Source organism: Sturnira hondurensis, unplaced genomic scaffold (genome assembly GCF_014824575.4).
Source record: "Sturnira hondurensis isolate 20B ecotype Veracruz unplaced genomic scaffold, ASM1482457v3 Scaffold0006413, whole genome shotgun sequence".
Lineage (NCBI taxonomy): Eukaryota > Metazoa > Chordata > Mammalia > Chiroptera > Phyllostomidae > Sturnira > Sturnira hondurensis.
In genome coordinates, this window is record NW_028079044.1 from 6,778,147 (window position 1) to 7,066,504 (window position 288,358).

The 288,358-nt window shown below is 41.1% G+C and overlaps 1 protein-coding gene and 1 pseudogene across 7 annotated transcripts; both read left to right on the forward strand.

Annotated features, from left to right (window-relative positions):
- The first annotated feature begins 5,989 nt into the window (after positions 1-5,989).
- On the forward strand, positions 5,990-54,776 carry LOC118988974 (40S ribosomal protein S4, X isoform-like; annotated as a pseudogene).
- Positions 54,777-70,215: 15,439 nt separating this feature from the next.
- Positions 70,216-237,503, forward strand: CCDC85A (coiled-coil domain containing 85A). 7 transcript variants are annotated; one of them, XM_037047959.1, is made up of 7 exons: positions 70,216-70,493; positions 80,302-81,265; positions 198,421-198,497; positions 225,271-225,405; positions 228,436-228,555; positions 232,006-232,104; positions 236,101-237,503. In XM_037047959.1, the coding sequence occupies exons 1-7, from the start codon at positions 70,239-70,241 to the stop codon at positions 236,188-236,190; spliced, it is 1,740 nt and encodes a 579-aa protein (XP_036903854.1). In that variant the 5' UTR covers positions 70,216-70,238; the 3' UTR covers positions 236,191-237,503. The 7 variants fall into 7 exon arrangements, with proteins under 7 accessions (XP_036903854.1, XP_036903856.1, XP_036903855.1 ...); XM_037047961.1 differs by lacking the exon at positions 232,006-232,104; XM_037047960.1 differs by lacking the exon at positions 225,271-225,405.
- The last annotated feature ends 50,855 nt before the right edge of the window (positions 237,504-288,358 follow it).

Here is a 288,358-nt window from a genome sequence, read left to right on the forward strand (position 1 = left end):
AAACATATAGTGGTGGGAGATTTGACTTTGGATGCTGGGCACAATGCAATATACAGATAATATATCTTAGAACTGTACACTTGAAACCTATATGTTTATTAACCAATGTCACCCAATAAATGTAATTATAAATAATTTATTTTTAGATATTAAAAAAGCACAATAAGGATTTAAAATTTATTTTTATTTTTATTTATTCTTAGAGAGAGGGGAAGGGGGGGAGAAAGAGAGAAAAAGAAACATCAGTGTGTGGTTGCCTCTCACATGGCTCCCATTGGGGACCTGGCCTGCAACCCAGGCATGTGCTCAGAGTGGGAACTGGACCAGTGACCCTTTGGTTCACAGCTCATGCTCAATCCACTAATCCACTTTGTCTCTAATCTTTTTCAATATCTATTTTGAAAAAGATTAGAGATAAATGCTTTATTGTCATATTCATCACAGAATTAGTCACAGTAGTCACAAGATATGGAAACCAGCAAAGTGTAGCTGATAGATGAATAAATAAATAAAGAAAATGTGATAAATATACATCAAATAAGTGAATCCTGTCATTTGCAACAACAAAGAGCATTAGGTAACTAAAATAATCTAGGTAGAGAAAGACAATTACTGCATGGTATCACTTGTATGTGGAATCTCAAAAAAAAAACAAGTCAAATTTATAGAAACAGAAGATAGAATGCTGGTTGCCAGGGATTGGGGGATGGGAAGAATAGAAGAGACTGGTAAAAGGGTACAAACTTTTAGTTATAAAATGAATAAGTTCTGAGGACCTAATGTATATCATGGTGACTATAATTGATAATAATTGTATTGTATACTTGAAATTTGCCGAGAATAGAACTTTTGTTTTTTTAGAAGGTAAATATCGCAAGTGATGCATGTGTTAATTTATTAGATTCTGAGAATTCTTTCTCAATGTATATGCATGTTGTACACTTTAAATATATTATAATTTTGTTTGCCAATTATACCTCAGTAAAGCTGAAAAAATGGAACAGAATATTTTGGTCTGGAGTTAAAGCATTGCTTTCTTAAACCATAACTGAATTCTGGTGTAGAATTTCCATCTTGGGTTAAAATTTGGTATGGTGACGAGGTTAGTAATGGTGTCAGTGATACTGCCACTATAAGAGGAAGACAGAGGAATGTTATTTTTCTCTGTTTTCCGTCTGATGCTTGCAGATGTTATTTTTCCTTGACTTTATAGGGGTGACACCGGGGAACAAAATCATGCAGGTCGCAGGTGCACACCTGCCCAGCACACCGTCTGCGCGCTGCCCTGTGCGTTCACCACCCCGAGTCACGAGGACTGTTCCTAAAGAGAACATACCAGCTGGTGATTAGCAGGGTTGTATCTGGTCTGGGTTGAAGGTTTTACAGTTTGAAAATCTAATCCCTTTTATTCTTATTTTCATTTAACTGTCCAAAAAGAAATTGCTGGCCACCTACCATTTTTCAGAGCTGGGCATTGTGGGGAATAGAAATATGAGTCAGATATACACCACCCCTCTTTTAGTAGAACAGGAAAAGAACCTGGCTCTGTCTGCAACTATAAAATATAATGTAGAAAGTAATAAGGATCATAAGAATGATGCAGGTAAGTGAAATTTTTCTGTGTAATCCGAATCCTTTCTCTTTTTTTTAGGAGAAGGATAGTACTGATGAACTTGAATAGAATAAAAATACAACTGGATTTGGGTCGGAAGGCTGGGGTTACATTTACTAAGTATATGGCCTTGGCCAGGATACTTGACCTTTTCTATTCAGGTTTCACTGTATCTGAAATGAGACAACAGTGGTTTCCCACTCGCAGCTCACAGTTATTGGGAGGCTCAGAAGAAACAATAGACGTTGTCTTATACAAGCAGCTTATGTAAAATAGTATTCCTTCTTTCACAGAACAGTTAAACACTTGTTCTTTAAAATGAGATTAATTTACCCTTTTCTAATTCCAATGGGAGGTACCCTGAGATAGTCCTAGAAGTGGTGACATGGATTCAATTTAATTATTAATAGGCTACTCACATAGGGTATGAAAGAGCCTCTTTATGTTGTTGCCTCCACCAAATGCTGCTTTCCTACTGGTGTGGTGAGAAGCAGTGATGTTGACGGTCATGCCGACTGCATTTGAAAGCCTGTGCCGCGCAGCAGTTTGCCCAGGGTTTAGCTTTCTCACAGACCCTGACGTGTAGGTTTTGTTTTTGTCGGTCCTCTCCTGTTCTTTCCTAGCATCCACTGTTTGCTGAGCGTAGCTGATACTGCAGGTTGTAAGTGGGCTGAAGGGGGGGAAAGGCGCACCTGAAGCAGTGGTTCCCAGACCTAACTGCACATTAGAATCACGTGATGATAGTCAGGCCCATCACAGAGATTCTGACTTATTAGTCTGGGTGGGCCAGGCATGGGCCAGGTATTAGTGTCTGTGATCCTAAGGCACAGACACTAATGAGAACCACCTACACGCTGGTCCTCAAGTTCCGGGGTGCACCAGAATCACCTGGAGAGCATGAGGAAATGCCAGCTCTGGGGCCTCACTCCCAGAGGTGTTTCGTTAAGAGACATGGGATGGGGCTCAGGCATTTATTTTAAATATACCTGACTAATGCTGGAGCAGGTAATCACATTTAGAGAAACACTGTTTTTTTAAAAAAATTTCATTTATTTAGTTTTAGAAAGAGGGGAAAGAAGGGAGAAAGGCAGAGAAACATCAATGCATAGTTGGATCTCACATACTTCCTACCAGGGACCTGGCCTGGAACCCAGGCATGTGCCTGCCGAAGACCATTCTGCGTGGCATGGGCCCAGCTCCCACTTGGAGATGCACAGGCAACCACTTTTGCCTTTTCATTTGCAAATATCCTTCTTCTGTGATGTGATTAGCAGCATTGGCTCCTTTGTTTTTCTGTACAAGGTAACCACCTAAAGCAACCTGTGCACAGTAAATGAGGACCATCATGGAATGTGCAAAGAAACCCAATAAAGGCTGGTCATGGCTAGGGCAGCAGCTTTTGCTCCCCTTGAGAGAAAAACCACACTGTCGCTTTTCCTCCACTGGACTCGGTAGTCCATGTGAATGTCTCATTTCATGCATAATGATGTGGACACTGCTGGCCGGTGTCCACATCATGCGCTGTGACTGCATGCCCTGGGAATCAAACCAGTGACCCTTTGTTTCACAGGCCCAAGCCCAATCCACTGAGCCCACCAGCCAGGGTGAGAAAACACTGTTTTTAATAGGATCTTAGCAACAGCCAGTATCAATATTGTAGTAGCCATCTGATGACCACTTCATTACATAGATTACAGAGGCCAGCAGAGTAAGACACTTTTCAATACTTGGAAATTTATTTTTTATTCATTCATTCAAAACAGTTTTCCTAAGCCCTGGCTGGTGTAGCTCAGTGGATTGAGCGCGGGCCTGTGAACCAGACGATCGCAGTTCAATTCCCAGTCAGGGCACATACTTGGGTTGCAGGCCAGTTTCCGGCAGGGGCCAGTTCCCTGCAGGGGATGCATGAGAAGCAACCATACATTGATGTTTCTTTCCTCTCTCCTTCCCTTCCCCTCTAAAAAGATAAATAAATAAAATATTTTTTAAAAAAGCAGTTCCCCTAACACACACCTCTCAGTTCCAGGCACTGGGTTGGGACAGCCGGGGACACAAAGGATGAATTGAACACAGCTGCTACTTACTCACTAAGTACCTAGAGGCAGATGGGGCTGAACATAAAACTGTAATTCATAGTTGACAGAAAGGTTTACTTCTAAAGTGGGTTTATAAGGTGAGAATCATGACTAGTGCGATTGCTAAAGAGGATAACACTCTGAGGACCAACATGTTGTCTTCAAAATGCTCAGCACAGGTCATTTTCCTCTGACTTTGAGACAGAATGTTGCTTCTCAGTTGAGTCTCACGTGTGGTTGGCTTGCGTGTAGGATCAATACTTGAAAAGAAGTTTGTCTTTAGATACTGGAACCATATTCAGTGCCTAGAACGTGGAGGATTCAAAGTTCCCAACTCAGGCTTATTCAAGCATATGTTTTTTGGGTGGTAGGGAGTTGGGGGCTAATGTGTGTGGGGGTGTTGCCTGCATTATTTAAGTATTTAAGCAGGGTTTCCTTTTAGTCATGGTGCCACTCTCTTAATTTTTAGTTTATCCAAACTTTTTTAAGGTTAATGGGTACCTAATAATGTAAAATCCTGTTTTATAATGTGAAAAGTGATGAAGGCATGAAGAAAGACACAGGCAACCCTGTATCAACAGAGAAATATTAGCTACCTTCAAAATAACTTAAAAATTGCCAAAGAGAGAAAATTAATAATGTCTATTTAGGAGGAATAAGGTACAATCTAAGAAGAGTAAGGTTGGGAGATTAACTGGAGCAGTTAAGAAACATACCAAAAGCTTCACAAGAGGTAAAGAAAAAGTGATACATTACCAATGGAAGATGAACATATTTCTCTGCAAGGGCTCGGACATAAAAACTACAACAGAATAACCGTGTCTCACCACGGCCTTGCCTAGACCATTGTGAACTCCAGTGAAACAGACCAGCAGAGACCGTCCCATGACAGCCAAGCAGGGGAGGTTTGAGAAGGGAATTAATTTGTCCTTTCTCTCGACCAAGCACTTTTGCTGCTCAAATTCTTCTCTCTTCTGAAGCAGTGTCCATTCTGACCTTCATAGTGGTGCAATCCATAAGATTTCACAGCATTTGGACGCAGTTGCTTTTTGTTTTGGGGGCATAGGGCAAGAGATACGCTGAAGCCTAAACGATGTTAGGTGTGAAACAGGAGGTTTAGGATTCTGGGTGTCAGTACTGAGGGTCAAACCCCGAGTTGCGACAGAGCATCTCATGTGTTTCTCATACACAACGTGTATTAGAAACAGACCCTCCAGAGAGTTCTTGGTGGGAGACATCGCGGAGAGTGAGCAGAGCACCCTGAGAGCAAAGAGAGGTTCTGTTTTATTCATCTTTGTAGCGAGAACACAGCTCCTTAAGGGATGAAGTACTACCTGCTAAAAGTTTGAGGAACTGTTGCTGCCTCCTTCCCTCCTCCTCCTCCTCTTCCTTCTTCTACTTCTTTTTCAAAATTTATGGGCTATTTACATTCTAGATCCATCTCAAGGACACAGATTCAGAACAGGGCAGGTCCAAAGGGTCTATTCTAGAGCTCAGTTACTGCAGAAGATCTGACCTGGGGACAACCCATCTAGATCCTAGATTATAAATCTGGAACTAAAGTGCCTTATTTTGTCTCATTAGTTGCCTATCATGTAGATGTCTATTATTTCTTCTCTCTCTTATTCTTTGTACTAAAATAGCTTTTTGGCCAGTGTTTGTGCCACTGGGGAGGAAAAATAAATAGAAAAGCTGGTGGAGGTTGTCTTCCTCTTTCTGAGTCCAACTCAACCCCTTTCTGAGGGGCCAGTGCCTGCCTCAAGCCCCTTCACAAGCCTCTCAGAAATGGAATGTCAACAAGTCAATTCTGGACCATGGACAGTAAACTAAGCAGTGGGCGGGGAACAGGGAGAATTGGATTCTCTGTCATTCATTAGCTATATGACCTTGACTTAACTCTTTGGGGCTTCAGATTCCTTATCTGTGTAATTAAGGGGTTTTTACTAGATCTCCAAGGTCACACCTCTTCAAAAGTTATGTGGTTCCATTTTAATAGAATAACTGAGCAAAATATTTTTTAGGTTTTGAATATAATGGTGATATGGCAAGGACCTTTTAGGACGGATAGGTGTGTACACAGCAGATTGAATAGATACTTCTGATGTTTATATGGTTTGAGGGCTCTGACTCAGTGATATTTGTTCATTGACTCATTAAGAACAGATCTCTGAAAGCCATCCATGTGATGTGCTGAAGCTTCAAAGATGAAGGAGCCAAAGAGCCTGTTTCTGAAAGGCATGCAAACATATAATTTTAGTAGAATGTGATCATCAGTATTACTGAGAGTTTTTTGAGGTGCAGCATGGAGGCCCAAGAAACCAAGGGGTCATTGCTGAAGGAAACGGATAAGAGGGTCTGGGAAGGCCCTCAGGTGAGGAGACACTTGAGGAGAGTACTAGGTCTTTTTTCATCTCTAAGCTCCCCAATAGCATAAGAGCTATTTGGGTGGTAGCTTCTGATGAGTCTGCTCTTTTGAGCAAACTGATCTGACATCAGTGATTGGAGTTACGCAGAGAAAAGCCAGTGAACGTTAGACTCTGCCGTGGGCATTTGATTCATGGGCTTTTCTATGGCAGCGGATGGTTCAGATTTCAAATGGTGCATATTTCCCTGCAGTGGGCCCAGGGGAGGACATAGTGTTGAGCAGAGCTTTAGAGATGGATTTATGGGCACATTGTCCAAGCTCTTAGATCACTTGTCTCATTAGCAGTGGTGAGAATGGCTGGGAGTGGAGGAAAGAAGAGGCCAGAAATATTTGATATGCAAATGATTTCGTAGTCATAGACTCTGGGCTCTGACAGGAAAAGATTATTTTAGCCAGGGAACTTAGTGCTGAGTCTGCATCTAGGAAGTTCTCAAGACATATTCTATGCATCAGTAGTCACTAAATGCATACTGTGTAACAAGGACTGTTGTGGACACTTAATAAATATTCGTGGAAAAAATTAATTTCATTTAACTTAAAAAACGCCAAAGAACAACCAAATAACCTATGTGAGCTTTTGGTTGCCATGAAATAGAGATGAAATTATTGATTAACCTCTGACCACACATTATACAAATGCATTGCTCCCTGAATATGTAGCTTGAAAATGCCATCCAAGGGAACAATAACTTTCATCTTTGTCAAATGTTTATTTGTTAAGTAAAAGAGGAAATGAAGAGATTTGTTTGCCTTTCTGTCTCTACTGGGTATACTTCTAGAGAGCTCGCTCTATGATTTTTCTCTTGTATTGCCTGATACAAGAGAAAAATCATAGAGTGAGCTCTCTAGAAGTATAGAGAGTATAGACACACGTATAGACACACGTATGCAATACAGGGGATCTGTAGACCAAAATGTAATATTCTAAATAGATTGAAGTCAACAGAACCTCCATTCCATACTTATGGTCCATGTGGTTTGTGGGGGGGGGTAGTGTAAACCAGGTAGACTTCGAATCATTTCAGAAGTATAAGAAGGCAAAAACAAACATGAAAGTCTTTTTATTATGTTTGGAAGATTATAAAGGAAGAAGAAAAAGAAAGAGCTCTGATGCCTTGTTCATTTCTTAATATTTTATTATAAGAATATAGTATTCTTAGTGAATGACACTTGACTACTGCAGGTTGTATTATGAGTACTTTTTGTTTGTCACAGGAGAATAAAGAGTTTATCAGCTCTAGTGTTTTACCCACCTAATGTACAACTGGCATGTGAAAATCCAGTAGAGGTAGAAAGGCTCTATTTGCTGGGTCAGAGAAAATTGTCTCCTCCGACATCACCCAGACTCAAATATCACAATTATTTATGAGTCCAAGTTCTCCAAATCAATCCACACTCTACCTTTTGAACCAGCCTTTTTCCTTTCAAAGCACTCATGGAAAATTTGGATAGGACCCAGTAGAGCTACATTCCCTATCTGAAAATGGCTAAAGCAATTCTCAGAAATGCATTGGATAAAAACAGGAGTTACCTAGAAGATGAGAAATGGAGAGGTCCCCCTTGAGGAGTGAGGGGTCATAGCCCCACACCAGGCCCTTAGCCCAGGGTTCTAGTCCCAGGAAGAAAAGTCCCCTCAACTTCTGGCTGTGAATGAGATGGAGGGCTTCTGGTGTCCCAGGAAGTTCTTCTTAAAGCACCTGAGCACCAACTTACTTGAACTCACACCCTCTGAGTTCCAGTGCTGCATAGCAGCTTGAAAGGCACTAGGGACATATGGTGAGAAAATGGGATCTGGCATCAAGGAGAGAGCTGGAGGGGCCACTTTCTCCCAGAAAGAAGTGCTGGCAGAGGCCATGGTTCCTTTTCTGAGCCCATTCACCACAGAGTCAGCAGGAATCTCATATCTGAGATTCCATCACCTGGCTATCACTATTCACCTGACCCTGGTTATTTCCTGAGATTCTGCCTCCATAAACTTCTGGGACTACCCAAGCTATTTCAGTGGCTCTTCCCTATGAATATCCTGTTTTGGCTCATGCCTCAGACTTTCCTAAAATCTCTCAAACAAGCAACATCTGGCCTCAGTATCCTCCATACCTCTTACTAAGTGGCCCTTGCCTTGGCACTAGCACTGCCAGCCTTGGCTTGCAGCTTGGCCTCTCCTGGTACCTCCAACCTCAGCAAAAATGGCAGCCATCTAAAGATTACTTTGTAGCTCATGCTCGATGACCCCAAGTAGAACAGGGAAGTGGCTGACCATGGCCCGAACCTCCCGGGAGGCCCCAGAGCCAGAACCCCTTGTGGACAGCTTCAGACCATGTTGAAGCACCACCCAAACACTTCCACAAATGGCACATCTAAGAGGCAGTCTCAGCAGGCACCAGAGCCATGCTGAAGTAAATCCTGCTCTGTGGTGTGGGTTCCTGGGCAGCTGATCCTCCATAGTGGCCACAGCCAGTCTGTGCAGCTGGAGTTGGTCTGGAGTTAAATACCTTCCATTTAGGTGCCAACAGTAATCAAGAGTAATCAATTTTAAACTACAAAAGGAGGGTGTACATAGCCCACATGATAGGTACACCTAGTATGCATAGCTTGGGTGAATGGGCAGTCTGTACCACAGGCCACCTATTACATTAGGACTCTCTACCAAGCTCAGGAGATGTAGCAGCTCTATCTAATATTGCATACATAGAAACAAACATAGGGAGGCTGCCAAAATGAAGAGACAAAGAAAAATGTCCAAATAAAAGAACAAAACAAAACTTCTGAAAAAGAACTAAACAAAGTGAAGACAAGCAATCTATTAGATGCAGAGTTCAACACTGATTATAAGGATGTTCAATGAACTTCAGGGAGGTTAGATGAACTTAGAGAGAACTGCAAAGGCATAAAAAAGGACATAGAAACCATAAAAAAGAACCAGTCAGAAATTAAGGATACACTAACTGAAATGAAGAATAATTTACAGGGAGTCAACAGTGGAGTAGATGAAGCTGAGAATCAAAACAATCATTTGGAATATAAGGAAGCAAAAAGTACCCACACAGAACAGCAAAAAGAAAGAAAAGATTCCTCCCAAAATGCGAATAGTATAAGAAGCCTCTAGGACAAATTCAAGTGTACCAATATGTGCATATTGGGGTTGGTGGAAGGCGAAGAAAGAGAGAGCAGGAAATTGAAAATCTATGTAAAAAACTAGTGATGGGAAAGTTACCTAACCTGGTGAAGGAAATAGACACAGAAATCCAGGAAGTGCAGAGAGTCCCAGACAAGATGAATCCAAAGAGGCCCACTCCTAGACAAATTATAATTAAAATGCAAAGGGTTAAAGACAGATAATCTTACAAGTGGCAAGAGAACAGCAATTAGTTACCTACAAGGGAGCTCCCAAAAGACTATCAGTTGATTTCTCAACAGAAACTTTGCAGGTCAGAAGAGATGGGAAAGAAATATCCAAAGTGATGGAAAGCAAGGACCTGTAATCACGATTACCCAACAAAGCTATCATTTAAAATTGAAGGACATACAAAGAGCTTTCCAGACAAGAAGAATTGTCTGAAGGAGTTCATCACCTCCAAACCAGTATTACATAAAATGTTAAAGGGTCAAGAAGAATTGTCAAAGGCACCTAGTTCTAAACTGCTTATTTTTCAAGTACTCATTGAGTGTCCACCACTATGAAATTATCTATTCCCCCTAGGAGAGTGAAGGAGGATGGGGCAATGTAGTGTATGTGGGGAGCACCTCTTTAATTATTAATGATTTGCTTTGCCACTGATGATTTTCTGTGATTGGCAATCAATGAAGATCATCAATAGCAAATATCAGTAATGTAAATAATTATGTTAAAATCTAACTCTTTCATGCATGATGTACACATGCACACAGGAAATATTCAGTGCCAGCTGTTATATCTCTGGGCTGTTATATCTCTCTGAGATTATAGTGAGTTTTACCTTCTAAATTTTCAAACACAAATTGCTCATATAGCCACACAAAAGAATATGCATTTAAATGTATTGTGTGCACACTCAGTACCCAACACACTGGAGTTTTAACTTCAGTGTTTCCAGCTTTTTTCTAATTGTAATTCTGTGGTTCATCAAAATCCTTAGGGGAATAAAGAAGGAAAGAAAGTGTGAAATGGAGGAAAGAAAACCTCGTAGCAATCTCAACCGGCTTATGCTTTATCTGGCCAGGAAAAAAGTTGATTGGAATGGATTTTTAAGCAGCTAGGCTCATGTTCAGCGCAATTTACTGATGATGCTAATTCAATACACTGAGCTTAAGGGCCAGCTACATCTGGACCCCAGATTCCTTGCCTTTCCTTGAATTTCATCTTATCCTTACCTTCTGGAATTTGAATTTTCCCCATCCTCTGTAAGTTCTGTTTTCATCACCATTTCCAGCTGGCCTTCTTTTATCAATTGGGCACCAAAAAAAAATCTTTCAGAATTGACAGGTGTTTCTGGGAATGAGACAATTTGCTGGCTGGGAAATAAGGTCATCAGTTAGAAACAAGGTAGGAAAAAGGGAGAGGGTAGGAAATGACAAGAGTAAAACAGTCTTTACTGATCAGACTCTTAAATACTCATAATGTTTAGAAGAACAAATAAGCTTCTAAAATTGTGCAAGTTAAATTAGCTCTGTCATGGTGGTGGAGGTGCTAAAATCAAGGTCAAATGTCATTTGTTTACCTAGGATCCAAGTGAAAATTAAATAATGGATATTTAATTTCTTAAAAGAATGTATTTGTAGTGACTCTAACCTAATCTAAGCTGGTTTTTTTGTCTCCAAAAGCCATGGTGTGGGCAAGGCTTGGTATTGCAGTCTTGGTCTATGCTGTTCACATGTAAAAACCTGTGTGTTAAAGGGATACTTGGGAAGACAGAAACCAAGTCTCCCCAGGGACTTAGAAATATATAGGACATCGATATTTTCTAAAGTTCTAATTTTTTTCTATAGATGTAAGAATAATCCATGGTACCTAGTGGTGAGTCTGATAAGGCTGTGAGCAGATCAATTAAGTCATATACAAGTTCTGTCCAGAAAAAGTCCAGCCGTTGTTAATATAATAAGAACAGTTTGCACGACATTGACGTAACCTGACAGCCAAAGAGGGTAGACTGGAACGTGCATGTGTGAACAATGATGACTTCACTGTACTAGTCAGTGGGGGCAGTAAATACTGTTGAGTGAGCATATGTACTGTGTGGCTGTTGCATTCCATACTGACTGAGCTAGTGGACTAATGAATCTGCATCAAATTTTGTATTAAGCTTGAACATTCCTCCATGGAAACTGATGCAGACACCGGCCTGCAGTGTCCGAGTCATTATGGGTGAAATGAGACATTCACACGGACTACCGAGTCCGGTGGAGGAAAAGGGACAGTGTGGCTTTTCTCTCAAGGGGAGCAAAAGCTGAGGCCCTTTCTGTGACCGGCCTTTATTGGATTTCTTCGCACATTACATGATGGTCCTCATTTACTATGCACAGGTTGCTTTAAGTGGTTACCTTTTATAGAAAACAAAGGAGCCAATGCTGCTAATCACATCACAGAAGAGGTATATTTGTAAATGAAAAGGGCAAAAGTGGTTGAACTGGTTACACTAGTCCTTGGAAGGTTTAGCTTGGATTTTAGGAAGTTATTCTGCAGTAAATGTTTGCCACAAATCAGGGTGAGGGAGTTCCCAGCCAAAAGCAAGACTCAACGTGGCCTAGGCACATTGCAGGCCTGATTCCCCACGGGCGAACCTGTCTGTGGGCGTGGGTCCTGTGCATCTCCAAGTGGGAGCTGGGCCCACGCCATGAAGAACCATCTCCTACAGGAAACTATTTAAATGATTCAGATGCAGCTATAGGCAACTGGTGATTAGCAGCTTCATCATGACAAAGCACCCGCTCATGCATTTATGTCTTGTGCAGAGTTTCTTGGGGAAACATCAAATAACCCAGATGACTCAGCCCCATTATAGCCCACATTTGGTACCCTGCTACTTCTGGCTTTTGCCCAAAGTAAAATCACCTTTGAAAGGGAAGAGATTTCAAAACTTTGATGAGATTTGGGAAAATATGACGGGGCAGTTGATGGTGCTTGGGAGAACTGTGTGAGGTCCTAAAGTGCCTACTTTGAAGGGGACTGAGGCATCAATGTCCTATGTACAATGTTTCTTGCATCTTCCTGTTTTTCATAGCACACGGCTGAGTACTTTCTGGACAGACCTCATTCATGTGGACATGAGAAGATGTGGGGAATGAAGCACTCATGAGCTAGTTCATGTGTGTGACAGCACAGCCTCCCCTCAAACTATCCCAGTTCCTCTGCTTAGGGCTCCCGCTGAGCCTCGTGTACTGTGNTTTTGTATTAAGCTTGAACATTCCTCCATGGAAACTGATGCAGACACCGGCCTGCAGTGTCCGAGTCATTATGGGTGAAATGAGACATTCACACGGACTACCGAGTCCGGTGGAGGAAAAGGGACAGTGTGGCTTTTCTCTCAAGGGGAGCAAAAGCTGAGGCCCTTTCTGTGACCGGCCTTTATTGGATTTCTTCGCACATTACATGATGGTCCTCATTTACTATGCACAGGTTGCTTTAAGTGGTTACCTTTTATAGAAAACAAAGGAGCCAATGCTGCTAATCACATCACAGAAGAGGTATATTTGTAAATGAAAAGGGCAAAAGTGGTTGAACTGGTTACACTAGTCCTTGGAAGGTTTAGCTTGGATTTTAGGAAGTTATTCTGCAGTAAATGTTTGCCACAAATCAGGGTGAGGGAGTTCCCAGCCAAAAGCAAGACTCCAAGCGGCCTAGGCACACTGCAGGCCTGATTCCCCACGGGAGAACCTGTCTGTGGGCGTGGGTCCTGTGCATCTCCAAGTGGGAGCTGGGCCCACGCCATGAAGAACCATCTCCTACAGGAAACTATTTAGATGATTCAGATGCAGCTATAGGCAACTGGTGATTAGCAGCTTCATCATGACAAAGCACCTGCTCATGCATTTATGTCTCGTGCAGAGTTTCTTGGGGAAACATCAAATAACCCAGATGACTCAGCCCCATTATAGCCCACATTTGGCACCCTGCTACTTCTGGCTTTTGCCCAAAGTAAAATCACCTTTGAAAGGGAAGAGATTTCAGAACTTTGATGAGATTTGGGAAAATATGACAGGGCAGTTGATGGTGCTTGGGAGAACTGTGTGAGGTCCTAAAGTGCCTACTTTGAAGGGGACTGAGGCATCAATGTCCTATGTACAATCTTTCTCGCATCTTCCTGTTTTTCATAGCACACGGCTGAGTACTTTCTGGACAGACCTCATTCATGTGGACATGAGAAGATGCGGGGAATGAAGCACTCATGAGCTAGTTCATGTGTGTGACAGCACAGCCTCCCCTCAAACTATCCAAGTTCCTCTGCTTAGGGCTCCAGCTGAGCCTCATGTACTGTGTGTGGAGAACTGTAAGGCATTTGGATAGAATGGTTTCCATGGAGAAGGAGGTACAGGGCAAATCAAGAGTAAGAGGTTTCAGTACAAGGGACTTGGAATTTGTACTGGGAATTGGAAGACTTTTTTTGGGTGTGTGTTTCTTCAGTTTCTCTGCTTTGCTCATCTGCTAAATGAACTTAGGGTTGTGACAGTGTCAATATTTGGGAGCCTGCAGTACAAGAAAGTATCATCTTTGGGGCAAGCAGATCTGGCTTGGAACCCTTACTGTCTCATTCACCGTTCTAGTGACTGTGGGAAAATCCCTGATTGGGCTGAGTCCCTGTCATCTATAAAGTGGGAACCACATTGATGACAATTATCCTTAATTCTTTGTCAAAATGGTAGAGGAAGGTACAGGGGTGAAGTCCTGAGCTACAAAAACATTTCACTGAAAAGAGCTGTCCTACAGCTGCTTTGTACCTTTGACCCTCCCCAAATTCTTTTCTGTTTGCATACTAATGAACTATTTCTCCCAACTGTACCCCCTCCTAAATCTTTGACAAAGAATAGGAAAGTTTGAGGATTTAAAAAAGTAACCAACATGTTTGTGCTGTTTGCTTTCATCTGCAAGCCTGAGCATCTCGGTTCAGCTACCAACAAGCTACCTACCCACAGTCCTGGTGCCTCCCTCTGTGGCGAGTTGGAGAGGTAGCCCAGCCGACAACACTCAGTTCTCTTCCATGCTCCTCAGTCCCAACACAAGTATCTTTTCCCAGTAATTTACTGAAGTCCTACTATCAGGCAGGGGAGTCTGTGTTATAAATGAGACAGAAGGCTGGACAGAGAAATGACTAACCTGAGGCCAAGTGAGGGCGTAGAAAGTCAACCTTTTCATTGTACCACGTTGTGTTCCCTTCAACCCACTGAACAAAGGGCAGAACAGGAGTGAGTCAGGGTCTGAAGATGAGGGGGAGTCAGAGGATTGGACGTTGAATGAAAGAGGGAAGTGGCTACTGATTCTGTTTTTGCCTAGCAAAAACATTTATACAAACATACATGCATATTATGATAGGCACATAATAAACCATGCAAATAGCTGATCAAGACAAAAATTCTATACAGAATTGGGAAAGCCTGAGGAAAATTCTTGTCAGATACCTGTGCTACAGCTCTAACTCTTGCTTTAATTTTTTTTGAAATTTAAAAAATTACAGAAAAGAGGAAAAATAAAATAATCTCTGTTTTTGTTACTCAAATTGAACCATTGTTAATGTCTTGGCATATATGCTTCCGGTTTTTGAAAAAATTAAAGTAGTTTATCATTGTGTTTATAAAATTATAAATGCCATTTTGAAATAATATTATTAAATTTAATATTACTTAAATCTATAAGTGACTAGAGGAAGTATTGAACTTCAAAATACTTATTTCCTCATCTCAAGAAATATTTCATAAGAAACCTTCTAAAGTTAAGAAAACATAAAAAATATTGTTGTTGGAATAAAAATATTGAAAGTTATATATTTTAGTTTTCAACATTTAAAATTTACTCCCTGCGATAAAACAATGAAAGAATACCAAAATAACACAATCCCACATTTTCACAAGTTTTTCTCTTCTTTACCTTTAACTTTTGTGTTTTACTATTTTTACATTGTTTGAGTTTATGACATTGCTTTTTTTCTATAACTTCAATTTACTTATGTTAAATAGGTAATATTTAAGTGTAGTGAAAGATTAGCCTTTTTTTGAATCATGCCTTCTCTATTTCTGAGTTTTCAATTTTGATTACAAATGCGTTGGCCGGTTTTCATCATCTGGTTTTTCTCAGCATGCTGTTTTAGCCCTTCCAAAGTTCATGGTCCTTTCACCTGAAGCTCATCCTGAGTACAACGTTATTGGGTCACGCTCTTTTCACCGCAGAACAACTGTCCCACTGTCTTCACGCTTTGACTGACTGAGGGCGGCCTGATTTTAGTGCCTTGGAGGTGATTTGTGTTTTTCTGTCCAGATACCAGAAGTTGCTCTATTCCTGAAATTTAGGAGATTAACTAGAATTTTTCTTGGTGAAGAGTGTCTGTAGAACATTCTTTTAGGACACAGGTTCTTTCCAAGTGTGGATAATTTGAAAAAATTTGCTTCAACCCAGATAAATTTTCATATATTATATTTTAATATATAACATTCTACATATTAGGCTATTTTGGGAATATTTTATCCTATGTCTTTTATATCAATTGCATTTTTTCATTGTTTTGTCTTTTTAAATATGCATGTACCCTAATTATCTTACGTCTTCATTCTGTGCCAGTAATTTGATTATCAGTGGTATTATACAGCTCTTTGCTTTTCTAATTAATCTATTGGTTATTTATTTAATCATGCTGCTTTGGTTTTTCAATTTGCTTCCATAAATCTTCAGTTTTCTTTCTTTTTTTAAAAACCATTTTTGTTTTATCAATTTATTTTTGACCCATTATTGAATGGATGTTTTTATTAGGATGTTTTGTGTGCAGAAGCATTTATAAGAAAAGTTCCTTGAGACATATTTCTTAAAAGGTTTGTTTGTTTATTTAGACAGTATGCTTCCTTCTTCTCTGATTATGAAAAAAATCTTCCCACCCTGGCTGGTGGGAAGTGCAGGCCTGCAAACCAGAGGATCTTGGTTCGATTTCCAGTCAGGGCACATGCCTGGGTTGCAGGCCAGTTCCCAGTGCCCCCACGGGGATTCATGGGAGGCAACCATACATTGATATTTCTCTCCCTCTCTCCTTCCCTTCCCCTCTAAAGATAAATAAATAAAATTTTAAAAAAGAAAAAAATCTTCCCCTAACTGAATTGAAACAAAAAGTCCACAATTATGTTGCCACACATGCATGCTATGATTATGATCTAATAAAAATCTCAGATGGAAACCAGGAGAGCCAAAGGGATTTGTACAGAACCAAAGCGAACACGAGCATCTGCACAGGAAGGTGACACCAGGCATCAAGTGCTTCCTTATCATGGCCCATTAGTGTTCCACTCCCATTCTGTCCACTCCCAGGATGAGTACAGACTCTGCACGTTTTGTGGAGTCAGAGAACACTTCTAATTTTAGCTTGCTGGCTTGCTTAAGCACATGTACTCCCATAGGAAAAAAAAAAGAAATCTTTCTTTAACCCACATCTTCTTTGTATGTTAACTAGAAACTTCTAAATTAAAATTCAAATTGGCATATGTTAGGAATCTCCTTAGCGAGTAAGCATCTTACCACATTCAATAATACTTTTGGCATCAGAAGCTAAAACCTATGTAATTGTCAGAGATTAGGTTCAAAGAAGTTAAGTGCAGAGTTGAATCTAAGAGAAACGGTAACATAGTCATAGGAAAAAAAAATACAAAGACTTAGAGTTTATATGGTATTTAAACTGTATTCTAGTAAGGGCAAGATAATGAAATTAACCAGCTTCCTTCATGACATCTCAATTCATCATCATACCCAGTGTTTTCATAGTTGCTCCTCAGTGCTCTCGCACAGTTAGAAGTAGGCAATACATTTCAATTACAACTGCTAAATTTTCTGCTTTTCTGAAATGATACACAGTAATGGGCTGCTTCAGTAAATACCATCAAATTGTTTCATTTATTTCAGCATGCAAATTCAAGTTCCCCAGTGCAGTTTAAAACAGGAAAAAAGTTGCTGGAGTGGCATAGGCTGACGGCTTCATTTGCTTCTTAGGCTAAGAGCAGGTAAGAGGTTTGCAAATCATTTTTGTAATTTTGTATGGAGAATATTACAAAGCGTGCAAAACGTTTAAAGTATAGTAATTTTTGCTTGAAGTACATGTTCATCAGAATCTCTTTCATAAAGTACTACCCTCTGGAAACAGTGAAGAAAGTACGAAATTGGAATTATGTTAAACCTCACCTGGGTGTCTATTCTATGTACATATGAAAGGGGAAACAATCCCAATTTCCTGTGGTTGTTAAGTGGGAGGAATGTGAAAGCCAGAAAAAACTACATGCTGTAAATAATCATTCTCTTATCTGGTAGCTCAGGATCCATGGAGCCCCTCACTCAGAAGAGTCACTGTGGAAATCCAGGCCCTCTAGGGCTGATTGCAGGGGATAAAGGAAGTCCCATGCCGCCGCCCGCGGCAGCAAGGGTGGTCGCGAGGTGAGGCGATGGACTTGACTTAATTAAAAGAATGGAGAGGTCCAAGTGCTCTTGCTGGCAAATGGCGAGTTTATTCAAGGAACTGCTGGCTTATATGCAGAACTACAGTGGCCTGAGAACAATGCTGTTTTACAAAAGTTTGTACATTCCCGAAAGCTATCAAGAGGGCAAGATGTTCTCACATCCTGAGAACATTAGCCCACAGATAACAGTGTCCTCATGACTATCACTTCCTTGGAACATGACGCACATGCCAAGACCTTGTTCTTTCCTTCAAGGCTGAGAAGGAGAAGGTCCGGAAGATGTCAAGATACCCGCTGGCTCCAGGGACCAGAAACCAAGTCCCGCCACCATTTTCACAGTGGGGGCTCTGTCCTTGGTCCCCTGAGGCCTGGCGGGCTCCCACAGTCCCAGTCTCTTTTCTTGCTCTTTCTTATGTTCTTTCAACTTTATATTTCCTTTCATTTGGTGTCATAGCCATGTGCATATATAATTCCAAAAATATGTTTGTCTCAAAAATCCACAAGTAACGGAAAATAAATGTATCCACCCACAATGATGTGGTGCCAATTGGAGGAAGAGAATTTTGCAGATAGGAATGTTCATTTACCTCCACTTTCAAACCCAGAATGAGCACGTGCTTGAGCACTTACTGAAGTGGACATCCTGCCAACAGTAGGTATAGTAACACTTGCAATGAGTCTTAGGGGAAAAGCAGCCCCTTCCAGGACAACAGAGGGCAACCAGCAATGCTCCTGACAACTGAATGAGAGGGTGTGGCCCCACAGGAAATAGCAGAGGCTTGCTTCCCTCAGCTTTTGTCTTCTGGGACTCCCTGGTCGGACCTGGAAATCTGTGGGTCCAGCCTTGGTGGCTGCTCATGAAATATAATAGCGCTGGATTGTGTCTCCAGGAGAGGAACTGGAAGGCTTGGCAGGAGCCAAGAAGTGGGGCAGGTTGACCCCTGTGGGTTATCAGGTTATCTTTATGCTCTGGCTTCCAAATTCATGCCTGGTCAGGTTTATGAGCTCCAGACTCACAGTTCCAGCCACCTTTTTGACACATCACACCTGATGGACATCACAAAATACTTGTGTGTCTGAAACAGGGCACTGGGTTCTCTACCCCTTGCTTTGTGTAACGACACCTTCATAACACTGACCTAGTGGTTCCATGGAGAAACTCAGGAATCATCCTTGATAATTCTTTCTCTTGCCCTGCTCTATCCTTGATGATTTTGTGCTTCACCCTACTCACTTGGTGGCCTTCCATTAGCAAATCTTGTCAATTCCCTCCTGATTAGGAAATGCACCTGGAATCTATCTACTATTTTGCACTGGTCCTGGCTGCCATCATCTCTCGTTTGCTTTAAGGCAATGGTCTTCAAATTCACAATCTGTTTTCTTCTTTTGAAACCTAACCTGTGTTCCACTTGACGGCAAAGCTAATCTTTCAAAACACACAGCAGATTGCGTTATGGCCATGAGCAAAACCTTTCATCAGCTTCTGAACAAGTGTAAAACGAAGTTCAGCCTTTTGACGGGACACAAAGCTCTTTGTGATCTGGCACCAGCCTATCCCGTCTGTCCTTCTTCCCCAAGTGGCCGAGGCTGTAGCCACCAGAGTTACATTTCCACGCCTCAGAGTCTCATTCCGAGCCCTTTCACACCCGAGGACCTCTTCCTAAAGTGGACCTCCTCTTCTCTAGTGGTCTCCATCTCAGCCTTTTGTTTGCTTTCTTCATTACACTTATTACATACACTTCATTACGCTGGAATTATTTTCTTCATTTGCTTGTTTACCTATTTCTTGTCTCTCTTTGCTTACCAGTATGTAATGGCTATGAAGAAAGGGACCATCTTTGTGGTCCTTTGCTGATTGGCAGCCCTCAGAGGGAACCCAATATATCTTTACTGAATGAAGAATGAATAATGTGAAGTGGGCAGGACTGTGGCATAAAGATACACTGTATGCTCTGCAGAGGGAAAAGCCTGAGCTACGGCTTGGGCAGAATCTATAAAATTATGAATAAAAAATTGCAGTTAGGCTGCCAAAGCTCAAAACAATAGGCTGAGGAGGCTGCCTTGGACATTTCAGGGAGGTGATTTTAGAAGAATAAATATGGGAAACTCATGAATTAAAAGGTAATCTAAGGAGAATATATAAATGAATGAGAATGAATATCAGAAAGATTTGGACAATTTGAAAGTCATAGCTCTAGTCAACCTGGGTTTAATTCAATATGAACAAAAATAACCACCATGTTTTATGTTTTAAACTGAGAGCTGCACTAAGTGCTTTATCTCCCAACTGTATTTGGTGGGCACTCCCTTTGTGCTGGTTAGGGACAGAGGCTTGAAAGTCTAAGTAACCAGCTGTAGGTCACATGTGGTGAGAAGAAGAGCTGGGGAATGAAAGCAATATTGTCACCAGAGCCTGTTCCTACTTTTTGTCCTGACCCTAATTAAAACTCAGCATGCCGAACCCTAGGGAAAATGGCAAGAATGAGACATTTGCCTTTAGCTTTTACTTTTCCATCCTTTACCCTTTCAGGTGGTCCCTACCCAGCCCCCCTCCACTGCTCCAGCTGGAGTCCCTTTAGAAAGAAAGAAAGTGTGTAAGTCATTAACACCGTAGCATGAATTAGCTAATGACCTTACAGGGAAATTACTGACCTTTGTGAGGTGAAAATATTTTGACCAGAGGCCTTCTCCTCCCCCTCCAATCCCAGAATCAGAGCTGCAGCTCTTGGGTCCATGCTGGCTAATGAGCATGTGCAGGCAGAGGGGCTCAATAAAGATTGACTGATTTATTGATCGATGGGAGCGGGGCTGAGCTTAATCTTCTCTTGCAGCTGTTCCTTTCCTTCCGCATCTCTGGAGAAGCGTGTTTGGCCCTACCCACCATCCCTGCACATTGCTTACCCCACCCTTTTGAACTGGGCCTTAATGGGAGTTTGGTGTAAAGTTAATGGTGGCAGAGAAATAGCTAGAAACCTGAAAGAAGAGGGGCCGAATCTAAAGCGCCAGTGCTGGGATCTTGGTAAGACAAGAATCCCCATATCACACAAGGGGATCTGGCCACGGCTTTCCCACGGCCAGAGGAGTACAGGGGAGCAACCTTATCCCCCAGAGGAAGGCCCTTGTGTGGCAGCTCAGGGCTTCCTGGCTCTGCACGAAGCTGTGAAGTTGTTGGAAAGGGCTGGGTGGCCCTGCGTGTGGGAGGAGAGGTGGCACTGTTCTCCCGGAACTCCTTGTTCACAGGTGGAAAGGAGAGCAGGCAGCCTCAGGGTGACACTCTGGCTGGTGGGTGGAGAGTGCCTGGCATCCGGCATGGAGCTGGGCTGAGAAGCTGCCTGCCACCGGGGGCAGAGGGTGCAGTGAGGCTGTGGTGAGGATGGCAGCGGTAATGAGGTTGCCCATAATCAGGAACGTTGGTGTTCAAGGCCCAAACTGCACATTTTATGTGTAGTTCTGAGGCTGCACTTTGCAAAGGACTCATCACAACTACCACAAACCCATGACATGGGGAGGGGACTATCACACTCTGTCTTATCAGCAACCATGTAAATAACTTGGCTGTTTATCTTCAACACAATTGGGGCCTACCGCGTACCCAAGAGCCAACTTAAAATGCTGGTAGAGTTGTCATAGAAAGGATGACTTTAACTTTTCTCTCTCCAGTGGTTGGTTATTAGAACCAAGAGCAGAAGCTAGAGATTAAGCAGGGGGAGTTTCTAAAGGAGTTTTCTGACAACCACGGCCATTTGAAAGTGAAAAGGGAATTCCCCGAGGTGTGGTGAGTTTCTCATCACTGGAGGCATTCAAGAAGAGGTGAGAGATCAGCATGGGCTCTGTGTTAGGTGCCTATGCATCCAATAAGAGAGTAGGCTAGATCACCGAGGGCCCCTGTAAATCTGAGGTGTAGTATTCCAGTTAATCAGGACAGTAGCAGCATCTGCCTTGTTGGCAAGATCAGGATAGTAAGGCAGAGAATCCACAAAACTCTCTACCTGCACAGAGGTGGCTGGGTACCAAGAAAAGATGTTTTCCTGCCAGAAAAGACCAGCATTGAAATGCAAAAACAGCCCTTTAGCTTGGGGGCTAAAGGTGGTTTCAGTGTTCATTTCTGAAGATCTCTGAACTCCCAGGTGTAGAAAGACAGAGTTGAAGTGAAAGGAACTTGCCTTTGCTGAACGTTTACCCGGTGTTCGACCTGTGCTGGCCCACACTGGAGCCCCATCCCTAAGTGCCTGGCACGTGGCCAGTATGCACCAAGCTGTAAAAAAAATACGGGCAGCGTTTCAAAAGATTTAGTACAACCAAAAGCACTTAAAGATAATTTCATTTATATGTTTTATATTGATGTTTTGCAACAATGATATTTTGTAATATATAAGTAAAATTAAGTTCCTTAAAAAAGAAGCTACCAGAAAATTTAAACTTACATATATGGCTAACATTTTGTATCTTTTGGATGGTGCTACTGTAGACCCAGGACAAATATTTCTGTTCGTTATCTTATTTAGTCCTCACAACTGTTCTATGAGATAGGAACTAGTATTACCCCCTTTTTGTTCACGGAGACACTGGAATTTAGGGAGGTCGAATAATTTGTCCAAGGCCACGCAGCTCATACGTTGCCAACTTGGGTCTGTCCCCCAGACTGTGAGCATGTTCTCCTTCCATTTCATGCTGCTGTATATTGGCATTCTCTTTAGGGCATTGCTGCCAGGTTGTAAAACACTGAAGGGAAGAGCATGAGCAATTATTGTGGAAATGCTAACAGCAGCTAAACTACTTAATTAAAAATGCAACAAGGCCTCTGAAGTGGGTGCCATAGGGGCAGGAATACACAGGGAATTGGCTCTAGTTCACTGCAAAATTTTTCTTTCAGAAGCGGGAACCTGCAGACCTGGGGGCTGGGAAATACACATCCCTGGGGGGAGTTTCAAGTTGCCGCAGTAGAAGGGCCTTCCGAGGATAGAGCTTCCCCGGGCCTGAGCTCTGGGGGCTGGATTTGGGGCGAGGTGGAAGCCCTTTCCTTCTACCTCGTGAAAATCCTTAGGATGAACACTTCTTCGAGGGTCACTCATGGAGCAGAGAGGAAACAGGTGATTAGGAGGTGTCCTGGGGAGAATTTAAATAGTCCCCTTGATTCTGGCTTAACAAAACTAATTCTTGTGAATGCCCCTGCTGTATTCGGAACTGCTTTACTAGATTCGAGAAGCGATTTTCTTTCTTTTCTTTGTAGTTGTGTATGAAGGAGATTTGGGCCTGTTTGGAAGAGGTTCTTCACATTTTTCAGCGCACACACAGCCTTCTCGTTCCCTGTCCCCCCCGCCGCCCCCCGCCGGGCCTCCCTTGAGCGTTGCTTCCGCCGGCTTGCTGGGGATGGGGGCGGCGGAGGGCTCCACCACTCCACCACACTGTGGGTGCCACCGCAGCGCTCAGGGGGGTTTCTTCCTGGGTATCATCTGCCCCGCACTCACACTTAGGAACAGGAGGTGCCCTAGGCTGTGAGGGTGGGGAAATCAGAGACAGATAGGTCTTCTGCTGTTCTGAGTTAAATAAATAAGCCCCCCAACACACAATAACACACCAACACACAATAACAATCAGTTGATAAGATTCATGAGACCTGAGGTAAATGACCTGTACAAATGTCTGACTGAAGGAGAGGGAGCTGTGGTAATGATTTCACCTGCCCAAAGGGAAGAGGGGAAGGGATGGACTTATAATTATGCTGTCTGGGGACCCTGAGGTTGGGATCACAGAAAATGACTCAGATTTTCTGTAGCCCTAGAGCAGCAGCAAAAGCCCCAGAACCTAACCAAGGCTCTGAAGCAAGTGGACTACAGTCACCCCTGAGTCTCTCAGGAGGGGCAGTGGGATGCCGGCCAGCTGGAGAGGTTCTGAGCAAAGTGGTCATTGGGACTGTGTCAGCCACTTAACTATCCAAGACCAGGGAAGGCAGTGTGGGGGTTGGGAGATGAGTCAGAGGGAACATTTTCAAGCACAAGCCATAAAGAAAATTTCAGGATCCTACCCTCCCTGCTTCCAAGGACTCTGGAATGGTGTGGTGGGGCCCAGAGGAGAGGACAAAGGGGTGACCCTTAGCTCAGACCCACGATGCCTTCAGCTCTGCGTTCTGGGTCTGGGAGAAACATCTTAGATGTGACCTGGGAGAATGTAGCTGTTCTTGACTTTGGAAGGTCTAGCTGCACCTGCACACACACCCTAACAGACCTCCTGCTGGGAATTCATCCAACCCTTTTAGAACCCTTTTATTTTAAGTGCATTTCCACTAGTAGTATTGTTAGCAGTAATGATTGTGACCAATCAGGGGTCAGAGCAGGATGGGGTAAGGAAGGAAGGCACCTTTTGACTAAAGGTTCCTGCACTAGATGTGGGCTATCATCTGTGCCTGTGTTTGGGGGGCGTGGGGAGAACAACACTGGTGTACCTCTGAATCTTTGGGGAAGCCCTGACTCCTGATAGCCCAGGCAGTGCCATCAAAATTCTTACCTGAATCCTAAAGAACGTAAATTAATGGACTTGAATTTTCTGTCTTTGTATTTTCCCAGCCAACACAGGAAGTGGTTAATGCAAGTGAAGTAAATACCTGAACGCTGTAACTGATGGCTTTGCAGCTATGCTTTTCTGAGGACCGTCTGTTGTATTTCCTCTGAAGCAGGCAGCCGGTGGCCAGAGACTCTTACTCAGCTGCCTGCCTTACAGATGCTCCTGCTTCATTCACAGCCTTCCTGCCACGATGTCACCAGTGAGCCATCCATGAATTGGGTCACTTCTGCCAGAAAAATATACAAGTGTCCCTTTTCTAACAAAGGGAAAGATTATTTTAGGCTGCTTAGGTGAGCTTTTCTAGAATTCCAGAGAAAGGTCGAGCAAAGCTTGTCATCTGACCATAGCTTCAGAAAAAGCACTGAAAGAATAGCCATGATTTCAAAGCCTCATGTGAGATGCCCAAATGGCATCTGGAATGAAAAAGGTCTTAAAAGTTAAAAATAGCTCGGCCTCCCGCCCACCCCACCTTTTCCTCAGGACTGTGTGGGAAGGAGAAGCCCCACAGACCCAGCTCTGCCACACAGTGTTAGCAAGCAGAGTGCAGAGCAGGTCACAGTATTTCTAATTCAGATTAATGACCCCATTCAGCCCTGTCTCCTTAGCATGAAATTAGAAACTGTAGGAAGGAGCAAAGAGTGATTTATAATGCGTGACTCTGGGTATTGGCAGTTTGTGCTTGTTAAAAGCTAAGATATTGTTTTGATATAAAATAATTGAGTCTGACTTATTTATGGGATGAAGTGTTCTGCATAACGGGAGATCCCTTTTGCAGAGCCAGCTGGTTGTGTACCCACATACTTGATGGGCAGGGGAGCAGGCCTGTGCCCACTTTGTGTTGGCTGAAGCGCTGTCAGAAACAGTGGCTTGGGGTGAGAGGCTGGTGGGCTGTTGCTCCTTTCTCGTCCTCTGCTCTTGATCCTATATCTCTTCGTTCACCTCGGTCATCTCTCCCCACTGGGGCGTACTCCTCGCCTTCTCTTCTCCATCCCCCACATTTACTACTTCAGGAAACTTATTTAATTTGAGGCTCCATTTATCACCTGGATGTGTACAGTCGTGACCTTTTTTTCCAAGTCTCATTATCTCATCTTTATCCCAGCACACACACACACTTTTGTGGTTCACATAGACGTGTGTAAGATCAAACTCATGGTTGTCCTTGTGTGAATTCCATTCCTTCTCTAAATCCCCACTCAGAGTCAGGCACAGCCATTCTTTCCCTCCTTTGCCCTCCATGTCCTGTCTGTCACCAAGAGCTGCTCCTTCCTTGCTCAGCGGATTCAGCCCTTTTCCTGCATTTCCACACTCAGTACAGGGGTGAGCAGAAGCTGGCTTAGGGGACAAGACCCGCATGTTATGATTATTGCAGTAGTTTTATTGACTGTGTTTCAGGTACTCACAACAGGAAACCTACTTGGTTCACCCCTCTATATAATGTTGGCTCAGGTTCTTGTTTAAGAGAGAAAAAGGGTTTCTTTTTGTAAAACTCATGCGAAACTCAGACCCTGGGCATGCTCAATAAGCCTTATCTCATGAAGGTGCATTCTTTGTTTCATCATCCAGAGATGTGTCTACTCTCAGATCACGTTCCAAAACCATGTTGACGAAAATTAAGGGAAGTTGGACAAGCTTTAGCAGTAAGTGCTTCTGAAAGGGGGGATAAATGGTAATGGAAGGAGACTTGACTTGTGGTGGTAAACACACAATACAATCAATATACAGATGATGAAGTGTGGAATTGTACACCTGAAACCTGTATAATTTTATTAACTAGTGTCACCCAATAGATGCAATAAAAATAAAAATTAAAAATAAATGAGTGCATGCCCTGGCTGGTGTAGCTCAGTGGATTGAGCGCGGGCCTGCGAACCAGACAATCACGGTTCGATTCCCAGCCAGGGCACATGCCTGGGTTGCGGGCTGGTTTCCAGCAGAAGACCCCCGAGAGGCAACCATACATTGATGTTTCTCTCCCTCTCTCCTTCCTTTTCCCTCTAAAGATAAATAAATAAAATCTTTTAAAAATAAATAAATAAATAAATGAGGGCATCTGAGAAGTCATTTTCAAACTTGGATGGACTCTTCTGGAGAGGTTTTCAAAGTACAGATTCCTATTAAATCTGAATCTCATCTCTTACTGCTCTTGGACATTCCTCTTATGCATTTTTTTAACACACTGAGTACATTTCTGCCATACATTGGTGTTTCTCTCCTTCCCTTCCTCTCTAAAGATAAATAAATAAAATGTTAAAAAAAATAAAGTGTGGCCCTCGGACTGGCAGCTTCAGCACTGCTTGAGAAGTCTTAAAAATGCAAATTATTGGGCTCCACACCAGTCCTGCTAAATCGGAAACTGGGAGGCAGCCACGTGTGTTTCAGCAGCTCTGCAGGTGACTCTGCTGCCAGTGGAGCTTGCAAACCACTTCTCTGAGGCGTTGTTCTGATGCGGCATTGTGTTTTGCACGTACTACTATTTGTCAAGGCAAAAAAGAAAAGCAAGAAAAGTCCCTCGGCTCTCACAGTTGACAGCTACACTGACCTCAGACTCTCCCTGTACTGGTTCAGATGCCATGGGCCAGGGAGCTGACTAGCCCCGTGGTCCTCAAGCATCGAGGAAGAACTCGGGAGGTTGGTTGGTTTCACAAGGTGCTTTAGATATTCCTTCTTTTGGCTCTAAGTGACATAAGGAAAAAGGAAGTTTATATTCTTCTCCTTAGAGTTTGTATATCTTCTATTAGAAGGTAGAAAAGACATTGTTTAAAAATACTTGTAGTTAATTTTGCCTCATGTTTTATTACTTGCAAAGAGTGTATCAAAGCAGCGAAGAACATGTGTTTAGGAGTGAGATTTAGGCTGGATCAGGCCTTATTTGGTAAAATGGGCAATAATATCTGCCTTAGAAGGCAAACACTTGCACACAGTTGCTACTCAAAGTAGCCATTAGTAGTAGTAATGACAATGATTACTATTTTATAACTTACTACACAACGTGTTTTATGCTGGGGTGTGTGTGGGTAAGTGTGATTACTGGGATAGAAAGAAGACCGTGGAAGTGTATTTTAGGACACTAGTTCTCACTCAGTGGTCCTAAGACCCCCTGCAGCAGCACACCGTCTCGGACTTGTCAGAAAAGCACATTTCTGGGCTCCACTCAGTTCTACCGAATCAAGCCCTCCAGGTGATTCTGACACATGCTCGATTTTGGAAACCCTGCTTTAAAATCAGTCATACATGCCCACCCACCCCGCCCCCACCTCTCTTTGCAGGGAAGCAACCCATTACTGTAACAGATGAAAGGACCACAGTAGCCAATAACTAGAGAATTCCTGCCGGGGGCAAGTCGCTAGGGGCCCGGCCATTCGAATTTGGGAAACAGACCCACTTCTTGGTTTCTGCATCAAACCCATTCAGGGGACTAGCTTTCTGACAGGCCTTTGAAAAATGAGGTGCCCAGTCACAGCCCTCTCTCCCACATGTTTTCCCGGCCTGCAGCAATTAACCCTGAGCAGGAAACTGGACCTGATGTCCTGTTAACCCTTTTTCAGCCAAGGTGCAGATGCAGTGTGTCTTGCTGGAGAGATTTGCTTCTCAACAACTTTCCCTTCCACCACACTGCGGAGAAAAACCGTCTCCTCAAGCATCTTGCTGAGCTTCCAAGCTCCGGAGTCTGTGTGATTGTAACAGCCAGGTCAGAGATCAACAGAGGTGAAAGGTCACTGCATACTAAATGCAGCCGCTGAATATCCTTGTGCTTCTCCTTGGTGTCATGAAGACAAATAGCATTAAAACATTTTTCCCTAATGAAGCAGTTCCCATTTTCTCCTTTCTCGTCACCCTGCAAGCATGTGTTAATGAATTACAGCTCAATCATCTATGGCCTGATGGTTTAAAATCTGAGCGTAGCCTAGCTAGGAGTGATCAGAAATGAGTCGATGAAGCCAGCTTTCTAAGTGCTTTTGTCCTTGTGTTATTAAGTTTGGGCTTTTACCACAGTCCAGGTCTTCACTGTTCCTCACCACTGATGCCAGCGTCGAACAAGCGCACAGGGATGTCGCGCCAGCCAGCAGTGCTAGGCAGGACACCGGCGCTGCGCAAACACTTCCTGGTTATCCGTAATTGCGGAGTCATTTTCTTTGTCTCCTATATATATTCGTTGTCTTTATTGTCCACATGTGCTTTATAGGTTTTGTCTGTAAGTTTTTTCTGTGAATTTAGAATTGGAGACAGTACCTCCCACTGTCTTCTCCGGGATTTCTCAGCGAACCCAAGAGAATTTGAATGTGAGCGTAAGCAAATATGTCAGAACCAGTAATTTTTTTATTAAGGAAAGACAATCCTGCTGCCCTAGTTTCTCAGTTTCTAAACTTGATAAGAGTTTTGAATTTTGCAAACAGAATAGGCACCGACCAAAAATATCCAAGTGATTACCTCTTTAAGGATGAGAATCCCCTGTATTCAACCCAAGCTCATTTTTAATGAGGTCTTTATGGTGCTCAGTAGTGTTTTGTTCACAGATGCCCAACACCTTTCTGTGGCTCATTATCATTTACAAGTATGAGCTTTAGCCACATAAAGCATAAGAACTGGAATGGACATAGAAGAGATGGAGATACTGGATTTTACAGTAGAGTGAGAATTTGTTATTCAAATTTACATTTCTTCTCTGTTGGTGCCGGTAATAGAAGAGGGAATTGAACTTTCCCTTTCAAATGAAAATATGTGTGTAAAGCTGCTAATATGGATCCACTTCTGTCACATAAGTCCCAGATGGATGTGACTTTCTCCTCTCCTCCCGCTCCGGTGAGTGATAGCCCCTCTACATGCCAAGTGACAATGGTCCTAAAGAGGAAGCGGGGGTCAAAACTGTCGTCGGTGGTTGTCCGCTTGGGCCCGTGGGCCTCTTTGGCAGGTGGGCAGGCACCGTTGCCAGCAGGTGGATGAAAGCAGCAGAGCTACCTGTAAACGATTTTAAATCTCTATGGACACTGCGCGCCGCATGTGGATGGGTTAAACATGATCTCCTCCACAGAGTTTCTCCCCATTTTCAACTACTTATGTACACATTATCGTGGTAAAGAAAACACATTCATCTAAAATCACTACAAAATGAATTGCAGGTTTGTTGTTGTTGCCATCCTGCATTTTCTCAACTGCCATCGAGTGGTGTCTGAGAAGTAATTTGAGAAGAAATGGTTTCCTTATATTGAAAAAACAGGGAACTGCCGTTCTACAGCATTGCTTCAGGCAGGGCTTCCCAGGCGTGGTCCTTAGACCTTGTGGTACCTGCTTAAAGTGCAGATTGCCCGGCTCCAAACCCCACAATCTGGATAAGGCGGGGAACTGGAAATCTGCCCTTTAAACAGACTTCCTCATGCCAGTTTTCCCGTGCATTGAAGTTTGAGAACCAGGGGCTTCAGCGAAGTGGAAAATACCCTCACACAATCAATCAGGAGTCACCTTCAGAAAGTGAAAGCTTTTTTTCCAACTTTTACCTGAAGATGGAGAATCTCTTTCCTCTTTAAACCCTTGTGTACTATCCAGAAACTTGCTAGAGTATATCTATCAATCATGTCAGATAGTCTATTGACAATTTTAAAGCACCGTATCCCTGCTGGACCTCTAAAACCATCTACTGATGTGGCGTAGTCACACAAGTATTTGCCTTCATTGGTGTGTACTGAAATACCATTCGAATTAAATTACAGTGAGCAAGGGAACTGGACTACAGATCCGAAATCATTAGCAGCTCCTAGGAGCCTTCATCTGATTTGTGTGTATTTAAATATAATCTTCAATAAAATTGGGAGAGCTTTACCACCATCTGTGTTGTCATAGCAAAGTACAGGGGCAGCCGATATCGGACCTAGGTTTTGACACCCCCCTCTGTAGCACACACGGCAGCTAGACATTTCTAATCAATTCCAGCAGTCCTTCCCCTTGAGTCAGGATAGTTATGCCTCAGAATCGCGGGCCCTAGGCAGCGGTGAGCACCTGGGATGACTGGATGATGAAACCTATCTGCTGTACCTGGGGTGGTGAAGGGCACAGGCTCTGCAGACAGATGGGCTTAGGAGGTTCAAACCCAGTCTTGCCACAGCACTTATAAGACATAGGGCAGGACACTTAAGACATTTAGGTTCTCTTGCAGCCTCATTCACTTTGCCTGCAGAAGTGGGATGATAGTCCTGTCCCACAGGATCGTTGTGAAGGTGGCAGGAATGAGGCATGGTAAGCACTTCATATTCTTAGCACGTCGTGGGTACCCAATAACTTTTAGGTATTGTTTGTAATATAGTTTGAAAAGATGTGTTGATGAGGGCAAGGAGGAGAAAAGAACCTGTTGAGAGAGACCACTGAGTTCTACAAAGGAAGTATGGACATTTTCATAGCACATTTAGCTGAGAGTATCCTTATTGCAGGCCCCTCTATGGATTATGGCTTATTTGGCCCATATTTATGGAGGACTTAATAAACTCCAGGAAGTATTCCAAACATTTTATGAGGAGTAGCTAATTTGATCCTCATAAGAACCCTATCAAGTAACTATTCTTATCCCCGACTGACAGATGAGGCACCTGAGGCATAGAGAGGTTAGTGACACTTAAGGGGATGAAGTTTAGCCAATGCTATTCAAAATGAGGACCGAGCAGCAGGGCCACTGGAAATCTGTGACACGTGGAAATTCTCAGGCTCTACCGACCCCCGAAACAGAAACTCTGTGGGTGGACCCAGACATCCCTGTTTTAACAAGCCCTCCAGGTGATGCTGAGGTGCGTTGGACTTTCAGAACCACAAGCCAGGAGGCAAAGGAGATGGGCAGGACGAGGAGGAGCACCAGAGGGAGACTGGGACCGAGTGGAGAGCAGACCTGGGGAAACCGGAGGAGGCACGTCCCCTTTAAGGAAGTGTGAGTGTTCAGAGACTTGTTTTGATGCCTAGCTCTATTTCTTACAGTATTCATCCTTTAATTCTGTATGTATTTGTCCTGCTTATTAGGAAAATTGGTGGATTTGTGCCGTTGTTTGTTTTTACTCTGTGTTACAGGTTCCAATAGAACAAATAAGAAACTCCTTCTCTCTCCGAATTGCGTATAAACTAGTGGGAAAGGCATTCAAGTCTCTTGTAAATCCATGCCTCTTCTTAATCTGTACTGCAAATGTGAGTTCCTCCCACAGGTCTTTCCTCTTCTCAAAGTCCAATTCAGTAACTTCTGACCATCTAGGAAGCTTGTGAGCTCTATCTGCTACACGAGTTTGAAAGGGTCTTGCTGGAGACCTGCAGCATATAACAAAAACTACAGGAAAAATCTAAATGTACACGAAGCTCAGTGCTCAGGACTGCCCGATCATTTCTTCACTGGATCTCTGTGACGATCTTGCTGCGGCAGGCACTGTCATTGTCATCCCCGACCCAAACGGAAACACGTGTAAACCCTCAGTTTTAAAAGGGACCTAATGGGCCCCGTGTGTGAGCAGCAGGGCCAGGATTCAGGCCCAGGTCTGTCGGACACCTCAGCCCCCTCTCTTAGCCACGTGCTTTATGGGGCAGATGAGGAGGGAGTGACAGGGTTCCATCCAACTACTGTTTAGCTTTGAAGGAGAAACTCCATTTCCTTTTAAGATGCTCTGCTGTTTCAAGTGCTACAGGAGGAGACAGCACTCACAGACTTGGAAAGCAGCATGCCGGTCCGTGTGGGTGCTCCTGGGGGGTGTTCGGAGCGCTGTCCTCCTCATGAGCCTGCAGTGTGGCTTGAGAGGGAGGCAGGAACTCTCCCAAAGGACAACTTGAATACTTTCCCAGTGACCTATGGTGTGATTTGCATTTTGGAGGTGGGGGGAGAGGAGAAAGCAATTCTTCCTGCGTTTGTTGCTATCCTCTCATCTCTCCTGTAGGTTCCTTCTGCTCCTTCAGACATAAGCTGGTCATACATAAATACCCAGTTGGAACAGGTTAAAACAGACAAAACAAAACCCGGCCTGGCATTGCCTTGCATCCCTGGAATTCTGCCAGACTTTTTCCAGTTTGGGCCTTGCAGCCCTTTCATAGCGAGCTTGCTTCTTGCTTCTCCACCTCCAACTTCCTTTATGACAGCACTTTGTTTTCCTATATTCATTCCAGACTTCCTTTTTCTAACAACCAATTTTAAACATGCATCTGTAGGCCTCACTCACAGTGTCCTCTGGCTATGCAGATGAGATTTACCCCGGCCCATGCACTACATAGGTGGTAGGGAGGACACTGAGTCCTCACACTGAGCTAGGGGAGGGAGGGGAAAAATGCCTGGTGTGGTGACCCGAGATCTGGGCAGGGGATCTGAAACTTCCGAGTTCCTGAGAGTCACCCAGGGCCTTTGTTAAAATAGAAATTCTCGGGTCCCACTGTCCCCCAATTTGGATTCAATAAGTCTGAGCTGGAGCCCGGGAGTCCACGTCTGAACAAGCACCTGGGCCATCCGTGGGGCTCACTTTGAGAAGTAGGAATTTGGTGGTCGTGGTGTTGGGTGTCAGACCATGTCCCATCCTGCCTTTGGGTGGCAGAGAAGTTAGGGGGGGCACTACACTAACACCCAGCCTGGGAGTCAGACAGTAGTGCCTGAGTCAGGAGGAACAAGACAGCACTCTACATCCCCACACTCTTCCTAACATCTATCCACCCAGCCTCAGTAGAGCATTCAAGAATGATGCTTGATTAAGCTAAGCCAATCAGAGCCCACCTAGGGTTTTTTTTTTTTTTTAATTATTGGGACCATTAGCCATGAGGGTAGGGTAAATCTAAAGCTATTCGTGTTCCCTCTGCCAAAGAAAGGCAACAGCTTAAGATGAAGCCCAGGGCAGTACTGCAAAGCTTAGAAATAGCAATAGATTTCAGAAGCTATTATCTGAACCCCTGAATCCATCTCTTCCTGGAGTTAGAAGGCCTTTGAACTTCCCATCTCTGTAAATTCCCTCCATGGTTTAAGTGTAGGTTGAGTTTCCACCTCTTATAGCTGAGGGTCTCCGCTCAATCACTGCATGACTCTTACAGGTGGATTTTCTGAGCACAGTAGTTGGGGAAAGAGAAAAGAAGGGGAAGCAACCAGTATTGGGAGGAACCGAAGACTCTCAGAGGCAGCTGGAAGGCAATGGACGCCTGATGGGGAACAGGGTGGTAGAACCTGAATGAGGAGGGAGGTGAGGTGAGAACTGTTTCCCTCTCCTGCCCTGAGAAGTGCATACCTGTCCTTTGAATACCCCACTCCTGGGTATTTAAACCCTTGGAGGCCTTTTGCTTCAATTTCCATGTACATCACCAAAGACCCAGCTAACGGGCTATCGGAAAACCGTGTGCCAGTCAGTGTTTGCGGCTGTGAGCAACATCTGCCATGGGAAGTAGACAGAGGTGTGTCCTCAGGGCCGATCCGAGGAGCTGAGGGGTGGACCGGTGAGGGGGTGCTCTGTCAGTGTTACCTGGACAGGACTGGTGGCAGAAGAGCAACAGAGCTTGGAGGAGGTTGCAGATGGGAAGACAGTGACACTAACCCTGTGTCCATGGGAGAAAATTCCCGGGGGTGGCAGAAGATCCAGTGAAGAGATGCTGCAAAATGTCAGAAGTCTCTTAGCATTGTGATCCATGTCAGTCTTTCAGATCCGGCGAGGTGATGGAATTGTTCCTGTGATAAAACAGGCAAGTGTATCATCACCAGAATTTAGTGTTTACACATTACTGGTATTTCTAAAGCTTACAGGCTGACGTGTTTTGTTCTGACTGTGCACCCTGTGCATATTAAAACAGTTAAAAATCAGTTCCATCTACCCTCTCTACCAACCCTCTCCCCACTTTCCCATGAGGGCGGTGTTATAAAACCAGTTTATAGTCCCACATGAGAGAATGGTAATCAGATTACAGGCAGGAAATGAGTTTCCTCTGTGGGTGACCGGAGAATTTCTGAGTTGCTGTTTCTGAGAGAGGAACCTGGCTGGAGCAGCTGGTCCTTTACTGAGGCTATTGCTTATCTCCATGGTTCCCAGTGGCAGCTTCAATAAGATCTCAGGGAGGGATAACTGGGAAGAGGATAAATGTTGCAGCTGGAAAAAATGCAAATAAAAATCTGCAGCATCACCTACCCAGAAGCAGAGGGTGAAAGCAAAGATGGAAACTCAATACATTCAGTTAATAGACTGGCTAGTTGTAGGAGGGTAGCTCCATTGTTAGACAGTGCCGATTGTCACAATCTTGATACGGTGAAGACTTCTTTTATTCCCTCTGAAGCTGGGTATATCAGAGATCAAAAACATCTGTAGCATAAATCATTCCCTTTCTAGCATTTGACAGTCACTGTCTCAAACTCAATTAGTCACCAGGCACAAGGCACACGGAGATCATCACGGATTCACACGTGTTAAATGGATAAGGCAGCGATTGGGAGGGATTTCTCCTGTTTAACCTCTGCAGTTCGGCGTTGGTGAATCACGTGGCTATGAAAAGAAATAGGGTAGTGGAAGTTTCTTTGGGGCAGGGTTAAGCAGATGTGTTTTATTTTAAGGAGACTGAATGAATTTTGTCCTAGACAGACAGATATAGAGGGGGTAGAGCAAATGAAAGAGGCACCAGAGGCTATAAAGCATGTTTAATCAGAAAGCTTGTTTTATTGCATGCATGAGCACACTTCCCACCGAGCAGCATGGGTGTGTCTGAACCTGGGAATCACGAGGACTAGTACAGAACAGACCTCCAGCGGACCAAAGGGCTGACTCAGGTCCTTTTGGAGAGAGTGCTGAGCAGAGGCTTGGCTTCACTGATGCTGGAAATCTGGATTGCCTGGATCATTTTTGTTAATCCTGTTTAGCAGTTTTCTGGAGGCAGGGATGTTTAGACAATGTACATCTCCTGTCTCAGAGTAACAATGATGGTCATCGTTTTATTACATGAAATGGGGTTTATCAGATGCTTCCTAGTGCCGTGCTGCTGATTGGTTCTAGGCCGGAGACATGCATACAAATCAAATCTGGGAAGCAGTTTTAGAGAGTACCTTTCTGTTTAACAGCTCAAAGTATTTACCGTATTTTTTGGACCATAAGACACACCTAGGTTTTAGAGGAAGAGAATAGGAAAAAAATTTTTGAAGTAAAAAGTATGGTAAAATATTTAATAACATAAATAATATAATATTTCAATGTTTATAATATAAAATAACATAATATAATAATAATATAAAATATTATAATATTTTATAATATTATAAAATATATAATATTTATATAATAATATAAAATAAAATAATATAATATATTATAATATTTACAATGTAAATGTAAACAGAAGTCAGCAGCAGCATTAACAACTATTATTCCTCCCAAATTTGGTGCAGAGGGGGAGTGCATCTTACAGTATGAAAAATATGGTACTTCCTTCTGATTGTTTCGCTTGTCTGGGTCAGCATTGTCTTTTTTCTTCAATTGGAAATCTGGGGCCTATTTTTAAACACAGTCAAGGGCAATGTTGCCTAAAAAGAGGCTCTTAGGATCATAACAGTCTTCCTCAAGTGTTTACAAATTTGTTGTAAGGAGTCCAAACACCCTTAGAGGTGGGCAGGGGTTGCCCCTGTTCTAATCTGGAAAAATTGAGACCTGTGGGTTGAACAGTTAGTACCAGATTCTAGATCACTTGAGTTTCAGGCCCGGCTCTGTAGGAGAGGTGGATGTTGCCCAGCTAAGTAACCAAGTAGTGGGCCAGGTTTTGAGGCCTCCAAGGCTAAGGCTGTGGTTTCCTGTCAGATCACATGGAAGACCCCAGGAACGGGAAGGACAAGCAAAACAAAGTGAGTAGCTAAACTCTTGATGACTGAAGATGTTTAAACATCGTGTTTATAGGGCCTAAAGGCAGAGATTGAATTTAGAGTTCAGAAGCAAAAGTCAAGAGTTCAGAAAAGATGGACTTAAGTATGGCAAGCTGGAAGTGCTCCAGGTTTGGGATAATGGACTGAAGCTGTAGCCCGCTAGGTAGGACTCGGTGGCAGGGTTTATTTACTAAACAGCCAGGGACGGCTCCCCGGGGAGCGAGTCCTTGGCGGGTCCCATGTGCCCACCCACTCAGGAAGTCTTGTCCTTTGAAGTCTAATACGTGAAAGTATAAGAAGGAGATTAAAAATTAGAGACGGGGAATTATCTTCTTGACTCTTGTGAGTATTTTATATTTGGCAAAATGGAAGGAAGGGTAAATAAAATCACTTGGCTCTATCAAGCTGGTTTGCTTTTTAAAAAATTCTTTCTGTTATATATTTACTTGAGCCAAGGTTATTTGTTCATAGTTCCTGCAGCAGACCTGCCTGGGCCACTGCCGTAGCCTCATGCCTCTTTATGGACTCGGCAGCTCATCTGAACACAGATGTGTGTGGGTGAATCTGAGAGATGCATGTATGTTGTTCTCTCTGGCTTGTGGCATACAAGATTACGTTCTGTAATCTTCTCTTCTCAAAAATGGAGATAACAATCATACCAACCTTGCAGGGTTGATTTAAAGATTCAATAAATTAATATAAGAAAAATGCTTAGAATGGGAATCAACTCATATGGATACTCAATAAATATTAGGAAAAAGAAAAACTTCAATAGTACTATAGCATTATAGGCTGTTGATAAAATTGTTGTCATCCTTATTTGCAAATTACCATGGCAGAAGATTTTCAGGCTCTGGAGAAAACATATTGAAGGTTAAAATGAAAGTCATTCAGAGTCAGTGAGGGCTTGCCCAGGGGACCGTAGGCTGACAGCCAGATGGCATAGTTTCTCCACCACTTAACTGAAACCTATGTCATCATATCTTTAGGACGCCCCCAAACTGACTGTAAACCAGCAAAGCTTCAGAGCTGCTCATTTGTGCGGTGGAGTGTGTGTGAAGCTTTGACCACCAGAGGGAGCTGAAGGAGCAAGTCATAGAAAATCCAACTGAAACTGGATTAAGCAGCTAGGAAACTCAAGGATTATGTAACCAGAAGTCTAGAAGATCATGCAACTGATCTCCAGGACTAACTCAGCCCCGTGGTTTTAGAACTCAGGGCTCTCCTCCGAGAAGAGATGAGGAATGTATGCAGGTAAGGATTGTAAGTGGTTCTAGCTCCAAGGGTACCAGGTAGCCAGTCCTGTCCCAGGCCCTGAGTCACGACTAAGGGCAACAAGACCAATCCTGGTAAGATCTGTAAGTGTAGGACTGGGGTTCCTAATCCATTTCCAGGCTTGAAGCAGGGCTGGTTCTTCATGACCTGAGGCTGATGGGATCTTTGCTCACCTCCCTTTTCTGAGAAGGTAAATTCAAATTTGTAGAGGCTCGAGTTTCCCAGTACTGGAGGCCTTTCCTATCTTATTTGTTACTGGCCCCTATGCTTGCCAGTGTGCCAGAAAAAATCTCCCTACAATATGGGCCATGCTCTACCCACCACGGCAAAAGCAGTCATTTGGGAGACAGAGTATATGGGCTGAAAATATGGGTAATGCATCACTGGAACTCTGTTCTTTCCAAAATAATTAAAAGTAGATGGTCAAATTTAATTGAATGTCGTATATTTGGAAATAACTTTTCCAAATGGGAAAAAACCCCAGACAACTCTTCAATGTGAGGATTATCCAGGAAGATGCTGCTATTGGGCGGGGGGTAGGGGTGGGGGTTGTAAAAAAAAGGAGGCACTGAAATAGTTTTTCTCATGTAGGCAAGAAATCAATCCTGGGAGTATTTTCCAGAAAATGATTTTCTAATGTTTTTAAAACAGCAGTACGGCAGCTGTTTTAAATCCCAATAATCTCAAATTTTCATCATTTTGAAGGCTAGCACTCAATTCTAACATCCATATCTGTATCAAAACATTCTGGTTACTTTATGACACTTTATTTACATGGAGAACCTCATTGTTTAAAATTTAGAAAAACTGACGAATTTTTAGGTGTCTAATGAATATAGTTTCTCTTATTTGTCTGTATCTGCTAGACAAATGCTCCCACACTGCCTTTGTATTTTCTGGGTTGTGCTTTGTAGGCAGATGGTATAATGGAAAGTTGTGATGGAGTGCCACCTACTGGGGAAATGAGAACAACGGGTTGAAAAAAACAGACTTCATGGGGGTCTCCCTGCAAAGGAATGAATACTTAGAAAAAGAGAACTTGAAGAATACATAAGAGAAAAGAACATGAAGAAAGGTAGAAAGTTTATATTTTGCTTAATACTTGAAAAATATATGTCAATTCTAATATGTTCTTTGATATAATACTTAGTTTGGATGTTAGATCAAACATTAGCTATCAGGAGAAACCCTTGCTCTGTACTTAAAACCCCAGAGATGTTCATACACGTGAGACCTTTGAAATCATTCAACACCCTGACACGGCAGATACTCATTTTGTGTGGAACCAGGGAGGAGGTAGGCATACACACAACAGAGATAAGCTGTGGCCTCACCCCTTTTTGATTTGGGGGGAGAGGTGGCTTTGCTCTCTCTTTTCATAAATGGGATGACCTTCAACCAACAGGCAGCAGACACTGGAACAGCCTCTTTTATGCGTATGATATGTTTTGTTAGTATGAACTAAAAGTGTTCTTAGTGGACGGTTACTGTATCCCAGGTATGGCATTTCCTTATGGTCAACGTTAGGGTAGGCTCTCCCATCACTGAATTATCACTGAGCACGAGTTGGCCATCTTCAGAGGCGTGAGTCTTAGGCTCCTCAGGTCTCACACAAAGTTATCAATCCCATTGCCAGCTCCATTTAACTGAAATATAGAATGAGGGTAACTGTCAGGACTCACTTGTACTCAGTTAGTTTCAAAACTGGAACTGAAAGAAAGAATGTTAGTGGAAAACAACAAACAACCCGGCTGCTATGTGATCCATCCATCCATCCATCCATCCATCCAAAATCTGTCTCTGAATTAAGCCTTTCAGAGATTTAGACTCGGAATGCATCATAGCCGGGCTCACATAGAATTGCTTTTATTGCGTTGTAATTTGGCATGAGGATATCACTCTATACAAAAGTTTGTTCTAGGAAACATCATTATGAAATATATCCTTGGTTTTTACGTTATTCAAACTTTTTTGTTATAACACCGTTTCCTAGAATAATTGTTTGAATTAATTTCTCTTTTCTAGGAAGAGAAAGCTTTTCCTAAGAAAAACAGAATAGGGGAGGTAATGTTAGGGAGAGATGAAAAATATTAGAAGTGAAACAGTGCGGTGTGTATGCGGGAAATGATGACTATCTCAGTTTGCCTGCAATGACTGGGAAATAGGACAGAGCCAGACTGGACGAGACTGGACCTAGAGCTGGAGGGCTTGGTGCATGAAGGAAGCGAGGAGAGCGGGGGAGGCTGGAGTGCGCTGAACCGGGAGGAGGCAGTGAAAGGCGTTGGAAGGCCACGTCATGCCCAGTCGAAGATTCTGCGATTTGGACTCTATGGCAAGTTGGGGGCAATTGTCCCCTGTCTGTCACTGCAGCCTTAGGACTCTAAAACCGGAGTTGAGCAGCAGAAGGGTGTGGTTTGGCTAACGTCGGGCCCCTTGCACAGCTTGGGGACCTCCCGGTGCAATGAGAACTGGCACAGGAGGCCCCTTCACGAACTCTTGGTCCTCTTTTCCTCAGAGGCTCTTCGAAGTGCTCCCTGTGCCCTGCATTCCGACCGGGGTGGCACAGCAACCTCCCGCAGTGCCACATCTGGGCCAAGTTACGTCCTCCTCTTTTTGCCCCTTTCTTTTGGGGGAAATACTTTTCTTCCCCTAGCCCTCGTCATGTGGTCTAAATGTCATCCTTTTAGGTGTCCTTACTTCCCTGGCCATGCTGATGGGTCCAGAGATGGCTCATGACCTATTAAATGGGAGCTGCTCCCTCTGGTGACAGAACCATGAGGGGGCACGTTTGCAGCTGTGGTGCCACGTCCACAGTTGGGTGACCGAGGTTGTCTGCAGACAGATGATGAGGAGCACCCCAAGAATCACACAAAAGGGGGAGGTGGTGGTAAGGAGAGCCCAGATGGGATTAAAGACCTTCAACGCCGCCTTCCTGGTCTTGCTCCTAGGTTAGGAGGTAGCTTTCTCTTTGATCCTGAGTCACCCCAGACTGCTGCTAACAAATCCCCTGTTTGCTCAACCTGTTTGGAGTTGGGGTTGTTCCATGTGCCATTTGATAAGGGTTTGGCCTGGGGAGCAGGACGGGGCCTTAGGAGAGACTGCTCTTCGGAAATCACACCATCGAACGGCAGCCTACTACGCTTCACTTTGAGAGGAGGCATGGAGACACCTCCTTTGTGTGGTTCATCAGAATTAGCCTCAAGGCCTACCGAGTTTTAGACAGGCGCTGATTCTGAAGGCATAGATCATGGAACATTTGGGGAGGGTCTTGTGATGAGAAATCACTTTTTATAGCTTTAACAGTAGCTAGCTAAAGAGGGGTAAGTGGGGAAAGGGCCTGAAGTTTGTCTCCCCAGAAAGAGTCTTGGGTTGTGGCTTCGTGCAAGGAGGGAGACCCACTCGATCCTCTTGGTTGTTCTGCACGTGGCCCAGCCCACTGGTCCACCTTTACTGTGTACTGAAGAGACAGCCTGACTGATGAACCTCCCGAACACGGCTTCTGCCTGCTTGCCTCTCTCAGAACTGAGTGCCCCTCTGCCCCTCGTTTTTTCACCTACCGAAATCCTTCATATACTTCAAGACTTTTTGAAGGACGATACCACATGCTCCATGAAGCCTACTCTATTTGGCCTCACCTAAAAAATTAACCTCTTTCCCTTTAATTTACAATAGGGATTTTATAGTTCCCTTCGCATTCACCCATTACTTCTCCCAGTAGTCATAGGTCCACTCATCTTATTTTTGTGCCAGTTTGTAAAATATTAGCTCAAGAGGTTTGCCTATATAATTTCCAAACTCTCTTATATTCTTTAATTCTATAGCTTCTGTAATTCTATAACTAATATGAACTGTCCACAAACTTAGGATATAGACAAAGATACATGTATTTATTTTTCAACGACTGTATCCATATCTCTTATCCATGATTTTTTCCAGCTTTTTTGAGACCTGATTGACATATACCATTGTGTAGGTTTGAGCTGTGCAGCACGTGGATTTGATACACTTGTTACACAATGACTGCCCCCCCTGTGTTGTCTAATACCTGTAGCACCTCACATAGTGACCATCCTTTTTTTGTGACGAGAACATTTTTACCCTCTTAGCAGCCTTCCCGTGTATAACACCACACTGTTAACTGCAGCCATTATGCGGCACACCAGATCCTTTATCAGCAAGAGTTTGCTCTTCCTTTGCTCTTCCCGTCTTCCCGAGCTACCCAGTAACTCTGTGGAGGCATCGTCCGGTAGAACCGGCTGTCGTGATCTATATATTATGTTCTTATTGAGCACTTGACATGAGGCTAGTGTAAATGAAGAAGTAAACTTTAATTTTATTTAATTTGGATTCAGATTTAACAGCCATGTGTAGCCAGTGGCTACCTTCCTGCACAGCACAGCTCTAGGGGGTTCCGCCGTCCAGAAAATTTTTTGCTTCAACTTCTGCACCCAAGTAGAATGCTGCTGGGGCCCAAAGCCCCGGTAGCTGTGTTTTCCATCACCAAATGTATTGCTTATTGAAGTTCTGTGCAGCTCTGCCTGTCACAGTCACTGGTCCCTTGCTGCTGCAAATCTTTGGGGGTACGACGCCACTTCTCTGGGCTAACTTTGGCCACACTGCCCATGCTTGGGCTTCAAGGTCAGAGTCTTCTGATTCAGGTCACCACGCAGAACTACCACCCAGGACTTCTGCAGCAGCCAGGAGTCAGGATCAGAGGTGATTTTGTTGTTCGTCATCTCACGGACCCAGAGTCGCTGACCCCTTCTCTGTCTACGTGACCATCACTAGGAGTGGGATGGTTTTTCCTTTTGAATTGTCAAAAACGCAGAGGATTGCCTTTGGATTCCTCAAAAAATAGACTCTTAGACAAGGATTCAAGTGTAAGTCGTTTATGTAGGAGGTGACTTAGGAATATTAAAGGGAGTTGAGACATAAAATGGAAGCAGTAGAAAAAGCAAAGTAAACAAGCAAATGAGACAAACAGATTCTCAGATAGAACAAGCTGATGGTCGCCAGGTGGGAGGGGCGTCAGGGGGGGGGGGCTGAGTGGAAAAGGTGAAGAGAGCAGGAAGTCCAAATTGGCAGCCACAAGACAGTCACAGGGATGTGAGTACAGCAGAGGGAATGTAGTCGGTCATGTTGTAATAACTATGTGTAGTGCCAGGCGGGCGCTAAACATATTGGGCATATCACTTCATAAGTTATATGAGTGTCTAACCACCTGAAACTAACATAATATTGAATCTCCACTGTAACTGAAACCATTTTAGAAAAGAAAAACATATCAAACAGTTACCACCGGAAAACTGAAGCTCAGTCCTCCTGGGAAGACCTAGGAGGTGGTGTGGAACATGCTTCAGAGTATCCCAGCCCAGAGGCAGGAGAGATGGTATCTACCCACCAAACCCGCACCGGGCACGGGCCAAGGGCTTCTCCTGGAGGCATTAACGCCCCAGCACTCTCAGAGTGCTCCGACACAAGCCAAGTGTGCTCCCACGCGTTACTGCCATTTGTCACAAGAAGTCATTGGAGCGTGGAGGTGACAATGCCTATTCCAGGTTCCTGAACAATTAGGCACTCATACTTTTATAATATTGGCTGCTTTAATTGTTTCCGGGGTGCTCACAACCCCCCTTCTAAGATTAGTGCCCCAGAAGCTTCTCATTAGAGAAGAAGACTCTGCTATGATTGTAAAATCTGGGGCGGGGAGCATCATCTCTGGGAACCTGCCCACTTCAAGTTGGTTTGTCTCTTAGGGAGTGTACTGCCTGTCCAATGTACTAAAAGCATCAAATAAAACTTTTATGTAGTCTGAAAAGCACAATGAAAATTAAATTGAAACCACCTTCACAACTTCTAGCAGCACCAACTTTACGTGAAAGAAAGGGATTTGTAATTTGAAGATCTCTCAAAGTTGCAGATTTTAAATGTACACATTTTCATCAACTCTTGCCTTTCTCAGTGTCAGTAAGAATGAGCAGCATTACATTGGCAGAATGGAATGAGATGTATGAGGTCCCATATGCACAAAGTGAAAACACAGTTTTTGAAAGGTAACAGAATTAAACAATGGAATCTGTCTTTAAATACAGCCATGTGGGGTTTAGTGATGTGGGAGTCACTCTGGAGGTGAACTCAGTGTTCCTTCATGGTAGAAGCATTTGGCTTCGTTTAAAAGAAAGCTCATTGGTCACGGGCCTGTGAACCAAAGGGTCGCTGGTTCAACTCCCAGTCAGGGCACATGCTTGGATTGTGGGCCAGGTTCCCAGTATGGGGACATGACAAGCAACCACACATTGATGTTTCTCTCCTTCTCTTTCTCCTTCCCTTCTCTTCTCTCTCATACTAGCTAAATAAAATCTTTTTAAAATATGAAAGAATGCTCATTGATAACAATAGCTCCTCTCACTACTTTCTGAGGCCTGAAATACAAGGATTTTTTAACTTTACAATTTTTTACTCTACATTTAATTGTAGACTTAATTGGGTCTAAATTTACAGTCCTTCCAGATATGCAGAATATCAATAACAGAGGAACTACTAGGCAGTGCACTGCTTCTCATGGAATATTCAGTGTGCAATATGAAGATTTATCTTATAAATATCACTGGTCATAGCTTTATAAAATCAGAGATACATCATCTACAGTTTGGATTTGAATATTGGGCAAATGGAGGAAGAATGGATTTTTAAAATGAAAATATCAAAAAGGCTAATTAATATTTCATACTCTTAATTAACTTTTTCACTGCACATTGATTTTTAGTGTTATTTGGGGCATAAGATATGATGATTGCTTTCATAGTCAAATCAGATGATCTGGTCACAAACTTAAATGTTAAAAGCTAATGTGAACACATCTTGTTTGGCTTGAGAAATTAGTCATTAAGTTCCTCAATTAGCTCTGTGCTCATTATGTAGAAGTTCTATGAGTGAGTCAGATTGTAAACTTTTAGATTATGAAGCAAATGATTAAGCATGTTGGGTGGGAGCCCACTGGAGAGAGATGCATGAATTGCTGTATTTGGGGGAAACTTAAAAACCCTGCACCTAGGGGCATGGAATAAACCAAGTTCCCCAGGGTATTAACAGGCATTATCAGATTTAACAGATCACCAAGCACAGGAGGTTGGTCAGTGCCTCCATACTAATAGACACTTGATCCTTGAAGCCAGCCAGAATTATCTCTACAGATTCACCTGTTGACCCAGGAGAGGTGAGCCATGCACACCAAACTGGTAGAGGGAATCATTGCCCAGGACCGTCCAACCTTTGGTGATGACTCACTCTCCCCCAGGCCTCATCTTGCCCTCTTGAAGCAGTTCATTCCAACACCGCACACTTGCCCCTGCTCTCTGGGTGGCAGCTCCTCGTTTTGCACCTGCCTTGTTCCAGCGACTGCCTCTGCTTCACTTTCTATTCTAATGCTTCCGCGAATCTCTAGCTGGGTCAGTCCCTGACCTCCTCAGGGTCGAGGTAGGATTTGGGGGAGAAAAGGGAAGGAGACTCGAACTTCAGGTTTTGTAGTTGCTGCGGAGTGTTAGTGCTAGTATCAAAAAGGCAAAACGAGAGCCAGTCTGGGAGCCTTGGAGAGAGAGCTGGCCAAAAACGAGAGACCCAGTACTGACTTATTGGCAGGGACCAGATTTTGTATAAATTAGGATATGCTAAATTGAACTGTAATAACAAACCGCCCCAAATCAGTGTTTTAACAAAAATGAAAGCTTACTTTTGTACAAAGTGTCCAGAGTGGTACGCTGTGATGATCTGCTCCACACAGTCACTCAGGGAGTCGAGCTAACCAAGGTGCTGTGGTTTTAGTATTTGCATCCTCGGGCCGTGTATACGTGGTACTCCACAGCGGGAAAAACGAGACCGGAGAGTCTGGCATGGGCTTTTCACGGCCTCAGTGCAAAGGTCATACAGACATTCACTCCTGTTCATATTCTATTGGCTAGAACAAGTCAGACGGTTCTGTACATGTAAGGGGGTCGGGAAATGTGGGAGCGTTAGTATAATATTTGGTGAGAATTCTGTCCATGTCATAAGATCCATAGGCCAGAATCCTATCAGGAGTGAGGCAAGGATGCTACTGCTGAAGGGCGGGCCAGAAGTTTGGAGAAATAAGTATGAGGGAACCCACCCAAGAGAGACATAAAAGAAGGCGAGAGGAGAGCTTGGTCTGGCAGGGAGTGGCCCTCAGCTAGCTGAGCTGTCATTCTGATCACCGGGCTGGCCTGGGCCGGAGCTGACATGCAAAATCTGAGAGTCATTTCAAAGATAATTGTTCCACATTATTATGAAGGGACTTTAGTAAGTGACTCCTAAATGCATAGAGAATGCATGTGCCTTAAAAACCATACGCATTCTTGTGTAGTGTTTTGAACTAGTCGAGCATCATCCCAGGAGGGAGTGTGCCACCTTCTGGGCATCGTTTAGGTTGAGGGAGTTTCATGCCCTTTGGAGGCACGTACTTCATGTACAAAGCAGACCTAATATTCCATAAATTGTTGCTATCACTTATTACATTATGTACACTACAAACATCCTCTTGTTAATATTCTTTATAACCCTAAAGATGACTACTATTAGCTACCCCACTTTACAGATAGAACTACTGACTTTCAGAGACGTTAAAGTCGTATGGCTAGTAAGTGGCAGAGCGGAATTCAAATCCAGGTCTAAATCCAGGGTTTCATGTCTGATCGCTAGGATTAAATAGAATATAACATGGCTGGCATTTACTAGGAGCTCAACAGTGTTGATTTTCTTATTTTCTTTCCTTTTCCTTCCTCCCTCTCGTCCCTGGGACTCCAGCCAAATAACTCTCCACCTGTTGTGGGTTCCTTTAGAGATTCCTCTTTAGAGAAGAGCCAGAAAACCACTTACACAATGACTTCTCCAACTGAGGAGGCGGAGGGAGAGAGCTGGTGGTGTGGGGGCTGAAGCCCACTCGTGCCAGCCGCTGCCCTTCTGCCCGCTGTGGGGCTGGGAGAGTTCAGGGAAGGAGCGGACAAGAAAGCCTCCTGGGCTTATGCACCTGACCAAAAACAGGAATAAGAGGGGTGGCCTTTACCGTCTTTCTTCCCATTTGCAATATTTATGGCTTTAGTACTGTTTTAGCAGCTTGCTCACACTTGGAGAAAGTGATTAACATGGCAATATTAACATTTCTCCTCTTTGAGCCAGACAAGCTCTACCAGTTCTTGCCCTTCTCAACAATGAAGTCATTTCCACCCTCATTCTTAAAAATATGTGGCTTCATCAAGCAGACTCTGGTTTCCTCCTGTCCTGAGGGCCAGGTGTCCTGCCTGGGACAATGGGTGAAGGTGGGAGCATGTGGTTCTACATCTTGAAAATAAGACTCTATGTTTTTTTTTAACTTTAGAGGAAAATAGATGCCTCTTCATGGCACCCAGCATGGAGCCTCGGTAATTTCTTTTCTTTTATTTCATTCTTTAAAATAACTGGACAGCTGCCAGGGACAGCTTGTGGGACATAGTTCCTAGTGTCTACTATATTAAACTACTCTGGCAAATCCAGATTGCCACTTGGCATGAGTTTTAGGGCACATCTCTTCTTAGAGCACATCTTGAGTCTCCATGCATGGGGAGCTTGATACTTTGTCTTCTTCATCCAGTTTCCACTTAAAAAAAATTCTAGCAGACTCCCAGAATGGTTTAGAAACTCTCTGTAATCAAATGCTAATAAATGTCTGCATCAGCTAAATGTCCTGCTGATTTGCTAATTGCTTATCATGTGATGGGTGATAGGCCATTTTCCTAGTGATTTTAAGGATCATGATTCACTACCATTAGCCCAGGAAGGCCAAATTCTTTTTTTTTTTAGTTAAAAGTTTAAATTCTGCTCTCTTGACATAACTCATTAAGTTAGGTATAACCTAAATAGTGCCTGTCTGAGAGTTGGAAGCCAATTGATTGGTTAGTTTTTAGAATTTTGGCTTTAAAGGTAGTTGCAGAGCCTCACGTCTTTTCTGTTGCTGTGAACCGTTGTTGGGGTTAAGAGCACCTTGAATTCAGAAGGCCAGACTTTGACCAGGGGCAACTGAGTCACCAAAGGGAGACGTGTTGCATCTCCCAGGTAGCTCAGGGATTTAGAAAATCACTCTCTTCTACGCGCTTTGCATAGGATGAGGCAGCAGAGTGTAGAGAGCATGCAACTCTTTGGGAGTAGGCAACCGTCCTAAACAGCTAATCTGATCAACCAACCCCAGGCCCACAGGGAGCTCATCATGAGAAAATTGAGGAAGAATAATTGGACTCTGTAGAAATTACTTCACCTGCCACATTTTCTTTTAACCTTAAAGAAAAATCTTCCCCTCCTTTCTCTGAACACATCTACTCCTATTGTCAAAACTTGGCAGGGGCCCTTGTCACGTTCTGTTCCTCTTGTGAGTGAAATTGCCATGGGTAAGAGTCTCGTATCTCAAGTAGACGGGGAGTTCCTCAAGACAAAGGGCTGAGTTTCTACACTCCTTTCTGTCTTTCATACACAGTGATGCATAGTACACCATTCATTATTGTGAATGATGCACTATTGTATTGATCATTATGACTAATTACTCATACTTGATGAAAATTCAGTAAACATTAAAAGTACACATGATGCTGCCTTCCCCATGTGTTTGTGTAGAGTCAGGACAAGTGTATCTTAACTCAAGACTCAAAGCTTTTGTGTAAGGAACTTTATAGAAGGTTTATAATCAGAATGAAGTTAATTTAAGTCAGAGAATATTTAGACCTTCTATCATGGGAAAGGTTATAGGCTTTTAAAAAGAAAATACTATCCAGGCATTGGGTGAGTTTGCAATGTCATGTATGAATGACAAGTAGATTTCCCCTTAAATGTCTACGTCTGTTCATTGATGGTGGCATCTTGGATTGCTGATAAGGATCGTGAAGTGTAGTCCAGATCCAGTGGGTCCGAATGCTGTGATCAGTTGACAATGTATATCATTTATTTGAGGAGTGGAGAATGGCAGCATGGGGGCCATGTGTTCATGCAGAATGAATTCAAAGTCTAATAGTAGAAGGGGTTTCTATTCTGCAAAAATCCAATAATCAATACTTTAATCAAATTTGTTTGGTACAAAATATATACCAAATAGATAAATTGTATGAAATAGTTATGTATCAGCCTGCTTGTGCTGCCACTACAAAATATCATAGACTGGGTGGCTTAAACAACAGAAATTCATTTTCTTACACTGGAGGTTAGAAGTTCAAGATCAAGGTTCTGACCAGTTTAGTTCTTGTGAAGGCTTTTTTTCCCTGACTTATAGACAACTGCTTTTTGTATGCATCTGAACTTTTTTTGTGTGTTCTTGATGAGAGAAAAGAGAGAATGATAGGGCCTGATGGATTTAGGGGCCTGGAGGCCCCATCTCCAAATACAGCCACATTGGTGGTTAGGGCTTCAACATACAAATTTCTGGAGGTTGCATTCAGCCCATACATAGCAACATGTGGTACAAAGTGTTGGTTTATGTTTTCTTTGTGGAGGAGGGCATATTGTGGGAGTTATAGTTCTGTACTGATGTGGACACTGACCCGTCAGTGGACAGTGTCCGCGGACAGTGTCTGCGTCATTGTGGATGAAATGAGACATTCGCATGGACTACCAACCGGTGGAGGAAGAGGGACAGCATGGCTTTTTTCTCTCAAGGGGAGCAAAAGCTGCTGCCCTAGCCATGACTGGCCTTTATTGGGTTTCTTCGCACATTCCATGATGGTCCTCATTTACTATGCACAGGTTGCTTTAGGTGGTTACCTTTTACAGAAAACAAAGGAGCCAATGCTGCTAATCACATCACAGAAGAGGAATATTTGCAAATGAAAAGGCAAAAGTGGTTGAACCAGTTACACTCATCTTTGGAAGGTTTAGCATGGTTTTTAGGAAGTTACTTTGCAGTAAATGTTTGCCACAAATCAGGGTGAGGGAGTTTTTAGCAAAAAGCAAGAGTGAAAGCTGCCCAGGTACATAGCAGGCCTGTTCCCCCTTGGGAGAACCTATCCATGGGCGTGGGTCCTGTGCATCTCCAAGTGGGAGCTGGGCCCACGCCATGCAGAACAGCCTCCTACACTATACAGTTTTATCATTTTAAAACGAACAAAATATCAAAATCAGGTTTTTTTGAAGATTTTATTTATTTATTTTTAGAGAGAGGGGAAGGGAGGGAGAAAGAGATGGAAACATTGATGAGAGATATATCAGCTGGTTGCCTCTTATGTGCCCCCAACCAGGCACCTGGCCCACAACCCAGGCATGTGCCCTGACTGGGAATCAAGCTGGTGACCTTTTGGTTCACAGGCCTCTACTCAATCCACTGACCCACAGCAGCCAGGGCTCAAAACTAATTTCTCAATTAATTATTTTTTACATTAGCTGCATTTATTAGTATTAAAGATATTTGCTCTTACAGATTGTTCATTGTAATTCAAGTAATCTACAGAATTCATTTTTTTACATAATTCAGTTTTAAAAATTATATCAAAGAAGCCAATATAGTTCAAAGTAACAGGTAGTAGATGGGTTTATAAATGCGTATTTAACAAAAATTATGTACTTTCTAAATCTTGGCGACACCTTAAAAAGTGCTGTCTTCCAAGTGATACTGACTGCAAACTTTTGCCTTGGAATATGCCTCCACTCCTCTACTGACCAACGTGCTTTATTTTTATATGGGTGTGTGCTTAATAGACTAAAAATATCACGTTTGTTTTTGTGACTGTATCCATTACACTGAAATTAAAAAAAATTTAATTTCTTAAGGTAACACTTCCTATCAGTGAGATTTAAATCTGGGTCCAGGCTTGTTTCTGTTGTGGTGTTTTTATGTGGAGTTTTTAATTTTTCTTCCAAGAAGATTTGATTATTGAAGCAATAAGATACTAGAAATAGCTATTATTACCCATAGAAAAACAGAAATTATATCAGTGTTTTGAGTTCAACCCCATCCAGCTCTTGCTTATCTCACTACCCCTCCAGGGATTTCTATTTCAGAATAAAAGACATTCGAATAACATTTATTCTTTATTATTAAAGTAAAAGCTGACCTTAGTTTTACTGTAACTCTTAGCTGCAAATGGATCGCCTTGCCCTGTGACTGGACTGTAGGACGCCCAACTGGTTGACGCAGTGGATTCTCTTGATTTTAATCACAAACAGAACCTTCATAAAATGTTTGATGAGTTATTGATACAGGGTGCAGCCAAGAGGGGGGCCCCAAAAAGTGTTTTGGAATGATGTCCAGAACTCACGGTCTATAGGAATTATTGGAGAAACATATAAGATGTCCTCACCCCTTCTCTCTCAGGTGTGAGATGGGGGAAGGGACGCATGGAGCAGGAACACGCAGGGCTGTTTTGTACAGCCACAGCCTTGCAGCTAATCCATGGCATGGTCATTTAACGTATCTGTAGCCTTTGGTGGGTCACTTGGATATGTTAAATGGCTGTGGCCAGGCTTGGAGCGAGGGGGCTGAAGTCACTTCCCTCCAAGGTGTAACTGGGGGGCAGATCCCCTGAGTTACAGCGCCTGTGTTGGAGCTTGGAGAAGATTGGCTCTAGGACATGGGACCATACCTGCCCAGACTCATAATGGCAGCCCAGTAAACTTGTAATAATACAGGAATACTGGCAGGTGTAACTGATTGTGGGAGGAGTCAGAAATGGGGGTACAGAGGAAGATTGCGTGGGGATTTAAACCCAGACACAGCAGCCATTGGAGAGGAGAACCACATGCTTTCGGCCAGAATGGGGACTCCCACAGCCATGTGAGAGAGAATCACCATGTAGCTTTGGCAGAGGAGAGCCATGCAGTTTTGGCAGAGTGAGGACCCCTCTTGGTCAGGTAAAGAGGAAACCACACGGCTTTGCCAGAATGGAGATCCCTGCAGCCAGGTGAAGAAGAAAGACACGCTTTTGGTGGAGTGCAGACCCCTGCAGCTCTGGTAGAAGAGGCCCATGCGGCTTTGGGGTGCTCTCTTTGGCCAAGTGGACTGGGAAGCAGGAGAGACTTTGCCTGGAAAAATGGGTACAAAAAGCTCTTGCCAGTGGGCCATGAGAAGGTGCCACACAACTTTGAATGAATTGGAGATCCTGCCTGGATGGTGGCATAGCTGATGGTGGCATAGCTGATGGTGCCAGCGGCTTGGAAAAATGGGCATGTGCTCTTTTCCTGAGTTATGGTACCCTGAATTAGGGCCAGGGGAGAAGGGAGCCCTGTGTGCCTAGGTGTATATCCTAAAGGACTTTGATATTTTAATGAAGATGTTAGGTTACTACTTTAAGTCTGTATAGCTTAAATAAACATTCCCATCCTTTTCACAAATCTCTGGCATTGAGAGATATGTCTTTCCAATTGGTGACTGACGATCGGGCCCAGTAGGGGGCTCCGGACCATATTAGTGTACCATCCTCTGGAGTCCGGCCGGCCTCGGTGTATCTGTTCTGTAACAGTTTTTGGTGTCCCTGGGTGGTCCAAATATTGCCCTCCCCTTGGTTCTCTGTTCAGTAATATTATTGGTTCAGGTCTAGAAAATTATGGGGAAAATTTTGTTTATTCACATTTCTATCTCAAAATGACTTTCCCTTTAATTATTATTAATATGGGAATGATGCAGTCGCTTGTGGTGAAAGTGAAGTACAATGGATTGATGACTGAAATGAGAAAGTATCTGAGAGTTTGGTAAATAAGAAAGCATATTGTGTGGAGAATTTAGCATGCGAATAATCTCATTTTCATGCCTTCAGGCATAATGCAGTATAGTAGGTGAAATTATAATCTAATATAGTTACCGATGTTTGTTATTACAGTAGTTTTCCAGTTACCATACATATCCATTATGATTAGAAAAAAGAAAATAAAAATTACACGTAATTCTACCATGCAATATTCACTGAACTTCTGTATTAATATAGATAATTACTATTAACATTTTAATGTGCATCCTTCCTGTTTTTAAAATTGGAATTACTAATGTATTTTGGAATGCTGTATTTGCTTAATAATGTATTATAAACATTTTTGTACATCATTAAACATTAATTAAATGTAATTCTATCATATAGATACATCATAATTTATTTAAGCAAACTGCTATTGCTAATTATTATTTGCAGTTTTCTGTTATTTCAAGTCGTATTGCCCAAAACATCATATTATATAAATATGGTTATACGTAAATTATTTTTGTTATGATAAATTTCTAAAAGTGAATATTAGGTTAAGGGGAGTCTGAGGTTAAAGACTGTGAATATTTTTATGGATCTTGGTAAGTATTACTTTTTGGAAAGAAGTATCATTTTATGTTTCCATCAATAATTTGAAAGTGTCCCTGGCTCCACACTTTTGGCAATACAGAGTGTTATTGTTTTTTATGCTTGTCAGTTTAGTAGGCAAAAATATGATATAGTAATAGTTACTCACTTACAGACTTGACTGTGGGCTTAGATCAGAACACGGCAGTGTAGAAGGAAGCCTTATCAGTCTTACTGTTCTAAAGACTAACTTTAGATCAAAACCCTTTTGTTAACCCATTCACCAAATGTTTTCTGAGTGCCTCTTCAGAAAGGAAAAAATTAGAATGTGAAATTTCATATTTGGGAAGCTGATAATACTGCTCGATTGATGGTGCATTAGCCCTGTCACACCCGGGGGCTCTCTTGTTTTGTTCTGTTATTTCCTCTCCTTCAGCCTGGCGTCCACTCCTTTTCCCTTTGCTTCCATAAACAGCCTTTCTAGTGTGTTTAACGTATGTGCGTATGCGTGCTTCCTTGAAGAATATATAGTGTTGTGAGGTTATGAGTTTTTGCTTTTGAGTCACATACATTTTATTCACAAATCTTGCATTACTTTATATTTTTTACTACTAAACACTACATTAAAAAACTGTATCCTTGTTGTGAGCAAGTTTAGATTTTTGTCTCTAGTTGCTGCAAAAATTCCACAGTGTACACCTGGGATCCGAACAGGGAGGAAAATGTTTGTGCCCAATTCATGGCATGCTTATGTGAATATTTATGTACTACTTGAATAAAGGGGATTATGATTAGTTATGTGGATACATATGTCTACAATGGGCTTATACATTTCTGAGAGAGTTTCAGGAACTTTAGGAATGCCAAATTATTAGCACTTGCTTACAGCTCAGTAATCCTGTGGTGGGGGTAAGACTGTCTTTCCACCCTGCACGTACATCTAGGGGCACATGTGCACCACGCTATTTACTTTGGGTAGGGGTGCAGGGGTGGGGTACTATGGTGTGCCTCTCCCATCCTGCCATGTGGTACTGTAGCCAGGAATACAATACCACCTTGTGCCTTGTATCTTGAGTTTCATTCACAATGTCTGACATCTAGGAGTCACTCAAAAAATATGTTGAATGGCCCAATGAAAAGAAATCAAAGATTAACCTTACGGCAATAGAATAGGGAGACACGGATCCCTAGTACTTACGCAATAAGGGATTTCAAAACAAACAAATAAACAAACTTGTAATTCCACATGCAGCATTCCCACGTGTACTTTTGTCCTTTGTGAGTATTTACAAAATACACTTCCGGGGCAGAGCATCCAGATCGGTGCGCCAACAGCCGCAAACCCTTGCTCTTGGAGCAATGGGAGGGCGTGGTCCTCTCTCTGTGCCCAGCGCCACCCTGGCTTGTGGTGCCAAGATGCATCCGAAGTGTGTAGGTAGCAGCCCCAAAGCATTGGCTGCTGGGTAAACCGACCAGTGTGTTTGCTCCCCGGCCATCCACGGTCCCCACAACCTGAAAGACTTCACTATTCCCTAACGGGAGATGGAGTAAAAGAGATTTGCAGGCAGCGGTTTGTTAAGGTTGATGGCAAGGTCCCCACGGAGGCAACCTACCCCTCTGGTTTTATGGATTTCATGAGCATTGACAAGATCAGAGAGCATTTCAGTCAGATCTATGACACCACGGTCTCTTTGCTGTTCATCACATCACACCTGAGGAGGCCAAGTACGAACGGTGCCAAGTGAGGAAGGTCTTGGTGAGCACCAAAGGGATCCCTCATCTGGAAACACCATCCGCTACCCTGATCCTGTTGTCAAGGTGAACACCACCCTTCAGGTTGACTTGGAGGCTGGCTAAATTACTGCTGTCATCAGGTTTGACACTGGTAACCTGTGTCAGGTGATCGGAGGTGCTAACCTGGGGATACCAACAGAGGAGGCGCTGGTTCTTGGACGTAGTTCGTGTGAAAGATGCCCACAGCAACAGCTTTGCCACCCAGCTCTCCAACATGTTTATTATTGGCCAAGGCAGAAACCAGGGAAAGGGGATCCACCTCCCCATTGCTGAAGAGAGAGACAGGAGACTGGCAGCCAAACAGAGACTGGCGGCTCAGTGAAATGAGTTCTAGGTGACATCATGGGAAGAGCCTTTGTGCTTAGTTAAAGATAATACAACATGGGAAAAAAATCCTAGTCTCCCTAGTCCTTTTTCAATTAGGTGAAACTGACAAAGTTGAAGCTAATGAAATGTGCATGAAAGTGATATGTGCCATTTATATGTCCAGGCATGTAAGGCCAGTGTGCCACCTCCAAGCTCTTTTTTTCCCTTCCCTGGCAACCCAGGTCACATGTTCCAGATTGTGCAGACATGTGATGGCAAAGCATAAGACAGTCTTGGGACTGTTTGGAGAGACACGTCAGCCGCCCCCCCCCCGCCCCGCCCGCACTCTTGTCAGTCCCCGCTGGGAGGGAGATTGGAAGTGTTGGAGAGGGGATTGCCTGTTCAGCAGCGTGGCCAGGAAGCCCTTATGAGATGTTTCAGTTGAGAGCGGAAGGCCTGAAGAAAGTGAGCGAATTCAGGCATCTAGGATAGGCGTATTCTCAAGAGACAGAGCAGCAAGTGCAAAGGCCCTAGGGTGGAACTGAGTTTGGTGTGTTAAAGGAAGCAGGACACAGTGCGGGTAGTTGAAGTAGAGTGAACAGATGAGAAAGTGATAGAGATAAAGCCACACCAATGTCTGGAGGTGGGAGAGAAAAAGTTGTGTAAGGTCTTGAGGTCAGTGTAAGGACTTCGGCTTTCACTTTGAGTGACATGGGGGACATTGGAGAGTTTTTCATGTAGGAGTGACACGATCTCACTTATATTTAACCAACACTGAGAATAGACCAAGTGTAGCAAAGGGAAGAAGCAGGGTGTGCTGTCAGGAGGCGGCAGCCATAATCCAGGCAGGGGGTGGTGGTGGCCTGAATTAGGATGGTAACAGTAGAAGTGGTACGAGGCAGTCAAATTCTGGGTGTATTTTGGAGGCAGAGCCAATAGAATTACGGATCATTAGATGAAGGGCATGAGAGAAAAGGTCCAGATGACTCCATGGTTTTTGACCTGTGTAACCGGGAGAGTGGAGTCGCTGTTTGTTGAGATGGGGAAGACTGGGGGAGGAGCAAGTTTGGGGAGCTGTCAGGAATTCAGGCTTGGGTGGGTTTGGTTCGAGATGCCCATGGAATATGCGAGTGCTGATAAAGGGAGATGTCGCCAGGGTGCATTGGCAAGGAGACCAGTCTGGTGGGAAGGACAGAGATGATGCCACTCTTTACCTGGGACATGGAGGTCCAGGTTCTTTAAGGAGAGACTCAAATACTAAGAGCACTTGGGAGCCTGTTCCGTGAGTTTTGCTGGTCAGGCTGGCCCGGGATTGGGTTTCCCGATTACTCGGCTTAAGCTGAGTTTCTCTAAAACTAGCTGTTGATCTAGCAGCAAATGGATTTTCACTCGAGCACTATCCACTGGGCAGTGAAAATGTCAGAATTTCATAGTGTTCGTGTGAAAAATCATCTAAAACCACCATCCTCAAAGCTTCTGCTTCCTTGAGTTTGGGATTTTAAGGCAAGACAATTTATATTTGTTCCTCCAGCATAAAACATTGCATTTCCACATCAGAGTTCTGTTTGGTTTCTAAATCTGTTACCATAGCAAGAACTATATTCCCCAGCTTTCCCTGGTTGCATTGTTTATATTTCTTAGCCAAGAACATCTAAACCTTTTTTCTTTACTCTCACTTGGAACTTCTGCTTATTTCAACTCTTTGCTTTATGAAACATTTATATATCGCGTGCATGAACTTTATGTGGGGGAATCTTAGATGCCAACCGTCTTCTTTTTGAAATGACGAATGTCAGCCCTACACCAGGTGCCACACATTCCACTTCTAATTGTCGCACATGTGTTGAACTTGACAGCACCCTGTCCCTGGCTGGTAAACAGTGATTCATTCCGTATGCTCCAGTTCTGCACAAGTGTTATTTTTGAATAACACTCAGAACTCACTGAAATTTTCTGTTTTGTCAGTTGTTATTCCTATTTATCTCCCTGTTCATTTACATGATTCCTTACTTTGTGGACTAATTTTTTAAAAGATTTTGTTTATTTGTTTGTTTGTTTGTTTGTTTTAGAGAGCAGGAGGGAGGGAGAATGAGAGAGAAACATCAATGTGTGGTTGCCTCTCAAGCACCCTCACCGGGGACCTGCCCCGCAACCCAGGCACAGGCCCTGACTGGGAATCAAACCAGCAGCTCTTTGGTTCACAGGCCGGCACTCCATCCACTGAGCCACACCAGCCAGAGCTCATTTTGTTTTTTGACTTCTTCCTGGTGTCCTGTTTTTGATTTCCTCTGTTCTCTTGTCGGTCAGAGCGGCGCTTCTCCCCCTGAGAGGAAGGGCTCCGCATTGCTCCCTTGACCCCAGCAAGTCATACAACTCAGGGGCTTGGCTGGGCGGCCCCAGGTAAAAGATTAGGAGGAGGTTTTGCTAAACAAACTGAGAAATGCTCTGTGTTGGAGCAGTTCCTGAAGCGCAAAGCCACAATCAGCCCAGAGTCGACAATGAAATTGAGGGAGCCAACACAAGTCTCCAAGGTCCTTGGTTCTGGAAAAGAGAGGGGCCATTTCTTAGATCAGCGTTAACTGATCTAAGTGGTGGGCAGGGCCACTGTGTGCTATGTCTACTGTGCCGTGCACCAGGGTGCCCAGCTGAGGGGCAGACAGGGTCTGGAAGGCAGCTGGTGGGCTACCATGCACCTACTTTTGATGGTTAATTTCGTGTGTCCACTTGACTGGGCCATGGGGTGCCCAGATATTTGGCCACACACTATTCTGTGAGGGCGTTTCTGGATGAAATGAACACTGGAATCCGTAGAGTGAGTAAAGAAGATTGCCCTCCCAAATGTGGGTGGGCTTCACCTAATCACCTGAAGACCTGAGTAAACAGAAAAACCAAGTAAGGGAGAATTTGCTCTCTGCCTGACTGGCTTCCAGCTGGGACACTACCCTTCTCCTGCCTCTGGAGTTGGACGGCAACTTACACCATCAGCTCTCCGGGTCTCAGCTCAGGGACTCAGATTGGAGCTATACCGCTGGTTCTCCTGGGTCTCCAGCTTGTGGACTACAGAACTTGGGACTGCTCAGCCTCCCTAACAATGTGAGCCAATTCCTTCTAAAGGGATACGTTGATGATACACTACCTGAGACACCGCCCAAGGAAGAGGTGCCTTCTGCTAATTCACACAGTTTCCCTCTGGAATAACCAAGGCTCTGACAGTGGGTGTAGAGTTGGGTGTGAAGACGTAGGAAAGGGGTTGATACATGTCATTTGAAAAATTATAAGGGGGGACCCAAAAAACTGGAATTATCTTCTGAGGGTGGGCCTCTTATAGCACATACAGGTCTCCTTCACCAGGTGAGTGCTCTAGGAACCCATCTGTGTCAGTGCGCCAGCTGGCAAAGCTGCATTCGGCTGCAGTGAATTTTTTTGAAGACTTTTTCGGTGCATTTTCCCATTTCATGATGGGGGACTTACAAGCTCACCTGCCTACACCACACTGAGCATTCAGCAGTTTTTGACCAAAAAGGGCATGATTCCGATGCTCCACCCCCCATTCACCCAATATCATCCTGAGCAATTTTTTTTGTTTCCCTAGATAAAAAAAAAGTCCTCAAAGGGAAGTGTATTGCCCACATGGAAGAGGTGAAACAAAAAACAGAAGCACTAGAAGGCATCAAAACTGATGTGTTCACAAACCGTTTTTGAGCAGTGGAGAAAATGTCCCAATAGGTGTATTACATCAAATGGAGAGCACTTTGGTGACTGAAGTTTAAACATGTAAGAATAAATACACAATTTTTTCAATTAGCAATAATTACATCTCGAATAAACCTCATTGGCTATGATACAACCACTGTGCAAAGCTAAAATAAATACAAAATTTTTAAGAAATAAATTCCAGGTTTATCTGCCCCCCGCCCCCATGTCCTCCACTCCCACGTAGCCTGGAGTTTGGTGGTTGTTTACAGCCCCTGTCTCAGCACGAATCGTCATACTGGTGATTTTGCAACCCCAGAGGGATGGGAACAATTAAGGGTGTTACAGTTTCTCTGCTCGATTCCGCGTGCCCTTGAGAATACCTTTACTAGTCAGAGAGCGAGACAGTAAGATAACAATGAGTGATATCCCGAAAAAAATCATCACACTTTGTGTTTGGGTGGGGCAACGTGTGCTTTTTAAAACATCTTTGCTTCACTGTTTTGCTTTGTTTCCTCGGTTTCACAAAGGGGTGTGGCTGATGCTTGTCATTCTTACTCCAAAGGCACAGACACAGAGCTGCAGAGGGACACTTGGATAGATAGCCCTGTGGCTGGGTGGTGGCTGGAGGTTGGGCTTCTTTTCTAGTTGAGCTTCGGTCTGGGCTCCGGGGCTCTTTCCAGCCGTCCTCGCAGGCCTGACAGAACACTTAGAACACGAGTACCTTCTTTCTAAGCATTTCATTTCTTGGAGAAAGCAGAGTAGTATAACCAGCAGCGTGATTTCCTTAAAGAACGGACACTGGAGAGCCTGGCTGGTGCAGATTTCTTTCTCCCCCCTGAGAAAATGACCGTGTTTATTTGGATTGTAGTTATATGTGTGAATTCAGTTCTCTGCTCTCACTGTTCAAAGTCTCTTCTCGGCACTGCGAAGGCAGGAACCCGCACTCGCACACGCAAATACACATGTGCACAAACATGCATCTCAGGACCATCCTGTTCCATCGGGTTTCTAAACCAGTGCTCGGACTGCACCTACCCCGGACACCATCGGATTACACAGGTCACTGTAGTAGAGGGTAACTGTGAGATGATGTTGGCCTGACATGTCCTCAAACTACGAATTACAGTTGCTGCTCACTCGCCGCGGGGTAGTGAAAAAGAGCAGCGATACGATGATGCACTTGAGAGTTCTTTGTGCCCCCGGGGAGGAGATGAAAGCCAATGAACCAGGGAACGAAGGTTTTGTTGTTGTTTTGTTTTCAGCTGCTGCCCAAATCGGTTTCACGATTTCTTTTACTCTTATGTAACCTTTCCTCTGGGGCATTTAATGCAGCTCACAGCAGCAGCATCTTCCTCAACTCCCGCTCTGGAAAGACCACCTTGGGGGAAGGCTGTGTTATATGTGTGCGTATTCCTAATGGATTCCCCAACCATTTTCTAAAGTTTTGTGATATTCACACATCCTCCCAGGAGGAGGGTTAGTGGAAATTCTAGGCCAAGAATGTTTAGGAGAAAACTGTAGAAGCAATCAGTTAACCCATCAGAATTTTCTTTACCTGACATCATTGTGTACCCAAAGTCCAGTTCTAGGTCTCAAGGCTGTACCCTGGGAGGGACAGGAAGGAGAGTCAGACTCTTGGACTCCAGTGACTTTGCATCCTCCTTAAGGAGATGAGACAATTAGGGATAAAGGAATAGTAGCACTGTTTACCTGGTCACACTCTCCCTCAGTGTGATGCAGGCTTGATGGGGTCCACAGTAGAATTCTCTGCAAGCTAAGGAATTCCTAAATTTTAAGGAATTTCCTCTCTTCACCAGACCTCTGTTTGTCATGGTTTAGGTCAGTGCTTTTCAAACTTGGATGTTCTTATTAATCCCCTGGTGATCTTGTCAAACGGCAGATTACCATTCAGTAGTTCTGGAGTAGGGACAGACATCCTGAATTTCCAGCGAGGTCTTGGGCGAAGCTAAAGCTGCCGGTCCACAAACCACACTATGAATAATAAATGCCCCAAGCAAAGTTAATCTCTCAGGACCTCCACTTCTTTCCTGTTCTTTCTCTTTTTGCCACCACTGTGTGACCGTGGCCTCTACCCCCTATTGCTACCATTTCCAGTCTCATTCCCCTTCTAGTGCTGAAAGTGTGTGCAAGGTTGGTCTTCTGTCACTCAAACCTGCTTTGAGTTTCCTTGGCCACCTTTAAGTGGCCTAGCTGCTGGTTCTTTTTCAAGTCCCCCAAAGATATCACTTTCAAGTTCCAAGGAACTTGGAATACGTATCCCAAAAAGTGGAATTCCTCAGCTATGCTGAATATTTCTCCAAAGACTGTGGTGGTCTTTGTCACTGCTTCTTCTTGCTGGGCGATGTTATCTCACAGGATATCAGAGGTAGCATTAGCCCTAGAATGTTATTCAGGGCTCCTCATGGCTAGGCAAATAGGAGTCATACGCTACTCTCTAGCTTTCCAAGGACCCAGAAATTAATGCATAACTTAGGTAGTTGCCATGACTCTCACTGCAAAGAGAACAAATAAAAATTGTGTGAGACAGGCAGACAGGCGCTGAGATCCCGGATACTGTTCTACTGGCCGGTTACATCAGAATAAGCCAAGAAGCAGCCTTCAAATACACATTCCCAGGGGCCTCACCCCCAGCCAATTGGATCAGCGTTCCTGGGGGAGGGGAGCAGGATTCCAGTTGTCATAAAGCACAGAGGGCCTAGGGGCTTGCTCTGTTGATGAGCAAATATGAACACCTTCTATTTATCCAGGCACTGAAAGAGGGACTGAGTACCTACCACGGGTCAGACATAACACAAACACAGCTCCTCCCTTTTCGCCTTTCCCAGCTGGAAGTGGAAAGTAAACAAAATAGAAATAATTGCAAATAATGAGCGTTAGGAAAGACAAAAAACAAGGTGACGAACTCTGGGTGAAGCAGTCGGTCCTTTAGATGACCCGGTTAGTGGTGGTGTCTCTGGGGCAGTGGCAGGGAGCCTGCGACCTGGAGGGGTGCGGACTGCCCCGCAGCACGGTGGCGCTGAGGCCCAGAGTGTCGGGTGTGGCTCCCCCTGGTGGGGAGGGCATGCTCTGGCAACTTCTGTGGATGCTACCAGAAAAAGACAAAGAAACGACTCACCACTCCCTTTCCTGCAAATTAATCGGAAATTAAAGATTCTGTCCCAGGTGGCAAAGGCAAAGGATTCCATTTCTGCCACTTTCAGAGCCTGTCTGCTCTGCTGCTAAAGCCAAAAGCTGGGGTCTCACTGAGTACACTGCTGAAGACCCCCATGCTACTCCTTGAGGGCTGCCTGGACGGTTGGGGGGCCTGAGAGCCACCTGCAGAAGCCCCACACTCCGCCTGTGTCTTCTGGTGAAGACAATCACCAGGATGACAACCCGTGCTCCCTGTGTGACTCTGGCCTGAGCCTCGGACTCCGTGTCTGCACAATGGCTGAGAATGCCTGTGCCATAGTCATCGGTTCAGTAAGATCGTGAGCCTCGTCCATGTCAGTTCTTGTCCAGTCACGTGTGACCGTGGTACTTTGGAAGGGTCCGTTCTGAAAGATAGTGAGTGTACTTCAACTTTCGCTTTGTCATTTTTAATTATACGGTGGCTTCTTACAACCCCAAATCCCAGGTGATATTAATGCTGCTAGGAGACTGTTTGCTGCAGAGAAGTCTTCCTAATCAAACTGGCACCCCCTCGGGGCAGCTGATTTCTGTGTTAGGCAAAAAACAATCTTAACGAACAAATGTGTGAAGAGGCATTTTCACTCGTGAGGCCCTTAACCGTGTCTGTGTCAGACAGCCCAGCCAGGGGACTGAACACTCCCAGCTGTCATGGGCCTGGTCTGCACGGGCCAGGGCGTGTGCCCCTGGACTTTGCTTGGTGGTTCAGGCCTGTGAGGCGGTTCCTGCTTTTAGCACTTCCTCCTTTTCCTTCCTAAACCCCTGGGGTTACAGCTTCTCAAAGACACTTCCAGGGACCAGGGCAGGCAGGCAAGATGGTGGACTTCTGGGATGTTTGTGGTCTGTCGCTTTCCCATTTAACCATCTCTGCAGGAGGTGGCTTTCACGCTTCTCCTGAGTTCACACCAGAATCTGGGCACCTCCAGGTCTGAGCTCCAGAGGCACCCACAAACCATTGCTGCGCTCCCACGACACTTGCCAGATGTGGGGGAGGGTTCATGGGTGAATGAGACAGGTCCCTGTCCTCCAGAAAGAAAAAAATCAATCAGTATCCAAGTAGGTATAATAAAAAAAAAAGACTATGATAATGACAACAATACAGACAAAAAAGAAGTGCTTTGTTATAAATGGAGCTGTATTAGTTTCCTATTATGGCCACAGATTAAGTGGTTTAAGCAACAGAAATTTATTATCTCACAGGAGGCCAGAAACCTGACACGGGACTACAGTCAAGGTGTTGGAAGGGCAGTGTCTCCTCCAAATGTTCTAAGGACAGTCTGTTCCTCGACTCTTCCAGCTGCTGGTGGCCGCCAGCGTTTCTTTACTTGTGGCCTCATCACTCCAATCCCTGCCTCTGTGGCTTCAGTGCCCCCTCACCCCCCGCCTGTGATACCTCCCCATGCCTCTCTCCTGTGAGAATCGATGTGATGGCCTTTAGTGCTCACTGGGGTAAGACAGGGGGATTGTTCTGTCTCACGATCCTTCATGTAACCACGTCTGCAGAGCCCCTCGTTGCCACATAAGGTAACATGCACAGATTCCAGGCGTTAGCACATGGCTATCTTCTGGGAAGTCATTCTTCAGGTGCCACGGTCATTCTCCCACTCCCTTCCCCCAATCTCATAGAGCCACGACGTCCAGTGTGGTAACCACTAGTCACATGTGGCCATCGAGCACTTAAAATGTGGCTTGTCTGAACGGAGATGTGTTGTGAGTATAACATACATGCTAGATTTTGAAATCTTACTACCCAAAAATGCAAAGCGTCTCATTGATTTTTTATATTGATTACCTATTGACATAACATTTTCAACATATTAGGTTATAGAAAATATATTATTAAAATTAGCCCTGGCTGAGGTGGCTCAGTGGATTGAATGCCGGCCTGTGAACCAAAGTGTTGCTGGTTCGATTCCCAGTCGGGACACATGCCTGGGTTGTGGGTGAGGTTCCCATAGGGAGCATGAGAAAGGCAACCACCCATTAATATTTCTCCCTCTCTCTTTCTCCCTCCCTTCACCTCTCTCTAAAAATAAATAAATAAAATCTTAAAATTAGTGCCACCGGTTTCTTTTGACTTTTTAAATGCAAGTCCTAGAAACATTCTAATTACCCCCATGCCTTACATTTGTGGTTTGTCCTGTGTTTCTGTGGGACGCTGCTGTGTACCATCGACAACAGGAATTCTCAAACTGCCGCCCAGCAGAATCGCAAGGGGAGTTTTTACAAGCCCCGATGTGCATGGCGCACTCCAGACTTGTTAAATCCAAACTCTAGGGAGAGGCCCAGGCATCCGCGTGTTTCAAACCCTGCAAGTGATTCCAATATGCAGCCACAGTTGAGAATCCAGGGAGTAGAGACCTGCAGGATGGTCGAGAGTCAAAACAGCATTACCTACAGAGTCACGAGCAGTGCTATTTCCACAGCAGCTGCTGCCGGGAGCCCGAAGACATCTGGGATCTCAGCGTTCTGAGGGGCAGGCTGGCAGTTAGCCCAACCCTTCCCTGGCAATTTCTGTCGTAGTACTTGGCAGGACAGAATACAATAAAAGCCAGCAAGCTCGTAAATGGTCCATCTGGGGGGCTGGATCAAGGCAAAGCACTTCTACAGCAGCTTACCGTGGAAGTGTGTTTTAGAAGCTCCCCACAGGCAGAGGCACCGCCACCTACGCCTCTAAGAATTCCCGGCTAATCCTAGCACCACACCCTGGCTGTGTTTGCTGGATCTGGACTCAGCGTTAGGGAACAAAGCTAAAGTCCAATGCACTTCTGCTGAGTTTTGACGTATTGCCTGGAAAATTGGCCCTTGGTGGGCAAGATAGGGTGTTTCCATCACTGCTTGTGGTACTTGCCACAGTGCAGATATTACAATGAGATGAACCTCAGGCTTTTCCCTGCAGTATGATCGCTTGCATCTGGCATCATCAGTGAATAAATCCATCATCTGAGTGTATTTTGAGCCTAACTTGTTAAAATACCAAATTACCCTCCTTCAATAGTTTTGAAGATTTTCCTAAACTATGCAGCACTCTTTTTACTTCCAAACTAGCATATACTAAACATTAATTAATATTTGCAAAAGACAGTGGTCTTGAATATGTGTTGTGGGTGGCAAGACATTCCAAATAAGGGGGATAAACACATCTCAACAAAAGCCTCTAGCGGGCTTGTTCCCTGCCCCTTCTTCCCCGATTTCTTTATTGAGTGTTAACTTGAGGTTAGGAAGTGGTCACTGTCTTCAGGGAGTTTAGGGGCCAGCAGCGGGAGAAAACACTACAGGGTTTATGACTGGTGACCGGACCTTCCTCCCCCTTTTGCTCCTTCCCTTCTCCTTCTCTCTTGTGCTGTGTGTGTGTGTGTGCGCGCTACATACATCTGCACTGTTGATCTCTGCACACCATTGGCTTGGATGCATGGGCCCCCTATTGTGGATGTTTCCCAACAAACACGTACAGTACCATACATGTATCTTCTCTTCCTTATGATTTTCCTAATAACATTTTCTTTTCTCTGCCTGGCTTTATGGTAAAAGTACAGTATATAATACATACAACATGCAAAATAGGCACTGATTGACTGTTTATGTTATCAGTAAGGCCTCCTGTTAGCAGTAGGCTCTTAGTAAAGTTTTTGAGAGTCAGAAGTTATACAGAATTTTTGACTGTGTGGGGATGGAGAGGGGTTGGGAGCCCTAACCTCCACGTTAAAAGGGTCAACTGTGTATTTGCACACATGCACACACATGTACACATATGCACACACATGCACACACACGTACATACATATATATATATGTATTAGGTAACTTACAAAGATACATACAGAACAAGGTAAAAGAATTTGGCCCTGGCTGGCGTAGCTCAGTGGATTGAGCGCGGGCCTGCAAACCAGAGGATCTTGGTTTGATTCCCAGTCAGGGCACATGCCTGGGTTGCAGGCTGGTTCCCTGCAGGCCAACGCCCAACAGGGGACGCACGAAAGGCAACCATACATTGATGTTTCTCTCCCTCTCTCCTTCCCCTCTAAAGATAAATAAATAAATAAAATCTTTAAAAAAAATTTGGAGGGAGAAATTTGAAAGTAAGAAAATTATGAAAGTCAGATTAGTCAACAAATTATATTCCTTAAGTCTTGTCTAAGTAGCTGAGTGTGGTTACAAGTTTGGATCTGACTTCCCAGCAGCCAGTGCAGAGAGAATACACAACCAATTGCATAATTCACAATATTCGTAAGATTAAAACCTGAATTGCCAAGAAACCCCATGGATTAGGCTGCAGAATCATAATAAGGCATTGTGGGATGTGCTCAGCAATGTCCTCAATAGCATCTCTTCTTGCACCAAAAAGTTCTGTATGGAACAATAGAAATCTCTAGAGTTGGAGAAAATACGAAAGAAGGAATACCACTTTCTATCTGGAGCTAAAGTTTCTGCTGGGACTGGGCTGGGTTAGTCTGAGCTTCCACCTATACTTTTGGTTGAACATTCTCTTTTCAGTGCCAAGCTAGAGGTATGCCCTGGCGGTCGTGGGAGTGGAGAAGGATGCTCACCATTGCCCTCACTGGGGAAGTGTGGGCTGATGCCAGGAACCCAGAGGAGAGGGTGCCCACAAGCAGATCCAGTGGAAAAGGCAGGGAAGGCATTCAGCGCATGAGACAATGGCATCAATGGGACACAGAGGTGTGGAGAGTGCTGACAGGGAGCTCTGGGCCGTTTGGCAGTGGAAAAATACATAAGGCAAGGTGTGGTGGGAGGTGGAGCTGGAGAAGTAGGCCTTAACAGAGAAGGGATACACCCTTAGGTAAGTCCCCATTGCATGGAGTGGGTTCTGTGGGCAGGCTCAAGGTTTTTAGGGAGGGGAGGTGCACTCGGCCCCTCAGGGGAGCTGCTGCAAGGGCACCTGCCAGAGTGGCAGGAATTACACAGGGAGGGGCGTGAAGTATTAGGAGCAATGTTTCTACCTTAGGGGTCAAGCAGCTGGACTTGACTTTTAGCTGGTTCACTTGGGTAGTTGCATGGAAAGCAGATTTGAAAGAGGTGATGCTGGAGTAGAAGGCCCTCTGTTAAGTGACTGTTTGTTTTTTGTCTGTTTTTAATAGCCAAGTGAAGTTCCTGGCACCACACATGACCTTAGCAACATAAAGAAACATTATTCATTTAATAATTATCCAGATCAATGACCAAAATTAGAAACTGTGGGGACTAAAATAAATTAATATTTTCCCCACCTTCTACGCTCTTCTAGCTGGAATAATAATGAAATTAACAGAGAGATTAACAGGAGAAAGTAAAATTTTAATAGATGCTCGTGGGAAATTAACATGTGCATGAACATTCCCAAGGCCGTGAGGCAACATTGAGTATGCACGGCATTTTGGACAAAGGAGGAAAGGAGGAAATGGGTTTTTCGAAGTGTGGATGGGTGAGTCCCAGGTAGATGAGAAAGATGGGAACGTACACAGCAGACAAATTCTTGCCTGGTGACTCAGAAACAATGGGACACTGGGGCATCTAGCTAACAAGCTGCCTGGAGCCTCCTGTAATTCAAATTAGGCTAAGAGAAATCCTAGTTTTTCTATGTAAATTTCTTGAGCAGGAAAGGAGGCTCGAGTGTTATTTAAGTGTTTCCCCCCTCAATGAGCCTTTTGTTTCTTAATTACAGCTTAAAATCAATATCCCCAAAAGGCAAAACTTTTGGTCCCTTACAAAACATTAAAACCTCACCAAGGCCATGTAGACCAGTGGTGAGTGGCTGCTAGTGTACGTGCATTTGTGGAGAGATTTATTATCTTGGGTTCCTTTCTTCCTGGTCCTCCCCACACAAGTCCATTCCTCCTGTCAGCCATCCACCTGTCTTATATTATCTACTTGGGTGTTAACTCATCAGAGAGAGTTAGCGGAGAAGGGGGCAGATTGTTTTGTTTTAGAATAGGACTCTTGAAGAACAAACCTGTGATCGAGAAAGGAAAAGAGATGTAGAGATTGCTATTTCCAAAATAAGAGGCTGCCCAAACGTAGTATCAGTAACAATAAAGTTGCATTTCTGCAGGTAATTCGATAAAGCACTTCATGTGCATTATCTCGTTAGCTTCCGGAGGTTAGATGATTTGTTCGAAGAGAAGAACTACCAAGTGGCAGAGATGGGACTTGGATTTTCCTGACTCGTATTTTCCCTTCCTGTGCCAAAAGTGGTTTTAGGAATTGGGTTGAGGAGAACCTCTGTGTGCGTGAGAGAAGGGAGGTGTCGGAGGAATACTGCACTGGACAGGGTTAAACAGGGAAGGGAGACTTTATTCTACACGATTGCAATGGGAGGGAGGCAGAGAGGGAGGAGGAGAGAGAAAAGGGGAAAGAGAGAGACACTGAATTTATCTCCATTGACATAAAAAGGTGGTGGTGGTGGGGGGTGCTTATGCCCTGAGATGAGCTATTGGGAAAGTACTGGAGGACTTTGGGAGTGGGAGGAGGAGTTGGTCAGTCTGTTCAGGCCACTGGTGTTTGCTAATCAGCACTCACTGAAGTTAGGCTTCTACACTCCCAGACTGGGGTATAGTGGCTCTGTCTTCCTTGGTGGTTCCATTTCCAAGGGATGGCTTCCCTGTCCTTAAGAAACATGCCTGGGTGGTAAAACTTGCCAAGAGCTGGGAGATTTACATCTCAAGCGCAGAGAAATAATTTACAGTGGAAAGTTTTCTAAAGTAAATGATCTAAGTAAAGGGTGGTCAGGGACCTATGGGCACCAAGAAACCTGTCTAAAGTTTAGTCAGGCCGAGGGGAACTTTAAGGTCAGAGGGCAGCACCACTTTTCCTTGCTCTGCAGGAAGCCAGGTCTCAGAAGTTTTCAACTGATCATCTCTCACCAGGGGGCAGCTTAATCAGGGGACACACAGGGGGGAGCTGGTGGACCACTGCAACCTGGTTTCATGAAGCTCCACATGGGTAAATCCTTGCAGTTTCCTGACTCTTTGTCCATCCTGGAGAAGTCAGCATTCACCTAAATGACATGCCCAGGACCAAATGCATCCAGTTCTTCAGGATTCCATGAGACTTCACAAGAGGGTAGAATGGGGAGGGTGGAAGAGACTTTTGCAGTCCAAAGATAGAACCCAGGGGCACAGCACACCCCCTTTCAGAAATTACCACCATAAAAAGCAGAACAAGTAAGTCCAGCAGCCTGCAGCACAGAGAAAAATGGAAGTGTCCTTGGCTGGCATTTCGGCTTGCCTGAGGGGTAGTGCTGTACTCAGAGGGGAGGTGACCTGACCTTAAAATCCAGGCGTCAGGAAGTAGGAGAAGGTATTCTATTTTTCCTTTAAGGCTTTGATGGTTTTCATTTAAAAATTTAAAAGATCCATTTCCTTCCCCTGAAGCTTCTTAGCAAAGTAGTGGGTTTTTAGAAAAGACAAAGATGGGGCAGGCTGGTCCCCAAAGATCAGTCCTTGAAGCTTCTCTTTCCCCTTTGCAGAGCATTAGGATTTTTTCAACATTCCTTTCCTGACATCACCCCACCCCATTTTCCCCCCACCGATCTTTTCTTTCATTCTCCAAAGTTCAAACAGACGGTTACCCCTCAGGTCCTGCTATCCATCTCTCCCGAATCCCACTGCTTCCAAATATCAAGCTTCTCTCATTTTGGTCGGCAGCTGTTTCCCCTGCCTGGTGAGCAACCTGGTGTGCGGAGGAGGGAGCTTCTTTGGCCACACGGTGGCGGACTCGAGCCTCCCAAAGCCCGACACGCTTCTCCCCCTACCAGCCCCACCCGCGTCCCAGGAGCTAGCCGCGCCCCCGACCTTCCCCGGCGGGATAGCGGGGAGCGCGCCTCCGGAGCCCGGGAGGCTGTGGAGCTGTCGCCCCTTCCAGCCGGCGCTGGGGGTGCGGCTGACTGCCGGCGGCCCCGGCTCCAGGCTCCTCCTCTTGCCGGTCCAGCCTCTACCTGCCCCCCTCCCGGCCCATTTTCCCGTGGCGCGGCTCAGAAAATCCAAGGCTTCCCCCAGCAGCCTGTGAGCGGCAGCGGGCGCAGCGAAGGACACAGGAGGAGCGCAGCCCGCCCCCCGGCCCCGCCAAGCCTTTGGGCAGCAGCAGGGGCGTTGCTAGAGCAGCCCTGGAGGCGCCCTGCACGACTAAGAGAGGAGAGAAGCCGCGGGCTGAAACTGGGCAAGGGGGAGGAAAGCGCGCGCTTGTGTGTGCCAGAGTGTGGGGGAGACAGTCTGGAATTAGGGCGGGGAAGAGGGCAAAGGAACCGGGGTGCGGCCCCTTCGGCACTCCCCTCTGCGCCTCCGCCGGTCCCCGATCTCCCGCCGCCGCGCCAGCTTCTTAGCGCCCCTCGCCATGGACTTGAGGGGAGTTGAGATGCGCCTCGGCAGCAGCGCGCGGGTGGCTGCCCGGCCCGGGGGATACGCGGGCGCGCGCGCCGGGATGGCGAGGTAGGATGGCTGCCCAGCGCGACCCTTGTCGCCCCAACCCAGCGGCCCCCGGGCGGTGCCGCTGACTCGCCAGAGCGCACGGGGGTGTGGGCGGAGGCGGCCCCGCCGCGCCCGCGCCTTTGGGTGTCGCTTTGCCTCTTCCACCCACTTGCACCTGCCACCCCACGGATATCATGTCGAAGGCGGCCGGAAGCGGAGCGGCGGCGGCGGAAAGTTGTCCCCCAGCCTCTGCTGGCGCGTCCGCGGCCGTGGAGGACCTGTCCAAAGTGTCGGACGAGGAACTGCTGCAGTGGAGCAAGGAGGAGCTGATCCGTAGCTTGCGGCGCGCCGAGGCCGAGAAGGTGAGCGCGATGCTGGACCACAGCAACCTCATCCGCGAGGTGAACCGCCGCCTGCAGCTACACCTCGGCGAGATCCGTGGGCTCAAGGTGAGCGCGGGTCGGGTCGGGGACTGGAGACTGGGCTCCGCGGATCGGGAGCGGGGTGTCCCAGGGAGGTGGGGCCAGGCTAACTTTCCCTCCCTCGGTCAACAGGTGATCCTTCCCATTTCCCAGGTCGGCTTCCCCGTTCCCCATCCCCTGCCCTTTGGAAACTTTTCCAGACTTCGGAGGCTTTTGGTTCCCTTCTCCCTTCCCTTGAAGGAAGCCCAGCATCGAACTCTGTGGCGTGGGGTGCGGACGCCTAGCACTCTGGAAGGCTGGGAGGAGGTGATGGGCACGCAGAAGCTTTAATTTCCCAGGGATCCAGGAAAATCAGTGTTTTGGGTTATAGTGCTGGGATACATATCGGCAGGGGAAAAAAGGCAAGCGAGGGAGCGAGTCCAGGGCATCTCCAGTGCGAGTCCAGAGAGAGTCGGGGATCGGGGATACGAAAAGGCTGCTCTGGCTCCACGTCTTCTTCTGCGGGCCGGGCAGAGGCGAGGACGGGGTGCTAGTTCCCGGGAGAGGGGCCGGCGGGGCGTCCAGGGAGAGGCCACGGGCGCCACCTTCGGAGCTGGCAGGTATCACCCGGCGCAGACGAGGTGAAGCTCTGTTACGTTTTCTACTTTTTCTTGTGCTTTCCTTCTCCCTGAATTCGGATGGCGTAATCTGGGTTACCCGCGCCCCCTCCTCTCCCCTCCGCAATAACCCCGTTTGATTTTAATTTCATCTAGAAAAGGGGTGTAACTAAAGGACTCAGTATGGGGAGCACAGGGTTTTGAAGGTTACCCCAAGTGTCAGTTCGTGGTGCTTGTTTTTTGAGCCAGCCCTCCTGCTTTGCTACTAGGGAAAAGAAAAAAAATACCCTCTCTTCCCCAGCCCCAATCCCTCAACTTTCTTTTCTCCTTGGAGAGCTGTGCGCGTGCCTGCAGTGTGCCCGCCCTGCCAGGCTGCTCTGCTACTCTCCCCGTGGCAGGGAACCGCCCTGCGGGCGTGCACCACAAACTTCCTCTCCTCACTGCGTGCGCTGGTGCCTCCTGGTATTCCTTCCTCTCATTGTTCTGCTTTTGTTTATAGGAAGCCAGACACAAACGAAATCACTGCAAGGACCTTGGGGAGCAAATTCCTACAGGCACACGGTGTTCTTATTCCCCTTTCCACTCCCACCCGCTTCTCAGGCTGTGGACACTTTCTTCATTGCCTCCGCTCTCCAGCGCTGGGGTTCTGGGGCTGAGATGAGTGGGCCAAGCAGAATGTCAGATGCTCACCTGGGTGGCGATGGCAGCAATGGACTGTCATATTGTCCCCAGAGTGGGTGCAATTAGGGAGATCTCACCTTGGAAAAATCCTCAGGCTTACTCTTTCCTTTGGCTTCATTCATTACTAACGGATAATTTATTAAGGACGGGACTCTTGTGGGATTAGACAGACTACTGTAGTGGGAAGATCATCTCAGAGGTGAGTTTGTATCTAGAATTCTCATTTGCCAGGAGGATGAGCTTGGGTAATTAATTTCTCAGAGCCTCATTTTACTTGTCAATACAATGCAATGATAATGACCATCTCCAGACATCAAAAATACAACTAAACTACAGGACAACCATGATTCAGAACAGCCTGAAATCTAGCTGAATGGAAGTCCTACAACTAAGGATATAAAGGAGAAGTCACATCGGGACAGGTAGAAGGGGTGTAGCCTGGGAACTGGCTGGTCCCATACTGACACCTGAGAGAGAAAAATCAGGAAGGATATCTCCGCTGCAGATGTCCACCCTGAGGAGCAAGGGTTCCCAGTTCCCCACACCAAGCTCCCGAGCCTAGGGTTCCAGTGCCAGGAAGAGAAGTCCCCATAACTTCTGACTGCAAAAACCCAGTAGGGATTGTGGCTGAGTGATACTGAATGCCAGGCATTCCTGTTAAAGGGCCTGCACATGGACTACTTGGATTCACTCCCTCTGAGTTCCCATGCTGCGATAGCAGCTTGCAAGGCACCAGAAGCATATGGGGAGGAACTGAAATGTTTGTCATCAGGGTGAGAGTTGGAAGAATAGCTTTCTCCCAGGCAGACGTGATGGCAGAGGCCATTGTTCCTTTTCTGAGCCCTTGTACCACAGAAGTGGCAGGCTTCTGAATCTGGGTGCCATATCTGAATCTCCCTCAACCTGTTTATCACTGTTCGCTGCCTTTGTGATTTCTTCCAACAACTTTTGGTCCCACCCAAGCTGCTTTTAGTGGATTTTGCAAAAATAATGGCCTGTCTTCTCTCATCTTTCATACTTTACTGAGATTTCCCAAACAAGCAGCATCTGGCTTCGTTGTGCCCTGTACTACTTGCTAAGGGGCCTCAGGCTTGGCACTAGTGGTAGCTGGCATTGGTTCACAGCTTGGCCTTTCCTGGGCAGCAGCAAACCTAGCACAAATAGCAGCCATCTGCAGATCACTTTGTAGTTCATGCCAGTGGCCCTAGGAAGAACACAGGCAGTGACCTTGGCCTGTACCTCCTTGGAGGCCTCAGAGACAGTGCACCCAGTGGACAACTTCAAACCATATCAAAGCACCACCCAACCACCTCTACAAGTAACACACTCAAGGGGCAGACTCAGTGGGCACCCAAGCCCCACTGAAGTAAGTCCTACTCTGGGATGGGCCCCTGCAGGGCTAACTGTGGTCACAGCCAGTCCTTATAGCCGAATGGCCTGGGGGTAAATCCCTCCCACTGAAGTGCCAATAGCAATTAGGGGTCTACTACAACAGGAGGGGAGTGCACCTGGAATGCTCAGCTGGGATGAATGGGGAGACTGTGCCCCTGGACCCTATTGGATACCTACTAAGTTAGCCTACTCTACCAAGCCTTGGAGACATAGCAGCTCTACCTAATACATAGAAACAAGCACAGGGAAACTGCCAAAATGAGGAGACAAAGAAATATGGCCCAAATTAAAGAATAGAACAGAACCAGAAAAATGAAACCTAAACAAAATGGAAACAAGCAATCTACTAGATGCAGAGTTCAAAACACTGGTTATAAAGATGCTTACTGAACTTAGGGGAAGATAGATGAACTCAGAGAGAACTTCAAAAGTATAAAATAGGACATGGAAACCATAAAAACAGAACCAGTTTGAAATGAAGAATACATTAGCTGAAATGAATAATTTGAGGGAATAATTTAGAGGGAACCAACATCAGAGTAGATGAAGCTGAGAATCAAATCAGTGGTTTGGAATATAAGGAAGCAACAAAACAAAACACAAGACTTAATCATTACAGCAAAAACAAAAAAACAATATAAAAATAAGGGTTGTGTAAAAAGCCTCAGGGACGCCTGACTCCAAGTGCACCAACATTCATTCACATCATAGGGTTGCCTGAAGGAGAAGAGAAACAGCAAGAAATTGAAATCCTATTAAAAAAAATTATGATGGGCAACTTTCCTAACCTGATGAAGGAATTGGATATACTAGCCCAGGAAGTGCAGAGAATCTCAAACAAGATGAACCCAAAGAGGCCCACACCAAGACACATAACTAAAAATGCACAAGGTTAAAGACAGAGAGAGAATCTTAAAAGCAGCAAGAGAAAAGCAGTTAGTTACCTACAAGGGAGCTCTCACAAGATTATCAGTTGATTTCTCAACAGGAACTTTGTAGGCCAGAAAAGATGGGCCAGAAATATTCAAAGTGATGAAAAGCAAGGACCTGCAACCAAGATTACACAACGAAGCTATCATTGAGAATTAAAGGACAGATACAGAGCTGCCCAGACAAGAAAAAGCTAAAGGAGTTCATCATCACCAAACTCTAACATAAAATATTAGTGTCTTCTTTAAGAAGACAACTATAAAAAGATTGAAACTATGAACAATAAAGTGGCAATAAATACATATTTATCAACAATTGAATCTAAAAAACCAAAATGAATGAACAAGCAGGACAGAAACAGACTCAGATACAGAGAACATTTTGACAGTTGCCAGATGCAAGGGGGTGTGGGGGATGGGTTAAAACGGCGAAGGGATTAAGAACTACAAATTGGTTGTTACAGGATAGTCATGGGGATGTGGGATACAACAGAGGGAATACATTAAAAAAATATTCTAATACCTACGTACGGTGTCAGATGGGTGTGAGATTTAGCAGGATGATCACTTAGTAAGTCATGCAACGTCCAATCACTGGGCTGCACCCTGAAACTAATATACTATTGTGTATGTCAACTGTAACTGGAAAATCAAAAGTGATTTTTTAAAAATAACTATCTCCCTAGGGGTTGGGAAAATAAGTTATGACAATGTAGGGGAAGGTTTAACACTGAACTTGATTTCAAAAAATGGTAATTTGTCTCACCAGGAGGGGACACAGCTCCAGGATCTGGGTTTAATAGGCAAAGTTGAAATAAAGTATCATTTGTAACCCTCCCATTTAATCTTCTTCTATGTTTTGAACTGTAAGGTGACTTGCAAGAGTTCAATTCATTAGTTAATAGTATGGAGCATTGATATAACAGTTTGGAACCACTTGGAAGTTCTCTTAGCTTTTGTGGATTGGCTGCATGTGTGAGTCAGTATGTGAGCAGTGGGGGCCTGGTCTTGGTTCTACTAGCCTCACGTAGAGACATACCTATCGGGCCAGTTCAGGAAGGGTGGTCACATCCCAAGTAGGGGTGCCTCCTAGTGGTCTGGCTTTGTGACCTGGTTTAAAAAGACTTGGCAGCCCACCTCCTTATCAGGTTCAGAAACGATGGGGTCTGATTAGTTTCGGAAACAGCCTCTACTCTTCCCAGCATCCCTGGACAGCTGCAAGGTGGTATCTCCAGGACCTCTAACCCACCTCCCAGGGGGCTGTACCAAATCTCAGCTGGGATGCCAGTCTGCCTTCTCCTCAGCATCCCTGGACACCACAGTGATCTGTAGATCTGTAAATGTGGTTGGCTGAGTAGTTCTGGAAGGAAGGGATTCTTCTTTCCTCTGATGATTTGGGATTCTCAGTTGGGGACTGTAAATATAGGATAATTAAGGCCATAACACTTTTTTCTTTTTTATGCCCTTTGTCTTTGAAATTGAAGGTAAATGTTTTCAAGACTACTGGGTGGTACTGTCGCCGTAGACCTGGGGAGATGGGAGCATCAGTTCTTTTCTTTTTTAAAAAAATATTTTATTCATTTATTTTTAGAGAGAGGGGATGGGAAGGAGAAAGAGTGGGAGAGAAACATCAATGTGTGGTTGCCTCTTATGTGTCCCCACTGGGGACCTGGCCTGCAGCCCAGGCATGTGCCCTGACTGGGAATCTAACCGGTGATCCTTTGCTTCGCAGGCCCGCACTCAATCCACTGAACTACACCAGCCAGGGCTAGTTCTTTTCTTTTGAGGCATCTGTGACTCTGTCCAGTCACTGGTTGACTTGTTTGTGTTTAAACGTTTAGGAGGTAGTGCATTGTGAGGTGGTGGAAAGACACAGGGTTGGGCAAACTGTTGACCTCTTTGAGCCTCAGTTTTCTCATCTGCTACGTGGGAATATTAATTCCACGTGAGGTATGATGAGGATTAAATGATATGTAGCTGAAGTAACACCACTGATCTTAAATGGCTCTCTCAAGGTCATACAGATATAAATGGCCAAACAGGCTGACTTTCCCTTCCTTTGGCTAGCTCACATTTTCTGGATAGAATGTGGTCCTGAAAGGGGTGGAGAAAGGAGATTAGAGTTTGGATGTTGTAAGGAACTGGCCTGTGAGGACCAGTGGACCGTGAGGACCGTGTTAGTGCGCTGCTGACCACATACCAACACTCCGGCTGCTCTGACCTGGATTTGTAGGAGGTGGGGGTGGGTTTGGGGGAACTGGGTCTCTGCAGCATATTAATTTTCCTCCTTGCTCCCCAACACACCAATGTTCCATCCTGCAATAATGAAAAAGGACGAAACAATTCTTTAGCCAGAGATACAGTACTTGAGAGTCTTATGAAAATAAAATTTGGGGTTGTGTGCTATGAGATGATTTAATCTTTTACAAGGCCACTTTAAACAGCAGGGTAACATCTGATGGCTTGCGGCAATGTTAAAAGGGCACTGAGTGTTTTGGGGAAGAAAGCCCAAGTTCTGATGTGGCAGATTTGAAGAAGCTGGTTCACAAGTTTATTATTATCAGGCTGGTTGCTTAGCTGTTCATCAGGAGGCAAAAGAAATAGCTCAAAATTGGAAAGTAAATAATATTCCCAAGAAAATTAATAGTAGGAAGGAGGAAGCTGGGATAAAGGAAAGTGAATGGACCCATACCCATCCTTTTCTCCCCCAACCAGAACGCTGAGACGTGTTTGTTTCACTCCATTTGGAAAGGGGATTAACTCCTTGAAGCCCATAGTGCCACAAGTCCTGCTTGCTTCCCAGTTCTGGAGAAACCGGGGACAGTTGTAGGACAGTCAGAGGGAAGTGATTTCAGATGGACATTTAATTAGATGAAGAAGAACATATTTGAATTCTCTATGAAATGCCAGGACTGAACTAAACGAACAATTTTTGAAGCTTAGAAAGATTAATTACGTTTAGTATTATTTTCTCAGAATACTCACGGCTTCTGATTTCCCCTAAAGCATCAGTGTCAAGGGATAATTTATTTTGTTATTATTGTAGACTGCAACATAGCAGGACTTGCTGCAAATAATAATAAGAAATCCCTTCTCGGTAGCTAGAGCTGTATTCTGTTGTGACCACAAGCCTAGGGCTTTAAAGGGTTGGTCAATCTGTAAACACGTATTAGATGTTCACCCTATACAAAGCACCATGCCAGTGGGTCAGATATGCAAGAAGGACATTGGGATGTACTCTGCCCTTCAGAAGCTATCTGCATTAGAAAAGAAAAAAACGATGCCCAATGAGTGCCCTAGCTAATATGTCTTACAGGCAGTTATCAGAGAATGGAAAAATTACTTATTCATTCATTCATTCATTCACTCACTCACGCCTGGTGCTGCTGTAATCCAGGTGTCGTTCAAGGGTTGGGGGAATCTTCTCAGAGGAATTTCTCCTCTAATAAATTCATATAAGAGAAAAGACAGTATTTTTTAGCTGGAAAACTAGACAAAATCAGGGTTCCAGATTAGCTGACATAGAGGAAGCTAAAGGTGGAAAGGCAGGAGGAAGCCCTTCTGGCCTGGCCATGGGTTTATTCACTTTTCTCTGGCAAAGGGGAGGTGACCTGTGTTGATGTGCAGGAGAGATGTGTCCTGCAGGGAGTGTTTTTGATCCGTCTGGCCCGGAGAGCTTGGATTGGAGGGGGCGGGGTGCAGACCGAGGGGCAGAGGAAGACCAGGGAGGCCAGGTGAGAGGCTTTTGGAAATGCCTCAGAAAGTGGCAAGGGGAAACGAAGGGAATAGGTGGGCATTGGAGACAAGGAGGCAGGCGTTGGTAATGGCAAGAGTCAGCACTGGAGTTGAACCCTGGGCTGCATAGATGCCCTTCTTCCTCAGGCCTGAGACTCACTCTCGTCTTTGGTCTCCTGACTGTTACCAGGTGCGGGGTGTGGTTGGCAGATGTTCTCTGGTTCACTTTTCTAGTCCATAGCAGGGGAAGTATTGGAATCAATCTGAGTTTAAGAGAATTACGTCCCCTCTCCTGGGACCTCTGGTTCTGGATTGGATGAGAGTCCCAGCCGGAGGTTTTCAGGGTTTGTAGAGCAGGGGGATCTTTGGTAGCAGCCTCTGTTTCACCCCCACCAAACCATGGTGCTTCAAGAGCAAGTTACCCTTCTACTATATGTGTGAATGGAGACTAAATGGGGACTTCCCAATTAGACTGTAAAATATCTCGGTTTCAGGTATCTACGGTGGGGGTGCCTTGTTCTGGATACACAGAGGGGAAAGCATAGATGGGGCATCTCCACCCTCATGACTTGTCTGATGAGGATGGAGACAGGACTAATAGCTACACTCAAACATATCACTCAATCGCATGTGACTGCAAACTGTAGTAAGTGCAGCAGAGCTGAAGTCTAAGGGGTAATGGTAGCGCATAGAAGGGGACTTCCTGCAGATTGGCGGTAGTGTTCAGCGGTGGCTTCTGTGGCGGGGCAACAAAGTAAGCCCTGGAGGTGGTGTGGAAGGTTGGGGGAAGGCATTCCAAGTGAAAGGGGAAGGGCTTATCCCACGAGGTCTCGAAACAAGGCCAGTGTTGAGGTCCAGTGCATGTTGGGAAGGGCATGCTCGCACCTTGCCTGACTCCATGTGTGCAGACCACCATCATCGCCCTCTGCCTGGACCAGCCCAGTTGCCTCCTGCCTGGTCTTTGGGCCTCCACCCTATTCCGTCTCCCACTCCCCTAGCCATCCCCCTCCCACCAAGCCAGTCTCTTTTTCACACAAAACTACGGTGTGAAAAGGAATCATATCAGGTCACGCCTCTGTCCTCTGCTTGCTAGCAATCCAAAGTCCTTCCCGTGGCTGACAAGGCCCTGTGTTACCTTGCCCCAGACACCTCTCTGACCTCTTTCCCAGCTCTGTCCTCCTTGCTCACCTTACTTTCTGCAAGCTGACCTCACTGCATCTTAGCCACATTTGTCCCAGGGCTTTTAGACTTGACCTTCTCTCTGCCTGGTATCATCTCTCAAATGTTTGCTCCTTTGCTGAAATGTTTTTCCTCTCTGCAAACTTGCCGTCTATAAAAATAAATAAATAAATAAATAAATTGGTATTCTTTAACCGGCTTTGGTGTCTTCCCACCACTTTTTACTACGTGACATTACATTCTGTATTTGCTCTTTGCCAGTCATTCTTACCGGAATGAAAGCTGTAGGAAGTCGAGGTCTTTGCTGCATCCCCTGGTATATTTCTAGCATCTGGACTGGCACCTGGAACCTAAGAGGTGCTTACTAAATATCTGTGAATGAACCATGGCTCACCATTCATGTTGGAGAAGTAGGCCAGGCCAGTGGAGTGAAAGCCTTGTGAGACTTGAAAGATTTTGCACTTTATCCTAAAGGCAGTGAGAAGCTATTATGGGTTTTAAGCATGGGTGTGATGAGATGAGATAAATTTTGGAGTTAGATTTCAGAAGATTCAGTTGGCTCAGAAGTAGAAAGCAAGAGAGAAGTTTCTTATAAGGAGCAACAGGATGGGCAAGGTGGCATTTGCTGCTGAGAGGTGCGATTTGGGGAGGAGACTTTGAATAATACCCAAGAGCATTGCTGCTTTTCCTGTGAGACGCTGGGGAGAGGTGCAGGGGGTGTGGCAAGTGGGGGCTGGATGTGCGGGACTGAAAGGGCACTAGAGGGCGATTGTGCTGTTCCCTGGGGGAACTTGGGCTGTTTACCCACGTCATGGGCTGGAAACAGGCAGTGCTCAGTTCGTGCAGGTGACAGGCCTGTTAGCTCCAAGCTTTTACTTATGTCACAAGCAGCCATCTTCCTTCCTTGTAGGTGGGACCAGGGAGCATTTTTGTTTGTTTGTTTGTTTTTTCCTGATTTCCTGTTAATTAACAGGCTGCTCCCTGAATACTAGAATACTGAATGAAGGACCTTCGACAAGACAAAGTTTGCAAGGTCCAGTTTTCTCTTCTGTAAAAGAACCATAATGATCATTATCCCCTAAGTGTTTTGGTGAAAATTAAACAGGATAATACACATAAAGCATTAGGCAGGGAGCATAACCAATACCCATTATTTTTATTTTTGTGGGTAGCTACAAACCTGAAGCTTGCTCTCACCTTCTCCTCCCCTCCCCTAACAGTACAGAGAATTCACCAATTCTGAGCTCCTTGGCTTGAGGGAGTCTAAGCCTGAGGAAGCCTCCGATGTGCACCTCTCTTGAATGGCTGTTTCTCTCTTTCCAGGATATCAACCAGAAACTCCAGGAGGACAACCAGGAGCTGAGGGACCTCTGCTGTTTCTTGGATGACGACCGGCAGAAAGGCAAGAGGGTGTCCCGGGAGTGGCAGAGACTGGGCCGCTTCACCGCAGGGGTAATGCACAAGGAAGTGGCCTTGTACCTGCAGAAGCTGAAGGAGCTGGAGGTGAAGCAGGAGGAGGTGGTGAAGGAGAACATGGAGCTCAAGGAGCTGTGCGTGCTGCTGGATGAGGAGAAGGGCGCAGGCTGCGCGGGCAGCCGCTGCTCCATCGATAGCCAGGCCAGCCTCTGCCAGCTCACTGCCTCCTCGGCGCCCTGCGTGCGCGACGTGGGCGACGGCAGCAGCACCTCCAGCACGGGCAGCACCGACAGCCCCGACCACCACAAGCACCACGTGAGCAGTGGCAGCCCTGAGCACCTGCAGAAGCCGCGGGCGGAGGGCAGCCCTGAGCATGCCAAGCACAGGAGCACTAGTCCAGAGCATCTACAGAAACCCAGGGCCTCCGGGACCCCCGATCACCCCAAAGCACTCAAAGGACCCAGCCCTGAGCACCACAAACCCATGTGCAAGGGCAGCCCTGAACAGCAGAGGCACCCACACCCAGGGAGCAGCCCTGAAACGCTGCCCAAGCACATGCTGAGCGGGAGCCCGGAGCACTTCCAGAAGCACAGACCTGGGGGCAGCCCCGAGCATGCCAGGCACAGTGGAGGGAGCCCTGAGCATCTTCAGAAGCATGCCCTCAGTGGGAGCCTGGAGCATCTCCCCAGAGCCAGGGGCACCAGCCCTGAGCACCTCAAACAGCATTATGGGGGCAGCCCAGATCACAAACACGTGGGCGGAGGCGGTGGAGGAGGAGGCAGCGGAGGAGGCAGCAGGGAGGGGACCTTGCGGAGGCAGGCGCAAGAGGACGCATCCCCCCATCACCGGAATGTCTACAGTGGCATGAACGGTGGGTCAGTACGTGCCGGGGAAACGCTTTGGCTGGGCCAGCTTGGTAAAGAGTTCTGAGTGATAAAGGGCGGTCCAGCCACTGGAGAAAGTGGGGGCTGGGGTGGGCGACAAACTAACTTTTGTCCCCAAATCATGATGTATGTTTCTACCCACCCTCCCATTGGTGTTAGTTCACACGCTTAACCATCCAAGAAGCTGGGAGAGGAGTAGGAGGCATTAGTGGAGGGAGAGGAACAATGATTCCGTGGGACCCTGAGTAATCAGGGGGAGATTGATGGGTACTGAAGATAAAATCAGAATGAGTCTGAGAGTCTCCCATCTTGAACTTGAGTGGTTTCCTAGTTGTGTGCAGTTTCCTACTGGGGCTTGCTTGTGGAGAAGGTGGCCAAAGGTTTTTGAATCTGGTCAATAGTGTGTATGCAGGAAGAAATGAATATTTATTATGAAAACAGTAGCATCATGAAAAGCAAATACATCATTCCTAAACAGACTTGTTGCCGGATTGCCTGAATGCTGTAAATATGCCTTAACTTGACCTGGGGATTTTTTTCCATTGCCTTGGGAGCCTTAACATGAGTTTGTAACTTTACTTTCCATCTAATCTAAACAACAAAACAAACAAGCAAAATATGACCAAAGACACTGAAATACGAAACAGGCTGACAGGAACCAGAGGGGAGAGGGGAGAGAATCACAGGGGAAAAGGGGATGGACTCACATGAACAAGTATAAAGGACACATGGACAATAACTAAGGTGGGGGGTGGGAATGGGAGGGAGGTGGGGAGCACTTGAGGGGGGGAAGCGCTGGAAATATAAGACAGAAAACTGTACTTGAACAAGAATTAAATAAAATAAATAAATAAAATACATCAAGAAATTCCCTTCCCCACTCACTCAAGACCCAACCAATCCTCCTACCAAACTCCCTGTAATGTATTCTGAATAGTGCGCTCTTTATCTTACAAAAGAAATCTTTTTCTGTTGCTTAACTGCTCCTTTTTAAAAATGTACAGATGTGTTTGGACACTCCTTGGGTTTCCAAAGTGTAATATCCACTGCATTTGCTGAAGTGGCTCTGAACCCAAGTTTTTAAACCTTTTAGAAGAGATTTAATTTTCTGCATCTTGGTTCTGAAACCACTTTGAACTCAAGAGGGAAAAAAATTGTTTCTTTAAAAAACAAACAAAAATCCTCACAGTCCTTTTATGTTACTTACAGTTGAGCTGGAACTAAAATGATTGGTTTTATAAACTGTGGGCTTTTTTCACTCAAAATATCTGAGCTTTTTCACTTTGCCTGAAAGCTGCTCCAGAGCCAACAGTCAGCTTGGAGCAGTGGCGGCGTCCAATTTTAGCAGTGACACAATGGGGTAAATTTTCAATATCGTCCTTGGGGATTTACCTGTTGGGTTCCATTTCATCCCGGCCCGTTCCTTGTAGTGCTGAAAACTGATTCCTGAAGCTTGGCTTCTCATGCATCCAATGTTCTCTTCAGCACAAATGGAACTAGACAGGAAGGCGGGTAGATAGGATGATTGGTTGCTTGTGTTGGGAGATGGAGGGAACAAGAGGCCAGTTCACCTGTTGTGCGGAGGCCTCCTGGCTGGCTGGGGCTTTGCAGTTCATGTTGCACCTTCACGCACTCTTTCCGGGAGAGGAGAGATGCTGCCTAATGCCTGTGGGCAGCCTGGACTGAGCAGGTCTCCCAGGAATGGAGGTCATTGAGAAAGATTTTGGTTGTGTTACTACCAAAGCTGGGTCATGGCTAGTGAAGCTTGTCTTCAGGAGTAATGGACTGATGGGGTGGTGAAGTTAATGATTTTTCCATTTCTTGATTACTGTTTGATGAGCATGAGAAGTAAATACTGTGCACTGTTTTAAGGAAACTTTGTGTCTCAAAGGAAAAAAAAAATTTACATAGGGGCAAGTGGTTAACTTACAAAACAATTCTGTCTACCAGACAAGTTTTTAAAATAAGAAACTCACTTAGTTTAATCAATGTATCATTTAACTCACAAGAAAAGATTTTAGGTGCAAACCTTTAAACAATGCCTGTCACAAAGTAAGGCATCAAGACTTATCGCCTAGATTCAGATAAGCTCAGGGTTCAGGCCAATGTGTTTTAAAATTTAACAATTTTATTTAGTTCAAAATTGGATGCATTGTGTAGAATACTACTATATTTAATTTTGTTTACTTTTCTCATTCTAAAATGGCAGATCTTCTTTGACAGTTGATATCCTCACCAAGGGATATTTGTAGCACATTGACATCATGTTTTTATTTCCGTCATTGATTGGAAAATGGAGTGGCACGATGTTCCTGGATTGTCAGCCTATAAACTTGGGCGTTGGTAGCTTGTCTTCGTCGTGATGTTACCAGTTAGTTTTTGATATGGATGGTAACACAGGATCTTCCATTACAAATCCCCACACACTTTGGTGGAGTCATTGGCTTGTAAACAGATAGCAAGGTCTATCTCAAATTGCAGAGTTGCCGAGTCATGTACAAAGTCATTCTGTCTGGCGTTGGTGGGAGGCACGAGCATTTTGGATGAGCACTAGCATGTTTTTTATATGAACGAAAAGCAGGTGAAACCAAGAGGAAGTGTGTCTGCACTGTGGCAGAATGAGACAGAGGTGGAGGGATACCATCCTACCTGTACGGACCGACATTCCCGCCGAGGAGACACGCATGTACACACTGAGGGAACAGCAGTGAAAACAATCGCTGCTGTGGTTGGCTGCGTTGAGCATCTTCTTGTGCCTTCCGTTGCATTAAGTAGTTGAGGAAATAGACCCCCAAGAGTTTCCTTTGATTAAAACAGTTGGCTTAATTTCCAACTGGATGCAAAGAGGAATTTTAGGCATTTTTCCTCCCTTAAAACTATCTAACACTGTGTAGCCATTTTAAAATGAGTAGCTGATTAAAAAACAACAAAAACAAATTCAAGACAAAAAAATCCCTGTAAATCGGAGAAAATGCTCATGGATGCGTTTACTTGTTTAAAAGTTTTAATTCAACTGTTTCTTCTCAATTTGTAGAGAGTCCCATTTGCAGAGAGGAAGGCAACACTTATCACATCTAGACATGAAGGCATTTGTCTATTCATTCAAGTTCCTTGCTGTATTCCAAATTTGTAAATTAAGTAATTGAATAGCCACGGTTAGCTGTAAATACGAACTGATAGCCTCCTGGTGAACGGGGAGTTCTTTTACTTGACTCCAGGGAAATCGGAGGTTGGACTGGACTTTGTAAAGTGAAAGCGTTTTCTTCCACAGTGAGTCCAAGGGGTTTGCTTCCAGATGTCAGTGGCAGATCTTTGCTTTTTAACAGAAAACTCTGCAGCCCGGGTCGTGGGTGTGGTGGATGTCGTGGACGACCCAGGTTCTTTGAGCAATAACAGCTCTGCGATGTTGTTAGCCTTCCAGACAGAGGTGGTGCTGATCATCAGGCCGTTCTTTAAAGTAGTCCACCCAGGGGACGTTAGGAATCCAGTCAAAGAATAATAGAGTTTTAATTCTAGGGACACATACTTCTGGTTATCAGCAACTGAACAAAATTCATAGAAGAAGAAACACTACTCTTTATTCTACTTTTTATCTTTTTTCTTCTAAAAACATTGCTCAATTATCCTTAATTTGAGATTGTTGAGCATGTTCCAGGGCACAGTAGCTTCATGTTCCCGTTCGGCATCACCTAGCCAGCAAGAGCACACGCAAGGACATTCTTCCCTTGTGTTGGACAAAGTCTGTTTAGAACTACATTTGGTCTTGCGGGGTGCAGTGTCAGGGTTGCAGGTCTCCTGCCTGAAAGCGTCTTACTGCTTCTTGTGTTTTGTGAGAGTATCTCTCGAGATAGAAAGGGTGGTCTTTCTCCCACTAGCTCTTTCTCTGGAGCAGGATTTCTCAGCAGCAGCACTTTCCATATTAGGGACCACGTAATTCTTTGTTGTGAAGGGGTTGTCTTGTGTGTTTTAGGAGGTTTAGCAGCATCCTGGGCTCTACCCACCAGCCACACCCAATGGTGACTAAACATTTCCCTGGTTCCTGCCACATGTTCCCAGGGAGTGGGCAGAATTGCCCCACATTCAGAAACACCGTTTTGGAGCAGTGTTTTCCAATGTAACTGCAGATTCAAATCACTGTGGTAGCTTCAAAAAGAAGCTAGTGCCTGGGCCCCACGCTCCGATGCAGATTGAAATGGTCTGGCACTGGGACTTGGCATGTTGCAAAAAATTGCTCCTCAGGTGATTCTAATGAGCAGAGCCGGTGAAACCCATTGCCCAGGTGACTGATGCTTGTGTAAAATGGGTCGCTGTGAGTGGAGCTCTCAAATACCCAGGCTTCCTGGGAAGAAGAAAGTCAACTTTTGTCTTCCTTTGCTGAAATGAGCTCCGGACTGAGAAGGCCTGACCCAGGCAGGTACGTAAAACTTCACCCCTCTCAACCCAGAACAAGGCTATCTGCTAACGCACTTAGGGGGAGTATGCTTTGAAAATTGGAGTTTTTGCAGGTTGTAATTGTTAGGTTAATTTGTGGAAACTGTGGCATATGAATAGTTTACTTTTTAAAGCCTTCACAGCCAGATGGAAAAAAGAACATGAGTTTCTAACCCATTTACAGTAGATGCCAATGGTGGGTGTGGATCAAGTGACGTGTGCAATGCTAACGCATTTTTCCCACAAGAGGAGCCTGCATTTCAAGTCACTCAGTTTGTAGGTTTCACCCTGGGTTTTAAGACTGCTCCTTATTCTCTGTTGAGGTTATTCATGAGTGAACAAAAACCCCGAGGACACAAAATGGCCTTGTGTGTGGAGGGGTAAGAACCCATGTGCGGAGAAGCCCAGCAGGGTTTTTAGACAACGAGGGTGTCTGAATTAAGTAGTGGTGCAGTATAGTGTGAATAATTACTCTCATAAATCTCCTGTTTAGCTTAGGAAACATCATAACATCGCTTATGAGTGAATTTGGACCATAGAAATTGAATGTCTTGGGAGAAAATTTTCAGTGGTGACTATACCAGACCTGGTTTTAATCAAGGACTTCTGAGTATAATTTCTGTTGTGTGAACAGGCACAGAGATGGTTAAAGAACTAGGTACTTTGGAACCATCAGATGCATCTAGGTTTTAGCGGAGGAAAACAGGAAAAAACATTTTGAAGCAAAAAATGTAAAATATTTAATATCATAAATAACATAATATTTCACCAATGTAAATGTAAACAGAACTCAACAGCAGCATTAACAATTATTCCTCCCAAATTTGGTGGGCGTGGGGAGAGTGAGTCTTATAGTCCGAAAAATACGGTAATAGTTTTTGATCTTCAAACTTCAATATGGTAATTTGGTAGCCTTCTGTCCACTTTGATCGGACATCAATTTAAGAAGCCTTGAAAAATAGAATCAATTATTGTACCATACTTGTGTGTGCATATTGCATGTATATTAGTATACATTTCTTATGTAATGACAAACTTACTATTGAGAATATTGTGCAATTTCTTAAACTATATCTGAGAGGCAAACTGTTATTGGAAAACTTAGATGTCATAGAAAGGTATTTTCTTGGAGAAGGGAAGGTTTTCAACTCTGCTGGGAATAATAGCACAAAGCTATAAACGTTCTTTAAATCTAGGAGATTCTTTTTCTTTCTCCAAAGGAGATTTCCTTGATCTACACCCTATATTATATATGTGTGTGTATGTACCTGTGTATTTTAATAACTTTAATATTGCATCTGAACAATGTTGGCCATTCAGCTGGCTGACTGTTGAGTCAAACAAATGTCAGGTGCACCCAGGTACAGAAGTGAGTTGCTGCTGTGAATTCAGCCAAGAATCCCGTTCAGCTGACAATGGCCGTGTTGTTTAGATCCAGCTGAAATCAATTAGATGTGTGTATTTTTGGTTTTATTGCAACTTTCCAGAAGATATAGTAGAAAAATATGATTATTGACTTAGTGATGCATTTATGTTTTTAATGAAGTAATTTGGAACAAAGCATTGGGGAAATGAAAAGTTATGGCAAGTGCCGCTGCCTGCAGCAGCAAGGGTGGTCGTGAGGTGAGGCGAGGGACTTAAAAGAATGGAGAGGACCATAAGCTCTGCTGGCAAATGGCAACTTTATTCAAGGAACTGCTGGCTTATATGCAGAACTGCAGTGGCCTGAAGCAAGGCCGCAAGGAAATGAGAACAATGTTGTTTTACAAAAGTTTGTACACTCCCGAAAGCTATCAAGAGGGCAAGATGTTCTCATATCCTGAGAACATTAGCCCGAAGATAATAGTGTCCTCATGACTATCACTTCCTTGGAACATGACGCATATGCCAAGATCTTGTTCTTTCCTTCAAGGCTGAGAACGAGAAGGTCCGGAAGATGTCAAGATACTCGCCGGCTCCAGGGACCAGAAACTAAGTCCCTCCACCATTTTCACAGTGGGGGACTCTGTCCTTGGTCCCCTGCGGCCTGGCGGGCTCCCACAGGCAAGTATTCGATTTCACTAGAGAACTTCGCCAATGTCAAATGAGAGCAAATACAGTGACTTGCTGTATGTAGAACTATACACTTACTCACAGTAACGATAGATTATTCTGGATGCATTGGTGTAGGGATCTCCGTCAAACTCCATTGGTCAGAAGTGAGAGTGTGAAGCCTGACTTTGCTGAAGGTTTTTTAAAAAAATAATAACAATAAGGTATACTTGTGTAACACCATTGGGCCAGTGTATTCTTGATGGTGTATGTAAGACTGAAATTTATGACCTTAGGCTCAAAAACTTCTCAAATTTTAGCCACTTCTGATGCTTAGTGGATTCTTACCCTAGATAGAACTGAGCTCCTACATTAAATGGCCCCAGGAGGCTATTCTTATCACCCCTCCCCCTATACCTACTTTTAAAATAATAGATTTTCAGTCACTTCAGTTACCTGCCTCCAGCTAGCAGTGTTCCTTACTGCCCTCAGCTGGCCTGACTTGAACTCAATTTTCTCACTGTTGTTCCTAAATTCTGTTCTGCTGTTGCTAATGGCTGGTCATACCTCGAGAGAGTAAATACAGATCAGAACTGTTTAAAATAAGAGGAAGGGGCCTTGACGTGTCGTTGCATGAATAAAGTGTGTGAGCTTTAGTGCATGGTCCATGTGTATGTAGGTACTTTGGCTCTCTAAGGCTCATTTTTGCTTATTTTGGGGGTCTTGATTCTGTTTAAGAGAATTGGTGTTTCTAGAAGAACCCAGAAATACTGCTTCTTGGGTACTTTGGCACAACCAGGTTGCCCTTAATAGTGCTTTCATGCATAATATTTAGGACACGCTTTGTGCACATTTGAGAAAAACATTTTTATTTTGAATTTGACTCTGGGAAATACTAAGAATAGTTTCAAGTTCTGAAATGGGCTGCTTTTCAAGAATTCTAGGAAATTTGAGATTAAATATCAAGAATAGACCATGGGACACTTGAGAACACAGAATTGAAACCTCAGGTCTAAGTTATAAGAGTTTCTATCTAATCTGCAAAAGAGTGAGGTTCAAGTTACTGCTGTGCCTGACATAAATTGCCTCCTTTTTAGAGTGCCATTCAAGAGTTCCCAGTAGAAAGAGTAGCTGCTCTCTCTGAGACAGAGGGTCCTTAAGCCACAAAGAGGCAGGAGAGGTATTGAAAAAAGGGAAAATGGCAGAGAAACAGCAGGGCACATTATTGTCCTTATAAAGGCATCGCTGGTTTGTCCGCCCTAAGATAAAAAGCAGTAACTGGGTTATTCACACCTGGTTGAGTCATTTACAGCTTTCACATAACAGAGTTATGTATTATACTGTACTTAAATTATTATGAAAGGGTAGATCAGGTCTTGGGACTTGGTCTTGGATTGAAACTTGGCCCACTCAGTTACCAGGTAAAAACTTCAGAAATAATATTGATTAGTTTCTTTTTCTTCATATCCTCAGTTATTGGGTTGGCCAAAAAGTCCATTATGTTTTTTTCAGTAACATGGCTCTAGCAGTGCTTAGTCTGACTTCATCTGACAGAATTTTGTTAGATCATATTGTGACAGCTGTCATATCAGCATGCATTAAAAAATATCAAAATTGGTGAATTTTTGTGCAGCCGTTTTATTATTAAAGATGGAAGCAAATACACATTTTTGGCTTATCATGCTTTGTTATTTTAAGAAAGGTAAAAATGCAACTGAAATGCAGAAAAAAAATTGTGTAGTGTATGGACAAAGTGCTGTGACTGACTGAACATGTCAAAAGTGGTTTGTGAAGTTTCTTGATCCTATTGACATTTTGGCCGAGGGATTCTTCGCTGTGGGGCTGTCTCATGCACGGGAAGCTGTTTAGCGGCTCACCCGGCCTCTACGCACTAGAAGCCAGAAGTGGGAGACAGCTGACATACTCAAAATGTCCAAATCATTAAAGTTATTGGTGAAAATGAAAAATGCCTTTTATTTTTTTATCACTTTTAATTTAATTTTATTTATTTATTTTTAATCTATTTTATTGACTATACCATTACAGTTGTTCTATTCCCCCCTTCATTCCCCTCTACCCTGCACACCCCCTTCCCCACCTTTACCCCCCTTTAGTTTATGACCACGCGGCTCAAGTTCTTTAGAAAAATGTCTTTTGCGAAAAAAAAAAAAAAACTAAACAGACTGTTTGGCTAAACCAATATTTAGGCCAGAGGTGTCAAACTCATTTTCACTGGGGGCTGCATCAACCTGATGGTTGCTTTCAAAGGGCCAGATGTAATTTTAGGACTGTATAACTGTAACTACTCCTTAACAGTTAAGCGAGAGCTTGGTGTTGCCACCGGGTAAAAACAAGGTGCTGGGCTGTACAAAACAAGGTGGAGGGCGAATTTGGAGGGCCTTGTGTTTGCCACCTGTGATTTGGGCCTTCTGGAGGCACAAAGGTTGGGTTTGGTGATTGCTCAGTGAGGGTATTTTAGTTGAGTTTACACACACACACACACACACACAGCATTTAGTGTTTAATAGAACATTAAATGCATTGAATTTGAAGATCTTGAATGACTTTTAAATACCTTCTTCACTTTTATTTTCAGCTACATAAATAACTATGAATTGTTACATTTAAAATTTTTTCAAAGAAAATACTTATAGCACCCGTTATGCCTGCCGCTACGGTTAGGGCTGAAGGTTTTGGTTAACGTTCAATGACCAAGAAGTTGAAGGTGGTCTCTGGTGCTTCCCGGGCGAGTTGGCTTATCTGGTCAGGTGTATCTATCATTGCTTTAAACAGAGAATTTCGTCTTCCAGTCTTGATTTGTAAAGGAAAGCAAAAGGTTTTCTCATCTTCCAGGATTGAGGGTTTTTTTTTGATTTCAGGGGAAATCCTTGGTCTGGATTATGTGTAACTACAGCTTTCTGAGTGTCCGTAATTGATAATTGGTTTAAAAAATGATGAGAAACATGAATTGTATTTGGAACATGGTATGTGTTTTTGTATCATTAGAGAAAAAACAGTGTTGAATATTTGTGCGTATACATGTATGCATGTATATTTTATTAGTTCAGTTAATTGACATGGGTTTTAATGCTGAAAGATAGAAAGGGGACTCCGTAGTGGTATTTAGGTCAGGAAGTCACAGACTCACATCTGTAAAGTCTCTACTTTTTATCCAGTTCAACTTTCCCATTTTTTAAAATACATTTTATTGATTATGCTATTGCAGTTGTCCCTTTTTCTCCCCTTTATTCCCCTCTGCCCTGTACCTCCCCCCCATCATTTCCCCCACCTTAGTTCATGTCCATGGGTCATACATATAAGTTCATAAGTTCTTTAGCTTCTCCATTTTCCACACTTCTTAACCTCACTCTGTCTATTTTGTACCTACCAATGATGGTAGGTACCGTTTCCCCCATTTTCTGAATGAGAAAATTGACTTCCAAAGAAAACCAGTGAATTGCCTAAGGCCAATTGCCATGTTAGTAGAGGACTAGAGTCAGTCTGACTCCTGGGGCATGGAATGAGTTTTATAAGGAAGACATTTAATCTTCTAGACCTTGAGACCACTTGAAGGAGGGATAATATTTAAATAATAAAGACCCTAAATGGACTAGAGAACCATTCTCCCCCTTTGCTGTTGGAAATTCCAGAAAACCAGAGACCTGCAATGATGAGAGTGGGACAAGAAGAACAGCAATAGAGGATGGCTTAGAGCACTGGTGAAAGGAGGTGGCTAAGGTTGGATCTGGGAACCTCAGGTTAGGCCAGGTGGGTTGCAGAGTTCACTGCTGATGGACAGCCTCTGAAATGTATTGTTAGACGTATTCTCTCTTGCCCCTAGCCTGGGGAGCTAACAACCTTACTACTCATTTTCTCCCACGCAGACTCTCCCCACCCCAAGGCCGTGTTTCTTCCATGTAAACCTTCTTGTGCAGGTGGACTGACCTTAGTCCCGTCCTCACACCTCTACCTGTATGAACAACCAAAATGCTGTGTGTGTCTGGAGAACTGTCAGCTTCTGGGCGGCAAGAAATGGAAGGGAAAGATACTGGGAGCAAAGGGATGGGCCAGATGGCCATACCAACTGCTCAAGGAGTTGTGTTTTTTAATAACTCAGCTTACTGCAAACAAAACCAATGAAGCCAGTTATTCTGATTTATGCTACTATAGGCAGAAGTAAAGTATACTTACACTTTTGATGGCATTTAAAAGGTCAGAATATCTGAGTTGCAGATTTCTGTTCAAAGCAGCCTGGTCTATTGAGCCACTCCTGAGAATTCAGATTAACCATGCTCATTAATTCAGTGTCTCTTCCATTTCCCTAGACAGCACGTGCCAATTCACCACTCACCCAAACAGAATAATAAGATCCTGAAAGGCAAGTCATTAGTCATATCTGCAGATGATGGATTAGTTGCAACTGACAGGAAGGTGAGCCAAGAGTCAACGTAGAGTGAGAAAGGGAGAATAAAAATAGAAGACAAAGGTGGCGTGAGGGGCAGTGCCACGAAGAATTTCACAGGATCCGTCTGTTTTGCAGTGCATGTCCTTGGTGGGCACCTGTCTTACGTTGATTGCCAGGACAGGCCCGGTTGTTGTTCCAGGAGCCAACCAGAACTGTCTGGCTGTGGAGCCGGGAGGGCGAGGGAACTGGCCGAATTTAGCCGCTTATTTTACATGTGAGGGTCCTTTGGTAGAGAGCATATTTACAATTATGATCAATTAGAGGTCTAGAAATAAACATCATCCAGGTGGTTTGCCATGAATAGCTCCCCTAGTATGGTGACTTGCATGAGAAACTCTTTGGAATCAAGTTTCTCAAAATCTGTGGAAGAACAGGCTTGAATATTGCTTATTTTTAGCGTATCCCCTTGGCACTAAAATGGAGGCTGATACTTGAGTCCTTCTTGTCCTAAGACTATGTGCCATGTGACTTTCACCCTTACTTTTTTGGCATTTTCCTGTTGCAATCGCAAAATTGCTCCGGTTGCAGGCTATCGGCCTACTACATAAATCTGTCTTTGATGGAAACATTGTTCTTGCTAGAGTCTATACAGCCAAGTTATACAGTAGGCATTCATTTAACAAAGAGCTAAGCTGGTGCTGTGAGACCTATTCACAAAGCGTATCTAGTTATTTTGTAGGTAATCTGTGGAATTTCACCCATATGTTAAAAGTAATATGTAGATACTCATCTTTAAATTGGCATATGGCATCCAAGCTTTATTTATGGCTCTAAAGCAATGAAACAATTTTATGAACCTCCTTCAGCCAAATTCTATTTTCATTGTGAATAAGTAATATGTATTCAAAATGTATCTTCAAATACTTTAAAGTAATATAAGTTTTCATGAAGTTATAAACATAATATGATGAACTAACTTTATTTTTATTCAGGTAACACTGGTTAGTGACACATTTCAGGGGGCAACTTTATGACAATACCTGTATGGGACACTGTGTGCTCACCACCCGAAGTCTGGTGTCCTCCCATCACTGTGTGTTTGACTCCCTCTACCCTCTTTGTTCTTTCCCCAGCCCCTCCCCCTCTGGTAACCACCCTTTTGTTGTCTGTATTTGAGGGTTTTTTCTATTTGTTTTTTGTTTTTTATCCCACATGAGTGAAACTATCTGGTTCCTGTCTTTTCCCATCTGACTCGTTCATATAGTATAATACTGTTAATATCCATCCATGTGGTTGCAAATGGTAATATTTCATCTTTTTTATGGCTGAATATTATAATGTTCCACTGTATACATGTGTACTACATCTTCCTTATTCTGTCACCTGTTAAAGGACACTTGGGTTGTTTCCACGTCTTGGCTGTTGTAGGCAATGCTACAGTGAGTGCAGGGACACATACAGTTCTATGAGTAAAGGTTTTCAAATAATTGGTGTCCATATGTACAAGAGGGAATGCTGGGTCATATGGCAGTTCTATTCTGAATTTTTTGAAAAACATTTATACTGCTTTCCATAGTGGCTGCACCAATTTTAATTATCACCAGTAATGTACAAGGAGTTTCCCTTTTCTTCATTACCTTTCCAACGCTTATTTCTTTTTTTTAAAGATTTTATTTATTTATCTTTAGAGGGGAAGGGAAGGAGAGCAGGAGAGACATATCAATGTATGGTTGCCTCTCATGTTTCCCCTGCTGGGAACCGGCCTGCAACCCAGGCATGTGCCCTGACTGGGAATCAAACCGCGATCATGTGGTTCCTAGGCCCGAGTTCAATCCACTGAGCTACACCAGCCAGGGCCCAACACTTATTTCTTTAAAAAAAATTTTAAAAAATATTTTATATTTAGAGGGGAAGGGAAGAAGAAGGATAGAAGTGTGGTTGCCTCTTGTGCACCCCCTGCTGGGGACCTGGTCCGCAACCTAAGCCTGTGCCCTGACTGGGAATCAAACTGGTGACCCTTTGGTTCACAGGCTGGCACTCAGTCCATTGAACCACAACAGCCAGGACCCAACACCTACTTCTTGTTTTATTGAAAATAACCATTCTGACAGATATGAGGTGATATTTTACTGTGGTTTTGATTTGCATTTCCCTTAGTGATGTTGAGTATTTTCATATGTCTGTTGGTCATTTGTATGTCTTCCTTGGAAAAGTTCCTATTCAGGTCCTCTGCTCATTTTTTAATTAGCTCTGTATTGCTGTTGTTTAGTTGTATGAATTCTTTATGTATTTTGGATATTAGCCCCCAGTTGGAGGTATTATTTGCAAATATCTTCTCCCATTTGATTGGTTGTCTCTTTGTTGATGGTTTCTTTTTGCCAACAAAGCTTTTTAGTTTGATAGTCCCCTTCATTTATTTTTGCTTTTATTTCCCTTGCTTTTGGGGTCAAGTTTACATTAACTTCCTAAAAGGCATCATGGCACACTGCGCAGTTGGAGATTTGGATATAGGATTGGCTTTGCCTCTGACCCTGAGAACACCACTGACTTCTGTGGGGAAAATAATGTGTCCTTTAAATAGGAGGCTTGAGATAGAGATCTCAGTCAGTAGTCTAAGAATTTGGATTTTATACATAGATATATACAACCTGAGAGTAAACAGGGAATTTGCCAACTTTTTACCTTTGTGAAGTATGGATAGTATATAATAAAAATAAGCTTTACCTGCTAACTAACACCATCATTTCATAAAAGATCATTTGAACATTTAAATATATACTGTATGTATTTAATATTTATATCTATGTACATTTATATGTTTAAATACATATTTAAGTATATTTATATATAAATATATTCATATATATATTTATATAAATAGAAATATAAAAGTATATGTAATTTACTTAAGGGCAGCCTTTCTCCCCAGAGAAATAGCTGGCAATGTGTATTTTTATCTCCATAAAGAGTTTTTTGGAATAATAATGCTAACATGTCATCCAGGGTTTAGATTCAACAGTGACACACAAAATGCGTTTCTAGTGTCCAACCTGTCCTGAGACCTTATTTTTACCTCTGCCATTGTACTGATGGAAGCCAGGAATCGCAGCCCATGTTATGCTACCAGCTTCTTGCTCCTCTTACCAGGACAGGGAGAAAGGTGATTTGTCAGCTTTGGGGGTCTGACCAGCTTAGGCTGGGGGTTCTTCTCCTTACTTGCCACTCACCCAGTTTCCTCCAGAGGTTGTGCAGCTGGGCTTGGGCTCCTAACAGGGAACAGTGAAGATAATCTCTGGGAGGGATTCCGTGCTTAGGTGGGAAGTTCATTGTGAATGGCTCCACCTGTAGACCCCTGGGCTCAATCCTCTCTCTGCACCACTGTGCCTTGTGTGGCGCTTGTCAAGGTTGCAACAGTTCTCTGAGCAATGTCAGAATGGACTCAAGAGACATGGTCATGGTGATGAGTCTAACACCTCATGGGTGAACAGGAAGCTAATGAGCCACCATGGAGGTGACTTGGGATTTGCAGAGTTCTGAAGTCGGTCTGATGGTAGGTTTCCTCTGTCTGGGCGGGCCTCAGAGGGAAGACTGCAGATGGGCTGGCCTGGTGTGCAGCGTGCGTTCCGCGTCAAGACTCTTACTTTCCCAAGCTGCTTAGTGGGATAGTGCTCTGGAAAATCGGGGAGGATTCCACTTCTTACTGTACTGTAGACTGGAAATGTTCACATCTCTTTCCCATCTATGGACTAGATGAGAGAGTAGGGTTGTCAACAAAGTTTGGAATAAGAGCAAGCCAGTCACTAGGCAGTGGTGGTACCAGGTTCTCGTGGGCTTTGGTCAGGTCCCTCCTAACCAGATTTTGGTGGTCTTTTCCTAGAAACTTCAGAAGTTTCGTTGGCACTTTAACCCTATTCCTTTACAGCTGTTGTTCGAACTGGGGTTGGAGCCACGATCTTCAGTTTTATTGGGAGGCTAACATTAAGAGAAGGGAAGGGCAAAATCTATTGCAATTGTATTGTAAATCATTTCCTTGACTCATCAGGCAGCCACACGTTCTAAACAATGTCAGGGATAATAGAGATTTATTACAACAAATTAAAGGCTAATCAGAGTGTGTTCTGAGATAAACGACATAGTAAAACAAATATGAACGTCTAAGAGGCTGGTAAAAGAGTCGTGGGTGTGGGTGGTAGGAGAAAACAAAATTCTGCTTGTGTTTCACTTAGTTTATATAGACTTCTGCACTGTTCCATGGACGGATGAGAGATTATTGAGAATAATACGTATGCAGACACACTCATTCAGCAAGTACTTACTGTGTATTCTGTGTGGGTGCAGCATGGTGACAGATGCTGCGTGAGATAGAGAAGAGTCCGTCTCAGGCCCTTTATACTAGTAGTTCATGGTCTGATATGTCCATGGGGAAAGATATATAACAGTGAAGGTGTACAATTAAGAACCAAATGGACAGAAGGAGCTACTGGTACCACGGGCCTTGGTGGGCCTGGGAGATGGGTCACAGGATGCTGTGTCAGGGGTGGCTGCTCAAAGGAGGTGTGTTGTGAGGGTCAGTCCTGGGGCTTAGTTGCATTTGGATAGGCTGGCCAGAGGGGTGAGGGTGTCTAGGAGAGATGGCACAGAGGTGGACATGAGCCAGTGGTGTTAAAGGAGTGATGAGGATATAAGTAGATCTGAGGTCTTTGCTAGGTTGTGGCAGATAATTTTGGAAAGTTGGATAGAGGCTATATTACTTAGGGTGTTATCCCTAAGGGTTATCAATGGGTGTTTTCCTGATGGCAACATTAGTTTCTCACATGGGGAGGAATGTAAAATGTTCTTCATTCTTTAGACCTTGTGGTTAGACTAAGTGGACCAGGAAAAGTAGTTCCTCAGTGTTGGAAGAAAAAAAAATCTCTTGTTGGGATTTTATAAGTCAATTTAATTCTAATAGTTTGTTTTGTATTCCTTTTCTTCAGCCTTCCTAAACTAAGGTTTTACAATGATCTGTCTGCAGATCACTGAAGTCTACATGGACCTAGATTTATGCTGTCATTTAATCATCTTCCATTATTTTGTTTTTCTACCAGAGGTTATGCTGAGGTCCTGTTCTTCTTTAGTGGGGGACTTTTACAATGAGGATCATAAGTTGAGATAATTCATCTTCTGACTAATATCTTCTGAGTCAGTAATGGAGATGTCGTAAGGTTTTAGGGAAAATGCAGTCTAGTTGCTGGGAAGGCAGAAAAATACTGCTACGTGCAAATCAATGACCTAATTCTGTTAAGAACAGTAAAGGGAGAAAAATAATCTTGGAACCTGTTGACTCTTCAGTAGGTTTAGTGTAATAAAATTAACCTCATTTAGCCTTTACATTTCATTCATTTTGATCTTTTTTCCCTGTTAGGATTTTGACACCATTTTACCTGTGGTGTTGCGTAAAGTCTCAGTTTTCAAATTGTACTCCACTGAGCCCTAAGAGTTTTGTGGAGCCTCCTCCATTTGGGGGCCTTGGGGAGTGAAGAGGGGAAGTAGGCAGGCTCTGCCACCCCCTGCACTCCGACCACATGTACTCTCTCACTAGGCAACTCTACATTCACACTTGTTCACACTTCTGCTGAAGTGTGGGGAATTTATTTTTCAGACGTAGGTAGACATTTAAATTGGTGCATTGAAAACTTTGACCTTCCTTTTCTCCTATTTAGTTTCCACCATCTGTTCTTTATTTTGTGTTGTCTTCTGGGGCTGGAGAGGAAACAAAGTAATAAATTGTTTAAAAGAAACCAACGCTTTTTGCCAACCTGTACATATAGCTGTTGAGGGACTGGCAATTTTTAATGGTTTTTATAGGAAGTAGCAAAACTTTTCTAGAGAAATATAACTTAATCCACTAACTCAGAGCTCTTTCCTGTTTGAATCTCTTCTTTTCTTTTTTTTTAAACTATGGAACTATTTAGGCAGGATTTGCGTTTTAATAGCTTAATTAAATAATGACACTAATGTCAGTGGGTTGCCATTCCAAAAAGTTAAGTTTGAATTTTAAGTTTCTTTAATGGCCTATCTGCTTCAATTCTGAGTTGGTATAGGAAGCTTTATTTATTTAAGAGCAAAATTTTAAATAGTATTCAGGATACAACATTTCTTAGCTCTGAAAAACCTCAGCTAAATTGCTAATCTTTAAAAATAAAATGAGGTTTTCTTCTAGGTCTTTTCTTTCTCTTTGTCACATACTTTTACACACTCAGACACTCACAAATTGCCTGCTTTTTGACCAGTGCAATGCTAACTCCCTGAACTCAGAGTGCTACTATAGCAGAATGTGTTGAAGCAGCTCTAAACGTCACAGCGACACAAGGTCCTCTTCTTCCCTGAAGTCGTGGCTCCGGGAATCCTGGGTTAATGTACATGGAGAGCCTGGTTGGACGAGTAGAATCTTAGAATTTATTGGGTATACAGTGAACCACTCGCCCAGCTTAACTTCAAGACAGAAACTCTCACAGTGATTTTTATAGACTTCAGAATCATAATGTTTTCAAGCTTCCGCCTCGTTCTCCGCCTTCAGGCTCACCCTGTGCATGTGAGGAAAGGAAGATGGGAGGGAAGAGGAGGAGAAAGAACTGGAGCCTTGGCTCTTGGTCTCAGGATAGTCCCTCCCATTTTCTTGTAAACTGAAAGTTGGCACGAGTTGGCACCCCGTGGTCTCAAGTATCCACTTAGGAATGCTGAAGAAACCAAAATTCCCTTTGGTATGCCATGTCAAATCTCAGAGCCCCCCATTTACAATCCAGACAAGAGGCAGTGGGCAGTCTTCAAAGTCCTGCCTCGAGGACTTTCTGGTGTGCACAGGCCTGTGGTCTGTCTAATTGGAGCCAAAAGGAGAGAGGAATCTTCTGGCCCTTCTGAGCCATCCTTCTCTGAAGGTCTCCATCCGATTACAGAATGGTGGTGGATTAGAACCTGCTGTGTGAATCCACATCTAAGTCACCTTCAGTGTTCAGTTTGATCTGATAATTTATACTGGGGCTCATTACTGCAGCGGGCTGTGGTGCCTGACTTCACAGAAAGTAAATAGAAAGCTCATTGGTTGAATGCAACTTATTTGGAAGTAAACATTCTTGTGTAGTCTCATGTGACTTTTCTCTCTGTTCCTTATGAAGGAAATTAAAACAAACAAACAAAACCCTAGTCACTTCCAAAAAGATTAATTTAGGCCTGGGTGATATATAGTAAAAATTACAAAAACGCAAATAGGACAGATTTTTTTTTTGAAATTTCAGAACTTAATGTTGTATACAAACAAATCTCCCTGCTTAGTCTTCAAAAAAAACAGTGGTCTTTTGGAGTTGGTGCTTGTTTAAGGCTTTCATTTTTGGCCAAAGTTCTGTGGTGTGTTACAAAGAACTAGCTATACTTGTTGGTCTCTATCAGATATAGAAACTTAGGAGACCTTGTCATTTATGTGTTAGAGACTCAACAGCTCACATTAGTTTAAGACCTAACTGAACCTAGATGAGGGTGTATATGAAGATGCCAAAGTACAATGTAAAGGAAGATCAGACAGATCCTCTGCTGAAACGTTTGCTTATCCATCCATCCATCTGTCCTTTACTCATCTATTGCACACTGGGCTCTGTGTTCAGTTTTTTTTATTCCACAACTGAGTTCCTGCTTCATGGGTCATGGATCTCAGGCATGCTGTCTGAGGTCATGTTTGTGACTTCCAAACTTACTGGCCCTTAATTTCTATGGTCAGCACCATGGCTTTGAAGTAGTGGAGTAGGGCACTTAAAATCCATTGGAGGTTTAAAATGAAAGGAAATCCTGAGGTACTTTTAGGAATATTTGGGGGGGAGTTTCTAAGCCTTAGCTAGAGCTGACTCTTGTCTGCTGTGGTCTAAGGAAAAGCAAGAGCCCAGCTGGTGTGGGGCGCAGTGGCCCGAACCACTAACTGTGTGCTTTCTGAAATTGGCTGTTGTCCCCTGGCGGCCCCAGCTCTCTGCTCCAAGGAACCGATATACCACACGAGGAATCACAAACTGGTTGATGGTCACAGTCACATTTTATTTGGCTCACACAGTATTCTAACAATTGGAAAAGTCACATACAAATCTTAAGTTTCTGGCTTCTTTGATAAGTGGGAGGGTCTTCTGACGCTGGCTGTGCACCCCCACATGGCAACAGTCAGCGGGATGTCCGTGCAGTGGCCGCCTCATCAGTGGAGGAGGACTTCTAGTTTTATTGCTGTGTAACAGATCATCTTGGCACCTAGTGTTGGAAGACAGCAACCTTTCCATTGTGCTCATGGATTCTGTGGGTCACGAATTTGGACTAGGCAGTGTGGAGGTGGTTTGTTTTTACTGCACAGTGTCTGGGGCTTCAATGGGAAAGACCGATTCTGGAGGCTAGAATCATCTGGAGGTGTCCTTATTCACACATCACGAGTCGGACTTGGGGCTCCGAGGGCATACCCTGAATCTAGCTGTCTGCAGCTTTCGTTCTCTCCACCCGGTCTTCCTGTGAGTCTTCTGCAACGCGGCAGCCTCAGGTTCCTTCCTGCATAGCAGCTCAGTGATCAAGAGCAAGTCTGCCAGCAGAGTAAGGCAAAATCCACCTGGCCATTAAGAATGTTAAAAAACAAAATTCAGCAGAGTAAATTTGAAGAACTTGTTGGCTTAATATTAAGTGATTGAATTGGGCAACATCCATGTAGGAACTAGAAGGGCCTCCAAGGGCTTGTGCAAAATGGAAGGTTTTTATAGGAAGAAGGGTGGGGCAAGGGAGATAATAACAAAAGAAAAGAGATGATTATTTTTAGACCAGGGCATCTTTTCGGGGGAGGGGAATGGCAAGGGTTTTTCAGGCAGATTGCCTTGGCTTCCTGGGGGTGGGGTGGGGAGGAGAGGGAGAGGGGCTGGAGAGGGCCTACATGACAGATTACCCTACTGGTACTTGACCAGAAAATTGCAGACGGGTTAATTAAGATAACTTTTTTTAGGAGAGGTTGAAACTGCAGTTAGATCAGGTATTAAATTTGGTATCATGGGCTGTTAGCACTATTGATGCCATTTCGGGCTGGTGGTTTTCTTTTTAACGAGGACCTATTGGCGGAGGTAGTAATGTCACTTTGCTGGTACTGTATTGGATGAAGTGGCCAAAGACCATCAAGATGTAAGGAGGAGGGCTATAGATATCACCTTTCAAAGGGCCGAGGAATTTGCAACCATGTGTTAAAACACCCAAGGGGGTGCCAACATGTTCCCGTTTGCCGTAGTCTGCACCACTCCCTATCACGTTACATCCAGGCTACTTTACTGATTGCTATTATCCAGCCGCCCACGAGGGCATTTGAGTTAGGGGTTACTGTCCTTCCTTGACATTCTAAATTTTAGATGAACACTACATTCTTGAGTTTACCCTTTGTTAACATTTATGATGATAACTCTAAGCATTCCTTCTGGGGAAAGGAGTAGGAGGCAGTGTGGACCCACACTGCAAACTCCTTTAGGGAGACTACAAGTTTTGGGCAAGGGAGGAAATCCACGGAGGTTTGACTCGTGCTTGTGTTGGCTGTGTCCCGCAGGTGCGACTGCAGAAATGCGTTATGTTGTCCGCGTATTTGTTTCCTTATTTCTATTTCTTAGCTTTGTGCATTTCCTCATATATTTCCTTATTCTGGGGAGTATGGGTCAAGCTTCTTGTTTGATGTACCGTGGGTGTTATTCCTATCACTAAATAATGAAATTTTATTTAGTGGTGCCACACTACCAGGAATGTTACAAACAAAGCAATCACAGTTTTAAAAAACCATGAAAGTGTCTAGACAGATATTATCACCTTTTCATTTTCACCAAACTCTCTTCTTCCAGTGATGGGAGTCATAGTTGTCCAAGTAGGAATGCTGGGTGTTATTCAGCCTTTACTTCACCATCATCCCAGGCTGTCAGTATTTATTCTCCTGAACCTTCCTTTCATCTGTCCCCACTGTCACTTAGCTCAGACTGTCATAATTATGAATTCTGGTAGTAGGCCACCTAGCTGGATATCCCCCTTATTTCTAATATCTCCCCATTTCAAACTGTCCTCCGTTTCAGAGTGATCTTTCTAAAACCTCCATCATCATGTTAATTCTCTGCAAACAAGCTAACAAAGGCCTATCTATGCCCCTGGATAAAACTCAGTTTTCGTTTGTAAATGGTACCAGCAGGTTCTAAGGGTCTGGACCCAGCTTAGCTCTCGGACCTCATACCAAGTTGTCCCTATTCTGTGCAGTACATTCGTGCCCTTGGTTGCTCTGGTCATAACTGGTTTCTGAGTGCTTCGCCAGGTGTTAGTGGCCAAATCCTACACTGGAAGCCTCCCCTGGTGTTCTCTCCTTCCTTTCTGTGCCAAATGCTTTATCTTTTGGCTTTCTGTAACATCTGAGAGCGTTTATCCAGGGGAATAATTTGTTTGCCTCCTGTCTTCCCAGTTCTGACTCAAATTTTTTGAGAGAAGGGGGCCTTTTGTCTGTGTCTGTCAGTGCTTGACATATAAGTAGGGCTCTTGGTACATGTTTACAGAGTGGCGGACTGGCTAGAGCCCGCCAGCGGCTCCACTCCAGCAGCGCTCTCGCTGACCAGCAGTGCTCAGAGATTGCTTGCAGTGGGATGGAGGACCCTATTCCAGATGGTGCTGGAGAGGGGGCGTCCCGTTCTCTGTGCTCTCCACACTGACAGGGAAAATATAAATATATGTTTGGGGAAAGACAACAAAGATCTCTTTCTGAAATCTATCTATCCCGACTATGTATTTGTATATATTGCAAAAGTAGTAACGATGAAATCTAGCTGTCCCTGGTAAATCTCAAGAAAAAGAACTTGCTTTGTATGCGTCTGCGCTTGTGACACCTTTCCAGCTCCCTTAGTGAGCAGCCCGAGTTTCCACTTAAATTCCGTCGGAAGCATCCTGATATAGTGGGTGGGGTCGCGAGCGTGGAACCAGGCACCTCTGTCCATTCTGGTTCCAGTTTCTTCCTAAGCGTCGTGTCCTCGGGTACAGCTTATGTCACTCCTTGGAGCCTCACCTTATTTAGAAAATGTAGGTAGCGGATAATAGTGGCAGTCGATACATGTGCCATCCCTTCCTTCCTCCAGGGCAGAAGTAATAGCGCACCTAGTTTTGTATTTGTTTGACAGTCGGATAGCCACCTCCGTCATCACTTAGCTCCTGATTTTGCCATTTGAATCTCAGCAATTTAGAAGCTAGTAAACCTGGGATTGTAAACTAATTGTCGCTAACTGTATAAAGAGGCTATAATATCACCGCATCAAGGGAATGAGAGGGGAAGAGCTCCCTATGGTCTTAGGTTAGGGCTCTGCACTTCCATCAGCTGACAGCTTTCCAACGAATCACCTTGGTCACTGTTGTTTATAAAAGAAGAAATAAGTACTTGACTATGCTCTGAGTATGTCCAGAATTTCATGCTATTGAGCTTACTGCTTAGTCCTGGTCCCCTGGTGCCTGCTATTAGGGTATTAGGTAAGTCTCATATTTACCTGTATTTCCTTCCCACCTTGTTCAATAGGTACAAGCCTGGATGGCTTGGGTGGCAAGGCACTACAGTAGCAGTCGAGATTCGCAAAATTAGATTTTGCTGTAATTGGCAACAGATTCTTTGTGTTGCCAAGAGCTGTAGCTAAAATTACCTACGTGTCAAACAAAAGGAGTTCTTCTAGGAATCGTCTTGTGCGAGGAGGTTGGAGGAAGAGCAGAGAGAGACGACTTTTGTTTGAATACCCACACTCTAGGATCTAGGCCAGACAGGGATTGAGCTGCTTCTTGAAATTTTTTATTATTATGCACTCTAGGAACCTCTTGAAAAGAGACTAATGCACTTTTAATGACTGGATATTAAAGGGTATTTATTTCAAGTATAAAAAATTGCTGTCAAAGTGATTTTCTTTTCTGTCTGAAAGGAACAAAATCTAATAGTGGAAAGTACAACACCCCAAAATAGTCTCTTCTTGTGCATGCACCCTCATTATGGATGGCTGGTCTGGGTGGGGTGATTGGAATGGGTAGTGAGTTGGAATTTGGGGGAGGGGCATCCAGTCAGCAGCAGGATACGGCAGGTGGATGGAAGGCCGAGAGGCAGCGCCACTTGTCCGGTAGGGCTTGATTGGCATTGGGGACTGAGCTTGACTGATAGGAGGTGGTGATCTTGAACAGTCTGCTGAGCTAGGATTACACAACTGAGCACAGTCTCCTAGGGAGAAGGGTGATGTCACTATACATAACGTGCAAGGGGTGTGTACTCCGGGGCCAGACAGGGTTTGAGTCTTGGCTTCTCCACTTGCCACATGAGTGGCCTTTAACAAGTTATGTGAGCTCTGGGCCTCAGCTTCTTATCTAGGAAGAGGATGATAAACATTTTACCTTATGGGGATTTTGTGAACAATGAGTGAGGCAAAGTATATAAAGCACATAGATTGATATCTGCCCCTACTAAGTGCTGCATAGATGTCCGAGATGAATTATTAGGATTTTTTTACCAATTGCCATACTTTTTGGAAACTGTAGGTGAGGCGCAATGGTTATATAGGTGAAAACCTTTACCTGACTGTTAATTACCCAGTGAGTGAATTTTCCTTCATCTTGCTGGCCAAATTACTCTGTTTATTTTCTAGATGGATGCTGGTATCCCAGATAAGCTGAAGATGATACAATTAAAGAAAAAAATGGAAAAGGAAAAGCATGTGTAAATAAGTCATGGTTAACTGCTGTATTGATTTATTGGTCAAGGCGGACCTGAATTTATACTCGGGTAGTTTGAGCCTAGAGTCTGAACTTTCAACCTCATCAAAGTGAAAATTGATATGTTTCTCCCTCTCCCCCACCTCCTAAGAATAATAAATTTATTATTTTTGGAAAAGTGGCACATGATCATAATAAAAAATTTAAGCAGCGTAATAAAAAATTCAAACAAAATCTTAAAAAAATTCTAATTTAAGAATTAGAAAGAATAAAGCCAAAACAAAACCAGAAACAAACCAAAAGCCCCAATCCTATCATCTAGAAATAAACACCATTCAGGTTTCTGAAACTCCTACACATCTCCTTATGTGTAACAGAGATGAAGGTGGGTTGAAATCATTTTACAAGTGGAGATTATTTTGAGGGTTGCTGTGGAGAAATACAAGGCCAGTCTGACTTTTTCCTCCCCATAAATGTGACTTGCTTTTTCTGCCTAGAAAATTTTCTCATGAATGTCCCCTAAATCTGTCTTGATATTGATGCTTCAGAGTTGCTTTCCTGGGATGGAATAGGTCCTATTGATGTGGTCACATTTTATTTAAGGAAATTATCTTCTGTTATATGTACAATATTTAACAGTCCTATTGTAACATAACATAGAGAAAATGGAAATAAACTGAATTGTGCCATTCTTAAGAATTCTCTATAAAGCGTGCAAGTCCTGACTGACTTCTCCTAAACTCCCTGTCATCTCTTCCCAGTCCAAACCTCTCCTTTTATTGGTGATATCCTTATTCTGTCTTTGAGGGACATTGTTTCCTTGCTTTTTTTTTTTAAGTAGTCTTTCCATCAGTATCTTGAACTGATGTAGTTTAGTTTCCTCGAACTCATATTGTGTATATTTTCTAATTACAAGTGACGTTGAACATCTTTGATGTGTTTATTTGTCCCTTGTGTGTCTTCTTCATTCAGATGCCTGTTCAGATCTTTCATGGATTTTGAAATTGGGTAATTTTGAAATTTGTTAAAATTTTAAGAGTTCTTTGTATATTTTAGTTACAAGTCCTTTATCAAAGACGTGTTTTGCAAATATTTCTCCCAGTCTGCCTTATCTTTTCATTCTCTCAGCAGTGTCTTTTGCAGAGCAGAATGTTTTAGTTGTAGTGAATTCTAAGTTAACCACTTTTTCATAGATTGTTTTTGGTAGCGAATCTAAAATGTGATGGTCAAATTCAAGGCTGCCTACATTTTTCTCTTACATATCTTCTAGATTTTTATTCTTATGATGTTTGACATTTAGGCCTATTACACATTTTTGAGTTAATTGTTTTGAGAGGTGTAAGATCGATGTCTGTGTGAGTTTTCTTCGGCATATGGGCCACACCATTTGTGGGAAGCACTGTTCTTTCTCTGTGTACCTTTGCTTCTTCATCAAAGATCAGTTGACTGTATTTAGTGGGTCTGCTTCTGAGCTCTCTATTCTGTTCCACTGATGTATGCACTTTTTTTCCCCTATTCTGCACTGTCTTGATTGCTATTACTTTGTGATTACAGAATTTGGGTGATAGGAGTTCTTAAAAATTTGTTCTTCAGTGTTATCTTGGCCGTTCTGGGTCTTTATCTTTCTATATAAACTTTAGGATCAGTTTCTTTATATCCGCAAAATAGTTTTCTGGGACTTTGGGATTCCACTGAATCTGCAGATCAGGTTGGGAAGAATGTATGACTTCACAATACTAAGTCCTCCAGTCCACAAACACAGAATACCTCTCTGTTTATTGTAAATGGTATTTTTCTAAATTTCAAATTCGAATGTATTTCTGCTGTAAAGGAAAGCTTTTTATGTGTTAGCCTTGTATCCTTTAGCCTTCACTGTACTGGCTTATTAGTTTCAGGAAGTGTTTCCTGCCCCCTTTGTTATTTTCTTTTTTTTTAAAATATTTTATTTATTTATTTTTAGAGGGGAAGGAAAGGAGAGAAGGAGAGAAGGAGAGAAATATCAATGTATGGTTGCCTCTCGTGAGTCCCCTGCTGGGAACTGGCCTGCAACCCAGGCATGTGCCCTGACTCCTTTGTTATTTTCTACATAAGGCAATCATGTCATCTGCAAGCCAAGATGGTATTGCTTCTTCCTTTCCAATTGTATACTTTTTTTTTTTTTTTTTTTTTAAATTTTATTTATTTATTTTTAGGGGAGAAGGAGAGAGGGAGAGAAACATCAATGTATGGTTGCCTTTCGTGCGTCCCCTGCTGGGAGTTGGCCTGCAGGGAACCAGCCTGCAACCCAGGCATGTGCCCTGACTGGGAATCGAACCGAGATCCTCTGGTTCGCAGGCCTGTGCTCAATCCACTGAGCTACATCAGCCAGGGCCCAATTGTATACTTTTTAATTCCTTTTCTTATCGTCCTATCTAGAACTTCTGTTATAATGTTAACTGGGAAGAGTGAGAGAGGACATTCTTGCCTTATTCTGGATCTTGGGGGTAGAGGATCCAATATGAGTTAGCTGCAGGCTTTTTGTAGATATTCTTTATCAAGGCAAGGAAATTCACTCTATTCCTAGTTTATTAAGAATTTTATGAAGAATGGGTGTTGGATTTGGTTAATGCTTTTTCTATATCATGATGATGATATGATTTTTTCTGTAATATATGTTCTTTCTGAACATGGCTCAGTTTTTTTAAAAACTCAGTCTTATGTTTGAAGATTCACCAGTCTGGGACAGGTGGCTGTGCTCCGTGCATTTTTTATGGCTGTGAAGCAGGGATTTATGAACTCCGGCCTGTGGGCTGTGTCTAGCCTGCTGCCTACTTTTATGACTTGCCCGCTGAAAATGGTTTTTGTTGACGTGCTTGAAAAGATCTAAGGAAAACCGTTTTGTGAGGTGAAAATTATGATGTTGAGATTTCATTGTCCCTAAGTAAAGTTTAATTGGATCACAGCTACCCGTGCTCATCCGTGTAGGGTGTGCGGCAGGGCAGAGTGGAGCCCTTGCAGTGGAGATCATGAGGCTCTCACAGTGGGAAATATTTATTACCTGCCACTTCACGGAGAGATTTTGCTGACTCCTGCTGCACTGTTGTCCACTGCGGGAGTAGTTTACTGAGTCTGTAACCATTCTACTACTGATGGGTGTGGGGTGTTAATGGGTATTGGCAGCTATGGAAAAGGCTGTCGTAAACATGGTTGTGTGTGCATACAGGTGTGTGTAAGCATGTGTGCCGTGGCTTGGGGGTGTGCTTTGGAGGGGCCTTGCTGAGTCATGGACTGTGTCTGGGTTCCAGGGTGGGTATTTCTGGTCACGTTCTCACCTGCGGAGGAAACTCCTCATTGCTCCCTGTGCTCACTAGCAATTGCTGTTTGCATGACTTAGGACTGTGGTCAATTTGATAGGTGGAACCTTGTGTTTAATTTACGTGTTCATTTCTTCCTTCCTGACCACCAATGAGGCCTAACATATTTTTAGCATTTTTCTGCTTTAATTCTCTTCTTCTAAAAACACCACTTACATGTCTGTTGTCTTTTCTGCTCCCACTCCCTTTTTATAGCGACTCAGGCCTCTGTGCCGCATGTTTGATTGTGAGTTTTAGATTTAGTCATTCCATCTGTTTTTCCTCCTGATGTTTCCCTCTCTGTAATATTTTCATTTTTCTCTTCTATTTTTTATTGGGATTTTATTGTTTTAAGTTTGTGACTATTTGCCTGAAAATTTCCTGTTTCAGTGTTTTTTTCTTTGTTTTCCATCTTTTGTTCTCAAGGCAAGGGGAATGTGAAATGGGACAGTCTGAAGTTGCTGTTTGATTTCTGTTTAAAAAAAAATCCTCTCACCAAATATATCATTTTCTTCGCTCTGTGTTGTCTTCCCTCAAAGTTTAGCCTTTAACAGGTGATAGGACTCAGCAAAGTCCGTGAAGTGAAAGACTGGCTATTGCCTTGGCCTGGCTGCTTTGCCTCTGGTAGTCTCCTTCCTCCAAGGTTAGGTCAGAGGTGATAGGAATGCATTGTTTAAAAAGGGTTTCTCTTTTAGCTACATCTCCCATCACATTCTGTGTCTTGTCCTGTATCTTTACTGTTCCCAGATACGTTCCCTGTTAACCACGCCGAGCACGCCTCCTAGGCATACACCTCTCTCCATACGGCTGCTGTGGTCTTTGGATGAGCCTCTCCGTGGAGGCCTGGTCTGACCTTAGCAAACATTTAGGGGAACCCCTCCCCACTAATGTGTGAGGAGGCATGGGGAGTAAACGCACCCCATTGTTTAGGGGTGCTTCAGGGTTTGCATTTTTGGGTTGTCACTGCGCCCTTGTTCCAAAGAATATTTTTCAATATTTAATTTGGGGGTTGTTTTAGAAGGAGAGGGTTCTTTTTACTTAGCTGTAGCCATTTGTAACTGGAAGTCATGGCATATCCTCTCAGTGCTGTGAAATACCTGAATGTCTGGTGTTAAATAAGTAAGTCGATAATTATTTCACTTTTTTAGGCACATGTGTTCCCAAAAGGAGAGCTGGCGTTTACAGTGTTTTCTTCTCAAGGGCATGAACATCTAGACTGGAAGGGGAAAAAGTTTTTCTATATCCATTAAAAGCTAAAAATTCAAGATAATGATGTTCTTCCTAAAAGCTTAATTATCCAAGGATTAAAACATACAATGTATAGTTATTATATTAATTATACATGGAAATCATAGCAGATACCCAAATATACATCTCTGAATGTGATTTGCCAACATTTTTTGTTAGTCATAATTTTCTCTCTCCTAATTAGGTTTGCCTGATTATCGGTTTCTTAAAATATGTGCATATTTTAAGGATCATCGGGAAGTCAGTTTATGGAAAAGCGTCATTGAATTTGTCTTACAGACTCTGAGGTGTTCCTGCTGAGGTTTGCGGCCAGATGGCGTCTGGTCTGATACAGCATCTTGTGTGAGAAACCAAAACAAACGCGACAAAAAATAAGAAACTTCCGCAATGTGAAATTTTCCCTAGCAAAATGCTTTTAAGTAATTTCAGCGAATATATTGTGTATGTGACTGTGAATATAGTGCTAACTATCTTTTATTTGTGAGAAAGAAGAGTTTAAAAACAAATATGAAAATGGGAACTGTAGTTCTAATGTAGTTATCTAAACTCTTTTAAAGCAAAACTATACTTGCTAAACAAGCAGTTAAGTAACTCCCTGTTTTATTAAATTAAAAATAACTATTATTATAATAGCAATAGTTATACATTGGAGAAAACTAGAAAATATAAGCATGAAAAAACACCATCTTCCCACCACCAGAGATATCATTAACACTGTACATTTTTTATATCCATTCCTGTGTACATGTATCTTTTTTAAACAAAATCTCATACTCTACATTTTATGTTGTCATCTGCTCCCCACCCCTTCAGGTTTAATTATCACCAGCTTTCCATGTAAATTTACATCTTATATATTAACCTGATTCATATTTGAAATGTAACAATTGTTTCCAGAATATCCTTTAGAATTTTTGTCCAGTTGGGCCTCTACCCCAGTCCACTCTTTGCCTCTAGTCATTAGGTCCCTTAACATTTCTAGCACAACCCTACCTCTCTTTTTCTTTCTATGCCACTGACTTGTTGAAGAGGCTGGGCAAGAAGGAGATGGTCTGTGTCCTGTAGCCATAGATTATTGAATATTAAATTGTTTGGACATGGTGTTTAACTTAAATCATTAAAAATTCACTTCTTATGAGGTTTAGAAGGACCAGAAGCAAGAGTGGAGGTAAGGTAGACCTAAATATGTTATTGAACTGAGAAAATCCTTTTATCTGCAAGGATATGCTGGTTCTTTGTGATTAACATGTTTATTCTATGAGATGTTGCCTCCTAAGCTGTGAAGCCTGGATTCACCAAGCCCTTCCTCCATTTCTTATTACAGTACCGAGGCTGGTCATGGGCATCAGTATACTAAAGAAGTTGTCAGTAATGCAGGGGTGCCTTTGCTGAATTTTGTTTCGACTGTTGTCTGCTTTCACACTGACTGTATGTACACATGTGTGCCTGTGTGCATGCATGCATGTGCACATGGATATTTATTCTTCTGAGCCATGAGGCCCACTGCTGAAGACAGTAAGAGAGTACCTACATTGTACTGTGCCTTGTTAGGTGTTATGGGAGATAAAGATGAGTAACACAGCCTCTTCCCTCAGAGGTCTCCATAGAGTGATTGTGGAAGACAGACTATCAGAAATATAAAAACATAAGTCAGTACAGTGTTATAGGACACCCTTGGGAGAGTAGACAAGATGGCATTAAAATGCTCCATGGTTTTGTATTTTAAAATCATCTGTATTGAGGTATCAATTTATATGCAATAAAAATACACTCATTTAAATTGTCTGTCCTCATATTTTTTCCACCTCCTGCTTCATCCCACTTCAAAAACAAGCTGTTCATAAAGTCTTTCCCAAGTGCGTCCTTCTTGCCTTTCCAACAACTATTCAATAGCTTGGTGGGGGGGCGAGGCTTTGCTGCCTTCCTGTCTGGAACGCACTTTATCCCACTTTCTTAGCATGATTTGCTCCCCAACCCTTAGCTTCACACCTGGCGGTTTACTGCTCTGCTCTCAGATGCTTGTATATAATGCCGGTTACCAAAGAAAGTGTCTGCAAAATATGATCCACTCTATGTTAACACTATCTTAACTTGACATTTGCCCCCTCTTAGCAAACCCTTTCCTTTTTCCTATTTTATTCATTTTGTAAATAGTTTTTAAATATCCATAATATGTCAGGCTTAATGCCAGATCCTGGGATAGATAAAGCTTAGCACAAGACTTTAGCTGTTTCTTTGTGAGGAGAAATACAGTTGGGGTGATAGTCAGAAACAAGCCGCAGTGTGACTGATGTCAGAGAAAGAAGGGCGGTGACCTGTGGGAGCAAGGACTAGGAGCCGTCAGCCGTGTGGGGAAGAAGGAGTGCTTCGCGGAGGTTAAATCTGAAGATTTCAAGTTTCCGGGATTTGCTGGACAGAGAACAGGAAGACCAGAAGAGCAGAGGAAGAGGATTACGAAAGCATGGTGTTCCGAAGTCAAGACCCTCAGGGGATGCTGAGGGTCAGTGTTCTTGGAAAATCCTTTCTTGCATATGAGTCTATTTGTCAGTAAAAACACAAATATTCTCTTCTACAACCCCCTTTATTCCACTTCTATTTAATCTTAAACTTCATCGGCCACCATTATTATTTCCTTAAAAGATTGGTAAATCAGGTACTCTCAGCATGCTGAATAAATATTTTAGGGATTAAAAAGATAAAGCCAAGTTTGTATAATATGAAGAGAAAATATTGAACTCTTGACCTATCACAGAATAAGATGCGATTATTTATAGCTGATCAGTAAGCCATCACCAGGCTTTTGAAAGGAACTTGCCTTTATAATAATGATTCTGGGGAAAAGACCAATTCTGTTAGAAAAAGAAGCCAGGATGCTAAACACACACACACAGAGACACACACACAAAGAGCGATGCTTTGTTTTCCAGAAACTCTTATCACTTAATATTCTTTTCATTGCAGACGGTTTAGCAGGTCAGACATTTCTGAGAAGGCAGCCTATATTTCATCACTTTTTTCTCAGTAGCTAAGTGGCATTCTGGAAGATCACTCTTCAGAATGTCAGTGTGCTTAATGATAGGACAAACCACAAATGGATTGTCTAAAAGCTAAGTAAGACCGGCTTTACCTAACAAAATAGCAATACAAGTTGATCTCCATTCATAACCTCTTCTGCTGTTTCCTGGCTACCAAAAATAGCACGTAATAACTTTTTCCATGAATCTAGAAAAAAAGAAATGTGCAGGTGGCCAAGGGGGTAGGTTCTCTTGACTGGCTCTTTATGTGACTTCTCCTTCCCCCCGCTGCCTCTGACATTGGGCCTGCTGGGTTGGACTACCTCTTCCTCTCCTTTCAAGAAAATTCCCCATTTTGTAGAAGTATCTATATTTAATTTCCTAGTTCTGTGGATGTTTTCTGTGGTTCTTTGCTTTTCTGACTCCATTTCCTGCTATACCTGTAACAAGCACTAGGTTATGAATAAGAGATGAGCCACAGATTGTTTCACAGAAACGTCTTAGATAGGTTTGGGTTCGTGGATGGCCACTCAAGAATAGAACTGGCTTGTGTGCAATGCAAGGTTTCTCTTGGCATTTTCTTTTTTTTTAAATTTTAATTGTTGTTCAAGTACAGTTTTCTGCCTTTTACTCCCATCCCAGCCCTCCCCACCTCCCTCCCATTTCCACCCCCCCCCCATTTTTGTCCCTGTGTCCTTTATACTTGTTCCTGTAAACCCCTCCCCTTTCTCCCTGAAATTCCCTCCCTTCTCCCCTCTGGCCACTGTCCGCCTGTTCTCTCTTTCAGTGTCTTTGGTTATATTCTCTTGGCATTTTAAACTATCAGCTGCGGAGGCGTTTGTATCCCACCAAGAAGTCAGGCAGCACATATATACTTACTATGTAGCCATGTGCACGTGAGCAACTTCACCTAACCTTCTTACAGACTAACTGATGTTTCCTGCTTGTCTGTGAAACATACTGAGTGCTGCCATAGCACTTGCAGCTGGAAGGATCCTCTTGCTGAGCTGGTGTACTTGTCTCACTGATTGAATTGTTTGCTTACCAAGAGTTAGCTGTTTGTATTCCCCTGTTTGTGTCAGTTGCACTTGTTATTGTAATCTTGAAGTTTAATGAAAGTGCATAGATTGATGAACTATGACTATAAAATGAGAATTTTTCTGAGAAAAGTAAATAAAATTATGGAAAGATAAAGCTAAGTTGCTTAGTGAAAATTGCTATCAAATTAGAGATGGGCAAGAGAAAGATAAACTATTTGAAAACAGAACCAACCTTTTAGAAAGATTTTGCTAGATTACAGATTTCTCCTAAATGTTTTACATGGGGTTAATTTCTCACTATACTGTAAAGAAGAAAGCAAAACTAGAAAACCCAGGTAATACACTTTGCATTGGCTTTTGGGTAGACTTTGAGAAAAGGCCTTTCTGTATATTACTTAAAAATGATTTCTAACTTTTGAAATTGATGCAGTAACTCCAGTTATGCTGTCTCCCAGGCAAAACACTTGGGAAGCAACTGAAATAGAGACCCTCTCCCCCTTTTTACGTGCAGCCATGCAAAGTGACTTAGAACCGCTGGGCTGGAACGTTTCTCTTTCACAGGAGAATGAATTTCTGGACCTGGCTGGGGAAGGAGATGTACAGACCCTTCAGCTATTAGGGAGCCCATCAAGGATGATTGAACCATGGAGAGTTAATGTCTTTGTTAAATCTGTTTTCCTGGCATCTAATATTCGGGGGCCTATCAGACACATTTTCCTACCTGTTGATAATAAATGTATCCTAAGTCCCTGGAGTGAGGTGTGACTGGGAAGTAAAGAGAGAAATTTACCTAGCCTACCAGAATTTGCACATCCAACTGAGCTTTCTTTTTCAAAATAATGACCGTAGGAGGTTTAACAATTATTCCAAAGATGCTGTCTCTACTCAAAAACCATTTCTGGAACTCAGTTGAAGTTTCTTTCAAAGGCAATTTATAAGCTTCATGGTAATTCCAGCTGAACTGTTCACAGTACACCTGATTTTATACCAATGATAGGTGTATCCATCCTGATCTTCCATCTGGAGTCCCAATAGCTATCTACCTACTTGTAAGTGCCAAGGTTTTTCGTTGCTAGGATATTAAGAAGCTTGCATTTTAGGTCTTAAAGATGCCCCCAAAAAGGAGTTTCAAAAAAGCTTTGAGCAATGGTGATATTACTGAAATGCACACAATCTAATGAGGTGACTGCTGTGAAGAGGATGGTGTTCATTTGTATGTATAAATTATTTGTTTAAAAAATTGAATTAGTCAGACCTGCTTTACAGCAGAATTCAGCAAACATTTCCTGTATCTAGTCTGTAGGGGACTAGACAGTCAACAGTTTAGTCTTTGCAGGCTATAGATCTCTGTCCTAACTATTCAGCTGTGCACAGAAAGTCATAGGCATGGCTCTGCTCCAATAATTTTTTTTTTTACAACTATGGGCAGAGGGTTGAATTTGGCCCATGGGCCATAGTTGGTCAACTAGTGCTGCAGACAGAGTCCTGAAAAACTGATGACCCTCAATAGTTCTGTCTCAATCTCATCCACTGAAAATATAGAGTGGAGTCATTGTTTTCATCTTAGATGCAGTAATCACCATTCTAAAGGGCAGCTACTTATGTTAAAGAGTAAAAAAATGTTGACCATACTAACATATAATTACAATCTGATATTCTTTTTTTAAAATTTATCTTTAGAGGGGAAGGGAAGGAGAGAGGGAGAGAAATATCAATGTATGGTTGCCTCTGGCGTGTCCCCTGCCGGGAACTGGCCTGCAACCCAGGCATGTGTCCTGACTGGGAATCGAACCACGATCGTCTGGTTCGCAGGCCGGCGCTCAATCCACTGAGCTACACCAGCCAGGGAACAATCTAATCTTTTTAGCCATAGCCTAAGAAAGAAATCTAAAGGGGACTTTTGTATCATCTACAAGTGCTCACTCTCACTGTATTATCTGACCACCGCTGTTGCTGCCCCAAAATGTGGCCATACAAATGTTTGGAATGGCTATATCAGGGACTTACAGAAGATGTGAGGAGATGGGTCTTCCTATTCCCCTAAATAATCCTTGAGTCCACTTCAAGGATTATTGTCTCTCCTCTCATTTTTTTTCTACTACTCTTCTTTGCTCTCTTCGTCTGTTCCCTTCCATTTCCCCCTGATATCTTTCTTCTCCCTTCTTTTCATGTCTTCAAGATATTATATAATACACATAACATGAAATTCACCCTAGTAAAGTATACAATTCAGTGGTTTTTCGTCTATTCACAGTTGTACAATCATCATTACAATTTTAGAATATTATCATCACCCCCCCAAAGAATTTACATTTAACCCATTAGTAGCCAATCCCTATCCTAGTGGGTGTGAAGTAGTATCTCATTGTAGTTTTGACTTTTTTCCTTGATGTCTAATGATGTTGAACATTTTTTATGTGCTTATTGACTGTTTGAATATCTTCTTTGGAGACATGTCTGTTCAAAGTTTTTACCCTTTTTAAACTTTGGTTTGTCTTCATTATAGAGTTGCAAAGGCTCTATATATGTTCTAGAATTTTCTCTAATTCTTTAGGTCATCTTTATTTGCTTCGTAGTGTTCTTTGAAGCACACAAGTTAATTTCAGTGAAGTGTAATTTACATTTTCTTGTGTTACTTATGCTTTTAATGTCATACCTAAGAAACCACTGCTTTAACCCAGCGTCACGAAGGTTCACGTTTATATTTTGTTGCAAGAGTTCAGTAGTCTTAGCTTTTACATTTGTATCTATGATCCATTTTGTGTTTATTTTGCATATGGTGTGAAGTTGGGGGCCAGATTTGTTGCTTTGCATCTGGCCATCCAGTTGCTCAGCACCATTTGTTGAAAAGACTGTTCCCCGTTGAATGAGTTTGGGAAGGGCTTATTTCTGACTCTGGCTTCTCTTCCATTGGTCTATGCATCTGTCCTTATGCCAGAACCGTTTTGCCTTGATTATTGTAGCTGTATAGTAAGTTTTGAAATCACAGAAATGTGAATCTTTCAAATATGTTCTTTTCAAGATTATTTTGGTTATTCTGGATCCTTGAATTTCTATACATAGTTCAGTATCAGTGTATTAGTTTCATCAATAAAGGCAGCTGAGATTATGCTAGGGATTATATTTAATCCGTACATCATTTTGGAGCATAATGCCAGTTTAACAGTATCAAGTTTCTGATTCATTAATATAGAATGTCTTTCCTTTTATTTAGATCTTCTTTAATTTCTTTTTTAAAACTAAATTTATTGCAGTGATGTTGATTGATAGAATTATATAGGTTTCAATGTACAGTTTCATAATGCATTGTATGTATATTGCATTATGTGGTCACCACCTGAAGTCACATCTCCTTTGGTCGCCGCACAGCTGCCCTGCCCTACCCTCCACTGCTGCCCACCCCACCTTTTCCTCTGGTACCCACCACACTTTTTCCGTAATGTTTTGTAGTTTTCAGTGCACAAATCTTATACTTCTGTTGTCTAATTTCTGTAAACATTTTGTTTTTTTAATGGCTTTATAAATGGAATTATTTTTTCAATTTTATTTTTGGATTATTGCTAATGTATAGAAATAGAATTGATTTCTGTTGTATTGATTTTTGTATTTTGCAATCTTATTGAATTCATTTATATAGTTTGATATTTTAATGAATTCCTTAGACTTCTCTATGTATGAGATCATATCATCTGCAAACTAAGAACTTTTTTAAGCATCTATTGTATGGGACTCAGCTGGACTCCTTTTTCATTCCCTCCTGTGGCTGTTTCAGACTTTTATCGCCGGAGTTGACTCCTTCCCGGAGGCTGTGCTCTCTGCTCTCAGAAGACCGTCTTCTCCTGGGGTGATGAAAGGGGAAACCTCAAGCAATTTTGCATTAATAGGACCTTAACTGCAAGTCAAGGATTGGCTGAAAATTAAAATTTCACCTTTAAAAGCTGGTTTGTAAAAATGTCCAAGGTCAGAATAATAATGAAAGCTTTGAAAAATGAGTTAGTACTGCTTTTATTATTGGTGAGCTTTTTCAAAAAAGTTTTTGTGGTTTTTTTGTTCGTTTGTTCATAACCAGACAAGGTGCTTGCTTAGGTTATTTACTTGCAGCGGGGCCAATGAGATCAGGACCATTAGTTTGGTCAGGATGTTAGCTCGTCTTATGAGTACTGTCATCTGCCATGAGATGGTGACGACAGGGTAAATTGAGCTGGCGAGGTCTTGAGCACCAGTGGAAATGGAACTCAGTGTGTCCATTCTACCTGGAAGAGGGTCGGTCATGTTCTCTCAGTCTATGAAGGCCAGGCAGGGTGGGGGAGCATGGCCTGGCGTCTTGTGCATTGAACAGCTCCAGTGAGTGCAGTGCACATAGATTAAATGCAGAGATGTGCTCTGTTGGTCCTGAGATAGTGTTAAATACATGTCAGAATTGGAAGCCTTTCAGGTTTGCTGGTAGAGAATTCAGAGATTTGAATATTCATTTATATTCATCAACTCATCTTAGTTCCCAGTGCTTGGGTTGGCTTCAGCCCACTCCTGCCATATCCTAGTGATTTTGTTTTGGGTTTTTCAGCAAGTGTTAAAGGAGGTTGTTAAAAATAGATTGGCACCTAATTGAGTGAGCTTTTTTTCATTTATATAGTTAACATAATTTAAAAAGAAAATTAAAAATAAAAGTAGAGCTTTTTTCTTTCTATATACAGAAATATGTCTAGTTACTTTAATTTTGCATGTTTTTGTCGGAAAATAAAGTATATGAATTTCTTCTGGAATGAAAGGTTATTAAAGTGGAAGGATTTTTAGAAAGGATTTGATCCAACCTCCAGATCAGCACACATACTGTTCATATTGCAATCAAATTTATAGGCCATTCTCCACTCCAGGACCCTAGTTCCTGGGACCTTAGTTTGTTTTAAAGGTACCTGTGTCAATTTGAGACAGACTTTCTGTCCCAAATCTCCTCTTTTTGTTGAACTGAAATTAGCTCCCTTGCTGCCCTCATTTTATTCTCACTTTTGTTCTACTCTTGTTTGAAGGCTCTATAGAGTAAATCTGATACTTTTGTACATAAAAATCCTTTTGTTATACAAAGATGCTTATGACATGTACACATCAATCTTCTCCTGCTTAAACAATCTGGAGAATATTTCTTTTTTTTTAAGATTTTATTTATTTATTTATTTTTAGAGAGGCAGGAGAGAGGGAGAGAAACATCAATGTATGGTTGCCTTTTGTGCGTCCCCTGCTGGTAGTTAGCCTGCAAGGAACTGGCCTACAACCCAGGCATGTGCCCTGACTGGGACTCGAACCACGATCGTCTGGTTCGCAGGCCCGCGCTCAATCCACAGTGCTATGCCAGCCAGGGCTCTGGAGAATATTTCTGATATTCCAGATAGTCCATTTTATTTTTCCAGATAGTCCATTACCCTGACTGACAAACTGGAACGTACCTACAGGAACTCATTGCCGCTCTTACAATGAATCACAAAGAATCAAAAACAGATTTATGGGTGTAATATCATTGCAACATGCAATAGAGTTACCACCTCCCAAGTCAGGGTATGTGCAGTGAACTGTGGTTAAGACTGTAGACTTTGCAGTTAAACAGACTTGAGTTAAAATCCCAAACCTGCCAGTTGTTCGCTTGGTGGGGAAGTTACTTAAATGTACCTTAATCCCCTAATTCATGAAATAAAGGTGATAAGCTTGGGAGCTCCTCTACACTGTGGATTTCATGAGGGCAGGAACTGGATCTGTTTTGCTTTGCTTATCATCTGTTACCCAGTGCTTAGAACAGTGTCTGTAGGTGACAGTATGTGCTCATTAAGAATCAGGTGAATGGATGAGTGAATAGACGCCTGTCACGTGGATTGAAAGCACTTAGCACACTGCCGAGAACTCAGCAAGGGTTCGGTCATTTTAAAAATGCTTTTTAAGCAACTGTCACACTTTATCTGATGTTGAACCTCCATTCAGCTAAAAGTCCATGATCTTTCATTCATGAAGTCTTTTAAGTCATATGTTTTCCCAGTTTGATCTTTTTAGCCTCTATACACTTCATTATGTTTGGTGTTTGTTAACTCTGGTATTATGAATTTTATCTCTTCTGTTTTGTCGACCTCTTGCATCTTCATTGTATCACCCAAGTCTGTTAATGGAAACCATTCCCCAGTCTTCCTCTCCTTATTGGCCATATAGGGTTAAACAACCATGTAGAATTCAACAACCATGGTAGTCACATTTTAAAAATCTCTCTCTAAAATTTCTGTCCACAGTTTTGATATCTGCCTTCCTAGGTCAAGTAGAAGGCTATTAAGATGGGTTGGGTGTGCAGGTTTTGACTTTTGATCCTAACTATTGGTAACTATTTCTTGGTTATATGAATACTCATGGGGTTGCGTTCTGAGTAATTTCAGCAGGCAAAGTCTAGCATTTAAAGGTGCAAAAGCTAACAAAAACTATCCAGTAACTGAAAATGCATAATTATAGCTGATGTGGTATGAGTGGCATTGCTGTGATCTCACATGGTTGCAGCAATTTGAGTAGCTCTGTACACTGAGTTTTCTCAAATTGAGGAATCCACGGCGTGGTTTTTTCCAGTATAGAAATCAAGTGATTTCGCACGAGTCCTATTTCTTTTTTTTCTTTTATTTATCTCTGAAAACTTTAATCTGTAACTAAGACATCTCATTTCTATATCCTTTCCATACAACCAAGAATGTTGATCAAGGTCTTGGATTATGTCATAGCAAAACTGTTGCTTGGCAACAGAAGGAAAGATATATGGTTTTCAGATTAAAAAAATCATTCAGGGTTTTATTGGTTTTTCTTAATTAAAATTCTTTTTTTGGGTGTGGAAAAATAGCCTAGAAGGAGAAGAAGACCATGCCATCAATATCTTTCTTCTATTTGTCTTCTGGGTTATGTTTTAAGCAGGAGTTGGTGATTTCCCTTTGAGCTGTAGAGATGCTCTGGCTGGAACTCGGGCTCATGGTTTGAAGATCTTCCTGTCTCCCTATTCATACATGTGGAAGAATATATATATTTTTTCTTTTCATTGTTTCCTTCTAAAAAATCACAGCCCACATGTCTTCTTTCTCCAGGATACCTTCCTGGAGTTAACCATACCCACTGTCTGATACATCAGGAGCTGCCCAGCTTCTTGGTGTATTTTATTAGTTGTGTATTTATGGTGACTGCTATTAGTCTGACCTTTCTCTCCTGTCAATGTTCAGGGTCCTTGAAGACTTTTTCAGTGTTCCACCTCCTTCCATGGCCTTGTTAGGAGATTTTTGATGGGTTTTTGCCTTTTTTTTTTTTTTTTTTACTTATGCTCACCTTGATTTCAAGAATTGTGAAAGACTCATTACTGTAGAACCCATGCTTTTTGCACAGTACTTATTCCCCTGTTGTGAGCTTTCACTGTGACTCACTGAGAATAGATCCATCCTATTCAGCATCCTAGAAATGCCTGCGATGCTGAGAGATTGAGATGACTTTTCTCAAAGACATTGCACAAAATTGAGTTGAAGACCAGAGTTCCCCCATTGAGCATCAATTGAGACCTTTCTTTGCAAAGCCAGCCAGTTCAATACTACTTATTGGCTTTGCTACTTACAAGCTCTGTGATGTGAACAAAATTTTTAACGTTTCTGCCCTTATTTCCTTATCTGTAAACTGAGGGTAATGATAGTACCCACCTTATAAGGTTGTTCTTAGAATTAAATGAGATGACATGTTACCTGGCACAAAGTAAGGTACAATATGTTTGCTTTTATTATTGATATTAGTGGTTAAAGGCTGTGACATCATTCACCTATTATCTTCTCCCTTCTTTTATTTCTTTAATTCCACTGTTTGATCATATTACAATTCAAAATCAAGTTGAGAGAAGCTTTTACCTATTTCCATTGGACTAATGTGTTCAATGAGAAAACTGGAAACCTGTGATGCTAGCAGAGGCTTTTGAGAACCCCAGACTTATTCCTGTTTAGGGGTCTTGTTTTATGCAAAACCAAGGCAAGGACAGGATTCTCCTTCCATAGTCTAGGGTTGCTGTGATGCTGATACTTTTACCAGCAGAATTAGGACCTGTCCCATCTGTTTGGAAATTTTGTTTTTTTTTGGGAGAAGTGGATGTATCTCAAGTTTCACTTGTCATTTTATGTCCAGTGCTTTTATAATTCTTCCAGTATTGCTTTATTAGGAGCTTAATTCTACATGATCAAGACAAAGATTTATGTCTGTGAATGTATATCTATATTTTATATCCATTTTATTTCCTCCTTCTGATTGGCTGAGTTTTTTACACATGAGTAATGTTTTTGCTGGTTTTTAAGAGGGAACCTTAAAGAAGCATTTTTAAAGGCAAAATTATTAACACTGTAGCTAGTAATAGTGGCAAAAGCTATGGGTCTGTGATTGCCAGTCATTTTAGACTTAAGTTCTGCAAAATTTTATGACTTGGATGCCAGTAACAACCCTGAAGCGTAGAGAGGAGGAGAGAAAAAGCTGAAGGAAAAGGGGAGGAGGGTACAGGAGAGAGAAAAAGGAACAGCACATTTGCTAATGTTAGACCTCTGGTTTTTGCCACATGTGACCATCAGTTTGTTTTGTTTGTATGCATTTTTTAAAGCTAGAAGAATCATGTTGAGGCACAGTTACAGCCCAATCTGTAAGTCCAGATTTTTTCTAGGTCAAATATGAAAAGTGATCAATTTTTCAAAAACAATATATGGTACGAAGTAGGCTTAAAGGCCTACTTGGCTGCCTACACAGTCTTTGTCTTTTATCTGATACAAAGACGAATCAGTCCCAACAAATGGGTTTTCACCTGGGAATCACTATGACTTTCACCTTGAGCTACCTTTGCTTTAGCAGCAAGATGTATGTGAATTTTGACTCTGAGATCACACTAGGAGAATTTGTGTCTTTTTTTGGTCAAAATTTTGGTGAAGTTTATAAAGGTGTTAATATTGTCAGTGAAATTATGCTTATGTATTGCTGCACCATTTAAAACATATTGTACAGTATCATTATCACAATCAGCCAGTGAATTTTAGCAAGGTATTTGGCAACATCAAGCCCAGCATATTCAACATTCTACTTTCTGTAGCTCATGTTTAGTTTCATTTTCTGTGTTGCAAACATTTTAACTGAGGCTAGCTAAAATTTTCAGAATTAGACTAACTGGACTAAACCCTTCTCTGCTTGCTTATGATATAAGTAGCTCATGTCTGGTAGTTTGGGAAAATAGATTCACTTGAAGATTAGATAGCTAGGGCAGATAATGTAATTCCTGGACCCAGGCAGTAGAAGTATAGCAGTTGTTATATTGCTCTCTACTCTCATAGTTAGTCATTGAAAACACCATAAAAGAAGTCATGACTCATTCCTTTTTATAGGCAAGCCCAGGAGTTCACATTTTCTTTCCCGCTATCAGAAATGCTGCTACAAAACTGCAGAACCTTGATTATTTTCCAGTGGTTGGAAATTAGGGGTGGCAATGAGAGTTTTGAAGCATAAATGGAGACTTGCTCAGCTGCCCCATGGCCGGCACCTTCTTGTCATTCAGGTTGGAGCTTCTGTATTAATATTATTTTTCTGAAGGGGCAATGTTAATTGCTCCCACCTGATGTAGACAGCCTCTCTGCTTTGGACTCTTGTTAATTTTTTCAAAGCAATAATCGCCCTTTGAAAATTTCTTTATATTTATTTTTACTTGTTTATTGTCTTCTTCAGCCTGCTAAAATGTCAGCGCTTTCTTTTGTCATATATACAAGTATTTCTTTTGCTGCTGAACATCTGCCTAGGGGTTTACGTGAGTGGCAATGCATGATCTGGACAAGCCCTGCTTGTCTGTTTTTTGCATCTCAGGATTTCTGTAGGAAATTCAGTAAACATGCCATACACAATGTGGTCTCTTTTTCTTATGTGAAAGGGCAACATGCTGACCTAAGTGAAGATTTAGGAGCAAAGGAGGGATTTAAAAAATTAGGTCTTGAATACTACTTTTTCTTTTTTTAACTTCTGACTCTGTGGGATCTGATGGCGTGATACCCCAACTGCTCATTCAGTTAGCACAACACAAGAGTCTCTTCTGGCAGAATTTGGAAAAAATAGCATCTCACTTTGGTAAAAGACCATAAGCTAAACACAGTCTTCCCAGCTTGAGATGGGAGGAGAGGCATGTTAGGTAACAGGATAAGGTATCTGAGCTCCTTGGCTCCTGCCTGGCCCCTCCGTCGACCGTGTTTCTTGGACAAGTCAGTGAAAGAGCTGGAGTCAGTCCTACTGCTGCCTGTAATTCAATCTGTTGTTCTTTCTGAATCTGAATGACTCCATTTTAGGAAAAAGAAACATATTCTAAAGGAAAAGAGCTTTAGCACTCCTGAAAAACTGGAGTCTGTGGACATATGATTCTTGGTGTCAGTTGGGTGAAAGAAGATAGCCTTGGCCATGTATTGTCACTTGAGGCCAAGGCTACTTTGTGGGTGCCCAGTACCTGAGGGACTTTGTGGCTTTGGAGAAGTCTGTCATGTAACCACCCGCAGCTGATGCATCTGTGTTGGTATGCATTTCTTCGGTCTGGGACAGAGGTTCTTCGATTCATCAGAGATATTTAATCACGGTCTCCACTTCCTCACTTCACATTCTTGTCTTACCCCACCCAGGAGTTACTCCGTTTCCCTGACTTCACTGCAAGGGTCCTTTAGGGTCCCCAGTCACATCCGTGCTGGTGATTCCAGAGGGCACTGCTCTGTGACCACTCAGCAGCAGTGGCCAGCGGTGTCTGTGATCTCCTTTCAACATTTTATCTCCTGGCTTTCCTGACATCACGTTCCCTTGCCTACTTCTTTGGCTGTGTTTTCTTGTAGACTTGGTCCTCTGTGTGACCTCTCAGTGGTGGAGGGCCTGGGGGCATCCTCTGTTCCTCCTCTGTTTTCTGGTCCCAAACCTTTAAATGCTAACTTAGTAAAGATGATTCCCAAATCTGTGCCATTGTCATGGCTTCTCTACAAGATTTCATACTCTGATATCTAAATACCTATTTGGCATTATCACTAGGATGTCAAATTGGTATCTGATACTTGCCCAAAACCAGGATCTGGATTCTGTGCCTCCCCCCACCGCTATACCTGCTTCTCCCATGGAATTGCTGATTTTAGAAAAGGGTTTCAGTTGCTAAGGCAAACTATTTGCCTTTGATTTCTTGTATTTCCTCACCTTCCACATCTAGTCATTGATTCTGACTCCATGTCTGTCTGTCTACTATCTATCTATCTAGATATAAAACATATATATGAGACATAGGTAGTTAAGAGACATGTATGAATACATAAGGATACACATTTGTGTTAGCTGTCTGTTTCCCCCACAAAGTGTCGAGTGCTCCATCCCCTGCGTGCCTACACTGTATCCCGCACATCATGAGAGCTAAAATGTTTGTTAAATGAATGAAATGCAAAGGTATCTGTGATTATGAAACATATTAAAAATGACGGATGTCAGCAAAACTGTTGATTTGTGGTCCAGGATTTGTCTTGTGCCATTGTATGAACAATGCCTTTTGTGTTGTCCGAATTTGACATCTCAGAAATGTACATGTGAAAGAAGATTTTCATGTGAGCTAGATAGACAAGGCCCAAAACACACCAGCCAGTCTAGTTCCTGGTCAACCGCTGATTGGTTGATGTGGATTGTGGCGTTCTCCTGGACAGGCGAAGAAGCTGAGGCTCTTACTGGTGAAATCACTTGGCCAATTACATAGCTGAGAGACCAGGACTGGAACCCCGTCTTTCTGATTACAGGGTCTGTTCCCTAACAAGGAGACTACACAGCTTTCTTGTCTCACGCTTTGAAAAACAGCAGAGGGGATTCGTGCTCAACATTTGTGTTGAGGGATCCTGGCACTCTAAGGCAGGAGTCAGCCAACGTTTTCGGTAAAAAAAACACACACGCAAAAACCCAACTAGATGGTAAATATTTAGGCTTGGTTTCTGGGCCAAAAGGTCTCTATAACTACTCAACTCTGCCGTCACAGTGCCAAAGAGACCATAGGCAGTATGTGGAGAAAAGGATCTGACTATGTTCAGTAAAACTTTACAGACACTGAAATGTGAATTGTATATAATTCTCACGTCACAAAATATGTTTTAAAAAGTTTTTTAACCATTTAAAAAGGTAAAGCTCATCCTTAGCTGTGGGCTGTGCAGAAAGAGACAGCGGGCTAGGTTTAGCCCAGGTTTAACCATAGTTGGCTGATCCCTGCTCTCAGGGCTGCTATTGGAGTTCTCATGTGCCGTAGTCGGGCATCTGAGGATGGCCTTTGTGACTGAGGCCACAATTACAGGAGAAAAGCCTTTGTGATGTGTTTCTTACCACATTCTTTTACAGGTACTTACTTCAGTTGATCCCTTTTTGTTGAGTCCCGGTTTGCAGTATGTATGGAAAAGAGATCCTGCCTACCTTTTAGGTTTAAAAAATGGGAAACATCGGCTGACGCGCACAATCAAATTGGTAATACACCATGAGCTGAGCTGTTTTTCACGTATTTTTGAACTTCTGAGATTTGGAAGGATAAAATTTACACTAGAGGGTCAGTAGCGTAGTGCCTGGAAAACGGGCTCTCCAGTAAGACTCCAGTAAGGACATCTTTCATTTCATGATGATACTCATCAGCATTTAAAACAGAAATATCTGTCCAGATAGTTGACACACTGTCTGGACAGATAGGGCTTGTTCAGGGCCTCCTTTTTTATTTTCCATAAATTCTTTCTAGCCTAACCCTATTAAAAGGAGAAAGTCTAGCTCTTGCTTATTTTGTATAGGTTTCTTGTGCGTGTGTGCGTGTGCGTGTGTGTGTATGTGTGTGGTTAGGAAACTCTTTTTCTCTGTGAATGAGAATAGCGTGCCTACAAACGATGAGTCACTTCTTTCATCAGAGAAGCTTCTCCTTTTCCTCATTCTCTCTCCTGACCATCATCATCTCAATCTATGGGCTGTCCTGGCTTCAGTGTGGTGTTAGCTTTGTTCATTTCACTGGGCATCTTGGAGGTTAGGGTCTTTCTTTTCTGTCTTTGTGGTCCCAGCAGCTCTTAGCATAGCATCTTGTCCTTAGCGGGGCCTCAGTAAAAGGGCTGTTGAATTGAATCTGGCCTCCCTTTGAGCTTGCTTAGCCTTTTATTTGTAGCTACTGGTCTGATCACTTAAAAATGTCTTGGCTACAGGTATTTTTATGATATTAAAAAAATTAAACCTCCATGGATTTTTTTCCTCTCATATTTCATGCTTATTTATATCTGGGTTCATCTTGTAACTCCTCAGTCTGTTCATATTAGTCATTAATTATTTATCATTTACCTTTTCCTCCTCTCTGGGTTTTCATTTCCCTTTCAAATATGCATGTTCTCCAGAGTCAGCCTAGACCTTTCTTAAAGATATTCAAAATTGATCTAATCTTCCTAACCCCTTGATTACATATTCATCTTCTTTCACTGAGTGTTTACACATCCTTTTCTGGTTTTCTTGTCCTGCCTGTTTGCAGACTTAGGGAAGACACGATGTTTTAATTATTTGAATAGTAATTACCACGTCATGAAAGGTTGAACAATTTTTATCATCTCTGCTGATAAAAATAGCTTAGTGCATGTTTCTGTATACCTATAAGCCTGAGCATAAATGAATTGATTTCAGGTTGTGAGAAAACAGTTTACTAACTACTGAAATAAATCAAAACAGATGTAAGGTTTGGGGATCATTAATTTCCATTAAAACTCCATGGAGACCTATGAACAAGCTAAAAATACCTTCAGCGAATTTTATGAAACGCCGTCTTCCAGGGTGTGCAATGTGATTGGGGAAAAGTACGAAGCTAAGTACTAATTTATTACTCCTCATCTGCAAGCTTGTCTAAATGGAAATGTGGTTAATCTCATTACCTAGAATAGGTAAAGAGTAGGCACAGGAAGTTTTATGGGTAAATTCCACCCCACCTTAATTTCTTATCAAGTTCCACCTACTATAATACCAACCAACTAGAGCCTTGGTTAAATAACTATCATTAGATGTAATTTGAAAAATAATATAGTATAGGAGGCTTATTTTAATATTGGTTTTTACACATGCATAAAAAAGGTAGATTAGGGAAAAGACAAAACCAATCAGTGTGAGAAGCAGAATGTATAAGACAAAAAAGATGAGGCTTTTTTTCTCTAAGTTACTGTTTATCAGCAGGACACTCCTTGAGCAGCTGTGTGTTGTGCATTGAATGCCACACAGCCACTGATGTCATGATGTTCAGTTTCTTGAAAAAAGGGACAGTCCAGCAGAGCACAGACAGGTGACAAAACCAAGAGGGAGTTTCATAAAGGTATCACAAAAAATGTCTGTGATATATAAGAGAAAATATTTCTGGCTAAGAGGCACAAGAAGGCAGTGAGGAGGAGGTGCATTTGAGATCAGCTTTGAAAAGGAAGTGCATGGGAAATAGAGCATGCCTGCTGGAGGGGCAGCTATAAGGAAGAACCGAAGGGGAAGAACTAAAAGGCATGAATAGGCCCTGGCTGGTGTAGCTTAGTGGATTGGGCGAGGGCCTGCGAACCAGACGATCGCGGTTTGATTCCCAGTCACGGCACATTCCTGGGTTGCAGGCCAGTTCCTGGCAGGGGCCAGTTCCCGGCAGGGGCCATTTCCCAGCAGGGGATGCATGAGAGGCAACCACACATTGATGTTTCTCTTGCTCTCTCCTTCCCTTCCCCTCTAAAAATAAATAAATAAATCTTAAAAAAAAATAAAAGGCATGAATAGGAAACAGTGAGAAGTTCAGTTTGGCTGGGGTTCAAAGAATGATTCTGAAAATACAGATCTGGTCAAATAGGGAGATTGAATAATATTGAGACAGTAACAAGAATAACAGAATAATAACTTCCTTCAGGTGTCATGTACGTGTTGGAAATAATGAAGAAAGCATTTTTGGACTGTACCTGGCCTGAGTATGCACCCTGAGTATGCACCCTGAGTTAGTCTGACTGGTATTGGGGGCTTCAGGACACTGTTAACCATCTGTGGTTGAGCAGAGAAGTGATGTAATCATGTGTTTGATGGAATGGAAGCTGGGAGACCAGGGAAGATAACAAGGCGTGATCTGAATCTGACTTCTGTAATCCTGTGTGGGTTTGGTCTCTTCCTGGAGTTGGAAGTGAGGTTCAGACGATCATGAGGGAGGTGGCGAGAAGGCTTATCGTATAAGAAAGAGGAAGAGCAACTCATGGAGGGTGGAGGAGGTGTGAGACCTCACACTCCTTGACCTTTTATGAGAAAGTTATTTTAATTTTTTGACCCACCCCTTTTTTACACATTCCATTTCAGAATCTAAAAATGGCCTGTGCAATGTCGGGACAAGGGGTGGAGACTCAGGGCAGATGAGATAAAGTAAGCACCTCGCTTACCTAGTGGTGGGATGAAAAGAACCCAGGTCTCCCCAATGAGTCCTTTTCTCTCTTTAAATGGCTGCTTCAGCATTTTGGCATCACATTTGTGCATGTTTGTTAGGCCATTTGTGTCCACATTATCTTACTCTGTTTTCATGCCTGAAAGAGTGAAAGATGTGGTTACCCAAAAGGTGCTAGATTGTCTTTCAGGGACCTCACAGGTAGAACTTCTCCCCTGCAAGAATGTTGATACTATCGTATTTTTTTTTCTGTCTTGTCCAGATTTCCTATTTGCATGGCTCATCAAAATTTTTTTATTAGTTGTTTGCTAATCCATGCAAAATGCTGCTTTGATGCAAAGGGGCGTTTCTAAATGGTGCTTATTTCAGCATTTCTGTTACATTGGCTTTTTCACTGGAGGTAGCCCTGGAATCTGGCTCTCAGACTAAGAGGGCTAACCTCAGTCAGACCTTGCCAGTGTGGGGAACCGCTCCCTCAGACGTAGCTGTGCATTTTGCCAAAGCCGATGTCCTCTGCAGATTCCTGACGTGACTTAGAGTGTGCACATAATCTACAATGAGTTCTTCAGGCTTATTCTTGTTACAGATATAATTCAAATAACAGGCAAGTCTAGCTCATTTGGCTGGGAAGGTCGGGTGCAGGAGGCAGAAAGCAGGTGGTCTGCAGGTGTTTCTGCACGGTGTTGCTTTTGTGTAACATGATGGAGATTCAGCAGATTTGTACCTAAAGGAATTCAGTAGGAAGAAAATCCAGAGGAATCTTGATAAGTAATAACAATAATCACTAAGTGTATATAGAGCGCTTTGTTAAGCAGTTGATGTGAATGTCTCATCTCTATTTTAAAGACCAGCAAACTGTCTTTAAGAAGTTAAGAAACTTAGTCCAAAGCTACTCCCCAGTATGCAGTGCAGCCAAGATTCAAGATCAGGTCTTCTCATTGATGTGTCAGAATTCCTAACTGTGATGCTTGACTTCCTATGGGTATGGAGTAATCATAAAGAAAAACAAATGTTGGTGTGGTAGAATGCTTAGAAAAGTATCGTTTCTTTGTAAACAAAAAGAATGTTGGTTAGGGCTCTATTGGGAGGTGTGTGGGTGGTGTAATCGGGATCGGTGGCTTGTTCTTAAGTGCCACGTGCTGTGTTATGCATGACATATGTATCTTCTTTCTGTGTCCTCATGCAAACTTAAAAATGTAGGGGGGTATCTCTACTTTAGAGTTGAAACCTGAGTGAAGAAACCAGGTGAAGTGACATTTTCAAGTTCACCCACAGGCAGTTCTCGGCAGAGTGGGGCTTTGAACTCTGGTCTGCCTGTCAAATTCATCTCTATTCTTTCCACTGCGCCCTGCTGGCGTGAGATAGCAGCTTCATATAAAAGCAGCACTAACTATTCATATTCAACTTTTTCGTGACAAATTTACAAACATAATGGATTATCTATTGTTTCGTTAAAAATAAGGCTCATTAATTAAATGTGACTCATTTCTGATGTAGCCTGGGTAGTGCATATTTTGATTTTGTTGAACCTTGTAAACATAAGTACATTTAGAGTATTAACAAATCCTTGAAAATTATTTAGAGGCTTTGTCTTTATGGGACTGCTTGCTTAACTGCAGTAACCAAATTGTGCAATTTGTTCATGTAATCCGAGATTTGTTTTCCCTTCAGAGTTGCCATTTTTCTTATGCTAGACCACTTAATAAGGAAGTATGCAAGAGTGATCAACTTGTGTAGAGTGAGCCCATGATTCCAAGTAGACGAAGCCAGCCCGTCACGTGCAGCATCGGCTTATTTGGTAGGCGTCGTGCGCACAGGTAACCTTGTTTGGCTCTGAAATGGGTGCTTGCTAAAGGTTATTTAACTACTTTAACCTTGCTTTTTATTTTATGTTTTACCCATGAGGTGGAGTGTCATAGTGAAATGACTCTTACCCAAGAGCAAAATGGATCCTTGTACTCAAGGATTTTCTTGGCAGCTGAAAATAAATGCAAAGAAGTTCGAAGAGAGACAGGTTTCCTCTGCAAAGTGCACTGAAATTTAAAATGTAGGAGAGAGGAGAGGGTGCTTTTTGAGGTTCCCTTTTTAACTGTCTTTTTATTGAGCCAGGTGCCGAGGTCCCTATATGACCATGGAGTCTGCACAGACAGCCAGACAGTCTTGTGGGAGTCACAAAAAGATAAATGTCCTCATCCTCAGGTGCATGTCATAGTATTTTTTTTGTTGTTTAAAAATGGGCAGCAGAGAGAAACCTCTGGGTGATGAAGCCCAAAAGAGAATTGGCATAACGTGATAGGGCTTATGAAGCCAGGCTAACTAATGCCTTGTATTGGCTGACAAATTACTCTCTGTAGGTTTTTTCTAGCTCATTCCTATTTCCTCTTCCAAATAACTTGGTAGAAAACTAACTGCATGTCGCTGCTGGGAGGTAGCCAAGAGCATTTCACTTCAAATTACTTGGTAGGTTAGTGTCTGGAGCCTTGAAAACCAGCTCTGAAGTACTCCAAGGCACGTACCTCACCTGAGGAATAAACGAAAAGCAGTCATTTTTACACCAAAGATTAAACAATACTTTTGGTGTGATTATTTGCTTTTCTAAGGGTGTTCATCAACAGTTAGTGATTTTGAGTGTTTAGACCAAGCTAAAGGTTATTCCCAGGTTTTGGTCTTTGGAAAGGGCATGGTCCGGCCTCCTTCAGCGAACATATTGTCCTCACCATTCTGTGTCAGCTGCTGGCAATGGGGTGTCATAATTTATTGCAGGATCCCCTTGGGAGGCTTCTGGAATCACACTTGTAAGAATCATAACTTGATCATTTTATCAACTTGCCATTTAGTGTATGTCTTTCTCTTCCATTGTTAGGTTTTAATGAAATTATTTGATTATTTTTTAATCAAAATTTGCATATTCTTAAAATCTGCATGCCAATAAAATTCAAATTAAGAAAAATTGAGATAGAATTTGCATACCATAAAATTCACTCTTTTAAAATATAATATTTGATAGTTTTAAGTAAATTTACAAAATTATACATCAACACTGTGTAATCCCAGAACAGTTTCGTCACTTCCAAAGGAAACACCATGCCCATTAGCAGTTTCCCCCCGTTTCCTCCTGTTATAGTCTCCAGCGACCACTCATATACTTGGTCTCTATGAATTTGCCTGTTCCGGATATTTTATATGAATGGGATCATACGTGACATTTTGTGTCTGCCCCTTTTACTAAGTGTAATGTTTTCAAGGTTCATTCATGTTGTAGCATGTGTCAGCACTTCAGTCCTTCTTTATGGCTGAATAATAGTTCTTTGTGTGGGTGCACCACATCTTATTCACACATTCATCAACTGGACACTTGCGTTGTTTCCATTTTTTTTGGATTATGAATAATGCCATTGTGAACAATTCGTACAAGTGTTTGTATAGACATAATGGTTTGTATTCTCTTGGGAGTGGAGTTATCCCACCATATGGTGACTCTATGTTTAACTTTTGAAGAACTGCCAGGCTGTTCTCCAAAGTGGCTGCACCGTCTTCCATCCCCACTAGCAGTATGTGAGGGTTCCAATTTCTCCACATCCTTGCTAACACTTACTGTTGCTTGTCTTCTGGGTCACTGCCAACCTGGTGGGTGCAAGTGATACCTCTGACAGTTTTGATTTGCATTTCTCTAATGACTAATAAACATCTCTTTGTATTTCACTCACTGTATGCATTTATTTGGGTCAATTTATTTTGAAACCTCTTACCAATTTTTGATTTGGTGGTCTTTTTATTGTTTGAGTTCTTTACATAATTAAGATACAAGTTGCTTATCAGATAAACATGATTTGCAAATAGTTTTTCTTTCTCATTCTATGGGTTGTCTTTTCTGTTTCTTGAGAGTGTCCTTTGAAGTACAACATGATTTTACTTTTGATGAAATCAAGTTAATTTTTTAATTTTACTTTGATTGCTTTTGCTTTTGGTGTCATAGCCAAGAAATCACTGTCTAACTTGGAGTCATGAAGGTTTATACCTGGTTTCTTCTTCAAGATTAGTAGCTCCGCCTCTCTCACTTTCAGACCTTTGATCCATTCTGAGTTGATATTTGCATATGGTGTGAGGAAGAGTTTCAGATTTCAGTCTTTTGCATGTAGATATCCAGTTGTCCCCACACCATTTGTCAGAAAAATTTTTCTTTCTCTATTGAATTGTCTTGGACCCTGTTATTTCTCAAAAATAAGTTCACCATAAATGTGAGAGCTTCTTTCTGGACTCTTAATTATATATGTCTGTTCTTATGCCAATACTGCATGGTCTTGATTATTGCAGCTTTGTAGTAAGTCTTGAAGTTGGTAAGTGTGACTCTTTCAGTTTTTTTCTAGATTCTTTTGGTTATTTTGGGTCCCTTGAATTTATATATAAATATAAATATAAATTTTTTCAATATTAACTTATCAGTTTCTTTTAAAAAGCCACCTGGATTTTTAAAAGGGATTGGTTGAAGCTGTGGGTTAGTTGGTTTATAAAGTCTTCTGATTGAAAATGTGGTAACTTTCCATTTGTTGAAAGAAATTTTCAAAAAGACCTAAATAATATTTTGTATTTTTTCAGTGCACGTTTTGCACTTATTTTGTTAAAATTATTCTTATTTTATTCTTTTGATGCCTTTGTAAATGAAATTGCTTTCTCAATTGTATTTTTGGGTTGTTCCTTGCTCGTGTGTAGAAATACAGTTGATTTTTGTATCCTGAAAACTTGCTGAATTTATTAGCCTTAATAGTTTATTTCTGCATTCCTTGGGATTTTCAATATGCAAAATCATGTTATCTGTCAAGAGAAATATTTTTACTTTTTTTCCAATCTGTATGCTTATTTTCTTGCTCAGTTTCCCTTGCTAAAACCTTCAGTACGGTGTTGAGTGACAGTAGTGAGAGTGGACATCTTTATTTTTTCCCTAATTTTAGATGGAAAATGTCTGACTTCAATGAATAAGTATAATGTTAGCTATGGATTTTTCATAGATGCCCTCCATCCATTTGAAGAAATTTCCTTTGATTTTTAGTTTTTTACTATAGAAGGGTATTGGATTTTGTAAGATGTGTTTTTGTTCGTTATTAATGTGACCCTGTGACCCTGGCATTTGAAAGCAGATCACAGCCTCAATGCTGGGTAGCTTTTGGAAAGTAATTGCTTCATTTGGTTTTAGATGTTCCAGGTGAGTTACTGGAAAGCCAGACTCCCCAGGCATAGAAAGAAACTGCTGTTAACCAGAAATGTTTGCCTATCGTATATGTTTCCTCTTTTAATCTACACTCACCTTTGAAATCTTGAGTGGTGGCACTTCGAGAAAGAAGGAAAGAAGTCTTTTGTTGTCATTTTAGAAAGTTCTTAGAAAACCAGTGCAAGTTATGAAGGAAGGAGAACAGGCAAGAGGAAGAGGGACTCAGGACATGGTAGGAGAGTTTCTTAGACTTGAACATCGTACTATTCAGTGCATGTGTAGACTTCTTTCATTGAGACTTAAAAAGAACCCTAAGACTTGTTGGATTTATCTGTCACGTTCTCTTTTTTTGAACATTGTGGCTTTAAGACCTCTCATTTGTAACTTCATGGTTTTAAAATATATTTATTTTGAGAAAAAACTATTCATTCCAGTCACCTTGCAGCCCAAGTATATATGAAGGACTTGGAGTTGTGATTATGATAATCTTCAACAACATTTTCTGTGAAAATTCAATGAGATTCCACTTGTTTTTATTATGAGGAGTCAAATGTGCTGTGTGCTAATGGTACCTTCTCAAGACACAGTTATGCCATGGTACGTGCTCTTCCCGGAAACGAAGCCTGGCCTGGGTATGTGAAGAGGGTGACTTTCCAGTGTGGGATAATTTGAAGACGACCAGAACACAGTGGGTTTCCAGATCTCTTCCTGTGTTACGATCACTTCTTTGGATTGGCACTGACGTTCTCTTGACATTGTATTGCAATGAGATGTGTTGCTTGGGAAGAGTAACCATAACCACTGGCATCCAGTGATAACAAGTATTGAGAAATTTAAATTTTATTTTAATACTTATTTGGGGATAGCACACATAGAATAAGAAAGGCACATTTTTTGTTCCTGGAAGGATGTGGAAGGGCATTTGGAAGACACATTTTCCTCCTGCACTCCGGCCTGACATAGGTCACACCTAGTACTGGTGTTTCTCTACCATCTTAAACAGTTGGGAGTGTTGTCCTGCTTTTTTCCCCATTGAGAATATTTAGGCTTTTAATGCAGCAAGCTCACAGAGAGATATAGGGTCCTTGAAGCCACCTTGTTTAAAATTGAAGTGTTTTGTTTGTGTATCTCCAAACTATGTCTTATTTTGATGGCAACTGATAAGTGTCTCCTTTTGCGCGTTGATAAAAATTTTGAAATGGAAAAGATTAGACCATTAAAATGTAAACAAAAAGATGTGGAGGTTATGAAGGACACTGCAGACAGGAGATGCATTTTCCTTTCTAATACAGTTTTGTAAAACACTGTTTAATTCTCTCCTTTGGATCACAAGAGAAAGGAAGAACTGCATTGATTGAGTAAATAAGTGGAACATCTGGAGATACTGGAAGTGGAACCGATACAATGTTTGCTGATAACAGAAACTAATTTGGAGAGGTCCAAGCCACTTAGAGAGAAAAGAGGGTTCTTCAGAAACTTTCAACTCTTTCGCTGGAGAGCGGGGAGACACGTCAGGTGTACTTATGCTTTACTTCCTTGGCAGAAAGTTACAGCAACTTTATCTTTTTCTCTCACTGGATCATTTCAGAAAGTGACAGGGGACATGAGTGATATTACTCAGATGGCTGTTTCTAGATGTCTCAATTTCTGGAAGTCAGGATACATCACTGTGACAAATGCTTCTGCTGTCCAAATAGTCCCCGGACACATCAGCTCTGGAGGGAGAATGCCTACCACCTGGTGGAAAGGATGCTGGGTTTAGGGTGAAGAGCCTCTTCTGGGCATGGCTGGCCCTGGAAGGGACCCCTTTGCTCAGGTCTCCAGCCTCAGTGACTTCTGTCGTAGGACAGCCCTGGCCTCCTGACCAGGTACTGGGATGGACAGTAAACTCAGGAGAAGCACACGCTGGCTGGGCCAATATGACCCGCCCTCAGGAAAGTGTGGAGGCAGGTGACATAGGTCCTTGGTCCTGTGGGGAAGGAAAACTTTCCTTTAACCCTTCTATGTTCCTTTTGATGGGTCTAAAAATAAAATTGACATGAGATAGATCAACGAGGAAAAAAACTCCACAAAATTTAGGATCGTGTGTATGGGGACCCCAAATATACAAGGCTCAGAAAAGGGCCAGGCAGCTTTTAAACCTTTTAGACAAAGAAACAGTTGTTTGTGATTTGACAGAAGAAAGGGTTTTTTACTTGGGATTACAACTTCATGAAGAAATTTGTTGACAGTGCTGTTCTGACCTTGAATTCTCCAAATGTGGCAATAGGGATGCTTTTCCTCCTCCTGAAATAGGGAGGATGCCTTCCTTCGCACGGGAGGCTATTTCCTGCTTTCTCGGCAAGGAAGGAGAACCGGAGTGTTCTTTTTGCACCAGCTGTTTCTCAAGGAACTCATTCAAAATAATCAATGCAGCATGTTTGGGGCAGCGTGCCCTGAGCCCCATCAGCGCCGCCTCCCTTCCAGCACCTGCTTCTCTGCCTAGTGGCCAGCCTGTCTCTCAAGGCCTCGGTTTCCACTTAGAAGCTCTGGCATCCCAAGGCCCCCACTGTGGCGATTCGGCCAGGCTCGCCTCTGCAGGGTTGCATGGTGGGCGCCACGGGGTGGATTCTTGCTTGGGGTGATAGGTGATCATCGATGCTGAATGTGTTATGTCTACCCTAGATATTCCTGGGCTTTTAAACTAGACGACCTGTTAGAGCAATTCTGTATTCACAGAAAAACTGAACAAAAAGCAGAGACTTCCCATATACTTCCAAGGTGTTTCTGTTTTAATAAGTGGCTTCTGTTTGTGCAGACTCATTACAAAGTGGGAATTCCAGGTGCCAGGATCAGCCGGTGAGGGAAGAGCTAGGGAGTGATCGTAAATAACAGCAATGGTAATAATAATGACATTTATCGAGTGCTTTTACAGGCAGGGTCTGAGCTAAATGACATGTACGTGACTTAACTGTCATGACAACACTCTGAGGAGGGTACTATTAGGATCCTCTTGGTGAGGAAGCTTGAAAAGGGCAGATCACTAATCCAGGGTCATATAGATTATGACTGGCAAATTCAAAATTCCAATCAGGGAGCCAGACTCCCAAACCCACACTCTTGTTTAGCAGTTGTCCTGAACATTGTATCTGGTGGGTGGTGGTATTACTCAGGGCCTGGTAAGAACAGCTGGGACTCTTTGCAAAGCTCAGGACAGGGGCTGTAACAAGTCAGGGGAGTGACTCAGCAGCCCAAGGTGATACTGGAGGAGGGAGTCAGGAGAGTAAAAACCAGGACCTCTCTCTCTTCCCTGTCAGTACCCTGCAGACGCTGCTCAGTGACCCAGCCCAGGGGGACACCGGAGGCTGCGAGAACCCACTGCTGCAGTCCATGTAGGAACAAGGGGAGGAGGCGCCTGTCCCCATGAGCGAGGGGCCAGCAGACGTGACTTCTGCCTTAGGTAGAGGGATGCATACACTGCTAAACCACAGTGTGGCCGTGAGAGAACCCCTTTTTTTCTTTACTCCCATCTCTTGCCAGGGCCTCTTACTGGCCAAACACAGGCTGAGGTCACAGCCTTCTGGGGTGCAGAACAGGGCAGAGGAGGGCAGAGTAAACTGGGTTTGTGGGCACAGAAAAAATCTTGCTCATGGAGAATCTGTCCCTGAAGAGTGGGTTGGGAAGATACACTGTGGCAGCTTTGAGGTCACTGGGTCACTGGTCAGCAGCTGTATTTAGGTCACTTACCTTTTTTTTTTTTGTACAGTATCTTTCACTTGACCTTGTTACTTGTCAGTTTTCTCTGAGCCTTCTGGTGGAAGCCTGCATCAGCATGCTTTGCTTTCTCAGTAAAAGCCAGCATGTTTGCACAGGGCTGGTCTCACTGCATCTGGCTGTCCATGAGTTTGCAAATTTTGTGACCTTGAGTGGCCCTGGCATGTAGTTATTCCTCTGAATCTATATCTGGGCCTGTGGGCATTTGTCCTTCAGATGCCCTTTCCTCTGAAAAACTTTCTGAAGGCTCAGCATTTTCCTTGTCTCATTAAAATATAATTTTCAGTAACATTGCCAAGCCCAGCCGTAGCTATATATAAATGGCTTTATCGCCTCATTCTTTGCTTCGTCTCTGCCTTTGAGGATCTTGAGGCGGTAAATGCCTTCAGTGGGCCAGCAGCCATGATGGCAGGGAGGGCTTTGTGGAGGAGGTCTCTGTGTTCCCAGGCTTTGCTTCTCCGCAGTGCACGGCGAGGACTCTGGGGCTACTGTGAGGGTGAGGTGATGGGAAGGGCTTTGTGGGACAGCAGGAAGCCTCTAGAAGCCAGTGATAATTCATGTAAGGGCTTGATACTTGTTTGATTTGGGGGGAGCCCCCTTAAACCATAGTAAGATTTTAAGTTCGAATGCTCTTCTGGGTATCAGCATAGAAATGTCCCTTGGACCCTGTTTTCTAATTGGCGTAGAGACTGCAGTGTGTTTTTGTAATGATTTCCTTGTATTCAGGACGGTGTATGTGCAACCTTTGGAAAACATTCTTAGTTTGAAGCTATTGGATTGGCTAAAAAGTTCATTTGTTTTTTTCCGTAAGATGGCTCTAGTAGTGCTCAGTCGTCTTTAAATTCATTTGAAACAATTTTATTAGATTATGTTGTGACAGCTGTCATAGCCTTGTGCATTTAAAAAAATCAAAGTTGGTGAATTTTTTGTGTAGCGGTTTTAATATTGAAGATTGAAGAAAATACACAACATTTTCAGCATATTATGATTTATTATCTCAAGAGAGGTAAAAATGCAACTGAAATGCAAACAAAGATTTGTGCAGTGTATGGAGAAGGTGCTGTGACTGATCGAACAACGGTGGTCTGCAAAGTTTCAGGCTCGAGATTTCTTGATGGACAACACCCCAACATCAGGTAGACCAGATGAAACTGAGACATTAACTGAGAACAATCTACATTACACCACATGGAAGATAGCCAATATATTAAAATATCCAAATCAATAAAGTTGTTGGTGAAAATGAAAATGTGCCTTATTTTGTGGAGAAAACCATCTGGACTTTGTGACCAACCCGATAGAAACAAAGGAAACTTTGTTGGGAATGTAGTTGCGAAGGACATCGTGGTACATCTCAGTAATGAGACAATGCAGAGCTGACCAGCAAAAAAGTAAGGACCAGCCCTCCCGGGTGTCCGGCCTGGCAGTTGACATCCCAGCTCCCGCTGCTCCAGAGGAGAGCGGGATGGGTGGGGAGTAAGTCTGGAAGGTAGGAGGGGCCAGACCAGGACATTCTGGCTGAGGACTGAGGATTCTGGGTCTTCTGAGAAGCAGTGACTATAGATGTAGAGATTTTTTTCTTGGTTTTCAGAAGTGAATTATTAGGGAAAGATTATAATGTGATTCAAGTTTCTAATGTATGTTTCTTTTAAAAAGTCCAGGAAAATTGAAGCATTGTGTTAGTAACCAGTTAGGTCATCACCAACTGTTGGTCATTGCTAGAGCTGGTCTCCTGACCAGTACAGGAATATTAGACATGTATTTGAAGGGCTTTAGATGCAGAGTCTCTTACTGCCAATGTCCCTTCCTTCCTCCCTCTCTCTCTCTCTCTCTCTTTCCTTCCCCCTACCTCACTCTCTTTCCCTCTTTCCCTCCTTCCCTCCCTCCCACATCCCCAATGTATCTACCTGACTTCCCTCTTTCCCATTTTGTCTTTCACTCTAATTTTTTTGTATTTGTTGACTTTCTACTTTTGTTATCTCCCTTCTGTATTTTTGTCTTTTTGGATGGTTTGTGTCCAACACCCTTCCTCACCTGATATTACCTGTGCCAGGTGTCTCATCAGTTTCCCCCCCAGGCATGTTCCCTGGAGGCTGTGAGTGATGCCGCAACGTGTTGGTGGACTCGGAAAGACAAAAGACATGGGTATCTGAGGCCTTCCCTGAGCCACCTCACCTGCCTTGAGAGGGTGCTGCTTCCTCCTGGTAGGAGGCAAATGCACTGTGAGCCCCGGTCTGTCTACTGCTCGGCACCTAATAGATGCTTAGTGAATGTTTATTAAACTAGTCACTGTAGTCTCTGAAAAATGCGGGTCTGTAGGAGTGGAAAGGGTTGATCTTTGGGAAAATGTCAGATTTCATTTGGATTGGCCTCTGGGTATGGTGGCGTTGCCATTTGGTTGCTCTAAGTCTTGGCACTTTTTCTTTCACAAGTGCTGATTTTCTTCCGCTGGTTCTACTGTTTCTTTTTCTCTCTCTGTGATGCTGTTTACACCATAGTGTGCCCGGCTTGTAGCTTCACCTCCTTTGGGCTGTGTTGCAGCTGGCGGCCCCCGTGCTCCTGCCTTCACACTGTCTCTTCCTTCCTTCCTCTTTGCCTGGTGCCTCTCTGTGTTGTTCCTGGCCCTAGCATGGCGATGCCTCTGCTTCCCTCCCTTCTCTGATGCCTTTATCGATTCGTTCTGCCTTCCAGAGTGACATGGTCGTGGTCTTTCTGGGAAAAGAACAGGTGGGCACTGGGGTCGGGGAGGGACCCTGAGAGGGTAGATTGTGCACAGCAGGTAGTTCTGTCAGATAGTGTGCGCCTCTCGATTTGACCTATTCTTTTATTTTTCTGTGAGATTCATCCCCTCAGAGTTTCAATGGCCAAATCATCTAGATTTCTTCACGATCGAGGCCAGGCATTGTAGGGGTTTGGTGAGCACACCTAGCCTGCTTCCATGGAGCTTACCATCTAATGGGAGAGTGTGACCACGTTAAGCTGGTGCTACAAAACTGCAACTGTGAAAATGCACCACATGCATAAAAGACACATTATGATCAGGATACTATGGATATTTTCAAAGTTTCTATCAAAGCCCAATGCACATATAGAAAAGTGCACATATTATCAGTGTACCCACTGGATGAACTTTCTGTCACTCACTACTCCTGTGTAGCTACTAGCACCAGATCGAGAAACAGACCGTTCAGCACCCGGAAGCACTGCCTCGTGCCGGCCTCTACCCCCTCTAGTCCCTACCCCCTGTTGACCTGTTGAAGGGTGAACTATGACTGCAACTTCTAACACTGCCAGTTGGTTTGGAGATTGGATCTGATACAAAGGCGGGGACGGCTTCCTTGAGGAAGTGTTGTTTGAGTTGAAAACTAAAGGACGAGTGGGACAGGAGTTAAGGTGAAAGCTGAGAGGAAATGTCTAAGTAAGGGGCTCTGTGACAGGAGAGAGCAGGGAGCACATAAAGAGGCTGGAGGGGAAGGGAAGGCTGGACCATGCTGGGTCTTATGGACCACTGTATGGAGCTTTGTCTCATTCTACAAGCAGTGGAGATGGAGAGGGGGGCAATCACGTGTGTTTCACAAAGAGATCACACGTTTCACAAAGAGATCACACTGGATGAAGGGTAAAGAGTGGGTTGAAGAGGGGGCAGTGAATGAAGGGAGACCAGTTAGGAGGTTATATTCTAAGTCGGGGAGGAAGGGACCTGGCCAAGGGTGGTGGCGGCAGTGCAGAGAAGTGAGTGGGTCTGCGAGATGTTTTGGAGCAAAGCTGACAGCACCTGTTGCTGGGTTGCCCGCGGAGGCCAGAAGAGGAAGCTGTCAAGGGAAACTTAGTTTCCTGGCTTGGAGAGAGTGATGATGCCAGTTGCTGAGATCATTTGCCGTGTCAGTTAAAATGGCTCCGCAGATTGTGTTTTGGGACAAAGTTGGCAGAACAAAGGACAAATGTGATTAGTGGTGTGCCTCTCCAAACAAATGTGGGCTGTGAAAGTTCTCAGTCACAGACTGATACATTTGGGCACTAAAAAACGTGCCACATTTACTCCTAACTTAACTCCCCTCAACTCCACTCGAGGAGATACACACACAAGTACACACACCTATACATACATACCCAGGCACAGATATAGGCACTTGCCAATGTATCAGTGTGTAGTTTAGGTATATTTCTCCTTTTAGCAGGCAGGAGTCAGCTGGAGGAGTTGGGTGTTGAGGTCTTTGAATGAGGAGGGCTGTTAAATTTGGTGAGTATGAAAGGGTTAAAACCTCGCTCCTGTTCACAGCTCACAAAGCACCCTTAGTAAACTCTCAGAGGGGCCCCAGAAGTCCCTTTGGTGATGCTGTGCAGCTTTTATTGTATGTTTACTCTGGGGTATCACTTAGGAGATGTCCAATGGGCAGTCGGAACTACTGAACTGGAGCTCACAGGAGAAGTGAGGTTTGGAGACGGCATTTTGAGAGAAGTACAAACCGGAGTGATGAGTGAAATGAAAGCAGAGAGAGATCGGTGCTACCTGTCTGCACCTGGAGGTGGTTGGTGGTGGGAGCAGTGGTGTCAAAGAAAAAGATGTGTGTCCTGCCTGGAAACAACTGCATAGAGGTGACCGGACATTTATGCCAATGTCTTTTATGTACGAGAGTCATAGTGATGAATTCCTTCATATTAAAAGCCAAGTGTTGTACCAAGCAGTGTGTTAGATACTGGAGATACGACGATGAGCAGCACTGACTCAGTTTGCAAGTGTTTATCAATTTCTTTATGCTGTGCTGGGCATTGGGTTTCAGTGAACTAAAACAGGCTTGGTGGGTGTCCCTGCTCCCGTGGAGCTCCCAGACTAGTAGAAGAGGTGTACATTAATTAATCAACAAGTAACAGTGACGTGTACTATAAGGGAGGGACATACAGTATTAGGAGAACACAAAAATAGGCATTGGAGCTAGCTAGGGACATCAGAAGTGATCTTCCTGGGCATGTGCTAATTAAGATGCAAGAAGGACAGTATCACTGGGACTACAGGGGGTGGGAGCAGCACTGCCCCACAGGAAAGTCTGGAGATGAGAGAGGAAGCGAGCTAGGCTATGCGTGAAGAACTCAGCATTACACGGGCTTGTTTCTTCCTTTGTTGGGGTAGTCTGGTGAAGAGATTCTGTCCTTCCCAGGAACAGAGGGACGCCCGCTGATGGAGGCTGCCCCCTCTGGGGCACTGCAGGTCACTGCAGCATGAGAAGAGAACATGTAGGGTTCTCATGCCTCAATTTTCTCTATTCTCATCTAGAAGTAACATAGTTCCGCTCACGGCCTGTTAGCCAGACTGAGTGCATGACCCCACCAAACTGCAAGGGACCAGAAGGTCGGGTTCTCTGTGAAAATAATGATCACTGTAGCAATGATTACGGTATGTCAGAGGAGTAAAGCACATCAGTATCCTTGCCCTGGATGTCTCATAATGACTTGGTGGCTGACAATGTGTGGGTAGTGGGAAGGTCAAGGAGAAAGAGGTGGCCTTTAGCATCTGGGTGAATGTACAATTAAGGTACCATTCACAAGGTTAAGTAACTGATAGAGGCTTTTATGTGGAGAGGAGAGGAGTCTGGTTGAAGTCATGTTTAGTCTGAGGTGTTAGGAGATGTCTGACAGGCAGTTGGAAATACAGGACTAGAGCTTTCAGGAGAAGCAAGAGTTGGAGATGGTGTTTTGAGAGAAGTACAAATAGGAGTGATAGGTGAAACTGGAGCAGAGAGAAATGCTGGTAGGAACTGTACATATCCATGTAGCTGGTACTGGGAGTCGAAACAGTCATCTAAAGAGACAGAAGAAGGTCAGTGAAAGGAATGCACCTGGAGTTACAGTGGCCTGGATAAGGAGTGTTTCAGAAGGAAGTAGAGGCCAGCACTGTCAAGTGCTCTGGGCATTAAAGAACAAAGAGTATTGAGACCAGGTCCTTGGGTCAGAGAATGGAGGAAGTCACTGATCTAGGAAGGAGGAGAAAATGATGGAATCTTGGAAAATTATTAAGGTCACGGGTCAGGGTTTTGGCAGGAGGAGGGAGGAAGGGAATAAATCCTAAATGTGATAGATGTAGAATGGGGGATTGTGTGGAGAAAGACAAAATGAAAATACAGGAAGAACAGGTGTAGAGGAGACGAGCAGACTGAATACACAGTTAGCTGAGACTGAGTTGGCCTTGGTAACAAGGAGTTGACATTTCGTTCTTAGAGATTAAGAGCGATAGATGGCAGGAGAATTTGAAAATATGGAGAAATAGTTGAGGTGATGAGAGGATTTATAGGAGAAGTGGGAAGATTTGCTAACCTACATAGAATCAAGATCCTTAAAGTTTTCCTATTCAGAGTCCTGCAGTTCCAATAAATTACACAATAGGATAAATATTCAGGTTAGCTCATAAAGATCAGAATTCAAATGTATCTTGATTGGAGGTACATACTGAGGACCCTATAAAAGGGCTATTAGCGGGAAATTAAATACAGTAGTAAATGTTGCATTTTGAATTATTGTGCGTTCATTGTTTTGCTGTTTTTGTGGGAACATAGAACCAACCTGCTGGGTGAACGTGTCTACAGATCTTTTAAAACAGCATGAAGGTACCTATAGGACTATGTATGAGAATTAATTAATGAGAATATCTTTCAGATGTCAGGCACCTGCTTATTATTGCTATTTATTAAGTGGGCACGGTTGTCCTTGGTGGCCTATTGATCACTGTAATCAGGTTAAAATCTGTCAGTCAGCCTAGCTGTGAATTGCCTAAAGAAAATTCAATGACAAAGTGGCTGTCTAAAATAACTCATGCATAAGGAGGGAATGAATTATACCCATCAGAATTCATTTGCAGTATTAAATAAGATTTTTTGGAGGATTAGGTTTTTACTGCTCACTTTGAAAATTCCAAGTTGGGCAGGCCATTCCTGCCCTGATTTAAGAGCCACACTGGTGGCTTATATATTGTTTGGCTGCAATGGGTCTCTTGCCAATCCTGATAAATACAGACCTTCTGGCCCAATGCCTAAGCTGTGTGAGTGATGGCCACATAGATTTGGTGAGCTCCCTGTGACTTCAGAAGTTGCTAAAAGAGTGAACATCTCTGCACACTCGTCTGAATACCTTAAAAAAATCAGACACCAGTGGTTTAAAAAAAACCAGGCACTTGTAACGTGTTGCTGGATGAATGCCATTTATTTTTTCATTTTGTGCTCAAGAGTTTTAAAAATAACTGCTAGTAATCTCAAACAGATTCAACATGTCAAAAATGTTTGAGAAGGAAAAGGAGAGTTCGCTCATAGGGGGGACATTAGCTGAAGTCCACATGGTACCAGGTTTCCAACACCATAAATGCATAATAACTCAAATCATCTATGCCCCGAGAAGTTAGCATATGATAGACCTCGGTGTGCTTGTATTCAATTTGCAGAAGATTTAGTGAATACTTTCCTTGGGTGAGGTGTTATGGTACATTCTAGAAGTATAAACTTAAATGAGGCTCCATTCTTAAAAAGCTTATAGTATATTATCAGAGATAATATATGGGAGGAGATGGTAGTATAGGGGAGAGGGTGACAAGACAAATAATAATAAAGCAACGCAGAATGTGATGGACGATGATACAAATAAGACCCAACGTACTGCAGGAGTCCAGGATAAGAAGGTAATGTTTTCAGTGAGGGGGTTAGGAAAGTTTTTATGAAGGAGGCACTATTTAGAGTGACCCGAAATCATAAGATGACCCCACATGATGGTGAGGTAGTACAATAGGGAGTTGGGGTGAGGGTAGAGGATGGGTGGGGGCCGTGGGGGGGACGTGAGGCAGGAAAGGGCGAGTGCGTGTGGTCATGCATTCCAGCTGAAACAAGGGGGCAGGTTGGGGGAGCGCACTCACAGGCAGAAGCAACTGGTATTCTGGTAGGTTTGGGTATACTTTGGAGACTCGGAGATTCCTGAGTGAGGAATTGGTACTTTTTTTAGTGGAGGAGTAGGATAGACGTATTTAAGATAGTTTAATCAGGTGTGTAGAGATGGAGTGGAGAGGTCCTGGCGGCAGGCAGATGCGTTAGGAAGCTAATGTGAGGATCTAAATGAAAAAGTCCTGAACAAGGAGAGTTGCTCTCGGAATTTATATGAAGGAGAAGATACAAAAGATGCTGTGGATGTTACACTTTTGTATATTAGCTACTGATGGGAGCAGGAATTGAAGGTGCTGATAAAATGCGGACATCCTTTCCATCAGCAGAAATAGGCAAGTCAGGACCCTGACTGTCGTGAGCAGGCAAGGGATGTACCCTTAAGAGCTTCCAGGCCACTGGTGGGTAGAGGTTGGAGGTGGGATTAGTTCTGCTCTGTACCCATGTCTGATGTGGATACGGTGAATCCTGGCCTTTGAATGCACATGGAGCTGTAGCCTTCGCTCAACCCCCTCAGCGTTTGCAGATTCCTTCTGGGAATGTGCTTCAATTTGTGTAGCGTTTCTCTGAACTTTGGGATCCTGTGAACTTGTACCTCTGTCATCCTCCAGGTCTTCCTAGAGCCTATTCTCCAGGGTCTAGAAACCTAGCCATTGGTTGAAGTCCTTCCCTTATTGGGCTAAAAAACCATGAAGCTTCTTTGTCCTTCTTGCCAAAATGGGCCTCTTTAGATACTGATGATGGCACCGGTCAGATCTGGTTTCTCCTTGTCTTTTTGGACACCGAATGCTGAGCTTCTCATTGCTCACCATGAAGGCCAGTCTGCCAGCTGGGTCGTCTGCACCAACCCCAAGTGGGTCTGCTTCCTTACAAATCCATGTTGCTGAGACCTTGATACTCTCTTGGCCAAACCTACTTAAATATTCATATTTGAGGTGGGGGATTTATGGAAGTGGGCTATTGACAAAACCAGCATTTAAGACAAGAGATGTATGATGTGAAGGAAACCAGAGGGTAAAAAAACCAAACCAAACAAAACAGGAAGACTGATAGGAGGCAGAGAAATGTCAATGTGAACATCAGCCTGCATCATGAAATTGGGAAAGATAGTATGGAACCCCCCCCAAAAAATAGAGGAGAATGGACAGGGCAACAGTCAAAAAAGATGATCAGTAACTCATGCTGTCTCCAAAATACCACATGGCCTCCTGCTGGAAAAGAGATTTGCTGGTGCGAGCTTGACATTCCAAGGGATTTCAGCTAGAATCTAGGATCCGGGCGGGGGCAGGGTTACAAAAGTAAAGGTAAATGGTGACATGGAATCACAAGAATCTTTCCTTTGATCAATGTTCTTTTTAAAGAGCATGTTTGCCACTGCCCGTGACGTGAGAAGTCATGCTCGAACCAGAACTGTAGCGGAGCCAATTGGTTCAATCCTGGGCTGACACAGACATGATAAATTTGTCCCTTTTTTCTTGAGCTGCTCTGATGTGCCGTGGCTCTGCAGTTGAGCCCGATGAGCAGGGCAGGGCTGTGCCAGAACTCATATCATGTTTATGACCCTGGTAGTCTCTTCACTGAGCGCTGCTGCCCGGGGGGTGAGGCTGCCTGGGGTCGGCCTCAACTCCACTAGCTCTGAAAGTGTATGTACCGTGCCTGTCCAGGTTATTACTTAGATGAAAAGGTCACCAGAACAGGTAAAAGAATGTCATTTAAACAACACTTCTAGTGATTCCATTTGTTGGTTAAAGGTCTTCCGTTCACAAAAACCAACACGATTCTGGAAATGGATGTTGGTGTGACCAAACCATCTTGTCCAAGTTTAGTTTAGTTTTGTTGTTTATTTATTTATTTTCCAGGAGACGAAAACCCTCTGACTTAGTGATGAAGTTGGCACAGCCCTGAATAGGCATTGGGATGGTGGGTTTGCACCCTAGATCATCTTGGGCGATCTGGGGAAATTTGCCCAGCCCCTTAGGAATGGGATTTTCTCCTCTCTTAAATGAAAAGAACGAAACCTCCTTCCTCAGGGAGATTGTGAAGAAAGCTGGGATAGCCCTTTGCACACTGTAGCATTGTGTAAACGTGTGGTGCTGTTCTTGGGCTGGAACTGCAACCCTAAGCTTTACACGGAGAAACAAGGCGGTGAGACTGGGCGTGTGTAAGCTCGGGTATTTTCATCCCCTGCCTTCCTCTGTGGATGTGGTGTGTGCATCAAAGTGACTCCAGCACAGCCTGGCTGCCACTTTGGACATTTATGTATCAGTTCACCTGAGACTTGACTCATGTAAGCCAGTGGGAAACCGTGCACGCATTGCATTCCAGTGGGATCATGTTAGTTATGTTCATACCATCTATGCCTCATTTGAGTCCAATGTACCCAATGTTTACTGAGTGAGCACCAAATATGGGTGAGGTATGGTGTGTGGCATGGATCCTGTTCTCAAGGACTTCCCATATGGTTAAATTAGAATCAGCTAGCTCTAAATTTGCTATTTGAAAAGCAGAAGCAGAGCTAGTGACTTGAGGCAACTTGGGTTGTAGGGTAACGAATTTTTGGAGTGCTCTTCACATGCCCTCCTGTGACGCTCTTTACTCCTGTTCTGTAGCTCTCACCTGCCCAGAGGCCCAACCCAAGCCATTCTGGCCCTTCACTGGCTTTTAGCACCTACTGTCCTAGCTCCTTGGCAACTAGGAAAGAGCTAATGAAATCAATTAACCATATTTAATATGTACTTAATGAACATCTGCCATGTGGTGCGTTACAGGGTTTTGAATCCAGTTTTAGGCTAATGGTGAAATTTCATATGTCAGGACTAGAATTGTAGAGGAAATTTGAGAGGGTCAGAGAAGGTGTGGGCTAATCTTCTACAGCTGTGCAGTTACCCCTCTTATATGTTAAACTGGATCTTTTCTTAAGTTGTTTCTTTGGTTGTTGTTATTGAACTTTGCTGATTTATTCTAAATTTAGTGAGCTATGACCTATCCTTAAAGTCAGTGTAACTTTAGTAGTAAGACTTTTGTCACCATTTGAAAAATTCTTTTTTCCATGTTTTAAAATTCATTATTGAGATGTAATGAATTTTATTATTAACATAAAATAATATTACTTTCAGTATATAACATAATTATTTGGTATGTGTACATATTGTTATATATTCACCACAGTAATTACAGTTAGCATCATAATGTATAGTTATAGAACTGTTTTTTTTGGGGATGAGAAATTTTAAAATCTACTCTCTCAGCAACTTTCAAATACACAATACAGTATAATTAACTATAGTCACCATGCTGCACAGTACATTCCTATGACTTGTTTTATAATGGGAAGTTTGTACCATTTGTCAACCAATCTGTTCTATGTATCCATGAGCTTGTTTTTGTGTGTTTTTACATTGCCCATATAAGTGAGATCATACGGTATTTCTCTTTCTCTGTCTGACTCATAATGCCCTCAAATCCGCCTCTGTCTTCACAAATGAGACAAGATTTCATTCTTCTTCACTTAAGTCTTGATTGAGATTCCGATGACTGAAGGGTGGGTCATGCAGACGTAACTTAACATTTGTTTTGTATTTTTAAGAAAATTTGTGAGCCCTGGCTGGCGTAGCTCAGTGGATTGAGCTCGGGCCTGCGAACCACACGATCACGGTTCGATTCCCAGTCAGGGCACATGCCTGGGTTGCAGGCCAGTTCCCGGCAGGGGACCCATGAAAGGTAACCATACATTGATGTTTCTCTCCTCTCCTTCCCTTCCTCTCTAAACGATAGATAAATAAAATATTTAAAAAAGAGAGAAAATTTGTGAGTAAGGGTGTTCTGGGGTGTTCTTTCAGATATTCTGGGGATTTATTTCAAACAATATAGTGAGGTTTGCTCATAAAGACTTGTTTCACTCCTTTGTATAACTAATTGCTAGAAACCTCTCTCACTCTAATACAAAACTGGCTTTCACCCAGTTTTCTTGGTTTCTAAGGGGTTTTCTGCCTGACAAGGGTAGGATGGGGCAATTAGGTGCTCCTGGATCCACTGCTGTAACTCATGTGCCCCAGGTAATCAAGGCCTTTCTCCACCTCACTGCGAGATGCTCGTCTCCAATGGTGGGGCCATCAATAAACAATCTACACTTTGCTAAGGGTTCATTAAGTTCTCTGTGGTGACTGGTAGCTGGTGCCAGTTGTTTGTGAGAGGCGACAGCAGGTCACACATCATGTTCTCGGTAAGGTTAAGGCAGGGCATCGCTGCCTCCCGCTTTCAGTGTTACGCTTTCCGATAGGGTCGGCACAGGCAAGCTCCAGGCACAGAGATTGTCCTTGTGATGCCACCCAACCATTCACAAATAGAAAACTTAAGTACTAGAAAATGTCACTACTCAGCCGTGTGCCTCTCAGCGGGGCATCTGGTGTGCCCACCTCTCCCCCGACTGGACGTTCCATGACTCTGGCAGAATGTGACTATAGCTTCAGTTACATTGCTCTGAAAACAAGAGGTGCCTCAGAACATTTTTTTCTAAACCACTTAAAGCATTGATTAACAAAGAGACCAGCGGGAACCAAATGAATACTTAGTTCGGAAAAGCACAAGAAATACTGCATGCAGCACAAAGCAAGTAAAAGTCCTTAATTAGAGTGTGTAAAACTTGGCCTTTCCCGGGCACTATGACATTTGCAGAAACGAGGTGCGGTAGGATCCGGAGGCACAGAGTTCCCAGAGAGAGCCCGGCACCCGCAGGATGGCTGAAATCTGCTACAGGAGGAAGCTGACGTCCTGGGGCTCTTTGTCTTACACTCCCACACACATGCAAAACAGAGCTTCCAGATAGTGTTAGTTTCTGTAAGTGCTAAAGCTTGATTAAGAAATACATTCTTTAAAACTTGAATAAATGTTTGGAGACAAGTAGAATAATTTACTTTTTTGGATGTTTTCCCTTTTGGGAAAACATTCTGTGTAGTGGAATCAGAACAGGACTTGAAATTCACGGGGAGTTTCCCATTCCCTGCCCGGTTCTGCCCGCCTTCTAAGTGAGAGGAGTGATGTGCGGAGGTAGCTCTCCATTCCATAGAGCTCTGGCCTCTGTCATCCCAAGTGTGTTCTCCTAGATTTGCACTCGCTGTGTACTGGGTTGGTCCTTGGATGTGCAACCTGAGTGTGAAGGTATGTGAGTGTGTGTTCTTGAGAATGTGAGCATGTGTTTGTGTGTATAGGAGGGACGTGTGTCAGGATGACAGACACGTGGGCTGTGTAGACACTTCAGCAGCCTTCTTCCTACAGTAGAGAGCGTGGTTCTCGGGAACTTAGAATGGATTCCTTTTCTTTTTACAGTGAGCAAATAGCACAACTTATGAGGGACTTCTCAGCTCCTTTTCCTGATTTCTTTTCATCTTTCCCAACTTACAAACTAAAATATTGGACTGTCCAGGGTTCCAATACTTGCCCCTCTTCCCTTTTCTATTTCTACTTCTTCCGTAGGTGATTTTATCCAATCTCACAGTGTCCATAATGTCCTTTTAGCATCTCCGTACTCTCACCTACCTCCAGGACTCCAGAGTCTTTAACTGCCTATTTAGTGTTTCATCTTGAATATCTAATAGGTTTTGAAACTTAACATGTCCAAATCAAACGCTTACTATCCCCTTCCCCTCAAAACCTGCTTCTCTGGCTGCCTGACCAGTCTTCATAGATAGTGAAGCTGCCTTTTCTGTTTCCCAACCAGGAACCTAGGCGTCACCCTTGACTCACTCCTTCCAAAGGAAACACCATGCCCATTAGCAGTTTCCCCCCATTCCCTCCTGTTATAGTCTCCAGCGACCACTCATATACTTGGTCTCTATGAATTTGCCTGTTCTGGATATTTTATATGAATGGGATCATATGTGACATTTTGTGTCACTTCCTTTGAAATTTCACATCCAAACTGCCAGTGAATCCTGTTGGTGCTGCTTTCAAAACATCCAGAATCCATGCATCTTCCCCACCTGCCCTAAGAGCACTCTGGTCTGAATTGCCATCCTTTCTCTCCTGGGTTACTGCATGGCTTCCAAACCCATCTCCCTATATGTATTCTTGCTTCTGAGTATCCTTCACACAGCAACTGGATGGTCCTATTAGCATCACGCATCTATTCCTCTGTTCATAACCCTCCTGGTGCTTTCCCTCTTGGAGTCTGAAAGCAGCAATTCTTACAGGACTGAAAAGGCAGGCTCTCTGTGGTCTTCCCTCTGATCTCACCACCCAGCACATTCAACCTCTCTTATTCCCCTCTAGGCCATGCTTGCATTCCATCTCTTCAGTCACACCAAGTATGTTTTGCCTCAGGGCCTTTGCATGTGCTGTTCCCTGTCTTTCATCTTCAGGTACTTTGCGTGGTTTGGTCCCTAATTCAGATCTCCAGTGAAATGTCAGCTCTTTAAGGAGGACTTCCTGGGCTTGCCTACACAAAATAACACAGTAACAGCCTCCTGATCATAGAATTACCTCTGCTCCCTGTTTCCCTCCGTAATAGCACAAAGCACTTTGACTTAATGAACGAGAATGGGGAGGGAAGGGGAGGAGCAGGCATTTGCTCTTGGATACTCCTGAAACTCCCAAGCCTTAAGAAGTAGGAAGAAGGACGAGNGCATTCCATCTCTTCAGTCACACCAAGTATGTTTTGCCTCAGGGCCTTTGCATGTGCTGTTCCCTGTCTTTCATCTTCAGGTACTTTGCGTGGTTTGGTCCCTAATTCAGATCTCCAGTGAAATGTCAGCTCTTTAAGGAGGACTTCCTGGGCTTGCCTACACAAAATAACACAGTAACAGCCTCCTGATCATAGAATTACCTCTGCTCCCTTTTTCCTTCCGTAATAGCACAAAGCACTTTGACTTAATGAACGAGAATGGGGAGGGAAGGGGAGGAGCAGTCATGAACGAGAATGGGGAGGGAAGGGGAGGAGCAGTCATGAACGAGAATGGGGAGGGAAGGGGAGGAGCAGTCATTTGCTCTTGGATACTCCTGAAACTCCCAAGCCTTAAGAAGTAGGAAGAAGGACAAGGAGAAAAGAAGCACTGAGAGAAAGGAGTTTTCCTTCTGATGCCATTCTGCCAGAGGTATTCCAGTTGCCTGTAGTTGAACTAATTTACTAGAGTGATCTCATCTGTGGAGAGCAATTCTATTAACACAGCTACCAGTAAAGACTAACCATAATTTATACGGAACGAAGAAAGCTTTGAAATGTACAATTTAGTGTTCATGGCTTTGAGTTTTTACTAAGAGTCTTAAATGGGTTAAATAGCTTCCTGATTTCTGTTGCTATTCAAGCTTCTCTGTCCCTTTGCCTCTGTGGCTGCTATTATCACCTGCCTGTGGCCTGACTCTGAGGTCTGTCCTCTTCATTAAGAAAGCCGATTGGCAAGTTGTGCAAATAAGGATGTTTAAGGCACGTTAGCAGTTAAAGAATTCTGCGCTGTTGTTAAATGAAGAACAGGACAAAGACACTTAACATTAAGGGGGGTGGGGCTACAGTATAGCTTGTTTTAAATAGAAAGTGAGTGGCTGAGAACAAGATCTTTGAAGATTTTTCTATTTGTGCATCTCCATGTGCCTGCACACACGAGGACAGCCGTATTATTTTTTTTAAATATGCCATGTAGAGATGGTGTAGTATGCAATTATGGACAATGAAATATGTTCGTAGGCTTGGTTTGTGGTATTTCCAACTGAGAAGTAGAAGCTGTTCTAGAATGGAACAATTTTTGCCAGGCCTAAAAATAGAGATTAACTCCTCCTCCTCCATCCCCCCAGACCCCACTTCCCTGCCAGTTCTTACCAGCCCTAGCCAAGGCTACAGAACAGAAACCAAGCCAGCTCCCTGGGCAGATCTCTTTAACCACCAGCACTGCTATTTCTGATCTTTTTTTTTTTTTAAGAAAAAAAATCCAGATCTGTAAAAAGATTAATTAAACCTATTGGGAACAATAGTGTTTCAAGTGCTTCTTGCCTTTTCACACTCAGTGCACACCTAAATTGTTTTAACTATTTCTTTTTCCATGCAGTTTTTGATTCTTCTTCAAAAAGGTAATTGGTGTATTCATTACAGTGCACAGATCCTCGTGTTCATTCTTAATGGGACCAGATGGGACGAATGTGAGACGCCAATATGGCTTGGGCATGCTGGCACCTAGGATGAGCCCAGGGGTCTTTGGAGCAGGGTTATTGAGTGTTCGAAGCCCCTGTGGAGCATAAAAATGGCTATGTTTTACACAGTTAACCTCAGAAGATAACCAAATCAAGCCACACTTCACTAGGAATACTAGAGGGTAGGATGCAGTATGATTCAGGACTGTTTGAATTACCCCACACCCCATCAGAATATCAGTGACAATATAAGCTTCACTAGCTAAAATCTAAGTACCCCCAGGATTTAGAAACATCAGCAGTTTCTCCATGAGCATAAATCAGAGAAAGAGGCTAAGTGGGTAGTAGTGTTAGAGCTAGTGATGCTGGCGTGAAGTTTGGTAGTTTCAGAAAGCCTGCATCATCAGTTTTCCTAAAAATCAATCTCAAGGATAAATCTCGTTCTGTTCTGACTCTTCTGTGTATGATGGTTAAATGCTGCCCTTGACACGTTATATACAAATTAAAAGTAATTGTACATCATAATCTTTCTACATACCAGGTTAACGTAGTCAGTGTTTTTGGAAGATTTACATGAGCCATTCAGGTTAACACGAAGTTAAGTTTTTGAGTTCCTGAGGCTTTCACATATACATCAGGGAGGATAATTGTCCCGTGGAATGTTGAAGACAGAGGTGTAATAGGCAGAGGCAGATCTGGGTTATGTGTGGCCTGAAACAGAAAATTTTAGAGGACCTCTTCATGGAAAATGAAAGATTAGGTGCAGATGGAGTATTTAGAATGAGAAAAGAAACATAACTAATTATAGATGTAAAAAACCTGACAAATAGTCCATTATCATATAATATCCAGAAAAACTGTGTAATGTTTGAATGCATTGTTGGTTTGTTTTGAAAAACATTTTTGGCCCTAGAGTCTTCTATTCATACAACAATAATTTTTGGGATATTTTTCTATAGAGAGCTGAGAAAGATAATTGTCTTTCCTCAATCAAGGTTAATTGGCCTTTGGTTTTTATTGCTAGTTTAGATACATTTTACAGTTTATTAGTAATGTCATATATATTTTTCAGCATTCCTGTCAGATTAGGGAAACTCAGTCAAGTTTCTTTCACTGTAAATATCTTTTCTATAAGATTTGGAAGATTTTTTTCCATAGACTGATTTCTGGTTCTGAACGTTTATTTCAAGCCCTGTTTTCTCCTTCCCCACCCTATTCCTGTCTGGTGTTGGGCAATATAGACCACATCTATTTTGCAGTCTCTGGCCCTGAATCTCTGGGAGTCAGGACAGTGTATGGCAGGAGTGTTCCTGGGAGACGTTCCTTTACCAAGACCCCTAAATGTGCACTGTGAAATCCCAACTCTCAACTCAGCTGCTCCTTAGCTGGATCGCCAAATGCCGTAGGTGTTACCACACCCCCTGGCAGGTGTCTGTGTTTGACAGGATATTAAAAGGGAAAAAATTGGAGTAGAAGGAAGCAATGTTAATGGTAGTGGTAATTACTTGTGCAGAATTGCACAAACATAAGTCAATGCGACCACATTGCTAGGGCCACTCCCAAGTCACTGGAAGAGGCCTGTGCAAGTGACAGCCCTAAAGCTTAAGCTTCATTGTTGCCTCAGTAAATCTGCCTTAGCTAATGCTTATTAAAGATTCACCAAATTCATCACAAAGAGTGCTCTCCAGAGTCAGAGTGTGGCACTTCCCTCACCAGCAACTCCAGCCCCCAAGGTTACATTCAGTTCTCATAATTTAAGCATGTGGTTTAAAATCTCCTTGTGTTTAATGAGGCTGTCTCACTCCTCCCATTAGCACCACCCTTCTCACTGAAGAAGTACTGGGAAGAAAAGTCATTTTTATTTCAAATGAGGATGTGCAAATGTTAGGCTGACTCGAGGTCTGGGATGGAGTTAACACCTGTTCATTCCCTTGGGTTAGTTCTGATGATCCGTTACCATAAACAGCACTATTGAGTTTTCCTTCCACATTAGCTCTGCTGGTGGTTTTTATTTTACACTTAACACGGGATATGCATATCTGTTGGTGGGACTGTTTGTTAGGCATCTTGTCTGCTAAATGCTCTCTCACAGTAATGGCATTGTCAGGCTCAGTGAGAGTCAGATTTCATTCTGTACGGAAATAACTTGTTAGGTGTATGCCTCACCTGCTTTCATCCCACTGAAGAAATTACTAAAACTTTGGCAGGTAAATGTATACATGTGTTTATATCAATCCAGATTGGTGGATTTGGCCTGTTTGCTACACTAATTAGAGTAGGATCCAGAAAGATTTGATGACTTATCTCAGTGACTGGAAATTGGTAACATTTAAGGAACAATGTAGCATTAGCATCATTTTCTTAAGTATTCATAGAACTTCCTAATAGCAAGGAACAGTACCTAAACTAATTAGTTTACTCTCTTATTAATTCACTAAGATAGCTTTGAAAGCTGATTTTTAAGAGTCCTGGAAAACTGGGTAGAATGTTGCTACTGTTCAGATTTCCAAAGAAAATGTGATTGTAAAATACCCAAGAGCAAGAAGAGCTTTGATTGGAATAGATTCCTACCATTTCTATTTAAATACCTGAGATTAAAAGTAGTAGATACTTAGTAGATACCTGCAGTATATGTTGATTACTGTGTAAACCTGAACAATTGATTTCCCATTTATATCAAGAGCTGTTAAAACTTTGCAGCTATTTTTACATGTTCAAATTAATTTACTAATACCTGGATGAAGAGATTACCAGATCCTTGAGTCTCCCAGGCAACATAGCCAGCCCATGCATTCCAACCTTTCAAATGCTGATGTGCAGGAAAAGGTCATAAGGCATTAGAGAAAAGCTTTCTATGTGTAAGAAACACTGAAATGAGCAAATTGAAAAAAAGAAAAATGGAGACAAGAAAATGTCAAAAATAACCACATTCAGTATTCTTAAAGGGGTCTGGGATGGTATTGTGTCGATGAATTAAGACTAGGATGCAATAATAAAGGAAAAATTAAGAAAAGACAAGAAGTCTTATAAATAAAAACATACTTAGCCCAAATTTAAAAAATCAAAGGAAGATATGAAGGGTAACTCCTAAACAGTAAATAAAAGCACATGCGGAACTTAGGAGATCAGTCTATGAGGTTCAAATCCAATATGAGTACTAGAAGGAGAGATGACCAAAAAAAGGACATGGAATTAACATAAAAATATTTTAAAATTCAAGGGAAATGTGTTTTTGAACACAGTGAAATTCAGAAAGATGCGTTTCTAAGGGTACATCGAGTGCCTTAGTATGTGGGGTGAAACCTAGACCACAGAAAGCTGCTGTAGAATTCCACCACATGGGGAGGGGGGAAGAAGAGGAAGAGAATTGGGGCTGGACTTCACAATGACATTGGATTCCAGAAAGCAGAGAAACAAGGCCTTTAAAACAGAGGGAGCTACCTTCCCCTTCATATTTCATACCCAAGCAGACAATCAAGTGTACAATAAAGGAATGGTATTTTCAGAAATAAAGGCATTGAAAACAATCAGATAGAAGGAACATTTTTTGGACGCTTACTTGATGATGTGCTTCAACACAACGAGTGAGTAAACCAAGAGAGAAGAGGGCGTGGACCCCATAAAAGATCGTGCAATGCCAGAGAAAGGAAAAGTGGGGTTCCAGGGTGATGGCAGCCTGGCAGAGCTGGGTAACTATGGGGAAGGACGCTAGGGAAAAAATGGAATTGACAAAATAATAGTCATTTTTTGGGGGGAAACCATCTTTTGTCAGGCATATGGCAAACATTAGGATGAATAAGCTGAAAACTATGTCATTGAGAAAATTGGACCGTGTTATCTCAAGGAAAAAACAAAGTTAAAGGAAATAAGATCAGAGTAGACAACACTAAAGGTGTTAGCTATATTTGGTTAGACTCATCACCCAAATCTGTTCTGATAAGATTTCTTTTGATAGGTCTAAAATAGCTGTCCTGTACTTCACTAAGCTCTGTAAATGACTCCAACCTTACAGATAACTTGGGGAAGATCTCTGAGGTGTTTTTCTTCTTGTCTTTCCACCACTGTATTGACTATTTATCTCATGTTTGTGTTATACTGTTCTGCTTAACATATGTTTTAGGCAGGGTTCTACAGAGAAACAAGACTATATAGTGGGTATCAAGTCTAAAGTTTGTAGGGCTGGCCAGCAGGTCAGAAATTGAGGGAAAAGCTGATGTTGCAGTTTTGGGCTCAAAGTCTGTAGGGCTGGACATTCAGGTGGTTTCTGTGTTGTCGCTGTAAGGCAGAATTTCTTGTTCTTCAGGAAACCACATTCATTGTTGTTAGGGCCTTCAACTGGACCCATATTATGGAGAGTAATCGGCTTTCCTTAAAGTCGATGGTAAATATTAGTCACATCCACAAATACTTTCACAGAAGCATTTAGGATAGTGTTCAACCAAATATCTGTGAGCCGTGACCTAGCCATGTTGACGTGGAGTTGACAACCTCTTAAGCCTAACCTATGTATTAGTCAGCATGGGCCGCCATAACAAAATACCGTAGCCTAGGTGGTTGAAAAACAGGAATTTATTTCTCACAGTTCTGGAGTGTGGAAGTCCAAGATCAGGGGGTCAGCAGGGTCACGTGTCTGGTGATAATCCTTTCCTGGGGTTAGAGACAGCTGCCTTCCCTCTGTGTCCTCACGTGGCCTCTCCTTGGTGCATGTGTGCATGTCTGTGAGGTGGGGGAGAAAGGCGAAGCAAGCTCTCTGGTGGCCACGAGGACCCATCTTCATCTAAACTTATTACCTCCCAAAGGCCCCGTCTCCAGACACCGTCTCATTAGGGGTTAGGGCTTCAACATAGGAATCTGGGGGGGTGGGGGGCGGGGAACACAGTTTAGTTTGTAGCAAACAATGTAAGTTCTCATTTTTGGGAAACAGGAGGCAGAAGTTCATTGTGAACCTTCTGCATAAATGTACCGTTTGGTTTCAGTGTCTTCTGTAGCTCTAGTTTTGCTAATTAGAAGGAAAAGATATCTCGGACAATGAGTTGGAAAAATTAATATCCTATGGGCTAGTCTCATGATGCTTTCTCATCCTCTGTAAATATCTTTTTTAAAATTTGGTTTGAATTGAAAGCTTTGAGAGAATTTTACACTGTATGAAACAGATATGTATGGGACATTTATCCTTATATTCCTACTATTAGGTAAAATTAGAAAGTCATTAATTTTTTTTTTTACTTATTGGAAATTGTGGGTTTCAATGTAGAATCATTTCCAGGAACATGCCCAGATTGGGTAACAAGATTATGGACCTAGGACCATTTTTTCCCCCCTTCCATAATGCTTTCTATTCTGCTCACTGGGTCTCTGGGTACACTACTGTCTCAGGATGCCTGGTTGGAATGGCATGGGGTGGTTTTTAAGTCTTAGTGATCGCTTTGACAAGTATCATCTGCTCTAGCAGCTAACTTTATGTTCAGCTTGTCATCAGTGCTGAGAACCCTGGGGTCTCAGAATGATGACGCAGCCCAAGGGGCAGAGAACTCAGTCCCCAGACCTCGTAAGAGCAGGTAAATTCTCAGAGGCTTTGAGTGATGAGGTCTTTCTAAGCCCTGCATCCTCTCCTGTTGGCATATCTGTCTTCAGTGACTCTGTGGATTATTTTGCAATAGGTTAGCAGCTTAAATGAGAACCCTGGGTCTTCCACCAAGCTGGCAGTTTGGTTCTTTGGTAAACTGTGCCTTGTCTTCCCCCCCGGGAGAATTTCTACCGCTGTCTTTAATACCTGTATTCTGATCATTAGAAAGTAGGAAAGCAGGTAAAATTTAAAAATCATTTTGTATGGCCTCTTATTTTGGGGGTACAATTAAAATATTTAAAGCAGATGGCTGTCTTTCTCCTGAAAACTCCAGGAACAAAAAACCCCAAATGTCTAATTTTCTTTCTTGTTAAGAGGTCCTTTCTTATGACCCACTAGGTCTCCTCTGCTTTAAATTAAGCACATTTTCTTCTTGATGCTTCATTAACATAGAATCATAGCACCAAAAACCTTTAGAGCTGAAAATAATACTTTAGAGATTATTTAACCAATCTCTCCATTTGACACAAGAAGCAGTTCTTCAGAGATAGTCAGTCTTTCCATCTGATACAGGAGACAGAAGCATAAAAAATTTACAGGACTTATTTACAGTCATAGAGTAGTATTCAAAATTTGACTTGCTGTGTGATGATTGCTTCATATCACATTTTAGAATTTTCTGGAAGAAATCCTTGACAGAATTCCTAACTTCATTGGTTCACTCATTTATTTATTCTTTCAGCTAACTTGAAAAAAAAATCCTATGACTGTCGGGGCGTCTCCCAAGGAGCTGCCCCCGAGCGTTTTTTCCTTAGGAAACACCATGATGAGTGAGAGCAGCCCTTCCGTCTGCTAGGTTTCTAGGAGGCAGTGGCTCCTCCTCTCAATTCTGGAAGGTGAGCTGGGGTAACTCACACAAAGGTGTTAGGGAGGGACAGACGGAGTGGCATGCAGGGAAGGTAACTCGGGGAGAGGTCATGGGGTTCCAACAGCTTGGCAGGGCTAGGATTAGGAAAGCACATGAGGACAAGTGGGAGGTAAGCCGGGCCCTTGTCTCCAAGGACCCTGGGTGCCGAAAAGGCACCAGGATGATTTTGGAGGCCCATAGGTGAGGAGTGGCGTGGAATCATGTTTGCTTCTCAGAAGCTCCAGTGTGACCACCTGTGGAGAATGACTCTGAGAGCAGAGACTGGGGGCAAGGGGTATGGGGAAGCGGCGGGGCAGGCGAGAGCTGATGCAGGTTAGTGAGGGCACCGGTGCTGCGTGGTTGGTTTCTTTAGAAAGGGCCACATTTTGTCCTACTAGAATTGTAGAGGACATTTGAGAAGGTCAGAGAAGGTGTGGGCTAATCTTCTACAGCTGACTGGAGTGGCTCAGTGGGTTGGGTGTCATCCTGCACACTGAAAGCTCACTGGTTCAGTTCCTATTCAGGACACGTTCCTGGATCCTGGACTAGGTCTCTGGTTGGGAGGCAGTGCAAGGGGCTAACCCATCGATGTTTCTCTCACACTTCCCCTCTAAAAATACATACATACATACATCTGTACGTATGGAAAGGAATGGCCACATTTTGCACGTGGGCTTGGGCAGAGGGCAAATCTGCCGAATAGCACGCGCTGTGTGCTGCAGGAACTCAGCCTACTCATGGGCGATGGAGAAGAAGCTGACCCCTTTCTGAGGGAAGGCTGCTGGAGTCCACCCGAAGGGCTGGCAGTAGGTGTGGGTTGCAAGTGCCTGGCTTCGATAAAGAGAGACGGCCACTCTCTCTGGGAGTGTGGGATTCTGCTGCCATTCACTCTTGTTCCAGAGCATTTCTGTCCAAATGAATGTGCAGGTGTCCATGTAGTGACTTCTTCCCATGAGCTTTAGCCTCGTTATCTAGTGTCAGGAAAGTCTTCGGGCCACAGAATAAGAAGAGTAAGAAGGATGCGCCTGCAGGAACCCCACTCACGCCCGCACCTTACCAGCTTTTGGCTTCTGGCAAAGGCCTGGTGAGAGGGGAGGTGTGAAGCCACCAGTGCCACTACCCAGGTGCTGCCGGCCTGGGGATGTCTGCAACAGGATTCTTCACATCTGGTTGACGGGGTTTTCTATTACCTTCCAATTAAGTCTGTGAAGTATTGACATCTTTCTTGCATACACAGTAAAAAGAAGGGGAGGCAGGCAGCCCTGAAAATGAAAACAAAAGAAAAAGAAAGAAAGAAAGGTTAGTTTTTTAAATGTGAAATCTACAGGCAGCAATTTCCCCTTTCTCTATGCGATGGCAACCCTGAGGCCTGGGCACACCAGTGGGCTCTCCCAGGTACAGCTTCCGAGACCTCTCAGTCTTTCCCTCCTCCGCATGTCCCACTTAATAGATGTTTCCAGGTGTGTGCCTCATGGCCACGTGGCTCTGTGGCCACCACTACAGCACCTTCATAAAAGGCTTATCCCAAAGAGCCATTACTTGTTTAGAAAAGGATTTCTTTTTGCTGAACTGTGTCGGGATGTCACGAAATAACTTAAAACCCGTTAATAGCAAGCATGTCCACTGAAAAGTCCCTGGAACGCTGCAGTTTCCCTCTCCTCCATTAACAGCAAGTGAAAACAAGAAAAGGAGGCCGTTGAAGCTCACCGAGGCCTGTGGGAGGACCAGGCGGCATTGCCGTCACCAGACTCTGTCGTTACGGGCTGGAGGTGTCCAAGTGGTGCCCATCAGAGATTTTTCCTAAAGCGAAGTGCTGGTTTCCAGAGCAGGGATGGGAGTTTGGGTGGGTTCTGACACTGAATGAGCACTAAGCAGGCTGTGTACTAAGTGGTTTTCATCAAGACATCCAGGCTTGTTTTGTACATGAATCAGAGGAAGAGCACGTGGACTGTGTATCTCGGGCGTGAGGGAGGGAGTAGTTTATTTTTGAGGGAAATTTCACATTTTCTTTGAGAAAGAATGAACCATCTCTAATTATGGAGAGAGGAGAGTTAGCAATGTAAACGATTTACATCGCAAATTAGTAGCACGATAAGTATCCGTTTGCTTGTTTAAAATGGGCCAGCACTGCCTCCTTTTTTCCTGGGACATTATTTCATTGCATGTACCAAAATGGAATAATGCCAAACAGAAAAGCAGTGAAAATGAAATAAGACTTTTGAAAACATATTATTGTATAAAATATTTATTACAGCGGCTTGGTGGTGTTTGCATTTAATCATTTTTATTGTATATCAGGGGTGAGTCACTTCATTCTGAATTCTGAAAAATGAACATGAGATCTTTTGCAAGCGCTGCTTTTTTCTCGAGTGCGCTCTCAGTGGGATTTCCTGAGGAAATACTTATTTGTTGACAGGTGGGGCATATATCTGTAAGCACATTACACATGCTTTCCACGCTGGCAGTAAAGTGATCAGGGGAAATGAGAGGCAAACCCGGTGAGGTTGCTTCGCTGAAATGGATTCTTATTGGTATGTTAAGGGAGGTGCACATGGGTTTGGAAGACTTAGGACAAGAGAAAGGTGATGCCTTCTAGTTCTGTGTTTAGAAAACTACATGCTTCTCTTAGGGTTTTTATACATTAGCTGTTGTGCTAGCCTCTGTTTCCTATTGTGCGCCCTTTGTGTGATGGACGTATATGTTTCTGCTTCCAAAGCATGGACAAATGATTGTTCATGTTTTAGGGCTAAGGGTTGGGGCGTGTGTGACGCAGCTACTTAATAAGCATGCGTTACTTGACTGAATGGTGATACGTTTCTAGTGGAATCACAGTGCAGGGCCGAGGAAAGTGGTTCCTCATTGGTAGGTTTCCTGTGTTTAGTAGTGAGGTCCCCAAGGACAAGAGCATTCCCTATTCTCAGTGAGTTCAAAAAGCAGAGGGCATTGGGGCGGAAATACTTGCTCACTAAATCCAGGTCAGTGTCACAGCTTGATGCTTGAAAGGACCTGGGGACCTTGGATGCTGGTACATGGAACTGGGTCCAGAGCTTCATTCTCCTTTAGCCACTTGGCTAAACTGATGACATTTGGCAGATTGTTAACTGGAGCTTGGCACCAACCACTGGCAGTGTTTAGGGTTGTGAAAAAGGGCTATGAAATGGTAATACCTTCCAACCTGTTCCATGTTTGAGACACTCTGATCTGCTATCAGCAATATATCCATGTCTGGGAAAGGTTTTAGCTGTGACTCCCAGGCTGTGTGCCATCCCACGCAGACGGCAGAAGGGATTTACAAGGTCACGCCTTGGGTACCAGAGCCGTCCTGCAAAGCCACTGAACCTTCCTGGGGTTGATGGTATGTCTAGAAATGGTGATTCCTTGTTTGTGAATGCACTAGGTGAATGGCAATTTGTGCCAAGGAAGTATTTTGGGGTAATTTGAAGCTGACTAAGTAGTACTGACTGAGGAAAGGCAGCAGGAGAGAGAATAGGCAAGACCGGAATACCCAGTGCTCTGAGCTTGCTACAGAGGTAATTGCTGAAGGGAGGGTCCTGGTGAGTGAATAAGTTCCAGGCAGACACCTGCATTGCCTAGGAGGTGTGGAAGCTAAAAATATTAATACTTCCTTCTAGGTCTGTCTAGGCTGGGCTAATCAAATGAATAGAGACAGATTAATAGGAGAAAATCAAGTGTGAATACATGCACATGGGGAATTCATATAACATAACAATTCCAAAGACAGTGGGGCAACACTGGGTATAAGACATTTCAGACAAGGGAGAAAAGGGGGGGATGAGGTAGATTGCAGAAGCGAGAACGAGCTATTTACAGGTGGTTGAGGAAGAGCCTAACACACGGGGCAGGCAAATTCTCTCCTGGCCACTGAGAAACAGTGGGACATAGGGGGGATCTAGGTCACTGGCCACTGCCTGAAGCCCTCTATTTATCATACTTAATTCAAAGGAGGTTGAGGGGAACATGCTAACATCTCGTTCCTGAAGCAGGTTTCTCTGAATCTCTTGGGCAGGAAAGGGAGGGGTGCCGAAGGCTCCCTCTGAGTCTTAAAATCAACATTCCATAAAGTGGCTTCAGGGTGGCAAAACTTTAGGTCCCTTCAGAAGCATTGTGGGCTTTAATTTATTTATTTTTAAAGATTTTATTTATTTTTAGAGAGAGGGGGAGGGAGGGAGAAAGGGAGAGAAACAGCAATGTGTGATTGCTTCTTCCTCCGCATACTGGGGACCTGGTCCACAACCCAGGCATGTGCCCTGATTGGGAATTGAACCAGTGACCCTTTGCTTTGCAATCCAGCCCTCAATCCACTGAGCCACACCAGCCAGAGCACATCATGGACTTTTAGATCTGAGGGGGACCTAAATGGAGAAAGACCATGTCTACCACATGACAACCCACTTTATAAAGAAACGATGGCCTTGTTCCACAGTTGGTTCAGGAACAAATTAATACTTTCAGTGAGTATTTGCATCCTGAATTCTGTTTCAGGGCTCAGCTGAACTTTTAATTCAGCAATTCTTAAGGAAAAAAAATCTTTTATACAGTGTCATGCATTCCCTGAGGATGTGATGAGTTTAGGGAATCTTAAGGACCAGGATCGAAGGTGCAAGGTTCTGCCCCAACTTCGCCATTCTCTTTACCATTTCGGACACACAGAGTAGCCAATCCAGTCACATTGTAGCCAGTGCCAGGCCTTGGAGTGCATTAGCACGAAAGGGCTGGAGAAATCTTTCCGCACCTGTGGTTCTCATGCATCATTTATTGCCTTGTATCTCCGCTCTTACCGTCCTTATAACTGCACTCAGTCTGGTAGAGTAAAGGGTGCACAGGAAATCCTCAGCTCTTGGCCTCATGCACTTAGAGAATTTTGCCTGCCAATTTGCTAACTGTGATAACTGCAGCAATATCCTTGGGTAGCTTGTTTCCAGGGCATCTTTAATGGGAGGAGAGGATATAAGGAGGCCATCAGCCTCGGCTGTGCTAAGTTTAGAGTGCTGTCATTGAGCCACCGCACCGATGCCCCCTGCTGATTCCTTCCTTGATTAGTCTTTTCTAATGTATTCGCCTGGGTGCATCTGTGCTGCAGTTGAGAATTAAAATTCATAATCTCTCTTTGGGATCTGGAGTCTGTACTCCGTTCTGGAGCCCAGACGTCTTTTGTTTCCTACCTTTGCCCCTGGAAACAAATTTCCTGGCAAGTTGGCTGATCGGTAGATGAGCAACATGGACAGGAGAAAGAAAGTGGTAGGCATGGAGGATGGTCAGTTACAGTCTGTCTGACTCGGAAGAGGATAATCTACTCGGGTGTGTAGATTAGAAAGGGCAGTAGCCAGTGAATGCTTACTGTGAATCAAGAAACTAGGTAAGGTGAGAAACAGAGAAAAAAGAGAGGCTTTAGATCCCTTAAGTAATGTTAGCTGTGATTCCCTGCCATTGTCTCCGTGGAATCAGCTGATGCTTCTACCCTTCATCCCCCTTACTTTCCACAGCTGTATTAGTCCATCTGACATGGGGCGGGGGAGTGAGTTTTTACTAAGTAAAGGTCTGCAGTGATTCATTTCAAATACAGGGACAAAGAGGACTCATTTCTTAGAGGTCTCAGGTGCATAACTGAAATGACATTATGAGGACAGGAAGAACCAACGAGGTTGGGGAAAACTGAAAAAGGTGATCAGCTGGACAAAAGACTTGAGTTTTGTCACAGTCAGTAGGCCCTGTTCTAGGGAAGAAAGTAGTACAATGTCTGGAGAGAATGGTGGCAGGTAAGAGGTTCCAGGTTGCGGAAAGCTGTGTCCTAGTGCTGGCCTGAGCATTTTGAAACAGAGTCCACGTAGGTTCAGGCAGACCATGCCCCGGGTGACTGTGATTCAGAGAAAGGACTCCATAGGTCCCAGACCCACAGGAACTGACCTGTTGGACAAGTTATCAAGACATAGCATCAGATGTTAGGGGAATGCGATAGGGTATGGTTCTCCTACGGGCAAGTGAAGGCTGGAGTTTGACTTGAGCATTCTAGATCATAAGACCCTTGAGGGGTAAACTTATACCTTATACAAGCAAGTTCTAAATAAATATTTGTTGAACAAGGAAATGAACATGGAAGAAACTATTCCTTGATGCTGAAAATAGATTCACAGTCTATTTATGGAGAGGCTGTAATTTAGTGCTGACTAACTAGCGAGTCCACTTAGAAATTCCCAGCAGTCCCCTGCATTGCCTTCCCTGCCATAAGGGCAGCCTTAGCCCCCTGCGGGCAGGGCTGAAGCTGGCGGGGGGAAGGGAACCTACTGCAGTCTGATCAAGGGGTCCTAGGTGGGTGGAGAAGTGTAAGGGGCAGAAAATACGGGTTATTCTGGCATACCACTGCCTGATTTTCAGTATGTAAACTCAATAAATGTATACTCTTTTCCCAGAGAATTTACGGAAGCTCTCCAAAGTATATCCAACATAGCTGGCTGTGATAAAAACAGGGGATCGTACTGGGGGTATACAGTCAGTGGGGGTGGGGGGGCTGGCCCACCCTTGTCAGCTCCCAGTTGGGGATGGTGTTCTTTGGAGTATGACTGTGTCTGTGATGTTTACTCCAGAGGGGTAGTGAATCTTTCTTTACAACTTTAAGATTTGAACCACATTTAATCACATTAATTTTTCCTACAAACACAAATCTGTGAACTCAGTCTAGAACATCAGCTAAGTAATCTGGGTTTGGAAGTCCCATTTTTATGTTATAAGCAGCACTGAGTGGAATGAGTAATATTCAATTTCCATCTTTAAAAAAAATTTTCTCCAAGCTTCAGATGAAATAATTCTTTGCACCAGAAATTTTGTAAAAGAACTTAATCTCTAGCCTTTAGATACTTTTACTGAAATAATAGAAAGCACTACCTTAGAATTTTTCCCCACTCAATATAGTATTTGTTTGTGCTATACAAAGAATATAGGAGGCAAATCAAATTACTCAGTAGTCACTAAATGTGTGCTGTGTGATTCTCTCTGTGTGTGTATGGGTGTCTGTTGTGTACTGTGCATGTTTGTTGTGTGTGCTCTGTGGATGTGTGTTGTGGTGGTGTGTCTGTGTGTTGTATGTGTGAGTGTACACACGTGAGTGTGTAGAGTTCTGTCCTGTGATGAATTTACATCAGGACTCTTTCTCTGAGGATGACCTTCTTACCATCCGAGACAGAATTACCTAGGGTACTGGTTTAAATGTGGTTTCTTTGGCCACACTCTCCAATTGGAATTTAGCATATGGGGATCTCTATTTTAAACAAACACACCTTTGCCACCTTTGATTCGGATATATAGGGGATATCAGGCTGAAGTTTTTGAACAATATGTGATTAGCACCAAAAGAACAGGAAGTGGAAAAGGAGAAGATAGTGTTTGGGGTGTTGAGCAAAACTTAGACAATGTGGAATCTGAACTTTCCTGATGCTGAGGCAGGAGAGAGAAAATTTATGCATAAACAGGTGGAGTTTAAAAGAAAGTAAATAGATCTGCTCTTCAGGTGGAAGGCTTGTTTCACCCAGGGCACTGGAAAGACACTTGGAGAGGGAAGGTGAGGCAAGATATGAGGGGCTTTGCAGAGAAACTGACTGGTGTTGCGCTTGGGGCAATGAGACTGGGTTGTAAAAGCACTAAGAATAGCGTGCGGTGCTTTGGCCCATATCGGTTTCCTTCCCGTGTCCCACCTGTCAGAAAATGAAATAAGCATGGCCTCCAGAGTTTTGGGCAAGAAAAACTAACCACAGGGTTGCAGGAGGAAAACTACTTGGGAGAAATATCCTTGGTTTTGTGCTGTTTGCTCAGTACAAAGAGATCTGGACAGTGTGTCCAGATTCCGTCTTTCCAATACAACGACTTCTTTGTTCCTGATCTTTTCTAGGGTGAACCTCCTCTTAGACTAATATCATAATTTCAATATAAAGCTCATTTTGTAAGCATCTAAGTCAGATTTACTGCATGAATGTGCATTGTTTTGCTTATTTGTGGATATTAGGTTGGCTGTTCTGAGTCCTTCATCTCCTCTGTTACCAACCTAGTAGGAGAATTGAGAAGAAGGTCTTAGGAAATTGCATTTCTTTTTTCTTCCATATAATGTGCAGACAGAATCTTGTGAGACAGATGAAATCGGCAGGTTTTTTTTCTTTTACCTTTGTACAGACCATTTTTAATTAAAGTTATTAGGGTGACATGGGTTAATAAAATTATTTAGGCTCCAGGTGTACAACCCTGTAATACATCCTCTGCATATTGTATTGTGTTCAGAGAAAGACACATGCCATGTAATTTCAGTCAGACATGGAATCTAATGAACAAAATAAAGAAACCAAATAGAAACAGACTCATGGAGAACAGACTGATAGTGGTTTAAGGGGAGGGGCTTGGAAGGGTTGGGTGAGGAGGTGGCAGGCTTTATTTAGAGCATTTAAGCTGCAAACCTGAGTCTGGGGGAAGCTTTGTCACGTGCTCTGCAGGAGTCGGGCTGGGCTTTCTGATTGTCCTTGCCACACACCATACCTCTTTTGAGTGGGCCTGCTCATTTCTTTTCTGGAACTCCAGAGCTGTTCTGTCCCTGACACCTGTTTAGACCTGTAGGCTGCTGGTAATAGGGCGACTTGGTTTCTGGTTAGAGATTTCTCACAAAATACAGAGACTTAGAACATTCTTTGGACTTTGTCACAGGATTATGTTCATCAGTAAAAATAATAAGAAATATGGAATACTTCCAGTGGTTTTCTAAACCCTTTATACAGGGTTCAGCAGATGTAACTCCTGCTTGAGTTTGGTTAGTAGGGTAATAAATAATATGGGTGTAATAATTTATAGTTCTAATTTGAACATTTCATCTAAAATGTCATATGGTGCACTTGAGTGTGATACTATTATGTTACAGAATTACCTGCTTATGATTTTGTAAACAATTTTGTCATAAAAAATACACCTATCCATGCTGGACCCTGCACATATTGACTTAATCCTTATATTAACCCTATGAAGTAAGAACTGCTTTATCCCCATGTTAGAGATAAAGAAAACAGAGGCCCAGAGTTGATGAGTAATTTACTTAAGATGGCACAGGGGCAAGGAAGGATGGGAAAAGCAAGTAAGTTTGTTTGGGGCTGTCTGGGCTGGAATAAAATGGTGCTCACGTGAGCGCTCACTGGGTCGTCATTTGTCTTGTGTGACTTTCTCTTGGGTACTGTCTGTCTCCTGAAATGTTGACTATAATATCAAACTTGCATGACATGCTGGTGTGGGGCATGCTGACAATTGCAACGTGGATAAACTTAGGGGGTTTAGAGGTTTCTAATTGAATTTTAGAAATTTCTAAGTGCGGTCTCACAGAAATCTTTTCTTTTTTACTTAGCAACTTCCATGTCATGGCATTTAGGATATATATAGGATTATATATTACAGGTCCCTAAAAGCTTACCATAGCATTTAATGTATATGTTCTGGTGCTGAAAATCAGGAATGAGGTTTACATTTTCTAGGGAACAATTTGTTTCCCGCTGAAAATAAAGCTTCAACCATTTGCAAGTGGTGTTATTCAATATCGTATCAGTTGACTTGACTTTCCTCACGTTTATGTCACCATATCTTAGTTCTTCTTTTGTTTTTCTTGGACATAGCTCAAAACAGGTAAGAGAAATGTTTTGCTGTTTTTTCCTAAAATGCTCAGCTGGCCGCATTGTACCGAAGCCGACTCCTGCATGCTGTGTATATACCGCAGCAGATGCTCGGCGTGGTGCAGAGGACGTGGGGCACGCGGCGCCCGCCCACCACGAAGGAATGTGATGTCACGGGAGTGAAGGCCTCTCTCAAGCATCACCTTCCTCCTGTTCCTTTCATTTGGACTCTGTCCTGATTTCTGTCAATTCTCTGAATATTTCTTTGTTTTTCTCTTCCTCTCCATCAGCTACTTCTACTATTACACTGTCTTCTTAAGTATTGTACTAGTTTCTTAACTTGTATATCTCTATTCTCCCACAGTGCAAATCTGGTCCAGTCTTCACCCATGTATTACTTTCCAGTGGCTCTCCACTGCCCTGGCCACAGGACAAGGTGAAGGTGGGCAGAGGTTTCTCATCACCTGGCCTCTGCCCACCTGCCTGCCCTCTCTGCCACTTCCCTGGCACCACCGCTTTTGCTCTCCTGTATTTTCGAGCCTTCACTCTCACATTAGGACACAGTGCTCCCCCCGCCTCGTCCATGTGCTTCTGCTGTGAAGACACCTCCAGCCACCTCCTCAACTCGGAGAGGATCCTTCTTCCCATGCTCTCTTGCATACCTCTCATTGCATCCTGGCTCTTTGTTTACTTGTTTCTGTATCCCCTGTGCTAGAGTGCGCAACATAAGGCCTAAGGTTATGTCTCTTCTATACTTTATACCCCCCCAGCCCTGGCACATGCTAAGTAATCATTGCATGTTTAAATGAGAGAATATGCATGACTTTGTGGTCCAAACTAGAAATAGTCCAAAAGATACAATACTGGCTTCTAGGAACCCAGGAAGGTTCCAGTGGTTACTTTCCTCAGAGCTGCACCTCAGTTTCTGGCTCAAGACCTGGCCCAGAGTATGTGCCCAATCAGTGTTTGTCGGATGAAGAAACTGAGGAAGATCAGCAAGGACTGTCACAAGTGGGAGAGACCTTTGACACTGAACCCGGAAGGAGAAGCAGTTGAAGGGCACCAAGCAGGAAAGGCATTCTAAGAACGATAGTTGCTCTGAGCCAAAGACTGGGGCTCAGGAGAAATTTGTCTTTATGGGAGTCCAGTCGTTATTTTTCCTCCCTGAAGAATGATAGCTGCATTTATAGTGCAGATGAGAAATGACTAGGCTTTTTTTTAAATCGAGGGAAGTAAATTATTATATTCATAAAAGTTTTGACTCTCTTTGTTGCATGCAAGGAGCAATTATTTGATAAGTAGAAAGTATGGTTTAGACTGTTATGTCCTGACATCATTAATGGACAAGCAATGTGTAGGTTGGCATATCTCCTAATGAAGGTTGCTTAGAAACTCAGTCTGCAAGGACATTTTGGGAACTGATGCTATTTGAGGAAGTGTATCTAATCAAGCAAAGCTAAGAGAAGCTGTGAGAAAGATAAAGACCGAAACAAAAAGAGGAAAGAGTGAATGTTACATCTCTATGTCCTAGTGGTTTTCGTCAACTGAACGCAGTTACATAAGTGATTCCAACTGGGGAGCAGTTGTGGTGGTTCCTCGCATCGCCATGAACCGGGCTGTTGTGCTTTCTCATTAGGAAGTATGACGTGTTACCTGAAATACCATCCCATTCCACGACTGACGCCCCTGACAATGAGGTCCACCATTGCTTCTGTGGTTCTAATCGAATACAGCACATATTGTATGTGCTTTCTGAACTCAAGGAAAATACACAGAACCGACATTTCAAGTACATAAATTGTTTTTGAAACACTCTCACGCCCATGCTAAGCAATGGCACTGAAGATGGTTTCCGAGTAGGATTTTAAATCTGGGGAATAAGATAGGCATGCAGGTTTGACTTTTGAGCAGTGGCTTCGATAATTTCTTCCTGGACTGGTGCACTCATAAGAGAGTTCACTGGGCCAAGTAGACTTAATTATGAGGTGAAATAACACTGTGATTTGATTTGTATCTGTGCTGGTGGCAGAATAGGAAATTAAAATTATGGGAAGAACGGTTGGGCCACCAAATTAATGTTGTGATGAAAGTGTAACTCAGAAATGTTGAATAGCAAACATTTCTCAAATACTTTCAAAGAAACTTTCCGACTTCAGTAAACTTCCTTAAAATACAGTTATTTTAAAAATGTTTTCAAGTACTGTGTTGAATAAGAAAGCTATAAGTGGGCTTCCTTGTCTTGTTCTCACTCTTAAGAGGAACTTGTAGTTTCTGCCCATTGAATATGATGCTGGCTGTGGGTTTGTCACATCTGGCTTTTATTATATTTAGGTGTGTTCCCTCTATCCCCACTTTGCTGAGCATTTTTATAATAAATAGGTGCTGGATTTTATCACATGCTTTTTTGGCCTCTCTTGATACGATCATGTGGTTTTTATCCTTTATTTTGTTTATGTGGTGAATCACATTTACTGATTTGCAAATGTACCAACCTTGCATTCCCAGAATAAATCCCACTTGGTCATGGTGTATGATCTTTCTGATGCATTGCTGTATTTGGTTTGCTAATATTTTAGCATCTATGTTCATCAGGAATATTGGCCTATAGTTTTCTTTCTTTGCAGTGTCTTTATCTGGTTTTGGAATTAGGATAATGCTGGCCTCATAAAACAAGCTTGGGAGGATTCCCTCCTCTTGAATTTCTTAAAATAGTTTGAGAAGGAGAGGTGTTAGTTCTTCTTGGAATGTTTGGTAAAATTCACCTGTGAAGCCATCCAGTCCTGGGCTTTTGTTTGCTGGGAGTATTTTGATCACTGCTTCAATTCCACTTGGTCTGATCTGTCTATTCAGATTCTCTGATTCTTCCTGATTTACTTTTGGAAGATTGTAAGTTTCTAAGAATTTATCCATTTCATCCAAGTTGTCTAGTTTGTTGGCATATAGTTCAAACTTTTTACAATCATTTGTATTTCTTTGGTGTCATTCGTTATTTCTCCTTTTATTTCTGATTTTATCTATTTGGGTTCTTTCTCTTTTTCTCTTGACGAGTCTGGTAAAAGTTTGTTAATCTTGTTTATCTTTTCAAAGAACCAGCTCTTGGATAGACTGTCCTCAGGATTATTAGGGAAATAAAAAATGAAGAGTCATGAGTATATTTAGGGCATAATGCAATGGAAGCATTATCACTTTAAGAAATGGAGGTGAATACATCTACTTATTGGTAATGGCTGACATTTACCAAATAGTTACAATTTAACAGATACTGTTTTAAGTGTTTCCTAGGAATTAACTTACTTCGATCTCCCAGCAAGTCTCTAAGATAGGTATTATTCTTCTTCGCATTTTACTGAAGCACAGAGAAGTCAGGTAACCTACCCAAGGTCACACACCTGGTAAATAGTGGAATTGGGATTTGAACTTGGATAGCTTCTAGTCCCTGTATTTAAACACTAATATGTACTGCTCTGTGTTTACAGTTGGGGGAGTACTCTTTGTAGTGTACAACCTTTCCTACCTGATTGATTAGAAAGACAAAGGGCACAGCCAGTAGACTACTATTCCAAGAGAATATAGGATTTGTGTTTCTGCCTCAAAGGTAGCAAGATCAGGCTTGTTGAAGTATTAAACAAGGAGGCCACTACACTCCAGTGGCTCTGCTGCCTTTGCCTTGGCTGCCTGTGTAGGCACACTAAAGTCTAAGTTAGAGTCAATACTCTCTAATCCAAGAAAGTGGGACTAAAATATAAAATAGCCAATCCCAAATAGCCAACTAGACTTTCCCAAAGAAGGCAACCGCTTAAGCTATAAGCAAGGAAATAATTTCTTTGCTTTGCTTCCACATCTTCACTATAAAAAACCTTGTTCCTGTTAGTGCAGGGGTCCCCCGACCTCGGACCTTGGACCAGTTTCAGTCCATGGCCTATTAAGAACTGGGCTATAAGCAAAGCTTGCCTGGGCTCTGCCAACTGTCTCCTACCCCATCCTACCCCCGGATCCACTGCAAGCCAGTGTGAGCCAAGCTTACCTGAGCTCCGCCTCCTGTCTTCCCTCCCCACCCTGGTTCTTCTACAAAACCTGTCCGTGGTGCCAGGAAGGCTGGGGACCTGTGTATTAGTGGAATGCTCCTCACTGCTTTCCGTTTGGTACTGCCCAATTCCAACCAATGTTTGCTCAACTCAACTTTTCAAAAGAAAATTGTATTGTGTCTCAGTTTACTTTTTATCAGGCTTCATCAATGACTTCAGTTTCATACTTGTAGAATTCAGCAAATTTTATCTCAACACTCACTGATTAAAGTCAAGTTCTCAGCTTTAACTGATTGGCTAGTTTATATGCTTAAAATCCAATATTGATATTTATAAGTGGGCTTTGATTAATTGCTGAATTTAATTCAGCACGGAGGACTTTTGATTCTCTAATCAGCATTGCTGATTTAATAATCAAGTACTCCGGTTTCCAAGATAATAACGTTAGGTACTGAAAATGGCAATTTGAAGATTGACACATTTGTTTTCAATTGACTGATAAACTTGTTCCAAGGAGAGATTTCTTCCTATCTTGTGCTGCCTCCCTCCTTCAATTCCGTTGTGAAAGATTGCATTTATATATTGCCGAGTGCCAGATCTGTGCTAAAAGATCTGCCCGCAGTGAAGACTATGAACACGAAGACGGTGGCCTCTGCCCCGTGCTACACATTCTGGGAGGCTGACAGAACAACAGGGCTCATATCTTTCTAAACAGCCATATTTGAGTTCGATTGAAAATGTTTTATGGGAAAATTCAAATTTTAACTCATTCCGTAACCACCCACACAATCATGTATCCAATTTAATCAATTCACAGAAGTTGTGGGGGTATAAGTTTAAGTTAGTGAAAGTATGAATTAGGATGCTTTGTTTACTGTATGTGTCTTGCATGTAGGGGCCCCATATCGTGGTCTGTCTTACCTCAGGCTCCTCTAACAAAAATATCAGAGACTGACTGGCTTATCAACAGAACTTGCCTCTTCACTGTTCTCGGGACTTGAAGTCTAAGGTCAGGGTGAGAGCATGACCAGGTTCTGATGAGGGCCCTCCTTTTGGTTGCTGGAGCCTTGCCTGATTGAGAGGGGGAGGGAGCAAGGGGCCGAGAGATCATCTCTCTTACATTTTTTTTTCTTATAAGGGCACTAATCGCATTCATGAGGGCCCCATCCTCATGACCTAATTACCTCCCAAGGCCCCACCTCCAGATACCATCCATCGCTTTGGGGGGTTAAGCTTCACCTTAGGGATTTGAAGGAACACAGGCATTCAGTCCACAGTGCAGCCCACACTGTTCCTCGCTCCAGCTGGAGATCTGGCAGGTATTTCCATTTCAGTCAAGCATGTTTGCCACTTGTTAGGCACTAGGTATTTACTGAGCACATACTGTGGGCCAGGCCTGGGCGGGTGCTGACTTACAGCAGTGAGCAAGATGCAGCGCCTGCCCTTCTGGACAAGGTGGTCCAGCAGGGTGCTGCCAGACTCAGGTTATCGTCTGAAGTGAGCTACGTTTCTCCTTTCCCAGCTGTTACTATGTTAGGAAGATATTTTGTATAGTTCAAGTTGATGGATTGAAAATTCAGAATGAGCGGTTTTGTTAGATCCAAAATTTATGTGACTCTCTTAAAAATTTAGATATTTCTAAGCTGGCGATAAGGTTAAACATTTAAAAATTTCTAGAATTGCTGCCCAAACTCCAGAGGCAGTGATCTGGAGCCGCCTCCCTCCCCGACTGCTGCCTGTTTGCCCCTGCCCTGGTTCACCTGCAGGATTCCACCACCCCCCTCAGGTCTCCCTGCCTTTCTGTGCAGGGCCATTTCCATCAATGCTTAAACATAGGGTTTGGCTTTGGCTGGCTTTTAGCAACTCTGGTGAGAGTCCTCTGGAGACTGCTTCTAAAAGCTCAAGCTGATGATCTGTTCATCATGGGTGTGGTTGTTTTCAATGACTTTGTGATAAAGTGAAGGTAACTAACGTTTTATGAGAATTTTAACTATGTGCCAGGCATGGTGCTTAGCGCTTTATGTGAGGTCAGTTTACCTTTGTAGTACCAGTAGTTCCAAAAATGTAGCAGTAGATTTCCTTTCTGCAGATGTAAACCAGCTCTGAGGGCTGTGTGAGTTGCTCAGGGCCACGGCTGGGACAGGGCCGGGCAGTGCAGGGGCTCAAGCACCCACAATGCTCTGATACCTTCCTCTGGGAGAGCGGGGGGCCAGCCCGGCTTAGACCTAGGGAACTGGAATCTACAGTTTAGGGCGATCCGTAGGGGATGCGGATGCACATTAATTAATGTCCGAGTGGCCCGGCTTTCCTCAGAAGTTCAGATACGCTGGAGACTGCGGTAAGTGAGGGGGGCCAGGGACGCTTGCTGCCTGGTGGCACCGTTTAGGTGTCATGTCGGACATCTCTGTTTCTATCTCTGACTGAACAGGAGGTAGGAGCAAACGAGGAAGGAGAAGCATTGTGTCAATGGTGACCTACAGGCTCGTCTTTGAGGTAGACAGTGTGGTCTACCAGGATACCACCAGACTCAGTGAGGTTAATGCAGAAACACCACCGTCACTGTCATTACTGATAGTCAACATCCACCAAGCACCTTTTTTCTCGCACTGGTGGCTGTCAGTTGATGGGATGATTTGGAATGCCTCCGTTTGTTGTGGAATGTTTATTAGCAGAAAGTGGGAGTCTAAGTCAGAATCTCTTGGACTACGTTTAAACACCTGGGCACAGTGCTTAAAAAGCAAGAAAACCATCGTTAATTAAACATTTAATATAATAGTTGCCACAGAAGTGGGTTTGAATTTATAATGTCATAGTTGTCTTTTGTGAGGTAGGTATAATGTGTGGTGCAGGAGGGCCCTTAGTATAGTCAGTGTGTACTCTGTGTCATGCCCATATTGTGGGATTTGAAGAATAACTTTAGTACTTTATGAGATTATGAAGATTTATGATGACTTTATTTTTGCTTTTGTGACATTGTAGATCACATTTGTGATAACTGTAATACCAAATCCTTGATCACAGACAAACACCCACTTAACTCGACAACAAGGAAATGCTATCTGTACAGAATTTTCAGTTTAACATTCATTATTTGACATCTGTGGAGTGCCTACTATGTGCTAATTGCATTCATCTCTAATTTTGTGACAATATTCACAGGGCCCGAAACTGATTGGATGTCATGTTTCTGAGGTTTTGTATAAAAAGGATAGTGTTGTTAGTCTGTGTTTTAATCCAAAAATACAAAAGCATCATATTGATAACTAAGTTTGTGGAGCCCTTTATGCTCCCAAAATGCTTGCTATAGACCAGCTCATTTAATCCTCACATGGGTTAGGTCTTCACATGCCCATTTTATGGAAGAATGAATGAGTCAGATGATCTTATTACCCTTTGCAGCCTGGAGGTCTTGTATTGCGCTCCTAGATGAGGAATTACTGTATCATTACTCTGAAATTCATGGCTGTTACTGTTCCGTACAATCCAGTTGGCAGTAATCATATTGCTGTTTGTGATAGCTCTTTGTCTTCTATTTTTATCTTAATAGTCATTAAATAATATTTATTTTCATGCACTTAACCTGTATTTTCCCAAGCAGCCTGTACAAATCTCATGTGTTATATTTCTTTACATTCCCAATACTACTTGGCACACTGTAGGCCCTCAGTCACCTCAGTTGAGTCTGAAGGAGGACTGCATCCTGGCTTGCATCCTGCCTCCTTCGTTTCATTTCCTAGGAAGCGTTTTTTCCTCTGGTGCCGTCGGGCTGGGTCTGTTGCCTCCCGTTTCCAGGCTCTTGCTTTAAGCCATGTCACCGCCCAGCAGACCGTAGTACAGCAAAGAGGATTTGGAGCCCATTATACTCAGTTTTGCCAAATGTTCACTGCTCTGATAAATCATCTGTTGGCTAAGCTAACTTTGGGGAATTATCGGTGGACTTTAATTCTATTTGCTGGCCCCATCTGGTTGCCATGGATACTTGCTGTGGCAGAAGGTTGCCCTCCCTGCAGTGGTACAAGATGTTGCCTGTGGCAACAAACAGCTTGGTGGGTGGCAGGGGAACAGGTATGGGACTTGGGTACCAGGTACTCGCAAGGAGGGCAGGGACTTTGGCTTGGCCCAGCAGAGGCTGTGGGGGCATTCTAGTGGGGTAGTTAGGGCGGGGCCTGTGGAGGGAGCTTGTGGTGTCAGGAGATGGTGTTGCTGTAAGCAATCATTAGCATTGAAGAGGCTGATTAAGAGCAGCAGGTGTGTTTTGGCTGGTGATCAGCCATGTGCTGGGGATTTTGGTGGCAGGTAATCTGCAGAGATCCCAGTGAGCTGGCAGTTGAAATTGAATTTTGTATTAAGTAGAGCAGATTAGGGACAGGATTCAAGGGTAGTCTTGAATGAGCCTGGGCACTTAGCCATGGAGGGAGGGGGAAGGCACAGCCTCAGGATCCTGAGGCGGGAACATGGGGCTAGGGCACAGCTGTCTAATGGAATTGAACCTGCGGTCAGAGCTAGAGTTGGGAGCTGTGTGGTACTATAGAAGAAAGAATACTGACCTGGAGTAGGAAAACTCTTGAGTTCTCGCTTCTTTTTTTCTACATCTTAACCCTGCTATCTCAAGGAATTATTTTCAGCCTCAGTTTCCTGTTTAACTGTTTTCAGCCTCAGTTTCCTCACCTGTAAAATTCAAAGGATGGGTTGATGTACATTTTCCAACCTATGACTTGCATAGTGTTGTCCTTTGCAAAAATCATTCTGTTTTAAAACAGTTTTGAAACTGCTGCAGAGTGGATCTTTCCCCAACATTGCCGAGATTTATAATGTTTTGTTATCTTAAAGGCCAGTGGTGTCCTGTGACTGAGTTTATTGTAGCCTGGGGGTTGGCAAGCCGATTGATCGATCATGGTATGTCTTTTTCCCAGAGCAGCTTTTGATTCGGTGAGGGAATCCAGAGTTTGGAAGTATACACAATGAGAAGGACTGGGCTCAGTGATGTCTCAGATGCTGCTGTTTGCACATACCCTCCAGTACGTCTGCCATTCATTGATGAGGCTGTTAATGCATAAGTGGCCTGTCCAGCTGAGTAGCCACAAGCGGTACCTCGATTTCATGTTTAGCTTGGTATTTCCTCCCTCTCTTTCCTCTTGAACGTTATAGTAGAGACTCTACTGCCAGGTGGGAGTACCTGTCCCCCGGCACCGGAGCACTGGACCCTGGTTCCCAGATCACAACACAGGAGGGGTGGGGAGAGTGCCCGTCATTGTTCCCTCCCTCCTGGACCCCTTTTCTTCGTCTCCTGCAGGCTTCTGGAAAGCCAGCCCCCCATGAAGAGCATTATTTCTGTCACTGGGAAAGTGTTTCCTCTTTCCAAACAACTGATTTACAAATAAGCCTTTGGAATTCTGCCCACCCACCCCACCTCCCATGGGATTGGCTGAGGTAGTTCCTTAAATACAATCTGTTTAAACGTTTTGTAACCAGGAGTAGGAAAAAAATACTAATTGTTTCATCAGACTACATTTTGCATAACTTAAGAACAGCTTGACTCTCCCCCTACCCTGCCTATTCCCCAGCAGCCTTTGGGGAATAGTAAAATTTCATAAAATAAACTTGGTGGAAGTAAGTGTGACTGTTTTTTAGTGATTGAATCTAGTTATGGTAATGACTTTAAGATTAAAAATATTTACTCAAGTAGCAAGCACCTATGTACTTTATACCACATGTCTAATGTTGTGCCAGACACTGCAGAGCATTAGCCAGGCTCCTGCCCTTCAAAAACATATGCAGCTGGGGAGGGAAGACCACCATACAGATACATTAGAATGGAACCCAGTGTTACTCTACATACGATTTCATTGAGTTAAGGGAAAGTGCAGTATGACTTCAGAGATGAGAGAGGCCATTACAGGCTGTCACTTAGAGGAGGTTCTGCTGAGATGAAAGGGCTTGTGGGCCTGGTTGAGATTTCTAGACTTAGCAAAGAAAAGGGACAATGTTTAGATGGACAAAAGCAAAGCAAGTCAAGCCACCTCACAAAAAAAAAAAAACGCTTTAGAATCCTGATGTGTGGTAGGCAGTACATTTTGTAACGGGAATGTAACTCCCCCTTTAAGGTGGCACTGTTGTGAGAAGAAAAATGCCCAGAAAGCACATGGTGAGGGACTGTTCTATCAAATATTCTCTATTAAGATTTGTTTCAGTACAGACACATGGTTGATTGCCCATGAATTTTGTTGAATAAACGCGTGATTAAAGATTCCCACTTCTGTTTCAGGCAGTTATTCACAAAATGGCAAACTGTCCCTTTTTTATGGTAAACAGATGCCATTGACATTCACTACATTGAAAGTATTAATGATAGTTATCAAAGATTTTTAAAACTGTTCATGTGTGTGTCTTCTCAAGGTCGGGAAAAACATTCCTAAATTGTCATAGTTTTTCTTCTGTTTTGCGTTTAAGTGGACTTTCTATTCACAGAACGCATTTTAGCTTCATACACTGGGAAAGTAACTCTGACTATCTCATGTTGTAAGAGATGCGTATAGTAAGTGAAAGATTTTTCTTTTCCTGTTATTAAAAGCCTGTATTTCCCATAGCTAAGCCAATTCAGCTAAGACTTGTAGGTACCAGTTAGTTAAGATTTTTGTGCTAAGAAGCAAATTTTAATTAAAATATATAGTTGCTATGGTTTCCAAGCCATCCATTTGAGCAGTTTATCTCAAAAGATATTTTTACAAAATAAATTCTGTGTTAATTGGAGATTTACCTTTTGTATTTTAGGAGCACAGCTATGCCAGCCTGTATATATCAGCCCCAAATGTCTAGGTTGGCATTGCTAGATGTAGAGTTTCCCTCAAATCTTCTTCCCAAATGAAAAATTATACCTTTTCCCATAAATATTAATGCTTGATCTAAGGCTGTCTGTCTTGACTTGCAAGGCTAAGTGGGAAATTAGATACTTAGCAAGGCAGCCCCGTTCTGTCCTCAGTTCTGTCATTCCTCATTAAGAGGAAATTCTACCTGAAATATTTGGAGTTGCGTTCATAATTGGAAATGAGTTTTTCAGAAGGGACCTGAGAAGTGTTTGTTTCACAGCCCCCTGCAGAGTAATGTGACTGGTGCCCTTGAACAGTCTTGGAATGAACATTAAAATCCCCATCTCAGTTTTAAATAAGAAAGTAATATTTTAAACTCCGAGTTGTTCATGGATTTGCTTGCCTGTGGCTGAGTGTCTCCAGTTCCCACGTGATCCACCCCACGTCCATCCGGAAGTCCTGCAGCCTTTTCCATGTGAAGACGAGGCATTATCCACAACTGCTTTACTTTCTTTAACCAGATGGCCCCAGGGTTTCCAGAATTCAATCCATCTTCTTTATGCTTTTGTTAAAAAAGATTTTATTTATTTATTTTAGAGAGGGGGGAAGGTAGGGAAAAAGAGAGGGAAAGAACCATCCTCATGGAATTGGTTGCATTTTGCATGCCCCCAGCTGGAGACCAGGCCCATAACCCAGCGACCTTCAGCTTTGCTGGATGTTGCCCAGTTAAGCGAGCCATGCCCGTCAGGTCTCATCCTCTTTAGTCTTGTAATGAAGGCTGATGAGTGATGTATACATGTCATCTACTGAAATCCCTTCCTCTGACATTTTTGTATAGTCAGTCCAAAGTGCTAGAGCCAACAAAATCTGCCTTATCTGTGCCTATCAGTAAATCACTTCCTATAGAGATTCATAGAATCTCAGAGCTGGAAGGGATCGCATGATCCTGGTCACCAAACGGGTTTGAGGCAGATACAGACTTGATGCTTAACACTTTTTAAAAATTGTACTCTGCAAAGAAAGAAAAGATAGAAAGAAAGAAAAGATAGAAAGGAGAGAAAGAAAAAGAAGAGAAAAGAAAAGAAAAAAAAGAAAAGAACTGTGTTCACCTCCACCACAGGGCTTTCTGTGTAGAAGGCTCATACTCTAAACAGGCTGGCTCCCATTCATTTAATATTTATCCATGTAAATGTCAGTTCCCCAGAGAGGCCTTTCCTGACCATCCAGTCATTCCTTCATTCCCCTAAATACCTTTGAAATGATTTCATTTATTTATGCTCTTGTTTCTTATCTATTGTTTACTCTCCATTATACACCAGTATCTGGGACATTCAACTCTTTGTTGAATAAACAAATATACTGTTTATATGTGACCTTGGGTTTGGCCTAAACTCAGTCTTTATTAGCGGTCAGAGTGTAACTAGTCAGTGTGTTAACACCAGTCAAACAAATTTGGGGCACATGTAGTCATTTAGTCAGTGCTGCTCCAAAACACAGTCACTGACTTTCGTCTGACTCTTACTCATTAGTATTCATTAGTGTTCAACTGGTTTTCACTCACATGTCACAGATTCCACCATTGAGGGTCAGTGCTTGTGCAGTGTTCGGGGGGTACTCACCAAGAGCTGGTGTACCTGCCAGTGTTAGTGTGGACAGCCAGAGCCCGGACTGTAGCCACATGGACTGTAGTGGGGAGAAGGTTACACGAACGCTGAGCATATCCTGTCTGCTGTCATGGGTATCAAAACCACACTTAGTGCTAGAAGGAGGCAGGTAATAATAATAGGCAGGACTTATTATGTTCAGGCATTGTCCCTGGTTCCTTACACATAGTACCTTACTTAATCCTCCACTTGTGAGCCAGGCACTGTTAATAATCTGCTGATCAAGGAAGCTGAGATCTAGAGGTTTAATAAGTTGCTCCAGGCCACAGAGGAGGGGTTAGAGCCAGGAGTCAAACTCAGGCAGTCTGTCTCCAGCATCCCTGCTGGTGGCTACTGGTCTGTACCAGATCTCAGTAGAGTGCTTTCAGAAGGCTACTGCACAGATAGAGCGGGGTCAGGTACAAATTGGAAGGCAGCCATGCTCGCCACTATACCACCAATGCCGCATAGGGTCAGGTACAAATTGGAACTCTCTGGAAGATTTCTAGTTACAGTTAGCAGAAGCAAATGAACAGAAAAGGTGCCTGGTCCTAGATTGCTGGAGCAAACTCAAAGCAGCTGCCGTGTGCAGCTTTCCAGTGGTACGGCAGGTTGGGAGGGGTCAGGTGCTCTTCCTGCCACAGACCGTAATCTGCATCCACCCTAAAACCGGAGTAGACATGCTCCATATTTTACTGTAAAAACAGTACATGAAACATAGAATGTAGTAACATAAATTCGTAGACCTTTTAAAAGTTAGAGAGCTTTTATTGAAGAATAACTTTAAGGAGACCAAATTTTTAAAGGAATATATTCTCAATAAATGTTGTTTTGAAATAAATATTACATGCACTTTTCAAGTGATAAAAGTGGAATAAAATATACAGGAAAGGCAATAGAATAAACGAAGAAACAGTAGGCACAGCCAATGCCATCATGATGCTGATGTCATACAGAAGACCCCAGTGTCCTGTGAAATGTCCTAGAAATTGGCTAGGGACTCTACTGGACCGCACACCTGAAGCGATTGGGTGGTGAGCTTGATGTCAGGTGCTGAGACGCTGAACAGCAAGCCAAGATTTAGCTTCGGAGAGCGTAAGAGATGGAGGCCAAATCCGACCACTGTCAGGGAGACAGGGCTGGATGTCTAGATTTTGTGTTGATGTTGACTTTGGAGCTACTGCATCATCTGCTTACTGTGTAGATCAGAGTGAGCAGAAGACTGTGCCAGGCAGTTCGTCAGGCTGTGGGTTGGAGGGAGTTCTGATACTCCCTTCCTGTGACAGAGCCTCCTCTGAGTTGATGTGGGGCATTTGAGCGTCTAACTTTTTCCCCCCTTTCTACAAGTGTATCAAATATACAGTGATGGTGGTGATCACACAGCAAGTTCTCTTCTAGGCCTTTAAAAAAAGGGTAATTTAATCTTATTTATACAGAATTGAGGAGCACTGGCTTCATAATTGTTATATACATTCCCTCCAAGTAATTCATTTTTCTCCATGGATATTAAAGTTAAATTCTTAGCTTAATAGAAGTGATGGCATAAGAGAAGTCAGTGTCTCTTGAAGGTGGACCTCTAAGTAATCCCCACAGAGACAATAGGAAAATAAGTTTCGAGTTGTATTTTAGACTAAGAAGATTCATCTGTAGATCAGTTTGTTAAAATCGTCATGATTGAAAGATAATACACATTTGTATACGTAAGAGGTGTCCTTCATTTTCCATGAATTTGAATTTATGCGGGCCCAAGTGCTTATTGTTTTATTCCAACTTAACATTCCTGGGTACTTCTTAAGGACAGACATTCATCTTGTCCCATTGTGGGGTCTAATACGGTGATTTGAGAAGCCCCTTCTCAGTGAGCCTGCTAATAAGTAAGTCTGCTAGGCCTGTAGCCTCAGACAGAAGCCCTGGTGGAGGCCTTGATGCCAACTCGGCAAGGAAGGCTGAGCTGTCCACACAGGGTGGAAGGTGGTAGGTGGTAGGTGTAAGCAATTCCGTTAGCAGGTCCTCCACTTCCTTTCACTGTTTTAAGTTCTTACATAACTCTGTGTATTCTCAAGGGAGAGAATAGACCTGGTTCTCTTTAAGCAATGACGGTGCCCCCATAAGTGTGTCTTCCCAGAGGAGCGGGGATAAAATCATGTTAATTGTTAATTGAAGGAATGCACAGGCAGGAACTACCTCTTTGACGGCTTCCCTCAACCCATCATGCCTGGAGATACCTTACTAGAATATGATTTTCCCAAATGTGTAAAAACACCGTTTAATTATTATTTGATTAGTATGCCTCACTCAAACCGTTTGAGACCAGGTAAACTACTTTTTAAATCATTTTTTGTCCTAAAGAGGAGTGCTTTCTTTGTGATCTTCTTTGTACTTCTCCTTCCTTTCCTCGCAGTTACATTTCTGTTTTAAAGTCAACTGCTTGCATTCCCTCAGCTCTCCCAGACTTGAACTTTATAGAGACATTTTTAACTCTTAAAATACTTCATGGTAGTTATTTTCCTACTGAAGAGGCATGCACCTTACTTTAACACCTTTCTGGGATTTAATATTGGGGCCAGACCTGGGGTTATAAATACAGCCCCTTCTTTAAGGAACATGGAATTCAGTCTATTTGAGGATTTCAGACTTTTTTATTCCTTCTTTTACTCTTTTATGTATACATTTCCTATTTATAATTTAAGGTTTTCCCTAAACAGTTAGAATGACTATGCACTGACAAGAGGTAACTCAAGTGAAAACAAAGATTTTCAATGCATCTGTTTTGAAAGTTTAAAAAAGCATTCTTATATTTTGTGAGGGTGAATAAAAATCATTGATTTAAGAATGCTTGCTTATAGGATTTCCAGGGTAATACATAATCAACTTACAATTATTGTTAGCAGAACGGAATTTAATAGGTTCATTAAATTCTGGCCATTGTATGGGTTTGGCCATGGTATGGCCAAAATGATTTTAAAATATCCTTTTATTGTTGTGTTATAATTTCAGGCTGTGTGGAGCTTGAGAAACCATTATTTGGAGATTACCATTATTTCCGGTGTGAAGTTCATTGTATCTGCTCCAGTTTCTCTTGTATTAGAAGTACTGACAGATACTTTCATAGTCCATAGTATTTTGTGGACAAGGGTGATTACTTTAAATACAGTACATTGAGATATTTGAGGAGTTTAATACTTATTACCAACTTCTCTCCAAATACCTGTGATTATTTCTGTTGGATTATATGCATCCAGTTCTCTCTCTCTGGTTGTTGCCAGGAAGAATGCTAATGCTAACGCTGATAGCATTAATAACCATGGCATTAAATTAAGCAGAGTGAACATTTAACTTGGTTCCCCAGCTGTCCAGAAGAGAATCCAGGAGAGGTTTGGAAAAGCAGTTGCTTTGAAAACTAGAATTAGACATTTACAAGCCAGAAGAAACTGTTTGTCTTTGTCCATCATATTTTTCTAAACCTGCAGATTTCTGAGACTTGGGTTATAACAAGTTTGAGAAATTTTCCAAGAGTTGCACTGTGGATGGCCATCTGCACTGATTAAGCCCCCCGTCGACCTCGCTTATCCACGCACACAGCTTGGGATGGTGTGGTTGCTGCTGACTGGGAAGTTTGCTCTTTTCACTTTGGCTGACTCTTGTTTACTTGAAGTCATCAGCATGTGAACTGGAAAAATGGTGTAGTTATTCATATCTTAGGAAAAATACAGCTTCATCCTTTCAACAGAACACCAAGTGATGGCATAGTGCTCAAGTGTAAAAGGAAGAGAGTTTAAATCAATCAGACTATTGGTGCCAATCACATCTTTGATGATTGCTTAGTATGGCCTCCACTGTGTGTCTTTATCGGGTCTGTGTTCCCAGCAGTGGGAAGTATTCATCATGTTGCAGTTGGTGGCAGCGTTGTGGTTGAGTTCCAGGCTTCTGCTAGCCTTGTGACTTGGAGAAGTTATTCAACATTTCTAAGCCTTCAGTCTTTCACCTCTAAGATGGGGTAATAGTATCTGCTTCTTAGTTTTGCAGTGAGGATTAAATGCATTACTAGTGCCTGTGAAAAATGCATATGCCTTTTTAGAAAAGTGCTTGATACATGATAAATCAGGTTAAAGTTATTAGCCAGTATTTGTGTCTTCTGATTTACTTACTGGACCCAATTGATTTGTCTGTTGTTGCCTCGTAACTGTTTTTTGAAGACAAAAATGATCAAATACCTGTGACGCTAGAAGAATCCAGATGAACCGCAAAGTCAGCAGGAATTTTCCTGGCCAGAATGTGCTCTTCCTGCTACACTGCTGTAAAATATCTGTGAAATCAAAGGGCATGAAAAGCGGGGTAAACCCACAGTGTTTGTGTTACTCGGTGTTGGCTGTATGTAATGGGCCTTTGGAAATTTCTGTATCGATTTTACTACTCATGGGAAAATACCTGATATCTTGAGTTTAGTTAGAATACCATAATCAAATAAAATGCTTTAAGTAGTGCTTTTATACTTTTTTGATTTTTTTTTGGTTTTTTGAAAGCATTCAGTAGTTTGTTTTCAACAATAGCATCAACTAGTATTCCTTTATACTGAGATTAAGGGTTTTTTTTCTTAACCTGATAACCTTCCTCTATGGAAAGAGTTTTTAAATATACAAGAGTTTAGGAGAGAAATCTGTAAAGAGGTATTCTTAAAGAGTAGTATTTGCAAAACAAGTATAAAGGACACATGGACAATAACAGGGTGAGGTGGAAACTGGAGGGAGGTGGGCAGGGCTGGGGGAGTGGGTTGGGGTGGGGGTAAAAGGCAGAAAACTGTACTTGAACAACAATTAAAATAAAAAATATTTTTTAAAAGAGTAGTATTTGAAATGTAAAGAAGCCTCAGATAAGCTGCTGCGATCAGAACTGGTCTGCATCGTTCACGTGGGTTTGCTTCATTGCCTTTCTCAGAACATTACAGCCTTCACTTAAATAGTCTGTTTAGCCAGAGCCTTGTACATGGTAGATATCCTTTAAATGTTTGCTTAATGAAGAATGAAAAAATAGGAACATAACATATACTCTTACAAATTCTATCAGCTGCCCTTAGCAGTTAAACCATTAATAAAGATTATTGTACAATGCATGATAAATTGAGGAACTGTGAATCTTAAAAGAGTTTTCATGATCATCTACTTCAATATTATGTTCAGAGAGTGAAAACGAAGCCCCACAGAGCCAGCACTCTTGGTCACTGAGCTTTACTTCACTCTTCCCACGGTCATTGTGGGAGGCTAGGGGTCCCCAAAAAAGGAGAATGGGAGAGGAGAAAGGAGAATGCTAACAGGGAGCAGCGGGTAATACAGTGGGAGCAATAGGTGTAAGAATGATGCAGAGGTGAGTGTAAAGCATGGTCTCATTATAGGGACCCAAAGACAAGACCCAGTTCCGTGCCGATGTCTACAGGGAAGCTGGGAAGACGGGGGTTGTCCAAGTGTTTCCACCATGCGGCTCCTCTGCTTCCAGCCTCTGTCCTCAGACTCTTCTCCGTCCCCTAAGCTTCCTTTTGACAACAGTTCTCTGCTGTTGACTTTTACATGTAAACCAAAACCCCCATCTCTTCTCTGAGCTCCAGGCTTGTGTATTTACCTGCCTATTCTATATCTTACGGTAGATTTCTAGGAGAAATGTTAAGCTTAACACCAATGAAGTTGAATTCTTGATTTCAAATCCCAATTCTGCTCTGTCTCCAAGTCATCTTACGGTTGCCACCCCACCCTGTATTTTCATGCAGAATATGTAGCCATCATCTCTGATCCCCTTTTCATGACGCTGCACATCTGCTCTATGCGCCTGCTTGGTTGTCTTTCCCTCTAAGAGAGGTACTGAATGGGGCCACTTGTCCGCAAAGCTTCTGTGGCTCACTTCAAACCCACCGCCAGCCCTCAGCCGGGCTCCTACAGACGGTCCCTCAGTGATCACCCAGACTTCACTCTCATTCTTTTTTTCTCTGTCCTCCACAGCATCCAGGATGGTCATTGTAACATATAAATCAGACGACGTCACTATAAAGTACTGGTCCCCCTTTCCAAATATCTCTCTACTCCAGACTGTACAAAAATCCTAGCTCCTTACATTTGTCCACTGACACTGTGGGTCTTGTCTCCATCCTCCTGCCCCAGCTTAATCTTCTCGCTTTGGCCACTGCAGCCTTCTTTCTGTTCCAGGTGCCTCAGGCCCAGTCCCATCTTGGGGACTTTACAAATTCTGTTCTTGCTTGGAAAGCCCATTCTAGATCTTTGCATTCAGGTTTGAGCTTGGATGCCCAGATCTTCTCTGACCATCTACATCTAAGCTAAAGCAGTAGGGGGCGTACCGGGAACAGAGTGCTTATGTGTCTGGGTCTGCATGTCTGGCTGGATGTCTTCCTTACTAGAATTCTCCACGAGTGGAGGAGCCTGTTCCATTTGTTTTCAGTGGAGTGTCTGTGGCACTCCAAGAGCGTCTAGCACTCAACGCTCAGTATCAATATATGTTAAGTGACTGTGATTTCAAAGTAATTGTTGACAAATATACCAGAATCGTGAACATACAAAAAAAATGTTCCGAAGTATTTGGTCTTTCCCATTTTGTTTATCTCAGCCAACTAGAAGCAGCCATTATCTATCTACATTCCTTTGTGTGCAGAGAGGTAATGCTAAAACACTGTGAAAACTGTCTTTCTTATGACAGGGGACTATTTAATTACTTCACCGAGTTTGTTTTGTCAACTCTTGTTTCAGAGCTAGTGCAGACTGTGTCTATAAGCACTCAGGGATAAAAGGAAAAAAAATTCCAGTGAGTGGCTTTTTAGACTAAGAGGACTCATCTGTAGATCAGTTAAAATGGTCATTATTGAAAGATATACACATTTGTAAATGTAAGAGTTATCTTTTTATGAATTTTTAATTGATGGAGTCTAAACTAATAATGTTCTGTTGTATAATTTGATAAAACTTATTTATATTTGGCTGGAAAGTATGACAGCACTTTTTAAAAAAGCAACACTATATTGGATTTTAAAAACATTGAAATATATGTAATAATTCAAAATAACTATCCTAAGAGAAAATGCATTTTTATAGGTTTATAACTTCTAAAAATCTAGTTTTACAGATTCACTTCCTTGTGCTTTCACTGACAGTGTGGACAGATGCTCTTACACGGAGCCATGTACAGCTAAGAAAATTCTTACATTTATTAAGATGACAAAATTTTTTATCCTCTGACGTCGGAAAAGGAAGTTACTTTCTCTGGGAAAAGACAACAGCAGTGACATAACAGTGGAAAGACACATTTTAACCCTAAATAACTATTGAAATGGTCCTCATGCTAAATAGCTCCTTACAGTTTCAATTTTCCATCTAGTTCCCAGTCCTTTAGTTCAGTTTATTGCTACTTACCATATTTTGCTGTGTATAATGCACACTTTTTTTACTCAAGTTTTGGAAGGAAAAATAAGGGTGCGCATTATAGCTGGCAAAATATGGTGCCTGCTATCTCCTTTGCAGGGCTGATGCTCTCAAAGGAAATAGTAAAAATGAGGGCAATTTTAGGGCACAAAAATTCCTGTAAGCCAGACTTCAGCTTAGATTGTTTGTTGTTGTGTGTTTTCTGGGCGGAAATCTGACAGCATTTTGACTTAACTGCTTCTGACTGTCCCGGGAGCACAGAACTTTGAGTAGCAGCCAAAGCAGTTGGGGACAGAATGACTAGGACATTCGTTCATTCATCCCTTTGACAATAAGCTATTGAACACCGTCCAGCACATAGCACTCTGCTGGTCATAGAGCAGCTCAGAAGAGAGTTATAAGGCGAGGCCTTGCCACAAGGAGTCTCTAACTCAGAGAGAAATGGGGCCAGTTCCCAAGGAGGGTACAGGTGGGTGATAGCAAATACGTAACAGGAGCCCCATTTTTTCCATATTAAAAACACTTTATCTGAAAGAGGAGAGACTCAAACAAAGTTATTGTGATTATTTTCTGATACAAAAATTAGGACACAGATGCTGATTTCTTCCCCTGATTTCTTAATGGATTTTTATGCAAATCATCAGGTTTCCATGTCCATTTAACTGCTTACTGTTTTCTGGAAAACAATAAATGAAACAAAATCTGGACTATTTAAAAAATTATAGCACTTGCATGGCTAAGAGAATAGCACTCATAATTTTTTGTTTTCTTGTCAAAGGCTTCTTGAACAGTGATTCAGTATTTCCAGCCTTTGTTCTAATTTAAATTAGATGGTTAGATTTACTTAGATTTAATTTTCATAAACAGGACAGCACATTGCTCTGTTTTTCTTTCCTTTGAAAGGACAAATTTTGTTTCCTCCTCACAAGGAAAATAACCTGTTTTGTTGTGGGGTGCTGCCCGCCCCCCTCCTCAGGTGGCCCTCTGACTGTTCAGGACCCCTTGCTCAGGGCCCCGTTGACACCTGCCAAGCCCTCAGTTCACCCCTTGCTGGGGAGGCCGGGAAGAGGATGTCCAGGTGGAATTAATAGCTCTTCTGGTGGGTTTATATAACCAAAAGGAAACCTTATCAAGCAGATACCCAGTTGAAGGGCCTTTATATTATATTCCAAGATATTAGTGGTAGGAGCAGTCTATATTTTGTACATCCCTCACAATTGTTTTTGTCTCATTTTTTGTTTTTCTCCACTCCTCCTACTCTTCTTCTCCCTCACTTTCCCTCCCACCCCCCCACACACACACACACAGATGCACGCGCGCACGCACACACACTTTGTGAGCCTGGTGAAAGCACATTTCAGATTTCTTATTGAAATTATCTACTAGTGATTAGATCTGACATAATTTGAAGACTTCCCTAAAGATTTCATCCAAAGTTGAATGTTCCAAAGAATGTTTTTCAAATGCCAAAACAGAATTGATATTAGTCTCCATTTAAATACAAATCTGTCTTACCTGGAGTGATTGAAAAGATCTATACTATGAAATAACTTCATTTCAGGGCACTATCAACATAACTGATTTATTGGTTGACTCATTCAGTAATTTTTTTATCATGCCAGGCACTATTTTAGGCATCTGGAATACATCACTCAACACAATGGACAAAGATGCCTGCCTTGTGGAGGTTACATTCTGACGGGGGGGGGGGACATTTTGTGTAATAAATATGACAGATGAGCAAGTTAATTTATATGATACATGGTGATAGAGTACTTTGAAGAAAGTAAGTAAAACAGGCTAAAGGAGAGCTGTGAGTGTGGGTAGAGGTGGGGGCAGGTTGCAGGATTAAATGAGGTGAATCTCTTTGAGAAGCTGAGATCTGAACGAGGATTTATAGGAGATGAAGAAGTTAGGCACACAGCTATTGGGGGGAAGACTGTTGCAGGAAGTGAGAGCACGTCTGGGTGTTCGGGAACTGAAAGGAGGTTGCGTGGCTGGAGTGAGAGAGGTAGCCGGGTGGCCAGATGTGGAATCTGTGGGATTTTTTTAAGGGCTTTAGCTCTTATGTGGTGCAAAATAGTGAGCTACTGCAGGGTTTTGCATGGAGAATGATGTTCAGACTTGGCATTTAGAAAGAAAACCCTTGCTAGTATGGGTTTTAAATAGACTGAATGAAAACAGACTTGGGGGTGGAGGAACACAGAAGCAGGGACACCTGTCAGGAGACTACTGTGAGGTTGGAGTCTCGGGATATTTTGAAAGTAGGGTCAACGGAATTTCCCAATGGATAGGAAGTGAGGTGTTTGAGGGAATGTTACCAAACATGGGCTAATACTGGGTCTAAGTGTAAACAGCCAAAAGAGAAACATGCTTTAAAAAAAATTAAGCAATGGAGGAAGGTGACAAGGCAAACATTCCTGTCTCCAGCTGCTGTCACTTGCCCCTTCTTGACTGGACTCCAGGATATGAGTCTCCCCAGGCAGTGTCTGCGAACTCACCTTTCCTTCTGCCTAGAACTCTCTTCTCCAATATCTTTGCATAGTTGGCCTACTTTCAAATCTGTGTCCTCAGAGAGCTCTTCCCAGGCCGTGCTCCCCAGTGTGGCCGTACTTTTCCAAATCTCTCTAGGCTGGTACTCTGTTTGTTGTCTTTATTGTACATATCGCCTCCACAAAATATCCCATTTGCTTTTCATTGTCTTCCCCACTGGAATTTGCTCTCTCTCAATGCACAGCTCTTGCTTGCTCCTGCATCTGCAGTAATGAGGCAGCATCTAGTACACAGCAGGCTATCACAGTTGAGTGAAGAAATCTTGATATCAAAGCAAAACAAGGATGTGTTATAAAAGTGAAGACACCAAAATAAGTAAGCAAAGAGAAATTATGAGTCATTCCATGTAGCATTTATTGGCAAATGAGTTTAGAAGATAAAAAAAAAAACAAAGAAATCTATTGAGTGGGAAGAACTGAAAATGGTAGAATTATTGAACTTCAGAGTTAATAAGGGACCAGCCCAACAGCATACAAAGGTAGAAATCTTGGCAGAATCTCATTGATCTTTCTCTGAACAACTCCATTAACATGAAGTACATTACTGTATTTTTCAATCTTTGGATATTCTCCTTATTAGAAAGCTATCTTTCATACTGCACATAAGAGGATAAAGAGTACTAGACTGGGCAGAGTGGACTGAGTATTTGGCCAGGGGGAAGGGTGGGCAGGGAGCTGGAGCAAAGACAAGTTGAAGGCAGCGAATAGCCATGAACAGGTTTCTAGATGGGAGGAATTGAATAGAAAACAACTACCTCATATTTCTTTTAGATCCGCATAGAAAGAAGGGTTTGAGAAGACTAGTCTGAGTTTCGTAAGTGATAGACTGGAGCAGTACCTGACTCATCCTCTGTCAGTAAAGCAGTCAGAGTTAATATCCAGGCCAAGTGGAAAATGCTGATCCAAGCAAGATTTTAAAAAAAATAAGTATCAAATTATAGTGAGAAATGTAATCACTTATACTTCTGGAGCTAATATAAATTTGAAGTAGGAGGCTAAACTTTGCTTGCCTGAGGAAGGAAGAGAAATACTTTTAGTCAGAGTAGTAATAATGTTTGACATATAATTCTGAAGTAATTTCCTTAGGAATGTGTTAAAGCCTGTGGATGGTGGGATTAATCTGGGACTAATACAATCAGTGTCTTCAGAGTTTGGGGTTTATTGAAGAGACTGCCTCTGGGTTTGCAGTTGGTGCCATGGGACGGACTCTGGCTGGGGCGGCGGGGGTTGGGGGGTGGGAACTAACTTAGCCACAGAAAAGCTTACATCTGTAAACCCCTGTCTGCTATGGTCTCCAGATGATTTTCCTCCTTCTGAGTGCTGCAAGTAGATTCATCTTGGAATGGACCATTACCGGGTTTTATTTTCTGCCCTGAAGTTTTGGCGACCAGACAGCACTTCATCTAATCAAAACCACTCAGCAGTTTGACAACCTGTAGACAGTTGCAACTACCAATGATAATCCTTTTATGTACAACAATCAAGAGTCTTTCATGGGTGATTTTAAGGATGGGTGTTTGCCTAGAGAGAGAAACAGTGCTTTAAAAATTAAGGGGAAATAAGGGAGTTTGATATTTTGATCTGAGTATTTTTACACTAGTAGAGGAAAACCTTGAGCTACCTTGTATAATCAAATGCATTTCAAGTAAATTGAAGTGAAAGCAAGTCTAGGGTATTTGTGTAAGGAAATATCTAGATACTGAAAAGGTAAATATCCATCCAGAATATCTAAAATCAGGGAGAAGAAGGGAGAACTTAGAATTTAACTGTGTATGTAAGAAGCTTGACATATTAATGATTAGAAGATCCACGATGCGAGTCACTGTGACGCCCCAGCAATGAAACAGCCTCTTGAATATATTTGAGCTTAAGTGTTAGGCCAAGTTCACTACCTTCTGGGTTTCATCATCTCATTTGCCAAATGAATCAGGGGATTGAGGACAGGTTCATTAGGCAATCTCTGAAGTGCATTCCACTTCTAAAATTGGAATAATTTATAATATGTGAATTTGGTGGAATTCTTATGACTATTTCTTACATTTGTTGCAAGAGATGCTGTGGACTTTTACATGTGGGTTCAAAGAAAAGTGAGATACCTGGAGAGAAATGGTTTCGTCTATGAAAACATGCACAAGATTTTCCAAAGAATGTCTTGAGAATGTAGTTGGATTTTTGCATTGGTACTGTTTACTTAACCTTGGTTCTCTAATGTGTATGTGTCCATAGGTTCCCCCTGGTGGAAAAGAGAAATAAAATAACTTTTGGGGAGATTAAAATGACCACCCGCATTACTGTGTCTTGACACTGGCTTTTCCGATTGTGATTGTGAGAAGGAGCCCAGCCTTTCCCCCTTTTGCTCCTCAGTATTTTTCTCGTTTTTCCCCTTCTTGCCATTCCTTTCTCTTTCCCTGTTTACAAGATTACTCCTGGCCTCCAGCCCTTGCCCACACCTCTGACTGTCAAACTGCTGTTGATCCATTAAGCCCAGGTTTCTCCTTCAAAAGAACTGTGGCCCATATTGCCCTCTTTCTATACGCTTGATTCAGCACTGAATTTCATAACACCTTATTGTTTTGGTTTTTTTGCCTTCTCTTCCCTCAACTTGTAATATAGTTCTTGAAGATAGCATCATTCTTTCATATACTGTATATCCATGTAGAGTGGAGCTTAGAATTTGGCTGTTTTTCCGGGGAGCCTTGACGCTCATTCTCAGCGTTCTGAAAACCAAAATGGCATTCCGAAAGTCAATTTTAACAGCCCTCAGCCACTGGTATAAAATGTAGTCATCAATTCCAGTCATAGGATAGTCTAATGCAGTTGAGAGTGTGAGTGTCTGTGTCACTTTACAAGTAGGAAGTAAAGTTTTTGTCTGACGCTTCTCTTGGGTCAGTGCACAACCGTACTCCACATTGCCTGGGTGCAGTGCAAGACCAACTATTGTATAGTTGATACCACCCTGGAAGCCCCTTGAGGAACGAAGAGGAAGAAGGCAGCTGGGGAAGGGGCTGTAGCAGACATGGCCAAACGTGTTCCTTCCTCTGGTATAGAAGAGCCTCCTTTCGTTATACACAAAATTTTAACCAGCTTTCTTTTTTAAAGAATAGCGATCACCTAGGACTGGGATATGGCTTATGATGTGAATATTTTGAAAGTGTGGAGTTTCTTAAACTTCGCCCTATTATGTTTTATTTACAAAGGCTTTCAAATTTTCTTTCTCATTACTGCTTATGTACTGATACTTAGGCTTAGCTAGCATATGGTGCAATAACAAATAAACCTTGAAATCCTAAGGGATTAACAAAATATTTGTTTTTCTCTAATTTCACAGTTAAAGGGTTCAGTGGTTTCCTCAGTGGCTCTTTATAAAGGGACATGGAGACTCAGTGGTGATTTGACAGTATATTTTAGAAAAATGTTTGCTTACTCGACTCCCATTAAAGGATTGTATAATCCATTTCTGGATGAATAAAACAACTAACAGCATGAATTCTCTTATTTATGCATGCAAATCCACTCTTCTTCCTTTTTCCCCCACACCCCCAGAAGTTTTCTCAATTGTTCTATCCCTTCATTGTTAAGTAATAATTGCAACAGAGATTTAGGACTGAGCCTGGAACAACAGAACCTTCTGGAACATAGCATATGGTCATGTAATCCTAAAATGGAATTTGTGCTCCCAGAAACCTAAGACTTGGCAAAACTGGTCATCTTTTTCATCCCAAATATAGAGCAGTGTCTGAGAGAAATCAGTGACACAGTAAAGATTAGTTCAGTGAATGAACTCAAAACTCTCCTTAGTTTTGTCTTTACCATAGCTATTTTTTTCATTAGTTTACCGGTCTAAAATATGCCCTAGCTTTTCCTGGATTTGCCTGTATTCGCAGTGAGTGCTTTGAAACAAAGGTTTGCATTTCATCTACTGTAATTTGACATTAAAAATTTGGGTAAGAAATGGTTTCAAAATTCAGGAATTCACCTTCCACCTTTTTTTTATGCTGCCAAAAACCTTTAAAATGTAAGTAGAAATTTAGTGAAGGCATCACATCAAATATGTAAACCGCAAAGATGTTAAAAAGAGAACTAGATTCAAGTGATTGATATAGTTGCTGTATTAAAATCCATTTAGTGGCATTTTTCAAATGTCACCCAAATCACTCTGTATAGAGTTTTCTGCTGCTTTAAGTATTATGGCCTCAGGGATAGTGGAGTTTAGGGACAGTGAAGATAAGATGTAAATTGTGCACAAAAGAGAAAAGAAATGCATTTGTTGGTGGTTTGAATGGAATATTTCTGAACAACTTCTCACCTGGATGGCCCTTCTCCAGTGGCTGTTTCTCTAAAGTAGAAAGTGGGACTCGCAAAACTGTACATCAGGCAATGCACATTTACATTTTGATGATCTGCAAATTACTTATTCACTTGCTAGAGTAAAGTAGATTCATGAAATCAATAAGTGTGTTATTCATTTATGCCTTATACTTCTTTTTCCATTTGGAAGAATCCATTAAGCAAACTCTTAACATTTCATTGAGCTTAAAAAAAAGAAAGAAAGAAAGACAGCATATTTCTAGTCAATGCCTTTAGTTTCCTTCATCTTTGTGCTTCTCTCTTCTCTGGGGCTTGCTCAAGGCTGTTTTTCCATTTGGTGTGAGATCAGTGGGTGGTCATAGCAATGTCAGTGATAAGGACTTTCTACAGACATTTGTGAAAATAGGCTGTTAATTGGTCAGGGATGAACTTACTTGGTACATTTGTGAATTAAGGACTGCAGGTTCTAATGTATTTTAAGAAAATGTTGATTTGTAGGTCACCAATGGGGAATTGAGGTCATATAATCGATTTCTATATAAAATTAGAGTTTTCAGGATGAATTTCAGATCAAGCTGTTAATTTGCATCAATGTTCATACTAACTTCAGGCTGTTAGGGGTGCCAAACACTTGCCTCTCAAATGCACTGAGAATGAACAGGCACTGAGGAGGACCTGCGGCTTTAATACTAACCTTGGGGACATGCTGTGGATTCTACTGTTACGTTTTACTGTACCTGAAATCAGTTTGTTCGTGGGTAATGAATTGCAGCTATGTTGCTATAGGAGGTGCTTGAACATTTTCACTTTAATGAGAAATAATTACTGTCAGGTTGTTTCTCCATGAAACCCCTTTCCTGGTGTAAAGCTATGGACTTTCGAGTTTCATTAGGAACAGAAACTGCGCACGATGCTGACTGTGAGCTTTCAGCACACACCCGAGCCTATGAAGAAATTAAAACAAGAATCCATTTGAAGTCAGCCCCTGGTTAACCTGGAGGTTTGGAGAAATTGGGTCTCTGTCACACACAGCCCAAATGAAAGTCAGAATTCAGCCTATGTGTATTATTTAGCCCTTTCATAGCTATTCTCCGAATTATAGTCTCTCAATAACCATATATTTGTGACAAGAACAAAAGGTTGGTCTTAAACACTTGAAATAATCACTGGGAAGATGAAGGGAGCTGGATATTTGAAATACTTTTTCTACTTTTAATATCGGCTTGTGATTTATTTTGGTTATAATGAACATTACAAAAAGGTCTTATGCATGGGACAGCTCTTGAAAACTCAATATTCACAGAATAAGCCGAAAAGAGGAAATAACTGGCTTCGACATGTCCGATGTTCTGAGCACTACGTGGTGCACAAAAGCCTGCAATCTCACCACCTACAAACTTCTAATTTTTCTTGATATGGTACAAATGTTCGTACTGCGTGTAGTATCAATAGCTTCTGTTACTGTTTTTCTGCGGAGGTTCTTTTTCTCTTTTTTTTTTAAATAACAGCCTTACTAATCACTACCTGATTTAAATACATCAAGCTAGAAATATCCTGAGAGTGCACCGAACAAGACCTGTGTGTATAATGTGAGTTCTTTCTTTTTAATTTTAGAATCAACCTTGTCCTATGTTAGGCAGCTGGAGGCAAGAGTAAGACAGCTGGAGGAGGAGAATCGAATGCTGCCCCAGGTGGGTGACTTCCAGAAGCTCACAGCTAGTCAGTGTCATTTGAGTTGTAGCGTTTTATTTGTTACTTAAAGTCTCAATTACATTTTCTCCTTTAAATGATAGAAATCATTCTGTAAATAGCCATTCATCACTGTGGAGTGTGATTACTTTCCATAATGGCCATCATATTACCCAGATTCTTAAGTGTGACAATAAAAGAGGAAGATATCTGAAATAAGAATGTAAAGTAATTTTGGAAGGAAAAGGGAGAACAATGAAGACATGTAGAAAGTACTTGGATAGTACTACTCATATACATTACGCACGTAGTTGGTGAATATAAAGAAAGGACTTGTATGTAAATTAAAAATTTGCTAATTGTGAAGTAGGGAAAGATGTAGGTATTTAGAAAATTTCATATTTTAATTAAATTAGTACATTCGAAAGTTCTTTGTGATATAATTGAACTCCTTCAGTGCAACAATGTGATGACAGTAATTGACAGTTTTGACAGTTTTGACTTTGGAGCTTCATTTCTTTTCTCTGGTGAATGTATGTAAAGTGCACTTTTTTCTAGAACTTAATGCCTTGCTTTGTGTTTTACTTATCAAACTGTTTTGGTGAGCTGATGTCCTGGTGAAAAAGATGTTGGTCCTTTGAGGTGGTGGCTCTTGGGAAATGTTCTGTTGATGAGTTGAACAAATAAACTGATTTTAGGTTGGTTTCCTTTAACAATGTGTAGACAGTAATATATTTTAATATTTCATAAAAATGAGTTTTTTAAACATTTAGTTGCTAATGTTCTCTCCACATTTTGGCAATTATCCCTATTTCATAAGTGACTGAGGGAAAATTAAAACTTAGCTAGTAGACAGTAGTTTAGATGAATGTACAAAGACTGGTTATAATGCAGGAGCAGACACACAAAGTCTTGCAAATATGTTTTGGAAAGACATTTTAGGTCTTTTGAAATGTTTTGTTTTTAAACTACTTTTGCTCGTTAATGAAATTGGGGCTGTCAGGTACTTTAGATAAGGATGCCTTTCTCTTTCTGCCACTGGCCAACCATCTCGATAGAAATCACGAGATTAAATGAAATAAATCTACTTATCTCCCTTCTCAAACTATACATGTGCTAACTCTTGACAGAGGGATTATTTGTATCATGAACTAAAGTACTGTGTATAGAGTTTTTTCTTTATTCTTCTATACTTTTCATTTTTTATTTTTTTGCCATTTTTCTTTTTATATTGTATTCACAGTGTGACTGTGCTAAGACCCTTGACTAAAAACTTCTTTTTGTTCCAAAAAGTAAAAAAATATGATTACTTTATTGTGAACATTATACATGGTTATACCATCTGAGGCAACTGGGAATGTAAATGAAAGAGAAAATGAGATGTTTGTTGGTTTTCCTCTGAGTGGGATTTGAGGCTTACATCGACATTGACATACTAGCATGTATGTGAATGTTCCTCTTACTGAAAAGAGAAACTACAAATGTGAAAATGATTACAAGATTGATTTTTAAATCAATCTACAACTGTGTTAGAGGCCTGGAAGGGAAATCAGAAGTCTTCACCTGATTTGTGTGTGCTTATTTAAATATATAGCCCTTAGATAGTTAGGAGTAGACAAGCTTTTCATGTGTAAAGTGTTCATACATATGTTGTTAAATGCATTGCTATTTGCTGTCAAGTTTTTTTTTCCTCCACAAGAAATGGCTAGGGAACATCATATTTTATTGAATTGAAGGTGTTATTGATGTAGATTCCCCCTTATCATATGTACCATTAAGAAAGAAAAAGATTCTTGCTGATTTCAGAGATGTTAAAATGGAAAGATGTTTTAGAATTAAACAGCTATTAATGTGTCCAGATTACTTTAATGCAGAGAGAGCCCTTTGTTTGAAATACAATATTGGACATATGCAAAGAATACAGTAGTTCTACCTTAGTTCAAAAATAATATTTCCGTTAAATTTCTGTATTTGACAGTGATGCCTTCATTTACAGCTAAAATAGATATGACAGAACCACCAGTTGCAACTACTTGTGTAAACACAACGGAAATGAACACAGACCGTGAGAATCATGTAAAGGGTTTCCTTGGTGGAAGTCTGAGACTTGGGCTGGAAGACCCAAAGGATATGTAATTTCTTCTTAGATGTCAGTGGGACTATTACAAATAATTATGAGATTTCCCTGAAGAAACTATTTCTGATTGCAGGATGTTAGCTGATTTGCAAGGTCAGGTCAATGCAAGAAGCTAACATCACCGCATAAATTAGTCTGAACACTTGATTTTTAGTTTTAAGAGGTTGCTCACTGTGCATTGATTAGAAGTTTGTCTTTGTTTATTCCCATTTTTAAAAATATGTCCACTTGTCTTTGGATAAATAGAAAAAGAATATAGTTAACAATTAGAATTCCAAGTATATCAGAAATCTTTTGTGACTGTGTCCATTTTCTTTGCTGATAATTTAGTGTTTATACTAATTATATAAAGCATATTTCCAGAGGAAGAAATCTCCTTACTGTACATTTTTATGTAAAATTGAATATAATGAACAGAAACTCCCAACTTTTCCCTAGCAATACATATTTTAAAATAAGTGAAGTGAGTGTGATAAATGCTGTGGATTTCTCTCTGGTTAGGGGCAAAAGCTTTCATTTCTTAGTTTATAAATGACAAGGTTCCTCCCAGCTCTTAAATTTTGTAGGCCTGGACTGGCCTAAATTTTGTAAATAAAGTTTGGGTCCAGTCTTACACCCATGCAAAATTACCAAATCCTAGAATGAAAGGGTTTTGTTCAAGAAGAGGTAGAAAAATGTGGTGAAGATTGAGTTGGTTCTATCGGTAAAGAGGAGCCCCCAGGAAGTGTGGGTGAGTTATCAGTACAGACACCGTGGCAGGTCATTACTCAGTGAGTGCAGAGCTCTTTGCCGTGGTTTCCAGAACATCCTACCAGGACCACTGAGCTGTACTTTAAACCTGATGTGGGAACACAGTAATCAAATGTGCCCTAAAGAATAGTCTCACTGTTTTCAGAACATTTTATTTTGATAAGACAATATAAGATCCATCCCTTTAAAAGATTTGTAAGTGTATAATACAGTATTATTTTCTGTAGTTATGATGTACATTAGATCTTGAGAAATTATTCAGTTGCATAACTGAAACTTTATACATGTTGGTGATCAACCCCTTATCTCTTCTCCCTGCCCCCGACCCTGGCAACCACCATTCTGTCATTTTATGAGTTTGATTATTTTAGATATCTTCTATGATTTTAATCATGTGGTATTTGCCCATTTATGAGACCTTATTTCACTTGGCATATTACCCCATGATCCAGCAATCTTACCTCTGGATATTTATCCAAAAGAACTGAAATCAGGATCTCAAAGAGACATTAGCCCTGCCACGTCCCCTGCAGTGCTATTCGCAATAGCCTCGATGGGGGAGCATCCTAAATGTCTGTCAGCAGATGGGGAAAGAAAACGCGGCACACACATGCAGTGGGGTATCCACCGTCCTTGAAAAAGTAGGAAACCCTGCATTATGTGACAGCAGAGTGGACATGCTTTTTGAAAGTTGGTACAAATGATCACTAATGATCACCTGCACTTAGGGTATTCTTTCTGGGCTAATGTAAACTTTTTTTTTACAGATTACATTTAAAAATATTTCAAAGGGTTGCATCTAACTTCTCATAATACACATAATGCTAACACTGTTCAGACCGATCTGTGAGCGCCCTTCTGTTTCTATTTAATGTGATACAAACCCTAAAGGAAGATTGGGTGGTACTTAAATAAATGTAGCTGCTATCTATGAAATTTGACTAACTTTTAAATCCAGTGAGGTAGAGTCACCCAAAATGACATAAGTAGAAATTTATGAAATAAAAGACCCAATATAGTGTAAAATTATTTTATGGAATTTTATATGAAATTTAAAAAGAACATACTTATTATGTGTATACATTTACACATAAACACAAACTTTCTGGTGGGTAAAGAGATTTTCAAAGTTGGATGGAACTTTACATATCACATTGGAAAATCCCCTCTTTAAGTAAAGGCATGTACAGTTCATAGAGGTTAGGAGTATAGTCTTAGACAGGTGATTAAGTGTAGACTGAGGCCAGCATGTAGGCCTATTCAGTGTTCTTTCTAGCATACACACAGTGCTTCCTTTAATCACTTTGTGTCATTAATGGAATTCAGTGTAATTAACCTATTAAATCTATTTTTTATCCCATTGTCAAATTCTTTTTTAAACACATCTTAAAAATTAATAAGGTATCTGCTTAGCCATCTAAGATTTCTTAGACATATACTATATTTCTCCTTTAAGGGAAATACTCTATTTATTTATTTGTTTACTTAAAAAGAAAGGGGAAGGGAGGGAGAAAGAGGGAGAGGAACATCAATGTGTCGTTGCCTTTCCTGCATCCCTAGCTGGGGACCTGGCCCACAGTAGCCGTGTGCACTGACTGGGAATCAAACCAGTGACCCTTTGGTTTGCAGGCCAGTTCTTAATCCACTGAGCCATGCAGCCAGGGCAGAAATATCCTATTTTTCTTACAGTCATCATACCCGCCATAAATTAAAAAAAATGCATTTAGAGAGTCTCCTGTCTTCTCTGTGAAAATCATGAAGTTTTATTTTAGAAACACATATACTCATATCTGCATGAAAAATTCATACTTACACTGTGGTCAGAGAGGGCCTGTACTGTTAAGAGAGAGAGTTGGAGGTAGGTGGGTAGGGGAACAGATAGTTACAAGAGTAGTTTTCACAATATATACCCATGAAATTTGATATTTTAGCCCAAATCCAAAAACCTTGCTTAGGTCTGTCTACTCATTGCATTGTCCTTTTCTTGATCACCATGAGGATTTTTAATTCAGATCTAGTTGAGATGTTCATGTACTATATCAGCAATGAAGTCTATTCAACAAGAAAATATCTTTTTTTTGGACTGTATGACCCCATTTTCGGAAATATCTCAAGTAGGTAAATCCATATAGACAGAAAACAGATTAGTAGTTGCCAGGAGAGGGGGGAGGGGAATGACTGCCTAAGGGGGTGAGGAAAATGTTTTGGGACCTGACAGAGGTGGTGGCTATACAACATCTTGAATGTAATAAACGCCACTGAACTGTACATTTAAATTCTGTTCACTTTAGGTATGTGAATTTCACCTCAATTTAAAAACCTCGAACACTCCAGCCCCTCTAACCAAACCCGCCTCAGGCAGATTGCGTCAACAAGAAAATATCTTAAGAGTGGATGATACAGAATACCTTTTTGATGGTTTTATTGTGGATAATACCACCCTTTGAAGACATCAGTCACTGTTTAAACCTAACAATGCTACCACTTGCTTTTTAAAAACTATTCTCATCTATTCTGTGTTGAGTTTGGATAGTGCATTATTAATAGGGCTTGAGACATGGACCAAGCAGTTTGCTGAGTGGGCAAAGTCAATTAAGTGCGTATGTTAAAAGTCCTACAGGGAAATCTCTCCTCTTGGTCCAATGTTCTGGCACCAGCATGTATTTGAAAAGCCTAGGTAGCCCCTCTGGGCGCCAGACACCCTCTCCAAACAACCACCTCCACTGGAGACCAACATTTTAGAGAGGTTTCCAGAGTTAGAAAAGGTGCCCTGACTTGCCTGCCTATAGTGTGTCCTCTGCCTGCTGGCTGCTGTGGGTCTGACAAATGGGTTTGGCCATGGCAACTTGGAGCAACACTGAGTGCCCCCTTTCAGCAAGTGTCTCTATTTCTGTTGTGCTGGCATTCAAATAAGGATCTATTTTTAGGAATGGAATGAAAAATCCCTCTTGTGTAATTTGGTGACAATGTGGTCTCACAGTGCAGTTGTTTGGTGCAATGGGAAAGGGGCAGGGCTGTTTCCAGAGTAGTGTCTGAACAAAGGAAAGGAACCCGACACTGTTGCCGTAAGTGCTGAGGAGGGTGCACAGGAGCTAAAGAGATTGAGCTGCTCACTTCCATGGTAACACGGGTCTGGGTCATGTCTCAGAAAAGCTCCCTCACCATGTGCTCACGCAGGTTCCCAGTGTGCTGGGCAGAGACAGGAGGAGTCGGGGTCTTTCTGACACACGGATTTCCCTCCTGTGCTTTTTCTTTTTTGCTTTGGAGATACTTTATGGTTGTTTCTCTTTCTACTCTGCACATTTTTCTAGCTTTGCTTTGCAAGTCATTTTTGTCTAACAGGGCCATAAGTAGATGGCTCTTACAAGGCTTGCATTGCTCTAAAAAAAAAAAAAAATCAGTAACTATTGCATAAAGAGCAGGCACCACCAGGTAATTCCTTCCAGGATCCTTAAAAGCAAGTGGTGGTGTTTTTTAATTGCTATTTACATGGAAACTATTGTTCTTCACTCCTGAGGGATAACCTGTAAAAAACTATTTTTTCATGGGTCGGAACTCTATGTTGCACAGCCTGAGGAGAATTTGAATACTATTGATAGGAGGAAAAAAGTTAAACCCACGAAGGGTAGGTGACTGCTAGAACCATGTCTGGGAAAAAATTGACTCTTACCAGAGGAAGAGTGCTTCTGGATTACTATTTTCTCTAAATCACCACGATTTATAGAAAAGATAAGGGCTTTTATGTATGGTTCCATGGCGTTTTGAGGGGGCAGATGGGAGCAACACAAGTGGTGTGAGTGTACTGGAATAAGAGACAAAGAGATATGGAAAATAAATTTACGGGAGGGAAGTCATGCTGGAGAACCTAAACAAAGGGAGGGTGGATTAAGGGAAGAGTTAAAGTCTATCAGAGAAAATGTCAAAGGGTAAACTTCATAGGAAAAATGTCTAAGGCAACATGACAGCTTTCATCTGTGATTCCCGCCATGAGGGTTTTCATTTGAGAACCTCTGATAAATGGTAAGAAATCCTCATTCTAATGAGAGAAAACAGGTGAAACAGAAATGCAATAGAAAAATATAGCTATGTCACCTATTAATCTTGTTAATACAGTATTGAATTTAAAATATACTCAATTATTAGGGACTATGGTATCACTACTTCATATTTAACATGCTGCTTTTTTTTTCTACACTGACATGTTAGTAATTCTATCGCTAGGGCATATTAAATGTTTTTGACTTTGTAGTAGTAGTCATAAAAGTAGCAGCATTTTTGCTACCTGCCCTTGTAGAATTTATCACAAAAAAATTATGGTTCTCTCTCAGCATCAAGTTTTTCTGCCTAGTGATATCAGCTGGAATCACAGATATGTGACTAAGAAGCACTATGGAGTAATATTTGGGAAAAATTTGAGCTGGAACTATAGGAGAAATTAACATTGCCTTGCCAAGATGGTTTTCTACTCTCCTTTGGCTTTTAAAAAATCTGAAGTCAAGTCCAAAGTTAAAAAAAAGTTAAAAGATGAAATAATCTTTCCTTTTCTAATAGGGTAAGGAAATAAGCTTACAGAAAGTGGAAAATACTGGGTAGTGTTTGATTTGGGAATTCAGTTAGTTAAATGTAAATTCTATTGAGATTTGATCAGAAAAGCAGGAAATTATGAAAACTGGGTATGGTGGAAGCTTGTAATGATGCCGAGGTTCCCGAGCAGTCAGTCTCACTGCATCTTGGTTTCCTGCCAGAGGTCACTGCCCCGTGACTGATGCGTCCGGAGGGTTGTCTGAACCGTGCCCTCCTCTTCATTCTGCCTCAGACCTTGCCTACAGTGGCGTTTAGGCACCTTTCCTTTAAAAGTACTTCTAGTTCCTTTCTTTGCTGTGGCCCGAGCAAAGCGAAAATGCTTATAATACATAAAAAGCTAAAGTTGGTGCCTCTTGAAAATTGGAAGTTACCTATATCCTCTCAGTGTGAAGTAGACAGATATAAATGTGCTATGGGTAGTGTTTCCATTGCCTAAATATAAATATACTGTAGATAATAAATGTAATATCGGCAAATAATGATATCCTTTGACAAAAAAGACAGTTTAAATAAATGTCTGAGTGATTGGAGACTTTACTGAATTATATTTCAAAAGCTATCATTGTGTGAAAAATAAGCAAAACATAACTGTCATTTTAGAAAGCTCAGCCATAGACATCCGTGGCCTTAGACTCTGTTACTAATCAAGGGATTGAAGGAGGCCCCGTGCAAGTGCTCGAACAGACACTGAGCGGCCGTGACCAGACTCGGCCTCATGAGCTGCCGGCCCAGGATGACAGTTCTCGCCTCAGCACGGTCGGTTGTGCCGCGACTGAGAAAGGCGATGTGGGAGTTCATGAGTCTTTAACCATAGAGTCTGTGTTTATTTGCAATGTCCACACAAAATGGGTGTGCCCCCTTTTATTTTGATAAAAAAATTCCTTAAAACTACAACTTTATACCCTACTGGGTCTTTTATTTACAGGAGCTGATTTATGTCATTGTGGGTTATTCTACCTCATTGGGTTCCAATGCTAAGAAAATTTCATCATACAGCTTTTAAATTTATTTAAATTGCATGCAGTCATGGTATCTGTCTTTGAGACTCATACCATATCAAATATGCATGTAGCTGAGCTCACATACTAGTCTAAGTAGCATTTGCTTTTGTGTGTTTTGAGAGAGTGTGTGCAATCCTCTAAATGTTTATTTTTATTCATTATACAAGGGGGGACAGAAAAAAAACTGGAATTACCTTCTCAAGGGTGGGCCCCTTCTAGTATAAGTTTCCCTGGTTAGGTGAGTGTTCTGTCAACCCATCTGTATCAGTGTACTAACGGGTGTTGTTGTAAGAGGCTGTGCTTAGCCACAGTGAATTTTTTTTGAAGACTCTTTCAGCACGTTTGCCCATTTCATGATGGGTGCTTTATGAGCGCACCTGCCCACACCATTCAGCAGTTTTTGGCCCAAAATGGCATGTCCCCTGTGCCCCACCCTCCCTATTCACCCAGTCTCTCCCCACGAGACACTGTTTCTCTGGATGATGAAAGTGTTCAAAAGGAAATGTTTTGCCAATGTGCAAGAGATAAAGCAAAAAACGGGAGAAGCAGTAAAAGGCATCTAAAATTGACGAGTTCACAAACTGTTTCAAGCAGTGGAAAAATGTCTTGGCAGGTGTATTGCATCAAATGGAGAGTATCTTGAAGGTGACTTAAGTTTAAATAAGTAAGGATAAATACACAGTTTTTTTATAAATAAATTCTGGGCTTTTGGGGGTCTCCCCTTGTATACAATTATGTGTAATGAACATAAAGGCACTAGTTTTCCCTAACAGTATACTTATTTAAAAATAATATGAGTATGATAAATCCATATGGATTTCTCTTGGGTCTGGTGTAAAGTCTTCTGTTTCTTTATTGGGAAGTGTGGTCCTTTCCAGCCCTGAGCATTGTGAGTCTAATAAGAGTAAATGAAAGCTTGGGTCTATGTCTTCTACCCATGCAGAGTTACCAGGTCCTAGAATGCGAGGGTCTTGACTGAAGAACAGATACGGGGTGAGAAGTGTGGTAGGATGAGTTCGCTCTACACCGAGTTAGAGAGGAGCCCCCAGAGGGGCGGATGAATATCGACACTGCCCAGGGAGCACGGGACTGTCCGCTCTGCCCTGGTCTCTGCGGTATCCTACAGGCGTCCTGGAGTTGAACTTGAAGTCCATTTCATAAATACAATATTTCAAAAAGAGCCCCAAATTATGAAATCTTACTTAAAAATACAGTATTATTAGGTGTTATTTGATAAGGAAAAGCTTTTTAAAAGTTGGTATAAGTCATAGTTAAAGATCACCTGAACTTAGGATTTTTTCTCCTGAGTATAGAGCGTAATGTAATTTTTTTAAAAAAATGTAAATCACATGTAAAAATATTTCAAAGGATTTCATATAATAAATGGAGACATGACATTTCAGAGATAAAATTTTTTAAGTATGAGAGAACAATATAGGAAATGTTAGAAAAATTAACTTACTTAGCTCTAATTTTTACCAAAAGTATATTCTTTATTTTAAAACCTAATATAGTTTCAGTAATTCCTTTCAGGAATAAGCTGAAATAAATTACTGTGGGGAAAAAGAAGACATGAGGTAGCATACATTAGTTTTGCATTGTGACCAGACTGAGCATAACAAGGCTCCTGGCATGTAAATCAAAGTCAGGTCTGCTTTACTTGTGATACACAGAAGGACCATGTTCAGGAGAAGAAAGTATTTTTTCAAAGGCATCTGATTTATTGGCCTCGTTCTGTAGAGCAAAGCATCTGAAAGGAGAGTCAGCTGGGCCTTTGATTAGATGCTGTGGTGGACACAGAGGCTGAAAGAGGAGCTGGAGGAGGTGGACTGGGAGGTGATGATCAGTGTTGCTGCGACAGTTTGCATGGAGCTTTCACACAGGATCTTTCCGGGTACGTGCCATGGAGCCCATGTAACCTGGTAGCATCCTGACCTAAGAAGCTAATTAAAGTGGGTGTAGAGAGGCAGTATGAAGGAAGAACATGTAAAATAAATCACAGGCTTTGCCTTTGTTGTTTTATGACTTAGGGACCTTTGGTGGGTAGGTAAGTCATTCTTAGAGAAGATTTAGGCTTTATTTATGAGTTCAGTCTAAGAATTCTACGAAGGAGTTTCTGTATCAATGAGTAGGGGAGTATTTTGATAAGCAACCCACTCACATTTGTAAGTGTGGCATCACTGAAAGTAATAGATTGAGTTTACTCAGACCACACCAGTGCAGATTGGTGAAACACGGTTGGAGTCAGTTCTCTTCGCCCCATGGGGTTACCTTTGGGAGCTGTCACCTGGCCTCCTAAATCTGGGCCTGACTTGGGCCGTTGACTGGCTGCGGCAGTGACATCTGGCCCAGTGGCTCCCAGCATTCTCTGGGCTGAGACAGTCCCAACTTCTGCTTGGGTTCTACGCTGTCCAGGCCCAAAGCCTGTAGAGAAAGTACTGCTTACCACAGTGTTCTAGTGTGTAGCCCAGAAATGGAGGTGGGAAGGGGGAGTTACTATTAGGAAAGACGCAGTCGATTCAAAGATTGTTCCTCCCTCTTGAAAGTGCTCCATTATCCTTGACTGCAGTGTATTTACCATATTTTTCTGACCATAAGACAGACGCACCTAGGATTTAGAGGAGGAAAATAGGAAAAAATTTTTGAACCAAAAATGTGTTAAAATATTTAATAACATAAATAACAAAATATTTCACCGATGTAAATGTAAACAGAACTCAACAGCAGCATTAACAACCATTATTCCTCCCAAATTTGAGGGTCAGGCTGGGGAGTGCGTCTTATAGTCCGAAAAAATACGTACCTGGTCTAATTCTTTCCTGTGGGAGAACTTCTTGTCCTCAGACTTCTCGGTACCTCAGTTACTTGTCATTTCAGGAGTGCTCAGTAGGGGTATGCAAATAATAGCAATCCCTCTTTCAGAATTTTTATTCTCTTTGAGATTTTTGGAACTTCCATAATAAAGGTTAATGGAATAGAAACAACTTTTGAACTCTTTTATTTTAAGAGAAAAAATAAAAGAATGAAGCAGCAAACTTACTTAAAACTCTTGGGCTAATTATTGCTTTAGTAGTTTTATTCATCTAGGTAAGCGATTTTCAACTGTGTCTGCATGAATTTCTAAAACATGCAATACCTGTCTATTTAGTCAGAGGCACTGACCTCTTTTCCCTTAGACTGTCAAGTAAAAAAAAATGACAACAGCCAACACAATAATAGCCTGTTGGTGTTAATGTCCTGCCTTTAACCATAAATATTTAGGTCATATGATGGAGTTGCATCTTATTGGTCACTTTGCATAATAAGGTTGCACGTGATTGGTTAATACTTGGTACCAGAAATTCTTATATACAATATAAGCACCTGATTTTTTACAGTTACTTTGGAGCAAAAGGGTAGGTAATTACTATTACTATTATTTTTGTAAATAAATAAAAATTATACCTATTTTTGTCAGATTGGCAAAAAATATTTTTTTTTTGGTGTATGGCAGAATTTTAGTAACTAGTCTGTGTGTGCCATGAGATGCAAAGTTGAAGATCATTGCTCTGGCTATTGCTCTTATCACTTATATTAGAAAAGAATTGAATACGGAAATGTAAGGATCACAGAAGAAATGTAAATCTGACTCAAATGTGTAATAGCAAAGAAAGGCATTTGGCACTATCTTTTCTTTACCTAAAATGCCTCTCACTTGCAACAGAATGACATGCAAGGCAGAAGTTCTGATATTTGACAAATAACAAATAATAAGCCCAGACCAGATGGGAACCATCCTGGACTTCCATGATAGCTGGCTCTAAGAAAGGAGGCTGGTTAATAGCCAAGTTATATCAGCTGTTTTGACACCCAAGGCAGGTGTTCATGTTTTAGGAAATGTAATATCCATAACTATAGAAATCTTATGAAAGAAAAGCATAACATACACACTCAGAAACAAATCTCAATCCTAGTACATTTGATCACAAATAATTGTGTGGGAGTGCTGGGTCTTTATCCTTTTGGGTGCCAGGCTTCTGTTGGAGTGCCGAAAGTTAGCGGAAGCTACAGTTGGAATTTGGATGCCAGCATTCTGACCAAGTTTAAGACAAAGGGAACTTTAGCAAGTTTGCATTTTGAATTTGGTTATTTTGTTTGGTACCAGCCTCATTCACTTTCCATTCCCTGTTCAATATGTTATTCCTTAACCTGCAAAGCTCACAAGTGTTTGTCAGTAAGTTCTGCAAGTTGTATTTTCAGTAAGATAGTTGGTGATGGCAGCTCAGTTTCTTTTAACAACTTAAAAGGACTTTGGAGAGGTCTGTTTAAGGCTGGTTCCTCTGGCAACTTGGGAAGAAGGTGGCTCATGTGGCTGGCTGTTCAGGCACTCGGGTTTTTTTTTTTTTTTTTGAAGAGCGTTTTCTCCAGTTATACTGAGCCTTTTTGGCCCTTGAGAACAAGGTCAAGGTGAGCATGAGAGCAACGAAGAGGAGCTGCCCCTCCAATGTTTTTCACTTAAAAAAAAAGTGCCCTGCTCAGGATTTTGATATCAACAAAGTTCTTCAGAGTCAGTCACGAGAATGTGAGAAAGCAACCATCAGCTCTGGGTGGCTTTCAGGCTATAAATTGATGCCATGGTCACTTTAATAAGGAATAATAAGGACTTTAGGAATAAATAAGACTATTATCTTTTAAACCACCAGAAAATGTTTGATGTAATCCCATTGATTTTTAATACTTTTTACCTTATGAAATTATGTTTTTTATTTTAAATATGTTTTTATGTTAATTTTGTTTGAGGGTATCAGTCTTACTGTTTTAAGTGTTCGGGTCTTAAGTCTTTAGGGTGCCAGGAGAGACACTGTAGGTCATGAAAAAGATAGTGTCCATTTTTTTATTTATTTATACACATTCTTTTTTCTTTCAAATGACAGGGTGCATGTTTGTTTTGGTTTCAAGCACTAACTGCATCCTGCATATCAGCTGAGGTCCAGACTTTTGGAACGCTGGGCCCCGTGATGGTCTCTGTTTTGTAGGTGAGGGAATGTCCGCTAATGGGCAGAGGCAAGGTCTGTGTCCACCTTTTGTTATCACTGGTCTAGCTTTCTGTTTTTGTTTTTTCTTTTTTCCTGAAACCTGTCCTGTGGAAAGTGTGTTTCTCTGGAAGCAACATAGCTATGAAAACACCGCCACCATCATCCAAAACAAACTTCTGGTGAGGTATGTTCAGGGTCCAAGTTGGAATTGGCCAAGAAACTCAGTGTAGTTTGTAGTCCATCATCAATTTTGCTATTCAGTGAGTGAGAGATTTCATCACTCTAACAATTTTCGCAGCATGGGAAGATCCCATCCTTTTATCAATCTTCAGGATGTTTCTAGGCCCTCAATAAATTACATAGGAAAGAATATTTGTCTACTTATCACTTCCCTTTAAGCTGCTAGCCTCCTTCTCCAGAATGTACCCAGACTATTGCAGGCTGCAGTAACCTTCTCATCCTTCCTGCTAGAGGTTGGCTTTTTTTTTTTTTAAGTAAAAGTCCAGATAGTAAGTATTTTCAAACTTGTGAACCATATAATGTGTTGCAACTACTCAGGCCAACAATTGTAGCATCAGAACAGCTGAAAACAGCCACAGAGTACATCGAAGTGAATGTGTGTGGCTGTGTTCTCATAAAACTTTATTTACACAACTGGTGAAAGGAGCTGGACTAGGCTCTGCAATTAGCTTGCTCACCCCTGCTCCACACTAAAATAATTTGTCAGTTATTTGGGTTATCTCAATATTGGTGTTTTTATTTAGTTGGGAATCTCTCCTATTGTTATGTAAATTTTCATTTGTACATAAAGAATTTATTACACACCCATACTTTTTTCAATAAGTATTTTTTATTTTTTCATTGCTTTAAGTTCCTTTATCCTATCATCGCCACACTGGTCTGAAAGTTATCAGAATCTGGATTTTGAAATGTGCTGTGATTAACTAACCAGAGGAGCTGGTTGAGCAAGAGGCAAAGGCATTTTTTCCTAACAAACCACTTAGTTTTGGGATGAAAATTTGTCCGAGATAAAAGATTGCTTGCATTTGGCTTGAAAAGGCAAGTCCTCCCATATAGCAGAACAGTCGTTGTGGAACGTCAGCTAGGAGATTGGTGCTTTTCTGAAACACCTGTGTAGGGTTCCTCGCGTGAGTGAGTGGTTATATTGCTTTTGTGTCCTGGCTATTCCTGCATGTCTGAGGGAGATTGCTAGGAAGATAACATGGGGCAGGCTTGTTTCTAAAATAGACCCCACATGGCTGGCAGCTTGGAAAGAACATGCATTTCTATATAGTCCTTCAAAGGTGAGTGAAATTCTAAATCCATGTTGATTTAGAATGAGGAGAAACCATTTCTGGCTTAGGTGGAGATCAGAAATCAGTTAATCACCCTTTTCCATTGAATGGGGGCATTTTGTGATTGAATGATAAATCAGGAGATAACTGGTAAGAATAAAGCGAATTCTGTGTTTTTCGGGTTCTTCATGTTAATATTCTCCTTTCCCGTGATCTCTGTCAAGAATATGGGTTTTAATTATGCTGTGTGTGTGTGTGTGTGTGGAAAGGGGAGAAAGGAAAAGCCTTGGTCTGCAAGGTGCTTTGGAAAGAACAGAGGAGAGAGAACTAAGGCTAGTTTGTGTGGCCAGCGTGTTTCTTGCGGGTCAGAATAAGACCTACAGAAAAGTGACAAGGAGCCCCACTTGTCTTCCTGTTTTTGTCACTAGGAATGACTGACATCAGAAGAGCCAAGGGGTGGAAGAAAGATTTGAAAAGAGCCAAATGCATTCCCCTTGCTTAGATGGTGACTGATAGCAACCTGGCAATGATCAAGCTTCTGGATAGCAATTAATGTTTTCAGAGTGCCTTGCAATTGGGTTTATTAGTCCACCCGTCACAGCCGCCACATGAAGCTAATTGAGAGACCTGTCCATTTCAGCACTGAGGACAAGTGACTTGCTGAGGGTCAGGCAGTGGGTAGCTTATGGAGCTCATTAGTCCCTGGGTCATTCTTCTCTTGAGTAGGCAAAACACTTTTTACTTTAAAAAAAAATATATCTCTAGCCAGCCTTGAAAAACATCTTATTACTGGTTAGTTTGGTGGTTTCCCAGAATGATACTACAGTAAATATTGTAATTTAATTTTTTTTTCTTTTGAAAATTTGCCTTTCCTAAAGCTTCATGATGTTGCTTTTCAGAATTTCACAATCCACTCTTCAGAAAATGTTAGCTGTGCATTTTAAAGTTTAGCCAGGCCCTTCACTCAGGTAATGCTCTCACAATGTTGGCCCGTGAGTCCTTCACCCAGAAACTGCAGGAAAATAAAAATTTTTAACCAGGCAAACTTGGTTTGCGGCATTAGCTGTGGTCAAAGTTTGTATGGAGGGTTTAGGGAAAAGTTTTGAAATTCCAGTTATTTATGCTATCCTTTATGCTCAGAACTAGGCTAGATGAAAGCAGTGACCTTGCGATTTTGAAATGAAAACGTTTACATTTCTTGCGAGATTGGTACAGGGATATTCATTCAATGGGAAGTGATCAGTGAGCTGCTACTGCTTTTCTTAGTAGAACCAAAACAAATCGTAATAAATGTAGAATGGGATTTCTTTAGATCATGGGAAGATGATGTCTTGGCCATTCATTCAATATTTTACTCCTCAAGTAGTTTTTGTGTCTGTTGTGTACAGATACTGTTTTAGACAATGAGTATACAGCCTTGTATAAGAAATTTATGTAGCTTACATTTCAAATGGTGGATCATTATTAAAAGTATATAGTACCCGGGAATGTTGATCAGTATGCAAAGGCAAAAGCCGGTTACAGATTGGAGAGTGACTGGAGTGACAAGGTATGTTTACATGAATTAGAAAGGCCCACTGAGGTAGTGACATTTGAAGGGACCTGAAGGAAAAAAAGAATATGGCTGGAAAGGAGTATTACAGGAAGCAAGAACAGCAAGGACAAAGCTTTGTGTAGGAATAAACTGGTCACGTTTGAGGGAACAGGAGCAAGAAGGCTAGTGTGGCTGGGACAGTGAGTGAGATAACAGTAACAGGAGATGAAGTCAGACAGGCAGGGAACACAGCCTGTAGGCTTTGTGGACAAGGTCAAGTGTTTGGATTTAGGTCTGAATTGGTGGATAGCCATTGGAGGAATTGAGCAAGGTTGCCATAGCATCTGTTAACATTTGTAAAAGGTCACTGTCAATGTTGGACAGAGGAGATAGAGGCAGGGAGAGAGTACAGACATGGGGACACTCATTAGGGAGCTAGCCTGGTATTCTAAGAGGGCAGATGGCTGCTTGAATTTAGTGGTAGGGTGGAGATGGTGAGGAGAGGGATTGGACTCACAGTACATTTTGAAACAGAGCCGAGAGAGCTCTATGACAGACTGGATGTGAATGTAAGGGAAAGAGACCCTGTATCACGTCACAGGTTGGGCACTACAGGAACTTTGTGTGGACTGTGCGATGAGTGGCATCCCTGCGTGGTTCAATGTGGTGGCTCTAGAAGGAGTCAAGGATGACTCCTTGGATTTTGATCTAAGCAGTTACATGATAGGTGTTGCTGTTCACTAAGAGGGGGAAGACTGAGAGGAGCAGATTAGGAGGTGCGGGGGAATCAAGCCATGTTTTGGGCATGGGAAATTTGAGATGTTGGGCACCTCCAAGGAGCTGTCACATACAGGGTTAGGTGTACACATCTGGAACTCAGGGCAGAGGTCGGGTTGGAGATAAAAATTTGGAAGGATAAATCTCCATGGGGCCGAATTAGGGCTTCCTGTAGAGTGATGAGGAAAACAAAAGGTTCTCGGGCTGTACCCTGTGACACTCTGAAACAGGGAAGGAGAAAGGAGTGCGGTGCAGAGAGGGAGAAGGAGGCCCATTTTACATTTATATCTCAATCTCCCAGATTTTGTGGATGATCTTTGAACATATTTTCTGTACTAATTATTCAATGCTGCTTTATGTGTTACTGTTTTAACTCTCTGATGGGTCTCAGACTTACCTTTATGAAATTATTTGCCTAAATGAGCATATATAAGTTTGAATCTAAAAATCTTATTTCTTCATGAATCATTATATTAGGGGCTAGGGCACAAATAAATATATTTTGAAATCACTTGTTTTTTTTCTTACTAGTAAGAGTTATTTGTGCAAATGAGCTCATGTTTTCACGATGCTTTCTTGCGCACTCTGACAGTGTTCTCACTAATGGAGACTTTGTTTCTCCCACTGGTGATTGTCTTGTGACTACATGTGTAGAAGCTACATTGCCCAGATCACTGTGGCCACTCATGCTTTCATAAAGCTCTAAGTGCAAGGTTATAGTGAATGCTCCAAGATGGAGCTTCCGACAAGTGACCTAGGTAGAAGTGCAATCTAACAAGTGGCTGTACTTACCTTGTATTATTAACAAGTCTCCTAGAGAGGTAGCTACCCTTGTATGAAGCTGACTCTGTCTCTGTGCAACTCTCTCTTACCTTGACCTTCCTGTTTGGTGCTGGAGCTTCATGTACTGGAAGACTGCATGATGAAACTGAAGACCCTTCCTATCGCTAAAGCCAGGGCAGCAAACACCACCTCACCATGCAGCATTTCTTAGTCAACTCGACAAGTATTTATCTTAAATAGGTGTTTAGTCCTTAGGGCTCTGCTTCGGTACATGTCTTCTGTTGGGCTCTGAGGGAATGCCGAGGTATTTAACACAAGCATTAATCGGCTCTGCTCTGCCATCTGAACGCAATGCTGATCAGCACGACTGTTTTGCTTTTGCATCAACACCAGCAATTCAGCTCGGTGCCCTGACTGACTCTCAGTCCTACTCGTGTCCCTTTCATCCCCACTTTGTTTTAATGAGCCCAAGACCTAAAAGTATTGAGATAAAAGTATTCAGATACACGGTCAACTTTTACTACTGAATGTAAACTTGATTGTTGTCATTTTTCCCCTTACAAGTTTCAGTGTTTCTCACTGGAAGTTGTATGGTTAATAAGAGGTAAGAATTAAGCACATAAACTGACTACCTGGAAGCAGAGTGTGCGTAAATCGAATTGTCCACATTTCCTACCTTTTGTTTCACAGCTGTTTTGTACCAGGCCTTCCTTGTTCTTTGTCTGCTGTGACTCTGGCTACAGAGATAGACGGGGTATTTGCTGTCTTAGCCCTTTCAAGATATTCTTTCCTTCCTGGAGTTTGCCCTCTCTAATTCTTGTAAAAAGGCTATTTTTTGGGGGGGGGGGGAGATCTATATATACCTTCAAGTTTTACGTGCAGTCACAGATATTTCAAAATTACTTTCCTTCTGAGAATGTTATGTTGTTTGAGCACATATTTTTCTTTATGGCATGAAGTTAAAATCATTACAATTTTTGCAAACTCCCTTTATTTCACATGTCAGAAGAGACCCATTTGTATGGGTATCTGTGAGAAAGATGATGTAGGGCTTCATGAATTGTTAAATACTTTTTTGTTCTTGATTTTAAAATCTGATGAAAGAGTTAGATGTATTACTTTTCCTGGCACTTCCTGTCCTGGTGAATGGCCTGACCACTTAGCTGGTACCCAGCCAGAAAGCTGGGAGTGTTCTGGGTTCTTCTTTAACCTCACTGCCTACATTCATATAAACATTAGGGCTTGTAGGGCTGTGTCTCTTAACCCATCAATATTCTTTTCATTCCTTCTGCTGTTGTCCAGTGTAGGCAATCAGTTTTCACTTGAACTTCTTTGTTGATATCCTAACTGGACTTCCTCCCAGCTAGTCTTGTCCCACTCAAATTATTCTCTACGTTACTGGAGTGGTCTATGAAACACAAATCAGGTCTTGCCACAGCTCATACTTTAGTATTGAGTTAATTTCAAAGCCTTCCTAGGGTGTAGAGGGTCTCTGCTCTGACTCCCTCCTTTCCTGTCAGCGGCAGTGTGCCAACTCCCCTCCCTCACATTCTAGGCTCATGGTCATCTGAACTTCTATTTCTCTAACAAGACAACTGTCTAAACCCAAGTTCCCTGGATTTAAGCTCCTTGCCGCCTCTACTGTGACCCCATAGATCTCAATCTTAGCACTTCTTAGGCATAATGAACGAGGGGTGAGAGAATAAATACTACCTTCTAGTTTCCTTAGCTGGGTCCAACGATATATTCATAGATTGGCCTATGCTTCATGTTAAGGCTAATATATCTTTAGGTGATAATTTATTTTTTTACTTTCACCACTTGATGTTTGCCATTGCATAACGATTTTGATGGGAATCAGCATATACTTTAAATTCTTGTTAAATTGCTAAATTCTCTCTGTCCTTTTGGTCTGCTATAATCCTTAGTGTTCATTTCAGTTATCATTTTAACATACTTGAGCTTCGTGGTAGTGTTAGAAATAGATGGAAATGATTCAAGATTTCCCAGATAGATTTATTTTGCTAGAATAATAGTAATTAGTGAGAGAAAACAGTGGTGGGAATTTAGTCTATGTTTATGTTATACAGACTTGCCAATACGGAACAACGCAAAAATGTCAGTTTCACTTATTTCAGGCCATTTTAGCACTCTAGGAGTGTGCTTTAGTTACTGGACAAATAGTTGAGTACCTGCTAATTACTAAGTACACAGGTAAAGCATTTATACAATTATTTTTGAGATGCCAGAGGAGAAGTCCCAGTCTCACACGTTGATTATGATAGTCCATTAATATATCATGTTTATTGAGCTACTGTTATGTTGCTGGGACAGATAGGGTGCTAGTGTTTGTGATTACAGAGATAATAAAAGCCAAGTGCAATGAACTCCAGGAGCCCCAGAATATATATTTAATAGTACTGTAAAATGTGATAGGGCTTAACATGGAGCTATGAGAACGTGTTGTCAGCTCACATAAAGTAAGTGGTCAAGGTAATTAAACCCGTCTGTTAATTAATGAAAAGTAAAGTTCACAGGATCATGACTTATCTACAAAGCCATGAGGGAAGCAAGTTTTCTAGATACCTATTCCAGGAGAAGAGAGAGAGAGAGAGTGAGTATGAATTAATAAGGAACCAGAATTGAAAGACTGACATCCTGGATCACACTAGTATGGGACAAAAAAGCATGAGATGCAGAAAGGTCTCACTGGAACCCAAACCCAGAGAGAAGAAAGAACAGGAAATAGACTGTTCTCTTGATGAAATAACTGTATTGACCTGGGGCCCTCCTGTGTTTCATTTATAGCATGACTCATACAGCATTTCAAAATGAGCTGTCACTAAGTGTTGACAGTGACAATTCCTTAGCTATTGCCTAAGGAATTCCAAAGGCAAAATTCCTTTGGGTACACGTCTCAGAGTTCTTGGGACATTAGTAGAGAGGCAGACTGTATGTAACTGTCCCCACCACAGTTATGTGCCTGGTGTGGAGAAAGCCAAAGGAGCACAGAGCTGATGGTGTGCACCAGTTCTTCTGGCTCAGTTATTAACTCTAGCACACTTCAGATCCCCCCCAGGATCCCCTGGCTCTCCTTGTGGCCCCAGGAGCTGCATGGTGAGTAGACAGGGCAGAAGGAGACCTTCAGGGCTCAAACAGAAAACCAAAATCATTATGTAGTTCAATAACTGAAATAGCACTAGGCTAACTCTTAGTCTGGGTAGATATTAACACGTAGGGGGAGTTCATATTAGCTAGTCTTAATATCCTTTAATTGACAGTGCTTAAGAGAGTCCTCACATGTAGGAGGAGCTTAGTGATTGAGAGCTGTATGACTAAGACATGTTCTCAGGAGTCCTCCAGCTACTGAGGAGACATGCCTGTAAACAGACCACACTACCTTGAGCCACGTGCGGAGGAGACGTTGGGCGCTGTTCAGATCCAGATTTCTGTCTTTCCGATTTGCCCTGTGCATGTCACACAATGCTCTCACCTGCACTGGGCTGTTGCTTCATGTGGCAGAGCCTCATTTCTCTTCCCTGACAATTTTATTCTTTCCTAGTGTGTCTGCCCAAAGTTAAGTGCAGACTCTTTACCTGTTCTGTTGCTAAGAAAGCTTTATTTTCTTCCGTAATCTCCACAAATCAGCTTCTGCCAGTTGTAGTCTCTGTGGGATGGGTGTCCTGGTTTCCAGGGTGCTGCAGAGGGCTGCGTCTCCCCACTCAGCAGTTTGTTCTTTCGACCACTGCCCGTACTGGCCCACTTTGTATTCTCATCCTGCCAGTGTCGTTGCAGTAGGATGCTTTGGATATTTTTAATTCTTTTCCTTTTGTTAGAAAGAGTAATTTCCTATTGGGGAGTGGAAATATGGACGTCTTTATACTTAGACCACTTGAGGGCTGAAGCTTAGAGCGTTTTCTTTAAAATGATTACAAGCTCCAAATCATGTAGACGATTTGTCCACATACGCAAAATCTGTGCTGGAACTGTCAACAGAAATATTGCTTTTTGGTTTTCCAAAATAGCTTTCCCTTTAAATCAGGCTTTCTCAGTTCCAGCGCTGTCAACATTTGGGGCTGTCCTGTGCACCGTCCGATGTGCAGCAGCATCCTTGGCCTCTCTGCCCACCGAATGCCCATAGAAACTTCACGGTGCTGATGACTAAAAATATCTCCAGACGTTTCTGCCAAATGTCCCCCTTGGAGGGCCAAATCACCCCAAGTTAAGAACTGCTATAAATAATACACGTCCGAAAAGAAATGGACAAACAAGCTATACAATGGATTGACAAGCAAAGCAAACACATTTATGACTATAGCAAATACGTATAGAGCAGTGATTTTCAACCAATGTGCTGCAAGAGACACACAGTTGTGCCACAAGAATTTTTAAAATATGCAATACCTGACTATTTAGTTAAGGTGCTGACCTCTTTTCCCTTAGGCTGTCAAATTAAAAACTGACAGCAGCCAACGCAAGAATAACCATCCAGTGTGAATGGATCAAAATTATACCTGTTATTTTTGTCACAATGGCAAAAAAATATATTTTGGGGGTGTGCAGCGGAATTTTAGTAATTCGTTTCTTGTGTGCCATGAGATGCAAAAGGTTGAAAATAGCTGTTATGGGGTGTTTTGTGTGAGCCAGGAACTGTTTTAAGAGCTCTTTTCATATAAGCAACCAAGCTCATAGAGTGAGGTATTATTGCCTCATTATTACCCTCCTGTTACAGATGAGGAAACTGAGGTACAGAAAGGTCATGCTGTTGCTAAGCATCAGATCAAGAATCTGAACCCAGGCACTGTGACCGGAGAGTCAGGAGCTGCACTTACTGGGCTTCTCTCTCAACAAACGTTCACAGAGCCTGGGATATTATCTCTCACAGGCGCTTAGCAAATATTTATGTGAATAATAAATGAATATCTATAAATTTAGGGAAGTAATGTTCTAAATCAGTATTGAATAGATTCTTAACGTTAGTTAAATAAAAAAATAAGCTTTTCTCTGAATACAATCAATTAAATATTCTCTGTTAGAGCAAAGCAGAGTCTCTTGGTGTCACTAAGCCCATTCATAGGAATCTTCGGGGAGAAGTTTGTCAGGGTGACCTTTAAGTCACTTCTCATCTGAGCTCTGATTCGTGTGGTACTGCAGGTCTGCAAAATGTCAGAAGGCAGGCTGGTAAAATTGAACAAAATATTATTTTCTTGATGAGATTAAACAAACCATCTGCTCTTGCCTTTTAATAAGGAGAGGCTGAATTCATCCTCTCTCTTAAACTAGGTGTGTGTTCTGATGAGGTATGATAGTTTGACCTACCTTCAGGACTTATAAAAAATTAAACACCTTTAACTAACAGGAAACCACTTTAGCCGATCAATTTTCAGACTTCCATAGTCGGCTTCCTATAGTAGATAAGAGGACTGAGCTCTAAGGTTTCTTACAAGTGCACTGTGTCTGATCTATGTCTAAACAGGAAGCCTGTCCCTGGCCAGGTGGCTCAGTGGGTAGAGAATCTTCAGATACTCTAGGATTGGATACCCTGTCAGGGCACATACAAGGATCAATCAATGAATGTATAAATAACTGGAACAACAAATCAGTGTTTCTCTCTCTCAAATCAATAAAGACATAAACAGGAAGCCTGCATTTCATGTAATAAAATACAAAAACAGTATTCTGTTATTCCTGATTAAGATTTTTTAGTATGCATGTTTATAAGGCTAAAGTATGGAAACTTCCAAAGTGCTAATTAAACTAATGTTACTAAAATAGCAGTAAATACAATATAAATAACTAGCAAGAAGACAGCTTATTTACAATAGCTTCATGCTGTCAGTTGTTTTAAAATTCATATTGTGAATTCTAAGTATTTTTTTCTGTGAGACTATAAATAAAAAATTTTTTTGTTTAGATGATCTCTTAAAAAATCAAATGGCTTCATTTTTTTCTTAACTCTTTAGAAGTCAATTATTTTCAAGATACCACTATAAAATATCCTAAATCTCACTTTTCATGGAAGCTTTTCCAGATGTGATGTGGCAAGAGGGGGATAGCAGAACCAATATGTTTAGCTTCTTCACTAATATGAAGGGACTTTATTTCCTGGTCCAGGCTGGTGCTTACAATATTAGAATTCAGGATTACTTACCTCCTGGTAAGTAATTATAAAGATTACAGGTTACCTTCTGGTAAGTAATCTGTAATTTACCATTCCCCACCCCAGTTTTGATGCAGAGCATTACTTTGCGCTTGGCATTTGGGAGGGACTGTCCTGATATCTACAATAATTTGTGGGTTACATTATGCACCCGAGTACTAAATGAGTAGTCAGATTTCTATTGGAATGAGAGGGTTATTCAGGCATTCTTTTTCATAAACATCAGATTTTGAAAAATTGCAGAAAACAAATCTAAGCAAAATAGTATTACTAGGAAAATAGAAAGTGACTTTCTTAAGGTTGTTTGGACGTATTCTCCCAAATGAGGGCCAGAATCTGGGTTTCTACCATTTTGAGCTTCAAAGTTGCCAGCAACAATTCCAAGCACCGAGTCACTGAGGCTTGTATGTTGTTGTGGTGGTGGTTTTGTTGTTTTTTCTTTAGAAGCTGTCCTCAGAAAATAGTGTGATTGACATTTGTAGAGCTAGCAAAGAGCTAAGCTTTCGTTAGTATATAAATACCATTTGGCTATAGTTTATTTGAAGGTCAGAAATGATGGCTGTTCCAATATGCTTTTTTAAAAAATTTTATTTTTTTATGTAGTTATTTTTCAAGTACAGTTTTTTGTCTATTACTCCCACCCCACCCCCTCCCCCGTGCTCTCCCCTCCCTCCCATTTCTACCCTTCTTAGTTGTTGTCCATGTGTCCTTTATATATGTTCCTCTAAATCCCTCCCCTATTTCCCCTGAAATTTCCTCCCCTCTTCCCTCTGGTCACTGTCAGCCAATATGCTTTTGCAAGACCAGTATTAAAAAACAAACACACAAAACATATTGCCAACATAAGTGGAAGTCAATAAGCCTGATTCTAAAAGAGTACCTTTTCCTTTTAAAATGTTTGTATCATCAAGTAATTTATTCTTTCCCCCAAATCTGGTCCGTGTTTATTGCCCCCTCTTATGAGATTAATTCTATACAATATATATAAATGTTTAACAAGAACCTTTTACAAGATACTAAAAAAGCATTTTGTGTGCTTTTTGAAAGTGGGAAAATATTGTATGTTGTCTACATAATAACTATGTGGCTGCTCTTTTGAGCTGCTTCTAATTGGTTGTAGGTATTACCTTAGATTTCATGGGTATGATAAATTTTGTTACAATGGAGAGGTATTGAGATTTAATCTCACTACACACTAAGGAACAACGGCAGTAGGGATTCTAATGTTTTGCCCAGTTGCTGAATCTGAAAAATGTAAGATCTGAGAGATGTGGAAGTCATGGAGAGAACCAAATCCTAAAAAAAGTTAGAACTTATTTCTAAAAAAAAAAATGCATTACTCATAGATCGTCTCAGAAATAGAACTATGATGACTGGGGGAGAGGTGAATTTTATGCCATCGATCATATTATAAATTAGACACTGACATAGGAAATGATGGCAAAAAACCAATGTTCAAATCGGTGTTGCTTTGATAAAACAATCCTTTGTGGTCCATGTGCAAATATATAATTTTCTCTGTTCTGTGTGAGGAATATGTGATTATATTTCATAGATAACTGGTACTGCTTTTGTAGATTCATCACGGAGTTTTGTAACAACTGCTGATCATCACTGCTCCTCATTTTTACTTCGCTTTAGACATTTTCTTTATTAATTCAGCCTCCAAAAGTTACAGAACAGGAAAATTAGACCATTACTAATCTCAGTGGGACACATATTTCTAGAGAAGTAAAATACTGTGTTCTCATTTTTTGTCTGATAAAATTAAATATGTAGACACTTGAGCCTGTTTTGTGAACTTTTCATATTATATTTTAAAAATTCTTGGTATTCCTTAGGACATAGCATTCTTAGTTGAAGGCAGCAGTGAAAGTCGGCAGGAAGGCGAAATTATACTCAAGTTCATTCTGGTTCTGATAATTTTAACAGAATTACAGTTTTTCATGGGAAAAATGAAATTTAGGAAAAATTTTTTTTCAGTTTAGTTATGTGATATCTCTAGTTCCAGGTAGTTCAGAAATTTGTGGGGTTAACTTGATTAGTAGACATTTTGATAGCTATGTATATGTCCCATGTAAAACATTTATTATGACACATTAGCTCATACATACAGTATGGCACAAAAATAGGTTTACAGTTGTGAGAACATGAAACCGTTTGGCCTTGTATTATTAATTATTGTATTATTTTCCACATGAACAGCTGTAAACTACCCCCCCCCCCGCCCATGTTTTAAATGTGCAGGTATTTTGCTGAGAAATGGAATCAGCATCAGGTTTTGAGTGCCATTGAATGTATCGACCCAACTTGTGTTTCTTACCAAAAGGGGACTGTGCTCCCAGATGCATTTCAAATAATCTCTGTTGAGTTCTGAAGTTACACTGCTCTAAATACTTGGAAGACTTACAGTATTTCTCTACTTCTCAGAAGTCAAACCCACAAAATAAAGTTGTCTTAGTTGTTCTTTAACTTTAGCATTATCATCTACCACTTTGTGATAGTTTGAGAATTAGTTACAGCTTTGCCAAAAACTTACTTTAAAAAATCAGTATTAGCTCCAATCCACAGACTTGAGTTTGTTTTTATTTTATTTTTTCCCTAGTTGAGGTGCATGTTACAGCTTGCCATTGTGGTCATTGTGGTTCATTTCATTAAGCTTCTTGTTCTATCTGCTTTCTTGAGACTTGGGAAACAGTATTTTTCTGAGTGATTGTACTATATTGTTCCAAATATAAGGCCACCCAGAATAGAAGGCAACCTCCAACTAGAAACAGCTCAAATATGGAGAAAGGCTGGGGGCCCAGAGCCCGGCGGGTCTTGCAGTGGTGGCAAGGGTGCCGAGGAATAGGACGATGCCTGCCCACTCTCCCGGTGAGTGAAGATGAGTCAGCTGCTGCGTTTGCTTGTGCGTAACCAGATGACTTCTGCTGCTAGAGGAACAGTTATACTGGGGGGTAGAAAACAAGTCTGTATACACGAATAGAAAGTTTTCGTGTGTCTAAATCTGGGGAGGGAACTTGGAGTAGGGTCTTTCATCTCCTAAAGGGTCATCTCTAGTCTTTATTTCCCCCCTGAACCTGAGGGTGAAAGCTGAGTTACCCCAAACACTGGAGAACAAAGGTAGCCTGCACCTTTCATGAAAAGCAGATTCAGAGGTCAGTGGCCATAAAAATGAATTATCAGACACCGCCATATGTCTCTTGACTGGGCCAGAAAATTACTCCCTGCCCTTTCAAATTGACACCGACCCAAGAGGCGGTGATGCACTGGATCACATGCAGCTTGAAAACAAGCCACTCTGAACTTGGGGTCGCATTTCCAAATTCACAATGATTTTCCTCTTTTTAAATTCCTTGTCACCTGAAGCAGCCAAGTTACAATTTAAATACAAGGGCTTAATCTTATTGAAATAAACTTTAAGAGACTTTAAAATAATTCGTTTCACTCAGTAGCACATTTTGAAAAATATTTCAGTGAAAACATACTCGTCAACAGGGAGTATGTATTGACTGAACCTAGATAATTCTCTGATTCTACTAAGCACGCAGAAATGTAGACCTGTATAGTAACTAGTGAGACGTGTTAGAATGCGGTGCGTCCCTCTTTTACAATCTAGACGCTGCTCAGCACCGGTTGGTGTACGCCTTTACTGGGCAGTTGGCTACCTTTGTGCCTTCACAGAAACCGTATAAACCATGAATCTTGATCCTCCCTGTGATTATTAGTCCATGGCTCACAAAGTGAATTTGAAATAAACTTTAATTTCTCAATGATAAATTTCCCCCACGGTGTATTTCCTAGTATAACCCTTACTATTTTTCTATTATTTATTATTCTAAGGAAACTTTTAAAATAAATGAATATTTCTTTTCTGAACAGATTAAGGTAGAACACGACTCCTCTTAGATTTAAACAATGATCCATTGTCCAGAGGATTTGGTTTAGGGAAGCCTAAACCATCACTGATTTTAGAAATTTTCTTAAACCAAAACTCGCTGAAATATACAGGCCCCATTTCCATGCAGATGCAGACTGGGATTGATATGTCTTCCATTTGGTCCAGGAGGGGGTGCCTTGAAACGGAGGGCTGGGCAGGAAAGGGTCTGAAAAGAAGGACTGGAAGGAGGGTAGCCCGCCGGGGAAGGATCATTGCCTGCAGAGTTAGATGACCAGTCAGGAGGAGGACAACCCTGTATGGGTGGGTCCTAAGTGAGAGGGTTGAAGTGTGCTCTGTGCAACCTCAGGGGCCTTTCATAAGAGTTCAGAAGGGTGGTAATGGTAGGGAAAGAGCCTCGTACAGGCCTAGAGCTATGCAGGGGAGAACTTCCTTTGTAATTCCATTTTGGAAGCATTTCCTCTCTACAGAGGAAGAGGGCATCCAAAATTTGGTAGTGGGGTTGAAGGGAAGGTCTGCCCAATCAACCAATTTCAGATAGTTCCCCTTTTATTGTTTCTGTCTACTACTATTATGTCTGATTTGCTCTTATTACAAATACAGGGAAACAAATCTTATATTTTTTGCCTGGGATGGGGGGAGGTTGGAGCTATTAATTTCAGTGGCCACAGAGGACAGAAGCTGGAGAGGTCACCTAAATGTCATTTTCCATGGCTGCTAGTGAGGGTGGGACAGGGCCTGGTTTGTTTCCATAACACTTTGAGCAAGGATATGAATGTGGCCTTCACTGGCTTGTGCTGTGGCAAGGATACCTTCAAGGACATGGGGAATGACAGCAACTGGGAAAGAGAGAAGATATTCCAAATTGCTGCATTTTAATTTTTATAAAATGAATGGGAATAGTCAGTGTTTTTAAAAGTAGCACCATTTGCATAAAACCCCTACCTAAAACTGTTTCTGCACCCAGCCTCTCCGTCCCATCCCTAAAATGCACAGCATCAAAGCTGTACTCTCCTACAGACGCTGGAAAATAAATCTTCAAAACCAGTTATTTCTTCTCTTCGTGAGTCCACACGTGATGCTCCTTCTCAGGATCTAGATACATGGAGCCATTATTAGCCTGTTAGGCATGAAAACCATCTATCTGTAGGCTTGCTGATGGACAGAAATGAAAATCTCTCTGGCCCCCTGGATGTACCGATCACCGTAAAAACAGGTGTGGAAATTCCCAGGGGACTGCTTTTTTGGGGAGGGTAGAGCACTGCTGCTCTTTTTCTTCCCAGATCCCTTAGACTTTCTCCAGGCAATCCCTAGAAGAGGTAGTTTGCATTTTTACTTTTTTCCCATTTCCTGTTTGGGTGACTATGACTCTCACAGGTCAAGAGCAATCATGCCCGGTTCTGATTTCTCACCAGCTCAGGTGCAGAGTCACTAAACTGCAAGAATGTAATTTCTGATCTGTTTTGTTTTTCATTTCAAAAAAAACACACCAGAAAATAAGATTTTTTTCCTTAAATACTGATTAAATCTCTTTGGAATATGTTCCACTCTAGGTCTCCCCTCAAAGAAGCATTTTATAAGAGTGTCTCCCATGCAGGAAGGAATGTGATGTGCCTGCATTTTCTGAGACACATGGAATATGGCATCTGTCTTGCTGAATGAGCATGTTTAACTCAGCTGTGGAGTAACTCATAAAATTCCCTACTCTTATCTTTCAGTTTCAGAAATCATTCTTGAAATGTTTAATGGCCATTCCTTAGGGGGCATTACTCTCCCTGGGAAATCAGAATTGACATCTGGACATGCATAGAGAGAGTTCTTAGTTAACTTTTCTTGCTGGTCAAGCAGCAAGTGTATTCCAATTAATAGGTTGACAGTGTTGTAGGACAGGCTTGGAAAACAATGAACTAAATGGCTAATTCTCAGTTGGCAGTGAAATTGAATGACATCTATACAGTTATAAACGACTTTTGTTTTAATAACAAAGTTGTTGATTTTCTACTAAGGGTTCTTTTAGGTTGTCATCGGGGGCTGATGGGAATAACAGTTCCCCCAACTCTCCAGCTAGCTTCAGTGGACATACCACACCTTCTCAGCAGCCTGAACCCGTGGTACATTCTCTTAAGGTAACCAACCAACTGTGTACAACCATCTATCAAGAAATTCAGTCGTGTTGTGGTTTGTTTGCTGTAGTCTAGTAGTCCTCACAGTGTTGTTTTAACCATATATACTTTATTTTTGACCCCTGATGGTGTAACGCTCTCTTAATTTTTGAAGTATGATTTTAATTTTTTCAAATAACAATGGATTTGAGTACTTATGGTTGAATCTCTACTGTTATCATTTTGTTTTGAGTAATGTGATTCATTATCTGCATCTAGTTGAAGTCTGGTGTGCATGTATATATTCATGTGTGTAAAATATTGTTATAGGTATTGATGTGCAGTGTCTGTAGCGTGGATGTCTTTAAATACAGGCCAAAGTAAGGAAGGACACCATCTTTTTCTTTCTTCATGCAAGTGAAATACATTGTGTAATTTACTAAAAGAAAGTATTGAAACAAAAACTTACTCCATTCCCCACTAAATAGAAATTTGGTCTTCAAACTCTAGTTGAAGTTCCTTTATAGAATATTAGATATATGGTCTTGCTCATAAAGCTATTTTATTTTTGGCTTTTACTTCAAATTCTGCAATGACTTCAAAACCCACTTTAACCCAATGGTGAAAATTTATTTAATTTTCTTTACCAATGATGAGCTTTCCAATAAGTATTATTAATAATAAGTACCATAAGTAAAAATAATAAATAGTGTGAGTATTTAAGAGACAGATGCAGGCAATAAAAATCATCTTAAAATGGAGACAGTTCCTTGAAGTTTTATCACTTTCCAAGTATGAAACACTGTCCTTCATTTTCTCTATAATCCCTAACATGTAGCCTTGATGAAACTTTCTGAGCCATAAAGTAGGCAGAGCGCTTCAGTCTTGCGCCTGCCACATGGGTTTCACAGTTTTTCTAATGTTGTTTTGAATTTGAAATGATTCATTAACAGACCAAACATGCATTCTTTTGGAGTGGGCCATACTTTCCCTGCCATGCATAAAGCAAATAAGTAGATGAGAACTTCAAAATATTTTTGATTTGGATGATTCAGTTTTAGCAGATTTAGCTCCCTCGTTTTTGCTTGGCTGTCACTGAGATTAAATAAATTTGCCTTTCCCAAGTCTAAACTGCGGATGAAGGCAGGCAACAGAACCATGCTGTGTATGGTGGCAATGCACTTGACATTTCCTGTCTTGGTTGGGATAATTTCCAAAGTGAGCAGCTGAGAGGAATTCATGGAGGGTGCACTGGAATGCGTAGTGCTGCCCTCTGTCCCGTGGGTGCTGGTTTAGCCACTCAGACACACTTGCTGTCTGCTATAGCCTTTGACTGCTGCTTAGCATGAATAGCATGTTAAATGTGCTGTTACTTTAGCATAAACCCGAAAAGCATTTTAGAAATGAAAAAAATAAAGAGAGTGGCCTCAATCCTGTAGTGTTAGTGTCTGCACATACTCCCAAAGCAACACACTGTCCTACATTTCAAATTGAACGCTGACTTGGCCTGTTGCCATATTAAATGGCAAGTGCAGTTTAAATCAGACTGGCATACTGCAGTCTTTCCTGAATTTTTCAAGTCAGCTGTGCTTGTATGGGCTGAAAGGAAGAGGCAGACAAGGAAGAGCTCTTCAGCTTTCTCTGAATTCATTCTCTAATTTTTATATAAAATTTTCTCTCCAGAGAGGATGATATTATGCTATAATCAGAACATGTAAGTGTCCTCACTTGGCAGACGGGTGATAGTGAGCAACTGAAGTACCTTTACCGGATAACTGGAGGTCTGAAATGCAGAACATGTTTACTTCCATACGTTAACTGCGTCTGAAACAGAAGTGAGCGCATAGTCTGTGGGAAGTGCATCTTAAGGCTACCTCAGGGTAAAGCACAGTGTAGTCACTCAGAAGGTTCTGGTTTTAAAAGCCACCAATCTAGACCAGATTTGTAGCATATGATTTTTTTTCTGTTCTGATAGAAATCATTGGAACAATGGCTCAGTTTCTTCTGATAGATTAAAAAAATCCCCTGGGATTTAATAACTGGTCATGGTTGGGGGAAGTGTTTGGAGTCAGTGTGAGAAATTAGCTCACTTAAAATAACACCTCATTTTTCTTGATTTAAAATTCATGATAACGATTAATTGGAGCTTCATTTCACTTAGTAGGAATTTACTGATTTGATATACACTTCTCTGAGGTGCATTATAAATTGAATTCATAAGTCAATGAGCTTGTTCCAAGAGTTAAGTTTTCTACAAAGATTCACTGAGAATGTGAACTAACTCTATTCTGAGTTGAGTAAAAAGGTGAGGCTTTCATTCACTATTATATCCTACACATACAAAGTATTATCTACATGGTAACAATGGCTAGAAGTTTTGAGTTAACCAGAGAGTAGTTTGTGAATTAGGCTATTTATAGCAGGATCGCACTCTGGTAAACATCAGTATAGTCTTCCTATATATGGATTCAACATGAAGGTTCCACTTCATGCTTAAGTCATTTATATTGGCTCAGCTGTTCACTGGTGTTAATTCTCAGGTGACATCTTTAGGTGTGGTGTCACTAACATTGACCATGAGGACAACAGAACAAGGAGGTTAGCAATATCAGGGTGGAGTCTATAGGAACTTTTAGGAAAAGCATTTATTTTTTAATGCTACATTAATGCTTTGGTGTATCAGCAGACAGGAAAATGACAAACAGCACTCAAAGCCTAAGCTCTGTGCTATGGAAAGTACTGACATGAAAACCTTACATTTTAAAGGAATATTAGTTTCTATTTAGCAGTAATTTAGAGAAGTGGAATCTAAACTTGTTTAAAAGCATGTCATCCCTATATACTTTGCTCTAATGAAAAATATTTAAAGTATTGCTCAGATATTCTCACTATAAGGAGTCAGTGTTTCTCATTGCTATCAATGAACTGTCTCCATATTCCTTTCCTAGCCAGTGAGAATGTCCAGGCAAGAGCTGTGAGGTCGGTAGTGTTAACGTTAACAAAAGTTCTTATGTACATATTGCTGAATTCTGACCAGTTTCACCATCACTGTCATCCTTTTAGTTACCTTTTCTATAGGCCATGTCTACATATCATTTGGGCTGTTTGGTATATAATTAATTATATTGCTCATTTTCACAATGGAGCAAGAATTACTGACTAAATCATTGACACAGGTTATCTTAAAGACCCAATTAACTAAATGCATCTAATTAGACATTAATAAATTCAGTCGACTCCTAGTGATGCAACAGATTGCTGTTAATGACCATTTGAAATCAAGTAGAATTGATTCCAGATCAATTTCACAACTATGAGCTCTTTTAAATGATTTTGGCATATGCATCCACTCTGATATGCAGACATGGAAAAAAACTAAAGGTTTTACAAAGTGGAGCTCCTTGATGGTTTTATTCTATAACTAACAAGTTTTTTTTCCGTGTGAAATTTGCTTTTCTTTTTCAACAAATCCAGGTCTTGGATGTTCAGGAAACTATAGATCGTCAACAGGGTAAAGAGTATGAACATGACCTTAGTGAGACAGAAAAAGCTATAGTCAGAGAAATGTGCAATGTAAGTTTAATGTGCTTTGTTGTGTATTCTGTGTTGAAAGCCTCATCATAGCTTAGTGATTGCTTTATGAATACCTACTTTTAAAAATGCTGGTCCACTGCCTTATTTACATGAAAATAAAATCAACTCCCCTTGCTTTTTTCCTTTAGTATTTTATGATTGTGTTAATAAAACCGCAATAAAAATATTCCAGGTAAGCAATAATCGGGCAGTACATTCCAGAATTATGAAAGTTTCTAAATATTATTGTCTAAAATGTGTTACTAGTTTTGCTCTAGTAAATGGGTTTCTGTTTCATACTTTTGAGAAGTTTCTTAAAGATAAGTGTTTTAAAAACTTGCAGTAAAGGACACAGACTTCTTTGGGTTTATTTGTAACTGTACTTGGGGGGGCAATCCCCTTCTTAGCAGGTAATATTTGCTGGGTTCTTCATGCCTATGGTACGTGTGCTTCATGTCATGCGAAGTAGTACCTTTACCTTTCAGTTACTGACGCAAGCCCAGAACACAGTGACAGGAGAAAGACACATAGACACTGTCTGTGAAGTCCGAGGACTGCGGTAGAAAACTGACACACTATTTTCATGATACAGATCCTATGTGGTTTGAAGTTTGTTAATTTGACTAAATTTGAATTATTTCAGTAACATGCATGTATCATTTAATCAAGAATATAACTGTAAATCTTATTAAAAGCTAAATGGAAATATAATATTGTAGAGGAACATTTATTAACAAAAAATCATGGAAGATTATTTTATTCTAATATTCTTTGTCCATTAGGATATAAAAATTGCTTAGAAATACCCTTAAGCTTTAGGCTATTAGGACCTGATATTCTCAGACATTTATCAATCTCTTTGAGGTCTTCTTGGAATCCAGTAAGTGTTACAAAGTCCCATGGGCATTTTATATGTGCTGGAGAAAGCATTTTTGTTTCCTGCTTGTTTGTGTGGTGGCTATTTTTCCTTTGCAACACTTTCCAAGTTATATTTTTTCTTTTCTGCATATGTTTTTGTCTGTTCTCAAAAGGTCATTAGTTTTAGATGGCATGCTTGCCTAAATGCATCATTGTTTACTTTCTGTAGCTTCTTAGCCTGTCTTTGAGGTTTTCAATTTGAACTATTTCCCCCAGAGAAATTTAGGAATGCACATTGCTTCTCATCTTTTGACTGTGGAATGAGAAAGTTCAGACGTTAAGAATTGTAGAACTAGAGGCAGCCATAGAGGTCATCCCCTGGCGGGTCTCCGAAGAGTAGCTAGTATGTGGCACTCCTTTATAATTCAGATATCTGGGTATCACCCCAGACTATGGGCAATTTGGATAGGAACGACTGGGTAAGAGCCCCACACTCACTTTTATGTTTGAAGAAGTGAAGATCCTGAAATTTGTTAATTACTCTAATTAAGTCATTGGGTTGGCCAAAAAGCCCATTACATTTTTTCCGTATGATGGCTATAGTAGTGCTCAGTTGTCTTTAACTTCATTCAAAACAGTTGTTAGATTGTGTTGTGACAGCTGTCATATCAGGATGCATAGGAAAAAACACCAAAATTGGTGAACTTTTGTGCAGCCATTTTAATATTGAAGATGGAAGAACATGTACAACATTTTAGCATATTATGTTTATTATTTCAAGAAAGGTAAAAATGCAACTGAAATGCAAAAAAAATTGTGTGGTGTATGGCGAAGGTTCTGTAAGCGGAAGAAATGTTTCAAAAATGATTTGCCAAGTTTTTTGGTACTGTTGACATTTTGGTCATGTAATTCTTTGCTGTGGGGGCTGTCTTATGCATTGGAAGATGTTTAGCAGCACCCCTGGCCTCTACCCACTAGAAGCCGATAGCGGGAGATAGCTGACACATTCAGACTATCCAAATCCGTAACATTACTGGTGAAAATGAAAAAATATGTCTTTTATTTTAAGGAAAAAACTAAATGGACTCTTTGGCCAAGTCAATACTTGCTGTAATCATTCTCAAATGAGCAGAAGTATACCTAGGTATCCTCTGAGGACAAGCTCTCTCCACTTTCCCTAGTGTTTTTATTGCATCTTTTAAAAATTTTGGATAAGAGATTTCTAGACATTAGAAAATTTGCTTCTTAATCACAGAAGAGACCTACTAATGAATTCTATCTTGATTAGTTTATATTGATATATATTGATCTTTTGGTTTTCCTATATTTCCGAAAGTGCTTCAAAAGGCCACATGCACTGGTATTGTTACTGGTTTTCCCTATAGAAGATATTTTCCTGAAGCCACAAGCTTGCCCTCCCTGTTTGTCTGTAAACGTTCTCTAGGAAGCCTTTTTTAACTGCCCATTATATGAACATCGAAAGCACAAAGTAAATACTGGAGAATAAAGAAAAATTTCTTAGAAATAAATACACTCCTAAGAAACAGTAAGTCTGTCTTTTTGTATTAATAGTTTCATCTTAGATTCCTCTGTTTGACTCTCATAAATCCCCCGAGAACAGTTGACATACCTGATGGGTCATCCAGGACAGTCTCAGACATCAACCTGTTCTTAGTGAACAGGTCACTACTCTACCTTAGCATCCCTGGCTTATTGCAGAGCTCCACGTGTTTCACCCAGAGCCCGTGGCAGTTGACATTTGAGTACTTGAAGAGAGGTTTGAGTTGTAACCATCTAATGCTTTGTATCTGTGATTCTTTGAGATCATGAATTTATCCTCTGCTTCTAAACTAGTTTAAAATATCCTGCATAGATGTTACGATTTTTACAATTTAAGGGCTAGACAGGGGTGCTACCTTGGCTTCCTGATTAGATGTTTGTATCTCTTCACAGTCAGTTTATTAATTCCCTTGTGCACAGCTATGCCATTCCTTTCCAGATAGTTAGGGACCATAACTACAACTCTCTTCAAAGACAGGACATTTCGGCCACGTCATAGTGTCTGCTAAAACACAGAGACTAATAGCTGTATTGGCTTACAAATGAAAGTAGACAGACCCCTGTATTATTCTCACTGGGTTCTCTGGAGTATCCACTCTCTTGAAAAGAAAAGCAAAACAAAGAAGCACAGTCAGTGAATCATCAAAGAACCAGCTGGTTTGTGTTCATGTTATAGCCATGTACATTATTGTGGAATTAATCTGAACATAATTTTTTATAGTGAACCTCTCTGAGAGGGTTCACACATGAATGTTACCATGTGTGTGTACACTCAGTAACTATATTGGTATATCATTGGTGAATTCAGTAGTTTTACTTTATTCTTAATCTCACATTTCCTGTTGTCCCTCTAAACTGGCCCAAATTTCAACACGCTGTAATTGTATCTAGTTCACTGATTCTTGAATTTATTCTTATCCTTTCCCTGCTTTGTGTTTTGGTAATCTAAGAGATTGTACTGTTTGGCTGCTAAAATTTATGATTGAAGCCCCAACTCTGCAGGAAAAAGCAGGGAAATTTACTAGTGGCCCTAAAGCCATCCTCTCAGGACTTAAATAGCTCAAGATCAAAGTTTCTTTATTTTCCTTAGTGGATGGATTAAATACTTTGATAACCCATGTTAGAGAAGTATAATATAGGAACCAGGATGATTTTCTTAGGGGTCCTTAATTCTAGATACACATTAGAGTCACCTTGGGAGCCTTTAAAAAAATTTAGATGCTTGTGCCTCACCTCCTCCAATGCAGTCAACCTCCAAGGGTAGGAGTTACTGGTCAGGGGTTCCCCGGGTGCACAGTGTGCAGACAGAGTTCAGTATCACTCATACAACTAGAGTAAGTTGGCACGTCATTTTTTTAATGTGGACCCTGATTTCTAGCAAAGCCTAGTGGTCCCATCAACTGAGTATTTTTTGCACTTTAGAAGCTTGCACCATATTTTATTTCATTTGTGTTTGAGCTCATTCATGTGGGTATTTTGTCTCTTGTCTGCACATTCCTCTTTACCCTCTCATAGATGCCCCTTAAACACTCATCTGTTTGTGGAAGAGGACAATTAAGATGCTTTTCTTTTTTAAAGGTTGTGTGGAGGAAACTTGGAGATGCTGCAGGTTCGTGTCCTGGAATTAGGCAGCATTTGTCTGGAAACCAGTACAAAGGACCAATGTGAGAAACACTCTTTCAAACATGAGATCACCACTGCCAGAATGAGAGAAAGGATGAAGGAGAGAGTGGATTTCCACAAACCTGAACTCATGGAGTGATTGTACATTGCACATATTTCCCCTCTAAAAACCTTTAGTATAACTAAAGCTGTATTTTATGTCTCTCGCTTTGATGTCTACAGCAGTCAATTTCAAACAAGGTAACTTTGAAAATCACCATTTTGGTACCAATATTTTCATGAGAACTGAAACGTTGTTTTGACTCCTGAGATCTAAGATTGTAACCGGGAAACAGGAATGGTTGGAAAAGCGCAATGGAGCCTCCGTGGGTTTGATTGAGTTGACGAGTTACATTTAATGGTGACAGTTTGCTACCACATTGTATTGAAGAAGAGGTATCTTCCAGCTTCCCAAGTTTGAGAGTTGAGTACCTATTTCTTGTATTTAGTCAACAGAATACTAGTTCCTGATGCATAATTTAGATGCAAGGTAAGATTAGGTTTCTGGGAATTTTTTATTTTATGTTTTAGTTTTGAGGTGCTAAATTACCACGTAAATTCTCCTAATCACCTGTGGTAGCAAGACTTTGTAGAGTGCTTATCAGAGAGTACCTTTTGTTTCAGATGATCAAAATAAATGTATTTTTTTCTTTTAATCTTGATGTATTTTTCATCAAGACACATTTGGGAACATGTCATCCTCCACATTCACTCATGTTAATACCAACTATCTCAATTAAGGGACAAGCAAACATACTTTTTCTAAGTGTTTTCAGCTGTGAGACATCAATTTCTACAATTTAGTTTCTAGACATGCTATTATATTTAATAAACTTCATGTAAACTTTAAAATATTGCACTGCATTTATGAAATGCTTTCTTTGACTACAGCAGCTATCTGATGTTTTATGAAACTGACGCATGCCCTTCATTATTGAGGCTAAAAGCTTTGTTCAGATTGCTTGAGGTCTGAAAAAGAGGTGTGCTGGCTTTGCTTAGTTTAGTTTATTTCTTATTTTCGGTATATATAATACTAGACCGTGTGTACTGGAAATGCTCTATGATAGGTATTTTGTGTTTATTCAAATGCAGTGATAGTTTCTGTATGAATGTGCAAGAGGCCTGTGACAGAATGCTGTTTTTACTGTAGTTTAAATGTAGGAATGCAACAATTCCCAGTTTTCAGATTTCTTCTATCTATGTTACTCATATTTGCTTCATAGCAAATGGACTCTGTCTTTAAATGGACTCATTACACAGTTTATTAATTGTCACTGGTGAGAAAATTGTTATAGTTTTTAAAATGTTATTGTGATGAAAAACCATAGTTTTTAAAATGTTATTGTGATGAAAAACCAACCTTCTGTTTTCAGAAAATACTGAGTTAATTTAGTATAGAATAACCTTATTATCATAATTGGATTACCATTTAAGCCTATCTTTTATTTTTAAAAGAAAATTGCTTGCTATATTTATACCTTCTCTTGTTAGAAATCTTTCATCCTTAAATTGTTGTATTCCTACACATCAAAGACATTTAAAAGAAGTTTTTTGTGCCTGCAGAAGCTAATACAAGGAACACTGGTCTTTTGACAAAATACTTGTGTAAATTTTGATACTGTATTAAAACTATTTTTTTAAAGTTCTGCATAAAATTGAGTATCAAGTATATGTGTTCATCTTAGCACTGGTAATAAATTATTTAATCTCACAGTGTTTTTTTTTTTCCTTCAAATGTTTTTCCTAAATAAGATTTCTAATGGTCACTAAATACTATAATGCTCCTGTATGATGATAGTAATACAGATGACTTATCATCTTAAATATAAAGGCCCTGGCTGGTGTGGCTCAGTGGATTGAGTGCCAGCAAACCAAGTGGTTGCCAGTTCAATTCCCGGTCAGGGCACATGCCTGGGTTGCAGGCCAGGTCCCTGATTGGGGGCACATGAGAGGCAACCACACATTGGTGTTTCTCTCTCTAGAAATAAATAAATGAAATCTTTAAAATATATATATATATAAAACAAAGAAATGTTTTTAAACATTATTGCAAGGGGGAATTCAGATATTCCTCAATTCACACCTTATAATGTAGTAAGTAATTTAGAATGATATTTAAGAATATTTAAACTCTGTGTTATAAAACCTTCATTTATCCCTTTAATTCATATAAAACCGAACTTGATTATTATTTAAAAATCATCAGGAGGCAATTTACTGGAGGGGAAATACTAAAGAAATTGAAAACTTACTCTGTATTTAAGAAGCTCACTGTACATATTATTGGGGAAAAGATTATATATACATATACGTGAGACAGAGATTAGAGAACACACTTAGATATCACTAGTAAGCTTGTGGAATAAGGTGCTTCCTACATTTAGCATTAGTTCCTGTTTTGAATGACAAAGATGGTCAGCCCAGAGCAGCACCTGAATCTTGCCATTGCCTACTATGTTTATCAATAAAAATGAGTGGCACTGTTCCTCTTATGTGACCAGTTTATGATTTGATTTCATTTTCCCTAGAATAAAACTTAATTTACATATCTTGGCAGAATATGTTTTTTCCAGCTTTGAAGTTAACAGATAACAGAATTTAAGCTTTTTGAATAAATCTTTTCAGTTTTTAGCACATGCTCAAGGCACTGCAGAAAATTTAGATCATCTTCCCTGACATCCAAAGAAATTCTAATTGGGCTGACTGTGCTATACAGTTCAATGGACTTTCTATGGATGCCTATCACATGAGTAAACAGCTTTGGTTCCAGATTCATGATCTTGAATGCTCTCAAGAAAAACATGAAACAGAGCAGTATCTTGGATGCCAGTGGGAGCTTCCTTTACATATAGACAAGATTGCCTCAAATTTCCATTTTTATGATCTGAGAAAGCGGTAAGTCTCCTAACAATGCCTACCAATTCCCAGAGTCTTTGATGAGCTTCCTGTTTCCTCATTCCCCTCCACCTCAAAGGCAAACTGATTCTCTTCTGGGAATCTTGTTATCCCAGAAAGGACCTGCCTTTCTTAGGATGGCTTATCAAGGTAGATTACCACTGAGTTCAAAGCATCTTCTATAAGGATTTCATATGCTAACTTCTAAAAGATAAAAGGCCCATCCCAGACATCAGCGTCACAGAAGTGAGCAGACTCCTTTCTCTTCCCCTTAAATGTAGTAGTCAGACAACTACAACTACAAAGGATTACCTGTTCGACACAGGAATATGCCTGAATGATCCGCACATTGGAACATCTGATGGTGGACAGGTTGGAATGAGTAGGGGATATGGAGAAAGATAGGAATAGTTGCCACAGATGCAGTGTAGTGCCCACTGAGACTCCAGTAAGCTTAGTAGCAGGGGGAAGAGTGGGGCTACAGCTCTCACACTACAGCCTGGATTGTAAGAGGGGAAGAAGCAACAGTCCCTGAGAAAACGCATTTTGCTCTCCCTTCTTCATTGTTCATTGCAACAGATCCTAGTAGAGGTAGGCGGCTGGGAACCTTACACATGGCACTGCCAACAGCCAGCCATTCCTGGAATGGGGTTGGGGTGGAGCCACAAAAGGAAACTTTCCTCCCTGGCCATACCCATCCCAGAAGAGCTAGTAAAAAAAGCTGAAAAGCCCCAGGCAGTAAGAGGTGCCAACAGCCATTGCCGGAGGAGGGGGACTGCAAGATCACAAACTTGCCTTCCTTGCCCCACCCAACCCCAGAGAGTCAGATTGAGAACCAGGGGTGTCCAACCTTTTGGTGTCACTGGAAGAAGAGTTGTCTTGGGTCCCACATTAAATACACAAACACTAACAAAAACTGATGAGCAAAAAAAAGGTTTTAAGTAAATTCACAGTTTTGGGGGGGGCACGTGTGGCCTGTGGGCCATAGGTTGGACACCCCTAACACAGTACAATGGTGCTAGGAAATTCTGAGTTCTCCCTACCCCACTACCAACACCCATCTTGGCAGAGCCTAGTGGAGGTAATGCAGACACCTCCCAAAACATAGCAGGGCCAGGGATCATTACCAAAAGGGAAGTAGTGCTGGGAGCTCGCACACCAGTTTTCCACCATCCACCACATTTCCCCACCACAATGGTAGTGCCCTCTAACTGAGGAGAGCTGGTCACAGAGGGGACACCCACCATCCCAGTGGGTATATGGCATTTTCCTTAACTGAAGTGATGCTGCTACATTGCATTCCCAAAGGTGAAAATGGTGTAGGTAAGAGAAAACAAAAATTTCTGCTATAACACAATATACTAGAAAATGTGCCTTACCTACCAACCTGCTGAATTGTTGATAGCAAAACAGTATATAAATTTTAAAAAGAGCTCATTAGCCTCAATGTGAAGGCAGACAAACCATCCATCAAATACCATGAACACACAAGGTAGTATGGGAGCACAGAAAAAAATATGCAAAGTCTCTGGAAACCAAACCCAAAGTCATGGAAGATTGTGACTTAAATGACAGAGAATTTAATATGGCAGTTATGAAGAAGCTCAGTGATATGAGAATACTTAGAAAGGAAATTCAGTAAGCCCAGGAAGAAAAAAAAAGGAGTACTTTACCAAAGAGACTGAAACTATAAAAAACCAAATTCTAGAGCTGAATAACTCAATAAATGAGATGGGGACTGCATTAACATTGGAAACAGAGCTAATGAGATGGAAAAAAAATTAGCAAGCTCAAAGACAGAAATCTAGAAATGACCAAGGAGGAGGAGGAAGAGAGAGCGCTAAGAGTTAAAAAAAAAACCCAACAACTATGAGAACTATCTGACTCCATGAGGAGCAATGTAAGTATAATGGATAAGGTGAAGAGCAGGAAAACAGAACAGAGCATAGTCAAGTAAATAATTGATGAGTATTTCCCCAGCCTTTGGAAAGAAGTGGGCTTTAGAATAGGGAATGATAATAGAACAGAATTATATCAATGTTAAAAGAACTCAAAGACACATTTTATTCAAACTGTCAAAAATTTATGACAAAAAGTATTTGTGTGTCAGCCAAGGAACAATTAGGTTGTAATCTTTAAAGAAATCCCCATTAGATTATAATCATGTTTTTTAGTAGAAACATTACAAGCCAGGGGAGAATGGAGGAAAATAGTCACAGTACTGAATAAAAGGAAAAATGGGCTAAAGATAATGCATCCAGCAAAGTTTACCTTTAGATATGATGGAGAAGTAAAGGGTTTCCTAGGCCAGTGGAAGGTGAATGAATTTACCACTCTAAGACCTACATTTTAAAAAATATTGAAAGGAGCTCTTCTACTGGAAGTAAAAAGACAAAAGTAGACACAACTTTGAGAAATATAACTAGCAGACAAACAGAAGCAGCAGGAAATTGCAACTCTACTTCAGAGAAGAATAATTAGACATTTAAATATAACCATAAAGGTTATATGGAAAAAGGAGGCATTAAAAATAACTACTATAATTTGGTAGTGAATGCACAACATAAAAATAATTTGTAACAACAAAATCATAAAAAGGGAAAAGACTGAACATGTACAGATAAGAAGCAATCATTTCATCCCGGAACACCAGATTATACATTTTTCTCCAGTGCACACGGAACATTCTCAAGGCTAGACCATATGTTGGATCAAAGAACCAGCCTCACGAAAATCAAGGAGACTGAAATCATACCAAGAGTATTCTCTGATCACAGTGCTTTGAAATTAGAAATTGACTGCAAAAGGTAAAGAAACACAGAAAATGTGGAGATTAAACAACATGCTACTGAAAATGGCTGGGTCAAAGAAGTAAAGTGAGATAAAAAGATATAGTCAAATGAGAACGATAGTATGACATTATCAAAACTTCTGGGATGCAGCAAAAGCAGTAATAAGAGGGAAGTTTGTATCATTACAGGCCTATCACAAAACGAAAAATCTCAACTAAACCTAACATTACATCTTAAAGAACAAAAGCAACCTTAAGTCATTAGAAGAAAGGAAATAATAAAAATTAGAGCAGAACTGAATGAAATAGAGAACAAAAGACTGTACAAAAATTAATGCAACAAACAGCTGGTTCTTTGAGAAAAGTAATAAAGTTGACAACCCCCTGGCTAGACTACTAAGGAAAAAAGAAAATACTCATAAACAAAATCAGAAATGGAAGAGGAGAAGTTACCACAGACATCACAGATATACAAAGGATTATACTAAAATATCAAAGATTGCATGCCACATAATAACCTAGAAGAAATGGATAAGTTCCTAGAAATATATAGCCTTCCTACAATAAGTCATGAAGAAATGGAAAATCTAAATAGACCAGTATCCAGCGAGGAAATTGAAACAACCATCAACCCCCCTCCCCCACAAAATGTCCAGGAGATCGCTTCACTAGTGAATTCTAGCAAACATTCAAAGATTTGATACCTATCCTGCTCAAACTCTTCCAAAAATTGAAGGGGCAACAACACTTCCATAATGTTTTATGAGGCCAACATAACCCTACTACCAAAACCTGGCAAGGATAACACTAGAAAACTGCATACCAATATTGTCGATGAATACAGGTACAAAAATCCTAAACAAAATACTAGCAAATTGAATACAAGAATACATTAACGAAGTAATATACCACAATTAAGTGGGGCTCATTCCAGGGACACAAACATGGTTCAAAATATGCAAATTGATCAGTGCAATACACCACATTAACAAAAGATAAAAATTATATGACATCATATGCAGAAGGAGCAATTGTCAAGATAGAACATATGATTTAAGAAACCCTCAATAAAATGGGAATAGAAGGAAAGAACCTCAACATAAAAGCCATATATGACAAAACCTTCAATTAACATCATACTCAATGGTGAAAAAGCCTAAAGCTTTTCCTTTAAGACCAGGAAGAACACAAAATGCCCACTCTCATCACTGCTATGGAAGTTAGTAGTGGAATTTCTAGCCAAGGCAATTAGTCAAAAGAAAGAAATAAAAGGCATCCAAATTGAGAGTGAAGAAATAAAACTGTCTACTTGCAGATGACATGATTCTATATATAAAAACACCTTAAAGACTTCACCACCCCTCCCCCAAAGAAAAAGCTTCTAAAAACAATAAATACAGTAAAGCTGCAGGGTATAAAATCAATATAAAAGATCTGTTGTAGTCCTATATACTAACAACAAAATATACATAGAATCACAAAAAAAAAACCAAACACAAAACAAAAACAAAAACAGAATAAAATTTCTAGGAATAAAATTAGCAAAAGAGGTGAAGGTCCTGTTCTCTGAAAATTTCAAGGTATTGGTTTAAAGAAATTGAAGAAAAATAATGAAATGGAAACCTGTTCTGTGTTCGTGGATTGGAAGAATTAACATTGTTAAAATGACCATATTATCTAAAGGGACATTTAGATTGTGTATAATCCCTATCAAAATGCCAATGGTGTTTCTCACAGAAATAGAACAAAAAACCCTCAAATTTTATGAAACCACAAATCACCCCAAAGAGCCAAAGCAATCCTAAGGAATAAGAACAAAGATGAAGATGCCACACACCCTGACGTCATGGTGTGATATTAGCAGAAAAAAACAGACACACAGACCAATGAAACAGAATTGAGATAAATAAACCTGCAGATACATCTGCAACTAATTTTTGACAAAGGGGCCAAAAATATATAATAGAGAAAGAAACTTCTTCAGTAAACAGTGGCAGTAAAACTGGAAAGTACATGTGAAAGAATGAAACTAGACTGCTGACACTATATACAAATATTAACTCAAAATGAATTAAAAGCTTGAATATAAGGCCAGAAACAGTAAGGTACATAGATGAAAACACAGGCTCTAAACTTATAGACCTTGGTCTCAGTAGGTCCTTGTGAACTTGACCACAAGGCAAAAGAAATACTAGCAAAAATAAATGAACAGGATTACATTAAACTATAAAGCTTTTGCACAACAATAACAATAAAAAACCATGAGCAAAAACAAAAAAAGGCAACCAACTGAATAGGAGGAGGTATTTGCATACTATAGCTCTGATAAGGGACTACTATCCAAGATATTAATATATAAAAAACTCACACAACTCAACAATAACACAAACAATCTGGTTTAAAAAATGGGCAGAGGACCCAAATAGACATTTTGCCAAGGAAGACACACAAACATACCAATGTCCAACAGATTTATGAGAAAATACTCAACATCAACAACATAGCTGTAAAAGAAATGCAAATTAAAACAGAAATGAGATACTGCATCATACCTGTTAGAATGGCTGTTATCATTAAGACAAGAAATAAATTTTGGAGAAGATGTAAAGGGAACCATTGTACACTGTTGTTGGCAATGTAAATTGGTACAGCCACTATGAAAAACAGTATAGAATTTCTTCAAAATATTTAGAATAGAGCTACTAGCAATCCTAGAAAATTTGAAAACACTTATTCATGAAGGTATACCTACCCCTATGCTCATTGCAGCTTTATTTATAGTAGCCAAGACATGGGAACAAAGCAGGAGTCCTTTGGTAAATAATTCGATAAAGAAGATGTGGTACACGTATACAATGGGATGCTACTCAACCATAAAAACATGAAATACTACCATTTGCAACAACATGGATGTCTCTTGAAAGTACTACGCTAAGTGAGATAAGTCCGTTGGAAAGGACAAGAACCACAGGATTTCACTCATGTGTCAGATCTAAAACCAAAAAGTAACAATTGAACAAACAAAAACCAACCTTACAAAGACAACAGAAGGGTGGCTACCAGAGTGGTAGGGGGTAGGGAGAAGATGAAGAGAGTAAAAGGAGCCAAGTTCAACATGACAGAAGACTGACTCTGGGTGGTGAGCACATAATAGAGAATACAGAAGCACTACACACTTGAAATTTATATAAAGTTATTGATGTATTTTACTACAATAAATTAAAAATTACTCTATAGTGTTACACAATTAGACAATATAGATTGATCTATATGAAATTGCCAATATTTGACTATTTTTGGACCATAATAGCAATTTTATGTGATGCAAGTTCATATGATGAACAGATTTTTTTTTGGTGGGAATTAGTAAATACAGTAGAAGTTAGAGAAGAGTATCATCATGTCGAGCTGAAGCCAATCTAAAATTTGCTGTATGTACTAAGTGCTGCACTGAATAAAGTCTCTGTGACTTAGGGAGGAAGACTCTGGGCCAGAAGCATCAACATTTGACTATAATTAACTCCATGAGTTTGAGAAACTTGACCTCACTGAGCCCGTTTCCTGTCTTGCCGAATGGGGTTAACATGTATCTTGCTAAGTTGTTGCAAGGTTCTTCATCATCCCCTTACTTCCAAAGATCAATGGTCTTGATGGTTCACAAGAAATTACAGCAAGTCATACAAAACATAAGAGCCTGGAACCATGGACTATGGCAATTCATACCATTAGTCTGGGGAGGAAACCACATCAACACTGAAGAGCCCAACAACCACATAAAGAGATTCTACGACAGCTGCATTATATACTTTCAAGCTCTGTTCTTTATACATCATCTAGCCTACCAAAAGCCTTGTTATGGCTGATCACATGTGATTGTGGGAATGGAGAATAAAGGGAAATTTGTCTGATTCTCAGATAGAAATAATATGATTGAAAGCCAAAATTTTCCATGCTATTTAATTCTGCATTTCTTTTTGTGTCCCAGTGAAAACATTTAAGAATAAAGACTTCTTTCAAAATGGCAGAATGAGTACCTGTTGCAACTTCCTCTTGATTCAGACCCTAAAAATGACTGAAAGGGTATTTTAGTAAACCTATAATCCCACTGGAACAGAAGATATCATGTGCCCTATGGACCAGTAATATGATGATACGTGAAAGAAGAGGCACCGTATTTGGTTAAAGAATAGATCCACAATTCAAGTACATGATGGAGAGTATTGTTGAAAAATAAGAATGTCTGCAAGAGTCCTTGCTCCCAACAAGCAAAATTTCCTACCTGCATTGCATGGGATGCTAAAATAGCCAGGCATTTTGACTCCGACATATAACTTCTCACTCCTTGGATCAGGCAGAGAACAAAGAGATAATTTTCCCAGAGCAGAGAGTAAGAATATTTGAATTGGAGACATGAGGCAAAGTTCCCAGCTTAATAATACCCAGAGGAAAAGGGAGTCTGTGCTTAGATCATTAGATACTGACACAGGCTGCCTAAAAGTCATTGTCATTTCATCATCTCCTTTATACCTAATGTAGAAAGGTTGAAATATCTCCCAAATCCATCATCCTGTCCTGCTTCTCATGCAATCAAGTTGTGAAATACAGCAGGATAATAAGGAAAGTTCCATCTTAAAATGAGTGTACAACCAAATATCACCCAACACTGAAGGGAAGCCACAACTATGAATCAAAAGCACAAAACCCAACAAAGAAGAGAATATATATCAAGTAAAAGAATTGAAAGACTTCAGAAGTACAGAAAATATCTTCAGAAAGATGATAAATATTGCATTCATTAACACAAATTTTACCTCTTGAGAATAAAATGTTAATATAAATAACTCAATACATTGACTATACAGGAGAAAAGACACCGCTGAGAGCAATTTAGTGAGACTGAGGCCAAGAAACTTTGCCAGAATTTAGTGGGAGATTTTTTCAAGTCTGTAAATTTAGAAAATGGAGACTTTCCTAAAGATTCCACTATACTTTCTCTCTCACTTACTCTTTACTATTTCCCTTAATCCTTCCCTCCTTCTCTTCCCTAGTTGTTTAATTGCCCTATTTTATATGAGTTTCAATATTAAAGGCTACCTTAGAAGTCGGAATAAATCATAAGTGAAGTATAGTCTCATTCTGTTGAGATTTAATAATGTCCCTGTGAAACACAGATTTTCTCATTTTGCAATAGAGTTTCTCATAGTTTTGATGCCAAGGTTTTTATTCCAATTTTTTTCTTATTACCAAGAAGCCTTTTGTTTTCTATCCCAGGACCTCTATTTTTCTAGATCCTGTTTAAAGTGATAGCATACAATATATATCATAATTGCCATGGCAACAGATTCATATGCTAATCAGCAATGCAGTTTGATAGAAGCACAAAGGGTCTGAATTTGGCCTTTGATTCTAAGAACATTGTTGGGGATGGGCCAAGCTGTATAAGCTTAATATAGCATTTAAGAAAGTCTTATAAAAATCTGTTTTCCCTCTGCAAGAATCTAGTTTGGTAAGAATGGGTTTCTTGTAAGCCAGAAAAGATAAGTCACTAGGGTATTTTTTCTCTTCATTTAGTCCTTCCAATCAGTAGTGAACACATTGATTGGGAACCCAAGATTCATTTTCCCCTTCCTCCTTTCTAAGAAATCTCATTTTTTACCTTAGAAACACACCCTTCTGCCACATTGTCTGAGAGATTCAGGAGAGGCTGTGTCCAGTTCCAGAGCTGAATCTTGATTAGTCTAAAGCCTAAACTCAAAGCCTCACTTGGTATTCTCACTAATAATTGGTTCAGGAAGCAAACTGTGAATCAGTCAGGACATGGTACCCATGGACCCATGGTGGCAACATGACCTAATAAGACTCATTTAAGCTCTTTGGGAAGAAATTTTATGCTATGAGTCAGGGTGAGGTTTTCTTCTCTCTCTTGTTTGTTGTGCTAAGAAAGATTTGTGTGTTATTTGCAACCATTTTGGGTGTCATTGGAGAAATCGTCCTGAGAAGAAAGCATACATACATGAAAGGGTAGAGAAAGCCAAGCAAATACTGAACAAAGGCGCTAAAACACTGATTATACTTTGTTGAGATTCTACTTTGCTTCCGGACTCTCAAATAGGTAGCACCGGATTAAATATTTTCTTATTGTTTTAAACTAATTTGATTTGGAATTTTGTTACTGAATATACCAAATTTTACTCAATAAAGTTGTATACTTTAAATGTTATGAATTGGGTATATGTTTTCTTAATTTAGTACATTAGAGGATGAATGTTCTATATGATGGTGGTTTAGTTTTAAGTGTTTTAGAGTGTGTTTAAACAACTGATTCCTTTACTGTCACAAAAGAGAGATTCTATATTATCTTTATGTAATAGAATAAAAGAAAATTAGTAAATGAGGCTTGATAGTTCTCCTCATTGCTCTGCTTATTTATTTTTTACTTATTTTGCAACTCCTATCCTGACCCCTCCAGCCTCCAATCCATCTGGGAAAAGGGAAGAAACAGCGCTGAGGCAGTCTCAATAGTAAAGAAAGATGCTTATGGCAACACAGAAAGAAGAAGGCAGTGGGGGGACCGGGGTGGGGGGCTCAGGCTGATGCACCGCAGCCATTGCCCCTGGAAGGGAAGTCAAGGCATCCTGGAATTTTAGAGTTTCCAAGAATAAAGCTGCACCAGAGATGTTAATAGGACTCTGGATTTGGAGTTTCCTGATCTTTCCAAATTATAAAATGTTTCAAAGTATAGTAGAAAGAGAGAACATTTGAAGTAATGCTGGTATTTTGCTATATTCGATTTAATGTTAACAAAAAACCTCTAAGTCCTTTTTTAAACCTCCTTCCTTATTCATCTCCTTCTTCCCAACCTGGAGACAAAACACGTTCTCAAGTTGGCATGTATCCTTTCCATTCATAGTTTTATAACATAAATAAGTACATGAAAACACAGAAAATTGTTCATGGGTAGGATTCTAAGATGGTAGCAGCACAGAAGACTAGCAAACTTGCCCCTCCCATGAGCAAACGCAAATATGCATGTATATAGAGAACAGTTACTCCTGTGAAATAACTGAGAGAGGAATGAATAGCTTCTGAACAACAAACAAAAGAACGAGACAGAATAAAGAAGGCTGGAGCCCTCCAGAGCTGCAGGAACTCTCCCCACAGGAGGAGGGGTGAGCACCACTGTTTACGTCCCCTACTACTTCATTAAGGTGGGTATGAGCTCTACTCTGGTACCTTGGCCTGCCTGGAAGATCATCCCAGCACTTCCCCAGTCACACTGCCCCAGCCTTTTGCCTTGGAACAAAGGGAGCAAGCAGGAACTACAGGGCATCACCGTAGACACCTGACCCAATAGGACAATGCCCCAGGCATTCTAAGTGCCTGCCTGGCTCCAATCAGCTTTCCCAAACTACCTGTCACAGAAAGTTTACCCAGACATCACTTCATCATAAGACCACTTTCTGTATAACAAACAAGAGGGGGGCTGGAGAGAAAAGACTGGGGAGTCATGGAAGCTCTCCAGGGGCTGTAGAAATCTGTCAGAGTCAGAGGTATCCATGATCACTGTTATGTATGTCCCCCTCCATCGTCATCGTGGGCAGGGGCTCTACCCAGAGGTTCTGGCCTACCTGCAAGGTCTCTGCAACACATTTTTGGACACATGTCTGAGCTCACTTCAGCTGTGAACAAAGGAAGCAAGCAGGATCAATAGGGCATTACTACACGCACCTGGCCTCTGCACACAGACCCACTCCAGCATGGTAGGCCGGTGCCCCAGAAGGCCTTAGTTACCTGCTTGGCTCCTAACAGCCTGCCAACACCACCCAGCACACGGTCTACACACAGAAGCTGCATCTACACGTGGCCTCTTTTTCAAGACTGGAAGAGATACCTATTTTTTTTGATTCATATAAACAAACAAAAAGTCAAAGTAAAAAGACAGAAGAATAACTTAAAAATAAAAGAATAAGAAAAAGCTCTAAGAAAATAAATATAATTTGCTTAATAAAAAATTCAAAGAAAAAGTTACAGAGATGCTCATAAAATTTGAGAGTAGTGTAGAAGAACTTAGCTAATACAAGAGTGGATTAGTGATCCAGAAGACAGAGTGCTGGAAAACAACCAATCAGAACAGCACAAAGAAAAAAAATTAAAAGTGAGAATAGCTAAGGGACTCAAGCGCCCAAACCTTCACATTATGTGGATCCAAGGGAAGAGAGACAGGAACATAAACTGTACTTAAAGAAATAATGGAAGAAAAGTTTCTTAACCTGGAAATGGAAATAGACATCCAAGTCCAAGAAGCACAGACAGTTCAAACCAAGATGAACCCAAAGAGGCTCACATAAAGATATATTATAAAAGTAAAATGGCAAAACTTAAAGATAAAGAGAAAATCTGGAACAAAGCAAGAAAGAAAATAATGAGTTACTACATTCAAAGGAAAGCCCGTGAGGCTATCAGCTGATTTCTCAGCAGCAACTTGACAGGCCAGAAGGGAGCTGCAGGACACTTTCAATGCTGAAAGGAAAAAAATCTACAGCCCGAAATAATGTGCCCAGCGAGATCATTGTTTAGAACCCATGGAGAGAGAAAGAGTTTCCTGGACAAGAAGAAACCAAAGGACCTCATCACCATTAAACCAGTTTTACAAGAAATGTAAAAAGGATTTTCTTTAAGCAAAAAAGAGGAAGTCTATAAATCTCATAAGTAAAGTCAAATGTTTAGTAAATACAGTGAATCAGACATGGAGAAAGCTGCTACAAGGGTCAAAAGAAAAAAGTATCAAACTCCACCCAAACTACAGTAAGTAGTTAGGAGATAACACAACCCAATGAGATGTAAAACATGACATCAATAATATAAAGCATGGAAGGGAGAGTAAAAATGTAATCCTTACATAATATATGCAGACTTAAAACACCTATCAGCTTAAAATATAGTACGTTGCTGTAGATATAGAATGATATACATAAATCTCATAGTAATCACAAACCAAAACCTACAAAAGATGTGAAGGAATAAACAGAAAGGGCCGTCCCAAAACACTAGAGAAAACCAGCAAACTAGAATGGAAGAGATCAAGAAAAGAAGAAAGGAACTCAGAAGAGTTGGAAAAACAACCAAAAAACAATTAAAATGGCAAGAAGTACATACTTAATAATTACTATACATGTAAATGAATGAAATGATCCAATAAGAAGACACAGGGTGGCTGAGTAGATTAAAAAACATAAGCCATCTTGCCTTGACTGGGGTGGCTCAGTGGGTTGGGCATTATCCTGCAAATTGGTTTGATTCTAGGTCAGGGCACATGCCTGGGTTGTGGGCCAGTTCCCCAGTTGTGGGTATGTGAGAGGCAACCAATCAATATTTCTCTCACACATTGAAGTTTCTCTCCCTATCTTTCTGCTCTCCCTTTCACCTCAAAAAATAAATAAATAAATCTTTAAAATACATGACCCATCTATATGCTGCTTGGAGAAGACTTCAAATTAAAAAACACATACAGACTGATTGTGAAGGGATGGAAAAAAGATATCTTATGCAAATAGAAACAAAAAAGAAAAACCAAGACAGCAATATCATATCAGACAAAATAGATTTTAAGCAAAAAAAGCAAAAAAAAAAAAAAAGACAAAGAAAAACACTGCACAATTATAAAAGGATGAAATCAAGAAGATGATGTAACAATTATAAATATCTATGCACCCAATGTAAAAACACCTAAATATATAAAGCATTTATTAATGGGCATAAATGAAAAAATAATAGTAGGGGATTTTAATACCCCACTCACAATGGATAGATCATCCAGGCAGAAAGTTAATTAGAAAATAATGGCCTAAATGTCACATTAGAACAGATTGACTTAATAGATATTTATAGAACACATCATTCCTAAACTGCAGAATACACATTTTTTTTTCCAAGTGCACATGGGACATTTTCCAGGATAGGTCACATATTAGATCACAAAATAAATTCAAGCTTGATATCACATCAAGCATCTTTTCTAACCACATGAACTAGAAATTAACTGCAGGAAGAAAACTGAAAAAACACAAATACTTGGAGACTAAACAACATGCTACTAAAGAACCAATGTATCAAAGAGAAAATCAAACAGGTAATGAAAAACTATCTTGAAGCAAATGAAAATGAAAGCACAGTTTTTCAAAATTTGATACTCAGCAAAAGGAGTTCTAAGAGGAAGTTCATAGCTATACAGGCCTCCACAAGAAACAAGAAAAATCCCAAATAAACAATCTGATACTATAGATAGCTAAAAGGACTAAAAATGACAACAAACAAAACACAGTGCAAAACATAAGGAAGGAAATACTTAATATTGGGGCAAAAAATAAACAAAATAGAAATTTAAAGAACAATAGAAAAGATAAATAAAAGAGCTGGTTCTTTATAAAGATAAACAAATTTGACAACTTTTAAACAAATTTACCAAGTAAAAAAGTGAGCTCAAATAAAGTCATAACTAGTAAATAAGTTGCAACCAACAAAAAAGAAATATGAAGAATCACTAAAGACTACTACAAACAATTATATGCCAATAAATATGACAATCTAGAAGAAATGAATACATTTCTAATAGTATATAATTTTCCAAGGCTGAACCAGTGAGAAACACAAAACTTAAACAGACCAATTGCTTAGCAATGAAATTGAAGTAGTGATCAAAAAAACTCCCAACAAATAAATGTCCAGGACCAGATGGCTTCACAGGTAAATTCTACCAAACATTCAATGAAGAATTAATGCCTATTCTTCTTAACCTATTTCAAAAAATTAAAGAGGAAGTAATGCTTCCAAACTCATTCTACAAAGCCAGCATTAACCTGATATCAAATCCAGAAAAAGGTGTTACAAAAAAGAAAACTATCAGTCAGTATGCTTGATGAAAATAGAAGCAAAAATTTGATTCAACAATACATTAATAGGATTATACACCATGACCAAGTGGAATTCATTACTAGGATGAAAGGATAGTTCAACATCCATAAATCAATCAACATGATACATCATATTAACAAAATAAACTATAAAAACCATATCATCATCTCAAAATATACAGAAAATCATTTGAAAAAATTCAACATTGTTATAATAAAGTCTCCAAAAAAAAATGGAGGCAGAAGGAACACATCTAAACATTTAAAAAGGTAGCCCTGGCTGGTGTGACTCAGTGGACTGAGTGCCGGCCTACAATCCAAAGGGTCACTGGTTCAATTCCTAGGCAGGGCACATGCCTGGGTTGCAGGCTAGGTCCCCAGTAGGGGGCATGTGAGAGGGAACCACACATTGATGTTTCCCTCTCTTCCTCCCTCTCTCTCTAAAAATAAATAAGTAAAATCTTTTAAAAAGTTATAGATGACAAACCCAAAGCTAATATCATATTCAATGACGAACAACTGAAAGCTTTTCCACTAAGATGAGGGACAAGACAAGAATACCACTATGATCACTTCTGTTCAATATATTATTGAAATCCTTGCCACTGAATTCAGACAAGAAAGAGAAATCAAAGGCATTCAAATTGGAAAGGAAGAAGTAAAACTCTCATTATTTGCAAATGATGTGATACTACATGTAGAAAATCTTAAAGATTCCATGAAAAATCTATTAGAACTAATAAATTCATTTAATGAAGTTGTAGTATACAGAATCAATATGCAGGGACCTGTTGCATTTCTATGCACCAGTGATTAATAATCTAAAGGAGTAATTTTAAAAAATCACATTTATAATTACATAAAAAACACAAGATACATAGGAATAAATTTAATCAAATAGGTAACAGACAAATACTTCTGAAAACTAAAAGACATTGAAAGAGAAATTGAAGAAGATAAAAATAAGTGTAAGCATGTACCATGCTCATAGTTTGGGAAGATTAAATATTAAAATGTCCTGACTACATAAAACAATACACAGATTCAATGCAATCTCTATTTTTAAAAAATATGTTATTTATTTATCTTCAGAGGGGAAGGGAAGGAGAGAAGGAGAGAAATATCAATGTATGGTTGCCTCTCATGAGTCCCCTGCTGGGAACTGGCCTGCAACCCAGGCATGTGCCCTGACTGGGAATCCAACTGCAATCGTGTGGTTCACAGGCCCGCGCTCAATCAACTGAGCTACACCAGCCCGGGCACAATCTCAATTAATATACCAATGGTATTTTTCTCAAAACTAGAACCCTAAATTTTACATGAAACCACAAAATGCCCCAAAGAGCTAAAAAAAAAATCTTGAGAATGAATGACATGGAAGGTATCATGCTCCCTATTTTAAAATATAATACAAAGGTATAATAACCAAAATCGTATGGTATTGACATGAAAACTTATCTAGATCAATTGAAAGGAGAGCCAAGGAATAAATTCTCACTTAAATGGTCAATCTATGCCAAAGGAAGCAAGGATATGCACTGGAGTAAAGACAGTCTCTTCAATAAATTGTGTTGGAAAAACTGGACAGATCATTCAAAAAAATAAAATCAGGCCATTTTTTACAACAATACAAAAACAAGCTAAAAATGGATTAAAGACTTAAATGTAAGTCCTAAAACCATAAAACATCTAAGAAGAAGACAAATGCAGTAATTTCTCTAACATCAGTCTTATTAATATCTTTTTTGGATATGTCTCTTCAAGCAAGGTCAACAAAAGAAAATATAAATAAATGCAACTAAGTCAAACTAAAAGTTTTTTGCTCAATAAAGAAAATGATGAACATAATAAAAAGGGAGTCTACTGAATGGGTGAAGATATTCTCAAACGATACAGCTGACAAGGGGTTAATATTCAAAATATATAAGGAGCTTCTACAACTTAATGCCATAAAAACTACAATCCAATTTACAAAGGGAAGAGTACCTGACTAGATATTTCTCCAAAGAGGACATACGATGGCCAATAGACACATGAAAAGATGTTCAAAACCACTAATCATCAGGGGAATTCAACTCAAAATCACAATGAGATACCACTTCACACTTGTCAAAATGGCTATCATTAAAAAACAAACAAACAAAGCTATTGTGGATGTGGAGATATGGGAACCCCCTTATGCACTATTGGTAGGATTGCAAATTGGTGCAGCTACTATGGAAAACAATATGGGTTATCCTTAAAAAATTAAAACTAGAACTACCATATGACTCAGCAATTACACTTCTGTGTGCTACTCAAAAAAATCCAAAGCACCAAGTATATATATATATATGCACCACTATGTACATTGCAGTATTATTTACAATAGCCAAGATATGAAAGCAACCTAAATGTCTGTAAAATGGATAAAGATGTGATATGTCAATACAATGGAGTATTACTCAGCAATATAAAAGAATGAGATCTTGCCATTTGCAACAAAATAAAGGGACCTAGATACTATTGTGCCAAGAGAAATAAGTTAAATAAAGAAAGACAAATACCCTATGATTTCACTTGTAAGTGGAATCTAAAAATACGAAACAAATGAATAAACAGAACAAAATAGAAACAGAACCATATCTAAAGAGATCAAGCTGATAGTTGCCAAAGGGGAAGTGGTGTGGGAATGGGGAAAAAGACACTGATGTGGTAATACATACAAAGGAAAAAAGCCCTTCAAAAAGACAATGAATAAACAAACTATGGTGCATTCACACAATGGAATATTACTCACTAATTTAAAAATAGCAATTCCACTGCTAGGATTATATCCTAAGAACCCTGAAACACCAATCCAAAAGAACCTATGCACCCCAATGTTCATAGCAGCACAATTTACAATAGCCAAGTGTTGGAAGCAGCCTAGGTGCCCACCAGTAAATGAATGGATAAAAAATTATGGTACATTTACACAATGGAATTCTACGCAGCAGAAAGAAAGAAGGAGCTCGTACCCATTGCAACAGCATGAATGAAACTAGAAAGCATTATGCTAAGTGAAATAAACCAGGTGGTGAAAGACAAATACCATATGATTTCACCTTTAACAGGAACCTAATCAACAAAACAAACAAGCAAAATATAACCAAAGACACTGAAATAGAGAACAGGCTGACAGTGACCAGAGGGGAGGGGGGGAGGGAATTTCAGGGGGGAAAGGGGAAGGGTTTACAGGAACAAGTATAAAGGACACATGGACAAAAACTAGGGGGGTGGAAATGCGAGGGAGATGGGGGGGTGGGCTGGGATGGGAGTAAAAGACAGAAAACTATACTTGAACAACAATAAGAAAGGAAAAAATATGTTATAAGTCATGAAAAGACATAGAGGAACCTTAAATGCGTATAGCTAAATGAAAGAAGCCATTCTGAAAAAAACTACAGTCTACACAATTCCAACTATATTACATTTTAGAAAATGTGAAATATAGACAGGGCAAAAACCTTGGTGTTTTCCAAGGACTTTCACAGTGGGAGAGAAAGGAGGGAAGAAGAGAGGGAGAGGTAAGTGGAGAACAGAGGATTTTTTATAGGGAAGTGAAACTATTCTGTATGATACTAAAATGGTAGATACAGAATATTCTGCATTTGTCAAAAGTCATAGAATATGCAACCCAAAGAGTGAACCCTAATGTAAAGTAAGGAGTTTAGTTAATAGTAATTATCAATATTGGCCAATCAATTGTTACAAATGCACCACATCAATACAAGATGTTAATAATAGAAATGTGGGAGGGGAAAAGAGGGAGCATATAGAAACTTTGTATTTTCCACTTAATTTTTCTGTAAACCTAAAATGGGTCTAAAAAATAAAGTCAACTTATATTAAAAAAAGTGTGATTAATACACTAAGAGAAATGATAAAATATAATTATACAAAATGTTTGGATAAAACCAGACAGAAAAGAATAAACAAACTATGGGAAGAAAAACAAATAATGAACAAAAAGTTGCACACATAGTCAATAACTGCATAAGTAATCACTTTATGTGTGAATGGTCTAAACTACAGGTGGCAAACACAAGGCCCGTGGGATGAATCTGGCCCTCCACCTTGTTTTATACAGCCAGCACCTCGTTTCTACCTGGTGGCAGCGCCGAACTTTTTGTCCCTAGCTAAGGAGTAGTTACATTTATACAGTTCTAAAATTACATTTGGCCCTTTGAAGGCAATCCCAAGGCTGATGTGGGCCTCCCCAGTGAAAATAAGTTTGACACCCCTGGTAAACACACCAATGAAAAGACTATTGTCAGAGTGGATTAAAGAAAAACACCCAACTTCATGCAGTCAATAAGAAATACACCTTAAATATAAAGACTCAGAAAGACAGAAAATACAGAGATAGAAAAAAAACTATACTATGCTAACACTAATCAAAAGCAAGCTGGGTACTTACATTAATTTCAGATGAAGCAGGGGTGAATATGGGTATTACATAATGGTAACTGGGTCAGTTCTCTAAGATAAAACAACCCTAAATGTGTATGCACCTTACGAAAGAGTGTCAGCATACATGAAGCAGAGACTGATACAACTGTGAGGATAAATAGGTAAACTCACTATTCTAGTTGGAGGCTTCCTCATATCTTTGTCAGTAATTGTTAGACCAAGTAGGTAGAAAACCAGTGAGAATATGTGTCATTTCAGGAGTAGATTAATATCAACCAAATTGATGTATTTGGTATTTATAAAATACTCCATCCAAATCAGAATATACCTTTATCAGCTCACATGGAATGTTCACCAAAATAGATCACATTCTGGGACATAAAACCCACTTTAGCAGATTTGAAAGAATAGAAAAAAAGAAAAGTGGAATAAATAAGGAATAGAAATCTTCAATGAACACAGGGGTGCCTATATTATTGCAAATAAATGTTTTCAGGGTTTTTGGGTAGATACCCAGAAGACAGATTGCTGGGTCATATGGTAACTCTAATTTTTAACTTTTAGACAAACCACACTACTGTCTTCCATAGTGGCTGTACCACTTTACATTCCCAGCAGCAGTGAGTGAGGGTTCCTTTTTCTCCACAACCTCTTCAGCACTTGTTATGTGGGATCTAAAACTGACACTCAGACACAGACAGCAGTGGGATGGTTACCAGAGAGAAGAGGGTGGGGAGGTCGTAAAGGGTAAAGAGGGCCAAGTACATGGTGATGGAAGACAATTTGATTTGGGGTGGTCTACACCCAGTGCAACACACAGATCACGCACCAAGTGTGGAAATACACACTTGAAACCTATGTGAACTTATTAACCAATGTCACCCCGATAAATTTAATTGAAAAAGAATAGAAACCATACAAAGTATATTTTCAGACCTTAGTAGAATTGAACATAAACAAAAGGCTGGAAAAAAATCATCACATATTTGGAAAGTAAACAACACACTTTATATATATATACACATACTTATTTAATCTTTATTTTTTTCATTATCATTTAGTCCCCTTAGACCCCTTTCCTCCCAGCATTCACCACACTATCATTCATGTCCATGAGTCCTTTTTCCTTTGTGTTCAGTCCTTCCGCCCTCTAACCTCTCTGCCCCCTACTAGATGTCATCCTGCTCTACATCTACGAGTCAGTTCCCAATTTCCTTGTTAGTTCAGTTTATTAATGAAATTCCACATGAATTCCTTCATGAATTCATGGAAGGAATTCCTAATTCCTTCATGAATGAAGTCATATGGTATTTATTATAGGGGACCCTTCCACATGGCATGGGGAATGTAGCCCAGCCCCTCATTCGGAAAACAGATGTGGAGAGAAGTCGGCACACAGGACCCACGCCCATGGATAGGCTCTCCTGTGGGGAATCCGGCCTGCATTAAACCTAGGCTGTATGAATCTTGCTTTTGCTAAAATTCCCTCACCCTGAATTGAGGCAGAAAATATTTACTACATGTCTTTAAAGTAACTTCCTGAAATCTATGTTAAACCTCCCAAGGATGAGTGTAACCGGTTTGACCACTTTTCCCTTCGTATTTGCAAATATTCTTCTTTTATGACGTAATTAGCAACATCCTCTCCTTTGTTTTCTGTAAAAGGTAACCACCTAAAGTGAACCTGTGTATAGTAAATGAGGACCATCCTCAATATAATATGACCAGAAAGGCAATAAAAGCCTGTCCAGGCAGGGGTCTGGGCCCTTTCTCATTCATAACTTGCACAAGAGAGTGGCCATGCTATCCCTTTTTCTCCACAGGATTTCTGCAGTCCATGTGAATTTGTTTGTCACATCCATAACACATGGATCCTGCAGGCTGGGGTCTGCATCAATTTATCTTTCTCTACTGGCTTATTTCACATAGCTTAATGTTCTCCAGGGCCATCTATACTGTTGCAAATGATAAAATTTTCTTCTTTTTCCTGGTTGAGTAATCTTCTATTGCACCCACCAAGAAACTACTACAATTGACAAATGAATTTGGCTAAGTAGCAGTATACAAAATTAATATCCAGAGGTCATTGGATTGTTTTATGTCAATAATGAACAAACTGAAAGGGAAATTAAGAAAACAATTCCATTTACAATTGCTTAAAAAAATACCTAGGAATAAACCTAACCAAGGATGTAAAAGACCTGAACTCAGAAAAGTACAAGACACTGAAGAAAGAAACTGAAGAAGATAAAAATAAGCAGAAGCATGTATCATGTTCATGGATAGGAAGAATTAACATCATTAAAATGTCTATGCTACCCAAAGTAATCTATACAGGGTCCAGTGCAAACAACACAAATAATATGAAATCTTTTATTACAAAATCATAAGCATGTAACTCTGTAACATAACAATATCATACTCAAGCACACCATATGGCATTTTAGGTGAAATGTTCAAATTGCTCTCCATATCATGTGAGATATTCACATACCCGACCAACCTCACTCAAGCAGGTGTTAATACTGCCAGACCCTGCAGATTCAACACAATTTCTGTCAAGATTCCAATGATGTATTTCACAGAACTAGAACAGATATTTCAAAAATTTATATGGAATCACAATAGGCCCCGAAGAACAATAGGGACCCTGACAAAGAAGAACAAAGTTGGAGGAATCATGTTATCTAATATCAGACTATACTATAAGGCCATAGTAATCAAGACAGTGTGGTATTGGCATAAAAACAGACACATAGATCAATGGAACAGAATAGAGAGCCCAGAAAGAAATCCACACACTTATAGTCAATTAATATTCAACAGAGGAAGCAAGCACATACAATGGGCTAAATAGTTTATTAATAAATTATATTGGGAAAATTGGACAAATATATGCAGAAAAATGAAACTAGACCACCTTCTTATACTACAAACAAGAATAAATTCAAAATGGATCAAAGACTTAAATATTAGACCCCAAACTATAAAAACCCTAGAAGAAAATATAGGCAGCAAAATCTCAGGCTTGCTTGTAGCCATATTTTTTCTGATACACCTCCTCAGCCAAGGGAAACAAAAGAAAAAATTAACAAATGAGACATTAAACTACAATGTTTTTGTACAGAAAAGGAAATCATCAACAAAAGAAAAAGACAACCCACAGAATGGGAGAAATTATTTGCCAATATATCTGACAAGGGGTTAATATCCAAAATTTATAAAGTACTTACAAAACTCAAAACCAAAAAAATAAACAACCCAATTTAAAAAAATGGGCAAAGGACCTGAATGGACACTTCTTCAAAGAGGACATACAGATGACCCGTAGACATATGGAAAGATGTTCAACATCACCAGCCATTAGAGGGATGCAAATAAAAACCACAATGAAATATCACCTCACACCTATTAGAATGGCCATCATCAATAAATCAACAAACAAGAGCTGGTGAGGATGTGGAGGATGGGGAACCCTTTTGCACTGTTGGTGGGAATTGATGTAGCCACTGTGGAAAGCAGTATGGAGACACCTCAAAAAATGAAAAATGAAACTGCCTTTTGACTCAGTGATCCCACCACTGGGATTACATCCAAACCAACCCAAAACACTAATTTGAAAAAACATAACCACCCCTATGTTTATTGCTGCATTATTTATAATTACCAAGGTATGGAAGCAGCCCAAGTGTTCATCACTAGATGGGTGGATAAAACAACTATGGGACATTTAAACAACACACTTTAAATAACCTATGGGTCAATGAAAAAGATGCAAGAGAAAATTTTAAATGTCTGAAACAGCGTTCACGACAAGTGCATTAAACTCTAGTGTGACTCGCTGCATGGGAGTGACAGAAAGTAGGATTGGAAAACGGGCAGGGTTTAGAATATAAGAAGCCTTGCAGATTAGAGAGTTTTAGTTTTCATTCTATAAGTGAAACTCTTCCATTGATGTCGCTGAGATCATACATGCACTTTAAAACAATCTCTACTAGAAGTATAGACCAACTCATAGGCTATAACAATAGGGTAGGGCATATATTCCAGACTAATCTGAGGTTGCATACTTAGAAAGGAAGAATATCGAATGATACCCAGGAGATGAAAGGTGAAATCAACAGAACCTTCTGCTTCCCTCCCACTGGAGGTAAAGAAAATGGAAGATGCCACCCAAGAATCTCGTTTAGACCACTAGATAGATAATGGTTCTAGTTACTGAGAGGATGTGAAACATTTGTAATACATAGGTGTTAATTTTTAACAATTTAAGAACAAATAGTTATTTACCAGCTGATAATCAACTTATTTTCATAGTAAGGATTCTAAAAGCCTTATTTTGAAATTCTCATTTCAATGATTTGATGAACTCTTAGATAGTAAAACTATCAGTTTTATAAGTATGTTTTTTATTTTTATGAATAGCTTTATTGAGATATAATTCATGTACCATAAATATCACCCTACTAAAGTATACAACTCAATGGTTTTGAGCATATTCAGAGGGTTATGCAACCATACTACTATCTAATTCTAGATAGTAGTATTTTCTTCACCCCAAAAGAAACTACATACCTTAGCAGTCACCCTTCATTCTTCTCTCTCCAATTCCCTAGGCAACCACTAATCTATTTCCTGTCTCTATTAGATTTGCCTGTTCTAGCTATTTCATATAAATAATATTTGGTTTATTGTGATTGGCTTCTCTCTTAGTACGAAGAATATTCAGTTAGTATGTTCACAGTTCATTCATGTCATTACATGCATCAGTACTTCATCTGTTTTATTGCCACATATTATTGATTGTACAAATATACTACAGTTTATCAATTCTTCAGTTGATGGCCTTTGGACAGTTTCTACTTTCAACTATTACGGATAATGTTGATATGAACATTTATGTACCAAATTTCATGTGTACATATGTTTTCATTTCTCTTGGGTATATACCCAGGAGTGGAATAACCTAATTTAAAAATGGGCAAAGGGCCCTGGCTGGTGTGACTCAGTGGATTGACCAACAGCCTGTGAACCTAAGAGTTGCCAGTTTGATTCCCAGTCCAGGCACATGCCTGGGTTGCAGGCCAGGTCCCCATTTGGGGGGCGTATGAGAGGCAACTACACATTGATGTTTCTTTCTCTCTCTTTCTCTTTCCCTTCCCTTCTGTCTCAAAATAAAATAAAATCTTTTAAAAGATGGGCAAAGCCTTCAAAGAGAAAGTATGCAAATGGCAAAGAAAAAGCACCTGAAAAGATGCTCAATATTATTAGGTATCAGGGAAATGCTAATCACAACCACAATGAGGTACTTCTCACATCATATATATATATATGTATATATATATATATATATATATATATATATATATATATATACACATACATATTAAATCTGTATATATATAGATCTCTACACTGTTACTAATGTTACTGACTTAGGACAAATTCTTCTCTGTATGAATGCTCATTACAGCAAGTTTCTATCACTTGAAATTCTACTGAATATCTATCAGAACGATACTCAATTTGAGACACTGGCTTTATTATAGCAAAAAGATTTTTGTTCCTATCTGTAAAAACCCTCTCCTCAACACATAAAAACATGAGTTTACTTTTTCACATTTTATGTTTATATAAACGAACAATGCTAAAGTTATCTTTTCAATATAAATCTCAAAAGGAATTGAGATTCCTTTTGAATATTTATAGGTGCACCTATAAAGATAAAAAGGAATCTGATTCGAGGAGAACACTTGGATCATATAGTCCATGTGTCCACTTGTACTTGTGAAGTACAGAGAGAATCTCCAAGTGTCAGAGGCCATAGAATACCATGGATTATTAAAATTACCATTGAAATTTATCTTAAAAAATTGGGGCTGTCAGTAGATTATTTTAGCCTCCTTTGTCTTCAACTTCTAAATTATATAATCATAGGACCAGAAAATATAATTCTGAAGTTCATATGGAAAGATCGTATGTTGGAAGAGCAATAGTATCAGTCCAGAAATTAGCAATTCTGTATTATTATGCTTCCTTTGTCTCTTTCTATCTGAGAGACCTTAGGCAAGTCATTTAACCCGTCTGCATTTCAGGGTCCATATATGAAAAATAAAGGCATTGTGGTGAATTAACCATAAGATCACTATCTGTTCTAAATAACATGATTCCATCTATATTCTTATTTTTGAGTATTCAAAGAATTCTAAATATTTATGCATCAAAATAAAGAGTAGCTCTTCTCCTCTTAAGGAGTATTTTCCATAAGATTCAGAGATGACTCTTTCTAAAATAGGTAGCAGGAGAAATGACTGGCAGAATGAGTAAGATCAATGAAAATTTTTATCATGCATAAGTACACTTGGATTTTATCACAATCCTATTATTCATTATTATTATTTTATTTAAAAAAATCTGAAAATTTAGGTAGTGACAGAAGCTTTCAAACGTACTTGATTGGACAGTAAATTATTTCGTGTTTGATAATATTTAAGATCAGTACAGATGTGACAAGCTACAACCAGCTTGTTCCTGATAAGCAGAGTCGAACCTTCCTAATCTGTGCAAGCTGCAGGAAGGCTGAAAGATGCCAATTAAGGAATCCTCTCAATCTAGCAGCTGCACAGTGTATTAAAATGTATGGCATCAGAGGAAAGCATCAGTGAATAATAAAGCCTTGGAAGATCCTATGATGGGAAAAATGTTTACTAAAATAGGACTATTCTTCATGAATTTAAGCAAAGAACAGCACAGGAAAATATAGGACAATGGGACAAAAGAATAAAGTGGCTTAAGCTAATAATTATCAATTAATCCTGTGTCTTATAAAGCAGAACATTCTGTAAATGCAAGTCACCAGCAATGCATCATGTCAAGTCATAGAAAAGCATTCAGCTAATTCAAATCCCTGGCATTTGGCCTTCTTAACTGAACATTTAATTTATCCGTGTGTCAATTAAGTAGCTTTAACAATCTCTCTGGTGTCATTCATTCTTTCATGACACAGCTATAGCAGAGTAAGTGTGGCAGATTCTGACAAGCAGGAATGAATATAAACACATGTGGTGTCTTTCACTAATGAAAACCAGAAATAATGTTTATTACTGATATAGGGTCCACAGATAATCCTGATGTATGTTCGGTTTCATTTTGGCCAAGGATTTACCAAAAGTCCCTGGAGTGCCTCCAGAGTAGAAGTCGTTTTTCATTCACACTAATATTTTCAGCGCCTAGCATAGAAAAGTGAGCCACGTTGTGATGCTGCTGTCAGAGCTGCAACACAGAAGTAGCCCTGCGACAGAATGGTGCTTCTACAAACAGAGGTTCCTGTCCACGAATTCCTAAAAATATGTCTTTCTGCACGAAAATATCCAAGTATCAATGAGGCTACTGAATGACAGTCTTTTACCACTCTTTCCCCTTGGAGACCCATAAACCTTATCTCTGGAGCAGTTCCTCTCAACTGGGAGCAATTTTGCCACAGGGGACACTTGGTAAGATTTGGAGACAGTGTTGGTTGTCATAACTGCTTCGGTGAGTGCTAGTGGCATCCACCAAACTGAAGCCAGAAATGGTGCTAAACGTCTTGCAATGAGCAAGATAGCCCATGACAACTAAGTTCTGCAGCCCCACACCAACAATACTAACATTGAGAAACTCTGCTCTGGAAGAACCAGCTGGGTATAATAGGTGAAGTCGAGTGTAGAAGCCTGGCAGGTACGAGACTGTGATTTTAGAAAGGAGATTGGGAGAGGGCCGATAATCACTGTCTGTGAGGCTGTACTTTTTCTAGGAGTGCAAGCAACCTTCAGAGTGCCTGAGTGTACCTGAGAATATGTAAGATACAGAGAAGATAAAAGCAGGAGTCTTCAGTAATAAATGGAGCAGAAACTAATGATCTATAAGGCTCTTTCACAACCTTGGTAACCGAGGATCAAAGCCCTGGAACACTAATATCAACTTTTATTGAAGCTTCTCCTTTTTTGAAGCTTCTCCTTCTCCTTCTCCTTTTATTGAAGAGTACCCTTCTCCTGGGTACTGTTGTGATTGCTGAGAATGCAAATCATAAACACTACCTTTCCTCTGAAATGTGCGATTACCTTTTTCCAAAAGTTCTTCACATGGAGTTTATGGCAGGTATACTTTCTTACAAGGAAAGGATAGGCAGCCCTTTGATTCTTTCTCTTTTCTATCAAAGTCTCATTTTTGCTTTGTTCTGTTTGTTTTCAGCTTCCCACTGATGGATTCTTGGAACCTAACTAACAAAAATGTAATTTGTGTTTGGTCTCATTACATAAAATCACACTAGCAAAATTTTTATTCACCGTTAAAGTGAACCCTCAAGTTACCAGGATGATCAACGTTCTCCATAAATGTTGCAACACGGCTCAGAATAAATGTTTTATGTACTTTACTTTTAAAGATATACTCACCCATTATGATTCAGAATAAGGAACGTGGTCAGAAAAATCAATGCTGGGGAAGTGGCACATCTCCAACAAGGATGGCATTCGTGAAGCTAGGGTGGCTCATAAGCTGAGCCTCTGTTCTGAAGCAGTATCATTGCTCACTTCATGAATACTTAGTGGTATCCTCTAGCTCTTTTCATACGCTGTTACAGCAACTGGTATCAGCAATATAAGATAAGCCATCCACTTCTGCTACTTGCCAAGAATTTGATCAGGCAACAAAAAAACACCACTACCACCACCAACAGAAACCTGTCCAATGGCAAAATATTAAATATAACTTTGGATTATGAAGGTGAAAAGCAACTTCAGCCTTCCCACCATAGCTGACGAAATTTTAAAAATCCTACATGCAGAAAGAGTGCAGAAGAAAATGACATAAAGCAACATGCAGCAAGTTCTGATCAATTAGCAGCATCCACAGAGGTCAGGCTGGGGTGAAAAGTGCCTGTAAGACACATTTTTCACCTGAATTCTTATCAACAATGAAAGCCTTGCACATTGCCCTCTTCAGGGCCCTCTCCAGTGCACCAATCAGCACATCCTTCAACCTCCAGCAAGCAACCTGAGGCAACATCATCACCCTAACAGATGAGCCTCAGCTGCAAGCACTGTTTCAATCTGATCAGCATCCCCACAGTCCGAAGCCTATACTGTCGACAAGCATGTAGTGGATCTCTCCTAGACCACCTCATGTCAGCCAGTCGTGTATAAACGGTGAATATACCATTTGAAGAAGTACACCTCTTTTTTAAACAAACAAAAAATTAACTTGAATTTTTCAGACAAAAAGTTTTTCTACTGGACTCTAGCAAAGGCTCCAGGATACACTTATTAGGATATACATACACATCAAGGAATCTTGCAGGAAATATAAATTGTGAATATTAAAATTTAGACATACAGGGGCCATCTTACCCCAGCTATCAACAACCCCCTTTCCACATATATTTTCTAGTAACAGGAAGCCATTTTATTTTTCACCTGGAGTCTCATGGCAGCAACATGAGACCCCTCTCTGCACCAGCACTATCAAGTAGTCTCTACAGTCATCCACTCAAGTGCCTAACAGTTTCCAGATTCACTGTTTTCCACTTGCTGCTACTGCAATAAGACTCAGTGGCATCTCACACCTCCTAACTCCTCCACCCATTACCCATACAATAGTAACTATAACCTTTTAGAAAATTATATGTCTAAAATATTCAGCAAAGGAGAACAACATAAAATTTATAGATTATCCATTTTGCCATACATGCATCAGTTAGGTAGACGAAAGATAGATGATGATAGGTAGACAGATAGATGATGGACAGAAAGACAGGAAGGATAGGATAGACAAATCATTGTGAAACATTTCAGACATGAAATCATAGAAATCACCACATAAAAAAACTCCCGGCTTAGGAAATAAAATATTCCAAATAATTGAAATACCTATGCATTTCTCTCCTCATCTTCCCCTGACCTCCAGGGATAACATTGTCTTGAATCTGGTATTCATCATTCCCATGTACTTACTTGTTTAAATCTATGACTACCTGTGTATGTATGAATATACAAAAGGATTATTCATGTTTTTGAACTTTACCTAAATTGCATAACTTGCACAACATTGGGAACTTGATTTTTTTGCTCAGTGTTATGCCTTTGAAGTGTATATAGTTCTAGTTCATTCATTTGATCTTTGTGTAATGTGATTATTCTACTGTGAAGTCATGGATCATTTATCTGTACTCCTGTTAGTGAATGTTTAAGTCATTTTCAGTCTTCACTATGTCAAGCAAATGGCCATTACATCTTATTTGTTATCTGCATGTTATCAAAATCTTCTATAGGAAGTGGGAACCGTGCAAGGGGCATGACCAGCACTGACATTGCTTCATCGTGCTAAATTCCACTCCAAAGCCATTGGTAAGCATTCCCACCAACATAAACAAGAAACTCTCTGCTCCATACTGTCATCAACTGAATTGTAAAACTGGATTTTAATTTTGCAAATTTGATGAATGTGTAACATAATTTCAGTTTTTTATTTGTAGCGCCCAAATGATCAGTGAGATTGAGGTTATATTTGTGTGCATATGTGGGGCTTCCCTTTCTGTTCTCTCATTCTCTCCTTTGCTCATTCACTTTTTGCAAGATTACCTTTTTTCTTATGTGCATGTAGGAATCCTTTATTAATTCTAGATCTTTTTGTAAGAAATATTTCAAATATTTTAAGATCCAGGATTTTATCTCAACCTGTGGCTTAGTCTTTTACAGTGCCTCTTTTTTGACCAGAAACTTTTAATATAGTCAATTTATTAACCTTTCCTTTAAGATTTATGCTGTTTTGTAGCTTAATAAATCATTTCTTAAACCCAAGATCATATAAATATTTTTTCATAATTTCTTTTTTGTTTTGGTCCAAGGTCTGTCTTCCCTGTTTAAGCCATTCATCTACTTACTTGTTTATGTAGGAGAATGAAATAGGAATCCAAATGTTTTTTATGTGGATAACTAATTTTCCCAGAACCTTATATATACTTGGTCACCTCTCCCTATAATTTTTTTAAAGATTTTATTTATTTATGTTTAGAGGGGAAGGGGAGGACAGAGGGAGTGAAATATCAATGTATGGTTGCCCCTTGTGTGTCCCCTGCTGGGAACTGGCCTGCAACCCAGGCATGTGTCCTGACTGGGAATTGAACCACGATCTTTTGGTTCGCAGGCCTGTGCTCAATCCACTGAGCTACACCAGCCAGGCCTCACCTCTCCCTATAATTTTAATGACATCTCTGGAATATATTAAGTTTCCACATAGGTATTTCCAGTTCCCTAAAATTCCCCATTTTTATATTTGCCCAATCTCAAGCAATTATTATACTATATAAGCATAATTATTATGCTGTTAAATAAGTTTGATAAAGTCTACCTATCTTAGACTTCTCTTAAAAAAGCTGTCTTAATGCCCTGACTGGTGTAGCTCAGTGGATTGAGTGCCAGCCTGTGAACCAAAGGGTCTCTAGTTCGACCCCCAGTCAAGGCATGTGCCTGTGTTGTCGATCAGGTCCCCAGTAGAGGGTGCATGAGAGGCAACCACACATTGATTTTCTCTCCCTTTCTCCCTCCCTTCCCCTCTCTCTAAAAATAAATAAATAAAATCTTTTAAAAAAACCTGTTTCAGCTATTCTTGGCAATTTGTAACTTCACATTGATTTTGTGAGGGACTGTTAATACCTCCCAAAATTCTTTTATGTTTTGTGTAGACAATGCTTAGAAAATATAGATAAATTTCAGGGAAATTGATGTCTTTTCAATATGAGTGTTTTGTCCACACTCATTCCAAAACTTTGTCTACTTTTATTTAAGCCTTATGTGCTTAAGTAACATTTTGAAATTATTCTCTTTTAAAAAGTCTTACAAAATTGTACTAGAGCTACTCTTAGGTATTTTATGATTATTATATAATGACATTATATGTATTAATTTCTTTTGACTGATGGAGTGGCTATGTAATCTTTTTTTAGTTGATCCTGAATCCAGCAGACTTGCAAAATTCTATCAGTTGTTCTATAGTTTATCTCTGTATACTTTCTAGTTTTCTATGAAAGCAATCATATTACTGATAAATAAACTTTTTCTTCTCCTTTCTAATTTTTTACCTTTACTTCTCTATTTTCCCACACTGATCAGGTTCTGCAGTATAACCTTGAATAGAGGGAGTGAAAACTAGTGTCCTTTTCCTTTCCTGAACATAATGGAAGGCTTCTAACCTTTTATCAGTGAGCATGATATTTGCTCAAGAATTTGGATAGATACCCTTATCAGATAAATAAGGTTCCTTCTGCATCAGTTAGGAATACTTTTGGCTGAAAGTAAAGATATCTAACATTGACATTTGCAAAAAAGATAGTTAATTATCTCATCTGGCAATACACTAGAAGGTAGGTAGGTCCAAGTTTGGATGGTATATTGAATTAGAATCATTGGCCTTCTCTTAAGGCATAATTCTCAACATAACATTCACATATAATTATAGTTATATGGAAGAAACAAGAAACATCTAGGGTACCCCTCCAAAAAAAGACTCACATCTTTTTTATTAGGGAAGAAAGTCATTTCCACAAACTATCAGAATTCTCTTTACAACCTCCTTGTCTGGAACTGGGTCACACAGCCACCCTTACACAAGGGAGGCTAGGAAATGAGTCTAATTGACCCATGAATAACATGTGTTTGAATGCATCAGTACACTTATACATGGATTTTTTTCAATAAATATTTTTGAAAAATTTTAGATATGCAACAATTTGAAAAAACTTGCAGGTGAACCATGAAGCCTAAAATATAAAAAAATGAGAAAAAATTATGCATGCCAAGAATGTATAAAATATATGTAGACACTAGTCTATTTTATTGTTTACTGCCATAACATATGAACAAATCTATTATAAAAAGTCAAGGTTTATCAACACTTCCACACACAACACCTATAGACTATACATTGACAGTGGAGAGAAACATAAAGATGCACTATTAAATCTCAACTGTAGTGCATACTGTATTACTGTAATAATTTTGTAGCCACCTCTTGTATCAAATACAATAGTATACCACTAAGTAATCATATGGCTGCTTCTTTATAATCAATGCATAAATTGTTATGCCTGAAAATAAAATGATTTTTTCACATTATCTTTTCATTCTTGATATCTAGTGTTAGTAATGCATATAGCATCTACAGTGTTTTGTATAAGACAGTATTGGTGTAGGTACTGACAGATGATTTGTCTTATAAACAGATGACATAAATTTATGGTGTCAATAAATACATGACAGTATATATTTTATCTTCCTTATGATTTCTTAATGACATTTGTTCCTCTAACTTACTTTAGAGTAAGAATAGAGTATATGATACATACACCATTCAAAATATGTGTTAATTGACTATTTATCAGTAAGGCTTCCAGTCAACAGTAGGCTATTCATAGTTAAGTTTTGGGGGAATCAAAAGTTATATGTGGATTTTTGACTGTGTGGTGGTTGGTGCCTCTAGTTCCCGTGTTGTTCAAGGGTCAGTGGTAGTTGGAATTTTATTTTATTTTACTTTATTTGTACTGTTGACAATATTACAGATGTCCCCATTTCCGACCCCCCTTTGCCCACCTCTATCCAGTCCCAGCCCTCCACATCCCTCAGGCTAGCACCACACTGTTGCCTGTCTATGGGTTGTGCATGTAAATTCTTCAGCTAATCCCTTCAATTTCTTCCATCCCATCTTCCCCCCAACCCCTGTTTTTAATCTTGACAGTGGAAAGTAGGTAAGAAAAAAACCCCTAAGAGTAGACAAAAAATAGCAACTGCATATTTTATTTGATTTCTGTCTGCTAAGATATTTTATTTTTTTAATCTATGACTCAGTACTGAATTATATTTACTTTTGTTGCTTCTATAGAGATAATCATACAGATACTTTTGGTCTATTAATCATATGTTATTTTAATAGCTTTTCAAATATTGAATTATTCTTGTTTTCCTAGGATCAAATGTACTTGGCCATAATTTGTCTGTTTGTATGTACTGCTGAGTTAAAGGTATTAGTAATTTTTACATGCAAATGCATAGGTGAGACTCATCTATAATTTTTCTTAAACCTTCATTGCATAGTTTTGATCTCAGTATTAAACTAGACTCACTAAAATAGATTTGATGATTTCCCTTTCATTCCCTGCAGTAAAATTCACATAGAGATTGTTGATTGATTTGGTAGGCTAATTTGGCATTATATGCTGTCCCAAGCTTGGGAATTCAGTAAGATAGCCAGGGGAACTTACAACAGCCCCAGGCACTGATTCCATGTCAGCTCACCACAGCTAGTGCCCACTAGTCTATAGGAGCCAATTTCTTGTGCCACCACTGACAGTGTCCTGTGTCACGTACCAACAAGCTCATGGCTGCAGCTTCAGTCAGCTCTTTGTGTTTCTCATCCTTTTTTGCTCTGTTTAAATAGTTAGATTGCTCTGGAGCCCAATTATATTATTTTCAGTTTCCTGCTCCTGTTCTTGTATTTTATGTCATCACTACATGTTTTGAATTAAAGGACTGTATATAAACTCCTGTACAATCTCAATCAGACATCCAATATCACTCTTTAAAAATGTGGTCTAGCATTGCCTTCAAGATTTAGTTTTTGCTTATGTTTCTATCCTAGGCTCCTACTCCACTCCCCTCTTCTTATTTATGCTTTGTGTGAATAAGCTGTTCCTAAGCTGAATGTTTTTCTAGCCTAAAGATTTTTTAATATTTTGTCCTGGTTGGTGTGGCTCAGTGGATTGAGTACCAGCCTGTGAACCAAAGGGTCACTGGTTCTATTCCCAGTCAGGGCACATGCCTGGGTTGCAGGCCAGTTTCCCCATTGGGGCACCTGAGGGGAAACCACACATTGATCTTTCTCTCCCTTTCTCCTTTCCTTCCCCTCACTCAAATTAATAAACAAACAAACAAATAAAATAAAATATTTTTAAAAAGATTCCTGAATATTTTTCTAACCTACTTTAGAATACGCCCCTATCCATCCAACCAGTTACATCAATTCAACATATCATATTACTAAACACCAGTCAACTTCAGGTTTAATTTACATGTCATTTCTTAGGTAAGCCATTTTTCCTACCCCATTTCTGCTTAGTTTGAATGTCCATGACATGTCCTATAGCATCATTTGCTTTTCTTTAATGAAGTTTATCACAATTGTAATCAAGTAACTATTTACTTAATTTGTTCACTGATGTCTCCTTCCAGAACTAGACAGTAAGCCTGGTGAGGAGAGGAACACCTCCGTCTTGCCCATTTCATCTCCAGCACCTGGCACGTTGTCTAAGTGGGCATCCAGACTGCAGGCTGCGTGAGGCCCAGGATGGCTGTAAATGTGGCCCAACACAAAATTCTGAGTTTACTTAAAACATTAGTAGATTTTTTTGTGATTATGTGTTTCATTGTATTTAATGTGTGGCCCAAGAAAATTCTTCTTCCAGTGTGGCCCAAAGACACCAAAACGCACCCCTAGAATGAGAACTCAGTAAGACTTTAGCAAATTAGTGAATAGCTTGGTCTTAGTCCTGCTCATAAACTTTATCATAAACTACAGATTCAATTGCTCAGATGGTTCTATAGAACTGAAGGTAAAATAGGTTTGGGATGAAAAAAAAAATCACTTAGCAGGGTTGCTGGTCAAAACTGCAGAGTCAGTAAGCCCTGTGCTCTCTTCCTCATATAACCACACCAGAATTGCAACTAAGTTATAGAAATACCATTGAAAACCATTTGAGGATTAGCTGAACAGAAGTCCTATACCTAAAGATATAAAGAAGAAACCACATCAAAATTGGTAGGAAGGGCAGAGATGCAGAATCGGAAGTTCCTCCACATGCAGTGTGGTAATTAAGAATCAGGAGGAATATCTTGGCTGCAGGGCTTTCCCCTGAGGAGGCAGGGCACCCCAGCCCAGGGCATCCGCACTGGGATGAGGAGCCGCATAACATTCAGCTGTGAAAACCAGCAGGAATTGCATCTGAGTGAGACAGAAGGCTGCTGGAGACTAAGGTGCTCTTCTTGAAGGGCCTGCACACAGATTTACTGCCTCACAAACTCATTTGCTTTAAACTCCAGCAAAGGACAGGAATTCAAAAAGCACCAGGGACACCGAAGTCTGTCTGGTAAAGGTCCAGACATTCTTAATATAATGAGAATGTTTGCGTGGCATCAATGTAACCCGGAAGCCAAGGAGACTGGACCAGAATGGGCATGCATAAACAATGATGACTTCACTGTACTAGTCCGTGGGGGATTGGTAGAGTGTGTTGAGTGAGCATGTGTACTGTGTGGCCATAGCATTAAAAATAATTGAGCGAGTAGAGCAACGAATTTGCAGCAAATATTATATTAAGCTTGAACATTTCTCCGTGAAAACTGTTCAGCTGATTCAGAAAGGCAACTGGTGATGGACAGCTTCATCAGAAAACATGTCCGCTTCGGAATCACGTCTTGTGCAGAATTTTTTGATGAAACATCAAATCACCCAGGTGGCTCAGCCCCTCTACAGCCCAGATTTAGTGTACTGTGAATTATGGCTTTTCCCAAAACTAAAATCACCTTTAAAAGGGCAGAGATTTCAGACCATTGATGAAATTCAGGAAAATATGATGGGGCAGCTGATGGTGACTGGGAGAACTATGTGAGGTCCCAAGGTACCTGCTTGGAAGGGCACTAAGGCATCTTTGTGCTATGTACGATGTTTCTTGTATCTTACACCTTCTTCAATAAATGTCTCTATTTTTCATATTTAATGGCTGGAGACTTTATGGACAGACCTCATACATGGAGGAACTGAACTGACTAACTTGAGGGAAAGGGCTGGAGAAGCAGGGGTTGGGGTAGCTCTATATGGGAATGAAAGCACTAGCAGGTACCAAGTCTGTGTTCTCCATTAACCTGGATAATTAACACTATTCACTCTACTGGGGTGATTCAGCAAACCCATCCCACCCAGTGCTCTGACCCACCTGAACCTCTTCTAGTGGCTTTTCCGCACACACAGCCTGCCTTGGCTCATGCTACAGATTCTCCTCAAATCTCTTAAAGGCCCACAACCCCAAATAAGCAGGGGCTGGCCTTGGCATGCCCTGTACCTTGCTAAGTGGCCTCAAGCCCAGCACGAGTGGCAATAGACTCAAGAAAACAAAACCCACAAATACATTGTGTACAAGAGACCTGCTTTAGATCTAAAATCACACAGAATGAAAGTAAAAGGATGAAAAATTATTTTCATGCAAATGCAAATGGAAGAACAAAGGCTGGGGGAACAATACTTATATCACACAAAATAGACTTTAAGACAAAGGCTAGAAGAAACAAAGAAGGACATTTTATAATGATAAAGGAATCGATCCAATAAGAGGATATAACCTTTGTAACATTTGTGTTCCCAGCATAAGAATATGTAAATATATACAGCAAATATTGATAAACATAAAGGCAGATAGACAGTTATACAGAGTAGGGGACACCCCATTGACATCAATGGCTAGATCTTCCAGATAGAAAAATCAACAAAGAAACAGTGACCTTGAATGACACACTAGACCAGATGGATTTGATATTTTCAGAGCATTTCAGCCCCAAACAGAATATAATTTTTTCAAGTGCTCATGGAACATTTTCAAGGATAGACTATGTGTTAGGACACAAAACGAGTCTCAATTAATTAATGAAGTCTGAAATCATACCAAGCATCTTCTGTGGCCACAATGGGAAGAAACTAGAAATCAACTACAAGAAAAAAACTGAAACACACAGAGGCTAAATAACATGCTACTAATCAGTGAGTGGGTTAACAATGAGATTAAGGAAGAAATCAAAAGATAACCTTGAAAAAAAATGAAAATGAGAACTACAATGACCCCAAATCCCAGGCATCTGCAGGTCTAAGAGGGAAATTCATACCTCAAGAAACAATAAAAATCTCAAATGAAATCTATCATTACACCTAAAGGAACCAGAAAAAAAAAATATGAACAAAGCCCAATTTGAGTAGAAGAAAGGAAAAAAATCAGAGAAGTAGACAGAATAAGAGTCTAAAACAGCAATAAAAATAGTCAATAAAACCAAGAGCTGGTTCTTTGAAAAGATAAAGTTGATAAACCTTTAACCAGACTCAGTAAATAAAAATAATGGAGGGCCCAAATAAATAAAATAAAAAATGAAAAAGAAGAAGTAACAACTGACATCACAGAATTACAAAAGATTATAAGAAAATATTATGAACAACATAAGCCGATACATTGGATAATCAGGAGGAAATAGATAAATTCCCAGAATCATTCAATCTTCTAGGACTAAATCAAGAGGAAACAAAAATCTGAACTGATTACTACCAATGAAATCGAATCGGTAATCAAAAAACTTCCAACGAACAAAAGTCCTGAATGAAATGGCTTTACAGGTGAATTTTACTAAACATTCAAAGAAGAATTAACATCTCTCCTTCCCAAACTATTCTGAAAACATTCAAGGGAAGGGGAGACTATCAAGTTCACTCATGAGGCTACCGTTATACCTAAATAATCCTGATACCTAAGTTATCCTAAACAGAATGTAGACAGAGTATGGGTGATAAATGAGGGTTATCATTCTGATGAGGGTTTAGATGAAAAGGAGGATCATATTATTGGAAACTGAAGCAAAGGCAATCCCTGCCATAAAGTGGCAAAGAACTTGGGTGAGTCATGTTTGTGTTTTAGTGCTGTGTGGAAGGTAGAACTGATGAGATACGAAAGGGAATTTTTAGCTGAAACTATTTCTAAACAGTGTTGAAGATGCAGCTTGGCTTCTTTTGACTACTTATAATAAAATGTGAGAAGTGAGAAAGGACAAAGATGAAATTGTTGAGCAAAAATGAAGCAGAATTAAAAAATTTGGAAAATTCTCAGCATATCCTTATTACAAAAACTGAGAACGCTACAGATGTGACCCAGTGACACTTTGATAACGAGACAAGTGTAAATCAGCCGTCTCAACAGAATACAAGAGCAATTCTTCAAGAAACCTGAAAAGTGACCCCATCAATGAATCAAATTCCATAAAGGCTACCGTCTCCATCACAGACTCACTGTTCAAGGGCTGGAAGGGCAGAGTCATTTCAAATGTGGGGAGCAGCTGGCCAGTCAGCCAGGCCAGGATGCCCCTACTCAGGGTGTCAGGCTCTGGGCCCCTGTGGAGAGCTTAGCATGGGCTATACTCAGCAGAACCATGGGGACATGGTTACCTCTACCTACATTTCAAAGTATGGAGCGACCCATCAGAATCACAGGCTAGGGACCCCAGATTAGGAGAGCCATGGCCACAGGACCCAAACATGGAAGACACACAGCCCAGGCAGAGAGGTGCTGTGGGAGTGAGGCCACTGCAGAAAGCCACTCACACAGCTGTTCCACTGAGCCATGAACGTGACATCATCAAGCCAGAGGATTATTCTTGACTCTTAAGGTACAACATTGTTTGTCCTGTTAGGTTTTGGTCTTATTTGAGACCCATTACCCTTTTCCTTTCCTATCTACCCCTTTTGGCATGGGAATGTATACCTTACATCGCTCCACCATTGTATTTTGGAGGCATGTAACATGTTTTGGTTTCATAGGGTCACAGCTGAAGAGGAATTTGACTCAAGGACACCTTGAATCTCACCCATATCTAATTTTGATGATATTTAGATGAGACTTTGGACTTTAGACTTCAGAGTTGTTGCTGGAATGAATTGAGACTCTTGGAGATGTTGAAATGGAATTAATGGATTCTGCATGTGAGAAGGAAATAAATTTTGGGTGTCAGGGATGGAATGTTATGGATTGCATGTTTGTGTCCACCCGAAAGTTTGCATGTTGAAACCCTGCTCCCAGTGGGATGGTATTAAGAGGCAGAACCTTTGAGAGGTAATTAGAATTAGATGAGGTCACGAGAGTGAAGCCAATGTGAAAAAATCCATATGTAGAGAGAATCAGAGTCAAATGCTAGGGAAATCCTAATGGTGTCTAAACCTGGATTCCAGCTACCCTAGGACCACTGCCAACCCTGTTTGTGAGACTTGGCTATGAGACTCAAACAGCTTTTTTTTAAATTTTAGACTTCCGTGTGCCATTTGAATCTATAACATCACTCCAATTAGAAGGAGAGCTAAGATTTACAATTTCTTCTCCTCTGACTAGTAACAGGGCTGGAAGTGTTGCCGTGAGGGTGGACAGTTTAAGAAAGGGCAAGTAGGGAGTCTCAACAGCTGTATCTGATGTGGCACATTGCGACACTGCATTAATAATTATTAAAATCATTAATGTGGGGCAATAACAGCACTTCTGTCTATGGTTCAGTTTATAGTTTTAAAATACCTTTCATACTTATTCTGACAGGATATTAAAAATAATCCTGCAAACAGTTAAGACAGATTAGTAAACCAAGACAAAAGAGCCTGGCTTGAAATTCATTTTCCCCATCGTCCATCCACCTAGACATGGTTTTCCAGAGAAGAATGTTTCTGATTACTGCTCTCATAAAGATTCAGAACACTGATTGCTTAGTAAATGTTCTTCACATTCACAAACAGAGGTATTTCATTTCTTGTAAGACTCAAATAGCAATAGCTTACTTTTACACCAAGCACATGTCTATTCTTTTTGTTTGTCTAGACTCCTTATTTATTTTGTTATCTCTAAACTCTGATACATATTAAAGATAATTCTTTGTATATGACCTTTGTTTCCCCTCAAGGTTGGAAATAATGATTTGAACAAATATAACCCAATAGACATTTGAAATTTAGATAGCGAGCCAACTTTTAAACTTCTCACAGACACTAATCCCTTAGTTGCATTTATATCATAGGCAATTAATTTGGCTGCAACAAGTATTCTTTGATGACCATCAAGCATAAAGTAAAGTAATTTTAATATGATAGAGTTATTATTGACTGGGGAATATTATGCAAAATTGGTATAACTAAACTAGATCAAAAAGGCTCTCTGATTATAAAACATCAAAGGTTTCGGGCAAGTTCTTCCTCAGAGACAAGTCTAAAGTACGGGGAAACCCATTTACACCATTACATTAAGGAATGACTTTAATGATAATAGACAGAGGTGGAATTTCACAATTGCACTGAGTCAGTTCCGTGAACGGCTTAGTTAGGGAAATGGTTTGCACTAAGCATCTGGCACACAACCACATACACATGATTTTTAAACGTATGGTTTTGGGGAAAATGTATGATTTATAGTTAGTGCCAGTTGCTAGACATTTGACTCCAGGTTATTTCCACATTCCTGAACATTTTTCTCCTTTGTGAATATAGTTTTTTAAAAACTGAGAGGAAGTATACGGAGAAACCATACAAATGTATAACCATAAATTTCGATATTAACCTTAATTACTACTAACTAGGCTGTTTTTTTCTGAAGTTAAATATAGGAACAACTTTCCCAAACCTCTTACTGGAATTAAACAAGTTAAAACAGTATTCTGAAATTTTGTTTTTAATAGAAGTCAATAATTACTTTAGATATATAAACACGCATAGAATATACAAACTAAATTTAATGTTCAAATGAACTAGCAAAGTCCCTGTTTACCACTTTAGTATCTCCCTGAATAGCTGCAGAAAATATTTACCCAACGTGGTCTAGAGATTCAATACAATCCCTATGAAAATCCCAGCAGCATTTTTATAGGAATAAAAAAAATATTCTATATTCACAGATAACATGATCTTATATCTAAAACACCATAAAGGATCCACAAAATAACTATTATAGCTAGTAAATGAGTCATCAAAATTGTAGGACACCCAAGGTCAACATAAAAATCAGTTGTATTTCTATGTGCTAGGGGTGAATGATCCTAAAATGTAAATAAGAAAACAATTTCATTTTTAATGTATCAAAAGGAATAACTATTCAAAAATAAATTTAACCAAGCGGTGTAAGACTTGGGCACTGAAACTACAAAACATTGTTGAAAGAATTTAAATAAATGAAAAGACATCCCTTGTTTATTAATTGGAAGACTTAATATTTTAAGATAATCCCAAATTAATTCACAAATTCAATGCAATCCCTATTAAATGTCAAATTTCCTTTTTGACAGAAATAGACAAGCTGATCCTAAAAGTTCATATGGGATCAAAAGGGCCTCCAAATAGCCAAAACAACCTTGGAAAATAAAAACAAAGTTAGGGGACTCACAATTTCAATTTCAGCACATTCTGCAGTAGAGAATCAAAACATTGATATTGGCCTAAGAAGAGACAAAGAGATCAATGGAATATGTCCAGAATGAAATCCACAGAATTGATTTTCAACAAGGATGCTAAGATCATTCAATGAAGAAAGAAAAGTTTTTTAAAACTGGGTGTGGGGTCACTGGATACCATCCTACATAAGGATGAACACTGATGCCTGTATCACACAGCGTACAAAAATCAACTCAAAGTAAATGTAAGAGCTAAATATAAAAGCTAAAACTATAAAATCCTGAAAAGGAATGAGAGGTGTAAATCTCTGTGACCTTGGATAGGTAACAGTTTTTGACATATGACACTGAATGCATAAGCAACCAAAGAAAAAGGATAGATAAATTGAACATCATCAAAATTAAAAAAAAATTTGTGCACTAAATGGCGGTTATCAAGTCAGTGAGAAGATAACCTACAAAATGGAATAAAATATTTGTAAATAATGTGTCTGATAAGGTCTACTTTCCAGGATATATAAATAACTCTAGCAATGAAATAAGAAAAACAACCTGATTTAAAAATGGGCAGAGTTTTTGAATAGACATTTCTTTGAAGAATATGTTGAAATGGCCAATAAGTACATGAAAAGATGCTCAACATCTTTAATCATTTGGTAAACAAAACAATCAAACCATGATAAGCTAACTACTTCACACCCACCAGGATGGCTAAAATTTAAAAAGGAACAGGAAATAAAAAGTGTTGGCAATGATGTAGATAAACAGAAACTCTCATACATCACTGGTTTGAAGATAAAATGGTAGAACTGCTATGGAAGATAAATTGGCAGTTCCTCAAAATGTTGAGTGTAGAGTTAATATATAACCCAGAAATTCCATTTCTAGGTACATGCCTGAAAAAAATAAAAGCCTACATTTATGCAAAATTCTGTACCCAAGTGATCATACTGGCATTGTTCATAATAGTCACAATGTCAAAATAATCTAAGTGTCCATCAACCAGTGAATGAATGAATCTTGTGGCTTCTCTCTTTAGTTGGCCTTCTTGCTCATTGTCCAATTCCCCAAATATATCAGGTGACTGATTGCTAGGCAACCGAGCAATACCATCCAGAGAATTCTCCCACCATCACATCAGCAGATGCCATCACATTTAGCTACAAGGGGTTCAAAGCTTCAGAATTTGTTTATGTGACCCAATAAGTCAATGTCTTTTGGTGGTACATTTGTGATGAGTAAAATATAAAGGTGGATCACATCAAAAATGATCATATTGAGATATTTTAATACCAACACTTCATGATTATATGGTACAGGTTAAAAATAAAAAAATGGAAAACATAAATGAAATATAGCATTGTTAAAAATAATACTTCCTTCATTGCTGACACAAAAGCTAACCCATGTAAGTTTATGTTTTACTTATTTACAAAGGTTTTAGAGTCTATTAATTGATAAACACGGTGTTCTGTTAACAGTTCCTGCAGTAAATAAAAGCATTTTTTAAAGAAAAAAGCATTTTAGAGATCTCAAAATGTTTTCATAAAATTGGGATTTTTCCAGACTGTTCCTAAATTTATCAAATTCAGCTGCTAGCTCTGGTTTTACTATTTATGTAATCTAGGATCACGTTCTGTGCCTCATCGACTGTTCCACATGTTTTTGGTGTAGCAGGTCTCTTTATAGCCATCAACTGACATTCAGATTAAAGAGAATTCAGCAGAAATGTCTTTGGGTGGTATCCTTTTAGTAAGCTGTTGTAGCAATCTTTTACAAAAGATTGTTAGGATCTGTTAATGTACATCAAATAAGCAATCATAAAATGTTACATGAAACGATGATATCCGAGTAAAAGATGGCAAGTTCGAACGTTTAATTTTTCTCCCTTTAAGATTCCTTTCCAAATCTGTAGGGATTGTATATTTGTAAAGCATTTGAGATACACAGGTTTCAACTCAACCAGGGGTTTCCCAAATTAGATGAGTAAGGCTTAGAATTTTTCAAAACAGGAGATGGAGTCAGTAGTGCTCCACTGGGGAAAGCTGACTTTTAATCAAAAAGAATTAAGTAGACAGATCTGGAAGCCTTGCTCAGACACCAAACAGGAAAAAACCCCTGCATATTAAAGTATAGAAATGAAGTTATTAATTGCATATTTATTATGAAAAATGACTGTAATGACTAAGCCTTGCATAATAACCATAACAGGCAATGCTATTTGACATTCTTTTTTTTATTGTTCAATTATAATTGTCCTCATTCCCCCCTCCCCCATTACTCTCTTTGATCAGAGGTCGGGGGGAGGGAAGTAATGGAGGAAAGAAGGTGAAGGGGCAAAGGAATGTGAATAAAGGACTCATGGGCACAGACAATGAGGTGGGACTGACATGGGAGTTGGGGTGGGGGCAGGGTAGGGGTGAGCAATGGGGGAAAAAGGAGGGACAACTGTAACTGAACAATAACTAAAAAAAAACCTTATTTGAAACAGCCATATGACACGACTGTTTTTGTGTTAGGTGTTTTATGTCAGGCATGTTTGCTATTCCAGGAAAGAAGAAACAAAAGCTCGGAGAGGCAAATACTCAGCATGAGAACCATGACCATACAACTCACAAATCAGTAGTGTTACATCTGCACTTAAAACCTAACAGGCAAGACCATGCACTTCAGAAATGCTTTGAATGAGTTTCTCCTTTTCAATTAAAAACTGAAGTGCTATGGCATTTTCAACATTATATATAATGTAGGTTCAAGAAAAAGTAAATTGCATATTACAGCAGACGATGGAGTCAATAAAAAATACACTAAGATATTATAAAAATTAACAAAATTGCTCATATCAAGGGCTTCTTGCTTCTCTGTAAAAAGATTTGCAAGGGTAAAATCAAGTAAGAGATCATCAAAATAACCTCCAACAGTAAAGAAGTTTCATAAAAACATAAACCTGACTGTGCACATTTTGCTTATGGATCAGTGCCACCATATTCAAATTTTGCTTGCACTGGAAGCACAAGTTGCTTTATAGGCTGAGACCCCTTTTTGACTATACTCCCATAAATATGACAGGTTTTTGAAGCCTGTATATAAAACAATATGAATTCTGTTTCTTTGACATATATCTACCTTGAATTAAAAGTATTTGCACTAGCATACATATTCATGGAATTAATGTGTCTGCATTTGAAGGTTATCTATATTTTTAAATTGCTGATTCTTTGGGAAAGCCAGGGTTACAATTATTCCTCCTGAGGTTGTTCTTTCAGTAAATCAACCACTGAGAGCACTCCCAAACAAAGCTTTTTTTTCTCTCTTTCTATACAAAACCTGATGTGAGCTGCAGCTAAAGTAGTGATGATCTACATTGAAATGGGGAGGAAAAATGCACAACTGATTTTCCAAAAAGCATTTTCTTACAATCAAAGAGAATCATTATCATGCTTTACTTTTATATAGTCATATGGGCCCATCATAAATCTCCAGAACCCCTCTCATTCAGACCAAATGCAGTGACTTTTAAATTTTGTGAACCTTTAAGGCAACATGGAAAGAAGCTTTAAAAAGGGGGAACAATTGAAGATGTAGTGTAACGGCATATATAAAAAAGCTGTCCTTCATAGGTCACAGCCAAACACTTGTTCTTATGCTATGACCAGCACGCATGTGATGGATGTTGAGAATATTTTTGTCTAATTAATTCTGCAGAACCTCAACAATAGCTAATATTTTAAGCCTGGTTTATCTCGTATAATCCTTGGCATGGTGTTAGACGCACAGTATTTATTACTGTGATGGTCTCAAAATTAGGAGCAGTAATGATAGTGTTATCTTGACCTCAAACTATAAGCATATTAGAAACAAGGATTCTTTTTAATCAATCCACCCTCAAATTTATTGCTCATGGTAGGAACTAAAAAATATTTTCTTGACTTATTGAGTCAGGTCATACTGGTATTATAACTCTTTAGAAGGAAGAATTACAAGCCTAATCCACAAAATATGAGGGCAAAAAAGGTAATCTGCTGAAGTAAATGTGATTTAGATACACCCAGTAGCAGTTCATTCTGGATCCAGTTTTGGAACTTGATATGACCATTCAAGAGGTCAAGTTTCTCCATGACAAACAATTTCAGGGTATTTTAATGTATCTCATTTGGTTCAAGATTTCTTGCTTAAGAATTTTATCATTGACCATGTTTTTAGCACATCTTCAAATAATTTATAGCGGATAAAATTTCAATACTCTCAAGTGCAGAATTATATTTAATGCACAGATGCTTTTATGTAGTTAAAAATGATAGCTAGTTCAATTTCTACCATTATTTTTAAGACAAATTGTGTATATATAAAATTCAGAACGATTAAATCCAAATACCTCTACATATCATGTGTGATAACAATGTTAGAACATACAAAAATTATTGATGAGGTTTAATTTTGGAAATGAAGAAAATACATAATATTCGCTATGTGTTTATATCAGATTTATTTGAAAAATATTAAAGTTGATCCTTGTCTTCAATCAATTTCAGTTCATTTAGGAATCATGGGAAATTACTAAACCTAACCCTCAACTCATTTCATTCTACTTATACATTCTTTCACTGAACCTTCCATGTGTCCAAGGTTTGACAAGGGGTTAGGGAAACACACTAATAAGATGCCAGCCATGCCTGAATTCAAGGAATTCATAATCTAGTGGGGGAAATGGACATTTGAATTTGAAAAATTAAGACACTTGTTAAGTACCAAAAGGAATACCATGTAGGAGGGGATATGTGGAGTGTTGTCACTACAGAAGGCAGAATTTAAGTTGTGTCCATACCAACTGGGAGTATGAGTACTTTCACATGGGAAAATTATGTGTGTGTGCAAACAGCCAAATGATAGAAACACTTTGGAAGAACTGCAAGTAGTGTGCCACTGATGAGCGCCCTCGAGGAAGGAATCCGAAAGGAGGGCGGTTGCGCAGAGGGAGGACACAATGAAGGGCGCCACGTGCTTCCCGGTGAGAATGAGTGACATGTTTTAAAAGTGGGATTAGAGCTTCATCCTGAAAATAAACCTCTGGGATCGTGGTAAGAGATGACTCAGAAAAACGTCTAGTTAGAAAACTAGTCTAGCTGGAAAAGAGAAGCGGTAGGATGAGAAAGGAGGAGAAATGATAGACGTGTGAGGTAGGTTCTGTAGTAGTTAGTGACTGGGGGAAACAGCAATAGTAGAGAATTTGAAGACGACTCTAGTTTTGTAATGAGTGACTTGTGGGAGGGTGGTCACATTGATCAATAATAAATACAAATACCTTACAAGTATTTCCCCAGTTTTGACCTTGCAACAACGTTTCTACTAATGCCATGTATTTTCCTTTTATATGCTCTAAGTACTTAATGCACAGTGGTAACTTTTGATTTAAATATTTAGGTATCATTTAGAGCAACTGAAAATTTTAAAAACTGTTTTTATGTTTTTACTTCCATTAATTTATTTTGAGCAATCTTTATTTCTTTGTGTAAATCCAAAGTTCTGTCCAGTATCATATTCCTTTTGGCCGAAACACTCTTTTTAACATTTCTTTATACCAGGTCTTCCAGCAAGAAATTCTCCTAGTATTTTCAGTATGTTTTGGGTCTGGGAAAATCCTTATTACTTGTTCTTTTATGAAATTACTTTCACTGAGTATAGAATTGTGAGTTGACAGGTTTTAATCCTTTTGATATTTTGATATTATTTCAATGTCTTCTTGCTGCATAGATTCTCACACAAAGTCTGTTTTGATTATCTTTATTCCTCTGCTTGTAGTGTATCTTTTTTGCTCTTAAATGCCTCAAGGTGTTCTCTTTGTCTTTGGTATTCATTACTTTTAATATGATATGCCAAGATGTGTGTTTGAGTGTTTTTGGTATTTATTCTGCTTGGTGTTTTCTGAACTTCTTGGTCTGTGGTTTGACATGTGCCAGTAGTTCAGGAAAATTCTTCATAAATAATTGAATTAATTAGTATTTATAAATTGAAACCAATGAAGGGGGACAGATCGACAACAAAGGAGAGAGCCAATGATAGTGGATGTAATAAGAAGCTGGAGGAAGTAGAAAGGGACGGCGTAGGAGCACCAGAAAATGGATCAGCCCTGACCCTCTCCCTCTGTAACTGGAGTATATAGAAATAAATCTACGGACAGTGGGGCACAGAGTTGAGAGCATTTATGTTGAGTAACTCCTATTTTCCTCCTGAGATGGGGTCGTTTGCTGAGATCTGGGTGGAACACATGAGTGGTAAAGGGCAGGGGTCTCAAAGGACAGCATCCAAAAGGCCAAGACCATCCTCGTGTTCTCTGAATTTCATAAATTCTGCTTCATGAGAGGTAAGCATAAGTTTAAAGAATTATATTTTTATACACTATTCATAAAGCATTAAAAGTAAAACTCTGGAATGATTGGTGATTTTATTTTCATGCTGTCTATATCCTGAAAAATAAAAGCAGTTGGTTTTTGTGTTGTCTATCTTGTCTAAGTTAATGCTGCTCAAAGTTTTCAAGATTAAACAGTTTTAAACACCAAATTTACTTGCATTCTGTATACAAAGATTTGTCTAAGTTTATGAAATGTTTGCTTTATATTACCTGTAAACTATCTTCAAACAGAAAATATAAGTGTATAAATAAATGGGAGGGAGAATGGTAAATTAACTTAGTCCATGTCTGAATTCTCCATTTTTCATTAAAGATTGGATTTAGTCAATGCTGGAACTGACATATCAAAATATCTTGAAAATCAATAATCCTGATTTTTTCTGTTTTCAGGTAGTTTTGGAGCTGTCATATTGGTGCAGCTGCAGAATTTCTCTGCTCTTCTGTGCCCCCTGCAAGCCTCTGGCAGGTGGATGCAAAGATAACAGCACTTCCACTCTCTGGATCATGTTATTAATATTCCCAGCTATGAATGAATGACTTCATCTTTCAACCATGCCTGATTCTGTCACAGATATGCAGGCCTTGCCTTTGTACAGAGTAAATCCATATGTGACTTAATGAGAAAAATAGTAGTAAATCTGTTATATTCGATGTCATTTCAAGAGGATATCAAGTAATCCGAGACCCTTGGTCTTTTGTGTATTAAATACATATAAAATGAAAGTGTTTGCTTTTGAAGTGAAACAATAATGCTGCACAATGACCTGTGTAAATCTCACCCCTCTTTAGTACACCTGATAACCAGAAAGTGGATAGCATTGATTTCATGACATTTAAAATGGATATGTACGTATTTACAAACCCCAAATCAAGCAGGTATATAGGTTAACACAAAGCACACAGACAGGCTCAGCATAAGTAGGAATAAACTAATCAATAGGAAATAAAGGTATTTGGTGGTAGCAAAAATCACAAACCCAGACCACAGTTCATTACCTGAGAATAGAATTTGGAGTCTGATAATAGACAAACTGAGCAAGCCGTTGGCTTTATCAGCCTCTAGCTATGTAACTTCAGTTACTAAACCAGGCTAAAGCTCATTAACCTACTCGATATGATGGCTATGGGGATTAAATGAGATAAATTTATGTCATTTACCTCACATACAGTATATGCTCACTCAACACCTGTTGGTTGCCTTTTTTTCATTTATCACACTGCCAAAACTTGGTTCAGAGAAAATGACTTATTTTCTGAGCAGATATTTTACACTACAAATTGAATCAAGAATTCCCTTGTATTATCTAGGCAAAGGGGTTCTAGATAAAACTGAAAACAGCATGGGACATATTGTTTACAATTTACAGATGATTACACTAAGTTCAGAGAAGTCCAGTAATTCATAAAAGGTCACACCTAATAGCAAAACTAAAATTCCTGACATAAAAATCAAAGAGTTAAGTTCATTATAATCTCAGCAATAGATCACACACACCCATATTAATATGTGTGTGTGGGGGTGTATGTATATATATATATATATTAGACTTTTGTGTCTATATATATATATTAGACTTTATTAATTTATATATGGTGCCTCTTGTCCATAACAGATAAAAAAGTAAGAGCCCTGGCCAGTGTCACTTGGTTGGGTGTTGTTCTGCCTACCAAAAGGTCACTGGTTCAATTCCTGGTTGGGTACATGCCTGGGTTGAAGGTTTAGTCCTTGATCAGGGAACGTGCAAAAGGCAACTGATCCATGTTTCTGTCACATACATATTTCTCTCCCTGTCTTTCTCCCCATCTTCCCCTCTCTGTAGAATCACAAATTTGACAAACATTTAAAAAAAGTAAGAAACATCAGGATCTGGCTCTTCAGCACACTCAATTCCACCTGGGGCTTGCTCATATAAAATTACTCAAAAAGTTAAGAATTGAGCTACCATACGATCCAGCAATTCTTCTTCTGGGTGTGTACCCAGAAAATATGAAAACTTTTATTTGTAAATATGTATGCAACTCTATGCTCATTGAAGTATTTTTCATAACAGCCAAGACATGGAAACAACTTGTCTTTTGATGGATGATTGGATAAAAAGATGTGAAACACACACACACACAATGGAATATTCTTCAGCTATAAAATGATGAAATATTGCCATTTGCAACAACTTGGCTAAATCCTGAGTATTATTCTAAATGAAATAAGTCACAGATAGAGAGCAGGAAGACAGCTATTGGAGGGGGAGGTCAGAGGGTGCAGAGGTCGAGCCAAAAGGACAAAGGACTCACGGACAAAGACGACAGTGTGTGATTTCAGGGGGAAGGAGGTATAAGGGGGTTACATGGTAATGGAAAAAATACAGTAATTGTTTAAAAGAAATAAGTCAGATGGAAAAGGACAAAGATCATATAATTTCAGTCATATGTGGGAGGTAAAACAAAAAACAAATGAACAAACAAAAGAAATATATAAAGAAACAAAAAA

What these genes read in the sequence shown, in the direction of transcription:
- CCDC85A (XM_037047959.1), top strand. Translation starts at nt 70,239, where the DNA reads ATGTCGAAGGCGGCCGGAAGCGGAGCGGCGGCGGCGGAAAGTTGTCCC. An exon ending in CCGTGGTACATTCTCTTAAG is followed by an intron (nt 228,556 to 232,005) that starts GTAACCAACCAA and finishes CAACAAATCCAG; the next exon opens with GTCTTGGATGTTCAGGAAAC. An exon ending in TAGTCAGAGAAATGTGCAAT is followed by an intron (nt 232,105 to 236,100) that starts GTAAGTTTAATG and finishes TCTTTTTTAAAG; the next exon opens with GTTGTGTGGAGGAAACTTGG.